We start from the raw sequence: 266,933 nt of genomic DNA, 5'->3' as shown, positions 1-266,933 counted from the left end.
GGATTACTCCACTCACTGAGAGTAATCACTGGGAGCATCAGCAGCCACAGGACCTGATGTGACCAGTACAAATGCAAGCCCTGATGTAGTCGTGACTCCGCAAGGCTGATTTTCAGGCTTTGAGGAATAATCTGTGTGAAGCAGTTGGTCTGAGGTCTTTGTTTTGTTTTGAAACCACTCTGAAGTGCTGAGCATAGCTGACAAACGAGCTCACACAAACTGGGTGTGGTTTTCCAGTGTGTTTGGGAAAAACAACTGCAAAGTTCTCAGGGAAAAGTTTTTTGGAGTGCTGAGTATCTAGAAGCCGGTAAATTATTTTGGCTAGTTTGTTGGTGCCAAGGGTGCAGTAATGTGCAGCCAGAGTCAAGAAGACCTTGCTTGCTATAAATGAAAATGCCATGAGTGAGGGTTTTTTTCCTAAAATTTGCTCTGGGAGGCAGTGGGGTATTGTTGCTCCACTTTATCCTTTCCTCTTGATCTCAGTCATTTTGGTGGCAGAGAAGAAGAAAAAAGAATGAGAAAGGATAAGCAGAATGCAAGGAAGAAGTCAGGTATTTAACACATAGACAGGTTTATACCAGGAAAAGGGAGAGAGTCAAGTCATATACGTATGGCTCTGGATTCCTTCCAGACGTTTCTGAAGACCAGGAGTGTTGTTGTTCACTGACACTGGGCCTCTGCCAGGGAAGGGGGCAGGCAGAGGAGGGTGTGTGTGTGTTTGTCTTTCCCTCCTCAGTATGAAATGTCTCCTTTCCTCCACCATTGGCACTGCTTGCAACCGTGTCTGTTTGCAAAATGACCATCTCCCCTGTGGAATGATGAGGTTGTTTGAATCCCAAGTTTGAAGGGATGGGCTGCTACACAACATTTATTTTTGTTTTGCTTGGTGTTTTGAAAAGCTTTGGTTTTTTGGTGCCTGTGAGTAAAAGTTCTAAATATGTCTTTTGTTCCTGTAATGGCAATGTCTGAAATGTTCCCTACAAATTTTCATTTGCATTTGACTATAGATTATTTTTTATTTCCCTCATTTGATAGCCTTTAGAAGGGTCTGATCTGATCTCAAGCTTTTCAAAAATGTTGTCATCCTACAAACAGTCCCTAATAAGTCTAGTGACTACTTAAAACATAATAGTTTACAGTACATTTAATAACTTATGAAAAGTAACAGGTTCCTTTTGATTTGCCACTGCTCTGCCCACAGGCAGGTTTTCTAAGGTTAAACATGTGTGTATAAATATATATAATAGCTACATACACATCTCAGCAATAATTTCAGAAAAATGAAACATTTATAGCATTTGAGAAAAAAAAAAAAAAAAAACAACAGTATTTTTGACACATAAAGCCTTTTTCAGACAAGCTGGTATTTTTGATACTACCTTGTCATTGCTTTCCAGGGGTCTTTAAGTCCTCTCAGTGTTCAGGGCATGGGAGTAGCGGTCTACAAACAGTGGGATAAAGGCCAGTAAGTCTTGCATCTGCCACTGTTTCAATGAGCACTTGTGCATCACACTTTATGCCAAATCACTTTATGGCAAAGGCACAATTTTTGCTTGTAACAATTGGCTGTGTGCAGTTCAAACAGCTCATCTTCTACTGCTGTCCTGTGCTAGATGAGCTCACATGTGCGCAGTGGCTCACCTTATCTCTAACCCACACACGTGTCCTTCCCAGCATGTGCCACCTACGGCCTGGATTGAGCCACTAAAGACAGGCATGGGCAGGCAGCAGTGTGCTGACTGGCTGGGCTCCAGGGGCCGTTCCCCATGGAAAGCAGTGCTTCATCAGGCTCCCCTGTGCCTTTCGGGAGCACACATATTACGCTGCATGTTGAGTCAACATGTGGCTCATGGTGAGTCTATTCCTGTCTCCACTCCCAGTTCCTTATGTGGCTCTGTGGTGAGGAAGGTGACACGCCTTTCCTTCTGCCTTCGCTCAGGTATCAACCCAATGCTCAGAAAACAGGTGCAAATACTCCTATTAATGTCCCTATGGACTGCATCTTCCCTCAGGCAGAAATATCTTGCTTTCATGTATGGGCTAGGGGAGCCTGGAGAAATTCAAAGTTGCCTAGATATTAACCACTTCAGGGAAATAAGGCTCTATTAACTATGTTGTCCCTTTAAAAAGGCCAAAAAGAGAATTAGGATCTGTCTGAACAGTGTCTCTTTGTAAGAAAATCAGTCTGGGTGAAGTACCGTTGTTGCCCTTGCCCAGACACAATCAGGAGGGCTCAGAGAGGCTGGATTGTTGCTTTTCTATCTGCTTTTACACCCAATAAGAAGAATCACTTCCTCTATTAATAGCAGTTTCCTACAAGGGTAGTGTGTACAGGGTTCCTGTTCAGTAATGAAGTGGAATAGGTCATATGTGGATGGTCTTAATACATACACGCACACTAAAAGCAACCCCAAACCTAATGTTAATAAGAACACTGTGTTGGAGATCTGAGCTGTTCTAGGCCCTCTGATCAAATGAAAGCTGAACTTAATGTGATGAAATCTGCCCCAAAATTTCTGCAAAAACCCTTGTAGAGTCTTTGTTTTAGCAAATGGAAGAGAGATGGCTGAGATTACTAATGCCACTGTGGCCAGCAAATTTTTCTGGCCAGATTGCACTGCAGAAACTTGTCTCATTCCTTGCTGCCCAAGTAACTGATTTTACATTCAACAACTCTTTGGAAGGAGGCAAGCTTAGAAATGGTGATTCTTGACAAGAGCTAAGCAGGATGATGAACAGCATTAGCAGATATATGAAAAACACCAGGAAAATTGTTTTCGTGACTATTTAGAGTTTTGAGAAGTAATCCCATACCCATGCTACGTTGCATGTGTTTACATTGCTAGACGCTATGTTGGAGGCACTCCTGCTTGCATCAGCTCCATGGCATGGGTCCAGCTGTGACATGGAAGCAGTGCTTCTCCTCTGTGAGCAAGGACAGCCGCTCCTGCAATCAGCCACACCTGGTTATTAGTGAGCAATTTTGTAGCCGTAACCATAAGGCACTGAACTTTACTTAGTGACAGCTATGTTTCATTTTAAGTAGGGTTGCTTCGGAGCTGGAAGTTCTGTGGTGCTTACTAGAACAGAGGTGATAACTTGTATTCTTATGTTTCCAGAGGGGAGCACCTAGTATGACACTGGAGTGTTAAAAGGCATAGAAGAAAGGGGAATTAGGAGAAGAAAGAAGAGGAATGAAGAAAAGCACTTAGAGTTTATTCCCTAGTATTACAGGAAAAGTTCATAAAATATTCAGCACTTGAACTCTGAGTATATGGTCAGAATTTCCTCTCACTTCTGAATGACCTGCTGCACAAACATTGGCTTGTTGACGTATAATAGCTACCTTCAAACAGGATATTATTCAGCACTCTAAAATAATCTAAAACTCATTTGAAATAGCCAGGTTAATCCCCATCACCTGCAAGTGAGAAATAAAAAATAAATTATTCACAACCCATTACTTCCCTAGTAAAGCACCACAGATTTTTGCAACTGTTAATGTGGCTGGAATCAATTAAACTGCTGTGCATTCTTTTAGAGTCTTAAAGTATTTTTAAGTGTGGTTTTAAACATGGACAGTGCCATACTTTCCCAAATGTGAACTCACAGCATATGTTTTAAGGTGTTTTGGACCAACTAAGACTTGTTTAGAAAATAAACCTATTAAAAGCAGTAAGGAGAAATATTTCCCTTTAAAGAAAAGGGTTTGGCTACAAGGTGTTTGCTTTTAGTTTAAATCATACCAAGTGAACTGGTAGGAATGATGAGATGGGGATAGAGTCACAAAGCTTACTAGAAAGAAACAATTGCATCTGGTTTGTTTATATGAGATAAAAGCAACATGGGTCATAGTTGTAGAGTACCAAAATCTTTCTCTTGTGAAAAAAAATATTGATTGGACATTTCATTTACATCCTAATTATTTATCCTTAAAGAAATGGCAAACATAAATGTGCTGTGGAACAAACCAGCTATCCCCCTGTATTTTCCCTGCACTGTCATCAGGGCTGGATCACCCACAGTCAGGTTTTCCATCTGCCAACAATTTAGTGCCTCTTCCTGTAACCTACATAAACCCTTTAAAAGCTATGTCCTCCCAACCTGTTTTTCTGTATTTCTACAGTGTGTTGGAGGAAGACAGAGCACAGAATTGTGCTGGAGAAAATATCTTCCTGAATAGGGAAGGCTGAAAGGTCAATTATTTGTGCCCTCTCCCACCTAGCCCCCCACAAAAAAAGATGAAGAGGTGGGGGTAAACAATTTGGTTTATAGTTAGGGGCAATAGAAGTTCACATTTTTATTTACTTTGAGATTTCCCCCCATTTATGGCGGTGACTGCACAAGCTAGCTGACCTCTCTGGAGGCCTTCTGGTGATCACGTATCCTTGACAGTTTCAAGCCTTTTTTGGGAGCACATTCCCTAATAAGGTGGATTTCACAGTTACTGAGAAGGTCTCAGTGAAATCATCCTTTTGTCATTAGGGGAAAATACTTTCTAGGCAGCCCTCTGAGGCTGCTACGTCTACTACTGGCTTTTCTCCACCATTCCTGACCTTTCTGCTTCCATCTGTTCTCCGAAATGCACTTTTGAGAGGTGAAAGGGGATACTTCTGTCTGTGTATTTTGCTGACAGTGATCACAGTAACAGCTAATACCACAGCATTTAAAACATGATGATTCCAGTTGTACATTTAACAGCCTTCAAAGACATTATTAGAATATTTATTTTGCCAATCAAAAGAGTATAAATTCTGTCAGACAGCTTTGGAAGCAGGTGTGTAATGTGCTGGATCTGAAAATAAAGCGTTTCATTTTCAGCCCAGTCAGCCAACAAAGCTGTGCTGAGCTTTTTCCAGCTTCATATCCCAAAAGGATATTACACTTAGCTAGCAACTGACCTTGGAGAAGGCAGGACTGAAACCCAAGAGCAGACACCGACACTTTGCCTGACCCTGGCTCAGTGGAGTAGCTAGCACTGGCTAACCAATATCTGCAAATGGGTTCCTCTGGAGCCACCTTCTTGTTCCTTGTATCTCATAAGATTATAACCACACCTAAACTAAACTTCAGCAACTTAGGATTTTTGGAAACAGTATTGATTCACTTTTTTACCCTACAAAACCATATTGCTGTTAATGCTGGAGAGATGTCAGCAGTTGTCTGAGTGAGAGCTCTTGCTTATTTTCTTATTTATTCCTAATCATCTTGGCTTCCCTTGGTTTGTTTTGAGAGGGCAGAGCAAAGTAATACTCACAGGCACCAAAGCACCTCAGTATGTGGTAGGTCAAATAATTTCCATGACTTGGAGGAGCACAAATGAGGAGGATTGCTATGGGGAGAGCGGTTCTGGCCAGGTTGTCCATGTGGTACCAGAACAGACTACAGACAACAAGAAGACAAGAGAGAGCATTGGTCAGTGCCATGAATGTTGGCCTTTGATGAGGGAGAGTAGTGGATGGACTGAAAGGGAAAATAAGCAGCATGTTTTGTGATGATGGGAGAGGGAGGATGCAGGTGAGCATAGAGATGGTGGCAAAATGAAACCTTGGGGTAAGCGAGGGAAAGGGATGCAAGGCATAATTGTTTGATCAAGAATAGGTGGCTTTAATTGAAATTATTTGTCCTTTAGATCTGTTAGAGCCAAGCCTTTCTAGTGGATTTTATCCTCAGAATTTCAAAGCTTTTCCATTAGAATTCCCTAAGGAAGTGTCACGGTTTGATGCTGGCACAATGCCAGCGCCCCCATGAAAATACACCTTCCCAAATAAATGCTGTGAGATGCAATCAGGAACAGAGTAGAGCAGGCCAAAGCTTAATAACAAAGGGAAAAAATTACTACTACTATAAAAGACACACACACTAAATCCAGAATGAAAACCTTCCAAAACATTCCTCCTCCCCCCCACCCCAATTCCAACAAACCACAGTGAGACACAACTCGGACCCTCAATCAGGTTCCCACCCTTCAGATAATCAATACTCAGTCCATCAAGGGAGAGAGGAGTCTCTCCTGTGCCATAGACACCCAGGAAACACAGCTGCAACCTCTGGTGTTTCCATGTCACACATGGCACTGCCAGGAGAAAATCTGCCAGTGGGACACTCTCCTTTCCATGTCACAGTGCTCTCGTCACCGTGCATGGACAGACGGCTCATAGGGTTTCTTTTCAAGGATGCTTTGCCAAGGACCAAAGAAAAACAACAGTTCAGTTTCTCATTTTGGGACCACAGTCCCCCCCATTTCCCCCTGGGGCCAAGGCTCCAACAGCTTCTCCTTTTTGGGACAACAGTCCCCCCCATTTTCCTCTGGGACCGAGGATCCAAGAACAGAGATCTTCTTCTTCTCTTCCTCTTCTCTCAAGACAGAGGGCATCACCACACCCTTCTCAACTTTTCTCTGTTCACTCCACTCCTGTCACTCTCAGCTGCTGAAGCAGGTCTCTTGGCTCACCGTTGCATCCCCCTAAAAATGCAGTCTTTGTTGCAGGAGAATTTGGTTCAGTCTATGGCTATAAAAGAAAAGTCCAGCCAAGGCCACTCCATCATCTCCTCCCACACTATAATTAATTTCTCCATCTTCTTCTGACCTCTCACTCCCAGGCCATCTCTTCTCTTTCAGATCAAGGAGGAGTAATATTTCATAAAGCTTTCATCATCCAAGAAGGGGTTAAAAGTCTGAAATTCCCTGGATGGCCAGGATCTCTGCCCAGACCTCCAACTCCAATGACTGGGCACCTCCCCCTCCTCCACCTCTGCCGGTGTATTGCCAGCACCGTCGCTGTCTCTTTCTCTCTCTCTCCAGAGAGACTCTGGGGGGGAACACAAACATCCCAGATTTTTCCTCCACCCTTCCATCCGCAGCGGGGCTGGCCCGGTTCCAGTCCCTCCACACTTTGGCCTACCTTAGCCTGGGCCGCATGGCTGCCCCTGCCCCACCCAGCCTGAGGCTGGGCAGGGGAGAATCTGCGCTCCACACTGACCAGAACCAAAGAGAGAGCTCCCCTGGGAGCTTTTAACCTCCTGTGTTCTCAGAGACGTGTCCATGTCTTCAGTGGTCAGTCTAAATGACAATATCCAACCCCAACCACTGATTGGTTTGACTACCAACTTCCTGAGAAAATTCACTTCCATGTCAAACCATGACAGGAAGCTATCTCACAGAGACACCAAGGCTTCCTGAATAGCCTACATTCTGCACTTTCTCTCAGTGTGCTGGATAGCTTATGCCATGCTCCTTACTTCAGAAAGACTTGATCCTTTTGAATGTGCCAAAAGAACAATCCTAGATCTGATAATCCTTGGTCAATTGAATTCTTGATCCCCTGCATCCATACTGTTTTTCTGCAATACATTGTGGTGTTGCCCATAATATAAAACTAAAAGTGGGTGTTGGTCTCTCAGTGTCTTGGCTCAGTCACTTTACCACAAAGAGTCCCTCTTGCATCAGTCTGTGCTGATGGCTTCCACGCAGGTGAAGTCCCTTCAACAGATACAGCAACTTGGGAAGCTGAGTTTCAGCTCCTGTCTCCTACTAACAGACCATGGCTAGAAGAGAGGCATGGTGTGTTGGGTCTGGGCACAGCTGGAGTTATAAGCACCATAAATCATAAATTATACAGATGGATTACAGAGAAGTTTGCCCTCATCTTACGGCGCAGTGCTCAAACACAGCTTAACTAGATCCTGCGGTGCCTGTTTGCATTCTCACAGCTTCTGCTTCAGGATCCTCTAGAACCTCAGTGCTGTTTGTGCCACTTCTGTCTCAGTGTTGTAAATAACACTGTTCTGGGACCTCTTTGGTTTTGGAACCTTCTTGAAATTTTCTTTAAATTTTATATTCCTAACAGATTAGCGTTGCCATTAACAATGCTTCCTGAAGGTAAAAACTATGCTTTTATTAGCGTGGCTATCAGGATGACAACATCTTGACAACTTAAAAATTCTTCTGTTTGTTAAGAGTTCTTGTAGCACAAACTCATTTTAAAGAGTTGGGAGCATGGAGAGAATAGCAGCTGCAGAATTTTCTGTCAGCTGCAGAATCTCATTGCAAAGACATGGTAACAGATAAGGGCAAAAAGGGTGGGAAATCCTGGATGGAGTTTTAACTCTTTCCAGGCACCATATTAGTGACAATTCCAGATTGCAGCAAATACTGTAAGTGATATGTTTGATGCCCCTGTGATGAATTAAAGCAGATGAATGTGATCATAAAGCCATGTATCTTCTCCAGGAGGGTGACCAGAAACAGTAGGACTTCTTTCTAAGCATGTTATACTAGAAACAGACATTTAGTAAGGGTTTGGTGGTTTGGGGCTTTTTTTACTTAATTCAAAGCCAGGCATTATCAGTTAACAGCTGTTTTGAGAGACTTATTTATCAACCTGTTTCTTCTGTAACTGAAGAGAATGTGCCTATGTAATTGAAGAGAAGAATCCAATGGAATTGACTTTCTAGAATTTTTTAGGCTGATAAACACAGTGGCTAGAAGAAGCACGTGTGTACATGCTTGTACCTGGACACTAGATAAGCCATTTCTCAGGTGGACCTGAGTAATAATTAAACCTACTGAATGATAGGGACTGGAGTTTATTGTGAACAACCTCCTCCTGACTACAGGTCACTTTCTGTTATGATAGGTATGGCGCCAATCTCTACTGTAAGGACACTGGAATTCATTCAAATGATCAAGGAATGAACTTGTTTAAATTAATAAAATAGGCATGCTTTTAACACTACACATGTGCTACATGAGGTGCTTCTGAATGCTGCTGGGAATCTGGGAATCAGGGAGCATCTAATAGTTCATTAAAATGTCAAGAAAGGAAGAAGAGGGATGATAAAACAGGAAAAAGCAGGTCCACAGTTGTTTTGGTTAGACCTTGGGTTGCAAACAATTCAGTGTGTTGTTCTGAAAAATTTCAAGGGAAGAACTGACCTCATTTGTGAACTCTGTGACCCTCAGTGATAATCACAGGGCTGTTGCATGAGACAAAATTGTTTGGTTTCCTTTTTTATAAAACAACAAAAATGGTGATGTGTTGTTCCCTGAAGGATGAAGTGTTGATAGAAGCACTTACCTACATGACTGGTCAATGGACTGGTGAGGGAAGTGATACAATATTCTTGTGTTTAGAACAAGAATTCATTCCTATGCAGATCTAAAACTACACATTTTCCCTTCCACAGTTCTTTGGTCTTAAAAGTAAGCATGGCCTGCAATTTGTAATTTATGGCCATGTTCCAATAAACAGTTTGTATTATTTATTCTAAACCCCAGGTGTTAAAAGAAGAATATTAAAAGGGAGGAGGGAGGCTCATAATTATTTTTATTTCAGTGTTAGCTTTCATTAAAGTAACACAGGTAGAGTTACAGTATTAGTAACAATAAAATAGGGAAGCAATTAAAAAAGACTTATGCCTTGTCTGTCCTGGGGCTATACACATATGTGTATGTGTGTTTGTATATATATATATATATGTGTGTGTGTGTGTGTGTGTGTGTGTGTATGTATGCATCCTTTCAGTGGGTTGACCTTAATTCTGGTTTTGATTTTAAAATTTGCTCATCGTGATATCCCCCAAAGGCCAGGATTTCCAAAATGTTAAAGCTACAGGTTTCTGACTGACTGACTGATTGCAGCTGACTCTGCCTGCACTGAGGAGCAAAAGTAATCAATAGGAAGACACGTACAAGCTCCATGTGCCTGCTACAGAAAAAGCTCCATGAGCTGGGAGAAGGCCCTGCAGGGTCTTTTTTTGCCCTCACAATCTGGAGGGTGCTCTCAATTTTACAGTTCAGAATGAGAGCCATAACCAACACATCTGTTCCTTAGGCTGACCTCTGTAAAACTAGGTTTTTATAAAGGAAAATTAAAGTGATCACATTGTTCTGAATAAAGTGTACCCCTCTTTTGCTTCTAATCCATTGCAATTAAGTGGGTGAGACTTCTCTACTGTAAACTGCTGCAACTACGCTTCCCATAGTCTGAGGACAATTTAATCATTTATTGGTGTAATGGATCTTAAACAGAGGATTCAGTCTTTTCTTGAAGCTTGGTAACACTGAGCACTTTCATTTTCTACTTTCAAATGTATGATTACTGCTTAAGTGCTTTTTTTGTGGGAAATTCTCCATCCCTTTTTATGTGATCATAGTACAAAGATCCTGGCCTATCATCAAGTTAATATATGAGAGATATGATTTTAGCTATATAATTTGTGTGCCTGAAGGAAATAATTTTCCTAGGAGTAGCAGAGATAGGTCTAGGCAGTCAGACCTTAAAGCTTACCTGCACTTTCTAATTTAAAGATAAAGAAAGAAGGCAGTTGATGGCAATTCACCCCTTAAACCTGGTACTTCAAAGGACAGGATGAAACCTTTAGTGTCAAAAGTCTCTCAGGTCTCAACCATTTCTGTAATATTATGTGTTCATTCTTGAAATATGCTTTTCTTTATATGTATGAATATATACAAGTTTGTATGCATATATTTGCAACAAAAGATGTTGAAAAGGATGAAAGTCTATACATTTCAGATAATGAAACTATAAAGAGAATGTCACCCAACAGTCATATTATCATCACCTCAAAATCAAAGATATCTACAAGAAAACAAAGCAAAATGTTGCTAATATCTCTTGGTCTTGACTTAAAACCTAGCTGTGGAGTTTTTCAAAGGCTTCTATTAATAAAAACTGCTTGTAGCTTTTTATTCATCTAGTAAGTTCTAATTTCTCCATGGTTTATCTTAAGATGTAATTATTACAGAGCCTCCCCAATGCTCATCCTCTGGGAAAAGAGATCACTGCAACGTGAGCTTCCAGCCTCATCCTGTTCCCATTTGCTGAGTGTTGTGAAATGTGACGAGTACATTTACAGTGCTTTTGAAGAGTGTGCAAATGAAATGAAGAAATAAATGAAGTAGCTGAATGAATTCAGAGAAACAGCCCTGCTAAAATGAGCCCCTGCCCCAGTCTTGATTCAGTCCTGCTGATGGTTGGGTCAGGAGCAGGGGGAGTCTGGGCCAGGCAAGACCCTGTCGCTGCATGAGGCTGTTGCTGCTCTTCTGTGACAAATGTGCCCAAGTATCCATTCCCAGAATGCAGAGCACAGAGTTTAGGCTTAACCTACCCAGCCTAAGATCTGCAGCAATCTAGCCATTCAAACTTTGGCTGGAGAGGCTCCACAAGGAATTTGCTAGGTTGGGTGTGACGCTTGAGCTGGCCTGCTTGCCTGTGACCCATATAAACTGCAGTCTCAGCATTCCTGAAGCACACAAAGCTGGAAATCACTGTATCTGCTTCTAATGAATGTAGGCTCTGTCCACACTTGGCAGGTTTCTTCAGCTCTGTTGGTTAGACTAATAAAAGATATTATCTTTCTCTGTGAGTTTTACCTCACTAATATCCTGAGATTATCACAGCTCTGCCACTTGGAGGGCAGATAGAATAACTTTTTGAGATTAGGTAAAGCTACAGTGATATCAGAAGAAATAACCTGAGAATTATGTTCTTAAACCAACACAGTTCTGAAGACTGGGGAGTGGGAAGCTGACAGGTCTTTGTAGTCCCTCAGGGTGCTCTGGTTTAATTTAGTGACACAATGCACTGCCAGAGGCTTTCTACCACTGAACTACTTTGGCATCATGCTAGGCAGTGTTTCTTCCTAAGGTGTGTACTGTGCCTGGTCCTGGGCAGGAGCTGTTGTTTCTTTTATAAAAACCTGCCTATTTTTGCTGGACTTTGAATCAAGCTGGTCTTAGAACAATACTGGCATGATCTCTTGAAAGAATTTCTGTGGACTGAGGGGAATTTTGAAAGCTCTTGTGTGCATTTGTTGCATGGATTTTACCTCTCTCTGCTTCCTACTTACTAAATCATAACAAATAGAGGATTGTGTTTCATACTCTTTACTGACTCGGTCATATTTTCAAAAGCTATTTATTTTCAATATAAACAAATGAAACAACCTGCCTTGGCTTTTCATATCTACAGTCCTCCCTCCTCTCCCTGTTTGCAAAACACTGCAGCAGCCTAACAAAATACCGTGTGTGGTGTTTCCTGCTGTGACCCAAAATACCCACTTGTGCTGTAGCCCAGCCATGCAGGTTTGCTGCTTTTGGCTATGAGCAGTGAATGCTTTATGGCAGTTAACTATTATATTCCATTGACACACATTATCCTATCCACATTCCCTGCCAAGGCAGTTTCCTCTTGCAAAACTTCCTTTATCATTTTCCCACATCTTTCCCATACTTTTTTTTTTTTTGTTTGTTTCCTCTTATCCAGCACAATTATCTGGTGTTTTGAAATGCAAAACCATCCCATTCCTCGTAAACATTTCTTTCTTTTTCTCTTCTGGTGCATCTCTGTTGGATTTGATATATGTAAGTCCTCTTCTCCTACATTTTATTTGTCATACTTAACTTCTGACACACGTGTAGTTCTTGTGTCTTCCAGAGCCATGAGCTATTTGTGCTATTATTGCATTGCAGCCTTGTTCAATACGCTTTTCATTCCTATCTTTTTCCACTTGATCTTTAGTAAGAAGCAGTGGTTTACAAGCATTGCAGTAATGATTGTGCTTAAATGCACAGTATTATCTGACTTGGAAATGGTTGGATTTCTAGGCATATTCTTTCATCAGGATGTATGTCTCCATATTCTGGTAAAGGTCCTTAGAGTACAACATGTCATATAAATGGCATCCTGCTTTTCCATCCCATGCCAATATTTGTTGTCCATTATAAAAAAAAAAAAAAAAAAAAAAAAAAAAAAAACCACAAAAAAAAACCCACCAAAATAGCAAAAAACAAAAAAAAAAAAAAAAAAAAAAAAGAAAACCCAAAGAAAATCAAAACCAGCTGTCAGTACTTGCTTATTGGAAATTAGCAGTAGTCAAACCTCATACACAGCAACAACTTTCAATTTCTGCTATAGGTAGGATATGAAGTTTTTTGCAGGCATGTTCTCCTTTGAATTGAGTTAGACAATGGAATGGGAATAGGTGACAAAATAAAATAATTTTTCCTATTATGGTGAATTGCAGAGGTCCAAGACATGTTCAGTCCTCTGCATGCAGAGGGGTGTGGGAGGACTGGCCCTAGACAGGAGAGCTGAAAGTTGCCTGTGTGGAGTGGCACATTTTCTTTAGGTAGTCAGACATCAGGTTTCATTGGTGTTTCCCCAATCCTCAAAACATTTTTTTCTTTAAATATAGTTCTTTAAGTTACTAAAACAAAACCCATGTCTCAAATTTCTTATGTGTTACAAAACTGCTGGAAAAGAGAGAGTATATCAAGTATGTGTAATAAGTAAGGGGAAAGGGGGAAGAAGAGTGAGAGAGGCATAATCTCAAATACATTCCAAATTTGCATTAGGAATAATATTTTTATTAATACATCAAATACATGAAATATTCTGAAAAAATTATAATAAGCATGCAGATTGAAAAGTCAAACCAACTCATTTAAAAAAACCCTGAAATATTCTGTGAAACATGCGATTGAGTTTGTAATTGGTGGGAAAGTTAATTTCATACCAATTTTCAATTGATTGCAGAGCAATAGTTTTAAAAAGTCTGTAGATGCAAGTAAAAAAAATATTATATGGATGTTGCACAGGTCAGAACTGTTTTACTCATGAATTCTGAGCAGAAAACCAATCAGATTGTAACACAAAAGCCCTCCACAACTTCAGTGAGGCAGTAAAACCAGAGATCAACCACAGGAATGCCTGAGTCCTGGCTATCTTACATCCCATGTCATTTGCATTGGTGCTAAATCAGAATGGGAATGTGTCAGTTTGGATTATTCTATCAATTTCTCTGAGCTGCAGCAAGTAACACAAGGTCTTTACACCGGCAATTTCTATACCAGATTTTCAGATTCATTGCACCTTGCCTGTGAATTGTACTTAATCTTTGAAATGGGATCCTGGATTCTGGATCCTTGTTTCCAGAGTGGTGAGGTGCCCTAGGAAATAAATTTAGAACTCCCTGTTCATCAGTTTTGTCCTGTTCAGTTACAGAGGCCAAGAGAAGGCAAAGTGAAGTGGGTTTATTTTGTTGTGTGCTGCAAAGCCCAACCAGACATAGAAGGAAATTGAAGCCCTTCACTGGCAAAATCCTTGCTGGTTTTACTGGCAGGAGAGGCAGAGGAGAGGCATGTCATGCCAGCAGCATTGTGCTGTAGGGCCTCAGCAAGATCTGGGGTCACTGAGAAATTTGCAGAACTGAAAGTCAGCACATCCTTCCCCCTGTACTGTGGTGTTTATGGGGATGACAGTGTCAGTACATACAGGCTGATAGACGGAGTATGCTTGCCAGATATCTAAAGATTTTGTACTTCAAGGTTTAAGGGTTGCATTCCAAATTGCCATCCATGTATCTCAGGTCACAATATGCACTTATTGACAGACTCTTCTTGGGAGAGCTGAGTAGAAAGTGGAGGTGTCTTGTGAGGACCAGAGTAGTTTCTCCTCACCAGACCTGAGGCAAGGCACAGGAGCAGATGCAGCTCAGGCACAGCCTGATCAGCCCTGCCTGTTCCTGAGTGACCAGACAACCAGCCTCCAGCTCCCTCCACTTCTTCCTTTCATCACCCTGTGCTTCCATGGAAAAATAATTTCATACAAATTTTAGAGGAACATCCAGTTAATCAAAACACAGCAGGCTGCCAGCACAGCCTGAGCAGAACGGTGCTATCGCACACCATGGCACTTTCAATTCTGCTGCTTCATTCACTTGACAGAGATATTAACAAAAAGAGGAAACAGGCTATTACCGTGACAAAGGCTTTGACAGCACAGGGAAAATGGCATGTTAACTCAGCATCAGGCAGGCTGAAGCTGGCTGGTAATAACCATGCTCCACTCACGGCACTCAAATCCTTTCTCACCACTGTGTGGGTGGGTTTGTCTGTTGTGGAGCAGGGAATGTATTTCCATGCACTTTTACCCATCTGATACTCAGACATTGTAGCTAAGGTCCACACTTTTAATAGAATGGGATATTAAAAGATCATCTTTAGCCTCCTTTGTTTCAGATCTCAAACCCTCTAAGTTACATCCACTGATATCTGGATGAACCAAGTCAGAAGTTACACTGTATTTAATGGATGGGGGGGCTCCTATTTTAAGGGGGAGGCATCTTCTGCTGTATGTGATTTTTGGAGGACTGTCATGTGATTTTATTGCAAGCAGATGTTGGAGTGTGCTTGACTTGGAAAACCCATGAGGCTCAGAATTAGCTGCACTAATTGAGGTCCTTTTGTAAACTGGGTGTATTTTAGTTGCTTCAAGATCCAATTCAAGATTGCAACAAATAAGGATCAGTTTTCTCTGGGTCTCTAAGAAAGTTCTGGCCATTACTCCATTAATTTCTCCCTGTTTTAGACCCATGAATGATCCATGCTGAGGAGGCTGCTTTCTTTGGCTTAGGATTAGGTTTAGGGTGCTTTCTCTCTGTCAGTCCCATGCCATGGGTCACTGCAGCAGTAGCACACCTGACATAGCAATCTGTCAAACCCCTGTCATTAAATTGGTCAAAAGATGATAAATTACAGTTTTAGATGGTACTCTGACCATTTTTGAGCTATGACTTCAATTGCTGTTGCTGTTCTCTGGAATTTGATATTCAAAATAATTTTCCTGACCTCCTCTCTCAGGGTCTATTTAGGTCCTGAATTCCTTAAGCCAGGAACTGCCCCTCTGCCCACAGGAATAAGTGGATTCACTGTGTTCTTGATCAGTGTGAATAGTAACAGAGAGACCAGCTTTGCATAAAGGTATAGCCTCTTCTGTTACATCCAGTAATAGAAAAGGGAAAGATAGACAAGCCTTGGGATGTTTATCAAGTCTGACAAAGCAACAGTAAAAAAACCCCAAAGATTTACAAGGTCATGATCATTGGAGGGTGTCCAGCTATCCAATCTTTTTAAGTGATTTTCCTGGAAAATAGAATAAATGTAAGCAGCTGGTAAGTATTTTCTTTTTGTTTTCCCTTAGTAATTGAAGTTGGTTTAATTAAGTCAATCTAAGACCATGCTTCTGGCCATCCTCTCTACCCCTGCCTCTTATTCCTGCTTCTTGCACTGGGCAGGCACTGATGCAGGGATAGACATCTTGAGGTCTGGTTAAAGGAGCTGATGTGTCTTGAAACCTATTCCTGTCCCCCAGGTGCTTGTTCCTCACCCCAGAGTAGCCCTATGCTCAGGCTAGGAGAAGTATTTCTGTGTCCATCCAGTGGACCACATTGGGAAACTAATCCAGCTGAAGAATAAACAGGGGAACATAATGCGTTTTTCTGCCAGGTGAACCAGATTCCTAATTTGATATGCTGAGCTGCTGAGAAAGTACAGTTAGAGACAGAACATAGGACAGGGGCAAGAATGAGATCATTAGAGATGAGGACAAAGTGAACCTGAAGACATGTGGGTTGAGCTGTGTCCTTGGAGCTACAGGAAGATCTAGGCTGCAGGGGAAAGTAGGGCATTGCGACAGCTCTGGCTCATCCTGGGACAAGAGGGGCCTCTCCCACAGCAGCTCTGTGAGCAGACACAGATCTCTTTGAGACCCAATAATAAATAGTTACATGCTCAGACACCAGCTCTTCAGAGCAGCTCTGGATACAAACCAGGGAGGTGATGTCAATTAAGAGCCCTAAATAACATCTCCTTGTCTCCCTGTCACAGCCTGGGAATTGCAGCTGTGGGATTGGGGAATTGGCTGTATTAGGACTCCTGCAGGGGGGGAGGCCATGCTGTGGCTCCCAGCTGTGTTCAGACAGTGGCTTTTCTGCTGTCCCCAGGATGTGATGGGCAGCTGCTGTTTCTTGCTTGGGCAAACAGCTGTTGGTTTCAGTGTGTTTTCTTATGCTTCAAAACAGATGGGAAAGAGGGAGAAGGTGATCAGATAAAGATTTAGAAAACATACGGAGGGTATAGAAACAATCTTTACTAGAAATGGGAGCAAATGCTTTGACTGAGAGAGGAGTTTATATCTGGCATTAAGATCTGATGTGGTTCCACAACCTCCCCTCTGCCCCCAGGGCTCTGTGGGGCAGCACTGGGCAGCAGTGTGAGTCTCCTCACAGTCTTGATTCCCCAAGGACATTCCAAGGTTTCCATCAGCCCTAGCAAGGAACTTGGGCATGCAGCATTTTTGAAAAAGGAACCAAATGGCTGAAAATTAGGTCTTATCTTCTTTTGGCAGCTCTGCTGAGTGCTGGTGGTGTCCTCTTAATATCAGCCTACTCCACCCCAGCACAACATCCAACCTACAGTCAGGAAGCTCCAGCTCCATGTTTTGTAAAAAACCAAACCAACCAAACAAACAAAACTTTTGAAGTTTTTTTTGAATGTCACTCCTAAGAAAAAGAAGTTTAACTCAGAGGTAGATAATGTTAATGACTGTAAAATGACAAGAATAAAAATGTAGGAGCCCATAAGATGTATTTTAATGTGAATGTTTACCTGGAAAGTGAGTCAGGGTATTTTGCCAGACTGGAAAATTCAAGAGAAAACTAATAGCATTTTCATTTTATCTAGTGTTTACCACAAAAATAAAATATAGCACAGACAATATTGACTGTTCAGAAATATAGATGCAGCCATCAATATAGGAAGAAAGATTGTTAGGACACTTCTCCTCTCTTGAAAGTAAACTTAAAGTGGCTGCAAAATTTTTAATAATGTTGACACTTAGATGGTCACAGTGAAGCTTCAGCACAAATGTCTTCTGGAGATGAATGAAGCTGCTTATGATTCAGAAATACTATTTCAGCATATGATAGGTGCTGTTTTCAGACACCACATCAATTACACCTTTTTTCACGATAAAGATTTTCCTCACAGGCAAAGCAGAAAGGTTATACAAACCATCAACTAAAAAAAAGTCTTTATATTCTGAAAAAGAAATAATGGTGTCAAATGAAAGAAAAAAAAAGGTTACTGAGGAATTTTATTTTACTCTGGATGAAAGTTTTGGTTAGCTATAATAATTTCTCTGCTAGCAAATACATTCTTTCTGCTTTACTGCTGACATAGCCTCCCTTCTTTTACTTCTCTGACCTTCAACTTCAGACTTTGTATAGTTTTGCTTTCTTCTGCCTCAGGTTGTTGCAGAAATTGTGTGTCTTCTTATTTCTGGTTGGTAATCTTGTGCCATCTGGAGCATGTTTCATTTTTTGTTTTATGTCGCTTATTATCTGTTTCTTTATAAAAAAGACAATTTTCAAATTATTCGTACAAAACATAAACTCTGAATGAGTCCAGAGGAGGGCCAAGATGATGCTCATAGTGGGGGAACTCCTCTCCTATGCAGACAGGCTGAGAGAGCTGGGGTTGTTCAGGCTGAAGAAAATAAGATTCTGTTGAGACCCTTTAGCATCTTCCAGTACCTAGAAGGAGTATAAACAGAGATGGAGAGGAATTTTAGCAAGGTCATGCAGTGCTAGGACAAGGGGGAATGTCTTCAAACTGAAAGAGATTTGGTTTAGATTGGATATTAGGAAGAAATTCTTTACTGTGAGCATGGTTAGACACTGAAACAGGTTTCCTAGAGAAGCTGTAGATGCACCATCCCTGGAAGTGTTCAAGGCCAAGTTGGATGAGACTTTGAGCAACCTGGTGTAGTGGGTGGCATCCCTACCCTCAGCAGAGGGGTTGGAACTAGTAGATCTTTAACATCCCTTCCTACCATTCTATGATTCTCATTCTGTGACTCTGTGATTTTAAAGTTGTTGAAAGAAATTGCCCTGACAGCACTAAGTATCCATTGTCCTGCTCTGCTGACTCAGGGTTACCAGGAGAGTGTGAGGTTCTCAGAAGAAAAGGGAACATGCTGCCTGCAACCTCCACCCCAGCAGCCACTGCCCGAGGGTTTTGAGATGCCCATTGTAGGTGTGTGCAGTAAAGCCAGTCTCCTAACCTCCAAGAGACACTGTGCATGTGGTGTGAATATGGCCATGTTACAGTGGGAAAATGTCTCTCCTTAGGATGCTTTGCCAAGATGCAAAGAGGTGTACAAAATTGCCAGAGCTGGCATCCATGAGAAATTCATTTTGAGGTATGCCATGAGAACCTGCTCTGAGCAGCCAGCCTATATGCATACCAGAGAATAAGGAATTAGGGGTGCCTTTTGGTCTGATTTGTCTTTTTCTGGATATTCTGTTTGGGTTTTTTTTACACAATCAGAGCATCTAAAAAAGGGATTGTAAGTTGATGGTCAGGGAAGCCATCATTTACATGATTACTGAAATTATTTATTCAACAGTTATTTATCTCACCAATTCATCATTGTTTAAATTTTAATTCAGTGACAATGTAACCTCTGGAAAACACTGCTTGCATCTATAATTAATAGATTGTTATGCTCTGTAGTTTAAAATTTGATCTGCTTCCCTCAAACTCCATGAAGAAATGTTTCATGTGATCTCTTTCTGAATTCACAGCAGATGAAAATGGCCTGCTAGGTTTCATACAAGGAGGTTCATTTGTAGGGAGATGCAGATCCAGTTTGCTGTTTGCTGTCTAACACAATTTAGTCGGAGCAGCACAGCCCTCCCCTTTTATCCTGACAGCAATTCTCCCTCCAAAATGAGGTTCTGGCAGTCTGCTTTTGTACAAAGTAGACTCAAATGTAATTATGCTGCTATGACAACTTCGTCTTAGAGCAATTCACAGTCCTTTTTCTTCTCATCTTTGTAGTGCTGCTACGAGTAGAAAGGGATTCTGTTTTTTCTTCTTCCAGTATAAATAGAAATAACACATCACTGAAGTCCAAGTTGTACTCGTATAAGGTCAGGGTCAGTCCCAGTGTATTAAACACTTGTCTCTTAAAAATAATGTAATGAAAAGAGGGAGAAAATGTAAACTGCTCAGCCCTATCTAAATGAAGGCCATGTTAACCACCCTGTCCACACATCAGCATGGGGAAGGAGACTTTATCTCTTTGAATATCCACATGGAAAAAGAGCAGCCATGGCCACATCTCTCCTTGCCTTACCTTTCCTCAGGAATAAGCCACATGAATTCTTCAGAGCCCTTGGCTGCAGTGTTTAGTTCTTGCAAAAGAGTCTTGTCTGTGCTCCCATGCGGGCTGCTCCTGGGGCTGGGATGGCTTACATCCTGAGTCACTGCCATGTGGGGGTGCCAGCAAGGGAAGAAAACAAAACCCAAAGAACTGCTCTGGACATTGCATGGTGCCTCTGAAGGAAGGCAGATGAAGGAGCTGGGCTCTTCATGGAAAGAGCCAGTGAGGAGAAACTGGCTGGAAGGACCACACTGGTCATCCAGCTTACTGGAGGGATTGGCTGTTCTGGTGGGAGAACATCACAGGAAATGCTTGATAGCTGAGGAGTGTTCTATAGAGAGTGGGCACACTTTCTGTTCCCTCCTGCCTGTGTCCTTGTAGGGATCTGAACCTGACATCTGCACTGAAAGCAGAATCTCAGCTGTTACAGGTTTCAGCTTCCCCTTAGACCTTCTCATCCAGGCTTTGAAGCAGGCAGTAGAAAGTGTCTTTTGAAGGTCACCTCAAAATTTGGAGCATGGTGCAGGCACACTAAGGCAGAATGCCTCGGGCCAGGCCTGAGGGATGAACATGTGGTTTCACCATCAAGATATCTCTGTTAATTACTACCAAAGCCAGAGATTTTCCATGTGTTTACCTTTGAAGAGTTATGTCCTGCAAAAAAATTGTAAGCGTAGCCAACATAACTTAATTCACAGTGACACCCAGGGAGCTGTGGAGAAGTGCCAGAGGTGTGATGGAGAGCATTTTAGTTTCGTGTGGCTTCCTGAAGCTCCCTAGAGCACACTGAAAACAGTCCAGCCATTTTTTTCTTTTTATTTAAGGTAAAAAATATTCCCTTTCCAGCTATGAAAGCAACTGCATAGGCCAGAACAGAAGGTGTTTGTGGTAAAAAGATACACAGGCTTAGCCAGACTATTTTGATCTTTTTTTTCCCTCCCTGAATTCTCCAGGGAGGAGAGGTGCCAGCATCAGAGGACAGAAGAGAGACACAGGGATTCTAATTTTTTTTTTTCTTTCTGAGACAAACTCTGGAAGAAGTAGGAAATTCTGTCACTTGACATCCTCTCTGTCACGGAGGCTGAGACCTGAGGTCAGAAAAAGACTGTTCCCAGCTGGTGTGGCTGAGAGAGTGACCAGAGCCAGTGAAGGGCAGGAGGGAGGTCATGTCACTGCTTCTGAAACAGGCTCTTATCTAGAAGCAGTGGCCCAAACCATACAAGTATCAGAGTCCCTGAAGTCCCATGACCCTCACCCCCATGTGCTTCTTTGTCTCCACCATGCAGTCACTTTGCAGTGGAGATGGAATTCCCCAGCTTCTCCCTCCCCAAATCACCCACCCAGAAGCTGCCATGTCAGAACAGGATGAGCACCAGGGCTTTAGAGGAAGCCATCCCTCCAGCCACTTAGGGTGCCACACTAAGCCTCAAAAACAAGCTAAGGAAGAGAAAGTGTTAGTTTTTGGGGCCTATGTAAACTGTGGCTTGCCCCCCTGCCTGTGAAGGGCTGTTTCGAAGTGTAACCTTCCACAGCCTTGGAGCACAGGTGGGACCTATTTCCCTGGACAAGGGGACTCTGACAGCCACAGTGGATCTGCACTTCTGTTATGCTCTCCCACTCTGAGTGCTTGATTCTGGGTGATCCTAGGTGCTGCAGAACCTGTGCCTCCTTCCCTGGCTTCACCCTTTGGCAATGGGCATCACCTACACCCATGGGTGGCCCGGTAACTCAGACACAGAAAAGCTGCTTTCAAAATGGCAACTGTCAGCCCTCTCTCCTCCTCTCTCCCCTGCCTCAGAAACAGAGAACAGGCACCATTGCAGGTGTTTTCCCTGTCTCATTTTGACATCTTTGTGAAGTGACACTGTCAGAGAGATATCTTTCCTATGAAGGAACATCTTCTTTTCCACTTGCTCCTTGACATTTCAGTGGATGAACTAAGAAGATCCTGGCCTCTATTTTAATCAAGAAAGACAGATTTCATGTACAGGCTGGTTGCCCTAGAGCTCGCTACAGCATATGAGAAATGTCTTGTCTGAAACATAGACCTAAATCCAGCACTTACAGCACAAACACTGTTTCTGTCTCAAGCCCCACGTTTGCTTCTGCATATTTTCTGACCTGTCATAATGTTCCCTGCTAAACACCTCCTGGCCCAGACCTCACATTTGCTCTGGTGGGTGGCTCTTTCTCTGTCTTGCAGTCTAGACTTCCTGTGTTTTGCAGACTAAGAGTTTGAGACACTCATGAAAGCCGAGACTGATCCTTGACAAAGTAATGTTGATCATGACTGAGTGAGGTGAATCTGGGAGGAGAGCTTCCTGTGATTGCATTGACCTACTGGTCAGATGGTTGACTGCTGCATCCTGTCTGTTGTGGGGGTTCCTGGGAATCCTTTCCTAGGGGAAGTCTTAATGCATCTCCATGTGCACGGCAGCAGTTCTTCTCTAGCTAATCAGTGTTCTCAGGATGATTTTATATCATGTCCATTTTACTCCCAACCTCCCTTCCCTCTTGAACATACTGCTCCCTACACCTCCCTATTGCCAAAGGGACACCACCACCCCACTTTACCTCTCATCCACTTTGTTCTCAGCTCTGAGGGTACTTTCCACACAATCCCTGTGCAGTTCCACTCTCTGCAGCAGATCTGGTGTGCTGCAGCTGCAGGCAGAGCTGCACCTCAGCCCCATATATTGGCTGCTTCATCCTGTTCACGTGAATGATTCCTCAGAAGTAAAACTCCTGGTTTTGTCTGAGATTAGAATAATGGAACATGTTCATTACCAAAGTGCACTACATTCACAAGAGAAAGGGGCATATGAAAGCTTTATGTTCTCACAGTCTTGATTCTTCCACAGTCTTGTACCATCAATCATATCCCTGCAGAGTACAAAACAATGCCCAATGCTGTCTCTTGTATTTTCTTTCTGAAGATGTTAATGACTGTGGGAGCAAAATGAAGTGGTCCTTCCCTGAGGAGATAATACCATTTTGTTCTGAGAGGCAGGTCATAACAGATGGGATGTATGTGCACTTACTTTCTTGTGTGCATTTCTCATTTCTCCTTCCCTGTTTTTTTTTTTAGAAGAAAAGTTAGGAGTCTTGCTGTCAACCATCAATACCAGTTGATGGCTGACAGCAAGACAAATATTCTCTGTTTTGAGGGGTTTGTAAGAGAAGAATAGGAATCACACTCTTCCCTCCTTCTCTGCAAAATGAAGTCTCTCACGAAATGGTAACTTTCTTCCAGATGATTCTTATACCTAATCTTAACAATAGCAATTTGTGATCAATGAAGTAAAAGTCAACTGATCCAGCATCATAAAAAGAGCTCAGAGCTCATTGGAATTCTAGCTTAGTTTCCTTTGTTGGCTTGTATAGTAGTTGGACAAACAATGTTTCCTGGTTCTTATTCCATAATAGATTCTATGGCTCTGTATTTCACAGCTACCATAAAAGCAGGTGCTGCAGTGATGGGAGCCATATAAGAACCTGGATAGATGATAAAAATATTGTTGCTGAACGCTTTGGGGTGTACTTTGTGTGAGCAGACACTTAATCTAAAGAATAAGGGATTGTTAAATTTTACTATATAGCATATGCAATACTAGAATTTATTAGTCTGTTGTTCAATGCAGGAACTGATGTGCTGTTTTAAGTATTTTTTTAATCCGTGACATAAAAGAAGTTCCCAAACTTCCTGACTCAGTTTTCCTGTTTGCAATATGTGAATAATGTTGATACTAAGTGAAAGTGCAGTAAATTAAACAGCAGAATAGATATATAGCACACAGGTGGAACATGATTCATGTGTGTCCGTGAAAAGATTTGGGCTTTCCCCAGACTAATAAAGGACTGATTTCTAGTAGGGTAAGGGCAGAGAGCAGACACTGCTTACTCCCCACGTGTTTGAGAGTGTGCAGGAGAGCTGGTCAGGGTTATCTGTACTGTGACACTCTTCAAGCTGCCTGAAACCAATAGTTAATAGCACACTGTTGTGTGGATGTCCAGAGCTGAGACAATTCAGTAACTCAGAGGGCTGAGCACTCATTACTTTCCATATACAATAACAATTAGTAGAAATTATTGACAACCTTTTTTATATGCATGCCATCCAACACATTTTTGGATTCTTGCATTTACATTCAGTTTCTGTTGTAAATTGACAGGTTTAGCCCATACTGCTTTCAGCACACTAGGAGAGGAAAGTGCCATTTCTTTACCTCCCTGCTGTTTGAGGGAAAGGCAGTTGCTCTTTACATAAAATCTCTATCAGTGGCAGCTTTTAAAGACTTCCTTGTGTGATGTCTGAATTTTTAAAAGTTTTGAAGTGCCAGAGTTTTCTGCATAAAAGCTGCTTACCCCTCAATAGCAAGAACTTCAAACAGTTTGCTGACAGCACGTAGACAGTCCCTACTTAAATAACTTGAGTTGGTTGTAGCTTCTCTTGGCAAGTGGGGGAGATTAAGGGCAAAATCCTACAATGATGAAGATCATTATGCTGAAGTCCCTCTCTGCTCCCGATCTCTCCACGTCTCCAGGCCCGACCAGCATTTCCCTGCCTTGCAGTGAGTGTGCATCTCTGTTTTGCAGATCCATCTGCACCAGCAGCAGCAGCAGCAGCAGTAACCTGTCCCTCTGCGCTCTCTACATGCTGGAATTTGACTCAGCCAGGAGGCAGCCTGGTGCTTACACGTCTGGTGGTTGTCTCACACTGCTTTGTGCTAGCTTGCAGAGCTGAAGTGGCTATTTCACCCATTTCGGTGTCTGACACTAATTCATCCCTCCTCCATGCCTCAGAGTAGTAGAAGAGCACAGTCCATTTATGCTTTGTTAAATTTGCACAGGAGGCAGAGGCATTTTAATTATTTTAATCGGAGTATGTGCAGCATAGAGGGACAATGTATTGATTTTTCTGTTTATTTTTTCCATCTCTGAATGAATAAAGCTTTTCTTTTTTTTTCTCAGCAGCTGTATGCTCATAATCTCAGGCTCCCAAATATTTGTAATTTCAGTTAACTCTTCCCTCCAGCTTTCACTTACCTGTTTCATGCCTTCAGGATCTACCTTTACTGTGAATGATACTCAGAGACATTAAATGTAAGATATACATTGATATCCACTCCCTGGATTTTGGGATCTGAAAGGAGAAAGCCACTACGGGAATAGGAACATGTAGCAGATGGGAAGCTGACCCCTGTGGCTGTGGTGTGTACAAGATGCCTGAGTACCTTTGGGAATACAGACCCTGATGTCTGTGTAAAAAGTCTGCTGTAAAAACAGTACCAGGGTCTGCAGCATCTCTGTCTGTCTATCCACACCCAGTTTGTACCAGAATAAGCAGAGACAACAAAGGTCAGTAGTTGTGGGAGATTAATTTTTTACTGAGGGTTTTTTGGATCCTGCTCTAACACAATTCCTAGCAGCAGGTACTGGTAAGACTCAGGAGGTCCTCCTGTGCCTTACCATTCTGTCAGCACTCAAGTCTGGATGCACACACAGGCAGTGGGTGTCAAACAAGCACTGGGGCCTCACTGTAAGCTGTTTGTCTTTTTTTTAATGTGGTGCAAACATTGGATGTCTAAGGAAATGGAAACTCCTCTCTAACAACAGGCTTAGTTTCAAAATGCTGTTCGTATGGATCCCCATTCTAGAAACCATATTTTCACCTGACTCTCAGGGAAGTCTGCTGCATTTTCACTGTAGATGGAATCAAGATAGACAGCTTCACAAACCTCATGGAAATTTTACTTAGCAGGCAGATCAAGGCTATCACTGAACACAGAAAATACTTTTGGAAAGGAGTAAAAACACTGTGAGGCAAGGCACTGGAACAGGTAGCCCAGAGAAGCTGTAGATGCCCCATCTTTGGAAGTGTTCAAGGCCAGGCTGATAAAGTCCTAAACAACCTGATCTACTGGAAGGTGTTTCTGCCCATGGTTAGGGAGTTGGAACTAGATGATATTTAAGGTCCTTTCCAACCCAAACCATTCTATGATATCTTCTGGTTTTTGTGCTTGTGCTGATATTCCACACTGAAAATAGCTGATGATCCCTGCCTGGCTCTTTGGCCCCCTGCAAAGCTCCAGCAGCCTTCCTGCAAGCTGTTGCTTTAAACCTAGAGAAAAATGAACAGCTTCAGCCTTTTGGGCTTATTTGGTAGCAGCTGTTGCTTGCCAGTGTGCTCACTCTCTCTCTTATCTTGCAAGTATTCCTGTCCTTTTTTCCCCTTTGGGCTCCTTTCTTCTTTCATTTTAATGCCCTCCATGATTTAAGAGAATTGGTAATGAGAAAAATTTGGTGGAGGACACAGCAATTTTCTTTGCAGTACCCATATGTGGCAGTGTGCTGGGAAACCTTCATGAAGCCCTTCAGCCCTGTCAGAAGGTAGAGATATGTAAAGCACCAAGTACCACTGTCCTTCTCTGCTTTATCTTCCTCCACCCTGTGCATGAATGGGATCACAGGTACGAAGGTGATAAGCAAAACTTTCTTCCCTCTGAACAGCCTGGTCCAGTGGAAGGTGTCTCTGACCGTGGCAGGGGGATGGAACTAGATAATCTTAAGGATCCTTTCCTTCTATGATTTCTCCCCTCTTTCCTGGCAGCCCCATGTGTAGACAACCCCCAGAACAGCATGCCAGTGCCAGCTCAGGGGGAATCTCTGCACTGGCAGAAGATTGTTCAGTAGTTCCTTTCCTTGCCAAGCCCCTAAGTGTGCCAATCACTAGTGGAAGCTAAGATTTGAAATGCTTTTCCTCTCTTCCTGCCAGCACAACATATGAGATGGTTGTACTCTTTGTGATATTTTAGTAGTTAACAAACATGTGCATGCTATAAGAAAAATCCTACATGGAAATTAGATAGTGTGTAATGTATGCCTTCCTTTAAAATACCTTTTAAATTATTTTTCTTTTTTTTTTTTTTTTTAAGAAGCCTGTGGAACTGGAGCATAACAGAGAAAGACAGGATAAGCTGTGAAGAACCAACTGAAAGGAAGGATTGCATCCATGTGGTTGTTCATTTTTCATCCACTCACACTGACTGTAATGGGGCTGCTGGCTCTGTGCCCCTGCCTGTTGGACCCTCACTTTATAAAGGTGGAAGGGGACATTAAGACTCCAGAAGTTCAGGGAGATGGAAGCCAGACTAAGGCAGACTTTAGCAGGCTTGTGCTCCAGATGGTTTGGCTCCAGGAAAGCAAGCAAGGGCTTGTATGCTCTGCATATGAGTTGGCTCTCTCCAACCCTGTGTCACTGTCTCTTTGAGACCAGCCCAACTTCACCACCAACTCACATACAAATATATGGAAAAGAGCAAACCCTGCATTTTTTTGCTGAAGCAGCTACCTGCTTAGTGTTCAAAACAGTGGCTTTATTTCCATAATGTCAGATGGCAGCATCATAACCTTTAACAGCACATGAATCAAAAGTTGTCAGCTTTTCCTCTTCTGCCATGAGCCTTATGATTCTTGCCGTGTGCTTTATTTTCTTGTGGTTAGCCCAAGCTTGCATGCAAATTTTTCCGGTTTAGAAATGTCCATCATTTCCTGTGGTCTTTAACAAGAGAGGAATGGCAGCCAAGGCAGGCAGCCTCTCCACACAGCTCGTTGCTCATACACACTGAGGTTGCTCTCGGTAAACAAGGTCACTGCCTCTCCCTCTCTTGAAGCAAACTGCAACAAGACTCCGCTTTGTGGCCTTGTCCTGGCAGGAGGGGGGAATTGGGAGGCTGGAGGGGAAAACTTGCTTGAAAATGACAAAAAATAAACCAATCCCAAACCCCAAACAGCCAAAAAGAACTCCACAGCCTTTTTCACCAGTTGTCGAAAAAAAGTCTTATATATTTATGTGGAATTTTTCCTATTACTGTTATTATTTCAGCTTGCAGTTGGCTATGGGAACATTTCCAAAGAAACCAGTACTCTGGGAAACCTTTTGTTTTCCAGAAAGGCTGTTATTCAAAAGCAATTAACATAAAAACATTAAAATTGTCTAACTTCAGACACAGAAAAATGGGGCAAGGAAATGTGTGTGTGTGTGTGTGTGTGTGTGCATGCAGGAGGGAATACTGCAGTCTGGGATAATGTAAGAGGCAGAAGGAAGAGACAAGAGCACTTGGGTCAGCATGGGATGAGTGCAAGGAGGCTTGGGATGGTGAGACCCCACACCTGTAGGATGCAGGAGCTGTGAGATCAGCTGGGGGCTGCTGTGACCTTGGAGGGCAGCACAAGGCAAGGAGAGGTGTGAGGCCTGGGGCAGCAGGAGTCCCAGGAGTGAGAGTAGAGATGCTCAAGTGTCTCTCCATTCTTCAGGCCTGGTATGAAATGTGTATTATGTGTTTTGGCAGCTCTGAGTGCCTGTTGTCATGAGGTGCAAGCTGTGGTTTTGAGACCAGGCTTGTGCTTGGCAGTTCAGGGCAATGCTCCCAAATCCCCTTGCTTCCCACTGCCAATGCTTGGTAAAGGCACTGACAGCAGCAGTGTTGAGGGTTTTATTTTACATTTGTAGTGTGCAAGTTTTCTCCACCATTTCTCCTGCGGGTTTTGAAGCAGCTGGCTGATTTCAGCCTCACTTGAGAGGGCAGAGGGTCGCTAGATATTAAAGCACTGTCTGCTTGTGTGGAAATGGAGTTCGATCAGAGGGAGTTTCCAGAATCCCCAAGGCAGATCTACCTGCCTTTTTCAAAAGAGAACAACTATTTTAAAGTGTGAACTGTACCATATGCAACCTGAAGTAAGGTGTTTTCTCTTACAAGGGGGTGCCATAGCTTTAAATGTACAGATTATATTTTTAGGCCTTTTGATGTTTCTATCAATTTTTCCTCTTCCTATGTTATCTCATCCCTGACCCTGCTCACATCCATATGTGTCAGTCTCAGCCAGACAGAAATGTGGAGATCTCAGGCCTCCTCAAGGGGGACCCAGGGGACTTGGGAGTCAGCCAGAAGTAACGCATCAAGGAGGAGACCCATGGAAAGGAGAAGTAGCACTATTATTGGGAAGGTTGAGTTCACTGTGACTGGGAGACGGGAACTGGAGTTGCAGGAGTACATTAAATATCCCAAACTAGCTAGGATTCCTGAGATCAGTGACACTCAGAAGAGTCTACCTCTGTCCCAGAAGCACATTTGAAAAAGAAATCTACAAAGACCTTTGATAAATAAAAGTCTGAATTGCAAAAGCTTGTTCTAAACTAGACAGTGGTCTCACACTCTGAAAAACCCAGAGAAGTGGAGCAAAGAGCATCGCATAAAAAGACAAAAGGCATGTGAACAACAGGGCCTGCAGAGCAAAACTTACTTCAAAAAAGGCTCAGGGCAGCATGTGGTGCCAGTGGAAGGGGTGGAGGCATCTGGGACTGTCCTCCTGCCCCAGAGGTAGGTTTTGCAGGTTTTCAGGGCAGTGCATCTGTGCTGGTGTTTTCCTGTAAGCCTTCGCTTCCATTGAAAGGGCAGAAAAAACTTTTAATGGATCATCAGTAGCTGGTACAGCAATGTCCCCCTACTTCCATCCTTCTGTCTGTTTTGAGTTCAAATTTTAATTGAAACAAGATGTTCTAGACAGGATGAGTGTCTATAAATAGGTTCTAAACTGTCACCTTAAGAGGAATGTATGTGACCCAGTTCAAATACCGATATGAAGAAAGAAAAATTATTAAACACATAGTCTTATTAGACATAGGAAGGTCCCCTTCTTGATTGTTTTAACCTTTGGAAGATACTTATTTGCGCTGGTTCCAGCAAATGATAACACATTTTCTGCTTTGGTGCCCAGTAAATGCATTTTGATAATAAATTCCATTCATACCACACATATTGTCACTGAATTTATGGCACAGATAATATGCATGCTTACTAGTTTCTCTTTCTTTCACTATTTTCAAAGAGTTTAATTTACGTATTCTGTTACCTGATATGCAGAAGAGATTTTGTTTGGGTTTTTAACCAAATCTTCATTTGTACAAAATTATACAAAAATATGTAATTTTTGGTGATATAATATTCTAGGTTGACCAAATGATTTATCTGAGAAAGCATTTAGAATATTGTAGAGGTTGTGAAACCCATGTAGGGTGTTTAAACTTCCAGATTCATTTATATAACACTACTTAAGTCATCTGAGCCCCCAGAAGATTACCTGTATAAGTAGCAAAGGCAGACAGGATTCAGCTTTTGTTATTCAATCTCTTTTCAACATATGAAATGCTTTCTCAACAGCTGGTTATGTAAAGCAAGGTTTATTGAGGTTATTTTTCAGTACTTGACTCTCAGCACTGCATATTCCTCATTTGTTATTTGCCTCACTTTTTGAGGGCTTGTATGTACCATCCTTACAGCTGACGTTCTGCAGCAGCCTGTGTACTTTGAGGAAAACAGTTATTTGAAGCCTAAATATATTTTCACGATAAAAAATACTAAGCTAGGGGTGGCTTATACTTTAAGTATGCTTATGCAAGTTTAAATAAATGAAACACGGGCTTTTAAACTTTATCCATATTCACTGAGCTTGATGCAGTGTTACTATAGATGGTCAGCACTCAGAGCCAGCTACCATTTAAAGACCAATAACAACAATACTGTGTTTCTAGAGGTTTTATCAAAATGAACTGCTCCTTATCTGTTCTGTGAAGCTACAGAAAATTATCCTATACAGCAGTGCTGGCTGCTTGCATATACACTGAAGAAATTTGCAAATCTTTTTATACCACGCAATGGTCCAGTTGGAAAAAATCTCCTCACTGAAAGAGTGGTTAAGTATTGGAACAGGCTCCCCAGGGAAATGGTGGAGTCCCTGGAGGTAATCAGTAAACAAGGAGATGTGGTACTTTGTGATATAGTTTAGGGGGCATGTGGTGTTCAGTCAAAGGTTGAACTTTATGATCTTGGAGACCTTTTCCAACCTTAATGATTCTATGAAATTGCTTGAAAAAAAAGTAGTTATGGCTTTGAGGTTAATAAACAACATAATCACCAGTCATAGATGCAGACTACAGGCCTTAACAATCAAAATATAGGTGTCTTTTTGTTTTGTTTTGCATTTGTTTGGTTTTTCATTTGTTTGGGTTTTTTGTTTTGTTTTGTTTTGTTTTGTTTTGCTTTTGTTAATTGACTGGTAGGTTTAGAAATAACACCCTCATGGAAGCTGTGAGTTTTAGTATCCTAGGCAGTCTCTAGAAGGAGAAGTCACAGAGCTTGCATTACAAGATAAAATATAAAGTTGCCTCCAGCCACAGACATCAAACAGTTTGTTTGGATAAGGTTTTTGGGACAGGCTGACAGTTTAGTTCATTGACTTTGCTATTGCTTGAATTTGGGTGTTAATCTTGTTATCTAATGGATACATCTTAGGATGTGTTTTAAAACTTGTTAGCCTGAATACCAGGGTGCACAAAAGCAGGATACAGAGATGGGTGGTAGAGGAGAAAGAGAGATCCTCTGCCTAAAAGCATTGAACACACATTCTTTAGCATAAAAACACGGAAGGCAGAAATCTCAGGAGACAACACACTGCCTGTTTGACATTTTTCACCAGTTTGGAGACTTCTGTCTGGACACCACACCAAAGGGCCTCAATTGCTTCCAGCTCATCATTGCTCTTTGTAGTGGCAAAAAGTCAATGAGAGAAGAGAACTTTGACCTAGGTGAGGTCTGAAGATCCCAGCAACCAAGAAGACCCTTGGGCTTCAGACCCTCTATGCTCCTTACACACCTGAAGTGCTGTACTTAGCCAGCCACATCATGATATAAAGCAGACATTCAGAGAACCAATAAATATGTAAAGCAGTTTGAAGTATGTGCCATATGAAAGTAAGCCTCTCTGTGAACCTTCAAGTTGGCATTTATATTTCAAAGCAGAAAATTCACCTGTTTGCACATTTTGCAATAAAAAATTGGAGGTATACATGTACAAGGAAGGACTTGGGAGTAGATGTCTTGAGTAAAACATCATCTTGAAAGGTGTATCTGCAAGCACAGAAAGAAGGTGGGTATTTTCAAGTCTGAACTGCACATGTCCAGCTTTATATGAGGTACTTTATTTTGCAAGAGGAGAGAAGACTGCTGAATTTTCTAAAATTTACTCTCTCCCTCCTTTCAGAGCCTTTTAAAATTTTCCAGATAGTCCTGGCCTGTATAAGAATCTGGGTAGGGAGTAGAAACCATATTGTTTAATACCGGTGACCAGTCATGCAGCATATTTGAATCCTGAACAAAATGCTTGGAGATGTTGGTACCATTCAGCAGTCCATAGGCAAAAAAAAAAAAAAAAAAGATTTTATTGAACCTCTTCACCACATGGTCATCAGAAAAGACTGTAAGAAATGTTATCCATTTGTGGTCAGAAGTATCAAGTACAACAAATTATGCTTACTGAATACTTCAGTTACTGTACTTGGCAGTGGATTTGCTTTAACTCCAGGAAAACATTACAAATTAAATCTTTAGAAGATATGTGAACCAATTGTGCAATACTGGACTTTTTGTTCCTCAGGCCATAGTCCTGCTCCCAGTCACAGATTCACTGTGCCTATCAAAAGATGCATTCTATTAAGAAAACAGAAAATTTGAGCAGTTCCTAACTACAGAAGACAGCATAGCAGCTAAGATATTTGGAATGAAACCACCATGAGACAACTGCAGTTCCAGCAGGATTTGGCTCAAGGATCATGTGGGAAGCCTTTCCCCTGCCAGACCAGTGATGAAAAAGAGACAGAGGGTGAGGGGGACCCAAGCTCCAAGTTGTGAATCACCCCTCGTGTTGGCCAAAAAGCCTGCAGACAGAAATAGGAGGGAAGCGACCACTGAGGCTGAGCTCTGCAACCTTACTTTACCTGGTCCCCACTTGGAAGAACTCTGCTTGTTTCCCTTTCTGAAATTTGCCTTTTCATACAGCATTTGCCATCATTAATTGGAGCATCTCCCTTCTACATCCTAATCAAACAGTGCTGGCAAAGAAGAATCATTATTATGAACAGTGTTGGACATGTGCTGGCCAATTCAAGCCATGAATTGCTTGCCTCAGGTCTGGCAGGTAGGAGTCCCAATTTAATTTTATTCAGAATAAAATTACTAACAGCAATGAAGCATGTGTAGACCATCCAGAAAAGGAAACAGCCCCTGTTGCTGAGAGAGAGCTCAGTTTCTGTTTTTCCCTCAAGTACATTTAAAACATTGATACTTTCTCCCACGGGAGGAAAATAACACCAGGTAAAAGATGGCAGCAAACATGTTAAAATTGGTGCTACTCCAAAAATCCAGAGGTGAAAACCAGCTGAGAAATAGTTCAAAGTCAAAACTGCACACATCCAGAATTGCCCCACATCTTAACAAGTATATCTTTCAGTCAGGGAGTTCCTACTTCTGGGCACAGTTACTCTGTGCCAGACCCAAACGTCCTGCAGCAGAAGTCAGCAAGGAGTGGGATTTTGGCCAAACCTGCAGTGCAAATGCATGTCAGCTGCAAACTGGATTCCAATTTTGGACTGTAATGTTCCCCAAATGTAGTACAGAAATGAGATTTTGCTACCAGAAAACGTTGTTGGGGGCCTGGGCTGATTTATCAAGAAACACCAGGGAGCTGCACTCACAGAGTGAACTTCACTAGGATTTCATTCCAGCAAGGGGTCTGCTTTTCACCCCGTTTCCTCATCCCTAGAGAAACAACTGCGGAAAGCAGGAGCCTTTGCAGCAGGGCTGACCCTGTGTCGCAAGAGATGGAGCCACCTGCGTGTGTGTGTGTCACCGTGCCCGTGTCCAAGGCAAACAGCTCGCTTCCTGGAGTGCCCGGCCGGCGGGGAATGTGGCGGTGCGTCAGCGCTGAGCGGAGAGCGGGCGGTGCTGCGGGGAGCGCCCGCCGTGCCCGGCCGGGCTGCGGGCGCTGCTGCGGCCGCTCGGGGCTGCGGGTGGCTCCGTCCTGCGCTCCGCGGCACCAGGGACGCACGGAAGCGGGGAAGGGAAGGGAAGGGTTTTCCCCGGAAATTTATCTGCCTGGCAGATAGCAAGCCCAGCATCCGTGGGTTCTGGGAGGCTCAGATAGACGTGTTCCACCACTGAATCAGTCCGCAGCTGCTTGGCTTGGGGTGGGTTTGGCGGGCAGTCCTGCGTGAGCCTATGGGAAAAGTTCAAAGGGTATTTTCTTGGTTCTTCCCCCTTCCACTACCCCTGCCAAGGCAGCAAACCTCTGCTTCCTTTCTCAGAAACTAACTGAAGCTTTGCTCCGCTAAAACTTAGTTACCATGAAGAAGAAAAAAAAAAAAAAAAAAGGTTAATATTAAAAAATAGCTTTTCTCTAGAGAAATATGTTGCAGATTGGATGAGAGTCATGTTTCTTTCCTTTTTCTATTTCTCTCCCTCTTAGCCATGCTTATACATTTTTTCTGTGGTAGGGTTCCCATCACTGAAGTTTTAGGCAACTTCCATCATGCATTGCTGTATTGGGACTGGGCTAGGACAGGAGGCAGCAAGCCAGATTTCTGGGATAGAAGCATTCCCTCTGAAGAATGGAGGAGGAGAGGACAACATGCCTCTCTGCTTTTCTTGTCAGCATATAGTGGTTTAGATAATGATAAATCACACTGAAGAAGCGTGTATGTCTTTTAATCTAAGCTTATTAGTATGGTGTGTATGAAATATTGGCTTTAGTGAGCTACGCTGGCTCTGGATGGAGGGGAGAAGATTTTGCAGTGCTTCTGTCTAGCCTCAGTTCATCCAGCGTGGCTCCCTGCAGGAAAACTTATTTTAAGGTGGATTTATGAACCAAGATGCCACCCCCTTCTTGCAAAGCTCAGTAGATGCTTGATTGCTTTTTAGCGTGAGAGTTCAGAAAAACATTCTTAAACTATGATGTCTCCAGAGGTTTGTGGTAAGAAAACAATGTTAATTTGCCCAGTCTAGGAGCAGAAAGATTAAAAAAGAGTAAAGTACACTGTGTTCTTTGTTCCAATTACCTGAAATTAGTGTCTTTGTTGGAGATAAGTGCCATAAATGGCTTTAACATTTTCAGGTTTTTCTCTCATTTTGGAGCAGTGCTGTATTGCTGCCACAGCAGTGCTGCACCACAAAGCACAATCCACCTATTTACACTTTTTAATGAGCAGTGACTCTACTGTAGCTATTGCATTAGCTGTGCAACCATAATTTCATTTTCAAAGGGGAGTGTGTCATAATAAGCTTCTAGAAAAGTTCAAGATAGCTGCCTGTGTCATGGAAAAATAAGACTTGATTAACAGAGGATGTAGGAAGCCAAAGTAAATACTAGAAATGTGTAAAGCAGTTATGGTGGTGTAGATTAGTACATATGAAGGGATGTGTAAATCTGACTGCTTGACATGATTGATTCTTACGTCGAAAGGGAAGTCATTGTGTTATTATGTTTTTAGTTGGAAGTCCCTGCTGACAGCATTGGAGGTGTTTCAATGTCCTACTCAATTAAAAATCTCAAATACTCTGAACAGTTGGGCCTGCATTCCCATTTTTCCTGGATTTCAAATATGGGAGGACAAGTAGCATGAGAGGAAATGCTAAGCTTTGAAGACTGTGTCCAACAGCAAAAAACCTTGTGTACATGCAGCCCCTCTTTGTTGAACCACATATCTCATGTTTAAAAAATATCCCAGCATGAGAGGTAGATGTGATGGTAGCTGGGTGACAGGACCATCTAGAAGGCAGGAGGAGAGCTTTGTGAGCCTGAGTCTTGTAAAGCCTTTCAGATACTCTCACCTCTCTCACACCTTGCAGACAAGTGGGTGAAAAGCTGCAAGTTACTTACATCAGTCACTGTGACACATCCAGTTAGCTTGGTTATGAAGAGAGCATGAATTATGATATTCTACTCTGTCATTTAAAGATAAATGTTTTATGGCAAAAATCCCATTATTATGTGTACATTTTTAAAAGAAAGATTGTGTTTTGTTTTGGGTCTTTTAGTTTGCTTGGTTAGGGTTATTTGATGGGGTATTTTGCTGTTGGTGGTTTTTTTTTACAGCAATTTTAAGACTTTTAGTTTTGCTAAGAGGTAGGTCCAAGTTGTGGTTAAATCCTGCAGACGATAGTCTTGCTGATCTCAGGATTTTCCAAATATTAAAATACATGTCTGGATTTCTCAAAACCCCACAAAACTTCAAGAACCTTAGACCCATTTCACCTTTCCCCAGATAACCAAGATGGCCATAAACTACTTGAGTGTCGTGGTTCTAGCAAGATTTCATGTAATAGACAGTCTCTTGAATAGCTCTTAGTGACCTATTAGCAACTTCAGGTATTATATTTTAGCAAATAAAATCAGTTTTTCCCCTAGCTTTTGTTTAACTACAATAAATTATTTATAAGGTGCAACCTTATGTTATGCAGATGCTTTTTCCAGTCATGTTGTTTTATAAAAAATGTCTTGTAGGGGGTTCTGTATAGAGATGTGTATGAAGTTGGAGCAAAGAAAAATAAATCTTCCAGTAAACCCTGTCACTCTTGTGACTATGATCTCTGTGCCATCCCCAGCACTGCTTCCTACAGGAGCCTGAGGCCAAGGCTGGAGGTTGGTACTTGCGGGCTGCACGGCACTGGATGTGGGCTGGTCTAGATGGGAATTAGTTTTAGCAGAATCAAATGGAAGTCCTTACCTAGAGAGGAGCCTGAAGTGCTCATTCACTATTGAGTTCCTGGCAAAGTTTTTACAATGTATATATTTACACTCAGGATTTGTACATAGATTTACACTCGGGGTTTGTAGATACAGTTACGGTGTAACAAATACCCCTACCTAGACAAGTTGGCAGGAAAAGAACAGAGCAAGTACAGGAACTCTAAAAGAACAAAATAAGTGTCCATGTGCCTTCTTGAGTGAAGTCTGGAGGGTTTTAGTGTGTGCATATGTCTTTTTCTTTATTTGCTTAAGATGGTTTAAGTTTTTCAAGTGGTAACTGCAAGCCTTGGGCAGCAGAAATACACTTGCTGAAGTATGCTTGTTCTGCATTAGGACAGCTGGCTGGCCCCATGGCAAGACATTTTTTATTTTCAGGTGAAGCTTCTGGCTTTGGCCCACACTGGCATTTTGTTTCTCCTCTGTAGAAGTCTGTCTTTTTGGGAATGTGGGCCATTAGCTTTCCTCTTGTGGTTTCAGCTTTTCTTCTTGCTTTTCACTTGGGAGTTTTCTTCTAGTTCTTTTCTCTTTTCAGCAAGCAGTTTCTGCAGATCTGCAGGTGAATTCTTGTGATTCTGTATAAACTCCTTCCTTTTATTAAATCAGTCATGTATTTTTCAGTCCTCATTCTTAACATGAACATCACAGATTTGTGGTGGTTTGTGAAGGGTTTTGGCTGGTGGCTTATTGGGTTTGTTGGAGCAGGGAGAGGAAGTGAGAGATGGAGGGAATCACATCTCCCAGGGAAGGTGCTGTTACTAATTATGCCTTGGAGATTATTACTTCATGGCTCAGGTATAATTAGTAATTGATCAAACTCCTATGTGCTATTTAGGACAAAAGAAAGCTTCTCTTTCTCTGTGACCCAAAAAGCCAGCTGTTACTTCAAACATTGATTTGTAGGGGTTCAGGGAACTGCAATTCTGTAATTCTTATGAGTCCTAACCGCCCCTGAACCCCTTCCAACAGCTGCCATGCCTGCAGCCCTCCTCTTGCCAAAACTTTGCCACCTATAGCGGTACAGAGGTGCAAAGGAGTACTTTTAGGACACCTCTTACTGCTGGATTCAGGTTGTCTTTTGAGAACTCCTTAGAAATGTATGTTGTAGGACAGGATTTTTAGCCTTATCTATGTCTTATCCATGTCAAGTTGGCAAAAGCTGGAGGTAGAGGGTAGTGCAGCACAGATCATGAAGGTAATGGGGACATGGCCTCAGAGGCAGAGAAGTTCTGGGAGAATGAAAAGAGGACCCCTGTCTGACCTCAATTATTTTCTTTGTTTCTCTAATGCTCATGTTTTACCACTTCAGATCCAGTGCTGGGAGCAATACCAGGTGCCTTCTGGTATTGTGTGCTCTGTGAGCTTTTCAGATGATAAAGGTGTTGAGTCAAAATCCACTGAATTGGTAAGACTCATTCCCAAATCTTCAGAGAACTGTAGATCCCCAATAGAATCTGGGCTGGAGTTTAGACAGCCCGTGCCCAAATCTGCATTCCTCTATTCTCACACAGCTGCTTGACTGGATGACTTGGTGTTACCAAGCTAGCTGAAGCTCCTGCCTTTGGGCATGCCTACAGGCATGTCACTCTCAGCAGAACTGAGCAGCTCCAGTGCCAGGTCTGTCCTGCAGCAGCAGATGCAGCTCTTCCAGACTGCATCTGCAAAAAGGCTGTTGTAGGCTACTGCCTTTGTTTGAAGTATAGCAGGGATGCTGCTGCAGCTGCTGCGGCTCCTGTTCTCCTTATCCCACCACCCAGGGTAAGGATGCTTCCCTGCACCCAGCCTGATCCTCTCATCTTTCAGCTTCTTTGTTTCAGCTAACAGATTCAAGGAAGCTCTCCCATTCCCTGGGGCATGTCTGAACTTCCAGGGTTGTGTATAACTGATTTGCAGTGGGTACAATCCCAATTTGTAGAGTTGGAAGGATTAATCAAGAACCTGTGAAGTGCAGTGAGCAAGGCATGTGTGTGAAAGGTGGAAGAGCAGGATTCCACTGCTTCTGCCAGAAATCATCCCTGTGACTTATGCCTACTTTTCATGAAAGATATAAACAGACCTTGGGGTGACAGTTACTGCCTAAAGGCTTTGGAGAAGTCTGTGTGTCCCAGTGGAATTGTATACAGGAAATGTACAGAAGAATGGCGTTTGCACTCCCTGCCCCAGTGTGATGCTTCAGAAGGACATTCCAAGGTCCACAGAGAATTTGGCTTCCAATTCATTATTAGGTAAATTATATCCATATGGAGAAAGCTGTTTCATGTGTTTCATGTCTGTTTTCCACAGTGGGGGTCAATGTGTTGTTTCCCAAGGGTTCAGGAGGCATGGGCCAAACCCATGGACATGGAACACCTTGTACCTCACTAAAATGCTGATAGCAATTCTCAGTTTACATAGCTTATGGGAAGGGCTTGCATAACACTGGAAAGGAGTTGTGGGTACTTATTAGCTTTCTGATTTTGTACAGCCTGGTAGAAGAGATGAAGCATAACAAATTAATTCTTGGTTGTTAGAGGCCAGAAATGTTTGGTTGATTGTGCTTTACCACCAGTTTCAGAAACACAAGCCACTTTATTTGGAGGAGAATAAATTTTGTGCCTATTAGCTGCTGCCACTTGTGCACATGAGACTGGTGTCATGTGCATCGACTTCACATCACCAGCAATGACATATACACCTTCTTGAAAAGGCAGAGTTTGAAGTGGTCATTTAAGCTCTATTCATATTCTTTATTTCAAATATTAAGGCCACCATAATGTGGTATGTATTACTTCAGAGGATTACAGATCACACCACAGAGTGTTTTATAAATGATTTCTCTTCAACATAGCCTTATACTGTCAGGGCAATTGTTCTACAGTCCTACTTCCAGTCCTTCCACCTTAGTCTATGTCCGGCTCTTGCTGAAATTCCTGAGATTCTTCTTTATTAAGGTTATTATCAGATCCCACACTGCCTCTGATGCAAGAATAAGATTTGGGCCCACAGACAATTTATTAAAAGATCCTTAATTCTGTCCCCTTTGCATCGTCTTTATCCATTAGTCATGGAACTAATGACCAGATGCACAGTATGTAGGCAATGTACATGCATTTATGGTGTCCTTTTAAAGGCATTTCTTCCTCCTGGGAGAAGAGAATTGAGAGAAGCTGCTGTTCCCCAGGATATAAGTGGGATTTCAGCAAAAATCAAAAACTCCCTATTAGCCTTGCTTGCTCAGTGCCCAGTTCACGCCAGGCATCAGCCAAGCAGACCGGGCCTGTGTCTCTGCTCACAAGTGTTTACTGCTGCACATTTATCAGCTCTATACAGCAGCACTGAATGCACACACACTCCATTTATTTCAATATGACGAGGCAGGAAACACTTTCTTCCCATGCACGGGTAGGCAGCTGTCTTCCCTTTCACCATAAACTGTGCTTTGGATTCAAGACTTACTGAGAAAAGGGACACTATTCGCATGGCCTCTGACTTGTAAATTATTTCTTCACTTGAGAGATGAGTAGTATTTACATCCCAGACTGGGGACATTGGAGAAGGCTTCAGGCAGTCCATGAGCCAGATGCAATTTCCTGGGGTGCAATGCTGGGTGCAGTGCTGGAGTCAAGTAGCAGAGCCACAGCAGTCAGCATGCAATACCTGAGGAGACCTCTCGTCCAGAGGAGAACACGCTGGTAAACAGAAACCACAGCCTGCCCCAGCTTACTGTCTAGTCCTCTAGTTCTATGCTTTTTGTGTAGAGATTATTGATTTTAGACTACAGTGTCAAGAGACAGCAGTGGTCTGTACAAGTGACTTCATAAGTCATAAACCATGTGCAATTACACAGGCTACTACAGTAGTTTAAACAGTGTTTGTTAGTTGTTGTTATTACCTCTCCCAAGAGCTTAGTGTTGTTGCTGACTGTAGGCTGTGATTTACAGTAGTGTAATCACCTGAAAATACTGGGTTTGTTAAGCTTCTCAGGTAATACAAAAACCAGTCAAGCAATACTTACAGATACCAAATGGACTTAAAATGTTTTTATTGTCTGAAGATGTATTATTTTATTATGTTCCACCCATCCACTTGTCAACAGACAAAGTGGTCTTTCAGTGGGGAACACTTAATAAAAAAAGAGAATTATGAAGGAATTTCTGTGACTTGTAGTATTAGTGGTATGACCATCATAGTGTGACTGAATGTTCAGTAACAATACAGATACCACTTGATTCTTGTTTAAAAGAGCACTAAGTCAGGGTTTTCATCCTGAAACCTGACATCAAGTCTGTGAAACTCTCCTTTCTTAAAGCGATTTAGGAAGAAAAACTATGTGCTATTTGAGAATGTATGATACACACATTGTTAGAGATTATAAGAGACCTTGACTAACCTATAAGAGACTTAACTAACATTGGTTAGTTTTATAGTAATAAATTATTGTTGCATGAATTTATTAAAGATTACTTAGCCCTTCAGGAAAATTATTGTAATCATACTTTTCAAGCTTTTTTTCTTAATAGGGTGGACTTGGAAAAACCTTTTTAAGCTTATACTGGTTAATTTTCAGTTTGATATTTTGTACCAGTAAAAAGCCCTTCCCTTTGCTTACTTTCATTTTCCTCTGTCAAAGGAGATTAAGGCACATCTCCATGAGTATGCCTGCTACTCCCGTCCTCTACGGAAGCCCATATATAGCAATTCCATAGGGATCTAGAACTCTATGATGGGAGAAAGCCAAGAAATACAGGACAGTGAAATGGAGTGGCTCCAAAATGAGCTGGCCCAAGGCCTCTCTCAATTGAATTTTGCAGCTTTGTAGGATGTGGGGCCAAGGTCTTTCCTACTTCAGATGCAGCAGGGAAGGGCTGGGGCAGGAAGTTTCCATGGGCACACACCTGCTGTTTGAAACAGCAGTGAATAATCAAGGGAAGAGCCATGGAGCTCCAGCACCCTGTTTTCCCTTCCTCTAAAGAGCATGGAGGCAGCAGCTGTGGCTGTTGATTGCTTCATTCCTATCACAACTCCCAACAGATCCCTTCCCTTGGGAGGAGCTGGCTCTGCAGTCCCTGACCCCACTGGCCCAGCCCCTGCCCCAGCTCAGCACTAGGGCCACACCAGGCAGTTCAGCTATAGTGGTTCTGCTGCCCTGGGGCAACAGCTGCCTGCTTTGTCTTGGCCTTCAGGGGCAAGCAGATCCCCCCAAAATTATTGCAGTCTTAAACAAAAACATTAAACCCCACAGTAAGCTGGAGAAACTCCCCATCTCCAGTGTTTACTGGACCAGTGGTGTGTGCTGGGCAGGAAGCTGCACAGGAAAACAGGAGCTTGGCCTCTGGGATAGGACAAATGAGGCATGGAAAACGTGCTTTCCACCTGCCAAAAAGGCTGTGGCTACAGCTCTGCCAGTTGGACCGCACCTTGAGAGCTGCTGGACAAGCTCACGTCTCATTAAGGTCAGTGGGATTTCTGTGGGCACTTAGCAACTGGTGCGCTGTAGGCCCTTACAAGGGAATGACAGGGAACATCACGATGCAAATGTGTGTGAGGCTGAAGCATCCATGGTCTGTGTGAAGAAATGCACTCTGGTGATACTTCCCACACAGTAATGGTTGTACTCCAACAGATTAGTCTTCACCCTGACTGCTGGCTTTTGCTTTAGTGCTATGGCAATGCTATTAGCCGAAATACATTCTCCCCAAGTCTGAAATGGTACTCATTGCTGTTTCTCTTTTCAAAAGCTTTTCTTTTGTCCTCTTTTAAATTTTAATTCAACTTATGTATGATTATCTAGATAATATCCTGTAAGTGCTTTTACATATAAATGTACTTCTCAATTTTTATTTCTTCTAAAGCTATCAATAAAACATTTTAAAACTGCTCTGTGGCACAGATAAGCTTTTCACTCATCCATATTTTCTCTAAAATAAAGCAAGGGAGGTACTGCTCAGTTCTCTCATAGAAGGCACTGATGAGAGCAGCAGGTTCCAGTGCGGTTTTCAAAAGGAACCCAGCAAGACTGAGTGCCATTGCACATTTTGGCCACTAGATCTGTTGTGGTCTCAGCTTCCTGCTAAATGAAACCTGGTTTGATTCTTCCACACAGTATAAACTGTTGTTGATTGATGTAATGCTGAGTGGTGGCTGATTGATCATTCTTGGATTGACCATTGCACAACCTAATGAATAAAAGGGAGGTACTACTGACTAGGAACAAAAAGTCAACAATGGAAGAAACATGGAAGGGAAGAAAAGGGAATTTCATAGCCATCATATGGACACAGCATTGAGAGAAGAGTCAGTAAGTTTTTTGCCAAATTTAAGATGTATTTGATTTTCTGATGCTGATTTATTCAGCGAGACACTTAGATTTTGAAGACAGAATGCATAAATGCTGCATGGGAGAAATTAGCTGAGAAGCAACATCTTAATATAGAGTGCAGGAGTGCATGGAACACTTCTGACAGTGGAGGAGCCTGGGCTCCTACACAGTCATTCCCAAAGAATGTCAAAAATATCTGTGGGAGAGAACAAGCTTGTGAAATCAATTTTCTGAGCTGCTCTCTGCTTATTTAAAACAAAAATGATATTACAGCAGTTCTATGTATTTCCTTTTCATATCAGTGTTAAGCTGATCTTATAAACACATGTTCAGTATGTAATGTAAATTTAAAATATCCATTATAAAACTCAATGCAAAGAGAATGTGGCTTGGATGCTTGCTGGCGTGCAGAGAGACATCCTGTCTTATTCTTTTTTGTACTGCGATACAGTCGTAGCATTATCACGTATCTAGGGCTTTGAAGGATCTATTGTAAGCATGTCAAAGACTTCTAGAATTTGTTTTTGGCAACATTAGATCACAAAAACTGAGGAATTCCTGAGTCCCACCAACTTTCATTAAACAATGTATCCCATTATTGTTTTTCCCGTTTTAGAGTTGAAATTAAACTAGCATTAATAACACTCTGCATATTTATTCTTTCAATCAGAAAAAATGATCTTAATTATTATCACATCTTTAGAAATATGCATTCAAAACACAGCTTAGACAATGAATAGTCACTCCTGTGTGCTGCTTGTGCAGGCAAAGAGAAGGGTGTGCCTTGCACACATCCTGACATCCATGGTGGAGTTTGCTGAGTCAGGAGTGCTGTCTCCTGATCGGCACCTCACCTCCCCAATGACCTGGGGCAGTCCAGGACTAACTATGGCAGAAGTGTTCCACTGAGCAGTTTTGCACATTGGAAAAGTGGTTACACACAGCAAGTAGTAACTTGTGTAGAAGCCAATTCTAGTGCCACCACTACAGGACTGTTGATGGAGTGTGGGAGTGAAGGCTGTGTAATTGGGGGCTAGGAACAGCTGAGCCTGAACCTGGAGTCCAGATTACAACCTAGCAAGGTTTCAAGGCTGGGACAAAGAAGTGGGAAGACAGTGGCTTGTCATAAGAAAGAGGACAGAAAGAAAGAATGTGCAGAAAACCTCTGCCCCTTTGCCCCTAGACTTAGTTTCAAGAAGTCATGGTCATTCTTATGCTGGTGTGTTGGCATGTACCTGTCAGCCATCCCCACAGCAAGAGTCCAAACTCTCTTTAAGTCTCCTTCTTCTAAAGTATGACAATGTTCTGTTGCTCTCAAGTATTCTTTTGGTGTCTCATGGTGCTAAGTTCAGTGTTCTAATGTAGAAGGTCTTGCCTTGCTGAAGGCCATCTGGATGTCAGAATGCCAATGGAGAGTGGAACTCCTGCTTCTTACCATTTTTTAAAAGACTGGGAAATTAGTACTTTATTCATACTAATTAATACAAATACTGTAATCACTAGGAGATCAAAGGTAGAAGAATATTTTGGCTGTGAAATGAAGCACTCAAAAACTCCAAAGTGTCATGATTAAGAGTTACACAGTGATTTGACTGGATCCTGTTACACATATTCACAGATGAACATGTAACAAGCAATGCATTTTACAAGCAAGTTTGAGTCCAACTTTATTTATGCTGGCAGTTAATTAAATACAACCATTTGTGTCTTCATTTCCACAGTGCCACAGAACCCTGAAAAGTCATCACAACAGCAGCACTTGCTGGGTATTTTTGCTTCATTTTACAGATGGGACAAACTTCATAGCCAAGTGGCAAGCACATCTGGTAAGGCAGGTTTCGATATTTGGATATCTTGTTACTTTTTCCTTAAATGAAATGACAGTTTCCTCTGAGCCAGGGTAGTATATAAAATATACAGGGTGGAGATGAAATCCTGTCTTTACAGAAATTAATATAAATTATAGTACCTGAGACATTATAGTACAGATACATACCCTTATGGTCTAAGTTGTTCTGTTCACCAAACTAAATTGCTAACAAATTGGCAAACTAACAAATATCAGCATTTGTGAAAATTAAATCCATATGTTCTTCAAATGTATGTATCATCAACTACTTCCAGATGTATAAATCCATGGATAGTTTTAAAGAATCTCAGTCCCACACTCAGTTTCCATCATGATACTCCAAATAAGCACTGTTCACAAGCAATATACAAGAATATTTAGTCTGTTCAGGAAACAATACTTGTTGCTTTCCTTAGAGCCAGGTATCCTGTAACCACATCTGAAGGGAGCATCCGAATATAGGCAAATTCTTCAATAGTACTAAATCTTAGCTTGCTCTGTGGATCTGTGTAATTTGCCTGAAAAAGAAACAATGGTAGAGATATGATTCAAATAAAATTTCTAACCATAATAGTAAAATAAGTATCTTAATTACAAGACCACAAAGCAGTGAGTTTCTCTTCCTAGTTAACAGCACTGCTGTTCTACTATGCAGCCACAAGTCTGTCTTTTTTCTTTCTCCTCATGTGAGAACTTATGAGAAGTTAACAGACCCCCTAAAAATCAGATTAGAAATGCATTCAACATAACAGAGGGCTGAAGTAAGCTTCCTATAAAACACAACGCAAAAGAAATTCCTCAACTCTCTAAACTCACCCTAGCAACTCTGTGCCTTGTGCAGTCTTTCTCAAGGCAGCTCTCCAAAGAGTCAGGCTGTTGCCAATAAATTACCCACAAAGAGGCTGAATTATGGGTGCTCTGATAGCTTTGGACGGCCTTTCTCTTGCTGCATACAACTTAGCTTTTAATTTACTTTAAAGTGGTTGTTAAAGCTAGGGAGTCTCAGCTTATGGTTCTGTGACTGCACTGATAAGAGATTTGAACCCAGCATTGTGGTTTGCTCCAGATGCCTGCTTTCAGGATAGCAGCCTGGCCAGCTCACCCTGGGCTACGCTTGTATCCTCTGCTATATTTGGACCCTGGGTGCCTGGGAGCGGTGCCAGTTTCCTTCTATCCTCTCTCCTTCCTTGTTGCTACAGAAACCTGGAGCACGGCTGAGCTCAGGGGTAGGCCAGGAGGCTGCACTGGGAGAAGGCAGGCATCAGGGCATTGCCTCTCCACGCTCAGCCTCCAGGACAATCCCTGCCTCTTCGGCACTGGATTACCAAGTGCCTGCCATGGCTCCAAAAGTGTCTTCTGTGCCTTTCTTTAGCATGAGATGGTGGCAGGCTGCAAGGCACAGGCAGTTGAGATCCCTCAAGACATTGATACTAAAAATAGGAAAGGCCAGGAAGAGCTGGTTATAGTGCAGAGCTCTCTACATTTTTATGTTGGAAAGCACCTGTTGACCATGGTAACAATCCAGCCAATCATTTCGTTTGATATGACTTAGAAAATTTAGTGTTATTTGTAGCTTTGATTTCTTTACAAAGAAATGCTGCCAGGTTAATTAAATGCAGTCAGCTAACAGTTCAAGCCATCAATTAAGTTTCAAACAAATGGCAAAGTTAGAACATTAGGAGGTATAAATTTATACAGCAGGTATAAATTTACTTTTATTTCACTCTACATCTGGGCCTCATGTAAGAAAAGGCTAAGCAATTAGACTGCTTTTCAAATGTGCATAATTCTGTGATAGAGTAACCAAGCAATATCTGTAATTTGTATTGTGCACTGATCTACGTTAAAAATATTATGGCAGGTATTGACTGCTCTGGTGTTATGTATTGGGCTGTACTGTTTGTAGACACTGATGTACCGTAACCAGCCATTCATGCCATGGCTTCAGCTTAAAAACAAACTTCACCAGTACTCCAGCAGTAACTAGAGATTAGAATATTAAATTAAGATTAATTTGCAAAGAAAAAAACTCTGTCCTGTTTAAAAACTAAGTCAAAGGCCATGGAGACATGCTCTTAAAATACAATAAACTAGGTATCTCAATCTGTTTCTATAGTAACAGGTCTGATCCATTTTCAGAAAAGGAAGAGAAATATAAACATTTGAAGGTTTGGGGTGTTTTTTTAAATCTGCTTTACAATAAATTATTCTGTTTTGAATGTTAAAATATCTAAATACTCATTTTGCAAGTTTGGAAATAATAGGTTTATTTTGCAGTGTCAATACAGTATATAATAGCTTTAGAATTCTAGGCTGCCTTACAAATATAAATTGGCTGCTCTGCTGAGACCATTGGTAAATTTAATTCCATTTGTGCTACACAAAGAAAGAGAAGGGGATCAGTAGAATTTAATTGTGGCATCTAATATAAGAGCAAGTATGCTGATTGAGATGTTTTAATACACTTCTCTTTTTGTACCTAGTAGACAATTCAATTCTTCCCTAAATGGGTAATGCTAAGGAATTCTTTTTCCCCCACAAGGGGAATCCAGCATTCCCACTGAAAATATATTATTACACAAATGCTTTTATATTTTACACAGAAAGTACAGGCACATTTTTCTAATACTATATTTCTACGATATTCTATTGTCCCATATATGCTCCTACTAGGACATGATCTTGAAAGCATATTTAGTGCTTCTTATGAAACATTTCTAGCCTAGCAATTTAAAGGACACACTGTCTCAACTATTTTAATAAAAAAGGTTTTTTTTTAAATGTGGTAATTTTATCATAGTCTGGAGAAACCTTGCAGGCCTGGTAAAATAGGAAACTTGACTCACAATGCAATTAGAGGATGGAAAATTGAGAAAAAAAAAGTGGAAAGAGAAGAAAAGAAAAAAAAAGCAGCACTGAATGGATTTGTATAGAGAGTATCTATATGAAGCTAGAATATTTATAGTACATAAATCACTGATGAAAAAGAGGTGCTGGTAAAGAAAAGCTGAAGAACTGAGAGAATTTCCTAAGGTTAACTGACCTTTAACTGATAGGGATGTGGTCTCCACTCCCATCTATACCCTGCATTATCAGCTCACTATAGGTGCAACGACTGATTAGTTTTGAAATACACCAAAGGTAAGTGCTGGAAAGCATTATCTGGTTCCTTGGAGATGGGGCAGGAGTCTGCCTGGCTGGAGGGAATTATCTTCCCTGGGTTTGTGAGCATTCTCTTCCATTTGCTGTCTGCCAGTTCATCTGTGAGGGAGATGTTGCTTTTCCACTCCCTCTTGAACACCAAGGGTTACCAGTCTTTATCTGAGCAACTCACTCCCTTTCCAAACCACATTCAGAGGCACAGGCTGGACACATGCCACTTCCTAGGTGCCTCATTTAAATGTGTTACTTAAAAAATAAAGTCTAAGAAAATATATGCTACCACATCAAGATCAAATGCTAGGATGTGCAGGATTACAATTGGAGCTATAGCTATTCTTTGATGCCTTACACTAAATATCCCCTATGAGGCAGCCCTTAGTTAAGTGCTCATGCATTTTCTGTCCTAATGAGGACTTTTTGCCTAATTCAGCGCACAAAATGCAGGGTGGTATGCTAACCTGCATCAGCATAACAAATATGTACCTTTAAGGACATCTGCGGGAGGTGATATCAAGCCTGTGAAGGTATGCTAGTGCCCTATGCTTGAGAAACAGTTTAAACTGAGGGAAGTTACACAGAAATTCTGTGCAAGGCTCTTTGATATTACAAAGTTTTCATTATTGTACCTATTTAGCGTAACCATTACTTAAACTTTTTTCTTTTTCAAAATACAACATTCCCATTCATTTCAATTGTAAGAAATGCACAGACTTCTGCAAAATAAATCACTGGCATTTGAAGGTGAAAAGTGAAAAGATATGCTGTTATTAATACCTGATTTGTTGTAAGTAAAATTATTCATGTAAGATAGGAACAGTTTCAACAGGAGATACAAAATTTTTGTTGGGCACAATTCAATGACTTTACTTCTGTTTTGTGCCAACAGACTCTTTGGGGAATTCGGGCACCAAATGGTAACTACCAAGACTTTCTGGAGCATGCGCAAACCGTATCTAGTCAAATGTGGTTTGTTTTTTTTTTTTCCCCTTTCTCCTCTTTCTTTAACAAAAACATGTAAAAGAGCCCATCTGTGACACACAGGCTATACATCTGCCAAACTCCAACTTCCAGCTCTGAAGCATAGGGGTATCTGAAATTCTCAACAGTCTATGCCAAGTATCTGTTTCAGGCTGATTTGTTTGAAGCAAAGTTTGAGAGCGATGATAACAACGGATTTTTTTTTTTAACTTGGTGGAAAAGAGGACAAACAATAAAATTTTGCCTAATTTCATTACTGAAAATTGCAGAGCCATCTTTTTAAAACTTCCTCTGCAAGATACAATGAAATAAATTCACATCCAGGCAAATAGCATGGAAAGTTTCAGTCAGTGTGGGTATACCTTGGCAAAGTCAACAGTAATGGAGACTGTGGACTACCAGCTTTCCCTGCAGCTATCTTACAAATTAGAAATTGTGGGCACCAATGTAGATTCTACAGGTGAGAAAGAGGTGTCATAGGAGTTACTTGGCAGGACAAGGTATTTAGTCTGTCCTGACATCTATTAACAACCTCAGGATTTTGTGATGTAGTGACAAGTATTTGGGGTTTGGTCCTAAATCACTGGATAATTATTAAGCCCAAGTCTGAACAGGAACTTCAGCATATACCTCTTTTACAAAACAAGGCACCAGCAGTATTTCATTGTGGAAGGTGAAATGTCAATTTTAAGGGGAAAAAAAAATACTTACCGGAAGTCCTGAGATGTCTGAATATTTCTTAGCAGGTTTGAAAGAAGGAGGAGCATCAATGTTAAAATCTAGAGAGAAAGAAAGGCATAAATTCAGTGTCTCATTATATATATATATATACATATGTTCTATAACATAAACCTACTCTCTGAGGTCTCTATTAACTAGCAACACTAAGACAAAGAAATATGAAGCAGAATTACCTCTGAAACCATTTAGCCTGTTAGCATATAAATCACAGCCTGATCCTGCTCACCTATTAATAGAGTTTAGCAAACAGAACTGCCCTCCCCAAAATGAAAATGCCAGAGACATTTGAAATGTGTCTATTTCTTCCAAGTCTTAATGAGTTCCCTTGCAGTCAGTCACGTGCAAAGAATAGCCATTATCAAATGCGTACTGTATGTTAATTCTGTGAAACATTGCTCAAGATTGCAGCTCTGAAATACTATAATCCAGAAAAGCAAAGTAATCTTTTAAATCAGTTAAATCTTTAAGCATGTACCACTTTAAGCCTAGTCAATGACCTAGAAAATTGTCTGAATGTTTAAACTGAGGGTTGGAAATTGCTGTTCTTTGGTGCCCTTTAGATAGCAATTATCATTCATAAACATTTTTTAAGATACAGTTGCTATGCTTAAGTAGTTAAATCCTCAATTTTGGATGTTTACAAAAATATCTTGTACCTGAATGATTTCTTTCCTCTTTCCTGATCTCCCTTGCAATTCATTCAGATGCTATGTTCAATTCAAACACTCCATCCATATCAAATTTCTAACCCATCATCTCATAATTCAAAAGACCCTAATGCCACAGACAGCTGGTTTTAAATATGAAACTGAGTTTCTTTTTCCTCCTTCTTATAAAAAAATCCTGTAAATTTCTGGTTGCAAACAGAGCATAGTAGAAATAGCAACATCAGCAGATTGTCAGTTACAATGGCCAGGAACACACAGTAGTCTGCATTTTTCTGTAACAGTTGCATCTAAAACACTTCAAAAAATGGCAAGCTATTTTTGGATAAAGCACCAAGTCTGACAAAAAGTGTATGCATATGCTCAGTTCTGAAATGCCTCCACTTGCCTAAATAAAATCTGAGGATTGTATTCTGCCGGCAGCTACGCTCAATAGTATCCTACTTTACAAGCAGACTTGAAGAATATCTAGATTAAGACCACTGCTGTAACTCTGCTCCCGTGGATGTAACTGGCTAGGACTGCTAATCAGCACTGCTAATAGTGTAGTTTCAGCTGTGCTGCACTAAAGAGAGGATGTAGGATTTGAATCTCCCAAGAATCTAGGATAAGGAGCAGGATAGGAAGCTTGGGCTGAGGTCTAAGCTACTGCAGGTATGTGGCTTAGCAGAAACTATTTGAAAAGTGCACAAATATAGCTAATCAAGCAGCAGCCACCCACCAAAAGACCTCTGGACTGTACACAGAGGAGGAGGCACCTAACCAGTAAAAAGGTGACAAAAACCTCATGGAAATAAGGGCTTCTGACTTGGTTTGAATAAATACTTTTTCCTTATTAAATTCTCCCCAGAAATGTATTTGAACTTTGCCATGATACTCCAAATAATTTGCTTCCTCATATTTCCACTTAGGGCTGACAAGTGTGACTGGAGAAATCTTAAATGTACTACTGGACCCTGTTCAAGCAAGATACACTGATGAAATAATTTAGGTTAGTTTTAAAGAAAGTTATTTGTGTGGATTCTATTATTTATAAATACATGCAAAGCATCTAAGCAGCTTACAGCTAGGATCATTTAGTTGCCATGGCAATGCCCTTTCAGAAGCAAGAATTTGTTTTAGGTTCTTCCATGTTCTGTTCTTCTTGCCAGCTGCTGCTCCACCAATGCCGGAGTGCTAGAATTAAAAATATGGTGTTTAGAGAAAAAATAAATAAAGAATACTATTTCAGAGCATGACACTTCTATTTCATAATCTTTCTGATATGTCTCATCTTGTCATGAACCATTTGTTATTCTCACTTATTTCATCAGCAGGCTACTATACTGTACACTTGAATCTTGGCTGCAAGCAAAAACAAAGCTTTTTGGACTATGTCAAAGCTTCTATGTTTCTGATTAACTGAAGGAAAGTAAAATCTGTTTTTTACATGGAAATAGAAAATCAGTGTGGTTAGGCTTAGCCTAAGATTACAGGATTTTGTATGTACTTCCTATCATATTAGAAGTTATTACTATGAAGTTGTTTCTAAAATTGTGATTATACAGCTAAATTTTCTCTCTCCTTTTTATGGCATATTACAGTTGCAGCTCTTTTACAAATTATCTGTGACTGCAGAAAACACAACTAATCTTGCAAAATGTAATGAATACTATGAGAAACTTTCTGGAAATTTTATTTTTCTTTCAAAAGCTAGGAGACAGAATAATAGGAAAAGAATCATAAATAGAATGTTGGCTGCCAAGACAATTTTGTGTTTTGAAAGGAACACTAATGGAAGGCTTGCCACAGGTACTATAATGGCAGTTGGAGTTATCAAATGCGATTGCTGCAGAGTAATTTATTTATGTCCCTCCAGAGACACAAGCTGCACAACATACTGTACTACTTCTAAATGATCAAAGGACACAGATTTATGGCTTAACTTCAGAAAAATAAAATATTCTTACAATTGAGAAGTTGCTATTTCTGTTAATAATTACTACTTGTCCCATGAGTCTCATTGAAACTCAGTGAAGTTCCGTAAACACACTTTTGCTTTGAATGCTTATAAATTAACCAGTTAAATTGATGAGGATGACAGGAGGAAGGATTCAATGAGAAAGCTTTTTTCTGTAGACATAAGACATATCCAGAAAAGATGCTCACGAGCTGATGATATATTGGGTTTTGGTGATGGATATTTGATTTAAAAGACACAAGCAAATATTTGCTCTGTTAGGGTATCATTAGTCATCTAAAGATCATTGCATAATAGAGACTGCTACAGCATGAGATGAAACTACATGTACTTCCACACTACTAATTCAAATTCATTGCATGAATTTTCCCCCAAATCACTGAATAATGATTTTTTGTTCAGTGGTCTCAAAACCAACCTGTTTTTATATGAACTTATGCCGCCTAAAAATGGGGCTGAGCATCACCTCACACATCTACCATGAAAAGGCAACAACTGCCAAGCACATGAACCAAACAAAGTTCAGAGAAAGCTGGAGCTAGGACAGGTGGAGTTACTGCTCTATAGCAGCTATTGCTCTACACTAGTGTTAGAAAGTCTTTTTCCCCTCACCCATTGCCAAAGGATGTAAATTCCAGTCAAAAAGTTTAGGAAAAGGTAATTTCTTCCTCCTTCTCTTAAGTCTATCCTCTGCAGTGAGCTAATGGTTCAAACTTGGGCATACATATGAGAAATAGACACTATTTGAGTTATTTTCTTCCTTTTAAGGCAAATTAGGCTGGGAAGATGCAAAAATCCATCCAAATTGTTACTACCAGGTCATACCAATGAAATGCTGATTAACACTCAATGATGCATTTATTCTCAAATTAGTTACTGCATTGGAGGGGACAATTTCATGGTTTTTATTATAACTGCCTATTATTTCTGCAGCAGTTGTCAAAGACCCTGTACATTCATTATTATTTCAAGCATGCGGACATTAGTATTGCCTCTTTGGAAATGGTGACATCCCTCTTAAGAATTGAAGGATCAGCTCAGGGTTTCATAGATATTTAAATCCCATGTGGCAGCTACATGGGATGCCTCTGGGCACAAAAGGAGCTTTTGCAATAAGTCTCATTTCTCAAAGATGCTGGTGCTTGCTGGAGGATTAGTGAGCAAAGTATACGGTCCTTTGAATGCCCCTCTCATGACTGAAGTTGTCTGCAAAGCTGATGTAGAGCAACTCACATGTCAGAGATTAACTTCATACCCCCTGCCAAACCTGTGCTTAGTGAGCTGTGCATTGCCTGAGTACTTGTTATGTGCTGTGGGATATTGTATCTTGTTCATGCAGAGTGAAATCTGGGATAAAATCCTACTTTCTAAGTACTGGCTTAGGACCAGCAGTCTGAGAGGTTTGCTTGTCTAGAATGCATTTGTACAGTGTGCCAATGTGTTGGCCTTGGCACAGCAAGATAAAAAGATATCAAAACCAAACTCAGCATTATTAATTTAATCTTCTTCACCTTCTCTCCTAGTTTAACCCTCAGAATGTTAGGAACCTGCATTTCATCAGCTGTCAGTGTTTACATGACTGAATGCTGGCAGGCCAGACTTATAGGGAGCACAGAGCATTTTGCTTCTAAATCTAACTGGAAGAAGACACCATAAATCTGTTAAGAGTTTCAGGGACCAGAAGAGGAGCAAAATGCCATTTGCTAATGATTCTTTGGCTAATTTCTAGCTCAACTGCTTTGCAGCCTGCCTTGACTAGGAACTGGAACATGGGATTCATACATTCATAGTCTTAATTGTTCCTCTCTAGCTGTGGTAGTTTGTGAGATACCATATCATAAAACTTCCACACTTACCTGCACTTAACAGGTTTCCTCACTCTGTTCCAGAATTTAATAGAATAGTTCTGCCTCTGGACTAGTGCTGTTTTCTTGCTATAATACAGTGCGCACTTTAGACCACGATGTTACATGGATTGAGGTGAATTTCTTAAAAATTGTCAACCTTTTATTTGGCTATTAAGCTTCTTTTCTTAATATTTACACTAGGAACATGGTTAAACAGAATCCTAGTAAGTCTTTTATGGGAAAAGTTTGAAATTTCAAATTGTTAAAATAATATACTTACAATGAAGTTTGGGTCTTTAAATGGTAACGGCTTGGCAGTAGTTTCCACTGATCCTGTGCTGGAGTCTGTGTTCAGAAATTTATTTTCACTCACAGCCTCTCCACCTGCACTCTGCAGAAAAGATACAGTCTTACTCCTTGTTACTGTGAGCAAGTTTAACTGGAGACAGAGGCATCTGTTGTACTACCTGTTGCCTTTTTAGCTTTCCTATCTCTTTTGAATCCAAAGAGGTTGTATGCCAAGAGTGGGGAAGCATGAAACAGAGTATTTCTCAATCAAGTTACAACTGACACACAAAAGGGAGGAGGGGAATAGAGTGGCCGAAGCCCACTGAGTAAAGACTGCATAGGATTTATTGCAATATTAATAAAAGCCACCTCATCTTATTTTATAAAGTGCAAGACAGCATGTGCAACCCAAAACAGCAGAAATGTACACTGTTTTAGAATGTTCTGTATAGTATTAACAGGAATATATAAAATTTATAAAAAGGCTTTTCATCAACTTTCTAAAGAAAAAATTATTAATCATTTTATTCTTCACCCTTGGTGCCAGCTGTGCTTGAGCAAGGACTGAGAAAAAGTATTTTATTATATATTATTTTTATATACAAGCTTAAAAAAATCTAGATGGGTGCTAGTTAGGGTTTTCTAGGTTTTCTTTATGGTTTGTTTATTTATTTAGCAGGAAGAGCAGTCAGAAAAGATGTGTGTGACTGGAAAGCTAAAAAAGTTGTGTAGCAGTCTAAGCAATTTCTGATAATTCTGCATGGCTGAGTTTATGGGGTTTTTAAAATTTGTTAGTGACCTGTAAGGCTCTACATTACCAGAACTAGCCCATGCTACACACATAAATATTTCTTTGAAATCCTCATCTATCCCAAAGTCAGTGCAAATTTTGCCACTGAGTTTGGTAGTTTAGTCAATAGGAATTCATACCTTGATTTTTTTTTTTTTACTTGGAGTAAAAGCTTGGCTAAAAGCTATGTCAGTATTTACTGAGTGGATGGTTAAAATGTCCTTTCATGTTATGTTTAGAGAGAAAATACTTAGGGGAAAAAAGTGTTTTCCTGTAAAAACCTTTTGTGTTGATACAATACTCATTTAAGTATGAAAAAAAGGACTGCTATTATTTGTGGCTTATTGGAGTACTTCTACAAACTGGACTGTATAGCAAAGGCCATGATTTAGCATATCTTTCTCCATGTGACTACAAGGGAAGCGTTTTTACTCTTAATACATGCAAAAGTAATTACAGGGTTAGGGACTAGGCAAGTTGAACTCTTAGGGGAAATAGTCATTCTACAGTGCCTGTTTTCAACACAGCAAAGAGAGGTCTTAAATACTTGGAAGTATAAAGTAAAAAAGCAATGTTTCTAGTGCCTTACTAAAATAAAAATATGAATAGAAATAATCTGTTTTCAAAACAACACAGTCCTATGTAAGTTCATATTACAGGAGATAAGGCAATAATAACATCAGCAGAAGCTACACTGAAGCCTGTAGCTTAAACTTGATTCTTCCATTGAGGACAGAAAACATTAAAAGGCAGTGACTGTCAAAGAAACAGAACAAATGCAGATGGATGTTTGGAAACATGTACATTATGTGGCAGTGAGCAGAGAAAATATCTTCATCAATCCTGAATAAAGTGGCTTTATACACTGAGTTCCTAGGTTTCAAAATATATTCTTGTACATGCATGCTTCCAGCACTTCAGATTTCAGCAGCAAACATTAGTCAGCTTTGAGAAATACAAGGCTTGAGATACAAGATTATTTTTCATGAATTCATTATCTCTGATACTGCTCATTATCAGTGTAAATTCTCTTAGGTAGAAGAATCAACACTCAGATTTATTCTTCAAAGCATTCTTGCCTTTTCTTTGGTACCATCTGGTTGGTTTTAAACCCACTTCTACAGATAATTACTTTATCACTGTTGTCCCTTCAGTGATCTTCTCCTAAGTATTCTGGTTTCTGTGAAACAGGCTTTGAGTAGTATTTCAACAATATCCCAAAACAGTAACTAGTACTTTGAGACTCAGCAAATAAAAATAGTTAAATAGTAAAGGGGAAGAAACTTCTTATACATATAATCTGTAATTTCTGCAACTGGACATACTTACATACTACCCTCCCTGTCTTCAGTGTCTTTTTCTGTGTGGATTCAGTGCTAATTTTGCTGGTGCAGTGGGAAGGAAAGTAAGGAATTGTTCCTGGCAGGACAATTCTTGAACGTAAATACTACATGTAATTTCTTTTCCGTATAAACTCCTAAGGGATTTCAGGTATTAGAGCTGCTAAGAGTCAGGCTAGTCCTCATTACAGGACAGACGTTGATTTTGTTGGTGCGGGTATCCCTTGCATGGTGACAGAGGCAGCAGGATCTAGAGCAGCAACTGCTGCTTTTTGGGTTTGTTGCCCATCAAGGCATCAGGTTCATAGGATCACCCAAGTCATCTTCCAGTGCCAGGGAGACATAATGCCAGCAGTAGCCTCTGGATCTGTCATGGACAATTTGAGAGCAGCAGTTTCCTGTCCAAGGCAAAGGGTGCAGGGCTGTAAAGCAGTTTTCGTATCACTGAGGCATGCAGCTGATACCCTGATTTCAGAGCCCTGTGACAGACTGTGAAGCAAATAAGACTGAGTATTATGATTCCAGTTAAATGCTGGGAACTGAGATAAAGACATACTGTAGAGGCATGCCACTTTCCTCACTCAGCACTGCTTGTATGAAAACTCTGATTTTCAGCAATGGGACCATGGCAGAGAGACACTCAGCTAATGTGCTTCTCTTTCTGGAAAAACATTAAAGAGTTGAGCAGAAGCACTGCTTCCCGAATAATGTGCTATTGCACAGAGGCGTGAACTCTGGCAGTACAGAGCTTTGAAAAGCTCTTCCCATGCAGCCTGCAGAAGTCTCAGCTGATATTCTTTGCAGCTTTATAGCCACAAACTGCAAGTGCCTCTAAAATCTACAAATCTCTCTGGCCTATGTTTTAAACGTCAGGATTTAAAGCACCAGAAACTTCATGTAATTTTTCAGGTTCATTTTCTGAAAGTTTTTTAAAGGCAGGAGATATGGATCTACCCTTGTTCTGACAAACACGTTTCCTGAAAGAGAATAATACAGTGATAATACAAGTCATTATTTACAGCCTGAAAAGAGATTCCTCAGTGAACAATTACAGAACAGTAAAGGTAATATTTAACTTTTAATATCAGTTGAAAACATCTCTCCCAAATGTGCTTGTTCTCTTGGTCGTTTAGATTGGAAGACAGTTCATTCTTCACTGTCATGTGCTGGGACAAACAAACAGGAAGAATACAAATGCCCTTTGTAGTCCTATGAAGTGACGGTGGTGTCGTGAGCACAGTGAGGAAGTGTCTGTCACCAGGGAACACGCTCTGCTCAATGTGTGCTGTAACCCCCAGTCACGTGTGGGGCAGCTTCCCCTTCCTGCCCAGTCCACAGCCCATCCCCAGCACATTTTCCCTACCAAGCCACTCTCTTAGCTAACTCCCTCAACCCCAGACTCCTGGGATAATCCCAAATGCTTTGCTGTGGGGCTAAAAAGAAGGTGCAACCAAGGGCTGAAATGCTCAAAAGCTTCTTTAAAGTTTCTTTTTAACTGATCTTGTAAACAATCTTTATGGGAAATTCAATACACACTTCAAGGAGAGAACAGCTTTTAACATGCACTTTATAACTAAATTGTGTCTTTTAAATGGTAGTTTATGTAACTAGGGCTACAGGGAATTTGTGCTACATTAGTCACTAAGCAGTATGTTTTTCTCCATAGTCTGTTGAAGATCATAGCAACAAAGATTTTGGAGTGGCTTTAGGTTTACAGGGTACACCTGCATGGAAAAATGAAGATGTGACATCAGTACTGCTGAACATGCTTATGCTAGTTTTACCTCAAATAAGGATAAAAATACTGCAGTAATGACTGCAGCTAAGTCATCAGTAACTACCAGTAATTCATCCTCTCCCAGCACCTCTTTCTGTGGCTATTAATCCCCACTGAAGTCCATGTTGCCACTTTTCATGTTACCCCTCTCTGTTCTTCTCCTCCTCCTCCCAGTATCCCCAGGCATTGAACACCTTGACTGGAATGGCATGTATTAAAAGTCACAGGCAGCAGGTCAAATACTTCTTACAGGAGCACTTGTGCAATTTTATTCCCTCTGTAAAGTCGTGTTTATGTGCTTCAGCTGAATTTTAACTACAACCACAGTATGGCAAGTTGGCAACCTCTATCCCTCCTGGGATAGACGAGAGAAATAGTGAGGGGATGAGCTTCTATTTTGCAGTTCTTTTCATGAGACCATCTACCGAGTATTCAGAGCATCCCTGCTGGGTGGGACAATGTCCTCCCTGTTATGTCCTAGGACTAGGTGACAGTCGCCCAAGGGAGGAAGATGGCAGAGGACTTGGTAACAAAAATTTGAGAGAGACTGAAAACCTGCAGCAAACACTTGGAAGTCCTAATAAGTTTGCTTTATGAGCAGCCAAATCTGGGGAAGAGACCTGACCAAAGCTTTGCTACCTTTACACTGGTTTCTTTTGAGTAAAGCCAAACCTCAGGAATGAGCCTAGCTTGGACCCTGCTGTATATACTGTCTATACTGGGAGGAAACACACTGGGAGGTTGCCTATTCACATACTACTTTCACTATTAGGTTTTGGTAGGTCTATTAATTTTTTGTATATATTTTGTTCCAAATTCCCTACCGCAGATATTTTCACATGATTTCCAAAGACTGAGCCATCTGTCTGGTTTTATTGAGAGAGGACAAACAAAACTTGTAGATCGTGGAAGCTGATTTCTTTGTTTTGGCTACTTCCAGGTGGAATCAGCTTTGTGGGGTTTGGGATGGGTGTCTGCAATGACACTAAATACCAGGTGAAATTAGCTTACTATGAAAGTGCTTGTTCCACTCATAATTTCTTTTTTTTTTTTTTTTTATTTCCCCCAGAAAAGATTAAAAAAGGATTAAAACTGCACAACATCAGTATATATCAGAATAGCTGATATATACTGAAGTAAAATTTCTTACCTATTTACTTCTGGATTACATTCTGTAATAATTTTTAAGTTATTTTATACTAACAGGATTTTACTATGTATTAGAAACCCATGAAAATATGAAACATAAAGTCAAGATGTAAATGTGTGCATTTCTGGCATCCTATCACTGCATACCATGCATGTCATGGCTTACAAAAAAAAATGGATTTGCACATCACTAAAGGTATACTATGACCATCAGTGGCCAGTTTTACTAGATGTTAACAGTTTTACATGCTAAAACAAAATTTAAAACCAGAAGGTAACTGAACAATGTGTTGATAAATCAAAACTCAAATGCATAAATAAATTCTATGAGAACTGGAAAGGGAGTTTCTAATTTAAGGAAGCAAAATCAATACTGAAAACATTGATTCTTTCTGTTTTCTGCAAATCATTAATTTGTTCGTTTTGACAATATATTGTCAAAAGGTACAGGAATTGTAAATGAAAGTGACTGCACAGGTGGGATTCTGGTCTGGTTTTGTTTCTGTATTCAGAAATTTCTGAATTGCTGAAATGCTGGCTTTGTCTTATAGTGATGATGAGAGTGTTGTATGTCACCAATGAAAAAGAAGTAATTAGAGGAGTCTGGTCCCAAGCACCCAATTTACTGAGGAACCCACTTGTCTTCAACCTTTCTATGTGAAATTCAAGAAATAGTTTAAATTACTTTTACTTTTTTTTGGCAACTGATTTTCATAATCACAATTCATAATCACTACTACAATGTTGCTTTAACTCAGCTTCAATAATGGTGCATGTCTAATTTTTCCTGTAGTAGGTTACTTCTTAAACAGCAATTTCCAACTTGTAGCAACTTACTTGGCTTTTAGTTGTGTGTAAGTTCTGTGATATCCTGACAAGAGCTGTGGCATGCAGCCAGGGAAGAAAATGGTAATTTAGAAAATCAATGGATAATACCTGTATTTTCACTAGCAGACAATTACAGTGAGTGAGAATGCCATGTGGAAACAGAGCACGAATGTCACTAGATGACAGCAGCGATGATATGAGCAGACTTTTTAAAATTGGGAGTAGATCCTGAATGTCAGCTATTTAATGGAGTGCCAGCTAATACTGCTCATACTGGAACATATATTAAGTTGCTTGATTAATATATCAGCTCTCACTATAACAAGGCTGGCCCAAGTTCTTGCACATTCTAAATAGTTAAATCATTTAACTTTGCATGATGACATGACAGGGGCCATTAAAACTTGAACACGTACCCTCTGGCAGACAAAAATGCAGCTCTTTACATTGCTGGGAATAATTCACTGAGAAAGGTGTCAGAATTAGATGTGTTTAAGCTCAAGTTAAAATGATGGTTAAAAAATTTCTCATTGCCAACATTATAACCATGATACATTTCTGAAAGCAAACTTACTGAAGACTCAGTAACAATGCAGGAACTGACAAAACAGCACTGTTTAGAACATGATTAACTCTATCCACATCTGTGACAGAAGAGTTTGCTGGAAAGACCTTTTCAGTAAGACATATAAACGTGTCTTCCTCATCTTTTTACTAGTTCTTGGATTCAGCAGGAAGAACTTTTTCCCTCTTCCTTTCTACTCACTAAAATGAAGCCCAGTGCAACTTCCCCATCCTTTTCTCTCTCAGCATTTGGGTACACGGTAGTATTTTAGGAACGTTCTCCCTTCAAAGACGGTCCTACCTTATTTTGGGCATAGGACAAAAACCAGTTCAGCTGGAAAATGTTCAAATGCCAAGAAGGAAAAGAAAAACCCCTAATCTTGCACATTCACAACAAATTCTGTTCCACAGGTCACTGAAAAACTGAATTTACTTAAAAATCCCTGAAATCCTGAGTAGTATCCAGCTATTAAGTACAGTGCAGATCACTGTCCTCGATTTGAGTTGCAAGTTGGCAAGTCATTTCTGTACACAGTTTAAATTGGGAGTAAATCCACCTAAGTCAGTGGATTTCATCACTGTCAACTCGTCTTAAAAGACAAAGGTCCTGGTATAGGTTTCTGCTTCCACTGATATCACAAGTAAATATCCCAAAGGCCTGACAACAAAAATATTTTTGCTTAAATTACCACATTGTCCTCAGATACTACTGCTGTTTTCACTTATAAAGAAAGCTGAAAGAGGGTTGTTAAAAGCAAACGTAACAACACAAAGTTTGAAATTAGATTGTTGGATTATTATAATAATAGTTTACAATTCCAAGTACATGTATCACTAACTGCACTTCTTCTAACCATTTCCCATAGGATTTTTGAGTCACGTGTCAAACTACTTACATGTACAAGACTTACAAAACCTGCCTTTGCTAAAGCAGAGGTCCTTTCCCTCTGACTTGCTGAGTATTTCCACTGAGCATCAAGAGTTAATCAACTGTGCAAATTAACTCCAAACATATGACTAAAATTTAGACATAATGTCTGCTGTTTGATATATAAGAGTATGGGGGAAGGTGTTTGAAGCAGGACACAGAAAACACTTCAACTGCAATTTAAATAAATAAAGATAATACATAAAGACACATAAGCTGCCCAGATAGCAATCTTGACATCATGCTTTCAGACTTCTGCTGTTCTGAGGCGAGTTAAACATCTCACATTCCAACTGCCTCAGAAAGGCTGAATAAAATTTTACTCATGCACTAAAAGATTGGACTGTCACAAAGTGATGGATGGCTTTTCTATGCTCTCTGTAGGGTATTTCAATACCATAGACTCCAAGTGCTCTTGATTAAAAGGCGACATTCTCATTTAGGGTCCTGTCAGTGCCTGAGCATAAAACCATTATCATTCACCTGCACTGGTGGTTTCAGTGACAAAATACTTACCAAAATGTATAAAATACTAATTACTTTAGTCACTTTGATAGAGGTATAAAATACCCTAATGCAAAGCTCTATTATTACGTGTGAGGGTTAGAATTCAAAATTAAAAATGCAACCAAAGGGAGAATAAGATTTTAATTACATTCCCCACCTCTCAAGCATTTCTTAAAAACCTGGGGGAAAAAGATATAGCAATTTCATGACACAAGATCTCCTTTCACAATGGTACTGCTCACTTTAAAAAAAAAAAAAAAAACAAATAAACCAAGAAAAACTCAAGTTCACTTTCTTCTCTTCAAAATTATTAAACAGTCAAACACAGAATAAGATGAACAAGCCTCAGTAAAAAGCTTGGATTTATTCTCAAGAGATTTCAAACGCCTAACATGTTTTCCCATTTAAAGACTTTTAAGTACTGTGATAGGCAAAGTTTTATAACTTACAGATATTTAAAGGAAAAATTTTACTATTTGCTGTGGGGAAAAGTCTCAAATAAAATGTAATTGGGACGCAACTGTGAATAGCTTCATGCTATCCCAGAAAAGCTTGGTTTAATTTGCATTTGCCACAAAGCTCCCTTTGGTTAAAATAATTGCAAGGGATCTCTCACTTGTAGATTTCATTTGGTGGATTGGGACTACTCCTTGTTTATAAAGTTTGACAGTTTTCTTTATTAAGAAAATTTACCTTGGACAAATTCATAAGCATAAGCTGAATGGCATTGCCAAAGTGGCCCTAGAGCTGAAACTTTCAGTATATTTAGAATCCAAAAGCACGTGTTGGGTCGTACTTTCATCAAGGGTAAAAGTGAGCTCAGTTAACAGAATATTTTGATCCCTCTAAATAAAAAAGTCTCCTAAATTGATGGGCTTTAAGACTGAAAATGGATGAAAGCATACTAGCAAAAAAGACTACAGTAAATCACAACTGAATTTTTATAAAAAAAAAGCCAGTGTGTTCCTTTCTCTATCAGAAAAAATCAGTCAAGGACTTTGGCTAAACTGCATCTTAAAGTTTAAAATACATCATTTGATACAGAACAGTTAAGGTCAAAGTACTTCTGGAGAAAAGTGTGGAGGATTACAATATGCTCATGTGCCATTAACATTGTAATGCTGCTTAGGGAGCATACCAGAATCCCTGTACCCAGTAACAGCCTTCAGCCAAGGAGGATCCAAGTCCATTCATCTACACGTGACTGAATCAAGGACAAGGAAAGCAAAAAGTTATCGGCTCCTATGATTGATGGGAGAGTAATTTCACTCTGAAAAAATGAAACGAAAACCCTCAGTTTCCTGATTGTAGTTTATTCTGTAGAACATTATCCATTCTGATGGGAAATAACACTTGAGTAACAAAGAAAAACGAAACGCCATTTCTTCAAGGAAAGGCAATTAAATAGTTTCAACTGAAATGGGGTATCTTTCAGAGCTCCTACTCTATTTATTTTGCTAAGGAAAATACACACCTGAATTAGAGAAGTTAAATTTTACCTTCAAAATTATATGGACTACTGGGTAAACCAATACAGAAAACAAATCTGCACTTTTGCATTTTCCCTATTTTTTGCACATTTTAGCACTTGATTTCTGTTTGTCTTGTAACTTTAAGGATATTAAAATTCTAGTTTTATTTAATTTCTGCTAACCACACTACTTCTGCCATGGTGCATTGCAGTCTAAAGTTACTTAGAAGAAGGTTTTTCCATTTGTACACAGGTATTTAAGACTGCCATACCGAGACACCATGTCAGAAACACAAAGCTTGGGTACACTGATCTATGAAATATTGCAATGCTCAGGAACTGAGAATAAAAACATTCTTACTACAGACCTTCAAGAAGTTATCAAAGGTATAATGTATCAGAGAGCAGTAATTTTATCAGATGCTCCAAAGGTCTTTTAAAGAAAACAAGAAAATAAACTATACCTTAGACTTTAAACTTCTTCAAGCTAAACCTGTCATCTTTATTGTTTGTCTCATATTATGGGACAAAAAAAATCTGGTTGCACATGCCCTGAATACTGCATTCACATTCCTTTCTCTAGTAAACTCACTACCAACCATTCCAACTTTGAATAGTGCACCAGTTTTCTGTACTCAGCAGAATGGTAGGTGCATTATCCAATGGATACATACATTTAACTGGATAATGAAAAAAAAAAAAAAAAACAAACTTGACAACTGAACCAAAACAAACATATGACAAATTCTGATTTAGATAAAAATAAGGTAATATAAGTATCTCTTCTCTTGTAGACTATTTTGAGGCAGCTCAGGAGAAAAAGGGAAGACAGAGTTGTATGGTAGAGCTAATTTGAAGGCAAATTTCTGCAGAAACATTTGTACAAGTAGGTGGTTGTTTACTCAGCTATGCAAGTTCTGTGGCACTTCACCCTGATACCATATACTGAAGTTGAGGAACGGCAGCAGATCTGAAAAGTGCCAGACAGTTCAGTGTTTTCAAATAAACTTATATCCCAACTGCTTTTTTTTTGCTTGAAATAGAACAGAAGTATTAAAAGACTTGACTTGCCACTACATTAGAATCAGTGAACTTTTGGTATCACATCCACAGTCGTAGGTGAGAGGGGAAATGTAGTGGTGGGTTTAACAGGATCCTGTTTTAAGACATTTCCCACAATGAATTATTCAGCAAATAAAAAAATACCTTCTGGACAGATAAAAAAAGGACAGGCATAAAAAAAGGCAAGTCTATATCTGTAAAAAAAGGCAATTCTGGCTGCAACAAGTAGGTTTAACAAAAAGCCAGATGAAAACGGCATTTCTGACTGGAGAAAATTCCAACTCATTAATGTGAGCCTTAAACTAGCACTTCTAGTTCTAGACTATGCAAATAAAGATAATCAACTTAAAGAATAAGACCTTTTCCGACTACTGCTTTCTTTGGAGGAGCCTGAGTACACTGTGCATACATACATACATCAAGGAAAAATGGCCTTCTTCTATTGCAGTTTGTTGACTTTAACAGCTAATTTTGCTGTCAGAACATTGTCCTGTCCTTTCAAGGGAAGAGCAGTTCTACTAAAACATAACCATTGTACAGCATAGGGAGATTTAATACTGTCTGAATGTAGTCATTGATTTTTGTGGTAATTTTCACGTTTGAATCTGCCTATGACAAGAGCGTAGGACTTTGTTTAGGGAGAGGACACACCCATCTTAGTCATACAACCAGACATCTGGAAGTTGACACAGTAACATTGAGTCACTGACGCTGGAAGGGGTCTCAGGAGGTCATCAGCTTGCCTCCTGCCCAAACCAGGGTCAAAACTGACCTTGGACTAGATTCCTGGGGCTTTCCCCCAGCAGGCCCCAAACACTTCCAAGCGCAGAGATTGCACAACTCTCCGTGCAGCTCTCAGTCTCCCTGGCTAGAAATCAATATCTTATAAAATAGAAAATACTGGTTTTAGTAACAAAAAGCTCTTTTGGACATAAGCAGTCATATAACTTATATTAATTACTGCCCTAATTTCTGCATGTTCCAATTCAGCAGTATTTTGCTGTCCTGATTGTTTCAAAGCATAAATGTAACAAAGTTTTTAGACAGAGGAGTCATATTTTATTAAAGGCACCACTTTATCTGGAAAATTAAGACAAGCTTCTGGATGGACTGAATACCAATACACCACAGACTCAACAGAAAGATTTTTTTTGGCACATTACTTTCACATAGTTTCCTAGAGGGTTTTAACTCCCTCCACCTTTATCCTAAATGATGAGTGCTTTCACAATACTTTCCCCCTCACCTGATGAACATTGCCTATACTCCTGAGATGCCAATAACCTTTTCTTCAAATATGGTCTCCTTGATTCATAGCAAACCAAACTCTAAGCAGTAGTTCTGTATTTAGTTTGGGAAGTTGCTGTTTCACTTTCAAATATGAAAAAATACTTAAATGCCTGAAATTTGATTTGAGTTTTCCAGCTGTACTGCTTAAGTGACACTAGCCACACCTGTAAACCTTGTCTAATTTATGCAGAAACTATCATAGGTGTCTCAGCCTTTCCTGCCTTTTTTCTTGTTCTCTCATTAACTCAGAAAAATAAAAATCTGAGGAAGCAATAAATAAGGCTGTCATGATAAGCACACTGCATCCATATGAACATTGGGGTAAGTAAAGCTACAAGCATGTCAACTCTCCAAGGGCAAAAACTCAAAAACCTAAGTTGCTTAAAACTGTGTAGAAGGTTTTACCTCTAGGCCTGTGGATGTTTGCAAAATGAGCTTTTTTAATTACATCAGATTTTATGTAGTACACCTATTAGGTAGGTTGTACACAGAAGCATGGAAATTTTTGTGTTTATTGAAAATTAAGGACATATGATACACAACAAATCATACTTCTCTGTTTAATAAATGATAAAAAGGCAGATAAGATACTAAGAGAATCTTTTCACATGGTAAATCCCAGCAATGGCCTTTATATGCTTTATAAAAGGAATTTTATCTTTTAATTCTCAAAAACACTCCTTATCCACAGCAGGGTCTTTTAATCAGCAAGGACAGTTTTTCTTCCTGAGTCAACCAGTACTTACATCCTGGGGCAGGACAATTACAAGACATGTAGTCACAGACATTCACTCCTTCCAAAATGATGGCTCCACCACAGTGTAAGTATGTATTACCCACAAAAGAGTTTCCTTCCATCCATTTCAAATTTGTTTCTTGAATTAACAGTATTACATTTTTACTACTACATAAACACATCTTATTAGATGGCATGACTATTTAACTTTTTATCTAGAGTCTACAAAGGAAATTCGTTCTGATCCCTGTTTGCACAACTGTGTATTTTGTATTAAAATTATCATAAGACAAAATATGTAACAGAAATAAAGACCTAAAATACATAAGCAGACCATTCTGATAACTATGTTCATTACTAAACTATGGATTTGTTCTCTTTGGAACAGAGAGAAAACCTCCACCCTTGGCTGTAGAGGAGAACACCTTTCCACACTCCCACACCAGATCTGCTTTTAGCCAAGTGGTTAGGGTGTGCTTGGGAAAGAGAGGGTTTGAATCCCTTCAGGCAGTGGCAGGAACAGGTAACTTCAAGTGGAGGACAGACTAAGGAGTTGTAAGGACAGATGATATAAAAAGTGTGTAAGTGTGCTTCTACTTTTGAAAGAAAGGATTTAATACCTGCTTTCAAGAAGGCAGATGTTCATGGTTCTGAATCCCAAGTAGAACGAGTTTCCTAAATCTTCAGGGAGAAGTATAATTAGGACCACTACATATTTCTTGATAACTTATTTTGGTGGCATCTCACAGTCAGCAGAATCAGCCGAGGGACTTAGAGACTGACAGACAAGCAATACGACAGCTGAAGCTGTTACTTTCCAGGCCTTCCTGCAGGAAGGGACAGGGGATCAAGCATTTAATTTAGTCTGTTTCAGTCAACTAATGAAATCTGGAATTAAGAGTATGCAAGCTCATGAAGTTGGTTGCTTGTAGTGGACAAGTGGTTTTCCTTGCCACTTGGTCGTGCCTCTTCCTTGTGCTACACCCCACAGCTGTTAGCCTTCCCTGTGAATCAGTCCAGTTCAGCAGTGCAGCAGCAGACAGTGCAGCTTCCAGGAGAGGGGGAATGCTTGGCAAGTCCTGACAGCAGACCTCTATCAGTGGGAACAGGTCTGGGGAGAGCCAAAGCTGGCATGATGCACGCAGCAGGAGCATGCAACTGAGACTTGTGGAGGTGGATAAGAGGGAAGAAGATAGGAGGAGACTGGGACTCCAATAATGAGAAACTTATTAATTTGCCTAATTGAGCCTCTTAAAGTTGCAGGTGTGCTTTGCAGTGAGGCAAGACACGCTGTTTATGGATATGAATTCTTGTGTCAGGGCCAGGCATACTTTACAACACATTGTGTCACAAGCTTTTATGGCCTTCTGCAGATTTAAATCCAATCTCTCCATTCTGCTTTCTTGGAATGTTTGAAAAATGTGTTCACAACCCTCATAACTAATAAATTAATATTAGCCTTTCTAATCCAAAACAAACACATTGAATAAATTAATATAATATATAATTGATATAACTACAAATGCATTGCTACAGCAAGAATTGCAGTGACTACCAAACACAATTATTGCACTTTAGAAAAATGTGAAAAACAGTCTAACACCTTTTCAAATCTGCAATATCTAGACAGTTAAGTTATTGCAAATTTTCTTTTGTTAATCTGAATATTTTATAGCACTAACTGGATTCTGAGATCCCTTTTTAGGGGTACTATCTCTCAAGAGAAAATTTCATGCTAAAGTACATGTATGAGGTGTTTTAGATTGCTCTTTCTCCTTCAAAAAATAACCTAACCTATTTTATCTCCTTATGATAGAAGTGGTGAAACATCTTTATTAAGTCTCCTAAATTTCCTGCATGTTTATTATGAATCCTGAAACTAGGTGTGATCATAGTTAAGACTCCACCTTCTGTTAGCTAAAGGAGAGATTAAAATTGTCTGCTAGGACAAGTGAAGAAGGGTAAAAAACCCATGATACCAGCATACTGATGCCCATAGTAAAAGGCAACACACATATGCTTTTTCCTTTTTACAACATACAACATCTGTGTTTACTCTAAAACTAAAATCTATACACATTTGGTTGGGGGAGGTAGGTAATTCTTTGAGATTGGCATAGTCTGGTTTAGAAATTCACATACTTTTATGATTACAGATCATCTGAAGCCTTCAAAATGTGATAAATGTCAAGCAAAGTTAATTCTTAGCTCTGTTTTGACAGTTTCCATTTTAACCTAGATTGCTCTATAAAAGCAATTCCTTTTTTAAAATAAAGCTAAGCTTAAAACACACATAATTTTTGCCAGATTTCTGTAGAAAATCTGCTTTTTGTCTTTTAATTACCATTTTTCCCCATCAGGGACTGGAGGGATTCTCATTCTTTAATAGATTTAACTTTAAATGTGTAAGTGACAAAAAATGGTGCTTCGAGATAATCCCGTTTCTCCTTAGTGGGCTGCCTGAAAATAAGATGTATTTTGGGAAGAGTATTGCAGCTATTCACTATCAGCTTTGTTGCAGAAAGTATCTTTGTGGTGCAGAGTCTGAAAGGATTGGATATAAGCAGTGACCCTCTGAGAGCTTCATTCCGAGAACTGCAAGTCTGGAGGATTTTCAATGCTCTGTGGTCTGGTGACATGATCTGTGATGCCAGAGCACATTGATACATGTGGGATAGCTCTGCCAATTGAAATGCTACCTGCTAAAACTCTTGTTAAGACACAGCAATTTGTTTTGAACTGGCTGCTAGTTTTGTAAGACCCAAAACTCTTGGGCAGGGTTTGGTACAATTGTGCAAGTGGCTGAACTCGAAGAGCTCACCTTAGCAGTTTTTATCAGTAACTAGCAATCACCTGCAATGTATCATGGTATCTATATTTTATCCAATGGAAGTGTCATTTAAATCAATTTAATTACATTTGAATTAACATACCATGGGAACACATTGTATCTTTTAAAGACATCATTCCAGCCAAGCAGTAGCCTCAGACTGGAACAGCTTCACTGATTAAAATTAATGTATTTTTGGTTACTGTTACAATCTTACAGGATGAGAGAGGTTTTAAAACAAAAAGTGTAGTCTAGAGCATAATGACATGATAGCTTTTTAATAAACTGGCAAATAGATACGTACTTATATCTCCCTACTAGTATGCTGTGTCAGGTTCCTTCTGCCTTTCAGGGCAGGTGGATTGGTGAGAAATGCTACTTGTTTATTAAATTTCCAACTACAGAGGAGAATCATGCTTTTCTGTAGCAGAAAGTCTAATATGGAATAATACTAAAATAGTAAGTTTGGTATCATACTGACTGCAGTAAACAAGGTCTGAAGTGGTAAGTAGGTAATTTTTAATTTTCACTCAGAAAGTTGTTATACTGTGCCACACTGAAGGAGGTCCTCTAAGAGGTTGTCCCAGAACATGGTGACAGCAGCAGCTCAGCTCAGTAGCTCTAGTGGTCACTTGCCGATTCTGTAGTCAAACTCACTCACCCTAACCTTGATTTTCAGGAACTAACAACCAGATCAAATGGGCTCTTTAAAAAATAAAGTTATTTTTAAATTGATTTGATGATTTCCTACTAAGAGTGCTAGGCTTGGAAAAATAGCATGACAGGAGAATTGATTAAATTTACTGATATTTAGGGTTAAATTCTGTGCTGTTTATATACTAGGATAAGCTTTCTGCCTTTAGTGGGCAGCTTTTGAGTACACAACAGTAACCATGTTAATATGTATCTATTTAAGTCCACTTATTGAACTTACACGGGTCTATCAGAACTGTGAAATCTGATGATCTTCAGTTTATGAGATAAAAACATCATAATACAGATACATCTAAAATAAAAATGGAGTTCTAATTGTATCAGAGTCACTCCATTTATTTTTGTGTGGTGCATTAGACGAGCTTATTTAGCAGGATAGTAACTAAATAATTTTGATTTTATTTTCTAACATTGTTGTAGAGTTTTTGCTTTTAAGGATAGAATGAGAAATACAGACAGCATTAAGCAGACATACCAGTAGTACTGCTGCAATAATAATAATTATAGATAGAATCAATATAAATATTTCACTGGTTTGTCTGAAGTTATTTCACAAATAATGTACGCAAATTTAATTTACCATATTATTTAGCATAGTTTCTCTCTTTAATTTTTCCTATAATAAAATCAGAAACTTTTTTCCAAATCATTCTCCTATCTTACTGCAAATTCCATCTTTAAAGATTGTTAGCTGTCACAGTAAAGCATTTTACTCCATTAGTTACATCTTGATCTAGAATATACTCTTTTAAAAGCTTCCTGTTGCAGTGTAATTTGTAAAAATAATGGTGTGAACATTAAGATAGAGCAACTGGTGGCATTTTGAGATCAGTATCAAAGATTCTATCCCAGGTTAAGTGATAGTAATTAATGAGACAGGAGACCTGGAAACAAGTCTGCACAGGAGCCAGGGATGGAGCTGAATCAGCAGCTACTGGGAACCACTGGGCAGGGATATCTAAGGGAATGGTGCTCTATAATTCACTACACAGCACTGGTTTTGACACATTAATGTTACCATTTAATATACATAATAATCCTCAACATGGTTGCAGCAAAGACTGAGGTATTATGCAGTGGCACAACGACATGGGAGGAATAATTGTGTAATGCTAATGAAAGTGGAGTAATCAATTTGCAATCATGCTTTCCTGTAAACTCACTTTTAATATTACGTTTGGTAAATACCAGCATTATGTCCAAAAAGCATGTGTCTCCTTCTGTAGACATGACTGACAAGCCCTGTGAGCAATGTGCTTCCAAAACAAATATGACTCAATACCTTTGGGTCAGTAACTCACACAAATCACACAGAATGTTCTGAGCTGGAAGGGACCGACAAGGATCATCAATTCCAGCTCTCAAGTGAATGGTCCATATGGGAATTGAACCCACAACCTTGGTGTTATTAGCACAATGCTCTAAAAAAAAAGATGAAGAATGTTTTTGGTAATGTTCCTAAGGTGTATCTTAGAGAAAGTAGCAATTCACATGTTGAAGAAAAAAAAATCAAAATGTGGTTTATAAAAATCTGTATGCTGTGAGATAATTGTGCCTTCTTGTAGGATATACACAGTTACTCAAACTAGTTGATTACACTGCTATTCTTAAGTAAATTTGTTATATAATAAATGAACACATTTCTAAAATTTACCATTTTACCAGACCAACGTGTCTTTCAGGGTGAGCATGGTGACAGCTGCTTGTGACATAGAGCCCATGAAGTATACAATTTGCAGAACTAACAAAAATCCCTTTTTGTTTAATTTCACAAAGACTGGATCAGAGACATGGGGATGTTCACAGCTGGCACAATGTGAAGTGTATTTTCATATAGGCCAGCACAAGGCTCTCAGTAGAAGTTACTACTTAATACAAAGGGGGACCCCAGATCTAAGTTGACCCTTGCAGGTAATTTTAAACCTTCCAGTAGGGATTATCTTACCTGCAGTTTGATAGTTAACCAAGGAAATAATGTCAGTTTACTTATAATACAAATCATTTAATGCTGAGCTATGTCATGACATGTTTTGGTGAGCTATGGCATAATCAACATTTTTAACTCAAAACATGCAGAGCCCCCATTTCATTTCTGTTTGAACTGGCCTACTCCAGAGCTAGCCAGCAACACTGAATGAGACTGCTAGAATGAGCTGTTTCTTGTCCCATTCCTAAGGTTACACATTTTCTGAGACATTTTTTTATTTTCCTTGTGGGATTGATCTGCACTGCTGAGGTCGATGAATGCGTAGGATGACTTGGATGTTGTGTTGAGAAATTACTTTTTTCTCCACTGAAATGGCTTGTGAGAAGAATTACAAAAACTGTTTATCACACGCTATTGAAACCCAGCTTGAGTAAGAAATCATGGATTGTCTCATAACACTGGAAGCTGTCCACAAGATTAAGTTTGGTGTGAACTTTGGAAAACAGTTTTAGAGGCTGAAGGGTGTGGGGAAACCTTAAGCATAAATTATTTATACACAGTTAAGTTATATATCAATATATAATGCTTTATATCTGCACACACACACACACACACACACACAGAACGGACCTCTCCACACTGGAAAATTCAGATCATCATCTTTATCACACCTTGAAAAAGTTGTCAAATATGATCATGTCAGGCAGTAATTTTTCACAGTTGTGATGCAGTTTGTTAGCAACATTAAGCACTGTGGTGTGTGCTCCCTGTCCTAAGATAAGCCCACCAGGAATGAAGCCATGTAACTGCCACGGGGTGAAACAAGAGCATCAGTCAAAGGAGGAAGAGTTTGTGTCTCTGCTCTCGTGCGTGCAAAATGGCTTTTATTTGCCTGGAGAGAAGATTGCTGAAAAATGCATAAGCATTTTTCCTGATGTGAAAACAAGCAACCTAACTGGCAGTAGGGCAGACTTTGTAGCTATGCTACTGTTAAAGCACATGAAATATTACTGAGAGGAATCATTTCTAGGTGGAAGAAAGGAGTCTGCCATTTTTTCCAATCCTCTTTTGACCACTGTAGCTACCAAAATCTTTCTAGAAATAATCCAAGACATAACAGTATCTAAAGTCTATACATGCTGACTCTGAAACTCTTCTAGGACTTAATTCTGGAGCATGAGATGCCACCTCATCATCAAGAGGCAGATGAAGAACAGAACGTTTTGGAGTGATTGCTTATTTCTATAATGGTGTGATCTACACCTCATCATCAAGAGGCAGATGACATCAACTGGGGATCAGTGCTGGTGTGGCACAATGCAGAAAATGAGGCTGCATCACCCACTAGGATTGAAGTTTGGAGTTTAGGACAAACTGACATTAATAGCCCTTCTCCCTCCCTGATTGACCCTGTTCCCCAAAACTCAGGCTCTGAGGTTACATTTTCATTTCACACGTAAATCTTCTATCCGCTCTGTCCAGCTGAGAGAAGGCCACGTGCACTGCACCCAGCAGATCCAGCAGCTGCTGAACTGTGCTCTGTCCAGCACTAGTCCCTCCTCCGCGACAGCTCAGCTGCCTCACACTAAAATCAGCATCACGCAGGGTCGGAGATTTGTGAATCTGGGGGTACGCACGGAGCTCAGGCGCGGCACAACCCGGCGCACAGAGCTGCTACTGGAGGCGAGCGCGGGGAACAGCGAGCTGCGGGCCGGCTTGGTCAAGAAGTGTCACCACACACGCTACCTCGGTGGTCACAAACGCAGCTTACACGGCATCCCGGTTAAGCTTTGCCTCATCCGGCCGAGGAAGAGGGGAGAACGACGCCACCGGTCCAGCTGTGCACACGGCGGGGAGGGGACACAACCTCCACGCTACAGCGGCGTGAAGGAAGGCCCGACAGTCGGCGTCCCGACCTCTGAAGGGCCCCGCCGGCCCGAGGGACACCGCAGCAGGCTCGGCAGCTTCCAGCGCCGCCACGGGCGGGACGGAAGAGGAGTAGGCAGGCGTGCCGGGGAAGGCGGGCGTGTCCCGGGATACCCGCGGCTACCGGGAGCGGGGACAGCCCGGCGGGAGTGGGCTGCGGGACACGCTCCCAGCGCGGCGGCAAAGGGCGGGGAAAGGCAGGTCGCTACAGCGCATGCGCGCCGGCCGCCCCCTTCTCACCATTACCTGTGAGCCGCCAGGCGCCGTCGCCTTCTTTTTCTTGGCAGGGCCGCCGCCGGTGCCCGGGCTCGCCGGGCGTTTCTTGCTGCGGGACGCGGCTCCGGCGGGAGACGAGGCGGCGGCGGGGACCAGGCTCGCCATGCCGCCCTGGTCCGTGCCCGGGCCGGCAGCACTCCCCCGGCAGCTGTGGCGGTGCTACGGCCGCGCATGCGCAGTGGCGGCGGCGCGGCTCCGCCACCGCGGGCCGGGCCTGGCTGGGGAGGCCGGGGGCGAGCGGGGCTTGGCCGGTGCTTGTGAGGCCTCGAGCTCGAAGGGAAGCGGCTCTGCCGCCTCCTCCTTGCCCTGCAGTGTCGCAGGCCCCTGCTCAAAGACCTGGCTGCGGTGGCAGCCTCGGCCCCGGGGTAGCCCGTGTGCGTGGGAGGTTGCAAAATGTGCCGAGGTGAGGGGTTTCTCCCCGTAGAGGGTGAGCGCGGCTGGAAAAGCCGCTTCGTCTGAGTCGTTTATAGCACAGAGGCCTTTGCAGTTGGACTTAATGATATTAAAGAGCTCTTCCAACCTTGACAATTCTATGATTCTAACTGTGTAACCTTTGAAGATGCAAGTTATTACAGTTAACATAAAAAAATTTCTACAGCTGGCTGATACTGATTGCCTGTCTGGGTAATTTGTACTGCTAAGGATTTGGTTGCTTCTGCGATGTTTTGGTGTGACTAGTGGCCTGGCCTAGTGATTTTTCCTCTTCTTGGAATCTGGAATAATTTTGCACTGGAGAAATATACCAGAATAGATTTGAGGGGATGTGGACTTTGCTCTAGAGTTTCTACAGTCCACTTACTGTCTGTGCTGTTTCACACCATGCCCCAGAGAACTGGCTAGTGGTGAGGTGATGTTACACAGTTCTTAAACTGCTTAGTGACTGAGAAAACTCCTGAGCTTTGTGCTTGCATGCACCTGCATTCAACATGCTGGTCAGCTTATTGCCTTGTTTGTTTGAGCTAGTCCCATGCAGTGCCAGTCTGCTAGGTTTCCAGCTGCAGCTGCATGCAATCCTGTCCCAGCACATGCCTTGTGGAGAGGCAGAGGTCCAAGAAGCTGATATTCAGGCATAAAAATTAGGTCACGTTTATAGATGGTGCTGTAATGAGGACTTGAGCTTGGGCACAGTAGGGGTGCCAGGCAGTGCAGTGTAAAACAAAAACTTTGAAGGTGGCCTGAAAGAGAGTTGAAGACAAAAGCCTGGACTTCCAGGCTGTGTTCCAGGCACCTGTGTATGTAGCAGAAAAGCAGAACAAGATTTGCTTTCCAGGGGCATAAACAGGGCCTTGTACAATCATCCAAGTCCCATATTCTCCCTTCTAACTGGAGTTTCTGTCTGAGCACACAGGCTGCCAGCAGCACCACAAAGCCAACTGGTAAACTGGATCACATTTACCCTTAGGGAGTGTTTAAGGCTTGTGTATGCTCTGCAGTTCATGTTTCTTCTCGTTTCAGTCGACAACATGCTCAAAAGGGTGACCTGAGAGTGGAATTAGCAGGGGCACTGGGAATCGCAGGGGAGTTGTGTCCCTTGATAAAGCCAGATCTGCTTTGCTGTGTGCTCAAAACGTTGATCTTGTCTTAGTCAGCCTTTTCTTGTTCCCAGGGCTGGGTCCCATCCCTTTCCCACACACATGCTGTGTGCTGAGCAGCTCCCAGGCATGCCCAATTAAATAGGAAGCATACCTTATCACAGGGATGTTTTTACTGAGAGGAGCATCTTTAATGCAAGTGAATCATGCTTAGACTTAACATGCTGCATCGGTGAAAGTTTTTGAATAGCACTTAGCCAGGCATTTTCTTATCTGTACCCATTTTTATCAATTGTTTACTAAAAAATCACAGGGCCCATGTGTATTGCAGCAATATTAAGTAAACAGATTTTTACACAGTATCAAATGCTTTACGGAATCACGGAATGGGTCAGGCTGAAGGGACCACAGTGGGTCATCTGGTCCAACCTCCCTGCTCATGCAGGGTCATCACAGAAACATGGCACAGAATTGAGTCCAGACACTTCTTGAGTATCTCTGGTGAGGGAGACCCCACAGCCTCTCTGGGCACCCTGTTCCAATGATCGGTCACCTGCACAGTAAAGAAGTTCCTCCTCATATTCAGGTGGAACTTCCTGTGCATCAGTTTCTCACTGTTACCTCTTGTCCTATTGCTCAACACCACTGAGCAGAGCCTGGATCCATCTTCTTGGCACCTTCCCTTCAGATACTGACAGACATTCATGAGGTCCCCTCTCAGTTTTCTCTTCTCAAGGCTGGACAGGCCAAGTTCCCTCAGCCCTTCTTCATAAGAGAGATGTTGACCTGCTCCAGGAGCTATATGTTTCTTTTGTACTGAGGAGCCAAGAACTGGACACAGCACTCCAGAGGCAGCCTCAGTAGGGCTGACTAGAAGGGCAGGATCACCTCCCTCCACCTGCTGGCAATGCTCTTCCTAATGTGCACCTCAGGATCTTATTGGCCTTCTTGGCCATGGCTCATGGAGAGCTCACTAATGGTCAGCTTGTTGTCTGCCAGGACCCCCAGGTCCTTCTCCACAGAGCTGCTTTCCAGCAGCTCAGCCCCCAGCCTGTCCTGGTGCAGGGGGTTACTGCTCTCCCTGCGTTTGCCTTTGTTGAATTTCAGACAGTTCCTCTCTGCCCATCTCTCCACCCTGTCGAGGTCCCTCTGAAGGGCTGCACTGGGATACTGCTCACTCCTCCCAGCTTTGTGTCATCAGGGAACTCGCTGGGGAGGCCTCTGCCCCTTCATCTGAGTCATTCATGAACAAGTTAAACAACACTGGGTCCAGTATTGAACCTTGGGGGACACCACAAGTGGCAGACCTTCAACAGGACCCTTTGCCACTGATTATGACCCTCTGGGATTTGCTGTTCAGCCAGTTCTCAATCTACCTCACAATCCTGGAACACCCATAACTCATAGAGAAATAGGAACAATGGCAATGTAAACAGTGACGGTGTCTGTGGGGGATGAGTAATAGAATTAGGGATGAGAGAAGAGCTGTGGAGTTGCATGGTACCTTCTCCCTGCTCCCTTGAGTGGCTCTCTATAACCAGCTCTGCTGAAAATCAAGAGGTGTTTTTCTGCTGAATAAGTGTCATATGTATCTTGCTGGGTTCCTGTTACACACTTAAATAAGCAGTCACTTTGTGATACAGATGAGGGCTCATTTGAACAAGTGCAAATTGCAATTCCTAACCTGGCTTGGTGCAACAAGGCTCTTCCTGCTGTTAATTTTGAACCTGGCTTGAGTTGAATACCTTTCTCTTACTGGTGTTGCAAGGTGTGTTTTTATGTGCTACTTTGCTAATATGAAAATTAAATACAGCTCAGCAATAACTCTGCATGCTTTCTAATGTGAGTAGTCTTCAACCTGCCTGTTTGTAATAGTCTTAGGGAGCTGGAAAAGCCCCTGGTACTTTTTAAAATAATATCTGGGGCAAAATGCAGGAATCTCCTGAATTAAGGACGAAGATCTCAGGGTCCTATCCCAGATTTGTGATGTGAGGTTTTGGGTTTTTTGTTTGGTTTGGGTTTTTGTCTTTTATTATCCTTTGGCTGGATGAAAATTGACCATGATAATTTTCTCATCATGCACAGGGGATTAGTACAGTGTGAAGCTTTTTGAGGTTTTCAGGTATGTGAAGGATGGTGGGTACCTCACAATTTAAGATTAATGTGTTTTTGGTTTGTTGGGGTTTGTTTTGGTTTTTTTGGGTTTTTTTTTGTGTGGGGTTTTTTTTTTTGGTGTTTTGTTTTTTTGTTTTTTTTTTTTTTTTTTTGTTTTTTTTTTTGTTTGTTTCTTTGTTTTTTTGTGGAGGAAGAAAGTACTGGGAGGAAAAAGAATGGAAAGCCAGCAGAAATATCTTTCATGTGAGTTAGGATAAGCAGAGCGGAGAGAGCCAGGTCTCCAGGAGCCATGTGAGTCAGAGCTGCTCCCTGCCCCAGCCCCAAGTGCAGCTTCCCAGCCAGTGGAGAGCTGTGCCAGCTCTCTTCCTACTGGTGAGCTGGCCCAGTGGAGTGGCTGCTTGTGGTGGGAGGTCTTCTGACTGACACATTCAGGCTGCCTGGGAGGAAATGTGCTGGATGCTTTCAGTCGAAGTGCATGGCAATTCTTCTGCTCCATCAAAAGGAAAAGGCTCGTATGTGTAACTGTGTATTTATTTTATTTCAAGCTTTGAACTTAAATCTCTCTCAGTACCCAGCTTACATCCTTCCTGGCTGTTTAGCTGTCAATATTCCTATTATTCTTACTTGCGTCTACAGAAAAATGTGTGGATTAAAAATGAAATAGTGGCTTTACTCATTGGCTATATTGCAGGTTGTAAGTTTATCAGGTACCTAAAATAATGGAAGAGAATATGTATAAACCCTCTGTATATCACTGAATCAGAATGAAGAGTTTAGAATTCTTAAATAACCTCTTTCTGGTTTTTTGGGTGATGTTTTTTGTACCTACAAAGTGGGGATAACCTTTTATTGGACAGTAGGTTGAAATGAAGATAGGAAGCTGTGGTAGTTAAGAAATAGCTCCTAGTGATAGTTACATAGTGATTTCTACTATTGCAATTTCCTGGCAATGGTATCCAACACGTTCAGACAGGTTTTTTGTTAATTTAGCCATTTTTAGCAGCGTTGCACAGGTGCAATTTGTGCTATAATTTGTAAGGTTTTTAATCTTCAAAAAGACTCAAAGTTGTATTAAAAACAAAAACAACTGTTTTTTCCCATTTTTGTTGTGTATGTGTCTACTGGGTGTCATTTAAATTTTCATAGAGGCTCTGGAAAAAGGAAGGATTGAAGTTCTTATGTTCACTGGTCTGTCAGGTAAAAAGCAATGGATTCCTGCAGGGTAGCTTGTGGGGTCTTGGTGGTGTTTTGTACCTTATTCTTTAAAAGTACTTGGAGGCTTTGATGACTTTTCAGAGCCTGCAGTGTGAACTCTTGTGATTTGCATTTGTTCCCTGCAATTTGCAGCTGCAGGCACTGCGCTAGCTTTGTTTAAATATAATGCCAAATGCCTTTAAAATAGGTATTTGAACTGTGGATTAAGGAGACTACTTTGGTAATATTAAAGGCCTTTTTACTGCACACATCAAATATCTAACATACAATGCAATCTTCCTTTCTGTATTCTTAGCAACAGGAAAAAAAAAAAAGAAAAAGAGAACCAGGGTCTTTAGAAATGCCTTTTGTCATTTTCCTAGTAGTCTCTCCTTCTCAAAGTTTATTTTAAAATGTGACAAATTTGACACATCAGAAATGAGCAATAAGAGTCAAACTGCTGTTCTGTTTGCAGTTTAGTTGTACTTTACTTGAATTTTTGCTACGAACTTAAGTAAAGTTATGTTGATAGCACACCAGCTGCTTATCAGTGTTGTTACTTGAAGTGTGGACTACTGACCAAAAATGGTATTCATGCTATGCCTGGCAGGTTTTACCAAAATACTGTGAAGCAAGGAAATCCAACCCAAAAGGTTTTGTTAAATAAAGATTTCAGTATGGTAAAATAGAGTTTTATGCTGGGGGAAAAAAAATTACATGTAATATTTGAGTTTGATTTTAAACAAGATTCTGTTTGCATACAGTATGAAAGGAAGAAACTGGCCATTGTGCAAGTTAATGGAATCCTGTATTCTGTATATCCCAAATAATTAATTTTTAAGCAATATTTTGTATATTTAGGTACTGTCTCAAAAGATTAATGAAATTAGTTTATCATATTAAATTTAATCTTTTATTTTTGAAAGTGAAAATGGGTTAAGAATTTCCCTATTTAGTTTGCATTCAGAGTTTGATGAATGTTTTCTGCAGTTATTCATGTGAACAAGTTCTTCATTTCTGAAACACTCAGCTGAGAAAGATAAAAATGTCATGATACTCATTTGCATAATCTTTAATGTAGTAACCACCTTGAAAATGCTGTGGGTTTGTAGACTGAAAAATATGTGGATTAGCTGAATAAGTAATCTGATTTATGAACATAAAATCTTGGTGGGATGGCTATTAGTTTGCAAGCAATCTGGAGACTGAGCATGGTTATATAATTAATTTATTAATAATTCTAAGGAATAAATTCACAGAAATAAAACTGTCCCATTGAATTCATTACCAGAATAGGGATTGAAGTCACTGAATAAATTGCTGAGAGGGATTAGCTCATGCATCTCTGCTTGTTACAGCAAGTCTTCTGGTGCTATAGCACTCTTAATTCTATAGTAACTTTGGATTTGCCTGTACATTAAGCCTCCGGTATTTTTATTGCAATTGCGATACAAATTTGAGTAAGTTGATAATGCCAACAATGTCTCTGTTAGTGGGCAATCTGTGGGTGTAACTTGCTTTTCTCACTATTAATTCTCAGCACAAGGAAAAAACTCAGAAGGTGAAGGTGCAGAATTCAACCAAGGTCTGACATCTGCTTGATGACAACTTGACTTTGGTGGTTGTTTGTCAGTGTCACTTGTTTTTTTCCTAAATGCTAGCTAGGACGTCAAGTGCTAGATGAACTACTCTGGTGTGTGCAGAACTAGTCAGACTATACCCAGTGTCTGCTCTGAGTTGCTACTGTGCAAAACAGATGATTGGATGGACAAAAAAGCCCTAATTAAATGTGCAGATACTCAAGAAGAGCTCAGTTGGAGCATAAGATTAGAACTTAAGAGAAAATGTTTCTGAGCTTCTCTTTTTTTTGGTCTTTTTAAAATATATATATATGTAAATAAATCATCACAGACAAGCACGAATTCTCACTTAAATTTCTAGAGCCATTGATTTTAAAAGTCTCACCTGTTGATCCTGGGAAATCCTTACAGTTCATGTGAAGTGACCAGAAGAAGTAAATTGATAGTGCTTAGCGTCAGTGCAAAGCTAAAATTCCTAAAAAGGTTGTCTCTTCTTTAATAGAAACTGTTCTATGTGAAGGAAAAAAAAAAAATAAAATGATTGGAACTCCATAAATCATGGGCTGGGGTAAAAACGAGTGGATAACAATTGCAGTAGAAGGCATTGCAGAGCCTGGGTGATTTAGCAGCTGGCTGTGAATCAGCGGGATTGCAGTGCCCTGAAACACACACGTCACACAAGCAGGAAGCCTGCAAGGCACGCGCAGAGCTCCCTTCGCTTGTCAAAGCTTTGCTTAGGCTCAATTTGAATGCTATGTCTAGCTTTGGGCATTACACCTTTGGGCTCTATCCAAATCCTTCCTGTCTTGAAAAGAAGAGGATCCTCTGAGGTCTAGGGAGTGTGGTCTATGAAGAGTGGTTGAGAATGTGGGTTATCTATGTGACAAAAGGATAAGGAGGAAAAGGGGACTGGAGGAGGTTCTCACAGGAAAGGAAGAGCTGTTCTCTGTGCCTGTTGTAAATCAGCTCAATTTATTATGTGCTATAGGCCATTCTTTATATACTAAACAGACTTCACACATTTTTGGGTTTGTGTTTTATTTGGGTTTGTTTTGGTTTTGGTTTTTTTTAATAATAATGTCCCTACTAAAAGAATCTCTTTTGTTACTTTCTGTGACGCACTCAAGCTGGACTATGTAAAAGAATTTTTTGTTTGCAAGGAACGATGCTTGGTTTTTTCTTTCAATGATAAGGTGACAGTGATTTGAGAGGGCTTGGGTTTTCTTTCTAGGTTTTGGTAGAGAAGTCCAAGGATATGAAAGGCCACTGCAAAAGGGGAGGGACCATCTCTCTCTCTGTGTCTGTGACAATGAAGAAATAAAGGGATTAACTTTGCAGCAAGGAAGATTCAGGTTGTATTACAAAGAGCTTTTTTTCAGAGAAGGCCTACTTCACACTAGAATAGCTTGCTTTTGAAGGTTTTGAAAAACAGGTTAGGCATCTGCCACAAAAGATCATGCACAACTGATTCTACCCAGAGACAGGAGAGTAGATTAGATGACCTCTCAAGAATTTTTGCAGTTCTGTTTTCTGTGATTCTGTCAGTTCCATGGTTATTCATTAAAGGCATGTGCTTTCACACAGAGCAGTGAGAATGTGAGGCTGGCTGGATGGGGTCAGACTGTTTAACCCAGTGCACCATCCCAGTGGGAGCTGAAAGCAGATATGCAGGGAATACTGTACAAACAGGGCGACTACACAGGGTGATACTTTTTCTGTAGATGGTTTCTGTGTATTTAGTAGCTTTTGTTAGATTCTAATTCCTTGAATTTATCTGGTACCCCTTGAACAAGTCTGAGCTTTTGGTGTTTATGGTATTCCACAACCAGAAGCTCTTGCAGCTCCATTGTCTGTGTGAAAACCTTTCTTTTGGTTTTGAATCTGACCCTCTTTTAGCTTCATTTGGTGCTTCTTAGTTCTCGTTCTTTTAGACAGACATTATAGACCCATCCTCTCTGTTGCAACTGAAGACTTTATCAACCTCTACCTTATTAATTCTTAAATGTTTTTGTGTCTTGATTCAAAAGTTCTAGCTTACATAGCTATTTATTATATGGTAGATGATGCTTGGATTTTCCTTGTTGCCCTCTATGGAACATGTTGAGCTCTACATCCTTTCAGATGGAGGGCACAAAAGTCATATAGAAGAAGCTGTCACTATATAGGTAGAAAAGAGATGTTCTTTGTTTTATTCTCAATTCCTTTTCAAATAAAAGAATTTTTTTTTCTTTTCGTGATGTTGTTGTTGAGCACTAAGCTTATGTTTCCAAAATCTGCTGTCCTAACCTCAAGGTCCCTTTTCCTGAGTAACGCTGGCCAGCTCATTGTTTATTTGAAATTTGGAAAGCTTTATTCTCCTGCTTCTTTTCTGGCTTTCTTACAAATACAACGAACAGCCCGAGTCCCAGGGTAGATTCCTGTGAGGAATGTTTACTTCCCTAACTCTTGTAGGTGATTTTATTCTATTTTTGAAAAATTCGTCATCTGTGCAAAAGCCTTCATCATTTTTTGGTAGGTCCTTAGCTTCCTTAAGCCTTCTGGAAATCCTGATAGATTGTATTATCTGGATTTCCACTGACCATGTACCTTTTGGAATAAAATTAAGACAGTAGTAGCAAACAATATGATTTTCTTAGATATGAGAAACTATTCTACTCACCAAATGCAAATTTGTTGGTTTAGTCACACTGTCACATTCCAAGTTCTGACACATGGCCTTTCTGTGCTTTTTAATGCTCAGAATACAATGATTTAATCATTTCTGTCTTGATTTTTTCTAATACTGGCATTATAAATTGATGCATTTTACTGCTTGAAGAAAGATTTTGATGAAGATCGTTGTTAACTGAGTGCAGTTGACTATGTAATGTTGTGCAATTAAAAATTTGCAAAACAATTTAAATCTTTTCAATACTAATCATGCCTATTGAAACAAACTGCTTTTTTTTTCTCAATACTGTTTGGTGTTGTGTTATTGCTGACATTATTAACAAAAATAGATGTATTGTCTTTTATATTTTCTAATTTGTAGTTGAATATCACTCAGCAAACTGAGGGAGGAAAAAGGAAAAATAGCTTCAAATCAGGGTTATACTAGTCATGTCTATTGCTCTGGATTTTGTAAAAAGGCTGAGTTTACTTGCCTGTGTTAGGTGGATATATACAGCCCTTTGCCAACAGGAAATGTTGCTGATTATGTCAATATATGAGCAAGCTAAGATCTCTGCCCCTTTAATGGAAAAGAGCCCATGATTAAAAATGTAATGCATATTTTCAGGTAATTAAAAATGATGTATCTGAGTGCTTTTCAAGTTTTTTCCCTCCCTCCACTTCCTTCTTTCCTCCAGCACACTTCTGGCATGGGAATGTGTTGTTTCCTGTAGCAAATACTGAGGGCTGATATGAACAGAAGATATTGTCTTGATCACCTTTCGTCTTTTATGATTGAAAAGGTTATCTGCATATTTTTTTATTAAAAAAAAAAAAAAAAAAAACAAACCCTACAAATATTAAAGGTTATCTGCATATTTTTTTATTTAAAAAAAAACCAAAAAACAAACCCTACAAATATTAAATTCCTCTCTTGAAATGTTTCAAGAAATTTGTCTTCTCCTGCTAAGGATCTGAGAATGCATATAATTATACATAATAATTTCAGCACTGTCAGATTAGATTGATTTTTAGTCACTTTTGTGCAGATTAGATTCAACTCAGGTGCTCATACTGAAAGGAGGTGCATTAATCTGCAGTGACGTTCAGTCTCTCCCAATTAGTAAGTTCTAGGAGATGTTAGATAATGTGAGTTTGGTGATGTGAAGCATTTTTGTTCTGCCACGGATTTAGTAAATTTAAGGAGGTTTAGGCCTTCAAAGGCAACTATCAGCAACTTAAGTGTTTGGCTACCAAAGGAAAAAAAAAAAAAAAAAAGAAAAAAAAAAAAAAAGAATGAAAAAATAATAGGAGAATATTTCTGACAGATTTAAAGCCTAGAGACAAATTATGTTGGTTCACCTGATTCTTTGAGGGACACTTTAAAAAAAGCCTAACAAAACATTTCTGTAATGTAAGGATGTAATGCACATATCTTTGTGCAATGAAAAGGTGTCTTAAAATTTTGGTTGGTGTATTGACTTTTAAAATGTGCATAAGTTTGCATAGTGGTTTCCCTAATGCTATATAACCTTGTTTTCTGTCATGTATGTGTTTCTGTGTAGTGCTGAAGGTCACACATTAATTTCTTCAAACTGCATGTGGTCAGACTATAATTTTAATTATTTGCAATGCAATGGTACATTAGCATTACAGAAGAGAACAGTGAAGGACAAAGTACTGAAAAATGAAGTGCGAATAAATGACATTGCAATGTGTGCATGTCTTCTGATTTTCCAGAATTAATGCTGTCAAGGCTGTGCTGTAGCTCAGAGTATATATGTGTTGCTTAATTATCTCAGTTACTGAATATGCTTATTGCATAATCGGGGGTAGGAATAATTGAGTCCATTACTGTACATAAACAATTGCCAATTTATAGTACTTCAGAAAAAAATCTTGACTGTAAATAGATGTTACAGAATCTAAAATATTGATGGTATCTTGCTTTTGCCATGATGAAATCTTAAGTTGTTTTCTAAATGTGGGCTTTGCAAATGCTTATTGAAAATTGATGGTATTTATGTTTTTTAGAGAAAAGAGTCTACTCCAATTTTTTTTTTCCTTTCCACTCTTGCCTTAATTTTTGAATGAGCTATTAGTTTATTTTTATTTTTTTAATGTTGGTGTTAGCTAATGCCAATAAGCCATTTCTTTTTACTAACTTAAGAAGACTGGCTTTTGATTAAATGAGAGGAATATAGAATGTGATTTTACTGATGAAGCAATGATGATTTTGTAGGCAGGTAGGCAGTTTTAAGTCTCCTGATTAAAAGTTCATTGTATTTCAGGAATGTCTGCATAAATCCCAATTTTTTTTTCAAACAAGCGAAATATCCAACCTGGTAGGAGCTTAGTATGAATACCAGAAACTAGTTTGAACAGCCTGGCAAGAAGTAAGGGTTTTCCTGCAGATCATAGTCACTTGTAGTTTTAAGGTTTAAATTCTTAATTTTTGCCAGAATGTTAATATGTCCCAAAGCAGTGGTCAATATCCACTTTCCCACTTTCATATGATTCTGATTGTTTAAAATTGTACACGAGGTTAAAAAGAGGGTTTTTTTTCTACATCTGAAACAATACATAGAAGAAATAAACTTGGTTGGTGGGGTTTGGGTTTTGTGTTGTTTGAAGTTTTTTTTCTTTATTGGTGATCATGAAATATCTACTGCTTTAAAATATGTAACTCCTGCATCAGAAGGGACACCATAGCCTTGTCTGTGTGATTCCTGTTTGGGTGGAGCAAGGCCTAGTCTGATTCCTCATGGAAGCAGAGGAAAACTCTCCATTGACCATAGCAGGAGCTAGAATTCCTGCAGAAAGAGGAGTTACTTCATGTACTTAATGAGATGATATTTCTGTAAGACTGGAAGTGGGAACTCTGATGTCTTACAAGAATGAAGTTGCAACCTGTATGAAAGACTTTGTTTCTAACTGCCCCCTCGCTTTCTTAGCTTATAACTTCTTATTACACCGTATGCCATACAGCAGTGATAGACTGGAGTTTTATAAATATATATATATATATATAGAGAGAGAGAGAGAGAGAGACTTCCATATTATGTGATTGGACATCACATACCCAGACACAATTATATATTTAAAAAAAGATAAAACATCTATATATACACATATGAGTGAGTGTGTATAAGAAGACAACAGAGGGCTCTCCTATTATCATTAAAGCTTTGCTACAGAGTACAGTAAGTGAGTACATGCCTCCTGTTATGCATAATTATTCTCCAGTCTCAAGGGGAAGTTTTGGATATTACGTCTGCAATATGAAACTGATCTCACAAATACTCAGCCCAGAACTGTTCATTTAATCTTGGAAGTAGTCCCACTGAATTTAATGAGCCCTTAGATGGTAAATTCTTTGGGGCTCTTATTTTCCTTTCTGCCTTATTCAATGGCAAGAACAATCTCCATTAGCTTTTACATTAGCTTCTACTGTTACTTAACAGCAAAATGCTTTTAGGTTTTGGCTTGAAAATGTTAATTGAAACACATAGGCACAAAAATTCTGAGGCAAAACACAACAATTAAATTAGAATTATTCCAAAATCACATTTAAGGAATTTGAGTTGGCTTTCTGAAATTTCAAAAGCTGTGTTTTTGAGTGCTGCTCCAGGACTCATCTCATTTTGCCATCTCTGTGGCTTTTGAGAGAGGAAGGATTGTAGACCTTAGATGGTAAGATTCCAACCTACTGATGAATGTTGATAGTCAAGGTAACTTTGGCTTCTCTTCAGCTGGGTGTAAGTGTAGAAGATCCCAGCTTTTGTTACCTCTGATGCTGGCAGCCAAAGATATCTGCTTTTACCCATCAGAGTCCTTTGAACTCCATTCCAGCTAACAACATTCTTCCAAGTGACTGCACCGGCCCTGGATAAGCCTTCTTCTCTTCATGCTTCCCAAATCACATGCATAAAATAAGTTTTCTTCAGGCTGTGTTGGCTCAGTAGAATTGCTGTGGTCTGACAAAATATTTATTAATAAGCTGTATGTAAAGCACAAACTCATTCTAGATAATTGACACCTCATTTCTTTTTCTTCCCAGATGGTTTCAATCTTTGCTTTCAGAGCAGGGGGTTGCCAGCAGAGAATTTCCAAAACTTTGCAAGTTTATAAACTTTGTAAGCTTTTTCATGCAGTTAGAGCAGCATTTCTATTCTAGCAGTGTAAAACTATGTCCCACACTGACCAGAGCTCAGTTATGAGACTGCAGTGCATGAAAATATTCTTTTAGGACCATACTTTGAAAGAATTAATGGGAAATTGTGCATGGTTTCTTAGGTATTTTTATCTTGAGGGTTACTCTGCTAGCATCTGTTCTCTTCTGAGAAAAAGGAGTGGAGTAGGAAATGGGAGGAAGAAGGAGCAGTAGTAAATACAAATATAGGCAATAAAGCTATTATGTTATGAGAAAATTAGGTGAGATGATTTGGTTTGTGTATTGGTTTTTACTTTAAATCTGTATTTGAAAGGCACACCACTTACTGCATTGGTTTTCATGTTAAAAAATGGTATTCTGGCTCAGCAGTACTGTCAAGTACTGTCAAGTACTGTGAAGTACAATATGTCCCACCTCATTAAGTACTATATTTTTTCCTCTCCATCTGTCTAGAACAGCAGGAAAACTTGTTTTCAAATAGAAAAATAATCAGTTATGTCCATTTCCATTCTTTACCTCTGTATCTGTGTTTGTCCAAAAATTTGTTTGAATTTGAATAGGGAAGGGTCTCTAGCACAACAATCCTAATAAAGGCACTATTTAGAAGATCAGGGCGTGTTGTTTGGTAGCAAGGTCATCAACTATGAGAGCACAAACAAAAAAAAAAAAAAAAAATAGAGTCACAGACTGGTTTGGGTTGGAAGGGACCTTAAAAATCAGCTAGTTCCAGCCCCTCTGCCATGGGCAGAGATACCTTCCACTAGAGCAGGTTGCTTTTACTGGATACATGAGGGAAGGCAAATCTGCCCATTTAATAAAAATAAAAACTCTGGTTGACTGACAGCATAGGGGAAAGAAATTTAGAAAGGGAGGTATTTCCTGCTCTGTTTGAATATGTGACCAGGAGTTTATCACTGTTTGGATATTAGAAGCAGCACAGCACTTGTGACTAAAAAGCGTGTTTTACATGGAAGCAAATAACTGTGCCATATACAGGAGAATGCCCTGGAGGTTTTTTGATTCATTACAGACAGTACTGTTCAGATTAAGAGCCTGATCCACCATAACAAAAGGGTGCTACTTGCCACTTGCTTAGCTGATAGACAGCAGCAAGCTGCAGGGCTGGCCTTACTAAAAGAGAAATAGCTCCAGAAGCCATGAAGAAAAGGCAATAGCAAAAATATCAAAACACTGCCTATGTTTTCAGGTAATTGTTTTCATCACCATTCAGCTTTTGGGAATTCCAGTGTTCTTCAGGTTAAAGTGATTTTCCTCATGGAACTCTTATCTGTGCCATCTCCTTATTCTCTGCAGCAGCCACTGGGAGGTCCTGCAAGAAATCAATTTTAGGCCTGTATTGTCTTTCTGAAGATGCTTCCAAAGACTGAATGAGGGGCTCTGATCAAACCTTTTGCTTTCAGAGGCCTCAGATCACCCTGATAATGTTCAGCTAGTTGGAGTAGTGATACTGAATGAACAAAACAGTGTTAACTTCAAAAGGTCACTCCTTTGCAAAATCAGGGAGAGTAGCCATGGGCAGAAGTTGGCTGCAGATGAGGCTGAAGTCCTACATCAAAGGTTGGGTAGAAAATAGCATTTTGCATCTGAGGTAATACCAGAGGATGTGTAACTGTGTGAAAGAGCATTGTTTGCAAGAAAAAAAGTAATTTTTAAGAAGTAAATAAATACAGGTTTAGAAAATGGCAAATAGGCTAGAATAATTTATTCTCTCAATCCTAAAATATTTACATCCTTTGTTCTGTTGTAGACACAAAAGGTAGGAGACCCCAGTGAGTTAACAAAAGAAATAAGCATGCAAATCAATTTCAGACAAGAGACAGCAGTTAAAAATTTGCCACTGGGTGATGTTTAACAATCTGAGAGTAATGAAAGGAATTTTCAGGAAGAATAATTTACGTGTTCTGGGCTATGCATGTGCTGAGGATGATGTCATACCCTGAAAGAATAACTATGCAGACCATAAATAGTCTTTCAGCTAGAGATTTAACACTTACATTTCAAGATGGGAGTGTGTTTTAGAAGAAAATGCTTTTCTCTTTATCCAAAGAAGGATACTTAAAATCATAAAGTAAGTTTTATTGTTAAAACTCTGTTACACAGTGATACATTGTAATGAAAAGTGAAATGCATATAATAAAATAGAAGCATGACTTAATAATGGAGCCGAGGAATGGGAGGCAGGGTAAGACCTTGAATCCTTTTGGCACTATGTCATTGACTTGCTTTGCAGCCTGAGGCAAGACCCCAGTTTGCCTCCCAAAAAGCAGGGAGGGAGGTCACAGGGCTGCACCCTGCATTACAGGGTCACGTGCAGCGTACTTAGGATTCAGTGTGGTGTCTTCTGGCCTTGGTGCAAGTGTAGCTGTCTTTCTAAAAGGAATGAGACTGAGGCAGTTGCATCTGCAAAAGCTGTGAGAACCTCAGGTTAAAAGCATGGGGGATGTGCATGTTTACTCACCTAGCGCCTGCACTGACCAGTGCCAATGCTTCAATATTTAATAAAACTCAGATCTTGTGTGCACTCAGATGAGTAGCAAAAAGCTAGACTTTGTTTAGATGCAAAGGTGCAACTTTCAAACCGTACTTCAGAAATTATAAAATTGTGCTTACTCCTGGTTCTGATGGTTAGCCCCAGAATTAGTACAGGACAATTGGAATGCAGTTAATAACCCTGAGCAGGTACTATTTTACCTTCCATGGCCACAGCCTATGCTGCATCATTCTGTTGACTGCATCAGACTGACAATTCACACAAAGGCTGTTGGATTTTGAAACGGTTCAAAAAGGTCATATTCCTGCATTGTCTTTGACTTTTTTCCATTGTCTCTTTTCCATAGCAAGCTTCACTATCCCACTGGGACTTGTGATATTTGGGGATAATATTAAGCACTTTGTCTAAGCTCTCTGGAAATACCTACTTACTGAGCTGTACTCACACACATCTGCTACTTGCTTATTATACTGGAAAGCTCATAGACTTTTCTCTCTTGCATTATGGGAAGCTGTCTCAGAAATGGCACTCTGGAGAGTTAAACCTTTTTCTGGAAAAGACTGGAGGAAGAGAAAGCTATGAAAATAGATTCATATAGAATTAAATACATTAATGCTGCTCTGTTGTTCTAGACTATATGCTCAATCTTTTTCTCACCATTTCCTAAAAGCGTAGCTCATTGCTTGCACAGTCTCCGTGTTTGTTACATTTGAGGAAAGGATCTTTCTTACTGTCTCCCTCCAGGATTTCTGATATATAATTTTAATGTATGAGATATATAATTATTTAATATATAATTTCTGAAAATAATGTGGTTTATTTTTAATTTAGCATAATATTTACCTCGGGGGAGATATGGGAGAGGTTTCTGTGGCTGTATTGTGTAATAGGGATGAAAACATAGCCTTTCTCTTGGATCCAGAAGTTTACTCTCCAGGTAGAACTGTTTGTATCATGTAAAGGATGAGTTAAAAATGCAGACAAGCCACCAGGTTTGCCTGCCTTCCTTTCTTCCATAAGGGAAGAAGCACATCATGCAAACCTCCCTTATTTTGTCTGTGCCAAGCACTGCTGTTTTGGCTGTGGCAGCTGCTGTAGCTCTAAGGCTGAAACAGCAGCTGCCAAGTACTGCCTTGAGATGCTGGATTTTTTTTTCTCTAATCCCTCCATCCTGGGCTTGTGCTCAGCCACAGTGCACTCTATTCCTGTACAGGATTTAAGAATTGGGCAGTAAGCATTAAAATAGCTCCAGGTGGAGGGATTTTCATCCACCTTGCCTAAAATCAGTGCAAGCCTGGAAGGGAGGCAGTGAATGTACTAAGATCAAAGATAATTGCTACACAGCAAGACAGAAAGAAACATGTTAGAATGCCCTTATCACTTAAACATATCCTGAGCCAAATATTTTATGCTTGTATATACCTTGATATTGTGGGGTAGGAGGATTTAATAATAAGAATGGAGCAGTAAAAATTTAGACATCTTCCTAATTCTTGAAAATTGATAACAAGGAAACCTGAGTGAAGAGCTATTTCTCGGTTATACAGAAAAACATCTTTATACTTTGGATGATTATTTGACCCACATTGATATCATCCACTGTTTCCAGAAATCAAACCCCTAGGGAAGGTATGTGAATTCCCATGGTCTGGGAATGATCATAATGGAGAAACTGAATTGAGACATGAAGGTGATATTTGCCTTTTGCTTTTGCCAGAGCTTGCTTGTCTACAGAGCTCACCTGCAGCAATTGCATATTGTTAGTGCATTTCAATTAGGCATGTACTTCAGGAGAGACCTAACTAAGGATTGTCTTCAGGGTTATTGCCTCTGCAGACTCCTACAAGTTGTAGAAGACAAGTGAACAGCAAATCACCTTTGTGTTGAAAAGAGGAAGGAAGCCTAAGTTCAGCTGGAAGCTGGGGAGGTGTAACCACTTGTTTGTAGTGGCCTTCTTAATCTTTTCCAGGGTACTCATTTTGAGAGATGTCAGAGATGATTCAAAGTTAGACACACCTTTGGTCTGTCCCAAACCATCCATTGGTGCAGGTGTTGCTCACTTGCATTGCCATTTAGGTAAATGGTAAATGTAATTAAATTATTTAATTGCTGTGGGTATTAATCATTTTAAAAACCCAGTTGAGACATCAAACTGGAATCTGGATTAGGGGTGGAGTACTTTACTGGAAATAACATGTTAGAATGCTACCCAATGCACACTTTAGGAATACCAGACTAATAGAAAACTTACCAAATACATCTTAAGGGCTTATTCTACCAGAAAAGTGAGTGGTAAGTAGTATATTTTTATCACATCAGTCCAGTTCCTTTATCTGCCAGTAATTTCTTCTGATGCTTGTAACAACAACAACAACAACAACAAAAGTTCCCGCTTTCTTCTGCTGTTGGTACTTAACAAGCCATATATATAACAAATAGTGTTTTTCTAACACAACTGTTTATTAAGTTCCAATCATTGCCTTCACTAGAAAGCTGCTGAAGGCAAATGGACTATTCAGTTGTCACCGAAGGCGTAGTTTAATGATGCAGTGTATCTCTACACTGATGAATTCAGCCTTTTTATTCTGCTTAATCTATGATGTGTGAAGCAGACGGCAACTTCGCCTTGCAGACCTGTCTGTGGGAAGCCCATTTCCTCTCCTTTGCTCTTCTGTATGTGATAAACAGAGCCTGTTTATTAAAGGAGCCATCAAGGTACAAAGTTGAAGCCTCGGGTGCTGCTTTTACAGTCCCTTTTCGAAGGTACCTTCTCCTTCAAGCAATTGGTTTCCAAGTGGCCTTAAGCATTCCCTACAAAATTGCCTTGTTCCACTTTTGGCAAAAAAAATTGTACTGCTGACCTGCTGTGTGAACAGCAATGGTAAATAGTGAAGGATAGATGGAAGCATTTGGGTGAGAAATCTGTGACAGGCTTTTATGTGAAAACATTTAGTATCTGCTCTCACTTTAATCACTTATTATTTATAAGTCAGTGACAAAAACATCCTGCTGAAGTAGGAACACTGGGATCCCATCTGCAGGGAGAGCTGGTGGTGTTAGACAGACCTTACTATCCTCTAGACGAGACAATGTATCAGGCAAACTCATTAGTTGCTAGTTTTACTGTTGTTTTTTAAGGCTGCTCCTGAAAAGCTTTAGCCAGGCTTGTGAACTTCCAAATGGCTGCATAAAATGATATCTTGTCTTTGTTTATCCATAACATAAAGTTATTGTGGTAAAAAATAAAATAGAGACTTCATCTTTTAGAAGTTTACTATACCTTTATGTTGCCCTCAGGCTGCCTTTATTTTTCTTGGGAGAAAGCACATTCATATTTCTTACAGAATGGGACTGCTTTTCATAGGCTGGAGCTGTTTGTGATAAATCTTCAGTCCTTTTGGTCACATGTGTACTTGAATGAAATCTAATAGGGTTTTTTTTTTGGTCTTTTGAACATCCACATTTTGTAGGTGTGGATCAAGTGTTTTGTAATATACTGAAACATTGCTGTGACAGAAATGTCCTAGAAAAACAGGACTCACCTTTTTTTCCTGTTATAGACCTTAAAAATATGTAGGTTTAATGTAGATGGAAATGAAAGCACTTTCATACCTGCCAAAACCTTTTAATAATGTTTTGAAAACTGGTATTTACATTCTTTGAATTGTTTATATCTAGAAGCAACCTCCTACTTTGGCAAACTTGGTTTAAATCCTCTTGGACCTCTAACAACCAAACTGATGAATATACCAATATGCTCTGATGTTATCTTACCTGAGAGCTCGTTTTCGTCACAGAATGGGTTTTTTGGAAGGGATCACAGTAAGTCATCTGGTTTAACCTCCCTGCTCAAGCAGGGTCATTCTAGAGCACACAGCATGGGATTGTGTCCAGATAGATCTTGAATATCTCCAGAAGGGAAGAGTCCACAACCTCTATGGGCAACTTGTTCAATAGGCGAGTTAAAAAAAAATAATTTAAGGATTGGGATGTGAGAAACTATCCCCCAATGAGGAACTAATAGTTTGAAGATGTTATCCTCTGGTGGCTTCCTCCAGTAGGCCCAATAGGAAAGATATAGTATCAGTCAAGATGAGTTTTAGGAATATGGAAAAAAAATGCAATGCTCTTTTATCAAAAGCTTTCCTTAATGATTCATGGTCTCCTGCAACTCCTGACCCTTCTGTGGTCCAATATTGTCACATAGATATCAGGAACGCCACGTGGCTGCTATCCAGCTTGCACATGATGCCAAATGATTTAATAATTATTAGGCTGTCAATCCCACATGATATCTTTAGGGCTAGGCTTACTCAGTCCAGTTTTGCAGGTTCAGTCTCACTGTTTTTCTGTCCCTAATTTTCTCCTCACTTTACAGGACAGTATCCTAGTTCCAGTCCAATACAGGGGAAGGAATTCTGTGAAGGAGACGTGTTCTCTCTCTAGTCCTTCCCAGCAAAGGAGCAAAGCAGACAAGGGCTGTGCATTCATGGAAAGCAAGAGTGCTGGGACCTTAGTACTCCTCACCTTGGGGGGTGAGACAATGTTCTTACCTGTGGCCACAGCTCTCTTCACAGAGAGCATCAGGTACAACTTTCCCAGGCATTGTGGTGGGAAAGGCTGTGAGAAGATCAGAGAAAAGAATGATAAACAATTCTTATTCTCACTTGCTGCACCTGTTGTTGTGCACATGTGGAATGTGTTATGGAGATCTGTTTACCAGAGGGTGATTTCTTAATTGGCCACTGGTGATGGTGTTTGGATTCAATTGACCAATCTGGTAAAAGCTGTATTGGGCTGTCGGCAAGGGCGATGGGTTTCTTAATAAGTATAGTATAGTATAGTATAGTATAGTATAGTATAGTATAGTATAGTATAGTATAGTATAGTATAGTATAGTATAGTATATAGTATATAGTATAGAGTAGAATAATAAAGTTATTGATCAGGCTTCCAGCATCATGGAGTCAACACTAATTATTACCCAGCGGGGACCCATGCTAGGATACTTACCCTCCCTCTGTGTGTCAGCACAGATCCCAGCTGCTCCCTCCTTCCATCCTTAAAAGTTGAGTGAGGTCAGATCTAGTTGGGAGTTAGGACTGGGTTCATGAAAAACAGACAAGTTTTTGTGGTGCTCTCTCTTTCTTTTTGCCGTTTGCCCCAAAGGATGTTTTAATTGATATCAAGAAAAATCCCCTCAGTACAGCCACAGTTCTTTTGGAGCAAATCAATGATCTGAGTGAGGAGTACAGAGATTATCTCCTCCTGTTGTTTGGTTTTGAGCAAAGGAGATTTACCTGCCTTTATTCACTGCATGTCATGGGAACAAATGGAGGGCATAAATCACTTTGTTCTTGCTCAGGCTCAAGGGAAAAAGAAAAAAAAAAGAGGTTACATTTAGAAGACAGGAGCCTGGGATTCTAGAATATAAGCCGTGTATGACTGCCTCTCAGATGGTGCTCCATTTCAGGAAAAGTGGTGAAAGGACATCTGTTGGCAAATTGCCTTTTTTGGGTTATTGAAAGCAGCAAGTTGAAAAACAGAAGAGATGAGGATGTGTGGGATCCCAACTGACCGTAAGAAATCAGATTGCACTCTTTAAAAGAAAACTGATTACCAGACATATTAAACTTTAATCTTATTTGCAGTTAGTAGCCCCAAAGAGAATGCTTTGTTGGAGACCTTCCAAGAAAAGCTATTTCAGACAGCTTGTAAAGCAAAGACGATGCAATAGAAATAATGCAAATACAGTTCAACTTTTGCTATAATAAAGTTAGTTTATGACACCCTTTGTAATAACCTCAACAACAAATGCCAGTATCCTCTTTGGTAATTAGCTCTGCTGAGACAAACACTTCCCCAAATTTGATGTGAAGACAGTATTTACATATTCCTTTTGACAAAGCAGATACAGTCATCTGGCACATAAGTTTTATTTTTAAGGTTTCTAAGCACCATCTAAATACTGAATGAGTGCAAAATGACCTCCACTAAGGTACTGTCTGTTTGCATTCAGTTCAAATGGGATGCTGCCTCAGATGCAGCAAACTGCCAAATCCTGGCACTGTAACCTCCTTCAGCTAGGGAGTATTTTAATCCCAGTTCTGTGAGGATTCTTTGGCAAGGCTGCTCCTGGCTGTTGTCCTCAGGACACTAAGTCATGCTGCTGATGTGAATTATAGTTACATGTGCCTTGCCTGTGGGGTCTGGTCATTGATGATTCTCTCTACCTTTTGAGGAACATCAGCTCCTCATCTGGCGGCTTTGGCATTTGTCATGGCCAGTTCACCCCCCCCTGCAGCTGTAGGTGGGCTGCAGACACAGGATGGAGACCTGTGCAGGGAACTGTGCCCGTTAATGCCTGATGTAGTACAAATTACACGGGGTGAGGAGGGGCTCCTCTTCTCTACTGTATTCCTTAGACCTGGTATTTTGTGGGGTTCTGGACACATCAGAGGAGTGGTACAGTTTGGGTAAACATGTAACTAAAGTAAGAAAAAATACTCGAAGTTTTTTCTTGCTTCCCTCCAGGCAATTCTGCAGTATGTATGTTAGAGGAATTTGAGAGTCTCATGAAATCAAAAGGCTAGCATTGACTACAATTACAAACTATCACAAAGATTTTTTAAAAAGTATTTATTAGTTCTCATGACTTAAACATGTACATATTGTAAAAGATCCCTCCAATAGTAATTTTACAAAGTTGACTTAGTAGTGCTCCACAATCCATAAACCTGAATCTCAGTATAATTCTCTAAATACAACTGCCATAAACATAGCCCTTAAATTATAGACTACATTTTTGAATGTTCACTTACTCCAAAATTACATCTTTTTATTTAGAGAGTTTAGTGTCTTAAAGTGTCTCTGGCTGTATCTAGACATCTCACATTGACTTTTTCTTTTCATGAAATTAATAGCATTTTTGCTAAGTGAGTTTCCTGGACTTGGCTGCAATGCAATAGAATAGATAACTGAGGTGTCATAAAGACATTCCACCAGAGGAACTTGAGATACATCCTATGGCATCATCAATCATAACAGGACAAGTGTTAATCTGCTTGCATAGAATAGATCATAAAAAATAATAAATAGTGTAAATTTAAACCACTTTTTTTTAATAGGAAAACCTGATACTTCTTGTATTATCTGTCTATGTATAAGCACACACATATTTAGTGCCCAGCCTATAAATGCTAAATGAAGGCAGCTCGACAGCCCTGTGTGCATTACCTCTCACAAGGAAGCTACCTGTCAGTGCACACACTCCCTGGTGGATGTATCAGCTGAGCAATACAGCAAAGCCCAAACATTTAAGTTATTTAAGCAACACAAGGAATCCCATTCAGCTCACGGAAGGTGAACATATGTGAGAGCCCTGAACTGGGCAAAGAATGCTTCCTTGTCCTACTGTTTATGCATTGCCTACCTTGGTATTTTCACAGGAATGTTTACTCTGTCACTTGACTACACCTTCAGGCATTTTGCAAAATTTTTTTTTTTTTAATTCAAATTGTTTCTGTCAATACTAGTCAAATCCTCTTTTAGTCGAATTCTCAGTGCACCCTGGTCTTCTCAGGAATCCATCCTGCACTTTTGACTCTTCCCTAGTGAGGGAAGAAAAGGCAGATGGACTTCAAATGCAACCACCGTGCTGCTGCCTGCACTCTGCACTGCCTAAAGAGGCTGGGCCTGAAATAGCTTCAAAATATATGGAGAAACAGAGTCCTGTATGCTACCTCACAAACTAAATGCTCATCCTCAAGAGATCTGTGTGGGTGCATGAGGATTCTGAACTCGCTTGTTTTGTCTTAAGAAGAAGCAACCCAAATGAATGGAAAACCTAAGTGCCTTTAAAAAGTTCTAAGTTACTTTGGAGGGCAACAAGAGCAAGTAGCACAATAAAAAGTAACTTTTAGGGTTAAATAAAATGAAAATACCACAACTTCAAGTGTGTTGTGGATAAAGGGCTAGAACCAGTCAGTGACTGAACTGAAAGGTCTTTAAAGAGAGAAATAAATTAAAGCACCAGCAATATCCCCCTAAAAATGATGAGGCATCAGTATGACATGTTCAGCATTCACCTAACTTTGCACACTTTTTTTTCCTTTCCCTTTTAAAATTCTATTTCAAATATAGGATTTCTGCCAAGAAATGATGAGCATAGCATGGATTATTGGATTCTGTAAACAAATACTTCTTTAAAGTTATATATCATTTTAGAGACTTAAGATTCACTCATCAAGGAAACCCAACGTTTTCTTCGCTGAAACTTTGTGAGTTAGACTTTCCAAAGGGGACATACAAACTTTGATCTATAAACTTTAAAAAACTGAATTTAAGATTAGGGAGAAGATAAAACACTTCACAGAATTCAGGTGTCAGAATATATCTTGGTGTGTGTGTGTGTGTGTGTGTGTGTGAAGTAATTTTCTAGTTGTGTGGAATACTCTTAGAAACGTGGTCCTAGGGCACGTATGTAACGTTTTAAAACTTCCTTGCCCAGGGGCCACTGCTAAGAAGAGGCTTGTTGCAGCCTAATGATCCAAAGCAACATTTGTTTCAGCTATTCATCCCAACATCGCCGTTGGGGCACCACGTTGACGGCACACGAACTATGCCAAAGCCGTGGTCCGGCAAGGAGCTGGGAGCTGCTGCTGACCCCCAGCACAAGGCATAGGAAAGACGAGCCGGTGCCACGCAGTTCCCGCTCGTCCTCGCCGGCCAGACCTACTTTAAAAGCACACGTTAAGCGCGGGTGCAGCAGGTGCCAGCGCAGCAGAGATGACACAGGGAAACACCACACCGCTCCCCGCCTACAAAGTCTGCACGCCACGGACAGCAGCCACCGGCTGGCAGGCACGCACCCGCAGCCCGCAGGGCCGCGCTCGAAGCGCCGCACGGCCCCCTCTGCCAGGGACGCCCGGGTCGATACGTGTTGCACTAGAACCTGCCAAAGCCGGCAGCCGCCCTCGCCCGGGGCGGGCGGGAATCGACGACGCCGGCGCCCGCCGGCTTTGCTGCACCGGGCTGGGCGGCAGCTCCCGCCCGCGCCGGGCACCCGCACGCCCGCCACAGTGACCCCCGCCCCGGGTACCGACATCCCCGCCACGGCGACCCCCGCACATCCGGGGCAGCGGCGGGGCGGAGCGGGGCCGCGCGGGGCGGTCGCCGCCCCTTCCCTGATCCCGCCTCTCCGCGCCGCCGCCGCCGCTGCCGCCGGCGATGGAGACGCGGCGCTGAGCGGGGCTCGGGCGGCAGCGGTGGTGCGCGGGAGAGCGGGCGGGGGCGCCGCCGCCGGCGGCAGCAGCGGTAGCGGCGGAGCGTGGGGCATGCGGAGCGGGCGCCACCGGGGGGCTGCAGCTGCGGGCTCCGAGGCGCCGAGGGAGGCGGTGGCGGCGGCTCCTCCGCGGGGCTCCGTGTGACCGCGCTGCTGCGCCCGGAGCGCGGCTCCCGGCAGCCGCAGGAAGAGGGGGGCCGAGGCGGCGGCGGTGCAGTACTGCTTCCCCGGCCGCGAAGCGAGGCGGCGAGCGGAGGCGCCGGCTCCCCGGGGCCGTAGCGGCGGCCGCCGGCAGCCCGTCAGCGCAGCGGCAGCGGCGGCCGCGCCTCAACTTGGTGCGAGGCAGCGGCCGCCGCGACGAGCGGGCGGAGCGCGGCTCGTCCCCGTCCCCGCCGCCGCCCGGAGGATTTACCCTGCGGGACTCTTCTGCTCGGGCGCCCGGTGACCGGGGCGGCAGCGGCGGGGCTGGCGGCGCCCCTCGCCTCGCCCCGACGTCTGCCCAGCAGCGACGGAGAGGAGGGCCGAGGTGAGTGTGGGCTTCGGGTGCCTCGGGTTCCGCTTCCCCCCACCCCAATCCCGCCCGCGCTGGGGCTCGGGGGAAGGGAAGCTCCAAGTTCACGCAGCGCCGGGCTTCTTCCCTCTCCGGCCGCCTGCGGGAGGAGAGCCGCCGCCTCGGCCGGCCGCCGCTTCCTCCGAGCGGGGTGACCCCGCCGCGGTGCCCGCTCGCAGGCAGCCGGCGCGGGGAACGGGCGCACACAGCCTGCGGCTGCCTTCCGGCGGCTCTGCGAGCTGCTCTTGCCGCGGAGAGGGTCGTGGGGCTGGGAACGTCCTGTTGCTGCTTCCAGGGGTCGGGAGCTGCCGTGTGCTAGCAGCCTCCGGCAGCGTGGCTGTTTGTGCGTGTGTGTGTGCAGGAGGGGAGTACCAGGGCACCATCGTCGGCTCTACCTCTTCACCGCTGTCACATCAAGTTCGTTCAGTTGATGTTTATTACGTAACATGTGACTAATATTTTAGAGTTTTTCTTATCTGCTGGGCTCCAGATCAGCCTTATTTTATTGCATTTTAATTCATAAAGCTGAAGAGGGTCGGGGAAGAACCATTCTAATTGGTTGCCTAATGGAACTTGGTTTTCATGTGACTTCGGCCGTGTTAACAGAGGGTTACTACCTCCTTCCACTTTTCCTGGGAAAGCAGAAGTGCGTGTCTTCTGCCCCCTCTACCTCCGCCCCCCCTTTATATTGTTAACCATGGGCAAGTTTCTTTAGGTCCCACTTGTTTTTAGTAGATTCTGGAACCTGCCGCTTCGTGAACTTGGAGCGTGAGATACTGAAATAGAAACTGATTTTTGTGCAGCAGCTGCTGATAGAAATAACTTTTATGGGGATGAAGAGGAGTGAAACAGCCTCCTCGGTTTATATAAATGATGTTGGCACTACATGAACTGTAAACGAACATAGCCAACAGCTGTGCAAACCAAAACTATGTAACTAACCATGTATTATTATTATTATATATTCCTGCTCTCAACTTCATTCCTTTGCAAAGACATTGAAGATCATGCTACCCTGAACACTTGGAACACCACAGAACTTGACTTTCTTGTAAATACAAAGAATTACTTATCTTGAAGATATCACTTCACTTTCTAGTGCCAGCTTCATCGTTTTCTGTGACTTGGAATTGTGTCTGTGTCCTCCTGTGATGCTGGCCTTCTTTAAAGTGGTATTGCTAGCACTTTGAATTTGTTTGCTGCATTTTCTCAGGCTTACTTGTGAAACAGGAATGTAAACCTGAGACAATTACTGTCAGTAGGGAAAATTGTGGCAGCATGGTCATCCTCAGAAAAATGATACAAACCTTACCTGGCAACGACACCACACACGAGTTACCCTTGAGATCAAGGTGATAAGGACAGCACAGGGACTATTACTGGATGATGTCTGTCTGCTCAGAATTGTAAGCTGCATGAATGGATATACCTTATCCCTCGTGTACCTTGAGGAATAGGGCAATTCAAAGACACTAATGAAAGTCGTGAAAATGCTTTGAAAACACCATGTGACAGTCCTTTCTTAGCCTAGTGGTGAGGTGGTACTGTTTCACTTTTATACAAAGATTAGTTCCTCCCCACTCATCATCTCAAAGTGAATTTGTTCAAATGAGTTCAGGAATAAGCTGTACAGGAAAAAAAATTGAGATAATTTAGAATAAATTTCAATACCAAATTGCTGCTTTAGGAAAATAGTATCCTGCTGTCCTTTCATTGTTGCATATATGTTGATAACCCATATGTTAGCTGTAAACTTTTAAAATATTTTTCTTTATTCTTTCACGAAAGGAGTGTAATCTTTGTCTTTGGTCTGAGAACAAAAAGTAGCTCCGGGAACACTCATCTAAAAATAAAGTACTTCCAAATACTCAAATTCTTTAAATGCAATTTGCATCATGTTTTGTTCAAGAGACAAGAGATTCGTGACAGATTTTACATTTTATATTTCTATTTTTTTTTTTTTTTTTTGGGGCATATGGTGTCAGACTGTCCACATAGCACAAAAGAAAAGTTTGATTCACAGGACCAGAATGGTATGGTCTTTGGCTCTGCAGTCTTCCCCAGCCTGTGTCTTTAGATATCTTCTCATGGAAATGCAGGGACCATCTCTAGATTCAAGCTGAGCTGGATCAGGAGCTTATAAAGAAAAGGAATAGCCTACAAATTCAAATAAAATTATTTTTAGTGTGTAAGGTGCATTAAAATATATTTTAATAGTTGTAGTGGTGCTGTTTAAAATAGTACTGTTTTGTAGTTAACCAATCACTTCATTAAGAATTTTGGAGTTCTTTTATCTGTATTAATTGTAACCAAAATCTGGAAGTATGTGGTGCTGTCCTTCAGGCCAAGTTATAGTGCATCATTTGCATTCCATTGTTGCGCTTTGATTTTTAAAGTTTGTTTGGAAGGAGGTGGTTTTGGTGTCCTCCATCTCTGAAGGATCGACATGTTGATTTTAGTATTGAAATTGTGACACTGGAGTTTATCTGGAGTTCATCTGGATGAATAACTCATGACAGATACAAAAAGTGTTAAAGAAGACAAGTGTTGAATACTCCTGTTGTGCTATGTGTCTTGCACCAATACTTAATAGAGGTAGGCTTGGATCATTACATGGTACGTTCTTCATCCCAGTCAATTTTTTCTGTCCTCCTTTGAATATTGACATATTCTTTATTATAAAGATGCACTAGACATAAGTGAATATTCAATTATGCAGTGTATCAAAAAAGAGTATCTCTGGACTGTGTACTTCCTGCTTTCACTGAGCAGCATCTTAATTTTTGAGGTGTAAATGATTTCCCTTCTGTTTACATTTAGTCTTCTCATAACTGTGTTTGTTCATGCTTTGCCTTGTGAACCTTTCTGTTGGATTTCTAATTCTTTACCTAGTCAAATGCTGCAGCAACCTTTTTCAGGTCTTCATTAAGAATGAAGCACTAGCTTTATATGAAGGCAGTTTTGCTAGTGTTTGCCACTGCTGCTTTTGAATCTTGATACTTTTAATTATCAGCAGCAATATTCTCATATTGAGCAGAGATCTTCCCTGAGTTCCACAGGGATGCTTGTAATCCTCTTGTTTGTACTAGGCCTACTGAATTTAGAAGGTTGCTGACCATACTAGTAATTATTTAACTTTCAGTGACACTTTTGCATTTATTAACATTGACTTTTTTCTGCCAGTGTATTACCTGTACATCATGGTTGATTAGCTTCCAGTTGGTTACATTTTTGGACTTGTGTACTTGACTAACCTATATAACTATTAAATTTTCTACTTTCTTTTTCAGCTCATTAATTAGTGCCTTTAAATGTTGCTAACTTTATGGATCCTTGAAGCATCCTGCTGTTAACCTTTTGCCATGTTGAAGTTCAATTACATATTCCTAGTTCAAATTTGCTGTTTCTTAGCTAGGAATAAAATACTTAAAGGAAAATATAACTGAAATATTGAAAATATATCTGCAGTGTTGAAATCATGGCTTTTACTCAACTGTTAGCACCAGGTCTATTCCTGACAGAAGTGCTCTAAATTTAGCATCCCCAAATAAAATGTTTTAACAGCATGCTTGTCATAAAAGCACTTTGACACCATCTTCCACTAATTCTGGCAAAGCATTTTTTCCCGTTTACAGTCTTTCTAGAGAGCTTCATCCATTATGTGAAATCAGCCCATCGTAAAAATCAATGGAATTGATATACTTTTAGCTAATGTATTAAAGAGCTGGCTAACTGCTCTATTATTCACTTTTTGATTACTTAAATACAGTTTTGCAGTATGAAATATGAAGGTTCTTTAGGGGCATTTACTTTTGACTAAATTGGAAGCTTGTGACTTTGAGCACTGCATAAATTATCTCATACACGTGCTGTTGTAGGAATTCCCAACTCATAGAGGCATTCTTACCATTGGGTTCACATAAAGGTCTTTTTATAACCCACAAAAGAGAATTAGCTTGAATTCTAAAGCCCTTCACTCTGCATGTTACTGAGTGCTGGTTTGTAGTTCCTTGCAGGAAAAGCGATTTTGATTCCTCCTGTCTTTGACCAATGGAACTGAGCAGTCAGCATGGAAAAGGTGTGTTTAGTTCATAACCTCAGTTGTCACTGAAAGCAAATGTGCTTGGTTAGTTGAGAAAAGGTACCCTTGGCAAGTTAGTCTTCTTAAACTGGCTTTTGATACCATTTGCCAACCTTGTTTTTGTGATCCAGAGCTTTATTTTCAATTATTAAAAAACTGCCACAACGTGTTTTTGTTTTGTTGTTATATTTTTTTCTTTCTCATCTCTTTAAGCAGTAAACTGTAGTATGGAAATTCACTATGAATAGACTTCAAAACAGTTTTTTTTTCTTTTTCTCAAAGTATTTCATTTTGGCATTGGAGTGGTTAGTTTCATTTTTTTTGAATTAAAAAGTTATTCTCGAGAGTAAGAGCTTTGTAAAGGTATCTTTTCATTGGAATCAGTGTTTAATGACCACAGCAACTCTCATTGATAGTTTCAGATCGATTGTCAGACTACCATTTAAGAGAAATATACAGGTAGGAATTTGAGCACTGCTTGTATTGTGTGGCTGTTCTGTGTAATCTGAGGTCCTCAAGACATTTGTGTTCTACTACTCTGAGGAGGTCCTGCTAGAGAAGACCAGTGTAAAGCAGCAGCAGTTTGCTGCGGTGGACATTCAGACTCTGGGACGGGCTTATGTAAAGCTGCTGTGAAATTCATTCCTAGTTAAGGAAGGAAGTGTTTTCATACTTTTTTTTTCTTGTGCCATGCTGGTATCAACTTTTAGAAACTTTACTCTTTTAGAAAACTTATCCAAAAGATAATCCAGTTCAGTGTTTTGCTGTCTAGCTGAAAGAACATTAGCATCCTTTGGAGGCAGAATGTGTGAACTGCTCTTTTGTTCCTTAATTCTCATCTTGCTTTATAAGACTTTGTCCTGTAAATTGCAAGCCAGTGTAATATTGTAATTTTTTTGGAAGATTTTACTTTGTTTTCACTAGTACTAATATTGGTTAAACTGTGCAAGTGGTAGAATCTCTAGGAATTATGTTTTTTTAACGGGATTTCTTACTGTAGATGAACTGTTTTTTGTACAAATATTTCTTCGTAATGGGATGCAGTACTATTTTCATATTGAGTTCCAATATATCTTCCTGTAACAGGGTTCTTGATGTGTAAATGAAGTCATATGACAAAATTTGTCATCTTGGTTATGTGGAACAATTGAGTCAGAATGATATTCAGCATCTAAGTTGCTTGTGAAAACTTGTTACAGGCAAGCGGGAGGGTATGTCATGTTCCTTGACTTTTTATTTTTACAGTGCATTAGAATAGACTCCAGAGTTTCAGCTGGTGCTTCCTATCAGCCACAGGAATGATGAAAATAACAGAGCGCATACATATCTCGCAATAAGTAGTTTGACAGGAGGCAGGAATACTGGTCTGATTTTACAGGCAGTAAATGACATGACAAAGGCCAACAGAACCTGAAGAACTTGAATCCCAATCTGTTTACTTTTCCATAGCCACAGGTCATTGTTATCTGTTCTCTTTTTCATGCATTTTAAACCTGCACTGAGTATGCCAGCAGCGCTTTAGTGCAAATTGTGAATGATAACCAGAATTATGCTGACAATTAAAGGGAAAGTGATAATGCCAGGACTCTTCCAGGGAGAAGGAAACATATTTTGGGGTTGGGATTTTGAGTTTGCCCTTTTTTCTTAAGGGTTTGTTTGTTTGCTTTGGAGTTTTTTATTTGTTTTTCAGATGTCTGTGAGGAACAAACCAGGGAAAGATGGGAATACTGGTAACAGGTTGGAATCAATTGTCGGTATATATAGGAAGATTTGAAAATTCTTATTACATACCTGAATGGTGAAGCTGACTGAAAAACAGAATGAAAAATTGATCAAATGACCGTGTGCGTCTATAAAGACAAAGAGGTATTTAGTATCAGTCTGAATTACAGGATACGCTGAGTTGGAAAGGACCCACAAAGATCTTCGAGTCCCACTCCTGTCCCTCCACAGGACAATCCCCAAGAATCACACCATGTGCCTGAGAGCATTGTCCAAACACTTCTGGAACCTTGGGCTGGTTGACCAACTCCTCCAGGCTGAACAGACCGAGTGACTTCAGCTGCTTCTTATTCAGCTTCCCTCACGGCCTTCACCATCTTTGTTGTCCTCCTTTGGACATTCTCTAATAGTTCTGTGTCTTTCTTGTATTGTAGTGCCCAAAACTGAACACAGTGTTTGAGGTGAGGCTGCCCAAGAGCAGCACAATCCCCTCCCCTGACCAGATGTCTCCACAACAGTGTTCAAAAATGAGTTTAACTACCATGGCCAGGGTAAGCAAGGACTAAGATCAAGCAGAAAGCTGCCTCTCACCCCAACCTAAAGTGGGTAACAAGTAGATGTAATTTCATGAGACCAGTTTGTAACTTTGCTAGGTGTTACTTTTTTTAAAAACAGAGTAAACAAACCCCATGTACAATAGGCTTCCAAATCTTCTGATGGCCCAAATGCTTATTAGTTATGGGCAAAAAATTAAGATTGATCAGAGTTGCCTTTTCACTCAGTGACATTCATCAGTTTGATTACCACTGTGAATAATTTAGCATTAAGAACAGCCCAGGCTCTTATGTGCATATCCTGTTCATTATGTTTCTTCGTTAAATACATTCAATTGAGAACATTCACTGATGGAGCACTTTTAAAGTATCTTTAAGGACTCATTTAGGTTAAAATTAAACTAATGGATTTATTTAATTTTCAGTTCATTACATACTCAGGGTAATTTGGATTGATACACTTTTCAAACACAGAAGCTGAAACCTAATTTTAGGTGCAAAACCCAGCTTTAACTACTGTTTCCAGACAATACTTCTGTTAGGAATTATTTCCGTTTTTCCTGATTGGAATACTAATTTGGATGTCCAGTTTGGGAGTTTGCCATAAAGAAATTAAGTATGCTTTTTCACATAATTTTTTTTTTTAGATGACTTTGTGGTTTTAAAGGCTACTGTCTATTGTGTCATGTGAATGAATCAAATATCTGCTATCTTTATCTTTGAAAAACTGTTGAAGATGGCACACCGGAGCAGTTCCAAAGAGATACTTGAATAACAGCTCTACTTAGAATAGCAAAGAAAACCCCCCCCCTGCTAGCAGTGTGTAACTTTGTTCACCCCTTTTGCGATATACTCTTGCAATTTTTTCTTCAGGGCTTGCTGATGAGAAGTTTTAGAAAGCTGGGTACTTAATTAGTAATAATTTAATAAACTTGTTTTCTTTTCAAATTCTGAAGATAGTGTGGATGTATACACATGATACAACAAATATTAAGCTTCCTACGGTGCAGTAGAGGTGCTATGCTTTAAATACATTTATTTGAAATACATATTTCAAGAAAAAAGAAAGTCATCCCTTAAGGCCCTCTGTCTGCAAAGAATGGTTATAAAGTTGAAGAACTTTTTCAGGCTGATGTTTCTAAATATTTGATTTTGAGATTTATTTTTGTGAACTGAAAGTCTCAGAAATGGCATGAAAAATATGAAGTTGTTCAATAACTTTAGGGAGTAGGAAAGCACAGTACCTTTTCCACGAGCCCTAATGCAGATCAAAAATACACTCTTTGTACCTTCTTAGAATGTTTGAAAGACCTTTAAATTCTTGTTGGGACTTGTTCCTTGCTCTAGAGCTGTGTGTGCATATGCGGGGTTACAGACAGGAAAGTCCAGTAAGTTAGATATACATTTGCTTCAGACTTTGCTTAAATCTAATTATCTGTCCCCTTAGAAGAACAGCCTGGCAACCTTTTGGAAATGTGGTCTGAGATAGCTGTGAGAAAACAACTCCAAGCTGCTCAGTGGTCCCTTTCCTGCAACTTCTACTGTGGTTTGATTGCGCACTGAAGTGAACAGGGAGAAGAATATGACATGAAGGATGCTCAGGAATTCTTCATTCTTTGTCAAGTTCCCTGCTAAAACAGAACAGAGTGGGGCAGCTGCTGCTATGTTAGATGGCATACTCATCAAAAATGCTTTAGTTGGGGTTTTTTTGGGTTTTTTTTCCGCGTCAAATTGGTTTTATGTATGGTATCACAGGTTTTTTGGACATTGGAATAAAATAATTTAAAATTTTATAGATCAACTTCATCCTTAAAGACAGCTTAGGCTACACAGACTTCCAGAACTAAATGGCTGATAATCTAGCCTTCAAAACAACTGATGTTATGAGGGCTTAAAATTATTTTTAGTATAGCTTTAGAAAAAAACAGTGTTCGTTTTAGGTTTTTGTGTGCTCTAAAATTTGTATTTCATGTTTCACTGTGAATAGATTCATTGAATTGCTGGGAGCTGCATTAATATTTTATCAAGTCTGAAGTTGTGTGTTGGCAGTTAAAATACTACTTGTATTTTAACTTTGTTGTTGTACAAAATGTTAAAGAAGAGAAAAGCATTGGTACCATGACTGTCCAGTGACACTAACGGACTCCTGCGGAAAATATTAAGCAATCCATCAACTCTTGCAAAAGTGCAGTTGGAAGATACTTAAATGTGGTACATCAGAGCATCTGAAGAAAATCTTAACTTGGATATTTGAAAGATGTAGTACAGCTTTTTTTTTTTTTTCCTTTTTTTTTTTTTTTGCTATTAAAATTCAAATGCTATTTCACAATATTATTTGCATTATTCTGCTATGGTGTCATGTCATCAAATGGAAAAGAGTGTTTAGAAACCATGAAGAATTTGAGGAGTCTGGTGAGCAACCAGAGCTGGTTAAAGCATTTTAAAGCAATTAATACATTATGTATGCAGATTCAGCACAAAACTTTTTTTTTCTCTAGCAAACTATACTTGCCAGATTCTATATCTAATTTTGTGCTGCAGTTCTAAATCATAAAATCTTTATACCTGCAGTAGTTAATAAAAAAAAATTACGGAAACCAATGCCCACAGGAAACAAAGTAATCTTGTGTATTGAATTTGTTAAATCTTAAAAAAAAGAAACCCTATAAAAACCATTAAACCAACCCCCTTGTTACTAGACATTATTTATTTTCTTTCCTTTCCTCCTCATGTTTCTTTCTTTTAGTTGCTTTTGGATCTTGCAGAGCTGTCAAATCACATCTTTTATTCTGTCTTTCCATGTCCAGGAAAACTAATCACTCTTCTGCAAGCAGTTAATGCTTGAAATCTGCTGTGTGCAAGAAATCAATTGACCCAATCTCAGCTGGGATCTGCTTCATGAAAGTACAACAATATGTAATTTTCTTGCTTTGGATCATATCAAAGCTTTCTTATGCAGTTTTAGACTATTATGAGTATTCATTCTTCCCCCCCTAATTGTGCTTTCCCAAACACAGTAGGAGCTTCTAAGAGCTTGAAACAATAGTTTCTCTATATTTTGCGAGTATTATGTATATTTGAGAGGCATCTAAGAGCTCCTTTTTTAACCACACTTTCCTCTGTATGGAAAACTTCATAAAGCATCTTGCCTTCTGCCAGGAAAACAACACATTTTATTTGTTTGTTTTTTTTTTTTACAGCATACCTCATGTTATTTGCAGTAGAGTTGTGGTCACTAGTTTGCAGTGATCTGCTAGTTTGGATCATGAGCATTTTTAATCAAAGAATCCACAATGGAATGATTTTCTAGGCGAACAAATTTCCTTTATGACCACTTGTGTGTAGAAGAGTTAATACCATGCAAATCATCGTATTAATTCATGGCACTTATTTCCAAATCAAATGTTTGACCTTGCAGTCTTCATAGCTGAATTTTCAACTCTGCGGCTGTAAAATATTTGAAACCAACTTTCTTACAACCAAACCATCTTTTACTGCAGAGGCAAATGAAATTATGATTCACTACCACTTCCATCAGCAGAGATGAGCTGTGTGATATATTTCTATGGAGCAAACCTAAGAGGAATTTCTCGTTATTCTAAAAGACTGTTTGCTTCTTTATCTGTCACTTGTAAAATGCTGGCTAATTGTTAGTTTAAAACAGCTTATATCAGTTATTGTTGTAGCACACCACCTTAGGTTTCCATGATTTGTGATTTCTCTATTTCTTTCATTTGTCTGGGTATGTGATGAGTGGTTGTGTGAATCATTAATTTTATTCAGAAGAATGTGGTAATGATTCAAGAATGAGAGTGGAGAAATGTATCCAAAGGAAGTCAAAATGATAGAGTAATATGGGGGTTTTGATACATGGTTTCATATTTCTTAGAGATCTGGCTGTCTGAAAGTGAAGCTCAGTGTTTTCCAGAAAATCATCACTTTTAGTGTAACTCAAGTATTTAAATTAAAAAAAAAAAAGGAAATTACCTCAAAGTCAGCTAACTGAAAATGTTCATTTTACTGTACTGGTGCTTGGAGAGTATCCAGAAAAGATGTAAGATCTTTTTTTTTTTTCCTTCACATGTGAGTTATTAAAATAATTTAATTTACTAAAGATATTTCAATGTAGTTTGAATAGTTAATGACTTTCTTCATGTTTTAACAATTTATTAAATTGTTACATAAAAGGTAAAACTAGGATATGTCAGGGTAGAGAGACAAGGCTTTAAGAGCAAAAGGAAGACTGGTGTATTTGAAGTAGATTGAAATCTAGTTATGGTCAGGCTTATTGAAGAGGAAATCATCACAATGGCCCAACTGGCAAACGCTATGTTTAAAATTTCCATTTCCAAGTCTTAGGCTTTGAGGAAAGGAGTTTAGCTCTTTTGGTGGTGGCTGGAACTGGAGAAGTTTAGCCGGTCTTAAGCATACTTGTGGAAGAATTATCTTCCTTTTCCAGAAGGGATTTGTTTCAGATGGACGGGTAAAAAGCCAAAAAAATTTGTAAAAGCTTGAATGTTTATGGAGGAACATAAATGAAAAGCCTCCAAGCTTATGAAGTCAACTGTGTGTAGACTAGGGAAATTTTAAAACACTTCTGTGTTAAAACTCTGTATATGGCTGAAAATCTATCCACGGTAAATGAAGGTTTATGGCGGAAATACTGTTTTCTGTTCAGCTTCAAAAAGAAAGCTTAAGATGTATTTTTTTTTTCTTTAAATTGCTTTTTCAAGAGAGAGGACAGTTAAGGATGAAACTTTAATACACAAAAAGTGAATACACAAAACTTGAAAACTTTTGGTTTTGCTGCAATATGTATGGATCAAATGTCCAGACTTAAGTGATGGGAGGGGCATTTCCCTGGGTATACCACCACTGGCTGGGATTCTGTTCCCTGCTCACAGTGTGTCTGCCTGTTTTCTGATCATATGTCAAGTGTGGTGACATTGACATGTGGTAGTCCTTTTTGTAAAAGCTAATAGTGTTTTTACTTGAAGATTGCCCCAGTCAGGCAAGAAAAATAATTTTGGCTGGAGAGGAAGACTTGCCTCTTCAAGATAGTTTGATCTCCTGCTCTGTTCACCCTCAGCCCTCCCTCATTCTTACCCTCTGGCCCCACTACCCTCCTGCTCCAATTTGTAGATGGCTTTTAGTAATACCTGATGGGCAAAATTCCACAAAATATTAAATTTACACAATTTTGGAGGAAATTGAAAAAAGGCAACTCAACAGTTACTTGTTGTTTTCCAGCCTGCCAGTTCAGCAGTGAGTCTTGCTTTTGACTGGCCAGATGGGATACCTGAACCTTGGAACAAACCCTAGCATCTGATACCCATTGACAATTTGGGAATTAAGAGGCAAAGGGAAGATGTCTTGGTATTGTGAGGGGAATGGATATTTTGCAGGTGGAGGAATAAAGGAGAGCTTGTAAGGGGCAGCAGCAGCTAGGTGCTGAGGTTATTGTTTTTTGTGGGAGAAAAAACCCAAAAATTCTGCTTTCTACAAGGCAGGATAAATTGTTGTACAAGATCTGTTTGCAGATAGACCATAATTTATTTCTAAGCATCAACATTCTGTCAGTCCTTTTTTTTTTTTTTTTTTTTCAGTGTGCTGTGACTGGTACCGCAGCTGGTCCTTTTAAATTATAAAAAAAGTATCCAGCTGCTGCTACAGGGCAGTTTATTAGAAGAGCATAGTGGTAAAAGTTAAACTGCTCTACTTATATTAATGAATGGTTGATCATATTTCTTCTCCCTGAAACAAAATTTCCACAATTTACTTAGGAACTGTTTGGTCTGAATTTATGGAAAGAGTTATTTTTGTAGCTTTTATTCTTAATGGGAATAGTTGAAAGCTGCTTGTAGAATAGACAATTAGCTGATAAAGTGATTATTTGGAAATATGACATCTCCTGTTCCTCTGTTAGAAAACCAAAGAGGAGCACAGGAGAGCAGACTATAGATTAGATGAGAAGATTAATGTATTGTTCATACATATAAAGTATGTAAGCTGATGTAATTAAGGAGAGTGATAACCTAGGTTATTTGCTTTCTGAATTGCATAAGGAAAAGGAAGGAAAGAATCTTACTTTACTGTCTTTGTGCTAATATTTCCTGCACTAAAATTAAACTGGGTACCTTACTCTTATTGGGAAATTTGAGATTTCTTTCTTAACTGTGACAGCTACTTGCACAGAAGAGTGGTATGAGAGCATTAATAAGACAACTTTCTGAAGTTCATAAATTTAATACAGGAATTTTCAAATTCAGTTGTTGGATATTTAGTTATGACCTTGTTTCTTTGGTGGACATGTTTTCTACACTGTAGTGTCATAGCAACTATTAAGAAAGACTTCTTATATTGCAAATAATATGAACAATATTCTTGACTTTTCTGAATGAATGCTAGTAGCTGATATGATTTTAAAGACTTGACTGTTACTAAAGTGAAATTTTAGTGTAAGAATGGACATATTTTTAACATTGCTGTCACCTATACTTTCATTGCAGTTTTTACATGAATTATCCGCTTTTTGTACATGTAATATATAATAACAACTTCCTTGGCACAAACCAGTGTTGTTGTGAAAGGAGTTGGTTACTTCAAGCCTTGAAATTACTAAAGCCTAAGAAAAAGTATAGGTTGTCTTAAGGTGCATTGTAACTATTTTTTGATCTCTTGGTAATAGTATCTGAATTATACGTTTATCTTGGTCTTTCTAACAGGGATTACTCTGCATGTTAGCAAAAAAATTCCAAATTGCATGTAATATAAAACATCATATTTGCTACACTCAAATTTCCTGCCATTCTGGTGATGTTCATGGGTCACTGACATACTTTTCAAAGCATTAAAAGTAAATCACTGGGTCACAATATTGAAAAACTGTACTGGAATTATTTCAGTAAGTATGTACCTTGTAAATGGTTAAAGGCTAGGCCTCTGCTTAAAAAGAACAAAAAAAAAAAAAACAACTAAAAAAATCTGATAATGAGACATTGCTTTGTGGAGAACTATCACAGAAGTATATTGTCTCAAAGAGAAAATATTTGAGATTGAGGAGAATTGGGATTGGACAGCATGAGTGATGCTACCAAGCATCTTTTAGCAGATAAAAGTAGTTTGCATTGTGTCAGAATTAGAGGCTTTGGCAGGTGTTCATCAGGAGCTCAAAATAATGGCAGATAGGTACTGGGCAAGATAAAACCTGTAGGAAAAGGGAACAGAAAAGCTGGCAAGAGAGATTAAAATATGTTGCTCTAAAAGATAACAAAATATTTCAATGGTTAAATGATATGTCACTATTTCTTCTGTCAAATAGTAACGTTACAGAGGTATAGCAAGGTAATTAGTAAAAGAGATGGCAAATCCAGAACTGTGAGGGGAATGTGAGAGTGTTGACTGGGGACAATTTACCTATTGACAGGTAAAAGTTCTGACTAGCATGGTTTGCCTGTCCAGCTAATTTCACATAGGAAAAAATCAGTTTGACCTTCTTCTTTCCTGCCCAGCTGGACTCTGACAAGGGCAAAATTTACTCATGACATAGGATTTAGTTTCCAGGAAAATACCTGTGGGATCTTTGCAAGATCTGGGATGGGTTTATATGTCCCAGTAAAATATAGAATAGTCACATCCTCTGCTTTCATTTACAGCATGGAGCACACCAATATAGTCCTGGGGTGTGTTGGAATAATTATTGGGGAGGTGGGAAAGACAGTATATGTATTTGGATAAGACATGATATCTCTTGAGCAAAAAAGTTACATGGTATTCCAAACCGTGGACCATATATAAGAAGTTAGATGTACATGTTCTTTAAATACTTGTAATTTTCTTTAGCATTCATGTACTGAAGATAACATTGAACTACAAGTCTTTTACAAACTTTTTTGCCATATTCATTCTTGATGAATTAGCAGAATGTCATTATGGTTTGGAAATTCAAATTTAATTTTCCATTCTGTATGTAATTTTCCCATTAATATGGAAGATTGATAAGGCTTTTGCTCAAAGGATCGTATTTAAGTCATCATATTTTTATTTAGAGTTTATTTAGAACTTGCTTTCTGGAAGTGTGCAACACTTTTTGCTACGAATCTAAGAGCAATGCTGACAAATCACTGGTTTGAGCATTCTTGGTCTGTAGAACACTTCAGCTTGCAAAGCAAATACCCATTCTCAGCATTTACTGTTCTTTTGAAGCTGATGAAGCCCTTGAACTACTACTTATAAGTTGATTTTTAATTTTATATCCAGGTATTTTGAAGCTAAATGTTCGTCTATCATCATGGAAACCCAGCTCAGTTATTTTGACAAATGGATCTGCTGTTTTGGTGGGAGCCTCACAGGGAGGAATTTCAAGCCTGAGGTTTTCAGTTGCAGAGAAAGGTTTTAGAAATGCTGTTTTAGCTGGCACTGCTTTCTCTAGTTTAGTTACTAGTGATGAGTTGAATCTGAGTCTTTAAATAGCACGGTAGATTTCCTAACCTATACAAAAATGTTAGTTGATACTTTCCACCTGAGCCAATGTTGAGGAGTCATTTGCAAAGCATATAACTTTGTCAAACAGTTGAGCTGAGAGCTGAATGAGTTGGGAGGCTTTGCTTTGGTCTGTCATGAGGTTGGCAGAAGTATTGAGAGCTCCCTGCTTGCTTTGCTGCATGACAAGTTAAACATTTTGGGATAAGTGGTTTAAGACAGTATAGTGCTTCCAAAATTTTTTCCCATGTGTCCAAAGGAATTCAGTGTTGACTGAACAAAAGTAGTACGATAATTTTTTTATTGCTTTTCATTTAATTGTATTTCTAAAAGGGACCTTCTTTCATTTTGAAGCATGCTGACATGTCCTATAGCATAGCAGACCCACTCATAAAATAAAAAGTTCTGATTTTATTCTTCTGTAAGTCATAGTTCTCAATATCCTGACTCTCCTTCAGCATAGTGGAAGCCTAGCCTGCTTGTTGCACTATTTTATCTTAAGTAATTTTGGTTTTAGGGGCTGATTAGAAACTTCAACATTCTGCTTGTTTTCATATTGCTACCTAGATTTTGATGTACACTAGGCTGAGCCTCTATATAGAAGATGTCTGTTTCATCTCTTTCTGGAATATTCAAGCAAGAGTTATTCCTCAACCCTGAATCAGTCAGGTATTAAGGGAAGCAACTCATGTCTTTCCAGTTATTGAAAATGCTAAATGGTCAAATTCACATCTGAATAACTGGTGGAGATTTCCAGTAATGAAAGTTTCTCATTCCCTGAAGCATTCTGCCAAATATCAGATTAATAATCCTTTCCTCATGATGCTATTATGTAATTAACAATGTTTGTGGCCCAGCTGCTAAGGAGCTAGTAAAATTGAGGTGGAAAATTGATAAAGAGTAATTGAAAAACACTACAGAATTGGACAAAATAGAAGATATAATTACTACATAATAGGCACATTGAGATTTAGTGTAAGAACAGTGGTAACTCTCAAAATTCAAAACTTACGTTGTTAGCTTCATGTGTTTGCTCATTCTGCTGAATAAAGTCTTTTCCTGGAAATTCTTTCCCTTCCTTAGGCAAGTATTGTGAAATAGATTGCAAAAATTTCTCGATTGCAGTTTATTTCTGTGCTGAATTAGCTCTGAATCTGTGACTGTAATGTTGTCAGAATGTGGGGATAGAGCAAGTGCTTAGGGACCAGGGGTGTTTTATGCAGTCCTTGAGCTGCAGTGCTGATTTTCAGCATTCTTGACTTTTTTTTTTCCACTTATTTCAAGCATGATGTATATGTAAACTGCATACCTTGCTTCCTGCATGCTGAAGTATCTTTTGGGTTTGTGCTTATAAAAAGAAAGATGCTGCAAGCAGCTGACTGACTCAGCAATTAGTAAATCAAATGAAATGGGATATTTCTAGGAAGAAACCTGAAGGTTTGCAGCATGATTTGGGAAACTGTGGGCTGGATTGCTGCATTGCCAAAGGCTGCATTAAAACAGCAGTGTTTTTTTTAGAAAAGCTAATTCATTGGGTTATTGTCGCAGTTTCCTCATCCTTGTTTTGACAGTGTTAATGGCTCTCAGAATTCTGTTTCAACTACCTGAAAGTAGTTACTGACTACAAAAAAGGGGCAAGAAAAAAATCGGGGTCTGTATTACTAACTGAATCCATTGTTTTGGGAACTTGATAGCGTAATGTTTCCTGTGTTCCTCCATGGTAAACAAAACTTCCTGAATTAGGGACCTTTATCTCACCTGAAGCCAGAAAATGTTTGCCTTCTTTATTTTCCTTAGAAGAATGGAATATTTTGTTGCTGCTGTTGTTTAAAGTGATCTTGCTACTCTTGCAAGTGAGAAATGATAGTCATTTGTCAGCTCAGCCAAATTTCAGATACTGTTGCAAGCAGCAGAGCTTTGCCTGGAGGCAGATGCATATATCCGAAACTAGAATTTCTGTGGGAGGGTTAGTATTTGTGCATGAAGACATATGCTCAGCCAAGCAGTTTGTTGGTTTGGGTATGTTTTCTCCTGTTGACACTGACAGACAGTCTTACTGAAAAGCTTTAAATCTGGCAGAAGGCAGAAAACCATTCCCTCTTCACTATTTATTTCCCTCACCACAAAATTTTGTTTTCAAATAGAACATTAATATTTTCAAAGGACTGAGTCCCTAGGCCAGACTTTTTTTTTTTTTTTCTTTTTTTTTTTCCCTAGGGGAGGTTGTCTCTATTACTTCTGTGCCCTAGGGTAACTTTTTCTAAAGGTTTACTTTTGTGTGCTGTAAACTTATCAGTTCCCTGAGTTAAAGTCCTCCTAATAAGCAATGTGTTATTTTGTACTTTGGAGTTATGATATGCTTGTTCACCTCTTAAACAGCTGTCTCTAAGATTTCAGTTACTTACTGGGGGCTAATACTGTAATGTGTGATGATATAAGTCTTAGTAAAAGCTTGTGGACAAGAATGCAATTTTCTCATTTTCCTCTTTGATTAACAAGTGCTAATTACATACTGCAAGAAAATACTTCCTGTTAGATTTGTGAGGGGTTTTTTATAGTTTCATTTGGTTCCTAAGTTGGTAAATATATAAACAGCCTTTTTTAGCTTTGTATACAGCCACAAATGTTTTAATTTAGAACTCCAATATTTATATTTCTTTTACAATGAAGTTATAGAGCTGAATAGACAGTGGTCTGTCTCATGCCAGAGTGCTGCAAGAAATGATTTCTCAGTGTCCAAAGAGACATAATTAGATGTGTGGAGCAGTGGTTTTACTTTGGGGATTTTCTACCACTTAGCACTTTGTTTATTATCTTTGTGAGAAAATATTAATATCATTGATGCCCTTTGTAAATGTTGAGAAGCATTGTGTAAATGTGACATTTGCTTTTGCAAATTTACTGGTTGATTTATTTCAAGTACTGCCTCTTGTGAATGGCAAATCTTAGGATCTTGCTTAGTTACCTACCCCTCCCACTTTTCTCACTCTAAGTAATGTGCTATCATTCCTGCTATAGTACTCTGTGTGTGTGAACTCAAAAAAATCTAAGCCTTTGATTAGAAGTAGAGCAATTCAGTTCTCTTTCTCTACATACAATATAGAGTTGCTGCAACTTTATTATCCTGCAGTTGTTAACACTTGAAAACTGATTTCTTGGCCCATGGAAGGCAGAGGTTGTGGTCTTTTAAGCACCATTAAGACTGTATATTTGAATGTCTGTCACTTTGGATCCCTCTGATCATCTCTGAGGTAATGGGAAATATTTGTAGTTATTTCTCTCTGTAGTTCCATTAGTAATTACCAGTGGAAATTAATAAAATTACTCATATACATTTTTTTTCCCCCTAAACCCCATTCTCCCGTGTGATCCACACCTGTAAGCTTTACTGCTGTCAGGGTGTTTGCATCAGATCAGAGAAAGAGAGGTAACAGATTATTCATTTGAATATTAAACCTAGAATAAAGCAGGCAGCTCTCCTGGAGCCCTCTGCGTGCTGTTGAAAAAAAACATTGATCATAGGGCATGCAATTTTACAGGATGTAAAATTTATGAGGGCAGCTGTCATTGATTTTAATGTAGTTATGTATTTAGCTATTTTGCATTCATTATTAAATAGGATGTTTTTACTCAGTAGGTCTAGAAACATTTAGTCTTTTCTCATGCGTTGGGGAAGACTAGAAAATGTTAAAGCCCCATGTTTCTCAGCTGAAGGGGCCCTCATTAATATTATGTAAACCTTTTCTAGCAAAGAGCAGTATTCTGAAAATGGAAACTGAGCTACGTTTATAAGAACTAAGTGAAGAAATTCACATTGTGTACATGGCTGTGCACACACATACATGGCTGGGGTTACTGCTGGTTTGTCCCCTGGAGGGGCTGGTGATCCTGCCTGGTCTGAGGCTGCTGCCATACTCGTGTGTTTTGAGGAAGGTGACTTGGATCAGTTAGAGTGAGTGATAACCATCTGATGTCTCCTGAGCTTGTGACTTGTGGTGAAGAGTTGCATGTGAGGTCCAAAGTCAGTGCTCTTTACACAGGAAATGTGTTGGCTGCAGTGTCAGGGATGTGCATCTGCTGCTGGTCCCACCTGAGCTCTTCCCAGCAAGGGGTGAGAGGACTAGACTGCAGCTGGAAAGTGGAATTTCTGGAGCAAAGTACAGCTCAGTCTTTATGTTTTCATAGCCTATTGCAATGGAAACATTACTGGAAAACTATGCTACCCACTCTTTATAAACAAACAATGCAAACAAAAATATTTTGTTGACACAAACATTAATTTTTCTTGGCTTCTGTATTCCTTCATAGTGAATGTTTTGTCAGTTGAAGGAGCTGAGAGGTGTCTAATGCATTTTTCACTGTGGCTCACATCCTCCATACACACCAGTGCTGGTTGCTTTGCATACTTGTGAAACAATGAGGGTAGTGTTTCCTGGTGGCTGAAGAGAAGGTGCAGAGGGTGTCTGCCAGCTCACAGCAGTCAACACACAACTCTTTGTTGATAGTCCCACTGGAGGCAAACATGTCTGCATTGATGTTCTGTGCTCCTACTTAGAGCTGATGTAAGTTAATGCTATCAAAATAAACTGGCTTTGCTGATTGCCTTACTAATGTTTTTGAATCATGATAATTAAGAAAGATTTCTATCATTTTTACAAACCTGCAGCGCTTCTCATGATTTTTGAATAATTTGGGATTTTGTCTTTCTGGAGAGCAATTGTAAGGTTATGAAAGATAGCTTTTTTTTCTCTTTTTTTTTTTTTTTTTTTTTTGGGGGGGGGTGAGTTGAACAATTCTGTGTAGGTGGTTTAAATTATGAAAAAGCTATTTTTTACAGTCCAAAGGGATTTAGTAACGATGCTGAATATGACAGTAGACACTTCACTGGTGAGAGCAGTAGACTGTCAGAGTAGTGCTCTCAAGCAACATGAAAATGGACTTTTCAGTAGTCTTGATTTGGGGGTACAAGTTGGGGTGCATTTTACAGTTGACTTCTAAAAATCATACTTACTTCAAAATACCTCTGTGGGTCCAATCACTCTTGGTGCCTTTCGTACACTGCTTGTGTCGGCTTGTGCTGCTTTGAGTCCCTGTCCCCAGGGGCAGCAGGAGGCCTGTGAGAAGGTGCTACTGCATTGTTTGCATGGCTGTGTGTGCCAGAATCATTGCTTGGCTGATGAACAACCTGTTAGTGAAGGCCAAGAAAAGCAATGACATGCACTTTAGATGTCAGTCTGATCAAAGCAACTGTTACCTTGACAGTTTTTTCCTAAGTTTTGGTGAGATAATACGATAGCAGTGTGTACTTAACAGCTGTTAAACATAATACCTGTCTTTATAGTTTTGCTGCTTCTATTATAAATTATGCCTATGAATCTTTTTTTTTTTTTTTTTTTTTTGAGACAAAGTGCATGCAGGAAAAAAAAAATCTTTGGATTGTCTCCCTTAAGAAAGATTTACTCAAATGATTTTTCCCCCCCTTGCTGTCTTTCTGTATAAGATAAAGCCATGGAGACTTACGAAACAAAACTGTGGTTGTTTTGTTGTACACTCTGGGGTTTTTTATGTATTTTTGGTTACTTCAGGAATAACAGGAAGACAATGTGGTTTTCTCAGTGTTACAAATTTGTTTTCTTCAATGTTTAATGGCACCCTAATAATTTAATGTTTTTCTGTTCAGTCTCTTGCCCTGATTTTTCTGACCTTGTGCAGGGTCATACCACTGTAATGAGTTAGTAGGAAAAAAAGTTGATGCAATGGAGTTGGCTCCATATTTTATGACACATGCATGACTTTGTATGTGTGGGGAGGTTTTTCACTGAATACAAAAGAAATTGACTGCACAGATGAGAAAGGTGGCTAAAAATCATACAGTCAGTCTATGTTATATTTAGGAAGAGGTGAAAGTGGTAAGTTGAGTGTGACAAGTAGGGATAGCTTTTTCATTGGGCATAGATAGCTCTGCATGATTGTTGCTGTTTTAAACATTAAATGTATCAGAAGAAAGTTCTCTGCATAATAGGAATGCAAATATTGAGACTATTCAGTTTAGCCACTTGCTTGAATATGAAACAGTTATATTTTGCACTCTACAAACATGGTTGTGAATCTGGTCAGCATTTTAGATTGACTGGCTAAAGTTTGTTTAGGTTTAAATAAGTTTCAAATAAATGTTTCTTCATTTTTAAGTGATGTGCCGGTTTTGGCTGTGATAGATTTAATTTTCTTCTTAGTAGCTGGTACAGAGTTGTGTTTTGGATTCAGTATGAGAATTATGTTGATAACACACTGATGTTTTAGTTGTTGCTAAGTAGAACTTACTCCAAGGCAAGGAATTTTTAGTGTCTCATGCTCTTGATGGTGAGGGGATGTGCAAAAAGCTGGGAGGGAGCATGGCTGGTTCAGCTGACCCAAACTGGCCAAAGCGTTATTCCATGCCCTATATACAAGCAGGAGGTGGGCGGACAGGGAATTGGCCTGGAATACAAATACAGGTAGGGTGAGGATTGGTTTTGTTAGTGGATGAGAAGCTCAACATGACCTAGAAATGTGCACTCACAGCCCAGAAGGATGAGCATGCCCTGGGCTGCATACAGAGCAGCATGGGCAGCAGGGCAAGGGGGTGGGGGATTCTGCCCCTCTGCTCTGCTCTGGTGACACCCCATCTGCTGGAGTGAGTCCAGAAGAGGGACAGCAAGATGATCAGATGGCTGGAGTGTGTCTCCTGTGCAGACAGGCTGAGAGATCTGGGGCTGTTCTGCCTGGAGAAGAGAGGGCTCCAGGGAGACCTTAGACCTTCCAGTACCTAAAGGGAGCAAAAGAGAGCTGAGGAGGGACTTTTTACAAGGACAGATAATTATAGGACAATGGGTATTGGCTTTAAACTGAAAGAGGGTAGATACAGATTAGATATAAAAAGAACTTTATTATGGGGGTGGTGAGGCATGAGAACAGGCTGCCTAGAGATGTTATGGATGCCCAGTCCCTGGAAGTATTCAAGGCCAGATTGGCTGGAGCTTCAGCAACCTGTTCTGGTGGAAGATGGTGAGGGGTTGGAAGTGGATGGTCTTTAAGGTTCCTTCCAACCCAAACCATTCTATGTTTCTGTGATGATCAGAAATGCATAATCAAGGCAATGTAATATCCTCTCTAACAGGAAGCTTGTGGACTGGAGAAAGCCACATGTGATACTGTTACAGAGCAAACTAAGGAAATACGACCTAGATAAAAAAAGCTATTTTAGGATGTGTGTAAACTCATTAGGTTAACAGTAGCCAGAGGTTTCTCAGTAGTTCTCTTTCAGCAAGGAAAGCATATTATATGGGATTTTGTAAAATTGCTTCAGCTAACTCTTCTTGTTCATACTGGCTAATTGGCATATGGTTATGAAATCTAAAGACATATTTGGGAATAAATGCATTTACACAGAGATGGGATGGCAATTCAGAAAAATCTTAAATGTTGGAAAGGTGGTCTGGGAGAATAAGATTTGATTTAGAAGAATAAGTTGAATGCTTTATATTTAGATCAAAATAAAATATGGAGAACAGCTGTTAAGTTCCCCTGCCACCCCGTTCCTCACCATGGATTATAAAATAAGAGCCGACACTGCAGTATGGTTGACAAAGAAGAGGTGTGTGTATGTATTGGCATGACTAATTGGTGGTATAATCTGGAGGATGTGGAGTTGAACCTTTTGCTTTGTTTTGTATTGTGAAATTCAAGTACTGTATCTGTTTTCGCCATGGTACTTCAAGAAAGATGTAGGCACACTTAATTTGCCTCAGGAGCATAATGACTGATGATTTAGAAAAGGTGCTATGTGCAGAAGGAATGATTGAATTGGCATTTTTGTAACCCAAAAAAAAGATCAAGGGAAATAATAAGCTTTTAAGTGTGTGGAAGCTCACTACAAATAAGTGAACATCTGCCCTTGGTAGCTGTGCCTTGCTTACTAAAGGTAATGTGGGCCATTCCCTGTGTGTCCTCCTCTCGCTGTTTGGCTTTAGGTTTGTGTTTTATAAGGATTACTTCTAGTCAGTGTCTGGACAGTACTGAACAAAGAGCCTGAATCTTAGGGTCCTTTGAAAAAATACATAAATTACCAAATCACTACAGTAAGGATCTTCATCTAACCAGACAGATGTAGAGAGAGATACTTCAGTATAAACTTTAGAGCAGATAGAAGAAAATTTGCTCCCAGACTTGCTAGCCACTTGGCCAGTAATAGACCTGTTTCCCCATGGGGAAAAAATGGATCGTGCTCTCCACCCACCTCTGTAAGGCACCTGAGTTTCAGTGAAGAAAAGTGCTAGATGAAAGGCTAATTTAACATAACCAACACTCATATTTTTGTGTGTGTCTATTGCATGTTACAGTGCAGTGTGTGGAGCCTAGTCAGATATATAATGGAAATCTGTTTAACGTCTTGAAGGCAACAGCTAATTGGCTTTGATAAAGGAGGTTGGATCTCTTCAGAATGATGTCATGAGCTCCTATATTAACATGTTCAGAAAATAAACAACATGATTTATGTTAGGTTTCCTGCTGAATCTGTACTGGATCATATTTTTCTGGCCCTTTGAAACTTCCCTATTTTTTTCAGATTTGATAAAAATTGGTATCATTTCAAGGAGATCTTTAGCCAGTTCTATTAATAATCAGACTTTAAGCCAAGACATTTTCCCCTTCTACTTTGGTATGCAAAAAAAAGGGAAACTGCCAAGTATTACACTAATTTTATCTGCTTCACTATTGGGATAACAATTAATAATTAGGTGGCTGACAAAACACCTTTTCTATCACTGCCAATCTTAGCCTTCCTTACCATATGCTTTCTCCATACTGTTGTATTACCACAGTATCAGCAACTTTTTTTTTTCCTCCTTTGTACAAAGTTTTTTACCTGGACAGATACCTAGAGGTAACAGTTTAAACAGGCTAAGCAAGAAATTTGACTAGCTTAGTAGGTTCAGATATAATATGGCAAGTGCAAGATACATGCTTGAATAATGTACAGGAAATATTACCTAAGTGTAGACAAATTTCAACTACATTAAAAATTGAACAAATCTTTCTTGAATGTTAAGACACATTCTTTAGTTTTCAGCTGTTTAGAATTTCCTTCAGACATTGCTGTGTTAACTGGGCAGAGGCAGAGATTTGAAGGAATTCATTCAGTATTGCTACAGTTTTAATGGATAAGACTTGGAAAGGCTCAGGCATCATTTTTCAGGTGTCACTTTTTTTTTCTAGAAGTGAAAAAATGTTGCTTCTTAAGCGTCAAGTCTGTGTTACTGTAATAACACCTTTTTTTTTCCAAAAGCTGTCATTATAAATGCTAATGTTTAACTTGTGGGCGAGAGATGAAAGAATGCAAAACCCCCTACATCTATAAACTAGAATATGTATAGGAAGATTTAGTCCAAAAGAGTGATCATCTAGGGAGCTGCTCATGTGAATGTGTGCTGTTTTTTGAGGAGGCTGTTTTCTTACCGTATTGAGAACAATTCATAGTTTGTTGTGCTAAGTATTCATGATTGGATAGAGAACGACATATATAGAACTCAAAAATAGATAACAACTTATTTGGGAGGACAGGCAGTCCTCCCACTTAAATCATATCATCTGGAAGGCTAAAAAATGTTGATGACTTGTTCCACCTCTCCACTCTTCCCTGCATATGTTGTTTTCCTCACAAGCACAGTTCACTGCCTCTTTTTAGAAACAGCCTTTGACTCCTTCTCCCTTGCATGGGATTTTAGATTTTGAAATCTTAAATGGGAAACTTTCTTCCCCTTGCACCTCAAGCTCTGCCAGAACTGAGCTAGGAACTTATCTGAATTTCTGTTTTTCCTCTAGGACAGCCTTAAGATCTTCCTGGTGGAATACCTCTGTTGCTTCCACGTTCATGTTGGAATGGCCTAGTCCAGTCTGCTGCTGTATGGTTCCTGCCACAGGTGCTCTACAGCAATGTGTCAGGATTTTGCCACAGTGCTAGTGGACCATCCAGATGGCTGTGAACCTGCAGAGGAGGTGAGTACAAAATGTGTTCTAGGAATTTTTGGTGCTTTGGTCAGGTCTGTCTGCTTTGGGTGTGTTTCAGAGCAAATGCCTGCATGTGTGCTTTGTCAGTGGATCGCACTGGGTTTGTGTGGCAAGGTTTTGCTAGTGACTGACTTAGAGGCATCTTCTCTGAGAAGCTGCTAGAAACTTCCCCTGTGTCCAATGGAACCAACGCCAGCCATCTCCCAGAGGGACCTGCCACTGGCCAAGGCTGAGCCCATCACTTACAGTGCTAGAGTCTCTGGGGTACTGTATAGGAAACCCATGCTAGACCAGTGTGTTCCTGAAGGACTGCACCCTGTGGAAGGGAGCCATGCTGGAGCAGTTCATGAAGAACTGTAGCTCATGGGAAGGGCTCAGGTTGGAGAAGTTTGTCAAGGGTTTCTTCCTGTGGGAGCATGGGAGAAGTGTGAGTAATCCTCCCTCTGTGGAGGAAGGAGAGGCAGAGCCAGGATGTGATGAACTGACTTTAACCCTCATTCCCTGTTCCCCTGTGCTGTTAGGGGGAGGAGAAGGTTGAGAAAACTAGGAGAGAAGTTGAGCCTGGGAAGATGGGAGGGGCATGAGGAAAGTGTTTTAAAGATTTGGTTTTATTTCTCATCCTACTCTGATTTGATTGGTAATAAACTGAACTTGTTTCCTCATCTTGAGTCTGTTTTGCCTGTGATAGTGAGAGCTTTCTCCCTGCCTCTATCTTGACTCATAAACCCTTTATTATATTTTCTTTCCCTTGTCCAGCTGAGGAGGGATGGGACACCTGGAATCCAGCCAGGGTCAATAGTCTGCATGCATATTTCCATATTTTACTGTTCCTTCAGCATCCTGTTGGACCAGTTCAGTTGTCTGCAGCTATTAAACAAGTTTCCATAAGAATCCCGTTAGATATTAGTGCAGACCTAATTAAACTGTTATTGTGGTTCTCTCTGAGTATTGGGAAGCATAGTATCCAAGTGGATAAAGGACCTCGTTATTAGTTTTCCTAAATTCACCTTTACCCTCTCAGTAGATCTTGAAAAGAGTTATTTAGTCCAATGAACTGGAATTCAGATCAACTTTCCATCCAGATGACCTAAGAAGGCCTGAGTTTTATTTTCTGTGTTTCTACAACAAACACAGTACCCTTACAGCATCCTTGTCAAAGGATGATGTATTAAACGACCACTGTGTAGTCATTGGCTGTGCAGTGAGGTGTTTAACAACTGAGTATTCGTGAAGCCTCCTCTCTGTGTGCATCTCCTACGCTTTTTTTAAGCTTGATTGAAGCAAGATGGAGAACCAAAGTTTAATGGGATGGACAGGCAAAGATGTGGCATGACAGGAACATTTCCTTTGGCAGAAAAGTTTAACCAGTGCAGTTGTATTTAGTGTGTTAAATGGTGTCCTGCACTTAGAATCATTAGTATTGACATTTTTTGCAAATTTTTCATCCCGATTTTTTTTCTTTCCTGTAACCTAGTAGCAGTTTTCATAGGTTAGTTTTCACAGACTGAGTTCTGAAGAACTCTTTGGGTCCAATTCTGAAGTTCAGGTTCAGCACGGTAAAATGGGAGAAGTGTGTTTCATGTTTGAGTGGGTCCTTTTCTAGTCAACTTCAGAAGATCTAACATGTAGTCTTAAATTCAGTCCTTCAAAGGTATAACTGGAACAAGTATCAGTTTAGAGGAGAGGAAAAAATATATTCAAAATTACTACCTAATACTCTTTAGTAGTAAAGGTTGATAAGAAAAAAAAATCTAGGGTAGAAAAAAGTAGAGAAAAATTTTTTCTTCTGGGTTTACGTCTTTTGGCCACTGAAGTGGTATCTTCACTGATTTGTTTTTTTTTTTTCATGGTAGCCTAATCACCTTTTCTGTGCTTGCTGACTACTGTTGAGTTTAATGAGATCACAGATTTGAGGAGAAATAACTTCTTTTGGGGAGAATACCCAATTGGTCTGAGTCTGCACTGAGAGACTGATGTGGCTGAATAAACACAGTTGTTCTTGGTTATTTTTCAGTTGTGTCAGTTCTCTGATTAAGTTTCTTCATTGCTGTGTAGATTTTTGCTGGCAGAGTAGAAGGCTGGCTGGTTGGAGTGGCAGCTACTTACACAGTAATAGTGTGCTGGTAAATCTTTAACCATGGTCTGGCTTCTAAGGCATGTCTACTCTCTCTCCTTGTAAAGATTCTAGAGCTTTCAGAGAAGGTGAAAATCTTTCAGAAAAGGTATTGAAGAGTAATATTAAATGTCTGGGAGCACAGAATTTTAGAAGATGTTTTAAAAAATATCTGATCTCTGATTTAATTTAAATTTTAGCAGTGATTTTATTTCTCAAATTCCGTGATTTTCAATTAATATATAGTTGAATTTCCAAAACAGTTCCATCACATTCCTTTCTTTAATATTGTCTGACAGATTGACCTTTTTTATGGTGACCTATTTGTCTCTTGGCTTCTAGTCAGGAATTAATTTTGAATTGTAAAACAGCTCAAGTTGCTACAAGCTTTATACCTTCAAAAATAATTTGATGTCAAATTAAATACACTAGCTGTTTTTTCATGAAGTGCTTGACAGTTTCTGGAGGGGAAAAAAAAAGCAAAGTAATAAGCACCAAAGTATTTGAAGGAATTTAAGTACTTTACTTATGTGTGATGCATACCTGCCTTCCTGAATGTTCTGCTGATTGTTTTCCCTATGCAACTGTGCAGAAAATTGTTATCATCACGCTTATAGGTAACTGGGGAAACAAGTGAACTCTTCCACAAAATAATCTTTCTGCCTCAAATTGCATATCCCACTCTTCAGATTTCTCTGGACTGCTGTACAGCACAACAAATAAAAAAATTCTAAATTTTATTTACTTTTTTACCTTATTGATGCATTATCGTGATTTTATTTAAATTTATCAAACTAGGATAAAAGTTAGGCCAGATGAAAAACATGTTTTGGAATCACTAACTTTAAGAGTATAGTCTTGAAATTTAATGTCTGAGAGAATCTGCCATTTTTTTTCCTAAGAAATATTTAAGAAACAAAAAGAAATATTCAAGAAATAAAATGCAGCAACGTTTGAAAAGCATTTATTACAGAATAATGAAAATGTAGCATTTTCTTTTGAAAATGACCTTGTTTAAATAATTTCCATGGCCTAAGTGAAAACTATTTTCTTTAAGTTTAATTGATTTTTGTTTTTCTAGCATTTTCTCCCATAAATGAGCTCAAAGCATGATCAATTTGTTCTCTTTTTTAAAAAAAAAGGGCAGATTTTTGAAGCCATTAACCAAATAGGACTTTTATTTCTGTGGAACTCAATTTATCTTCTCCACAGTGCTGCTTTTGACCAAATGTAAACTTGAATGTAAAGTTTATATCTATTTTTCAATGAAGTTGAAAGATGGGAAGAAGTATGTACATGATCAATTAAAATCTCTGTGATTTGGCCCATATGTATCCACTTTTATGGTTACAGATACATATTTATTGGATGGGTGGATACTGAGCGCCCCAGACTTTTTGAATGATGTGGGCTGCTTTATATTTCTTAGATAGGTGAGTTCTTCTGTCACTTTCTCCTTCTCTTCTTTTACAGTGTTGAGTCCAGCAGTAGCAGATCATTTTCTATCCTGTCTCTACATTACTTGTTAGCTTAATTTGTGTTGGTATGGTAGCAAACTAGGAGATGCAGGTGTAAGAGCAGTGGGGTGGGAAGGGTGTTTGCTTGCAGGGACTTGACTTGGTCATAGCTGCTCCGTGTCAGAGTTAGGGATAATTTGCTTGCTTGAACAGCAAAGGGATAAAGGCACTGAAAAGGAAAGGGAGAGTAGAACTCTGTGGTGAGAATGTCTCAGTGTGAAACCAGTCTTTGCTCAAAATGGCCAGTACTGATACCTCTGTGAATTCTCTTGTGGTGTCAGGTGTAGCAGCCTGGACTGCTACAAGTCAAGTCCGGGGTAAAGAAGCAGAAAGGGCCTTTGCATGGTATCCTCAGATGTTTAATTCAGCCACGCGGTGAGCTGTTCAGAGCTCTCCCAGCACACACATGCCTCAGCTCTAACTACCCTGTCCAAGGGTGAACCTGGTCTCAGGACAGTACAAAGTTGAGGGCCGATCAGGGAATGGGGAGGGAGTGCCTCAGGGACATAGGAACAGACATAGGAAGAGAAAAAGGAGCAAATGGGGTCTAACAGCTTTTTGAGGGAAGCTTCTTGTGTCTCCCTAAACCAGGAAAATGCCCCCCAGGGTCTCTATAGTCAGGCAACGCAGGTCAGCATATAAACCTCTGTAGCTCACCTGAAGTCTGAATTCTAGAGTTTAGGCTCAGTTCCTGTGGAGATACCAGTACCAGTGCTTAAGACCGAGATTCCACATGGACAAAGATCCAGGATTCAAGTCATGAAGAAGAGCCATTGCAATATCAGTCTGCTTGAAAACTCTTCCAACAACTTCTCCCTATCAGTTTCTTCTTGCCTTGTCCAGTCTTGAAAATGTTCTCAAGTTCTAAAGGATTTCCAGAACTCTGCATTTATTATTCTGAATTTTTAGCTTTTTATCTGTTCTTTTCTTCTTGATCACCTCTTCAGTGTAGAACCCAAAATGTGGATATTGCCTGCTTTAGAAATAAACTTTGCATGGAAAAATTGATGAGTGTCATGGTTGAAGAAAATCTCATGTTTGTTCTTTTTATGCCATGTGTATATTTGCATGGATTAAGAATTGAAACAAAGGACTTAAAAGTGTGGTATTTCTCAAATTTGTGTTGTCAGTGATCTCTGGAAAGACAGAATTAAGAAAAACTCCATCTAGAACAAGTGAGTCTAAGGGAGAAAGGGAAGGATGGATGTGAAGAATCTTCTCTTCAGTGCAATATTGTGTGTGTTAATTAAGTACGAAACAGTTGTTAGCAGCAGAAGTTACCTGCTGAGCACACAGCTTTGTGTTGTGAGAACAGGCTTATCTGGGATTGTATGCTTAAAAGCCACATTGCCTTTCTCTATAAATACAGCCTTATTGCTCTCTAGGTAGACTTTTTCTTTTCCCTATGGATATAAAGCAAAGAAGCACAAGTTTTTTGGGAGAAACATTGAAAAAATTTCATGTATCTGAAAATTTGACAATGCTAGCTTTTCTTTTTTTTTTCTCCATATATGATCAGCCTTTTCTTTCTAGAGAAAGAGAAATATGCACATGTTCTGATTTTCTTTGGGATTTTTTGGGGGTTTTTTTGTTTTTTTTTTTTTTTTTTTTTGTTTGTTTGGTTTTTTTTTTTTTGGGGGGGTTTTTTTTGGTTTTTTTTGGTGTTGTTGTTGATAGACTTTTGTGGATGGAGATCTGATGTCTTCTCTGTATTTCAAAAAGTGTTTAGCCCTGCAAAACTGCTGACTTATTTTGGTTAGAATTTGGGTGTTTTCCTAGACATGACGAGGTGTGGTACTTTTCAATTTTTATTTTAAACTATCTGCAGTGGCAGTTTTAAAGGAACGGGAAGTAAAACTTGTTAGCTTGTTTGAATTCTTTGCCATTCTTCATTCTACTTGCAATATCATTCTTCATTTTACTTGCAGTGGTGGAGCCTACTGTGTGTTAAGTGATTGTCACCTGTATGTTTTCAAATTATATATCCTAATTCTTCAAGTCTTTATGATTAGTCACACGTGTTATCCTTTCAGCAGTTTTTAACTTGATATTGGCCTGTATTTGATTTTTCAGCAAGTTCTGCTGTTACTCTAGGCAGAATTCAGCCAGCTTCTCTATGATAAATGCCCTATAGCCCCAGCATGCACAATAAATTTTCTTTATCTGTGCTTTTTTCAAAGCTTTTCTTCTAAAACCCTATTTTGAATATTTTTCACATATGCTGAAGGCAGAGAAAAAGTGTTCTTCAAAGTTATTTGGTACTTCTTCAATTTCCCCAGCTGGATTTTTATCTACAGTAGAAAGTTTTCAGGATTAGAGGTTTCTGCACTTACTCACAAAAGGATGATTGAATCTATTGACTACAATTTACTCAGTTTCCAGAAGTCTCCTCTATAATATTTTTTTCCTCTAATTAGCTTATTCTGCTTTTCTTTAAATCAAGTTCTTGCCCATTAGTGATTGATCCTTCATGATGGCTATTTTCCTATGTAATTTTCTGCCATCTTTAAAAGTGAAGAATTAATGAACAATTTTATTCCACTCTAGCTTGTGGCTTTGATACATACCTAAAAAATAATCAGAAACTTTATGGAGATTTGATATTTTTGAACATTTGAGACTTAGCTGGAAAGATTTAATAATTTCTTAAAACATACAAGGAAGGTGTCATAGATGTCTTGTATAAGATTTATTCATTTGATTGTTCAGAGCCTGCACAAGTTTTTGTCTATGAAAAATATGTAGCTAGTTTTGTGATGGTGAATTTTCCTGACCTTCAAGTAGTGAAAGATTCCTCCTTGAAGTTTGTAATTCTTTCATATGACACCTGAGTTTCTAGTTTTCTTCTCTCCTAACTTAATAGCAGAATAGAGAGTAAAATTTGAAATCCTTTTGTCTGTGTTCATCACTGTTTTCAATAAGAATTTGCTTATTTCCTCAAAATACTTCAAAAGCAAATGCTGCCTGACATTTTTGAGTGTTGACATGTACAGACTGAAGAAAGTATAATCTGCAGAAAATTCTATTATTTGACACATTCATTTGAAGAGCAACCTATTCATAAGGATAGTATCTATTTTAGTTGTGTCTCAGGTGGTAAATTCTGAGTTTGATGTTGGACATTTTAATGTAGAACTTTTAAAACATTTTGGAAGTCAATTTGATTTTCTGAACCGTGCAGAAACATTGTAAAGGAAGACGGAAAATGTGAGCATTGAGAATATGAAACAGCTTACTGTGGTTTTACTTCCACATTGTCTAATCTAGTGCATATGATTTCTTAAAGAAGCTTGCTCACAATACTAAATTTAATTTTTTTTAGAAAGAATTTTAACTTTAAAAAAATCCTATCAGGTAGCCTATTCTACTTACAGCTCAACTGGCATTTGCCAAGTTATTTAAAATAATTTTTGGAAATGTATGCATTCTTGATTATTAGAAATTCTTGACTGTTTGCATGCTTTGTTTCTTAGGGAACCTATGCCTTGTAAGGCCAGGTGATGCTGCTTTTGGCTAGAAGCCTTCACGCTGTGTTACATCCTGTCACAAGACTGAGAGCCTAAAACACGTGGAGGTGTTTGCAGCTTTTCCTTGCAGACAGCTAATAGTGTACTAATAGCCTAATCTCTGCTACTGTGACACTACTCAGCTGCAATATAAATTTTGGGTAACTACGCTTTTAATTTCTTAAAAGACCATTTAGATCCAATAGGGAGCCTAAAATTACTTCATATTAAGCTGTTTCTTCTGAGTAATGGTAAACTTTCACAGTCTGTACCTTACATGACAGATTGTTTTTCTTGAGGAAATGGAGGTCCTCACCTAGAACACCTGTGTTGTTGTGACCTCAATTTTTCTCTAAAAGTCCTGTAGTGTTGGGGTTGAAAGACCAGCTAACACAGCTCTTCAGGGAGTTATTAAAAACTGGACTCAGTTTATAGCTCTGGGATGCTGACTGGCAGGAGTGTTGCTGTGCTGAAAAAGCTGAGTGCTGGGTCACCATCTGTGAATCAAAAACTATTCCAGTGGTTCTAGTCCACTTTAGCCTTCTAGGCTGCTGTGAAGGGTAGCAGAAGGCTCAAATAGGACTTACTGATGCCATTAATTATTGCATGTCAAGGGTCTATGAGCTTAGTGTTTAAATCATCTCTTGCTGCTGTTAAAAACAAAAGCTTTTCACTCATGAATTGCTCATTGTCTTCGTGCTGCCTCTGATACTTAGCGATGAAAATACTGCCTGTATTCTCAAGCTGGCTGTTTCTCTTAGTCAAGCACCCTCAGTAGCCCTCCCAGAGTGTGCCTGCATAGTAGCTGTGGCTTGGAAGAGAAATGTTTGTTCTCTGTCAGCATCTGAGGTGTCAGTAATCCAATTTAAGACTGCAGTTGTTTCAGGAAAAGAAATAACTGTCTTTTGGCTTATAAATCTGCTTTCCAAAAAGGATTGCCTATTCTGCACCTGTCACAAGAGGCAGTTCTGCTGTTCAATCTAAAAGGGAAAAGATTTGAATAGCAGTGATTTGAATTACCTGCCAGGACTGTAACAGCCAATAACTTAATGCCCCTTCAAGCACCTATTTCTCTTTGCTTCAGGGTGTTATATATCTGTGTATTCATTTTCTTATGTGTTGCAGTTAACCTGGGCTAACGATGTTCTCCAACTATTTGAAGCAGTTCTGTAAAAGGATGTATAGTTGTTTTTTGGTTGTTAGATTGGCAATATTAAGTAATGTATTTTGATTTCTCACTGGACATAATAGAAGTATGTTTTAAATTTTAGAGCAGTTGAGAGAATGGGAATGTGTGAAGAATCCCTGAATGAGATGTCTGGTTTTAGATAATTTTTATACAACCTGTAGAACAACAGAGAAATGAAGTTGTTGCCTCAGACATTTGAAATCTACTTCAAAGTCGAAGACTAGACATCTAGTGAATCTCAGCTGGTTATATGACAGCAGTATTCTTTGTACTTTTATTGTGTTCTTAATTTCCAAGTTTTAGCTATCCTCTTGAGCTCTTGCAATATTTACAGTGATAGTCTGATAGGGAATATTTAATCTCCCTCCTGGATAGATTTATTCCTTTTCTTGCATAGCAAAAATTGCTGTGAAAAACAGAATGTAAATTCAAAATCTGCGCATTAAATTGGTTTGAACTTTTATTATTTGATTAAAATATTGTTCTTCTGGTCCTTTGAAACCTTGCTCACTGCAGTTTCTTCCTGCAAGCAAGACAGGACTTTTTTAAAGTCAATCTAAAGAGGTCTGACTATAACTGGGAAAGAGTGTAATTTAAGTGATTTCAAAGGTTTTTATTTGAGCACTTTTGTAAATAATCTTTTTTTTTTCCATTCTCAAAAATGCTGTATTGCGGGAATTTGGTGTTTTTACTAACTCATTTGAGAAACCATTAAACACTGGTTTCCAAAATTATAAACTGTTTTCAGAATTTCAGTGACTGTAGTTGTTTCTGAAAACTGTAGGTACCAAAATAGCATTGTGTTTTCAATTAATTTTCTTGCATTAACTGAAAGAACTTGTTTTAAAAGCCAAACTTTTTAAAAGCCATTTTTTTCAATTCAGAAATGTTATTTCCTTACTATGTAGCAGTATTTAGAGCTAATCTTAAAAGTTTAAAGGTTAAGTAAAGACTACTTAGGTAAGAAGGTCCCTTCCAACCTGAAGTATTCTGTGATTCTGGATAGGGAGAATCAAAGGTTCAAGTACACAGTCACACAGTTCCATACAGTTGTAAGCAGTTTGACAAAGTTGTAGTTGGAGGGCATAACTGTTGTTCCATTTTTGGTATTGCTTTTCTATGTGATGAGAGATTTTAACCTCACAAGAGCTTCTACTTTTGTGAGTATAATGCATTCTGTTAATTTGTAGGAAAGGAGGTATGAGCCAATAGCTTCTGCCTTTGTGTATTAAGTTCATCCTTGTTTTTCAACTGTAGTCAGCCACTTCTATGTTTGTTATTCTGCCTTTATTGCAAGGCCTACCGTTTTTAGAAATATAATTGATTTTTTTTTTCAAATGGCCAATTAAAAAATGACTTATTAATTTAAAAATTGCTTCTGATGAATTAAAAGTGTAGTCTTCCTACTCAGAGCGAGAAGAATAGAAATTTATTGTACTGACCTACATTTCTCAGATTTTTCTGAAGTGCAGGTTTGCTTTTAATGAATTGTTTTCATACTGTTCAGACTAGTATGATCTGCTTTCTCTCATCACCTCCTCAGAACTTACTTGCTGAATTGTACTGAACAGATGAATAATAAAACCTTTCAAAATCCATGAAATGAGCATAGCCCCATGATATATTCTTCTCTTATATTAACTTCTGAGAAGAAAACTACTGGCATCCTAAAACACTTTAGTATTATTTTTGCCTGTTGAAATTTACTGGATGCATTTGTGTTACTGTGAAAAAGGTGAAGAATAATCCATTTCCACAGGTTATGGGCCACCCTAATTTAAATGTTTTTTTTTATCACTTGCTTTCAGAGCATTGAAAGGTAGTGCTTTGTTTATCCTCAAACCAACCTGATGTTCTGATGGTAATGAGCTCTCTGCAAACAAGCACTAGAACCAATTCAGAGCATGGGTCAGTAAAAAAAGAAAAAAAAGAACAAGATAAAACACATCAGCCCAGCAGCAAAAGTAGTTCTGGAACCTTATTGTAGTGTTGGCATCACTTCTGTTTTCAAATATGGATGTAACCAATGGGATTGGCCTCACTAATAGTTCAGAGGTACAGAGTTGTAGACAATGCTCACAACAATTTTTTAGAAACTTGCTCAAAAATCCATACACATGCCTAATATGTTACCTTGCAGTATGCCAGTTCTTCTCCCTCATTACTAAGTGGACTGAGAAGCTGAAAATTCAGTTTTGTTGAAGCCATCAATCTTTCCTTAAGATTCTGTTCAGTTAATCATTTTCAATTTGGTTTAAATTGATATTAATAGCTTAAAAATAGCAAATGTTGTGTCAGAATTTTGACAAGCCCTTATTTTGTGCCAGCTTCTCTTTGTTCATATCTGAAATTCTGGAAAACAAACTTTACATCAGCTTTGTCTGGCTACGTGGTGCAACCAGTGTAGAATCCTGATTCAGCTGAATAACGGCAATGAAGTCCTTTGTCAAGTCTGCTACAAAGTCGTATTGAAGACTGATCACTGGTATAAACAGAGATAAAGTTGATCCAAAGATAAAAATTACTGAGTATTTGTGTGCTATACTGAAAAAGAGTAAGTTTTCTTTCCCGTGCCAACTGTGTTTGTAAAAGAGGTTGTTAAGTGAAACAGTGCTCTTTATATGAGCAGTAATTTTAAAGATGACCTTTTCCTGTAGTGTCAAATGTATCATGGATTTTGTCATGGGGAAGAAAAATTCACTTGACCTTCAGAAATAACAAGACTTGAACGTACCCATTTTTCCTCTTTTCACTTTATTCTTGATAAAGTACAACCTTTGTTCCTACCTTTTCCAAGGTGTTTTTAATACTCCTTTTTCTTCCATAGTATAAGGGTTTTGTAATCTATAATCCAGTATTTTGAAGGGATGACAAATACTTGGTTGTGCAAAAATTGTCAATTCTATTTAGATAAATGCAATTATTAAGCCTATGCATTTGGGGATTATTTCTGTGTTTGCTAGGCTGGTTTGTAGATGCAGTTGACTTACTTTGCCATAAGAACACACTGCTGATTCATTTTGAATTTGCTTTCGGGCTCCAAAGGTTTCTTCCTGCAGAGCAGCTTCCGAGCGTGGTAGTACCGAGCCTATATAGATAATACTTGTAGAATCATAAAATGGTTTGGGTTGGAAGGAACTTCAAAGGTCATATTCTAGTTCCAAGCCCCTGCCATAGGCAAGGATGCCAGCTAGATCAAGTTGCTCAGGGCCTCATCCAACTTGGCCTTTAAGAACAGGAATTTGTACTTCTTAGTTACTGAATATTTGAGGTTTTAACCTGCCTGTTTTTCTAGCCTTTGAATGTCCCTTGAATTGGCCACCCAGATCAGTTTCCTGCATGTTGTTTCAGGGTATTGTCTGCATGCTCCAGCCCAGCTGCGTGTCACCAGCAACCTTGCTGAGCATGCTTTCAGTCCTGTCCCTCAGCTTCTCAGTAAAGACACTAAACAAGTGTCAGCTCCAGTTTTGGCCTCAGAGAGCCATCACTAGTGGTTGTCTGTCAGCTGAACTTTGTATGGCTGGTCAGAACCCATAAAGCATGGTGGTCCAGCTAGCAGTCCACCCCCCTGATAGCTCACTTCTTTAGATGAAACCTCACTGAGTTCTGAAAAAGTACTCTGGAAGACTGTCACAGTCCCTGTTGAAGTTATCGCAAACACCATTCACTGCTCTTCCCTGTTCACCAAACCAATGCTTTCCTTGAAGAGAGTTGCCAAATTGTTCAAGTATGGTATGGCTTTGGTGTATCTGTACTGCCTTGTTCCCCTTTTGGTTTTTGTGTTGTGGTGATCTGGTTGGGATTGGGTTTGCTTTATTTTGTTGTTTGTTTTTTCGTTTGGTTTGGGGTTTTGTGTGTTTGTATGTAAGATTTCTTACATAATCTTTGCAAGGACTGAAGTGAGACTGACTTAGCAGATGGTTCTTCAGATTATTCTTTCCTAACTGATGATAACTTTTCTCCTGATCTTGAGGATTGTGAAACTCTGGATCACTATTTCATACCTTTCATAGATGATAGAGAATGGCCCTGCAGTAAGATCAGCCTGCTCTTTCAACACCCTCTGATGCCACCTTTCTGATGCCGTTGAGTTGCACATGTCCAAGTGGTTTAAAGAGATCCCTGACCCAGTCTGTGTTCTGCATGTGAAGTTCCATGCTGAGCACTGGATCTGCTCAGCCCTTTTTCTTTTCCCTTATTCTCAGCCCTTTTTTTTTTTTTTTCCCTATCCTTAAAGTGCTGTTATTGTTGCTGCTTTTGCTTTGTTCCAACTTGTACTCCTGGATTATCTGAGAAACTCCTGTCATGCTCAGGAAATGTAACTCAGCCATATTCATCAGTCTTTCAACAGCATCCCAGGCAGTATAATTGTTGTGGAAGGGCACATCTGCCAGCTTTTCTTCTGTTGCCACCATTTCCTGAATTAATTTCTCTCAGCCTCCATTTTGGGAGTTTGCATCCACTTATCCTTTGAGTGCAGTGCTTAGCTGTCTCCTTTTTTGCATCATGGGGCACAGACTCGTGGCACTTGGAGGTCTCTGTGGAGATGCATCCACCTGCTGTTCATCCTTGCTCACTTTGCTCCATAGCCTGTTCCACTGAAGAAGCAGCACTCAGGTAGAGCGTTCTTCCCGTGGTTGAGGCCACCACGGCCTCTCCAGCAGCAGAGGGAGGAACCAAATACACAACACAAGCCCTGGATAGCAGAGCCCTCTTCCCAGAGCTCTGGGTCAAGGCTCTGGTACCTTAAGAACAGTTGCTTCTTTGGAGTTTCTGGGCCCCTCTGCTTCATTGCTCTGCTGGGGAAGCAGGCAGGGGAAGTGCTGTCATAAAAGCAGTGGTAAAAATGCAGCGTAATTCATGAGATGATAGACTGCCCAAAGGAATAAGAGCCTTCATCTAAGGTACAGGGAAGGGCCTTATTGATGGAAAACTGTGTGTTGAACTTCCGCATCGCTGTCTTTTCATCGCTTCCCCAGACCCTCAAAGGATTCAAAGGGTTCACAAAGTGTCTTTTTGACATTTCAGTGAACTGACAAAAGAATTCTCTTTTGTTAGAGGCAGATATACCACCAGGCTATGCATTCTAAAGCACTTGAAATTTTTATGGACAGCAAGTCTAGATTGTGGTTCTCCTGATGTCTTGCTAATTTGAGGACTCCAAAGCACTGTGCTCCTGTGTGTTTTCCACTGTTTTACAGCCTAATGTCTCACAAGTCTGAACTTCAAGAAGTGTGAAATTAAAAGAATTGGTAGAGTTTTCTTTCAAAACACGTATTTTATTAGCATTTGTGTTCTTTAAGTACAAGCAGGGTGGTGGTGTGACTTGATTCTTTGCCAAATCATTTCTATGGTGTCTGAGTTTGGACCAGAAGAAACCTATTGTATGAAGAGTTTAAGGGCAGTCATGCACTATGTCAGACAAATTTTGTCTGTATAGAGTATTTGTTTCTGCCAGCGGTTGATATGCACATCTAGGGCAGAGAATAGGGGAAACTGAAATGATACTTCTCACTGTACTCTCCTGGAATGCAGTGACTTGAAGTTCATGGTCAGGAGCTACCTGAAGTAGGTGTAAGGACTTGGTATTTAATAGCTGATGAGGAGACTTGCAGTGCTGGCAGGGGATGGTGGCAGGCAGCTCCCCTGGATGACTACACATTGTAGGGAATACATTCCTTTTCTGAATTTTAACCTCTTGTGCTAAATTCACTTAATTTCTGCCAATATAAGAAAAAAGAGTAGCAGGCAACAGTCCATGTCTATTTACCATCTCCATACAGCTTTTGATTTTATAGACCTGCCACTTGATTTAGGTTACATCTTTTCCAGCCAGGAAAAATGCTACTTTCATCTTACAATAAAGCTGTTCTTTGTTGTATTCATCCTTCTGCACTTCTCACTCGTTCCTTTTAATCCTTCTATATCCTTTTTGAAATTATAAGACTGGATGTTCACATAGCACTCAAGATGAGAGAGCAAATACTTTGTAATGGTGTAGTGAGGGTTTGGTTTCTGTTTTCTACATAGTGGTCTGTAACAAATGTATTTTTCTTTCACTGCTGCTGATGGTTTTAAAGAATTTCATAGTACAGCTCCCAAGACCCAGAGTTCAGGTCTATCCTCCTATCTATTAAAAAAAAAAAAAAAAAGACTGAAAAACCAACCAAAAAACCTCCAACCGAACAACCCCTGGGATTTTTTCATAATGTATGTCACTTAATGTTTCATTGTGGTAATTTCATCTGTTACTTTATCATCAGGTTGTTAGTTACAGATATTTCTGCAGTTCCTAGTTTTGTACAGTCATCCCTGTACACCAAAACTATATAGATGCAATCTGAGATCCCAAACAAAATTCATTCTTGGTATTTGATGTACACCTATGCAGGAAGCAGAGGATTGTACACCTCTCTAGCGTTGTACAAGTGGAAGGCCACAGGCTCCTGTGTTGCTGTACCATCCAAAGCTGTGTGAAGGAACATCCTTCAGTGTAAAGGAGTGCAGGGAGACAGGAATGTGTCTGCTGCCAGTAGGAAGAAATAAGCTGTATTTAGAAATGGGATGTCATGGCATCTTCCCTTAAGAAGGGTGAGGGGAGGCAGGGGTCAAATTATGGCAATGAAATACTAAAGGAAGTGTAGTCTTAATGATGCAGGCTTTTAATGAGGTTTTTGCATAGTCACAACTGATGTACTTTAACCCCAGCTGGCATCCAAGTCCCATGTAGCAGCCACTCACTCACTCCCCACCACCCCAATGGGATGGAGGAGAGAATGGGAGGAATACAAATGAAAAATGAGTTCAAACAAGTAAAACAAAACAAGGAGTTCATTCACCATTTCCCATGGACAAGCAGATGTTCAGCCATCCCCAGGAAAGCAGGGCTCCATAACATGCAACGATTTTTTGGGAAGACAAAAGCCATCACTCCAAATATCCCCTCTGAGCTTTATATGATTCCATATAGTATGGAATATCTTGATTCAGTTGAGGTCAGCTGTCCTTGCTGTGTTCCCTTCTGCCCCCCCAGCCTCCTCACTGGTGGGGTGGGGTAAAAAGCAGAAAAGGCCTCAACAGTGTTTAAGCACTGATAAGCATTGATGAAAATATCCCTGAATTATCAACGCTGTTTCCAGCACAAATCCAAAACGTGGCCTCTACTGGTCGCATTAAAGGAAATTAACTCTGCCCCAGTCCAAACCAGCACAAAGGCTTGTGATTAAAGTTCTCTTTTCAATAAATTCTTCAGTTTTCACTGAAAGCATGTAAGAAAAACTTAGTGTATGTAATTTATAAAATCCTAGCATGTCTTTAAAGACTCCTTATTTTATTCCCTTCATTTTCTATGTGAAGAGTGTCTACAATTCCGGTTTTAACTGGTATGCTGTTCTCACTGGTAAACATTTCAGGAGTACTCTGAGTTGAAATATGTCAGTAGTGGTTAAAAAAAAAATTAAAAATTAAACCCTTCGTATTTTAGCGTGAGGAAGCTCAAAGCTATTCTTGATTCTGCCCTACTAGTCACAGAAATATGCAGTCTTTGTAACAAAATCTGTAATTTGAGTAGGGCAAAAGAGAATTTCAAAGGCTGGCATTCTAAAATTGTAATGTATACACATTGAAAAATGTATAGAGGTTTGCTCTATAACCAGACATTAAGCTAATAAAGGCAATTCAAGTGCCAGAATTGCTAACTTTAGCTTTGAATACCTAGTAAATGATCGTGGTGGCTTATGGGTACTTTGTTAACCTTGCCTACTGTTTTATTTTACTAAAAGGGATGTTTGTTTTTGGTTTGCTGAAAGTAAAGCATTTGTCTCTGTGATGCTTGTGTAATAGGCAATTAGACCCTGTGTAAAATCCTGGCATTTGTAGGCCAGCATTCCTAGTGATGGACCTGGAATGTCAGTGTGTGCTACATGGGAGAAGCATGAGAAGTATCAGCCATGGGATTCACACAGTAGAAAGTGATACCCTGCTTCCCAAGATGTTCCTGGTTTTCATTCATTTAGGTTGTCCTGGTTTGCAGAGGATCCAGGGAGTTTCTTCTAATGTCATTAGATGTGCCTGCCTTCTTTTCCAGTGGCTCAGCAGAGGACTCTGTTTTGGTCACTCATTTTGATGAGTGATGAGGTGATGAATGTCAACATAATAAAGGACTGGGATAATGCTGCTATAATTTACCCCATTCCCATATCTCACTGAAATGCATAGGACATTAATTTTTTTTGCATACATCATAAATTGTTACCTTTAACATAAATTGTTACCTTTAAAATGGAGTTAAAATTTCTGATTTTAGCATCTGTCCTCAGGTAAATTTTGTGACTTCTTTTTCTTTTTTTTTTTTCCAGATATAGAACGTGGTCTCTCAAACTGGATTAAAAAAAACCTGTTGATATTTTTATTTATACTTTTTTATTTTTGTATTTGACTTAAAGTGCCATGAAAAAATTTGCATATTGCAAGGTGGTCCTTGCCACCTCTCTGGTTTGGGTCCTTCTGGATATGTTTCTATTGCTGTACTTCAGTGAATGCAATAAATGTGATGAGAAAAAGGAACGAGGCCTGCCAGCTGGAGATGGTAAGTTTTCTGCCTAAGTACTCTTTAAATTATGCTCCGTTAAAATTGTACTCTTTTTAAAGATTTGGGATTTTTTTTTTTTTCTCAACAATGTTGCATTGTGTCAGTATTTAGGAATCACAGAATATTCTGTGTTTCTTTGAGTGACTAGAGAATAACCGTATTGCATGAGATGTATGTTGCAGACTTAAAACACTTAAGATGTAGAATTTTAAGCACTAATGTATATGAAATAACCCTAAAAATCTATGCAACAAGAAGTGCAGAAATCTAAGCCATGTTAATGCAGCCTAAAGCATATTTAAATTTCCATGAGTGAGGAAGCAAAGGCACTATTAACTTCATTAGACCTGCTAATAAAATTAACCAAACCAACCACCAAGCTCACTTGTCTGCCTGCCCCTGCAAAAAAAGACTTCAACCATCCAAATTGAAAAACACCCCCTGCCCCACAACCCACCTAACCCAAAGTTTAGACAAAGACTGTAGCAATAAGGCACAGTAAATATGGTAATGAAAAGGTTTATGATAAGAGAATGAACTTGGATGTAAAAGTGACAAATATGAGTACATGCTTCTCTAGATAACTTTTAAGTGAGAGCTGTATTATTCACTACTTAAGGTTTTCAGTTAAGCTTTCAGTTTTGTTATTGCCATCTTAAGTTTTAGAGTACCAATTAGATGAGCTGAATGTGGGGTTGTTTTGTTTGGGTATTTTTTGACAGCGCTACTATTGACGTTGCCAACTTTATTTTTAGGAAGTTAGCATAGTTGATCACATGGGAGAAAGGATTGGTGCAGGGAGATGTCTCATCCCTGCAATATCTCAGTGTATGCATTTAAAACAGCAAGCAGCTGCCACCTCCACTTTGTTTGTGAAGCATCTAATTTTGTAGTAGGTATCTCTCCCAGTGAAAAGGCTGTGTCTGTGTTACACTGCGGATGTTGGAAGCCTCTTCAGTGATGGTAATTGTCAAGTCCAATCAGTTAATTGCACTCAAGGTTATTGCTTTCCATCACAAAAAACTTTTTCACCTGTTATCATCTGGTATGAATCTTGATCTTCTTGGGAATTTTCAGAAGTATTTTAAGAATAATGTTGCTCTATTACAGAATAACACAGGGGAGATATTTAAGAAGTGTCAGATTTGGTTTACTTGTTTTCTTTCCCTGTGATGAAAACAAGCTAATAAATCTCCACAGAGAGCACTGTGTAGAATGTAGAATTTCTGTGCTCAGCACCTCTGGACTCCTGTTTTCATGAGTGCATGTGAACAAGGGGTTCTAATTCACCTGAATTTTGCAGAATTAACTTAAATTTTCATTACTGGCATTGCATTTTTTGAGTTTCTTTTTCAGTAAGAGGAAAGCAAAGTGGCAAGAAAATTAACTAGGCTCATGTAGAAAGTATGTCTTCTACAGAAACTCAGGCTTTTTTGGTCCTGTTTTTTTTTCCTTTTTTATTTTTTTTCTCCAGAAGTTTGGAAATTCTTATGTGGCAAGATAATGACTGATGTGTTGTTATGTAGGAATAGATCCACTTTTTGGCTTCCCATAAAGCAGATAACTTGTGCCAGAAAACAGCAGGTGAAGTCAATATCTATCAACTTAGTGCGATATATTGATAATGTTGAAATTTCAGATGACATACGAATTCATTGTGGGAACCTTCAGGTGAGGGAAAGTCTTCAGTTTTGACAGATTAGTATTATGACTTTCCCTATGCAACACTAATTTTACTTAGTTGAGTAGAGTCTTCATTCTGACCTTTACCCAAACCTGTGTGTGTTAAAATTCTTGATATGTTTATAATGTCTTATAGTTGGCTGGTAAACAAACAAATGAAAACCCACCCAAACAAAACCTTGTATATAATTTTGTACATTTTCTTGTTTGGTGGGGTTTTTTCAGTGGTTTTTGGTTTTTTTTTTTTTTTTTTGGTTGGTTGGTTTGTTTTTTTTGGTTTTTTTTTAACAGCTGATTTGTAGTCAGGTATGTGCAGGAATAATAGGTCTGCTAGAAACCTTGGTTGACCCTGTGACATTTCCTTTTAACCAAGCTGCATGCCTGATCATAGATATTTTTACTTGTTCCAGTAGTTTGCTGATTTGGCATCTGTAGTGGGTTTACTCCTGCTCAGAGTGCCTGGAGTCTTCTCAGATAACATTGAGGCTATTTTGTCTGTGAAGCTTTTATCAAAATCTGCTTTTTCACTTCACTTTTTCCTCTGCTTTTAATTTCCATAATTGAATTAGTTTCCTTGATTCAGCATAAATTATGCTAGTGTTCTGAATTTAATATCCTCTTGTCCATGTTACTCTGGTATATAGCCTCTCTTTGCAATTCATGGAAGAATTCCATGGCATTTAATGAACTTACTCAACATAGGAGTAAGTTTTTCTGAAGAGTTTGTTTATTTTAGGTTGTACTTGTTTAGTTGGAAAAATCAGTCTTTAGATATTTCAGCAGGAGCACAGGATTTTGAGGACAACTTTGGACAGTTTGGGCTTTCATTAAGTTAGAAGGATGTTTTCCATAGGCTTTTAATACAGAAAATGGAAGGATTTTCTTTTTATAGAATTAGGCAAAAGCCATAGCCAAAATTGTCTTTTGGCTCTTTCTCATTGGTATTGATGACATAAGATACCACCATCTTAAATCAGGAACTTCTGGTTATGTGTCTAATATTGGATTTTAGGTTATCCTGCTGTAATGTTTTTAAAATTGCTGAAAATAAGGTGTCATGGTTTGACACTGGCACAATGCCAGCGCCCCCCATGAAAATACACCTTCCCAAAATAAATGCTGTGAGATGCGATCAGGAACAGAGCAGAGCAGGCCCAAGCTTAGAAATAAAGGAAAAAAAAACGTTATTAAGCTACTTCTATTATAAAAGACACATACATACACTAAATCCAGGGTGAAGACTCTCCAAAACACTCCTCCCCTCACCCAATTTCCAACAAACCACAGTGAGACACCACCTGGGATTCCTGATCAAGTTGCCACCCTTCAGATAATCAATACTTAGTCCATCAAGGGAGAGAGGAGTCTCTCTAGCACCATAGACCCCCAGGAAACACAGTTGCCACCTCCTGTGTTTCCCTGTCACACATGGCAACCGCCTGGAGAAAATCTGCCAGTGTGACACTCTCCTTTCCATGTCACAGTGCTCTCGTCACCGTGCATGGACAGACGGCTCCAAAGCAAGGATGCTTTGCCAAGGACCAAAAGAAACAACAGTTCAGCTTCTCATCCTGGGACTACAGTCCCCCCCAATTTCTTCCTCCCCTGGGGCCAAGGGTCTCAAGAACAGAGATCATCTTCTTCCTGAAGATGGAGGACATCACCACACCCTCCTCAGCTTTTTTCTGTTCTCTCCATTCCTGTGCTGGTAGTCCCTGAAGCAGATCTCTTGGCTCACCATTGCATCCCCCTAAAAATGTAGTCTCTGTTGCAGGAGAAATTGGTTCAGTCTATGGCTAACAAGAAAAGTCCAGCCAAAAGCCACCCCATCATCTCCTTCCACCTAAAAATTCCTTCTTCTAACATCTCAGGTCCCAGACTGTCTCTCTTCTACTTCAAATTGAGGAGGAGTAATATTTTACAAAGCCTTCATTTCCCAGGAAAGGGTTAAAAGTCTCGGACTCCCTGGACGGCTGAAATCTCTGCCCAGGACTCCAACTCCCGTGGCTGGGCACCTTCCCCCAGCCCTTCTCCTTCTCCTCTGCTGGCAAATTCCAGGTGCCGTCAGGCTCTCTGTCTCTTTCCCTCTTGGGGGGGGGGGTGGAACAAAGGCATGTCCATTTCTCTCCACCCTTCCATCTGCAAGGGGGCCCGCCCAGTTCCTGTCCTTCAGCCCCTGGCCTACCTCCACCAGGCCACATGGCATTCCCTCTCCCACCCAGCCTAAGGCTGGGCAGGGGAGAGTCTGCACTCTCTGAGGACCGGAACCAAAGAGAGAGTTCCCCTGGGAGTTCTTGCTTTTAACCCCCTGTGTTCTCAGAGGTGTGTCCATGCCTTCAGTGGTCGCTCCAGGTGCCAATATCCAAACCTGACCACTGATTGGTTTGACCCAACTTCCTGAAAAAATTCACTTCCATGTCAAACCACGACATAAGGAATAGTAAAGGAATGTGCAAAACTGTGGAAAACTCAGTGTACGTGGTTATGGGGAACTGTAAGGTGAGTGAGATGAAAGCCTTGGTGTCTACTCTGACAGAGATTAAAGGCTGGGAGTTGAAATGACACAGTGTGTGGAGCTGAGGAGACAAAAGGTGAGGTAGAAAAGGGACAGGCCACTAGCCAGGTAGGAAGGCAGCTGAGGTGGAGATGCTTTGGGAAAAGGGGGTCTGGAGAGTACAGGATTGAGTAACTAAGATTATAGCAGAGGGAGGGATAGTTGGAATCTAGTGACTGTAGTTGCATGGGATGATTTGTCTATGAACTTAAGCTTTTGCCTACCCCCTCCACCATGGCAGAAGACATCTGCAGTGGCTTCACCAGTTAACCTGGGGAGCTGGGATCAGAACACCCAGCAGTGTTGTTTCCAGCAACAGTCCATGAGCTGTGAGAAGCCTGTGTTTGTGCTGACTGATACGGCTGCTCTTTCTTCTCCCTGCTGTGACCAGAGGGGTTGGGAGAAAACTGGGGGAAGCTCTTTCCCAGTGCTCAGCTCTGAGGTTGCTTCGCCTCCTCTGACATGGATGGTGCACGTCAAACCGCCGCACATGTTCTTCCTATTGCCGCATCTTCTGGATGGTGGCTCCCTTTTTGTAATTCCTGGTGATTAATCAGTAAAATTTACAAACAGTAATTGATTGTTTTCTATTGAAGACTGTTGCTGTAAGTTTAAATGTTGCTAAGAATTGGAAAGAAAATTACTTAACCGTGGTAAGTTAACATCATCCATGTTACGGTTTTTTTCCCAAATCTAAAATTCATAGGATAGTTACTTGAGCATTATTGTTTTCCTATGGAGATTGGCATTACAATTTAGACTGCACAGCCTGGAATAGAGCTTACTTAATAAATGTAAACAAGTTCCAGACTTAAAGAGAGGGTTCAAGATGTTCTCTAACAGCTTAGGGACCATTAGAGACCATTCTTGTAAACAAAATATACCTAGGTAGTACCGTGGTTTTATGAATAATAAAGATTTTTTTTTTTTTTGTGCAGCTCTGTCTTATTTCTGTAAGAACCCTGTATGTCATCCCTCAGGTCTTGACTTAAATGAAGATGAAATGAGTCATTCTTTACCCCCAGTTAGAGGCTTACTAAAGATCTGATTGAAAAAAAAAACAAAAGCCTTCCAGCTTTGACACTTGATGTGGTTTCGAAATAAATTTTCAGAATCATCCTCTTTCCTTTTTTTTTTTTCTACCTCAAGGTACATTCCCCTTGTGTAATGATTAGGGGCACTGGGGAATCTTTTAGAATTAGGACTGGTGAATTGCAAGAATCATGTAATCTCAGCTCCTTGCTATTTACACTCTTTTCCTGGAGCAATGACAAAGTTAAACTAGGACCCAGCCATTTTTGTCAATTGCTAATCAAGACCTTGCATTCTGAATTTTGAGCTCTGGTAAAGATTGTATCTCTAAATTGTGTCTTGGTTCTGAATAACCTCATCTGCATGAAAAAATCCTAAGAAGAAAAGTGAGCAATTTCAAGATTTAATTGTTGAAAATGTGAACCATTTGTCATAAATCAGTCTTGTTCTGTTAAGGTTGAGGAGTGTGTAAGAGGCAGAAGTGCTCTGAACTTTTACCTGTCCAAACAGCTTCTTGTAATTATGGTGATGCCTCCAAAGGTGACTGGACTTTGCATTGGTCAGTTTACATGGGCTCTAAAGGCATCTCACCAGAAGAATCCACTTCTTTTTCCTGGCTTTAGATAGTCTTAGATTTTGAATTATCTGGTTTTCATCAGGCATATTGCCTGGTAAAAAGAAAATTGTAGTCCACAGACATAAAGAGTTGCTGATTTTTTAATGAAGATCTGGAAGAGATCAAGCCTTCTTTGAAACTAATGGTTTACTGGTACAAATAAAAATCTGGAAATACATTACTAGATTTCTTATTTAATCAGGTGGTTATTCAGTCATTCATTTAGTTTTGAAACCTGTAGCCATAAATTTAATTTCAGTTTGTTAGAAGAATACCACCAAGTACATAGAGTCCTTCAAAGGAAATTTTTTTCTGTATTTAACTGACAAAAGAGGACTGTGGTTTGAATTCTTAACAATGCATTTATTAGTAATTTTGGGAGAACGTTGTTGCTTATTGTTTGTGTGAAACCTACATGTTTCTGTGGGGAAACAGATAACCATAAAAAAAAAAACCCAAGAGAAGATGATTCTCAGAAACTTGAGAGAACCTCTTCTGATGGTTAACTTTTCTTGGAAAGTCATTGCCCTGCCTGTGCCTCAACTTGACTGTCTGCATTTAGTGAGTTGCACAAAATATCTGAATCTAGTTAGTTGTTGCTGGAATTTTCTTCAAGGAGAATGAGGTACTGAGGTAAAATGTGTAATCAAGCAGTATGTATTTACTAATGAAATTTAAAAATTCAACTGATGAATTTGTAGAATTTGTACACCAGTATCCAAGTCACTGATGTGCTAAACTTGCATCTTAACAGGAGGACCTGCAAATGTGAGAGATGAGCTTTTGGCTGATTTAGCTAATCAGTTTGACTGGTTTAGTGAAATTTAAGAAAGAACTGGAAGTGCAAATGAAACAGGAAATTATTTTTTCTTCTAAATAGGTCATTTGGTAGGATAAGATACTCTTCAGTACTCTGAAAAACATGCTGCATAAAACTATATCTGATAGGGTTTTTTAATTGTTTTAGGTATGTGGAACACTCATTGTTAAATCATTTTCTAAGTGAACCTATGTTCTCATTGCTATACACTTAAGAAAAATTGCTGTAATAGCCCAGATAATAATACCACTGAATGTATAAAATTAAGCCCAAATAATTACTTTATTGTATACCATAATTTTAAGTTAATTACCCCCTGGAAGGCAAAAATTCTAGTTTAAAAGGTTATGCAATTTCAAGTCAGCAAGTTCTGGTGCAGGTTCCAAGCATACCTTCTGAAGAGGCAAAGATGCAAAGCAAACTGCTTGCTCAGCTTAGCCCGTGGCTGGAACGAGCACCTCGGCCCATCTGTTCAGGATTTGCTCGAACACACTTACTCTATCGATTTTCAGTGGATGAATGGCTGGCTGGCAACTTCTAGGGTTTTATAGCACAACAGGCCATCAAGGAGAGTTTGGTTAAAAGAAAACACCCTGTGATGGGAGGAGGATGGGAGGATTTTCTCTGCTAAATGCTCCTACGTGACTGCAACTAGTGCAATCGCTTCAGGTGCTTGAAAATGAAAGTTTCTCAAGGAGCACGTTGTGCTTGTTTCCAGTTGGCACTAAATGCAGACCAGCAAAAAGCCTCATTTATTGGTAATATATATTTAAGTCTTAGTGTTTCAGCAAGGATGGAAGGTTCAGGCCTTCTTTTTTAATTTTCTTTTTATTCGTTATGTGGCTGTTTACTCTCTGCCTAAGGTTTAATTACACTGTGCTAGATGCAAATTAAAGATAATTTAAAGCTAGGCTTGTTTCTTGGGGATTTGGTGTCTTTATTTTAAAATACTTTCTGTTCCTCTGTTTAGATCTTAAATTGCTATTTTTTAAGTTAAAACTCTTGCTGAACTCTTGCTGAAGCAGTAATATAGTTCAAATTCAGTAATTGAGCATTTCTGTTCAGGAGAAAAGTGAATGGTACTTGTAAAGAGAAGTGTAACTTTTAAAAAATTGTTCTGATTTTTTTACATATTTGGTTTAAAACCCTAAATAATTCAAGAGTCTGAATTCTTTTTCTCCCATTCTTCCTCTTCAGTTTGATCAGATATTTGATATTTAAATTTCTTTGGGTTTAAGATGTGTAGTGTTACTGGTTTGATAATGTTCTGTTACTAATATTAACCTTCAAAATATAATTTTGTTGCATAAAAACAACATTAGTACAAACAAGAGAAATTGTTTCTAAACTGTTGCTGCCAATGTCATTCTGATAAAATAAAAATGTGGAAATAAATGTCAAGCTACACTTGAATCGAACCTTTACTGTTCTGGAACATCATTTATCACAGTGTCACAGAATACGCGGAGTTGGAAGGGCCCATCAGGGTAATTAAGCCCACTTCCTGGCCCTGCACAGGACACCCCAAGAGTCCCACCATGTGCTTGCCAGTGTTGTTCAAAGACTTCTTGAACTCTGTCAGGCTGGTGCTGTGGCCATTTCCCTGGGGAGCCCGTTCCAGTGCCCAAACACCCTCTGGGTGGAAAACCTTTTCTAATATCCAATCTAAACCTCCCCAAACACAGCCTCAGGCCATTTCCCTTGGGTCCTGCCACTGTCACCACAGAGAAGAGATCAGTGTCTGCCCCTCCTCTTCCCCTCGTGAAGAAGTTGCAGATTGCCGTAGGTCTCCCCTCATTTATATCCCAGATTTTTCTTGTGCATGCAGGCTTTCCTGGAAAAGTTGAATTTTTCTTTACAGGAACTTTATAAAGTCAATTATGATGTAATGGTGGATAGAAATAATTCCTTATTGGTTTTTTACATGAACTGTGGTGTGTAAGAAAAGCACTTAACTATTTCTGTTAAACTCCCAAATGTGAAGATTGGTTTTCACTTTCAAAACCTTGTGGGCTTAGGATTGTTCTAAATGTGAGCACTCCTACAGTGTAAATTAATGTATAAACAAACAAAAACAAGCTTAAAAGGAGTTAGTAACATTTTATTTTTTTGAAGTTCCAGAACCCATACAAAAACCACATGAAGGACCTGGAGAGATGGGGAAGCCTGTGGTCATTCCAAAAGAGGAGCAAGAGAAAATGAAAGAAATGTTTAAAATAAATCAATTTAATTTAATGGCAAGTGAAATGATTGCACTCAACAGATCTTTACCTGATGTCAGGTTAGAAGGGTAAGTACTTGATGTTGTATTAAAAATGTACTCTCTTTAAATGAAGAATGTGCAAAGACTAATCCTAAACAACAGTACAGGTCTCTAAGATATTACCGTTTCAGCAAACAGTTGGAGAATTTCCTGTATATAAGATACTTATTAGTAAAGTGGAAAAAAAATCTGTATATAAGATGGACCAGCAGAAACCAGTTTTCTTCATTGTATTTAATTTTGAATCTGATTACAAGTATGAAGCATGTTCATGGAATAGAAATTAATTTGGCTGAAGGAAAGTTAACTTAAGCATAGGCATTTCAGGAAAAAAAATCACTTGTTTGAAAAATTCATGCATTACTTGTAATGAGGCAGACTAAAATTCTGCATTATATAAAATAAAAGAGATTGGGTGATGAGAGAAATACTTCAAAAATTTTCTTACCTAATGAAATGTGCAAAGCTTCATTTAGATTTCATTATAATGTTTTCTAATATCCATCTGGTTTGTTTTTGATCTTGCCTCTAGAATATTGATCCTTTCAGAGCTATTTGAATCATAAGTAATTAAAAAGAAAATTGTAGCCTTGTTTTAACAAAAAATAAGATTGCTTTACCCTTCTGGGACTATGACAGGATGATGACTCCCCCCACCTCAACCCTCATCTTTATGAAAGAGGCATTCAGATTGAATAAAACTTAGGAAACAAAATTTCCCTGATTATCTACATTATCTTGCAAGAATAATTTCTTTAGAAGCTCTGCTTTGCTGCTGCATACACAAGTCCTAGCTCCTGAATGAATTTGTTTTCATCTCCTACCTCAGAAGATCATATTAGCAGAGTGAGATGAAGCTCTTGCTGCTTTTCATTTTTAATGAGTGATAAGGAACTGGTTTGTAGCGATCTGTGTTTCATCTGTTGTGATGAAAGTGATTCTGTGATTTCCTGGTAGGGCTGGTGTTCTTGATGCATTGCTGCTGTTCTTAATAATGGAAGCATATTTTTCAAAATATGATTTCACAAGATTGAAATAATGTAGTTTTTAATCAATTTTCAAATATGAAATGTACATTTGAGGCTCTAAAAAGTTGACTTAATCATAACCTTTGAGAGGTCTAGACTTTGAATTAGACAAAAATGGAAAAAGAAATTTTTATAATCTATTAAAAAATTATTACCTAGGCATCACTCAAGTTTGCAGGCACTTGAAATTGCTACTTCAAAATCCAGTTTAGCTAAATAGAACTTTTTGTCTTTCACAACCCCACAGTTATTGTGTTTCACAGTGAGACATGTTCTATAAGTTTTATAATGTTGCATTTGCTTCTCTTTTCCATTTTTTCTGGATACAATACTCTCACTATACTTGTTGTGTGAAAGTGGAATCTTTGTATAAAATTTTAGGTATAGTCTTAGGAGAGACTTGGATTTTTCTGTTCTTGTAAATTCCTGCCAAAATTTTAACATTTATGTGTGTATTCATTTTTAGTCATTTTTGAGAGAAAAACACTTCCCAAAAATCTCTTCCATTTGTCATCTTTTCAACTTGTTCTTTATAAGGTCATGGTAATTAAGAAGTCATGGAGAATGTTAACATTTCTCTGGCAAATTTGAGAACAATACTGTGTTTACAATGTAAGGGTGTCTTAATCTGTATGTGCAGATCAGTATTACTCTTCAAGAACACTGTAATCATGTTCAGAATTGTGAACACTATAAATGTACTCTGGTGTTGTGTGTATGTCTGATGAAACTATTTATCTGATTAGTCAAAATACTCCAAAGTCAGAAACACTCTGTGCTGCATTAGTGTTACTTCTGTTACAATTTGTTCTATGTCCCTGGTAATGTGGAAATAGTTTGTGGAGAAGGGGAATGGGTAATTTTTAATCATTCCTTACCACACTTATATGCCTACAGCACAGCTGCCAGTAGCACTTTCAATCAAGATTTTGAAAAAGCAGGATATGTTCAAAGGCACGCTTAGCTGTTCAACCATGTAATTATTTTCTTCACAAGTTTTGTGGGTTGCTTCCTTTAATGTGGTGTGGCGGGAAGAAGTGATTACTTCAAGTTCTCTAATGTCAGTTTTTCTGAAGTACAGAAGCCTGCAGAGGTTTTGCCTAGCGGTTAATCATTGGAAAGCTGGCAGAATTAAGAGTGCCAGGACCAATTTGCCACATGTATTTAATGGGAATGGCATGATGTGTCAGTTGGAGAGGAGTTTTTGAAGTAGACTGCTTCATCCTTCAATTAATTTCTAGTTCTGCCAAACCCCTATCACCTGTGCAAAAACAAGTGTGTTGGTCCTGGAGTGCTCATAGGTTAATCTCTGCAGATGACCCACTCTGGGCACCCTGTTTCTGTTTTGGCCAAGAAATTTTGTTCCCTTACTAGAAGAACAGAAATGTGAGCTTCTTAAATAACTTCTAGGCACTTCTCCAGCTAAGGGAACTCCTCAGTACAAGACAGCTACAGAAGCTGGCATCTCTGTTCTGCCAAGTGTGCCCCAGTTGTATTTTCAGGTTTATATCTATTTTTATTATTTGGCACAAAATTACCGATGCACACAGACACCTATAAAATCATTGATATGTGCCTGAATTGCTGGTCACTTTGTGTCTGTAACTGGGAACATTGCTCTACTTCTCTTTATCCCAGCTGAGTGTGATTTACTCAACAGAAAAAGCTAAACCAGAAGGAATGTTTTTAGCCTGGATACTTCCCTGAATCTGGACTGGGACATGTTAGTATAACAAACTAATATGATGGACAAGGCTACAACCTCTGGAGGAAAGCTCTTGCAGGGGAAGAAGCAGCTGTGCATACCAGATTGATTTTAAGTTGTTAATAGAATTATTCTTGCAAGCATTTCTTATTCTAGCCTGTGAATCAATCATCAAAGTGGGGGTTGATTCACAGTTGCCAGGAAAATATGCAGCTGTGGGCTTGACATGACAGCAAAGAGTAAAAGATGGATGATCAGGAACACTGGAGTCTTGCCTTGATTTTGCTGAAGATGAGGAAGGCAATGAATAAAATAGGCACTAGTGAGTAAAGTACATGTTCAGCTGTGCCTCTGTACCTTAGATTGGTGTTCAGGCTGGAAAGTAGAGGGGTTGAAGGCATGTTGTTACACATATTGTATGACTGGGTTTGGCTCTCAGTGCCATTGGAGGTGACTTCAGAAACTGCTTTGCAAAATGAAGAATGAGTATTGTGTTCGAAGGCTGAGCTTTCCAGCCTGAACTTACTAGTTAACAATTTGTGGAATATATAAAACTTTTAAGTAGACATTTTTTCCCTGTTGTGAGAATTTAAAACAAATTCTGAGATTTTTTCACTTGAAAAGAGCTGCTTAAAACACTTTTTTTTTTTCAGGCACAAGCAATCAAGTCTTCAAGCAATGAAGGCATAGCTGGGACAGAATGATTTTGTGTTCATGTGGGCTCTGGTCCCCACTGGAGCTTGTGATGCAGTACTAGCAGGGTGTCATATTTGCAGGTTGATATTTCTTGGAATGGTGATGGGCTTCCCCAGGCAGACCTGCAGCAAGCAGGAGTATCCACGCTCCTTGCTGATTCCTCAGCAAACCTTTTTCCAGGGCTACAGGTTCTGTACAATTTGGCATAAAAGATCTTCCTTTTCCTTTTTTCCAGTGGTATAATTTTGCCAGAATTAAGGGTATCAGGCATCTTATTATACCTCAATTAGTTCTGCATAGAGTCTGGGATTTTTAAACTATCATTTTCTCAAGCTGTCTGTACTCAGGAAGGTAGTTGTGCTGGTATTTTGAGTGCTATAAATCATGTTAAGGTGTAATGAGAGTTTTTAGCCAGATGACCCTACATATTTTGAGTCAACTGTGTTTAAATCCATACAAATTACAACTTCAGCCACTTCATGGAAAAAAGAAAGGTGCTTATCTCTGAGATCTTTGTGTTTAACTAGTACATTAATGTTGTCAGATTGTTATTATTGTAGGGTTTTTTTCTGGATCAAACTTAGTTCTTGCTGCTTAGTTCTTGCTGCCAAGCTTACTTCCACAAGTGGGAGGAAGTAGACAATTTTTCAAGTTAAAAGCCATTATTCGATGTTACATGTATGTATTGGAGTTTATGGCAATTATACTGGTCTTCTTTCCGAGTAAATCTAGGAAAATAGTAATTTTGACTGATTCTGTCATATCTTTGGTTATAAAGAACAGAATTTAGATTTCAGCACTGTTAATTAGATGATAAAATATAAATTTTTTTCAGTTACCACAATCTGGTTTTCATATCTGTGCTTTAAAAATGTAATGTTGATTTTAAGTATGACATATGCATGTGAGAATATACTGGAATTCAGAATTATATCTTCTCAAAGCAAATTTATTTGTTCTATACATCAGGATACTATAGTTGAATCAAAATATAACACATCCATAAAATGAACACAATCTCAATGTGAGGATAATAGCTTGAGTAGAGCTATTCATAGTAAAACAAATGAAGGCACGCATGCAAGACTGTGGTCTTGGGACTCAAGTGTGATATTTCATGGGTTTTTCAAAAGACAGCACTCAAGGGATTTGCTTCTATATGAGGCTTGTGAAAGTGTGCTCTCTACTTAGTTATTTAATTCAAAAGCATAGGGGTAGTTTTATACTACATATAATTTGGTATAAATGTGGACTGCAGATGAAAGAAGTTTTCTCATCACTTCTGTTGATACTAATCTGATGATTGTGTGGCCTGGATGTTCACTGACTGGATGGACACCAAAAAAGTAGAAAAAAGTATTGTTTGTTGATTCAGCAAACTGAGGCAACACACACAGCAGCCATGTGACTACCAGATCTGGTGGAAAGAAGGGGATGAGACTAAACTGTAATGGCAAAAGGTGGGTTTATTGCTTTTGGCAGCAGCCCACAGTTGCGCTGGATTATGTGGAATGTGGTGGGGAGAAAAGCTTTTTTATAGAACCTGAGCATTAAAATCCCCATAAGGCCATGGGTAATCATTCAGCTCAGGTCATAGTAATGTAAAAACAATAAAAAAAGAGCAAAGTTTTCAACATAAGTGGTGGAAGACTCAGGAGCTTTTGACTCAAGCTAGAAATCCAGACTGTTAATTAACCTGGCATCTGTAAAGAAATCTTCTGACCTCATCACCAGCAATGTAACTTTCAGCAATGTCATGGAAGTCAGAAAGCCTGTGAGGTATTAGAGACTTTACCGTTCTTTCAAGCAGGAATGTTTTTTCATCTGGCTTTTGTGGTGCCTATAGCATCTCCTGGCCTGATGCAGAATCAATGTTTGGAATTGTTCTTGTTCACATTGATTTAGTGAGTTAGCTGAAAGAAATTCTCTATAAACCTTTTCCCTAGAGAAAGTGTAGAGGAGAAAAAATAGCAATAAAAATCAGCTTACTTCCTGTAAACTGTTGTGGTTTTTTTTTTTTTTTTTGGCAGTGGGAAGGAGTTACACTATACACACACACAGATATATATATAGTAATCTTCTTATTCATGCTCATCTATTTTGGATGAGCTACCATATCCTGAAATTTATTCAGATTGTTAGGTCAGATATGGAAAATAATTGGTCTAGAGATCTAGGTTCAATTTCAGACTCTGAGGACAGAATTGGTTTTACTTCTGTCAAGAGATGCTTTTCTGTGATCGCTTTCAGGATAAGGAAAACAGTCAATTGCAGCTACTATTATTTTTGTGAAATTCTGCTTGAATTCTGTAACCACAATGGTTTTAAGAACCATTTTGGATTTTGTTTTCAGGGTTTAAGAAGATTTCTACTTGACTCATGAGATAATGCGACATTTCTTATATCCAAATCTTTGAGATCAGAAGAAAGGAAAATTTCATACTCTTGATGTCAGGTAAATTATGTAATACTGTTGAAGGCAGATATTAAGCAGGCTGCATTGGAATGTTTAAATAAGGATAAGGGATTTGCCTGCATCCAGGGCACTTGCTCAGAAAGAATAATTGAAGTTACAGAAAAGAATTCTGAATTACAGAAAAGAATTCTCTTCCTAAAATGAATTGTTTTGATTTGCTTGGAAAAACCAGATTCAGGGTAGTGTGAAGTTTTGTTGCAACCTTATCTGCAGTGCTTTCTCTTTGTTCAGTTGCAAGTTAAAGCTGTGATGGTATACAAAATCTGAATAGTGAAATGTGGTTTGGCATGTTACAACAGCTAGCGATCCCATATCTCTCAGAAGAATTGCTTTTAGTCCTTTTAACTGTATTGCTTCTATATGAAAATCAGATCTTTATCCAGCTTGATTGTTTTCAGTTTAGGAGCTTGGAGTGTTCTTAAAATTTATGTAAAAAGCAGATTCATTAGCACCCCCTCTTAAATGATATTATGAGGCTACTGCATATTCTCAATGATCTTTGTGGGTCCCTTCCAACTCAGCACATTCTGTGATTCTGTGATCCAGGAAAGACGAAGTCGGTGTTTACCAGAAAAACACAGCGTGACTTGAGTCCTGGTGGTTCTTGATGTAGTGTTTTGACATTTTCTCTGACACCCTGCTACAGGGCGTTCTCCCTTGATGGAAATGTAGGTCAGTCTCAGCAGCTTCAGGGTGACTCTGAGTCTTATTTCAAAATTTGTTTTCACCTGGATTTAAGTAGAGAGGAAGTTTCTTGTTGGGCATAGCTGTGCTTCAGCTCTGTAACATTAACTTTATTGCAGGCTATAACTTAAAGCATATGAACAGGTAAGCAATGGAATACTGACATTTTATAGTGCTGCAGCGATATTCATCAGATATCAGTAATTAAACCTGAGGTTTCATGAGGGGAGTTCAGATTTTCTGATTTTGTTTTCTATCGATCTGGAATTAACTTTTGTAACCTCAAAGGAAAATAAATGTGTGTTTTCAAGTCAAAGGATACTGATGCTTACTTTCCAGAGACTCTCAATGTATTTTAATACTGAAATGTGAGTTGTTTATACTGCATCAGTAATATTAAACAAATTTATTACAGAGGCTGTGCTGTGTAGTATTTTGTCAATATTTCAGCTCTAACCTGATTTTCAGCAAGACTTGGATTATTCCTATGTGTCATTGTCAAATTTAAGTCCTGAGATGCAGTTTATTTATAACTGCAGTTTTTATTTATAACTGTTGTTTGTAGTATCCAAGATGAAAGATTGTATTAAATTTGTAAGATGACTAAACGTGCTTCCCTTCCTTCCCCAATCTTTTGCTAGTTCAGCTTTCAAAAATGCATTGGCACTGTGTTATCATACTGCACGTACGAGCACCAATCTGAGCTCCACTGGGATTTCCCAACTGAGCTGCTCAGTGCACAGGAGACACTTTTACTTGTGTTCCATCTCTGTCCTTTATCAGAGTGCTCTGGGCTGTGTGCACTGGGCTAGAAAACAAGGATTGCATACATGTTTTACTGCTGTTAATGTTTTTGAGCCATTGTAAATTATTGCTCATGGCTTGTTCCTTTGAAAGGCTGGTGGAATTTGGGAATAGAACTGGAAACAAGTAGAGTAAATCATAGCTCAGGTAGTGTCTGACTCTGATAATTTTCATGATTAGGTAGGTATCAATGACCTTGTTTTGAACAATCCATATTAAAAAACAAGTTCCAGTGTGTATCTTGTTCTCTCACTTCTCCTCTGCGGAGAACAACATGTTGGCAGCATCAGAAGGGGTAGAAACCTGCCCTGTAGTTCTTTAGAAATTTAGCATTTATTTCTAATGCAGACTATAATTATACCCTCATCTTTCTAGAAAATGACCTAAAATTTATTTCATATTTTGCCTCAGTGAATGAGGTTTTCCTCATTGTGTCTCACTGGTTGAGCATTATGGTAGTGTATAACTGATTTCCTACAAGACCTCTTCCGTGCTTGTAGCTTTGTTTGGGATGTGATTTTTTTAGTCTATGAAAAGGTACTTAAGAGCTATCCAAATAGTAAATCTTTGTTTTTCACTTCCAGAAATGATTTAGTATGCCTTTGAAGGGTATGCAGAGATCACTATCAACATTGTAAATATGTCATTCAAGATTTGCCAACAGTACATATGTAGCACTCAATCTTGGGTTTCAGGAATAATTTCTAAGTAAATTGATCCATGGATGCAATTTTATAATATTGATAAAATGCCAAGTGCTATTCTGTAATAAGATGGCTGCACAGTTGCTGGGTTTTTCTAATGTTATACTTGGAATGTTTGTCAAAGACCCAACAGTAAGCGGAGAGAGGCAGCATGAGGACAGCACAGGTGTTGTCCCAAGTTTCTTGAGTCTCTGCATGCCTGGCTGTGGCCAGAGTGGGTAGCTTTTTTATCTCTGAATTAGACACTGAGGAGATCAGAAGAGTATCAGAAGAATTTCACCTTCTGATGAATTCAATTGAAGCATCTTGTAGGATCATCTGGTAGATTTCTTCTGCCCTTGCAGTGGCAAAGTATATTTGTTCCCTTATTCCCTCACTGGCAGGAGAGAAGAGAGTTCTCTTAGATGTGAAGAAGGATTGAGTGTGTATGGTTCTGATGTTGTAGAAAGTGCAAAATGAAAGGTTGTCTTCTTTGCCTGCAAATTTGTGCTGAAGCAACAATTAAGCTCTGAGATTTAATGGTTTAATTTTATTTGGACATAATTGCCTTACTTGTTGTCTCTTCTGGTTATTTTTGTAATGTCTCCTGTGGACTGTTTGTACTCTGGGTTGAAAGAGAACGTAGGAAAGCAGTTTATTCAGAGGCTCTTCATATGCATTTGAAGTAGCATTGGGTAGCTTTCAAGTGATTATACCTAGTCCATTGAATAAAATTCTCTCAGGTATTTTTTCTGCACATCTTCCCATGTAAAACCTCCAGACCTTCTATGAAAGATTCAACTTATACCTTCACAAAGAGTTGCAATAATGGACAAGCAAAACAAAACTCATAGTAGCTTTTAGCCTTTCATTTAAAAAGCTTTTGTAATTGACTTAAAACTTTGGATTCTGGCTACAGGTTGTCAGGGACAACAACATGTGCTTATTTTGCTGTTATTGTTCTTCTTTAGCAGTGTTACAGATAAATGCTAGGATCTGTCCACCTTTATTTGCTTTTAGTCCATTAAATTTGTTTTCAAGTAATAAAGTATTCTGGCTTCTAACACTGCCCTGTGTTCTTGGGGAGATGTGAACTAACTATGTAGTTATAATGAACTGGGCCAAACTATTCTCATAGAACAAGAGAATCACAGAATGATGGAATGGTTTGGGTTGGGTTGGAAGGAACCTTAAAGATCGCCTAAGTTCAAACCCCTCTGATGTGGACAGGGACACTTTCTTCTAGACCTGGCTGCTGAAAGTCCCGTCCAGCCTGGCTGTGAACACTTCCCAGGGTCATCCACAGCCTGGGCAACCTGTTCCAGTGTCTCATCAGCCTCACAGTAAAGGATTTATTCCTGTTATCTAATCTAAACTGACCCTATTTCAGTTTAAAGCCATTCTGCCTTGTCACGTCATTACAGAGTCTTGTAAGAAGTCCCTCTCCAGTTCATGTATATCCCCTTTAGGTCCTGAAAGGTGCTATAAGGTCATTCCAGAGCCTTCTCTTCTCCAGGCTGAGCAACCCCAGCTCTTTCAGCCTGTCTGCATAGGAGAGGTGCCTTTGGACATCTTTGTGGCTTTCCTCTGGACTTGCTTCAACAAGTGCATGTCCTTCTTATGTTGAAGGCCCCAGACCAGAATGCAGTACTCAGTATTCTGAATATATGATGCAAGATTGCAAAAAGATGAAATTCTGTGAAGAGTGTGAGCATCTTACTAAGGTCAGAGCAGAGTCATGTCTTTATAGTAGTGTGTTTGTAAAACAGCTTTAAAAAGCCTAGATACTAAATGTAAATATTTTTTTCTCACATCTGATTTTGATGAGGCATTAAAAATCTTTCATAGTTTTAATTATATTTCCTATGTAATTTTCCACTCTATTTCTGTTGTGGTTTAACCCCAGCTGACAACTAAGGCCCATGCAGCCACTTGCTCACAGTAGGCTGAGGGAGAGAATCAGAAGAGTAGAAGTGAAAAAAATTATGGGTTGAGATATTCAGTTTAATCAGGAAAGCAAAAGCCACACATGCAAGGAATTCATGCACCACTGCCCATGGGCAGGCAGGTGTTCAGCCATCTCCAGGAAAGCAGGGCTCCATCACCTGTAACAGTGACTTGGGAAGACAAATATCATTACTCTGTATTTTAACAATATGGCCTGTTTTTCTTCTGTGTCTTTAGGACACAAGTCTCTGTTTGTATTTGAAATATATTATGTTTTTGGGGAGTTTCCACCATCTAAATAAAATATATAGTCACATTAGCTGAGAGTTTGCATAATCTACAGTGATTTCTGTAGATTAAGGAAAGGATGATGCATTCCATGAGGAGTAGACATTCTCAGCTGCTGTTTGGAGTCCTCATTAAATTACTGGAGATGGTATGTCTTCCTAATGTTATGCACTCAATTTTAAAGCAGTTTGAGGCATGATCCAACAAGAGGAACATAATGTATTAGTAGCTCATTAAAATTCAAATTGTCCTTAATTCATAGCCTGTGTGTCATACCCCTCATGGTTTTATTCTGCTTCTAATGTTGCATAACTTGGTTGAAGCTAATGCTTTATTTTAAATTCTATAGTACTCCTTTCTGGGGTAATTTGTTTTCAAATGAAAGACAAAAGAATTCTTAATTTAAATGTTTGTTAATGGAATAAAGCATGAGGCTTCCTTAGAAGGCTAATGTCTAATCATGGGCATCAAGTGTTCTATTTTATTTGTCTTATGTTCTGCAGCAATATGTTCCTGGGGCAGAAGGAGTTACCGGGTTTTCAAAATTCAAAACAAGAGGTTTTATTTGTATGTATTCATAGCAATTTGTACAGATATAGCTAAAAGGTGTATATATAGAAGGGCAGGTAAAAGGAAAATAAAAAAACAGGTCTCATACTGTCAACCCTTTCATTTGTCTTGTCTGCATCAATGAATTTCATACCAAACACTTGATTAAGAATAGCATTCAAAAATGCCCAGCCAGTTTTGTTATGATACCACCCCTGTGTTTCTCCTGGCAGCCTTTTACATGTCAGTGAAAAAGTGTCATGGGTTAAACGTAGCCAGCAGCCAAGTGCCAGTGTAGGGTCACTCCTAAACTGTTACCCCAGGAAGGACTGGCCTCTGGGGGTGAGAATAGACACGTTTCATTTTGGCAAGGTGGAGATTGACCTTCTGCAGGACAGAGCAGGAGGAATGCCTTGCAATGGGAAGGAGAGTCCTCAAAAAATTCCTGTAAGCCTTCCTGTTAGTGCTAAAAAGTTCCTCCTCAATGACAGCTCTCAAATGTTTTAATATATTTGTACTTCAGAGAGTGCAATGCTGTATAAACATTGTAGGCGCTGTTCACTTGGCTGACATTTATACCAGTTCATTGATTTGGGCTCAGTAAAATAAAATCTTCTGTAAAACCATGATAAAAGGTAAGGCTGAATATGAGAGATTTCATACTACAAGAGTAGATCCTGTGGCTATCCCAGCATGATATCCCTGGTGAATGACACATTGTTACTGCATTTCATAGAGAACTGCTAACAGGCTTCTCTCAACTTTTTTACAAATATTCTTACAAAAAGTAGAGGAGCAATTGGTGGATTTGTATTACTATTGTAGCTGAAGGTCTACAATCAGAAACTTATTTTCTGGTCTAGGGAGCAGTGCAGCAGAAGGAATAAAACATTTTGGGTTTAAAGTAGCAAAGTAGACTGAACAAATGGCAAATACGGGAATAAAATTATTTAGCTTATGATTGAATTTTTCATCTGAAATTCATAGTGTTTTTGTGAAAAGCTATTTTATTTTTCAAGGGATACCAAAGAAGTAGCTTTTTCAGTTGGCATGTTTTGCAAGCTTTTTTTTAATATGTGAAATAAATCAGGATAACATAGGGATATATGGAAGTTTTACATAAAGATTTTATAATGTTCAGTTCAGTGTGATAAATAATTAAATTTGGCATAGTTGTATAATAAGTAGGCATAATATTGAAGGCAGATATTGCCTGATCTGACTGTTTCAATTCTCAGAAATGATTTCACAGAAGCCCTTCCAGGTATTTCTTCATTTGCACCTGGACTTACTGATCCCTTCTGAAATGTCTGTGCATGCTGGGCTTTTGTCACCACCTCACAGCTGAAATGCTGGTTTGCTGTGAGAGCTGCTCTGAGAAGTGCTCTGGCTAAATGAGTTATCCAGCTAATAAAATATTGATGTTGGGAGCCTAGTTCTGGCTGACATTCCTCGTGTCACTGTTTGGCATGGTATTGGATGCTGACACCGTGATCCTGTTGTATTGGCAGGCTGCTCCTTAAGCACTGCTTGTGGATATTTAGGCTAGAGGATATGCACTCTGTGCTTCTCAAACCCTTGGACAGTGCTGCTGTTAGGATGATAGTCATGAATACTTGTCAATGTTTTGTAGTATTTAGATCAGGTTACATTAAAGTGAACTGACTCAACAATTTGGGATCTAATAAAAGCTTTTCTGTTGGAATGGAGCTCTGATGAATATATTTATTTTTCCACCTCGGTGTTTTCCTTTTGTTTGAGATCTGCATATATCTCTTTAATTTGGATTCTTAAAGGATTAATAATATCAAATCTTACATAAGTAACAGTGTCATTTTTAAATGTGCTAGAGGAGCAGATCTGTGCAGAGAACACTTATATTTGTGTGGTTATTTTTTAGAGCAGAATTGGAATTTTTTCAGAATTGTGATCAGCACTTTGGGTACAGTGTATTGATTTTTCTAAAAGATAATGAAAACATCATTTATTTTAAAATAGCATTGCAGACTGTAAAAATTTTGGCTGCATGTGGGGTTACTTGAAGTGTATGTCATAGTTTACATAAATGCCCTATATATGCTGTTAGGACAGCTAAACCTATTATTTTCCGTGCTAACATTGGAAAGTGAATATAATTCTCTTTTAATTTGGTGAAATTTATAGCACTTTGAACATATATAAAATAGGCATTGTGTGCTCCTTTGTCACACTCTGCATAAAATTGACATATCCAGGATGTTAGTAGCAATCCTCAAGAGAGAAACCTCAGACTTGCAGCTCTAACTGATGCCTTGACCTTGACAAATATGTGCTTTAATTTGGCTTACAGGTGTAAAACGAAGGTGTATGCAGACAACCTTCCCACGACAAGCGTTGTCATTGTGTTCCACAACGAGGCCTGGAGCACGCTGCTGCGGACCGTGCACAGCGTGATAAACCGCTCCCCGCGGCACATGCTGGAAGAGATCGTCCTCGTCGATGATGCCAGCGAGAGAGGTAAGGAGAGCCTCAGTGCCTGACCTGCTGCTCATTCTATTTCGAGAGCTGAAGCTGACTTGGTGTGGGCTTAGCCCTCGTTAGGAAAGCACAGCACCTGGGGCAGGGAAGGCAGAGGGAGCAATGCCCATTTTGAAATACAGATGGATCATTCTGCACTGGAAGCTGGCGTAACTTCATCTGTTCAGTTACTTTTCTGTTGGCAGCATGGACTTTGTGTTTTGCTACAGTTTTAGTGTTTTGCATTTAGAATTTTAGCACATTCATTCAGCTTGAGGGTGTTTAATACTTGAATCACCTAGTGAATAATAGCAAAGGCAACTCTGTTGCACACATTTAAATTTACTGTCACTGCCAGTGTTAGGCTTGGTGTTCAGAGGGATCAATTTTGATTATTCAGTTCATGGGAAGTTAAAATTCAGTTTCTGTGCTTCAGGAGGTTCCATTTCTTAATAACAGTGCTCCAGGTGAAAACTTCATGCTACAGAATGACGCTTGCTATGTGTAATAAGCAAAACTGGAAGCTGATTTTTTTGTGAAACATAGTAATAGTATTTAGATTTTAATCTTCATAGTATTTTTAATTTCAGTATATTAGAAATAAAAATAATATTCTATATAATACTTAACATTTAATTTTGGTTAATAGTTGATATTTGACTTGTTCGTTATTTAGTATTTCTTGATGGTATGGGTTATGAAGTACCTTTTTTCCTTATGTTGGCAAATGGAGGTGAGAGGGTAGTACAGGTTTAGTAAATAAAACATGTCTATATTTTTATATTGATCCACCTTTTTTTTTCCCTTCTATTTCTATTTTGAAAGTTTTCTACTGGAACCAATGTAGTATGCCACTAGAGAAAAAGTCTTGACAGTCACCAATTGTAGGCTGTTGCCTGTGTCAGAAGGAATTCCCATGTGTAACACATAGAAGAGTTTTACAGCATGCTGACATCCCAGCCTGTTGCTTCTCATTCTAGTGATGCAAAATTCGTGTTTTGCTGCCTATGGTAATTCCAGCTTCCCAGCTTCAGAGTAAGATATCTGACTGTTGTCCAGATGAGAACAAGATCTGCCCAAGATCTGTGTGTACGAAGAGGGGCGCTGGGTTTGCCCCAAGTAGCTCTATGATCCACGGGTTACGGTGTAACAGGAGGTTTTAGGATAGTTAGGAACTTACTGTGGTTAACGGGAGCTTTTGTAGCTGAAAAGCATTAGAAGTGGATTTTTGCTTTATCGCTAAGGTGGTAGCAAACATACCAAGTTGCCCCTTCAGGTTATGCGTGTGTGCATGACGCCTGGAGTGTTGGCTGGGTAGGTGTGGGGCACAGCTGCCTGTGGAGCATGGACAGATCCCATCAGCCGCCTGAGCTCGCGCCACTCTGCTTTCCTGAGGAAGCACACGCGCTCGGGTTGTGTTTGCACTTGCCTCTGCTCCTTTCCTCTCTTGGGCACCCTCACTTGCTTTTGCTTTTCCTTTTTTACCCAACTCTAAATGCTTCAGCTAATTCCAGTGCAATTTGGAAGAAAGAACAGAAGCATTAAATACAATTACATTCCGGCAGCAGAGGAGAAATGCCTATGCAAAATGCCACAGAAACGTGTTTCAGATTAAATGAGAGGCATGCTCAACTTTTGCTTTTACAAAGACACGACATCCAATTTTTGCTTTTTGCACTTGTGGGTAATTTGTAATTATACTCCTTGATTTGTTGTAGTTTTTAACCTTTATGTAAAAATTCTGTTTTATTTATCGAAACGATTCTTGGCACTAATTCAAATCAGTGCTAATTATTATTTGTGACAGGTCAGCTTTCAGTATGACCTAGAAATAAAGAGCAAGCTAATATTAGAATATGTAGACATCATATTACTTATGTTTTGCCTCTTCAGTTTCTGTTTTAGAAGAAATCAATTTCAATGTAGCAATAAGATGTCCTCACTATGAATCATAGAATTTTAGTCCACTTAAAAAAGCATGTGGCTTTCTCTAGATAAATTTTCTGTTTCTGCATTTGGTAATAAAAACATATTAACTTAATTCCAGGCTGAAAGATAGAGCATTTCATACTTTCTTTGGTGCTGTTACTGAACCTGTTCCAGCATTTCTTTTTGAAGCCTGTGATCTTCATTTCAGATCACTTAGGCATCTTTTATTTGTTGTTATTTTCAACAATTACTGAGAGGGGTTATTTTTGTTCTGTTTTCCAAGAACTTGTTATGGTTCCATCAAGCATGCTTTTACATTAAACAAAATAGAAGGGTACGATGCCTGAAGATGTGAAGGGTTTGTGTTTGCTACTTAAGCATTCTGTTTGTGTTGAATTAAAACAGTGTACTTTTCCAGAAAAATACAGTGTTCAGCCTGGGTATTGTATATTGAATTCTAACATCAGAGTAATTTTAATTGAAATAAAGTAAGCATTCAGTCTGCCTGAAGCACACTTTGTACCTGCTAGTGTCATGTTCTTAGAAGAGTGAATTTGCATAATAGCATGCATTTATTTATACTCAAAAGAAAAGCATTGGAGAAACAAGACATATCTGTAAAAATTGTTCTCTAGTTACTGATCAGAACTGCAACTTTAGTTTTGAAGTATTGATCTTTGGTAACTATTTGGAAACAGTTAACAGGAGAAATCACAATTAGCTGGTACCTCAGACTAGGTCAGCACCCAGTAGCCAAGTGTGGTAGGCAGATTGCATCGGGATAGACCACATCCACAGAACTTAGCTACAGAGATCCAGGTCAAAGCAACGTGACTGCAGCTAAATCCTGCCAACAATACTTACAAAAATATTCATACTTCTTAAGAAAACGTTTGCATGATCATAAAAATGATAAACCTGTGCTTTATTGTAGTTTAATAAAAAAAAAGGGTAGAAACCTAATTTTTCATTTATATTCATATCAGTGTGACTTGGTAATAGAATTGGTGAGGTATTTTTCAACTAATGCACTTAGTTGACTTGAACTGAATATATTTGCTCTTTTGTCTTCCTTAGTTCTGCTACTTCCCCAGAAGATGCTCAGTCCTAGGTAAAACTATGCACCCTTTTGACAGCAAAAAGGCTTGAAAAGAATATCCACCACAAAGAGTTACAGTTATACCTATGAAACAACATGAATTCTTAATGTTTCAAATTAGGAGTATTGTGGAGATGTTTGGTTTTTTTAAATATTATCAAGCCTCACTCTTGGAAGTATATGAACCAATGCTAAAAAATTAGTCAGCTCTAATCGTGGGTCATTTATAAGCAGCTGACTCTGTAATGCATAAAGCTTCTCATCTCAGTGTTCAATATAGAATTTAGTACGACCAATAGGTTTGTATAAAAGTCATCTCCATGGCTTTTTCCTGATGTTTCTTGTAGGCCAAAGTGTATTACATTCATTAAAAGATTATTCAAATATTTGGATTTTTTTGTTTAAGGTAAAAAATCAAGACTTACGTTCTAAGAAACTATTACTAGTTTCTGGATGCATGACTAATCAAAAAAGCTAGTTTCCTGCTACTTGAACAAAGGGAGCAATTTGTAAGGGATGTGTATTGCTCTTAGAGAGGGTGTTCTGGAGGGAAAATAGCTGCTTAGATTTGAACATTTTACCCTAAGTGCTGGTAGCAGAGGAACTTCAGAAATCTTGATGCCTGAATTATTTACTATGCTTTTATAGGGATGAGAGATCAAGCTTTATCATTTCTGCACATTTTGCTGGAGCTCTAGTGATATTTTAAGGACACAGTTACTGGAGGTCTGTCACGATGTTTTGTTTCTGGGAATAATCCCTTCTGCAGTTTTGAACAAGGTGATAGTTCATAAGAATGTTCTTATGGACATGGTTAAACATGAGAGAAGGACTATTCTTAACCTTTTTCCCTCTGTACTGAAAACACTGCACATATCTCTGATTCTTTCTTAGAGAAAAAAAAGGTCAAAAGTACTTGATAAATTGAAATTTTAAACACTTTACCAAGAAAATATAGGTAGGACTCAGGATTTTCATGTGCAATACATTGAGCTTGACTTTCTGTAATGTAAGTTTGTGTTTTATGCAAGTTCTTGACTGGCTGCAGTTGTATTATTGCAATCTTTCTCTCTTCCCTCTGCCAGAATTTTACCATTCTGTTAATGTAACTACATTCAAGAACCAATGTCACACGCCATATGAATTCATTTACGTTTAAAGTGGATGGAACTACTTTAAAAGCTTATCAGTATTACACCTGAGATGTGCAGAGAAACATATTGATTTGTGTGACTTGCTCATCAGATGGTGAGCATAGAGAGAAATGCTGCACGGTCTCTCTGTGTACATCATCTGTACATTAAAGCTATAAACATTGCCATGATACTAGTTCTTTTAAATCAGTGGCTTTGGAAAGCTACACTGTAAAGAGATGAGACTATATTTGCTACAGACTCAGTTGTGATCTCTGTGCTCAACCAACCCCAAAAGTCTTGCAAAATGTTCAAACATGTACACTTGGTTTGTACTAAGAAACATGTATTAATTTGAGTCTCTGTTCATATGCAAAATAAGAATTAAGTTGCTTTGAGTTTCTCTGGAGACAAATATTTAGATGTATCAAACTGTTATGTACTTTTAGCACAGTTTAGCTTTCAAGACACGTTAGAACTTTCTTCTGTGGGTTTTAGTGGCAGTCCAACAATGCACAGAAAAACATGAGAAGGCAATTAGAACTCATTCATCTGGAGAAGTGGTAAGGAATGGTAATCACCTTCAAGTCAACCCTCCCTCTTGAGGTTTACAAAAGAGTCACTAAGAGCTCATGCTGAGCTTTCCCCCCACCACCCCTCCAGTGTCACACTTATTTTTGCATGAGGTACTTTCTACCTTATGTGACTCCTACTACAGGCCATGCACTGTTGTGGTACAACTTTCAACTCCCACGTGCTTTGAGTGTACAATCTAGTATTGCATATCTGAGCAATAAGATTATTTTGCCTTTTTTACGCATTTTGAAACTGCTAGTTATTGCAGAAGTCTGTTTCTGTGCCTGTCCATTGCATTCTCCCTCACTTCTTTGTTCTTCTTTTGGCATCAGTCATCACAACCCAATAGCTCTTTGGAGTGCAAGTAATTTTGAGTCTCTGGGTATATGGTAACTGATTTGTATTTTGAATAACTTGTTTTTCATAATTCGTGCTACATTGCGATTTGTTGGTGTTACAGATTCTCATTTATGTATAGTTTATTTTTTTAGGTGTTATGGTGATAATCTAATATAAAAATATTAGCCAGAAAACCCTAGAGAAAGCACAATTGAAAAATCAGTTTGATTGTGTTTTAAACTTTTCACAAAGAAACTATCTGTAAGTTGCATTACTGTGGGAGGCAATTAATTATATTCAGCTAGTCAAACCATTTCTGTATTTCCTTGGTAGAGAAGTCCAAGAGCACTTATGCCTGTTTTTGAAAATAAGTGTTACATCTTCTCTGCCATAAAAACTTGTGAATCCCATCTGGGTTTTGTGTAAGCATTCAACCTTCTCTTCCTTTTTGGGTTTTCCATACTGAAGAAATAAAGAGGAGGAAGAACTTTCTGTGCTATCAAATGAAACACTTGGGAGATGTGGAAATGAGTATTGTGAAGCGTAGAGGAAACTAGCTGAGAAAGTAGAAAAAGGATAGGCAAGAACAGGGGAAATGTATCTTAATTCAAGTCTCTTCATTAAAAAATAAAGAAGCTGAACTACACAACTAACAGTTTTGATCATTCTTCACAGACTTCTTGAAAAGACCACTGGAGAGTTATGTGAAGAAATTAAAAGTACCTGTTCATGTGATTCGAATGGAACAGCGTTCTGGATTGATTAGAGCAAGATTAAAGGGGGCTGCTGCTTCTAAAGGCCAGGTCATCACCTTCTTAGATGCTCATTGTGAATGTACAGTAGGCTGGCTTGAACCTCTGCTGGCAAGGATCAAAGCTGACAGGTAATTATCCATCTATTCGCCCATCTTGGGTTTTTTCACTTATTAAGAAATTTTCCAAGTATTACAAAATATTCTACAAGCAAATATGGACTTTCTGAGGAGCTGAATAAATTGTCATTGGTATAAGGATAAAAGGCTAATTTAGTTAAACTTTTAAAAGTAAAACTCTGTTTCAAATGAAGTCTATATTGGGATGCATGGAATAATGTGTTAAATAGCAGGAGCAATGAATGAAATTGAGGTCTTCAGTCTGCAGCTTGGCCTATTCCTTCATGTATTGGGGTAGATAGTCTTGAGGAAGAAATCAAGCCCTGATTTTACATAGCACCAACATTGTGAACAAGAGCTGTTTTCAGGCTCTCATTATGATTTCTTTATTACATAATGGTTTTGATTGTGGAAATGTGGGCTGTGTCTTGATCTTCTGGGATGTGTTTTCTAAAGTTAGAATAATTACTGGAATCATGCTGATCTACACTTATATACACGATGGAAATTGTATTGGGGATGAAGGTGAGAGAATTGTCTGCTTTATAAAATATCCATGTTTTAAAAACATCTGAACAGTAGCTGTATTTGTGCACTAGTCTGTTAGTAGACTACATATTAAATAGAATAAAACATGGTGCTAAAGATCCCTAGTTTTTTACTGTTATAGATAAAAATCACACTTAAAATTTGATGTTACAAAATATAGTGTTACATCATGAAAAAGCTACAAACAATGAAGAATCTTTATTCAGCACTGTGGAAAGACAAAGTAAACTTTGTTATCCTTAATTAGGTAATGTGACACAACAATACATACATTGTTACAATTTGTGCAAATATCTTGACTTAAGTCCTTTGAATTCAGTTGCAAGCAGCCTCTGAATCTTTTTACTGAGCTTCCCATGACAGGAAGCCTGCTTTGAGCATGGTTACTTAAATGTCTTTAAGATGATTAGAATTGGTTTCTGTGAATATATGTATTAATAATGTCAAGACAGTGGACAACGAGGCCACTTTCTGTTGACTGTGATGCAGTAGTTGTGCATTGTTAACAATTACTATCATCTCTTAGTCCTGAGGTTGTATAAAAATACTTACCCAGAGTTAATATCCAAGTTTTAATTTCAAAACACGCTAGTTACTTCTACCACTCAACTAGAAAAAAGAACCTCTTGTTTTCTATCTAATCACTATGTAGCAATGAGAAAGTTGGGATCATTATTTCTGTCTGCGGAGGGATGAATATTTATTACTGGTAATAATGCAAATATGATTTAAAAGAAGATCTAGCATTGCCAAAATTGTATCAGATTTACAATTAGCAAGACAGAATTTTAGTATGTTTCCTGTTAATAATTTATTGAATAATGTTGTTAAGAGATGGTATGATAAAACTTTCAACTGTATGTGTAAAAACAATAATTTTTAAAAAACCCCAAACAGCCTCTTTACCCTTTTGACTAATAGATTTTATTAGTTTAAAATGTAATAATTTTGCTTCTTTCCTTTTCCTAGGAGGACAGTAGTGTGTCCCATCATTGATGTAATCAGTGATGACACCTTCGAATATATGGCAGGTTCTGACATGACCTATGGTGGATTCAATTGGAAGTTGAATTTTCGTTGGTACCCTGTTCCTCAGAGAGAGATGGATCGACGGAAAGGAGACCGAACCCTCCCTGTTAGGTAATAAGAATTTATTAAATTGCTTAAAATCTTTGTCTGATATTTGCTTTTTATTAAAAACTCAAAAGTAAGTACTTGAGGTTTTTAAGTACTTAGTCAAATGTTGTAGCATCTTTTTTTGTCTGATTGAAGGAACAACAAAATAGTTCTTGCATGGATCGGTTGTCGGTAACTTTTGGTAGCAATAAAGGCATCAATCACTTTGTCACTTTGGAAATATTTTTCAGTTCTATGTTAATTACTTCAGAATTACTAGTTTTCAGATAGCACTTTTAATGATGCACATGTTTTTAACTAAGCTTTTTTTCCTTTTTTTAAATTGAACCTTGTTTTTATCTTTTTATTATGACAAAGTAAACTGTATTTAGTAAACTTGCATTGATTTTTGGTATATGCATGTATATATATATTTGTGCATGTGCATTTATATGCAAACTTTAAGTCTTAAAAGGTGGGATGGGAGGTGAATTTAGATTTGGATGTCATGTAGGTTTATGAGAAAGGTAATGAGGAAGATAGTTTGTGTGTAATGTGTACCTTTTAACAACTGCAAACTTAGATTTTCTGCCCTTTTTTGAAAACTTGGCATTATTTACTTACAGTAAAGCTCAGAATCTGGCCTTTGCTGGTTTTTGTTTGTCTTTAGTTTAAGAAATTAAAAGGTCTTCTCAGGATATTGCTAATTGTAATCCTCTCTTCCCTCTGTTTCCTTTTAGCAGGGGAAAAGAGATATAAGTTTTTAGTTAGCTTGTGACTTAGCTTATATTTAATGTATCTTTCAGAAAAAGCCCTAAACATTTCAGGAAAATAGCTAGTGATATAAAATAATTTATGTTAAAAGTGTAAATAATTGAACTACAAAGTTATGTCATTGGCCTAACATGTAATTTACTTATTGTATATTTGTTGTCTGAAAAAGTTGAAATTTGGGAGATGTTTCTAAAGCTCTGAGAAACAGCTAGCAGAGTTTTATTTTTTTGTAACAATAAGGAATCTGTAAGGAAAATCTGGATGCAACCCTGACTGTACAATTTTCCTGTATGAAGCAATAAGAGTGAAAGCAATCAGGCTGCTTAATGGCCTCCCAGAACTGTTTCAAGAACAGTAGGCTGAAGTATAATTTTCCTGTGTGAAACTGGTTTCCTTTTTATGAGTTACCAACACTGAAGGCAGAAGTTTTTCTCAGGAATGACAGCAGCTTTCTAGGGACTGTTTCTCTCTCCAGACACCAGTTTGAAGTGAGAAGATAAGGAGAACTGCCACCATGCCACTACCTAATTCCCTGTCTGGAAAAAATAGAGCTAGCAAATACACCAACAGTAACAGAGTTTGAAGGGAAGTTTACTGAGAAGGAATATGCTAGGAACTTGGGATATAAACGTCTGGTTTGTCAGAGTATGTAGTGAAATGTATCTAAGTATGTTTTTACAGTGACCAATGTGATTTTTGTTTTCTCCCCCCAGGACACCTACAATGGCAGGAGGTCTTTTTTCAATAGACAGAGATTACTTTCAGGAAATTGGAACATATGATGCTGGAATGGATATTTGGGGTGGAGAAAACTTAGAAATTTCCTTCAGGGTAGGTAAAACTCTGCAGTGCTTTATTAATCATTAATTTATTAATCAGGACAGTGCATCTGGAGTTTTGTAAAACACAGATCTGCCACCTGCACCAGTGTCCTCTTCTGTTGCAGCTGGCACTTCCCTGTTAAATTCCACCAGCAGAGACACAAAGACTGTATGTGTCAGTAAAAAGTGCATGATGTATTGTCGGTATAGCTTTGTGATTAAAAGATTAAGATGGTTATTCTGAAGAATGAGTGTTTGTGTGTTGAAAGGAATTCAGGTAGAAAAGCTGTTGAGGGAGCATCAGTTAAGGGTGATGTCGTCCGTGCATCGTTTAATGTGCCAATGACATGTGAGCACCTCTATTAGAACCCCTCTCTTCTTGCTCTTTGCTATCTTCATGATTTCATGTGTTCATTTGGTTGTGGACCTAACCAGTGGTATTCTCATTTTTGTTCCTACGAAATGGCACCATTTCCTTTCATTTTACTTGTTAGCAGAAAGTACATAGGTGGGGATTTTTTTGAAGTACTTCAGCTTTCTGAATCTGCTGGTTTTCAAGGTCCAGATAAAACTGAAAGTATTTTCAGAGACTTGGGAAGTGTGTGGGTTCTTTTACGTGGAGATTTTGTTTTATAATGGACTATTTTAGACACCTGTTAGTTCCTGTGATTCATGTGAGCCTTTTCCTTCCTTTGTGGTCAGCTTGCCCCGTTCTTTAAAGTAATCTCTGGCTGATGCGGTATTGCTGCAAGGGTTGAAGTACTTTCATATGCTGCCTTGCTTGGGCTTGTGAGCATCTTTAGCTGCTGAGCAGGAAAAAACATGCAGCTCTCTTCCGTGCAGTATGCATTCTAGACCTCAGCTAATGTTGTTTCCCCACCTTGAACAGAAGCAAGTGATTAATGTTTTGGAACTTTTTTTAACAATTCTTAGCTTGCAATAATTGTTCTATCTCTTCCAGATCTGGCAGTGTGGTGGCACTTTGGAAATTGTAACTTGTTCACATGTTGGGCATGTGTTCAGAAAAGCAACACCGTACACTTTCCCAGGCGGTACAGGGCAGATAATCAACAAAAATAACAGGCGGCTCGCAGAAGTCTGGATGGACGAATTCAAAAACTTTTTCTACATTATTTCCCCAGGTGAGCAGGTCTTTGGTTATGAGAAATACTTCTTAAGAATTAAAATGTTGCTACTACTGGGAAATAACATGAGTATTTATATAAGAATGTTATTGCTTTGAAGTTTGTTAAGACAGAACTCACTTAAGGTGTACAAAAAGTAAGGTCTTAATTGAAAAATAATTTTGCTAGCCAGAGACATGCCCTGAAGGGGTTTTTCTTTGTTTGCTTTTTAACATGAACATGATTTATGAACGAGCTTCCTGTGCAACAGAATTGAAGCTCAGTGGAACATCAAAGAGCTCAGTTGTAATGCTGAAAATTAGCCATCCAAAGTCATATCACAGTGTGCTGAATTTTGGGCTCTGGCTCCCATGTTGTAGGCATTCCATGATGAATACATGACAAGTGATTTAAGTGAAACCCAGAAGGAGGAGTGGCAAAAGTGACTATCTTCTATCCTGATAGAATTTGTATTTCACTGTCTAGAGTATAGGGGCAAGCTGCCAATGTAATTGACTGTGATGATATTTATTATTGTTTCTTAATGTGGATGTTAGCAAAACAAGGGGATGTAAAATATGAGAGAAAATTTCCTGTGAACTCAGATTTTCTGCAAAAAATTCAGGAGAAGAAAGGATGCCTGGGAAATATTGAATTATTACTTTCAACTTGAGGTTATTTTTATTGTTTTATAAAAAGACAACCTTCAGGTACCAACAGCCAACCTTTCTCTAAATACTTGAGACATTAGACTTTGTGTATCGAGTGGTAGTTTTATATGCTGCATCTGCTTTCCCAAAGAAATTTCTTTAAAACTAGTATTTCCTTTTGACCTGCTTATTAAACCTACATTACTATTGACATTTAAAAGCTATATTACAATGTTGTATGAGTCTGAACAGTGTCAAATTTTAGATTATGGGTTTTACAGATGCATGTGAAAGCAACTGACAGTGCAGATTCACGGTGGTTTTGTCTTAAAAGAATGCTTTACTCAAATGAGACTGTGTAAGATTTTTAATTAAGAAAAAGTCTTGCTACTATTCAAAGCTTTTTAGGTGAAATCAGAAGCTAACAGCTTATTGTTGTTGCCCTGTTGTGTAATTAATACAGCATTATGAATTCAAACATGAGCATGTAGAAATATTCAGAAAAGTTATATATAAATAGGTGCAGTCTTTTTTGGTAAAGATTGCTCTTATGCATCCATGTCAAGCTAGATTTTAAAAGTTGCAGGAAGACCTAATTATAAAAAAGAGCCAAATTCTTTTAAAAATGTAAATTACTGATAAGCCATGATAAGGCTCTGTTACTTTATATATCACCACTGTATGCCTTCCATTTTGCGTGGTAAGCATAAGCTACAAAATACTCTGAATTTTGTAGGATTGGGTTTTTTTGATAGGACTTTCATAGCATTGCGGTACTGTACAATATGCATGCATTGTCCAAAGACAGTAAAAATTCTGAAATGGTAGAAGTAAGTTAAGCAATTATCTGTAACTGTACTGTATATTTTCTTTCCTTTCAAAAGATGCATGTCTGCATAATTTGTATGCTAATGGCCTGAGTGATTGTTGGATGTGCTCTGGCCAGGCTGCTCTTAGAGCATCTGCACCTGCTGCCTGTCACACGCTCTCGTTTGTGTCTCCGTGACCGTATTGACCGTGCGCTGAAGTTCGATGCCAGAATTTTCAAGTGTCTCGAGAATAGGATAATATTGTATCTGAATAAATTGGGTTATTCTGAAATTGATTTGTTGCCTGGGGCTGTGAGGAGAATGCCCAGTACTGTGGGTCATTCTTTAGCTCTGATGAAAACCTGTTGTTCAGAGAGTGAACACACAAATGTACTCAGAGTCACTCATGCCTCTCACCCTTCCAAATCCATGTAAGTTGTGAGAGCCAGTAGATATTAACTAACAAGGATTGCTATTTTGGGAACTTCACAAACAGCTTATTCTTGTAATTCTGGTATCTCCAATCTTAGCTGAGTGTTGCAGACTGTGATTTTGCCCATTGACAGCAAATAGAATCAGTACAAGTTTCAGTAAGTCCCTTGTGGGCATTAGTTGTTTATGAACTCAGTGAATCTCTGCTAGCTTGGCTCACTTAGCTTTTCCAGATATCCTTCTAATATAAAAATTTAAATGTATAGTTCTTACAGAATGCTGGTGTAGTAATCCTCAGGCAGAACACAGTGTGCAGCCTGTGAAACTGTTTGCTAGTACAAATGTGTACTTTCAGTATTACTGTGACAGTGTCACAAGCCCTTGCAAGGAGCAAGGTGAGGATTCTTAGGCTGATGCTGGTTTGCAAGCCTTGGGTGCAGATGAAAGAGGAAAACAAGCAATCCTCTGTGCACCCAGGATTTTTCTCACTAGTTGATATGGATGCAAAAAATTGGATTTTGGAGGAGATAATATACTGACAAGCATCACTGAGCCTAGCTAACAAGACACTTGTTTCCTCCTTTATACTTTCTTTTCTGTTCCCCTAAGATAGTGAAACACAGAGGGATTCATCCAGCAAAGCAAATGTAAGATTCTCAGGTAGCTTTCCCACTTAATGTAATCTGTGTTGTCTGGGAAAAAAAAGTCTTGCTGCGTGAATGATAGGAACTCAAGAGACTTTCTACTATTGATGTAATGTAGTTAAATGGAAAGCTGCCCTCTTGAAAAGTAAGGCTGTAATTCTTTCCTTCTTTTATAAGTATAACCCAGTAGAAACGGCTACTTGTCTGTATTAAGCTTGTGTGCGTTTTAGAAGCCATCCCTCTGCATTGGAGTGGTTAGGTACAGATGGAGGTTGGGCAGGGACTTGTTGCAGCTGCTGCTCAGCCAGAATCCAGCCTGGCTCTTTGCAGGCAGCAGCTCTTCTCCCCAGCAGTACAGGCACTGCTGCAGGCCTTTCTCATTAGCTGGTAGCTTTCCTCGCAGTCATGTGTTACACCAGGGCCCTGTTTCCCAGACCATTTTCTCTTCGGCTTTCAGAAAACAAATCCAGCATGTGAATAATCTGTTTCCTGGCTCCAGTCATTCTTTCTGTGGACTCTGCCACTTCTTTATTTCTAGTGCTGGTCATTCATCACTCTCTCTAGACTAAAAGATTAGGCTGTATTGTCCAGGATGAGGAGGCTTCACGAGATGGTGATGCCTGTCTCACAGCTTGCTTTTCATGGCAGGTGTGCTTGTAGGGAAGGTAATAGGGCTTCACCTCCCCTCACTTGCTGATCCTTCATCTGCATCAACTGCTTCTATGACTTTCTGGATTTGTCAGGGTTATTTCTCCTGTGGGCTGGCTCCCTGGTGTTAAGTTAGAATCTGTGTCAGCACAGGAGGTACAGCAGGAATCTGAAGGTGAGCAAGGGAAAGCTGTCCCTTTGGCAGCAGCAGCTGCAAAGCGCTAAGCTGGTCAGCTTTGCCCCGAAGGGTATATTCTCAGATATATTTTGGGATGTACCCAGAAGGTGTATTGTCCTGGGACTAAGTGGGCTGGCAGAAAGCCTGAAAAGACAGCACTGTGGAATTAGCTGAGCTGGAGTCACCTAGATAGAGACAGGGGTGCATCATGCTGAAAATTGGATCTGTAGGCCTCGTATCTCATCACTGCACGCCCTGGGCTCTAGCCAGGCACAGCAGGTCAAGGTTCAGTATGTAGAGACTGGAAATGGAAAACATTATTTATGGTTGATAGTGATGACAGAGGAGGGACTGAGCCCACATCTTGCAGTGTAGCTAAGCCTGTGTTCAAAGTACATACTAAATGTTTCCATGTGGTTTTGTGTTCAGCTACTAGTCCCTATTAGCATTAATTGAGAATGCAAAGAATGTAGCTATTCAAATTGGTTTTAAATTATTGCTTATAGAGTTTCATAATACTAAATAAAAACAAGTTATATTATTTTTATCAGAAGGCTAGATTTAGATGAAATAGTTTTCATACTCTGCTTTTGCAAATGACTGAGCAATTTATAATCATGATGACAACAACGTGCTATTTTTTTTCAAAAGAGTTCAGCATAAATACATTGCCACACATTAAACTTGGGCAAGGAAATCTTCAGCTCTTGAAAATTTGAGGATAGCACAACTGTTGCAACATGGCTGGTGCTGGTGTGGCTGGATGATTTGAAGTAGATGTTTTTTGCATTACCAATATTTATATTATGAGTATGTCTTTAAGCATGTGTGTGGAAAAAAAAAGCATGTGATTGTCCCACAGCTAACAGCAAGTTGTGTGGCAAATAGAATCACCAGGGAGGGCCAAACCTTTAAATGTAATTAGGGTTAGGGAGGTTGAGGAAAAATATAGTTATGGTCAAATAAGGACAACAGTTGTAAGATTTCTTAAATACTATTTCTGATTTGTGTGATGCGGATATCCCATCCCTGAGAATGTTCAAGGTCAGGTTAGATGCATCTTTGAGCAGCCTGGTGTACAGGAAGGTGTCCCTGCCCTTGCCAGAGGGGTTGGAATGAGATGATCCTGAACTCCCTTACAACCCAAACTATTCTGTGGTTATAGGATTCTTTCCTAATTTTTTTTTTTTAATAGACAAAAGGTTTGAAAAAACAAGTGGACATGACTGTCTTCCTCATGATTCCTTTGGAATCTGGCATAATTGTCTCCTCAGAGGAAATCTGATCTAATTTACATTTTTCAGTTTGGTTTTTGTTTTTTAGCCTTTGAACAAATGTCCAAAACCCGTAGAAGCTTATATGTCACTGTTGTAGGTATACATATAAATTTTACTGATCTGTGGAGAAATAATGATTTAAACCTGTACCTAATTTTTGGTATGCTTTATACTTACATTCTTTTTTCCCCAAAAGAAAGTCGCATAAGTAACTGGCACGGCACAGGAGAGAAATACTCAAGCTGGTTTAGAGTAATATTGATAAGGTACCAAAACCTTGGAAAAAGAATCATTCAGCCTTACTAGAGGACACCTCAAGGACAACTCTAACTGTTGTGCTCTTCAGTCTCTCTGCCAACCTGCTGCTAACTGTAGTCCTTGTGAATGGTTTGGTGCAGACCTGACTTCAGAGAGGATTTTTTGAAAACCTTTCTGAATAAAAATGGTTTAATGGAATACAATGAAAGAGAAAAATCAACTGGCACTTTTTTTGTGTGTGGTGACATTTAAAACTACTTTAAGAAACAGCTTGCTTGTATGCTATTAAGTCTTACTTTACATTGAATTATTTATGGATGTGACTTTAATTCTTATTGCCATTCAGTGATGTGACAAAGCCTTAACAGTGCTGGTTTTGGGAGGTCAGTGTAGCAACCCAAGTATGTTTTGAGTGTTTAAGATTGTTGCAAGAGTGGCATGATAACTATTTCATCCATCAGCTGCTTTTTCATACTGAAAAATGAAGAATCCAGTACTTAGCTGTGGTCGGAACCTTTCTGTTCTTGCGTCAGCTTTTGAGAGAGTATTGCTTTCTTGTAGAGCAAATATTGGCTTTCATGAAGATAGAGCAGCATTCTGTGGCTTGTTTTTTTGTTTGTTTGTTTGTTTGTTTGTTTGGGTTTTTAAATTTGTCTTGTGTTTCTTGGTTCTGGGATTTGTTCTGTGAATTGAAAGCACAGACAGAAGTTTTCTGGGATTCTATACAAACACAGTTTCCTTTGCTTTCGTTCCCTTACCAGTGTAGTTTTCCAATATATTTATTAAAATGAAGTCTTTCATTAAAAAAGAAAAAAAAAAAAGCCTAAAAACCTGACTACCATTTTTTTTCTTTCCAGAATATTGTGTTTTTCATTGGCATTTACAGACAGTTAGCTAAAGTTTGATCCAATTATCTGTCTCAATTGAGTAGAAAGACACCATCTGCTGGCAAGTCCATTTAATACACAGTATGCCAGCTTAGAAATGTCTCAAGCTCTTTCCAAGGTCAAGAATTTTAGAGGTAAATCGCAGTCCTCCAAGTGGAGAGATTTCTGAAAAATGTGTGCAGCTGGAGGTCTGTAGTGTGGTGGCCAGCTGAGCCATATTTGTAGTCTGTTAGGGGAATTTAAATTGCTGGGGCCAGTTTTTGTTCTTTTTTTTTTGGTTTGAGTGTTTTGGTAGTATACTGCATTTGACGGGTGTGATATGGAGTGTGGTGTGGGAAATAGAAAAAAAAGACATGATGCTTGAAAAGTAGAAATTATCCTACTATTATTGATGATGATGATGATTATTATTATTATTATTGAATATTAATTACAATAGTGCTTAATTCAGGTGAAGCAAAAGTACCTACTGTTCTTGCACACCATCCTCAACCCATCTGCAGATGGGACTTGCACAAATTAATTTTCAGAAGGAATTAAAGCAACCATAACGGAGTGGGAAGATACAGGAAGAAGGAGCACTTTGATAAATGAGGAGCAAAGGAATAAAAAGGCAAGCAAACTACCACAAAAAAAAATTATAACAGTCATAATGGTGAACATACTTCCTGCAAACGCTGCGGTTATATTGAACAAATTCTGAATTATTTAAGGTTTAGTGCTCTGTATGAAGGCTGCTTTCTGCCTGCTTCTTTGTGCAGTTAGATAGATGATGAAGAGTCCAGCAGGTGGTACCTAGCTTACAGAAATAAATTAAATTGGAATTCTGCTTGCTCCACGGAAGGAGACTGCTGTGTTTTGCTGCATAGATAGACACTTCAGTTACCACTGGGGATAGAATGGCATTAGTTACTAAAAAGGTTTCAGCCTTTCTCCTCTATTAACTTAGTAAGCAACTACACTCAAATTGTTCCACAAACCACAGGTAAGAAATTGTCATGCACAGCCCAGATGTAGAGATCCTATCTGTTGTGGAAACAGAAGTCACGGGTCTTGACAGATACGTTCATAGTGCTATATTAAGCAAAAACCCCTTTGTATAGAGATGACTTTTTAAAGAGAAAGTCTTTCATGGAAGTAGTAAATTATACTAATGGGTTTTCTTATGAAGCAGAATTAAATGGTATTTCTTGGCAGCCAATGAATACAAATTCCTTTTTTTTTTTCCAGGAGTTACTAAAGTTGATTATGGGGACATATCGTCACGACTTGGGCTAAGGCGCAAGCTCCAGTGCAAGCCTTTCTCCTGGTACCTGGAGAATGTTTATCCTGATTCCCAAATTCCACGCCATTACTTTTCTCTGGGAGAGGTAAGATTTCATCTTTCATATTCGTCTTCCCTATGTAGAGTACATTGTGCAGTAAGTTGTGTTTTGAACTGAGCAGTGCATGCAAGTTGTCTCCAGCAAAGTTCAAGTATCTTGCACATGTGTTTCTGCCCCATGTAGAATGACAAATCTGGCTTCTCAGTGGGGCAGACAACTGAACTTTGGTATACAGTACTGTAATTTGAATGTTTTCCTTTTTTTTCTACTACAGTATAAAATGTCATATAAATGGCTTTAGAAATATTCCTTCAGAAATGTAGTTGTGCATGACTTTCTGTATAACATTCTGTACATAGACTATGAGTTAAGTTTTGCTTAAAAGCTATACTAGGTCAAGCAAGGTCTTTGCCTAAAAGCTGTTCTGAACTTTACCCCCAGAACCCTCACCAGTGACCAGCCAATTCTAGTGACCCCTAAGCCTTGCTGAGCATTTCTCTTTTTTCTTTAACCTTTTTAACTATAGAAATAGTACAGATGATGCTGTCCTAAATAAGTAGGCACCTTCTCCTCTACAAGTCATGTTGAACTAAATATCAAGTTTTCTGTAGAATGATTTTGTACTGTTGATTTTAAAAGAAACACTATTAGCAGAGCCTGCTTCTTCATGGCTATCAAGAGACTTGGTTTCACGCCTGCTTACTGTATAGTGATATAGAGATTAATACTTTTGAAGGTTTTGGGCTGCAGACTCAATTGTATCCATTCTGTTGTAGCTGAATCTTTGAGCAAAAAGTGCCCCCAAGGTGGAAGGATCCCCCAAAGAAAGCAAAGAAACAATCATGGTTCTGTACCCTGGTAGCTTGAGTGTTTGCTTGAGAGTTTGAGTCTTGGACAATGATTCCTCATTGCTAGTATGAATCATTTATTTCACATAACCTCTAGTGCATGGAGAACTGGTGCCACTGTAGTTTGATAAGGACCTAATTCTGTTCTAAAAAGATCAACCTTTGGTGATGTGCTCTTTTTCCCTCCTAGATAAGAAATGTGGAGACAAATCAATGTCTAGATAACATGGCAAGAAAAGAAAATGAGAAAGTTGGAATCTTTAACTGCCATGGAATGGGTGGTAATCAGGTGACAATTTTTCAAAAGGAATTTTCTTAATGTACTGAATTATTTGAGACAGTACTGCTCATTGGGACAATTCTTGGATGTTTTCAGTAGTTATCTTCAAACTATACTTAGGAAACCCTCATTAAAGAAAGTGCCTGTAAGAGGAAATGCATGAGAAGATTTGGTGGTGGTTTCTGCTTGTATATTTTTCAGGTCTGATTGCAATACATTTTAGATCAACTTTAAAGTCAAAAACAAAATCATGGGAGGAAAATACTGCTATGAGTTAGACTTCACCACCTGTAGGTTCTTTGGAAATGCATTCTAGATGCACTCTAGTTAGAACTCCTGATTGGTGTTGTTACTTTAAAAAAAAAACAAAAAAAAAAAAAAAAACCAGAACCAAATGTGCCTGTGCCTGAAATATATTTTAATGTATCTTTTTCTGGGTGTCAGTTGTGGGATTTATGTTTCATCTGTTTTTTCGTTCTACTTTCTTAATGATTCTTGATGAATTGTTTTCACATAAACAGAGATTACCTCTGTTTGGGGATGCTCCTGTTCCTTCACAGCAAGCAATCTTAAATTCAAAAAAGTCTATTTTGACTGAACAGCTTGTGACTGTGTTTATACTTGTTTCCCCTCCAAAAAAAATTTAAAAATATTTCCATGCCTCGCTATTATGAAGGGAACAGGAAGCAAAAGAAAAAAAATAGTGGGAATAAATGAAGTAATGCACAAATGTTCCCCTTTCCCCCCACTCGAGGAATCTTTTGATTGAAGCAGTTCTTTTTCAGTTCCTCTCATTCTTTTTCTGTCTAGGTTTTCTCATACACTGCCAACAAAGAAATTCGAACAGATGATTTGTGTTTAGATGTATCCAAACTTAACGGCCCAGTAACAATGCTCAAGTGCCACCATCTAAAAGGAAATCAGCTTTGGGAATATGATCCAGTGGTAAGTCTTCTAATGACTTTTGACTGTAAAATGAGGCAACTTTGGCTTTTAGATGAGCCTGCAGAGCAGCATATTCCAGTGTGGGCCACTATTGGACAGACAAAACAGGAAATAAAGTCAGGATTATGTTCCCTCTGTTACTATTTCACTATGTAGGCACTCAGTGGATATCTGTGTTGATTTAATTACCTGGTGAGTTTTGGGGGAGCTTTTGGAAGAACGTTTTGTATGTGCTTTGGGACCCTCTGGAGAAATATTATCTGACAGTGTAGTGTTGTGTTAGAATCAGATCAAATATGGAGAAGTATTCCAGGTGTCTACTGGGGCAAGAAAAAATAATGATGTGGTGACAAATGTATCACTTGGTAACTTGTCTTGCACAAAGTTAAAAGGAAATACTTGTCTAATTAAAAAAGGAGCATTGCAAACTGATGATGATTTTACATTTCTAATAATGTTATGTCTAAGGTATAGATGCTTAAAACACCTTTATTTAAATCATACTCTCTCTTCTACATAATGTTTGAATTTACTTTGAAGTTCATATGTTGAACTGCCAGATCTAGAAATCATTGTCCATTGATCAATTCATCACTATTTTGATTTGCAAGCTCTAGAAATGATTTAGTGATTGAGTAATGCAGTCAAGAACTCTGACGTCATGGATAGTTAGAAAAAAGGTAGTTCTCGAGCTTGTTGATTTAAAATCAATTATTACAAAACACAGTTGTGAGACAATTTGTGGATGAAGAATCTTGCCAGTACTTGCAGTGACTATTTTAAAAAAGAATTTTCAGATATTTAGCTACTAAAAAGTCATTTCACTAATTAAAAAGCAAGGTGGGGGTTATTTCTGACTAAATGCTCTTGCTACTGTAGCTGAGGTGTTAACAAAGCCTGCAGCCTTTTAGACCAAGAGCAAATATGATGATTTTGTGATTAGGATGGCAGTTAAGGTAGAAGACAATGGATTTCTGCTAGGATTTCTGCACATTGCTAGCAGTTGTTGACAGGACACTGAAGAAAGCTGAAGGCTTGCAGGATTAAGTTAGTCTTGGGGACCATTCATTCTTGGTTTTAATGTAGTTTGTTTACCTGACTTAAGCAGATAATATAAATAATACTACCACCTACACTGATTTACTGAAGAGGAAGTGCTTTTCATTAGGTTTCTACCTTATCAGTGATAATAAAAATGCATCTTTAGACACTTAAATGCAATAATCCGTCTTGCAGTACTTGTCACAGACTTCCCTTTGTTGATCCTCAGCCATAAATTTGGTTATACGTGTTTTTTCTCTTTAATTTGTCAGTAGAAAATCCAGGCATAATCTTCAGAACATAAGCTGGCTAATAAAGCACAAAAAAAAGTTATAGGGCACTTAAAAAGAACTCCTGCCCACATAGCTAAGTGATTTTTTTTCCTGTGGTTTATTTTTTTTTTTCTTTCTTCCTCTGTTCAACTCCCTCCTTCATTCTTCAGCACCTCTATGAGTGCAGGAGATTGATGTGCTCAGGTTTTTGAATTTGATTTTTTTTCTATTACCCTTTGCTACTTGTGCACGTAAAGCCACGGCTTTTCAATCATCCCATTGCCCTGGCTGAGCTGCTGAATGAGAGAGGAAATACAGGTAGTAATGCCTATGGTACCATAGGCAAGTTGGTGCACTGAGGAGCACCTGTAGAACAGTGGCAGGAAATACAGCCTCTGAGGATCTCTTCTCCATGAGGATAGTGCTGAGGTGTAGATAGAGTGGTTAACCAAAGATTGCATAAGAGGGATTAGTAGGTACTGCAAAAGATATACACTTAGGTGAAGTTGCACATTCTTTTCATAAAAGAACATACTTTTGAAAAAGAGCCCAAAAAGTGCTGAAAGAACATAGTGTAAGGTCAGTATTATGTCCCCAGCTGAGGGGAAAAAAAAAGTAGTTTTGAAAACATATTCAATGTGTTCATTCTGATCTGATAAAAGCTACTATTATAACTAATAGCTGAAGTTGTATATCTTACCAACCTGTAATTTCTAACTCTTCAAAGATCCCTAGCTGTATAGCCCTATTTAAAGAATGGTGGATGTTGCTTGACAAAGAGCATCATTTACAAGTTAAGACTGTTTTGGTTTTCATAAAGCAATGCTTCTAGTGTCTACAATGTCATATAGCATATTTAAGTGTTTTTTAGGATTGGGATCTGCAGTCAGTAACCACAGGGTCTTGTCTAGTTCCCACTTGCCTGTGGAAAAGTTTTGATGCCAACTAGAAATTTTTTGGTTACCTTATGCCTGGTGATTTTTATAAAGCTAATTTCTTTTTATTTTCTCTTCAAGAAATTAACCCTGTTGCATGTGAACAGTAACCAGTGCCTGGACAAAGCCACAGAAGAGGACAGCCAGGTACCCAGCATCAGAGACTGCACTGGCAGCCGTTCCCAGCAATGGCTGCTCCGCAATGTCACCCTTCCAGAAATATTCTGAGAGGTTCTAAAGAAAAGCAAGGATTGACTGGGCTACCTCGGCTGATACTTTGGCTACGCTGTTAAGTAGCAACAGAAGAAACTTCAGTTTCTGAATTCACAGTTCCTCAGCTGTTAGAACTCCTGCAGCTTCTCAGTATCTGTGAACCAGCCTTCCTGTATAAGGATGTGAAACTACCACACATAGCAGTGAAACTGTGCCCACTGATGTTTACAGGATTGAAAGAGTTTCTTCCAGCAAATAATTTAGAGAACCTTTGGACAGTGGAAGCATAATCAATGAAATAGTCTCTCTGAAGAGCTACATATCGTTTTAGTTTGCTTGCACATCAGTAACCTCTGCTGAAAGTGCTGTTGTAATGAAGAAAGTTTCAAGAATTCTTTTTTTCCTGGTTAGCAGTGGTAACCAGACTACTAAATATAGATCCACAAATAAATGAGAGAGCTGCAAACCAGATTCAGTATCATGACATAAGAATTTTGTGGTTTAAAAGCAAAAAGTAAACAGGGTTTAATGAAACTAAAGCAGAACTATGAAAAGTACAATTTGTTATAGTGAAGTATCAAATTTATATGTAGATTTTATACCTCAGTGGGGGAAAATAACCAAGTCAAAAGGCAATTGTTTCTCTTTTTCAATTGTGTGATAGTCCATAAATACTTTTTTTGTCCTGGTGAGTCTAAAATTATTTTGGGCGCAAACAAAATGAGCATAAGAATAAATTGAGCTCTTGAATGTCAAATCCACTTTCCTTTTAATTTTAATTTCTTGGCTGTTGGAATTGTATCTTTTTATTACTGTCTGAAAACTGGAGGTTAACATGCTGTCTAACTCTTTTTTTCCAGACCTGCCATTTCAATTCATACTTGGGTCAGTCAGCTTATGGACTTTCATGGCCAAACAAAAGATTTAAGTACACTTTGAGATTAAGTTAACTTCAGTATGCTTTAGCGCCCAAGACTTCTACTACTGTACTACAGTTTTGTTTTCATAGCAATAAATCTTTTGTTCCTTGTTTGATTTCAGTCATCAGAAAGCCAGAAGAAAAGATACGTGATTTGTGTAGAGGATTGGCAAAACTGAAGGTTTTCTGGAATCCTTTTTCACTTCATATTCAGATGTGCTTCATTGTCAAGTGCATATTTAGATTAGACTCTGAATTGTAATGTTGATCTGCTGCTTTTTTCTAATAAAACCTAAAGAAAAATTGTGAAATTGGCATGGTTTTTAAAGTTAACATAGCCAAAAGCAATATGACTATGTCATTACATTGGTCTGCATTTTTTAACTGAATTGCTTTGTTTTGTTAGGAAAAATCTATGTGGGCTGATCTTGAAAATGGGCCACTGACTGCTCAGAGTATACACTGAATTTTCTTTTGGAAAGGAAAATGAGATTTGCTTAATGGAGAGGATATTTTTATGATAAATGTCATTGTTTGGCCAACTGTCCTGTAAAGCAAATTAAACCTAGACTCATGCAAAAGTTGTGTGAAATTATATTTGGCTGCTAAGGCCATTTTAGATTTACTATCCCAAGTTGCTGTTGTCAGTGTTATCTCCATTATTTCTGCAGGAGTACATGAGAGTTTTCATACAGAAAACAGGGGAAAGGTTAAAAAATTGTACTATTACATTGCTACTTTAAAAATAGATAGGATGAGACAATGTGGGTTTAATATTAGATAAAACATCCAAATATCTAATTATCTTTTATTGACCCCTTTGTTTGGATAGCCCTGCAAATCTTATGAGATTGAAGTGGATTTATGAAAGTAATTTATGAGGAATATATTGAAGTATGACAAGATGACTTAAAAAAAAAAGGGAACAAGTCCATCTTAATGGTTATGTGAGAAATGTGAGAAGACTTATTCCTTTCTTATGGTCAATGAAGAGGACAAGGTGGGTGACAGTGCCATCTTTTTTTTTTTTTTTTAATCTTTGCAAACTAGCAATTTTTAGGGCATGCGTGTGTGGTGGTGCCTAAGAATGTGGTATCTTTTACTTCAGAAAAAATTTCCCAAACACAAAACATTCTTTTAAAAACATTTCCAGCAAAGAGGCTCTAAATCAGAGTTGGGTAAGCTTTCATGGAATGAAATGAGAAATTTCATGGAGAAGCAGGAGCATCAGAAATGCAGTGCGAAAGTCATGTAAGTTTTAAAAATTTCTTCATTTGTTTCAGATTTCATATGCACACAGCACATCACTGAACACACAAAACAAAATTTTCACTTTGTATTTTCAACTCTTATGATCCCTGCTGTGACATCCTGTTAACAAAACTGAAGTGCCATGGCTTGGGAGGTAACTAAACTTGTAGGCAGGCCTCAGTGTTACTGTGATTCTACCCTTTTTAGTTCAACAAGTCATTTTACATGTTGGTCATATAAAACTGCAGTACAAATACTTGCAGAACTTAAAAGGCATGTATCAAGTTGTCAGCAAGCTGAAGGAGCAGTCAGATTTCCAGCCCATATGTTGCCAGTTCTTACCTGCTGAGTATGGGGAGGGGAAGCAGCAGTCCCAAGAGCAGCTGCAGCCCTGAGGTGTTTGGTTCCAAACCCCTCAGCTCAGCCAGTCCCATGGTGGGTAACTGGGGCTGCTTAGGGGCAGTGGGCTGTGCTTAGCCTGTCCATGTCTCCATGGCCCGTGCCCAGCAGCTGTGCTGTGTTGGTGACAACACAGGACTTCTGCAAAAAATCCCTGCACCAATGTGCATTTCAAACGTTCTGTCGTATTAAGCACTTTTCAAACATGGCCACAGAACACACAGAGTTATCTTAGAGCCTCTCTTGCCACAGAAGCTCGTGTCACCAGAGCTCCCTGCTGAAAGTGACCTTAGAACTCTGCTCAGCTGTAGTTACCCAGCAGTGGTCCTCCACTTACAGGCATAGTGCTTCTATATACCAGCTTTGAGTAGGAATATTAGTTGGCTCTATCAGTTACAGACATACTTAATTCCTTTCCATCTAGTCTTGTACTTGAGTCTTCAGACAGAATTTTAAGAACCTCCGTATGTATTTTTATTTAACCCATTCTGAAAAACAAAGCATTGCCTTTTCCTTATTGTGTAACACACCTGTGTATGAGATGTATGAATGATTTCCAGTAAAAATCTCACTTCAGTTCTTCAGCATTTATTGCTGTTCAGATCAGATGTAGGAGGGAAAAAAAACCCCACTGCTGAGAGGTTTTTAATCTTGATAGCAAATAGTTGCATGGTAGTGAAAAAAATCAGTAGCTATATTTTGAAGAGAATTGGTAAGCTGTCCTGTTGTCCTTTGTCTGTCCTGTGCTCAGTGTATTTAGCATAAATTTCCTATGCATGCTCTAAAGGCAGTGTTCTGTTCTCCATCTCTTTTCATTTGCTTGTCTGAAGACATTTATTGAGAAATACTAGTGCCTTTTAACTGAGTTGAAATAAATTACAAGTTTTGATACAAACTTTAGTTAACTACACTGTGCCAGGTCTGATTAGGTCATCTTGAGTCTCTTTGGTTACTGCAAGTCACAAAAGTTATCTGTGTGTACATATGACTATGACTGTTGTCTCAAACTGTCAGTTTGTTTTATCAGTATTAAGTTGTATTTTAATAGTGTTATTTTTATGGTAGTTCCATTCAAAGGGGCTTGGCAGTCCCGTTTCATTTTAGCATAGCAATGGTTCTTATCTGAATGTAAGCAAAAGTGGTTCTTATCTTATTGTAAGCAAAAGACAGAATCTGTATTAGAAGTTAGAAACAAAATTAGGATGATCCTTTTTAATTCTTTCTTGTATTTGTTCAAGTAAGGTAGCACATTCAGAGAGATGAGCAAAACACTGGCAGATTTATTCTGCTATATTTCTCCTTCAAGGTAAGTAAGGAGATGCAAATGTGCTTCGGAAGATTAACTAAGAAATAGTAACTCAAAGCTTTCCTTCACTACTTAACTGTTCCTTCATGCTTTCAAATGAAGAAATGTAGGAAAACAAGTGCTACAGAATAAATTTTAGTAGCTTTAGGAGCTTTGTATCTGATTTGAACTAAATTGTAAACAGTAGAGATTTAGGGTAAGAGAGGAATGTGACAAATTTAAAACTTGCACAATGTCAGAGTGCTGTTTTCTCTCAGTTCTATTATAGCATTTCTTACAATCATTTTAAAGTAAATAGTTCTGAGGTTTGCATTTTACTCTAACCAATGATGATTGAGAATTGTTCAGCTAAGCATAGTTGTGATATGTGAAGGTGGTGAGCATGGTGTTCAGTATTTTGAACACCAAAATAGTACTTTGATAAGTAAATAGTTATATAGCAAGTTTCTAATGCAGAAAACAAAACTGACACATAACTAATAGGTTATCTAAAGACTAGAAATTGTGACACTGAGATGAAAACTAATTCACTACATTGTTCATTTATTTTCTTTATGAATCTTGGAGGATGTTTTTGTAGCATTTTGCTTGTATTTCATGCAGTGTAAGCTGACCCTTACCTTGCCAGGCCATTCAGCTTGGTAATGCTTCTCCATATCAGAATTGAATTCTGAGATGAAAGCAAACTACTACTTCTGACAACAAACCAAGTAATTGCCATAGCACTGGTTCAGGGCATAGACAGTAACCTGCCTCTGCAACAATCATGACTGGTTTCCTTGCCCCTGGAGTAAATAGTAAGACACATAGAACTTCCTTCAGTTTTAAATGCATCTTATTTCTTTCAGTGGATGGATGTCATTAGCAGGTCTGATAACTCTGATGTTTTTCATGGTTGTATTCTTTAGAAAAGCCTTTTGGCCTCACCTCTTGTTAAGTTCTGTCTCATTTTCATCACCTTTCTCTGAGTCTATTTTTTTAAAATTTATTTTCAAAGGTTGGATTGTGGTTTTTAAGATAGTGATGAGGACATATATATTGCCTTAGAGATGTGCATTATTTCTGTGTTATTCGTAAGGTATTCCAATAGTGCATTAAGTAAATGTTTTCAGGAAGTGATCCTCAGTGGCATTTTAGTCTTCTGAATATTTATCTTATTATACAGGACTATAGAAGTAATTCTTTGTTCCATTTTGCATTAAGTTGAATTTATAGATTTTTGCTTTCTTTCCATGTATGCTGTTTAGTCACCTAGGGTTGGCTATTTTGCTGTCTTAAATAACTTGGGACTTCTTCCTCAGTACTTAATGATACTGATTCAATCACACATTTCTAACATTCCCACTTTTCTTTTTCTCTTGGGTTGGAACAGACCTTAGCAGGTCATCTGGTCTAAACCTTTGCAAAAGCAGGGGTGACTTCAAAGTTAGATCAAATTGCTCAGGACCTCACCCAGTCAGCTCCTCCGTGTCTTGACAGATACAACCTTCTAGCCAACCTGTCTGTGTCTGACACCTCTCGTGGTAAAGAATCCCCCACCTCCCCACCAGTACCTAGTCAAAATTTCCTTTCCTGCCACTTTTCTGTGCCTTCCACTGTGCATTTCAAAGTTAATCATAAATCTTTACTTTGCAGATATTGTTTGCTCTGTCATTTTCCTGCTTTTGGGACTATAACCAATTGGCTCTGTATAGTTCATATACTGAGAGTGAACTTGCAATAGAACAGAGGTTAAACCAGTGTTTCAAGAGATTTCACCACTACTTCCTCTAAATTCTAGAAATATGTCATTCCTACAAACTTAACTTTGGCAAAGAGAGCCACATATCCTGTGAAGTGGTCTAAGAAAAACTGTTGGGTCCATGTCCAGTCCACAGGAAGTGGGAAAGAAGCCCAGCCTTTATTGCTGTGGCGACTTCAGCATTGGAAATATTCAGACCAAAGACCTTGAGAGTAAGTTTTGTAGTTGCCTTGGCTGCCTGATGAGGAGATCTGGGTTGTTTCAGAACAAAAAACTTGTTTCAAGTTCAGTGAAAACAGGAAGAATTTTCTACTGCTGTTTTCTCTCCTGGTTTTGATGTTCGTGAATTGATTAATTGGGGTATCTGAGTCTCTAGTGGGTCTTTTTGGTCTGAAAATGTTTTCAGGTAGCTAACCAGATTAGCAAAATAGCATTTTCAGTCTAGGCCAGTTAGATAGACATGGCTCAAATTACCATTTCTGGTGGTAAGTATGCCAGGGTCTTGGGATATGACAGCTGTCACTATAGATGATCACTGTAATAAGGTAAGTGATGGCTTGTTGAATGGCAATGACCCTTTGCTTGTACTTTCTCCTGTACTCTTTTGAGTCAGGGAAGTGCTGGGAGTGAGAGTGTCATTTCCATTACCCAGAGTAAAGAACCTCTCCCTGTGTGAAATGATGAAAGAAATGTATGCTTGAGGCAGTGAGATCAAGTTGCACATATAGTTCCATTTAAATGTGGCTGTACTTACATGGTGAATGAACTGGAAACAAATCTCAAACCCCCAAATCCTCTCTCACATTCCCAGATGCTGAAAACCACAGGAACTGACTGTATTACCCATACTTAGGGCATGCTTGAATGTAGTAGCTCTCAGAATTACCCTTTGTAGTCAAAGCCAATCGTTATTCTGATCTGGCCTGTTTTTTTTTTTTTATGATCTTGAATGTGAATTACTGAATGGAAACAGAGAATTATTCAATTACAGATTGTGCATATGTGCGTATTTATGTGAAGTAGTTCAGACAAAGCAAATTAAACTACTTCAATTAGAACTGAAGTTGAACCCGGCAGCAGGAGCATGTACACCCAACCTACATCAAGAGGCTATTGTACAAGTTTGTTGTAGGCATGCTTAGCCCTGCCTGTCTTGTTTGGTACAGAAATTGGTCAGTGCCACCTTGACCCTGCTCAGTCAGGTCCCTGGTGTGAGGAAACACTTCATTGTTCTCATTCCTTTCCACAGCTCTGGGTTGCCATGAGGCATCATATGCCATTTCCACTTTTCTGCCTTGTACTTTTGCCTTGAAAAAAATGCATTTCAACCCATTGCATTGCAACAGTGCTGGAATGTAACTTGGATGAAATTGTATCTTCTGAGTCATGGCTTTTGTAGAAACCAGATCCATATGGTCTGGATTTTTTCTGGCTATGGACTTGCCAGGGCTGGGTCTCCTGAATAGAGTGGTAGAATGGGTAGAGATCAGTCTCCTAGGATATGCTTTGTTCCTGGACACTTCAGTCCAATTGGATCTTCCAGCCTTATGCAGGCTTCAGAAGCCATTTAAATATAATCCATTAACCGTGTTGGTTCCTGAAGTCAGATTTGTGACAAGTAAATCTGGAGTGATCTTAAATGATCACTGACATTGTTAAATTGTTTTCTTCAGGTTCCCAAAATTCCCACCCTCACCCCTCAGCACTTGGTCAGCATAAAAGAGGTTTTTTTGCCTTTGCCAGGCCAGTAACTGGAGATGACTCTTCAATAATGTTCAGGCCTTGACATTTTAGAGCTCCTGGTTCACTGCAGTTCAGCACGCCTGGTCTGCTCTGCAGTTGGTTTTGGAAGCCACCTGCCTGAGAGCACCTCTCTGCCTCTGCCAGTGTGATGCTGTGACTGTGCAATGTGGACATCATGGACAGGTCAGATTATTCTGCACAGCAAACAGGCAATGCCTTTGGCATGGTGCAGCTGACAGCACAACATACCCAGCTGGTGTAATATCCACAACACACAGAGCCCTTGTGTTTTGGTGTAGAAGCAGTTGACCATTGCTGTCTTGGTGCTCTGAGCCTCAGGTTTGCTTCTGAGTCATTTACTGCATACTTGGAATATTCTGGTTCATGTCACAGTATCTGAGGTGGGAAATATCAGAGGAATATGTAATGGACTCTCTTCCAGACATGGGGTTATTTGAGTCTGCCCATTAATTGTGTGTTTGACTTGGACAACAAGACACAATAATTGTTCTCATCCTGTTAGTGATGTGTGGGAAATTAAAAAAGACATCTATTTGATGTGATTCTGGCTGTAGGACTGGAAAGAATGATGTGTAAGATTCCTTCATTTTTCAAAGAGATCACAGAGGTAGAGCCATAGTAATGAAGGCAATGTAGTTTGGTGGAAAGTCTGATGATAGTGGGAATGCCTTTATCACTCTCCCAAAGCTGTTCAGTGCTATTGTCCCTTCTCCCAGACCTCTTTTTGGAGAATGGAACACTATGCCAAAGAGTTCTCCAGTGCTTTATCTTGGGCATGGATGTGAGACAACTCTTGGGATCAAACATCTCTTCTGCCCTGCAAAATACTCTCTCAACAGCAGAAAAATTGTACCATCTATAGATATGTATGGTTTTTTAGTGGGTTGCTCTAACAGTCCTTAATATTGCTGGTTAGAGCAGTAGGAACTGGAGGAGGCTGTGGTTTGTCCTGTTTTGCAGACATCATTGATGTAGGGAGTTTTGGTTATGTTTTGTGGGTTTTGGGTTTTTTGTATATTGTCACACTTTGATGTGTTAACATTCCATGATATTACATCTCCATAAGGAAGTTATGTGAGTCTTAAGCATCCTCTGATGGAACTCGTCTGGAGATGTCAAAAGGAAAAATTCCACCAGAAACACAGAGAAGGTAATAGCACTTAGAGATAACAACTCCCCTGCCCTGCACCAATCTTCACCTGAGCTTTTTTTGAGACATGCAGTGAGTTAGTTCATCATAAATTTCTTTCTGTAGTCATCTGAGGTCCATCCACTCTAATTGTTACAAAAAGGTACCTGGTTTTCTTTCATTAAACCCCTCACCACAAAAGCTGTACTTCAAAGTATTACCACAGACAGCTTTGCTTTAGTTAACGGTGTGAAGCTCTTTAGTTTCATTAGTCTACCTAATGTTGTCTCTAGTATTAGCTGTCAAAGCTAGGGACCAGCCAGTGTCCTCCACCTTTGTGGACTTCTTCACTACATATATTATCACTGGGTTTTTACTGTGTTCTTCCTGCCCCTTCTCAAGCAGGTGACGTGAGGACGTAGGGCTGACATGTCACTGAGGTGTTTGTGAGAAGCGACCCCTGGCAAGCAGCTATCAATGTGTTGGGCACTTCACATTAGCACTGTAGGTGGTTCTATACATGTTTCTTTTGAAAATAGAGCATTTTAAAACCCACAAGTGGAATTAATCCACATTTCTTTGCTCATGTTCCTCTCTTCTTTCCCATTCCATGAGAATCCTTACAATTTGTGGCTAAGAAAGAACTTAGACGGTGCTAGGCACAATTGTATCCCAAATATGAGAGGAAGAGTTACTTTTCCCACCATGGATTCTAGAAATAAAGAATTGTGGTATTTGTGCAACCAAAATGCAAACTGCAGCTTGAAGAAACCCAGTTAGAGGTAATCTCACTGTATGCAAACTTTTGTATGTTTTTTTTTAAACTGATGAAGTGAGCTTTGACATCTGACTATCTTGATTATTCAGAGCATGAAGCTTATTGAAAGCTAAGCAGTTGCAAAAGGCTAATGAAGTGATTGTTCCTGCATCCTGTGGATGTAGCTTGATGACTGTAAAGTTCAGCTCGATTTTTTTAGGACGTGCCTGGACTAGGAATGTTAACTAGCTAAGATAGATTTAATACAGCTGCATATAATCAAGGAGAGTATAAGCAGAAGCTCATATTCTACCTGGTGATGTTCAGGTTAAAAAGTAATGGGGTAAATGTGACTTGTTGCTTGCTGGTACATAAAAATGGAAGAAAAGAACAACACAGAAAAGTGGCAGCCCTGCTAGTTGCAATAATATGCTTCAAGTTTTGGCAGTTATGGGGATAGTAAAAAAAAAAACCAAAACCTCAATGAACAATTGCTTCTCTGATTTCCTGAAAGATTAATATCTAATGCTTCCCTACTTACTGAAAGCAGGAATTTTCTCTTATAAAGTCCAAATTGCTGTATCTTCTTAACCAGTTTTTGCTGTCTCTGCAGCCACTGCAAATGAGAAATGCTTTCGATCAGCACAGGGGCAAGCTGTGCTTTCCCAGGAGTCATTCTGTTGGTTTAAGTAACTTACAATAGATACATATAGCTGAGTCCTAGGAAAAAACAAGTTATTTTTCTTAAAGTTAGGAGAGCCAAAAAGTGTATCTGATGCCTAGTGAAAAAAAAAGATATCTTCACAAATTTGAGCCAAACTTAAACCATTATTTTACAATCCTTTCTCTGAAAAAAGTGACTGGGCTCAAGCTCATGTGCTTCTTATGGACAGGTTACTAATGCCTGTCACCACTGTGATGTACTACCTGCCCAGTGACATGTTCTATAGCAGATGCACAGGGAACTTTTGCTTTGGGCTGCAGAGCACAGCCCAGAGACCTGGGCTCCCCAGTTTTGTGGTAGCCACAGAGACAGGCTATTAAGAGACAAGGTAAGAGGTCCATTAAAATGTGATGACAACTGGAAACAAACATGAAACATTGTGAACTGAAGAGGCTCCCTCTGAAGATTTTCCCATCCTGACTCCTTGTCACTCGCATGGTATCACTTGTGTCTGCTTCACAGGAAGGATTTCTGAATATCCTGAAAGAGGTAGGCATGCTGAGGCTGGGGCAGTGTATTTCTAAGGGTCAAAGCAGCACCAGCTCCAGGACTGGAATTTTGGTGACAGGGCACAACAGTGAAGCACAACAGTGCAGTTGCTCCATGCTCTGTTCAATTTTCATTCACAAAAGGGATAGCCCACAAATGCCATTCTTCTCATCCCATTGAAAAGATTGTGCTCATCTTCCTGTCCCTTTTCCTGTGCATGTGTAGAATAGGGTTATTTTTAAAGAAAATGAAACCTTGCTTAACATTCAAAGGATGTTTTTAGATTCCCTTTTCATGAAAAGAGGGTGCAGGTATGGGGAAGCAGAAAGTCTTAAGATAATGTGTTTAGACTTAAATGTCTCTGGTGAATTGTGTGGAAAGTCTTGCTAGTCAGGATTCTGCAACTGTCAGCATGAGTATCTAGTTCAGAAGAAAAAAAAAATAATACATAAAGCAATTTTTTAAAGAAAAATAACCCAAAACCACACTAACACTTATGGTGTTGAGATGGCTGAGTATTTTGAAATTTTTACCCTTAAGGAAGAATACATAACACTCAATTTTGCAAAATAATTGGCAAAATATTTTGATGATGACAGCTAAATGGGCTCACTTTTGCCTTTTGGGGGGGGTCTGTTCTTGTATTCTCACTTGGTTTTTCACCATGTATTTTCACTTGGTTTTTCCCCTTCTCCCTTGTCCTGAAGGCCAAGAAATGTAACTCTGTTGTTCCATCCAAGGTGTAATGCTGGAGCAGAGCAGGAGATCAGCGGGTTGCTGCTCTTGGGTTGCTCTGTGCTTTCCTGGGTTGTAATTTTTCTTGCAATTGTGCCTCCTGCCATTTCCACTGTTACGGTCACTTCGTGTGGTTTTTCCCTCACCAAATCAGAGCAACCACCCACCCTTCTCTTTCTGAACTCAAACCAGGTACAAAAGACTGCATCAAATTTCAGAAGCTTCCCTACACCATGTGTATCTCACTGACTTTATTTCCTCTCTGCTCTCCCTTCCTGTTGCAGAAGTATTTTACATCTAGAGTGTGAGCCCTGACGATCGACACCCGTGGCCTCATTTGATTTCCTTTCTGACTGAATCACTGTGGCAGGCACAGCTAAAGCGTGGGCTGCTGTGGCTGCCATTGGCCACTCAGCTCCAGCTCTCCTTGCCACCTTCCTCAATGTGTGTCAAGTGACACGCATTGCCTTGGATCACTTGACTGCTCTTGGCATGAGGGGGTTTTGTTGCACCTACCTGTAAGGTACAACCCTTTCCAAAGTCGCAGCTTAAAGCCATGGCAAAGGCAAAATTGTTTGGTACCAGGATTGGTTCCAAATGGCGTATAAATTCCTCATTGTTTTTTGACAATGTTTTAAAGGTGTAAAACCAAAAAAAAAAAAAACAGGCAGCTGCTTCTTTGGTTTTGTGCTATGAAGGGTACCAGGGATCTGGACAGAGGCTGCCAACCATCAGCAAGGTTTTTGTCAAGCTAGAAGTAGCTATGAAAAGATGACTTAAAATCAGGGAACACTGACCAGCCAAAACTGCATCTCTTTCTATAGCAACCTCCTCACTCTTGAGCTGAATTTTGAGTTTCTCCCAAGACATTCAGTCTTTTTTTTTCCCTCAGTGTAATGAAAACCTTTCAGAAAAGTTCTGGGCACTGGAAGCAAAATCTTTTGTGTAGCAGCAAGGGATTAGGTCTTAGAGAAAACTATTAAACAATTGTTTTAAACAGATTTTAAGTGTTTGTATTGGACCACTTTTTGGCACCCTCCTTATTTCTTCTTAAAGCCAGGAGCATCAGTTACTATGAGTACAACTGTGCAAGGCCATAGGCAGCTGCTAAATCATATGAAAGAAATTAAAATCTCTTTTCTGGGCCTAATAGTGCTGTAAATTCTGTGATCTGAAATTTTAGGAACTTGTAGGGTTAGCACTAATAATCATCAGTCCTGTCAAACTTTGTCATAGCTGGCTTAAAATGCAGAGGGAAACATGGAATTACACCTGTCCAAAGCAGTCTGCTTTGGGGCCTTTCCAAAAGCTGAGGAATACAAAGAATGAGAAAGCAAATCTTGCATGCTTATATCAAACAGCTTTCTAGCCGTCACTGAAATATTTGCAGCTGCCCGTGTAAACCCAACCTGCCATTGGCACCATATTTTGATTCAGTGCACAATGGTTAAAATTTTCCATACACTTATGCATGATTTTTATTTAGTTTGTAGATTTTGCTTTGACAGACACCAAGTGCCCTAATTTAAAGAGCAGAGGTGGCTTCAGTTTTTAATTTGCAGTGCTGATAAATGATCTCTCCTTTGCTTGACTGGGTAAGTAAATTGAAAGTATCTATGATAATTCCTCTCCCTCTCCTCTCCCTCTCCTCTCCCTCTCCTCTCCCTCTCCTCTCCCTCTCCTCTCCCTCTCCTCTCCCTCTCCTCTCCTCTCCTCTCCTCTCCTCTCCCTCTCCTCTCCTCTCCTCTCCTCTCCTCTCCTCTCCTCTCCTCTCCTCTCCTCTCCTCTCCTCTCCTCTCCTCTCCTCTCCTCTCCTCTCCTCTCCTCTCCTCTCCTCTCCTCTCCTCTCCTCTCCTCTCCTCTCCTCTCCTCTCCTCTCCTCTCCTCTCCTCTCCTCTCCTCTCCTCTCCTCTCCTCTCCTCTCCTCTCCTCTCCTCTCCTCTCCTCTCCTCTCCTCTCCTCTCCTCTCCTCTCCTCTCCTCTCCTCTCCTCTCCTCTCCTCTCCTCTCCTCTCCTCTCCTCTCCTCTCCTCTCCTCTCCTCTCCTCTCCTCTCCTCTCCTCTCCTCTCCTCTCCTCTCCTCATTAGGAACACAAGAATTTCCCTGTGATTTAAAAAATAACCTAATCTGCTTCTTTGGTTTTCAGCTTAGCTACATAGGGCTGAACTTCAGTCCTGGAGATCAGGGTGAGTACAAGTATTGTACTTTAGCTCTCAGTCTTGTTTGTTTTAAAACCAAATAAGAAATTTTCAGAATCTTATGTTACTTTCGCCCTGATTTTAAGGATGAAAATAATGCTGGTTCCTGGGAATTTTCCTTTCTGTGCTTATAGTTTACTGTGCTTCAAGAACGGGACTAGAATTGACTTGAAATTTAATATCACTCAGCTGAAGTAGGCAAGTAAGTTTTCAATTATTTCCAATAAACTGAGAATGCTGAAAATAGAGACAATTTGAATAAAATATCATGGCCTGCTGTTAGCTTAGAAATAACAGTGCTGCTCTGAACCTGTAAGTGAAGATTAAAGAAAAACCTCTGAAAAGGACTTTGGTTTTCTACTATGACACAACAGGACTCATTTCCTGATGCACAGAAAAGCTTCTCTGGGCTATAAATGTCATCCTCTGCAACTGCGCCATGTGCTGAAGACTTAAGATGGAGAAGCTGTTTCAGATGACAAGTTTGACTTTTTTTAAAATTAGATCAGGAATTTGCAGGAAGTTCCTGAGCTGAGTTTGGATGACAGCAGAGTTCAAAACAGAAAAGTGAGGGGGAAGGCGCTGAGCATGTGGCTGTGCCATCAGCCTCTAGTGCATTCAGGGCCACGCAAGTAGCACAAGTGTTCCTTCTTCGTGCTTCCACTTTCTTAACTGTGGACATGTGGATTTAGTGTGTTAGCTATGGATTAAATAGGTTGTTTAAACAATTACATTTCAGAGACCATTACTCAGTATTTTTAACTCTTGTTCATGTCACACAATGGTCATCGTCTGTTTGAAATTCAAGCTTCGTATGGAAATAATCCAGAGTGCAATAGCTGTGTTCCTACTTGGATGTGTTTCTGTTATTTTTTGATACATCTAGTTCTGTCAAAAAATAAGGAGAGATTGCAGTAGTATTTGGGGTATTTCATTCTCAGAAGCCATCCATAGTATAGCTAACTTCAATGAAAACCTGACCACCAGCTACCAAATAAACTTGCATTATTGTTCCTCTGTTTAAGCAGCACTTCCAATGGACTTTTCCTTCATTTATCTGCGTTGTGCTGATACCAGCAGTTTGCTCCCTGTGAGCATCCCAAGCTCTGTCAGGCAATGTTTCCATCACACTGCAGATGGTTTTGCATGAGGGGTTTGGCAAGGGAGTATGTCAGTGCTGCCTCTGAGTAGGCAGGATGTATTAGCCAGCTCTTTTCTCCCTCCTTGCCTTATCTCCTGTCTTTTCTTACAAGGAAGAAAACATTGCACAATATGAAGGTGAAGTGTAAACAAAATTGTTATCTTGGGGCTTTGAAGGCTGGGTAGGTAGGCTCCTGAGAGAGGTGGTCCCCACAACACATCCATCTTTTCCCAGCTAAACTCAATTTTGCAGGCTGCTGCGATACAACATGAGCTCCCAAGATTGCACCTGGTTTTACTATTGGGGTTCACATAATTTGCAAGTTGCTTCAGGTGGCTGCCTAGGCTTGCAAGTGAAGCAGCCTTATCTGTTTATTGTAGCACTCTCAAGGCACTTTTTAAATCTGCTTTGGTTGTTGCCAGAGGCTTTTGGGGGAGCAGGCACTCTGTCCTCACCCTCTCTTGGCATCCTCCTGCCCTGAAACTGAGGGTGGCTGTTATCTTCCAATGCACACTTCTCTGGGTGGCAAGCTGGTGGGATGACTGCTGTCTGAAATCCCTGGTGTCCCCAGACGATGTAGGCTTGTGCTGCAGAAAGTGGAGGTGGGACCTAGAACAAAAAATTTTGATAGAGCTTTCTATGAAGATTTATCTATCTCTTATATATCCATAAAAAGCCAACTGCTCTGATACCAGCTTTCAGCATCACAGCCACCTTCTTCTTGACATTAAAACACCTTTTTTTTTACCAGAAATCTGTTATACTGTAGATCTGTTCTAAATTTATATCTGATCTAAACACCCTTTAGCCAAACATCCAGTATCAGTTGCTGCTTCATTATTAATACAGTTCTCATGTTATGAAACTTTCCTTGGTTTGTGTTTGTGCTGGCTTTTTTATTTTCCTCTTTGTGCTTCCTTACATTTTAACCAAATGAAGTGTTCATTCTAGAAGGAACGTGTTTGGATGGTGAAGCTTTGAAGATGTAATTTTGTATTAACCAGATCTTCAGGGTTTATATATTTAAACAGTTGAAATTTTTCTTCCATGCTGCAGCAATGAGAAGGTATTCCCATCCTTTACCCTGTAAAGGCAAGGTACTGTTTTCCTGAGCACTGGTACAAATATTCTCTTCTTCATTAATATTGGTGGTGGTTCAATCATTAGCATCAAGTTTCCTTTCTCCTATTACAGGACAGACTCTCTACAAGAAACCCCAACTCCCTGACAAATTTTCAGAGCTTGGAACTTCTTTTTCCATTCAATACTGTTGTTTCAGGCAACTGACTAGTAACTCTGTGACGGTGTGCAGTTGAAAGTTAATAATCTCATTTGCTTTTCAGAGTGCTTTGCAGCAGGCTATGGACAGATTGTCAATTCCCCTTAGCTAGCAGTGCTTGAGGTGATCATTTCTGTCCACTGTGTGTTTGCCAAAAATGAAGCAATCCGTCGCATGCCTTTCCCTCTCCCTCCCCTCTATGCAGTAATATTGTCTTGACCTGTGGAGATGAGCACAGCTTGCTTGACTGGTTTTAAGCTCAGCATGGCTTCCTGCTGCAGGATTTTGGAGACAGACAGTCCTGACTGCAGCATCAGACCTGTGCTCCAGGTTGTGTGCAATCTTCAGAAACTAAATTGATTTATCCAGGGATAAGTACAGGTCTCTCCTAGGGCTGCTGCTTTGGGCTCCCACTGCAGTCTGATTCCTTTTCAGGCACTGGCAGTGTCAGAGAGGCTGGTCAAAATCATCCCTGGATCTGTCACAAACTCAAAACTGCGTTGTTTTCTCATGTCATCCCAGACCCTTCTTATTGCCTTCCTCTGCCTGCCTCATCTGGCAGTTGCTAGGGGAGTAGCACGTGCATCACTTTGCCAAGTGACTGAGCTCCTCTTCATTGCTGCTAGCAAGTTTTCACCTCATTTGCTGCTTAAATATTTCCATTCCAGTGGCTCTCCACATACTCAATACCATAACATTCAACTCCTTCGGTCTTCCAGGTGCGTGTAAACCCAAACTATTCTTTCCATCAATTCTTCTTAGGGCCTGATGTTTGAGAACTGCACAGGGCAGAAAGTGCTTGGACACATGGCTTTGGTGTCCGGCAAGCTGGTCCCAGGGCACACAAGTGGCTGAAAATGCATTTCTGCCTGATGGACCTCCTTGCTCCAATCAGGCCTCTAGCAGCCTAACCACCTGCTTATGGACTCACCCCTGCCTTCTGGCCACTGTACATGCATGGATTCAGCTGCCGCTCTTTGAGAGGAATATGGTGGAAACAGTATTTATTCTGCAAGCACCAAAACCATTTTTGTGTGTAATAAAGTGTAACAAGTAGTTACAGCAGAGAATAGCTGTAGAACTCTTTTTTAGGATAAGCCTCTGTGCATATTAAATATGCCTGTATACATGTAAAAATAGTGACCGTATATTAATATGTGTCTACATGGTACTTTTGGTAGGGTATTATACAGGGGGGTTATGGTCTGTGGATGATATTTTACAGCTAGAAAAAGACAATTAAGTCACTGTCCATACTTACTGATGGAAATTGTATGCCGGCAGGTGAAGTTATTTTTAGGGTTATTGATAAATGGCCTGCAAAATGAATTACATCTAAATAGGCAAACTGATGCATATGGACATGTTGAGGTGCAGTCTTTGTTAGTCCACTTGTGTGTGTTGATGTCATTAAATGGGCACCTTCATGTTCAGTTGCTGTTGCACACACAAGCATAGAAGCAGATTGAGTATAATCTCTTTGTCATTTACTTTGCTAATTGGCTGTTAATCAACACTCTGTTTATTTGGTTCATCTGTGGAGTTTAGCAGTGACATTTTATGTGTTTGGCAAAGCAAGGTGCATTGTTTTGAAGAGCCAGCTGTCCTCTGTGGCTTGTTGGCCCAGCTGTGAACCACACTGGGTGCTGCAGGGTCCAGCTGGGCACCAAGGCAGCAGCCAGGACAGGCAGAAAACAGCCCCTGCCTGGGGGCTGGGATCTTTTGCCCATCAACCTCTGTCTTTCAGCAGCTGAAACTCACCCACCACAGACCTTTTTCTCTAGGAGTGTCTTTATCCACCAAACTTGATAGGGGTTTTTTGTCTGTCCAGGCAGATCTGAGTTTTTTTGCAAGAAGATAAGAAATTTATAAATTTTGGGTTATCATACCTGGGGAATACAAGGCAGGAACTTCATTTCTCAAAGTTTGGGTTGGGACAGTGTGATATCAGTGGGGAGCTGTGAATGATAATCACTCTTTGGAGAGGAAAGATGCTCCTGTATTTTGCATATTGACACTGAGGGTAAAAAAAGATGAAGTAGCTTCTTGGGTTCTCTGAGGCTTAGCAACAATAAAGGACTCTCTAGACAGATTTATTTGCAGCATTGCAGCCCTGTTTGTGTACCCTGAGCTTCACTTCAGATTGTGTGCAACAGTAAAGGAATTGCCTACCAAGGGATAAATATGGTCTCTCAGCAATCTCTCTAGGTAGTCCCTGCCAGTAAAGGTTTCAAGGCACCTCTGTGCTCCATTACCCTTCCTTCTGCCTTGCTCTGCTTCTCCACACACTGGTGTTTGCAGCTGCTGCCATGCAACTGATTTGTTGGTGGGGTATAAGGAGTCAGGAAGTGGGAGTACCCTGAAGTGAGGGCAGAGGGATGGCCAACAGGCTTAACACTTTGCTTGTCTTGGGCCTCAGAATGCTTTTTGTTTTCTCTGTTCTGTAGAAAATAAGGGGAGTCAGGAGTGGTAACTTTTTCTGGATTACAAATGCTTCTTTAAAAAAATCAGGAAAGCAAAATCCTGGCTTAAATCAGGTTTGTTTTGATATTAGCTTCCCAGTGTTTGTTCTCTTTTTCTGCATGTTTAAAATCAGATGTTTAGTGGTTCAAACTGAAATCACACCTTCTCTTTGCTGCCCTTCTTGGCTGATTACTATGGGCTTGGAAGCCCACTGTGATCCCCCTGCCTTGGCTTAGCCAGGAGGAGCTGGCTGATAGATGAGGAATGGGAGCGATGGATCTATCCCAGAAAAGAAAAAACTTTAATAATGAAAATAACAAATGTGGTGCAGGGTACAGAGGCTAGATTCCAAAGACCCCTTGGGTGGGGCAAACACAGCCAGGTATAGCGGCACAAGGACCAGTCACAAACATAAACTTAGAACATGACCTTATAAGAAGAAGGTCCTGACCAATGGAAAACAAGAACTGGAAATTTGACCAAATATAGGATAGGATATAGGTTCTATTAGCATGCTACTACTTCCCATGACCCCACTCTTCCCACCATGGCTTGGTCAGATGTCCCTTCCCCTCAGTATCCTGCTTGCCATGGTTTATGGCCAAAGCCCTCTGCAAATGCATCTGAAGCAGGAATCCCAGTTGGATGAGATTCCACAGATTGCATCAGTAACACAACCTCAGAAGACACGCTGTCTCCTGGAGGGAGGCACTGGACCTGAATGGTGCTGTCCTCCTTATTGTGCCCTGAAGCCCTGGAGCTGTGCTTCCTTCTGGTTATGTGCCAGAGGTGAGTGCATGTGTCATACACCACACTGCTCTGATTTGGGGATTGCTGCCAGGGCTCAGCAGAAAGACTTCCAGCTGAAGGAGCACTTACTTAAGCCTAGTGGGGACAAAATTAAAACGAGGAAATCACCTGGTGTCTTCAATACTGTGTGATTGCAAGGATTTCTAAAGAGGAAATATCCTTAATTAAAAGCTTTCAGAAGTCTTAATGAAATCAGGTGTCTAATCCTGGAGGTAGAGCTGCTTTTGACTAAATAAGGCATATTGGTCTCACATGAAGAGAAGAAACTCAGTTGAAATCAGCTCTGGTTTCACATTGTATGAAATTCTCCAGAGATGGAAAGGGGTTTGAATAGTAACAACATTCAAAAATAGCCATAGTTTTTTGAAAGTGCAGGTGTATTATGAAAGCACAATTTGGATTATATTGCCTCTATCAATGCAAAGTCCAGATGTAGAAGTCAAAACCTGTCAGCAGGTGAAGCAGGTGGTTGTCTCAAATGCACATTGTCTGCTTTGTGCAGGGATGGATGGATGGCTGTGCTCATCAGTCCACATTTCTGTTTAGCTATTGTGCAGCCCCCACATTTTCTATCCTTTCTTCCTCCCCAAACAACCTCTGTGAATCTGATTCTTGTTCTTTGAATGTTGGCAACGTAAGTTATAGGTGGAAAACAAAAAATAGTAATTTCTTTGTCCATTTTACTCGATGTTCTGCCCTCTCAGACCTTAATCTGCAGTTTGCAAATTCTTCACCCTCCCTGGGTGTTCCTTCACTTGGCTGGAAGTGCATGTTCATATAACCTGCCAAGTATTAGCACAAGTCCTTCAGAAAGCAAGAGGCATAGAAGGGGAGAGGAAGCTTTGCAAACTGGGGAAAAGTACCTATAGGACTAGAAAAAAAAGGCAGACATACCAGGAGCAGGTATAGTCCCATACTTTTAGTTCAGTTTTGTTTAAACCAGCCAGATTTTAAGTTCATTACTTCTGAACCAGTAATGTGCAGCACACTGGAACTAACATAATATCCATGTATCACACAGATTTCTGCAGCAGCCAATATTGCACTCATGTTTATGGATGACATAAAATTGACAGTTGTCTTATATAGGTGGAATTAGTCCATAGAGGTGTTTTTTTTTTCTTTTTTGTTGAAATAGTCCAGAACTTAGTGCGGAGCAATCCCATGTCTCCAGAAGTCGTGGGTGGTGGCAGAGCACAGGAGATCACAGAGATGCAGTGACACACTCTGCATCGTTCATCTGTATTATACTGAGTAGCTGTTATTAAAAACAAACCAAAACAAAAAATCTCCAGAGATCAGGAGCAGTGTTGGCTTGTGTGTATGCAAGTCCCTTGCTTTCTGCCTTCATCTTTTTGGATCAGAGGAACATCCTCCCTCTTTCTCCATTTATGCCCCTGTCTTGTAGGTGGTATCTAATGGGGATGCTTCATCTGTGGAAACACAGGTATCAGGAAGAAATAGCACCCTGAGCTCATGTGGACAGAATTGCATGAAGAGAATGTCTTACACCTAATTACTCTGGTGTGGTGTGGTGGATAAACAGCAAGTTTCTTAAAGTTTGAAGTTTGCTCAGTTTCACGGTAGGAGGAAATGTGCTCCAGAGTTTCAGCTGGGCACCTCCAAGGGCATGAAGGGCATATGGGATCTCTTCTCTCATCCAGAAAGGAGCAAAGGTTAGAAGCAGGCACCAGACATGACTCATATTTTTGTAGATGAAGTGGAGAGGAATAACCAAAAAATCTGGGAGGAGCTGGTATTACAACACAGGCTTCTAAAAGTAGTTGTTAATCATAGCAAATCTCTTTAAGGAAGTAAAATGACGAAAATACCCTTGGCTTGTGGATGGAAAATCTTATCTGTTATCACGGATGTAACGCTCTTTTTTAATTTAGCAATTCACAATTCTTTAAATTGCTAAATTCTTTCAATCTTTCAATTCTTAGCAATTTTTTCACCCCCACCCCTCACCCCCAACAAAATCCATGGATCAAAGGAGCAGAAAGTTGTGGCTCAGCCTCCCTGCTGCTGAGGCTTTGAAAGAGCAAGTGAGCAGTCAGGATGTTACAGTGCACAACCACATCAAAAAGCTCTGATGATATTAACAGATACTTTCTATCTACCTTTCTGGGTAAGTATTTTCCAGGGTTTATCTAGGGTGGCACTGGGCACCAGCCTGTTTTGACCTGTTTTTTCATTCATCTCCTAAGAAATTCCTCAGAAAGTATCTTGGCTGCTGAGTAAAGGGGAGTTTGTGTAATTCCTTAAAGGGGAATGATGATATTGCTCCCACATAAATGGATCATTGTGGTAAGGAGGTTCACTGGGTTTTAGGTAATCATTATCTTATGGAAAAAAAAAGTTATTGTTGGAAGGAAACAAACAGATTTTGTAGGGTTTGTGGGGTTTTTTTGCTGTTTTTGTGTCTCCTCCTCTCACTTCCACACCCCCCCACCCCCAAAAGTCACAAGTTCATATGCAGTAAAAAGTATCTTTGTCTTGGTGAAAGGTTAGTGCTTCTGGAACTAAGTAGCAATACAATTTCATGAGTAGGCAGTACCTGTGATTACTATTTCAGACACCTGAGGAGTTGCTATCTCTGACTCTATACTGAAGTTAATCTATAGGAATCTAAACAGACCTAAAGGTGCAAGACATTAACTGGGACACACCAGTCAATTTAAAAGAATCACAAGGGTGATTACTTGTGTTGCAATGAGTTACAGGCTTTGTAAATGGGTTATGTGTGTAATTCTGGCTCTGACTCTTGAGATTTAATGCTTGTGTGGTTTGTTGCCAGCCTCTCCTCAAAAATCCTTACTGATATATGTTGGTAGCGAACTGTAGGTTGGCATACATAAATTACACTTAGAAAATTTCTGCAACCCTCACAGTCTCTGGGATAGCAAAACCAAAGACACTAATTTCCAGTTTACCTACATGAATTATAGAAGACTGAGCTGCCTGCCAGGTGTCCGAGAATGAGATACATTAGTGAGCAGAGTGTAATGTAGCATTACCCTTAGGTATGGAGTTACCAAGAAGCTCTGGGAGATTTTACCAGCAGTGTTAGTGTCTTAGTGCCAGACATCCTTTCCCCCATCAGTAACCTGGGACTTCTGCCTTCCAGTACTTGCAAGGGTCAATATTTCCCTCATTGTTATCTTTGACGTTATCAGCAGACATAGAGGGCATGGTTTGAGTTCTTTACTGTGGCTAGAATTACCCTTCCAACTGAGAACTGGGAGGGATTTAATAAACCATTGCAAATAGCCCTTCCCTTCAGTTCTGTTCATTCTCTGTTACAGACTCAATGTAAACCAGATGAACAAGTTACCATGTTGCTTCACTGGAAAGTTGAATATGCAGGGGTTTTTATCGTAGCCTGGACTTCCTGCTGTTTAAAAATATGTGATATAAAGGCAGGGAGCTTAGAAAATATTTTACAGATACTTATAAGAGGGAACATTTTTCTAAAGAGTGTCTCTATCCTGCTGTCTCAAACACTTCTCTAACTCAAGAAAACAAAAAGCTCAGTTAAACCTTGATATGGCCTAATGAATTGAATCCCAGTTTGTTGATGGCTCTTTCCCAGATATGTGTTGTTTTCCTTGTCTCTGTCCTAAAATGTGAAGGTCAAGATGCTGTATTTTTAGGGTGTTGACAGAAATAAGTGTGGATCCACATTATTCAATTGGGATGAATGCACTGTAGAGTGTTAACAGCATATTCCTTGTATTTTGGCAAGCAGCACGTGGTAAAAGTTTGCATTCAGATTTTTCTCAAGGTCTGAAGAATTCCACTCCATTGTGCCATGTATGATGGAACTAGATTATCCAGTCAAAATTGTAGAAGTTCTCTGCAGTCTTTGAGGCCTGAGAGTGAACCTCCTTACCAAGCAGATTTTAATCCATCACAGCCTTTAGCTACTGCATTACCAACACATTGCATTCATGATATATGGGGATTTATGCTGGTCATGTGTCATAGTGGCCTCATTTGAAGATGATTGCAAAACTCATTGATTTTAATTGTAACAGGAGGGAATATTTAAAGAGACTATATAAGCCCTTCCTCTGGTGTTGGTCCATGCTCTTCGTAGTTCTCCATTCTACAAAATCTCCATCGTAAAAATTATGCAGAACACAGTTTTGCCCAGTCCTTTCAGAAATCACTCACATATTGTCTGTGCATTTGTTTAATTACTTTTTTTGCTGGCTGATACTACTGACATCCACAGTCTCCTGTGGCAGCAAGTCACAGAAGCTCACTACCTTCTGTGTAAGGAATAATCTTTCACCTTTTTAAAGCTAGTTTCCAGACAGTTTCCTTTAGTGTCATCTAGTTCCTGCAGTATGGGATTTGGTGAGCAATGGTTTGACAGTCAGCAGGGCCACCAGCTGTCAAATTATGTCATCATATTGATATTGCACTGTATGATATCCCCCAGCTTTTCCCTTTGCAAGTTGAAGAGTCCCAGTCTCTTACAATCCCTATTTTTTGGAACCTAAGAGCTGTCAATGATCACCCCAAGTTCTCTTTTCTCAGTTGTAACTGCCTTTTCCAAACTTCACATGCTGTAGGCACAGGTGAGCTATTTTTCTTTAGGTGTACTTCCTTACCTTCCTTGACACCAAATCTGACCTGCCATCTTTCTGCCTGCTCAGCTCTCCTGAGGTGATAAAGTTCAGAATGGCATGTGGATCAGAGTCTGTAAACAGCAGAAACTGCCGGTGAAGTGTGTAGATAAAGGAATTGCAAAATGTTAGTTCTGAGTGTTGACAAACATGCCAATTGAGTCTGTGCATCAGCTGTGCTTGAGAAACACTGGTGGTTGGGTAGCATACCTGTGTTTGTCACAGAGGTCAAGCATAAATAGCCCTGTCCAGTAAATAGGGAGAGCTGGGATCCAGAGCCAAGAAGTACCAGAGGTCCCAAGCCACATCTAGCTGCCAGCCTTAAGATTAACTGGCTTTATAATGTACCTTCTGGAGATTAAAATTATTTTTAAAATAATTGACCTAAATGCACTTGCAGTAAATCTGCAAATCTACCTGCTTCTTATGCTTGGGCTGTTATGGCCGCACCATTAATTTCAGAGCTAGCAGTAAACTAATGAGGTAAATTACCCAGTTGGTCTCATGTGACTGCAGGGACCACCCTGACACAGCAGCCAGCTTTCTTACTCTCCCTAGTGTCTATACAATAGCAGAGCTGAAAGTCTGGCTTTGGTATCTCTGCATTGCACACTGTCTGCAGTGTGATGCTGCGTGTATTAATGAGTTCTCAGAAAGCTGGTTGTGATTGGGATAAATCAAACAAAATCCAGCTATTGCAGATATGTTAGAAAACATTTACTGTTTAAAGAAAAATGTTTGGTTGATATTGTGGACCAGTGTTGGAGGATTTTGGAGATGTGTACGTGCTGTTCCTACACATTTTAATGCTGGGTGCTACAATGTGCTAGTGTATGAGATTTACTTTAAATTGTGTCTTAAATAGCAGGTGATTAGGCAAGACTTGTGATATGTAAAGAAGAATCAAGCTTTTGTTTGCAGCTGCTGCAATGCTGAGAATCACAGGCTTGGCTGTGGATAGAAGAACATACAGACTCCAAACTCAGATTTGAACTGACAAAACCTAAAACCAGTATCACGGCACATAAAGAGCTCATTTCTTTAAAGGTGTGCTGAAATCCCCAGTTGCAAACTTCCTTTCTAAATGAAGCTTTAGAGGGCGATCTAGGAACCACAGGGCAGTGAGTCTGTCTCCCAGCAGCAGCAGCAAGATGATAGGGCTGATGGTAAGGCATGCGAGCACTGGACAGGTAGATATAAACACAGCCTGTGGGAAGCAGCACAGCTATTTTAAAGGGCAACCCGACCAGTGCAGCCTCCTGGCTCCTATTGCAACCTCCCAGTGGTGGTGTCATTAAGTAGGGTCAATAAGTAGAGCCCAGGAGGGGGTTGTACATGGATTTTCAAACAGCATTAGGCAAGGGTTCACACCAGAGGTTAGTAAAAAACTAAGTTGCTGTGGGACTGAAGCAAAGACTTGGTAATTTTTTTTTTATTATTTTTTTTAAAAGACAGAAGGCTGTTTAGAGGATGAGATGCTCTCCATTCAAATTTTGGACGCTTTGAAAATGAAGTAGAGTCTAGTCCAAGGCCACAATGAAAATTCACATTTTAGTTTCCCTGTGAGACAAAATGCTTAATGAATGTTGTGTGGGACAGGCTTTTGGGTGAACAACCACTGTGTGCAATGTCATCAATGGTGAGTCTGTGGCCTGTTCTTTCCAGGACTTTAAGGGCATATGCAGTCAGAAGGAGACTGATGGCCCATGGACACACAGGAGCCAAGCACATAAAATGAATGGTTTTAGGCTGTTGGCCCCTCACAGCTGATGCTGATCATGCCACCCAGCCCATCTGTGAAACAGAGGGATGAGACACTGAGACTGAGCTATGAGTTAAAAAGATGTAAGGAGAACACAAATTCCTTTCTTTTGTTTCTACTTCCACTATATCCTAAAAGAAACCCCTTCCTGGCCATTATTCAGACTCTCATTCCTCCAAATAGCATTAATAGAAATATTTCTGAGGTAGGAAAAGGTGTGTATGAAACTTCAGCCCTGAGGAAAAATGTTATGTGCAGTAGAAATTACTTTATGCATTGGAAACATTTGTTCAGCCTTAATGGTATTCACCAATCCCACAAAACAAAGCAGGGGGAAAGAGCAAAGCTGAGTGAATCCAATGCAAGTTTTGCCTATAGGGTTTTTTTCCTCTTTTATTCGGAGTTGAATTTGATCCATTTTCTTTTATTTGCTATAGAATAACAATGATCCTCTGCTCCCCCAACAGTAAACACTGCAGCCTGTGAACATCAGGGTTCAGCAAGCAAACTTTGAAAACCCCTTTGCAGGGTAAATGTCAGGCTGTTGTTCAATTAATTATTTTTAAAAGTGAATTCACATGCAGCAGTGACCTTTAGCTGTGCTCCACACACACTGCTGGTTTTTATGATCTCATTTGGTGTTTCATGTCTTGGGCTAATATGAGGGACTGGTGGTCGGCATAGCAGCAGAAGAGATGCCTGCAATGCTGGGTGGAGGCACAGATGTTTCCTTCACCCTGCTGGTTTGGGGGATGGGATCAGTGAGACCTCCAAACTTCAGAGGGAAATCTACTCTGAATCTACTCTCCCTCTCCACCTGAGACATGCTGGGACCACCTTGGTCTTGGTCAGAGTCACCTGGGCTTGGGGAAGGGGTGAAATAACTGATCCCACCTGGTAACTTGTCCCCCTTTTCACTGGTGGTATCTTCTGTCACTAACAAATTATTCACAGCTGGGGCTCGTATGCTGAAAGAGACAAAAAATTGACGGGGTTTGGAGTCCTGTAAATGAGACTGGGCTGTCTTGACCTCTCCATCTGGCACTTGTTGGCTCACCTGGTGTCACTTCAACATTTAAATGAGAAAATAACAATTCCTCTTTGCAGGTGGACTGAGAATGGCTTTCTTGACAGGAGGCATACATGTGCATCCCAAGGGAGCAAGCAACCAGCTGGGAGTGAGTGCTTTGGTTTTGCAAGTTTTCTCACACAGGTCTGGATTTGCCAGTCCTAAGAAAATGCATACAGAAGCTATAAGACCATTCACCTGAAAAAAATTCTGCTTGAATGAAATTAATGTGAAACACCAGTGATGGGGTCTAAAGTAATACCAGAGAGGTTTAGGGCTCTTACCAACTCTGCAAGAAAATAATCAATCATCCTCACCTTGTACTACAGCTGCTCTCCTGAACTCAGAAGCTTAAAGAAAAACATACCTCACTGGAAGCTTAAAAATATTTTTTTTTTTCTAAATTCCTGAAGTTACTTCAGCAGGCAATAATGTTAAAACCATTTTGATATCCTCTCACAGATGCATAGAAGATCACCAGCCATTGTGAAAAAGAGAGAGAATGGTGGCAGGAACCCGGATTGCTCTGTTGCACAGGTGGGGAAGTGCTGGAGCTCCAAGCTGCTGCCATGCACAGGCTGGAGACCCAGTAGACTTGTGCCTATTTAAGTCCATTGGAATTTTACACAACTGACACCCTTACTTGGCTGTATGAATTTCCCAGATTCTACCAGCTTCATGTTTTGGTTCTCTTTTGCTATGAGGCAGAGATTTTTTTTTTTTTTTGGTCTAGGCATGACACTTCAGCAAATAGGGTTTAATGCTATGGAAACCCTCTACCTTTTGTTTTCTGAAGCATTATTATGTTTTCTAAGACAAGCTCAAATGTGAGGTTTTATATCAAACAATTTCTGTTTTGTCTTCCCCTCTTTGCTCTCTATCATTCTCGTGCTCTATACTGTTTATATTATGGACACAGAGCCTAGTACTTATTGTGCAAGCAAAAAGCACAGGAAGCACATCCAGATGCATATATATCCCCTTTGATCATATTTAGCCCTAGTGCTCAGCTGTTCCTTGCTTGTGGCATGTATATTCTGATATTCCTTAATTCACTTTAAAAACTCCAACCAAAATAGTGTAAATACTCAAAAATGTAATTGCCCTATTTCTTGCCATTTGCACTGAAGAGAAAAAAAGAAAACAAAATGCTAGTAAAAAAAAAGCTAAACTTGCAGAAGGAGAAGAGTTGGAAAAAGTCTTCCTGATGATGATGAGCTAGACATTGTATATATGCATATGTATATTCCAGATACAGTAACTCTATTTGTGATTTTTGAAGGATCCTTAGTATAGAATGGTTCAATGTTCACTTATAATTTATTCTCTTTTATGACTGGGATAATAAAATTCAGATTTGCTGTTGTCTTTAATGACACGCTAAAAGAGCAATTTTTTCATTTATATTATACTTGTACCTAAATTTGTATGTGATGGCTCAGGACTTGGGTTTGCCCAAGTGGAGAGGAGACTTGTATATATTAGTGGCATGATCATAATTTTGGCTCCCAAGTTAGGTTCTCTTTAGTAAAACCACTGCTGGTTTTCTGGCAGGTGACTATCATGGAGGTACCAGAGTTCAGCTGGGCTGGATGGGAGCTAAGGGCCTCAAAGCAGATGTCTGTGAGAAAACTTCCACCATGTGTGTGCAGTCCTTTCTGACTTACTGAGCCTGATGACAGCATTCCCTCTTCCACTGCTTTTGTGGTCATGCAGCATCATCAAGGGGTCAAAGTAACTGTTTTACCAGCTATTAAGGATGATAGTGGAAAAGGTTCGTGACCAATACTTCCTTTGAATATTATTTAATTGAAGAGCAGAGAAGATCCTTGCAGTAAGAGATATTAGTATGCAGAGCATCAGTGCCTGGGTCCATTTCCTTGCATTAGCCTTCCTGGAAGCACTTTCTGTGACTAATGTGACCCTTTTATACAGAGTGGGGTCATGCAGTTTGTACCCCTTGGCAGCACCTGGTTTCTCAAGCAGTGCCACAGCAGCTGTTGCCAGCAGCATGAAGGGGGGCTGAGGTGGCAAGGCTGAAGGAATTGGGGCTCATCTCCCCAGGGGTCTGGCAAGAGGGGGGAAAAAAAGCAGCTCATAGGTAACAACAACAAGCTGACTAGCTTGGGAAAAATGTCCCCGGTTTATATCCATCTTTGTGGAAATAGGACCCATTTTCTAGAGGGTGGTGCCAAGAGGAAGCCAAAACATCTCTGCTTCAAAGGGAAGATCTGGCTCCCCCCATGCCATCCCTGCAGACCTGTTCCCCTGGCTGTCTGGCTGATGAAGTGTGCTAGCAAGAAAAAACAAGCTCATATTTTTTTGCCACAAATTTAACCTGGAGATCTGGAGATCAATACAATACCTTGATTTTCTGTGCTCTCAATGTGACATTCAGAACCTACATTGCCCTCAGAAGAGCATGCAGACCCTGAGCTACAGCTCCAATGCATATTTTCCTGGTGTTTTTGTAGAGCCTCAAACACACAATACAGTGTATCCTCAGCCTGAGTTTTCTCCTGAATTGGACTGGTCCTTGGTCTCCCTTCAGAAATGTCATTAAGGTAATTCATTTAAATGCATTTAAAATTACCATTCTCCCTTTCTGCTTGTTGAAGCTGTCAGAAAAGCATGTCTCTGCTATTGATACATAGGCATGAAAGGCAAAGGTCTTGTCTCAGGGTTACTCCTCTTGGGTGCTACAGGTACAGTGCTGAAGTGCTGCCCTTCAAAGGCGTTTTCCAGTCAGTGCCAGGATCAGGTCAGAACACATTTTAAAATTAAAATCCAGCCTCATTAGTTGGTCACCAGGGTTGTGATTGTGCACAAAGACTAACTACTGATGTGGATATGGAAATAAAAAGCCTCTGGACAGATTAAAGCTGGTTGCAGAGCAAACACGGAATGTCTAACACAGTGATTTCCTTGTTCTGTGATGTTTTTCTTAAAAAGCATCTTCAACAAAGAGGGTCTTAGAATGCCCACTCAGTCTGGAAACAGGGAGGGATATAGGTCTAGGTTAACCATGCAGACTTGGAGTAGACAGACAAGAAGCCAGACATGACATCATGATAAACTGAATGTAACAAGGGTTTCCAGTGGTATTAATATTAGATGATAGTGTCGGAGTGCAGCTGCTAATTAGACAGGACAGCTGCCAAGGCCAGTCATTAGCAATGTTGATGTACTCACTTGAAAACCAGAGAAAAGGTATTGCAGATGTTTCTCTGTCACTTTTGTTTTGGCTGTAATGGACACGATAGCTCACTGCAGGTAAAAAGTTCACCTTCCTGCGTAACAGTCTTGGATTGTTTGAGTTGCCACAGGATGTTCTTATTTCTTACTTGTTGTGTTTGGCCCAGAACTGTAAATCACAAGCACCAGGCTGTGTAATTCTGACTTTTATTGCGTTAATGTATTTTAAGAGCAGGAAATCTATAGACTCTTGGCTCAGTGCAGCAGAAGCAGAGCATGGTGGGTACTCTGTGGTCAGGAATGTTCTCAGAAATATGCCTCTTGTTGAAAAGGTGACCTTAAGATAATCTTTGCTTGGCTCCTAGGCTGGGGAAGGAAGGACATCTCAACCTCTCAGCACAGGTGTGGGTTGGGAATGGGTTCTGGGTGGAGGAGGATTTTGTTCCTTAAGCCTAAGAAGGGAGGAAGGGAAGGGTGAAAAAAAAATATGTTAACTTCAGTGCTGAGACCAGCCTATGGATGAAGGATTCTCTTTGCACGGGGTCATTGCAATACTCTTAATTGCATAACATCAGCAGTGCAGCTGAGATGCCAGTGGAAGGCTCCTGATTCCACACCCTGGTGCCTTTTCTACTGAGCCCTGGCAGCAGCTTAAGCTCTACCTGCAACCTCTTCAGGAAAAAGAATAAATGCCCCAAGTGCACACACTGGTAGCTGACTGAAGTGTTTCCTCAGTCTCTTTCTAGGCATTAAGCAATTTTAAATAAACCTCATGTGTTTTGGGAAGTTCCCCTCCAGCTCCACTGAGTGTCCATTATGTCACAGCATGCAAAAGCGATCTGCATGTTGTCAGAGACTGGAAAAGATGATCTGTTTCAAGATGTCATGGGGGTTTGAAATAAGTGGCAGGAGGTGGGTCAGGCCTTGCTCTGGTGAGGTGGTGCCCTGCCCCAGACCCCCCAGCCCCACAGTGTCTGTCAATCATGGCACACTGGAGGCAGCCCCAGTGTCACCTACCTCAGTCCCCAAGAGGCTGAAAGACAAGAAATCCCTCCTGGGAAGAAGGCCCAGGATGGGCCAAGGCTTTAAGAAGCCTGACCACAAGGCAAGCACATAGTCCTTTAACCCTACCTTCATCTCAGATTTTACATCGCTGAAACCCAGGAGCTGGTAGCTATGTGTCTGGTTTTTATATCTTTCCTGTCTTTCTGGTTTTCTCCCTTTCTTCTTTTAACTCTCTTCTCATGGAAAGTAACATCAAATGTCTTTAAAGGTTTTCTGTGTTCAATGGGCTAAGACTATGCTGTGATAAATTATGTTATTTTGTATTTACTTTTTTACCAATATTCATTAATTTTCTATCATTTGCCATATAGTTTACCATTAAAAATCCTTTTTTGTGTTTTTACCTCCTGAGAATATGTGGTTGGAATTTTCTCCTTTGCATCTACCCAGAGCAAGAGAACCTTGGTTTAGCCCTAGGTTTGAGTGAGCATATAATACATGTGCAGCAGAAAAATCCCTTGGACTTGAAGCTGGCTACCACCAAAATCCATATTATATGTGCAAGTGAATTCACTAATGATCATGATCTTCTCCCTGAGCACGTCATTTTCCACTCTGCTTTTGTGCAGCTATTTTAATATGGGGAGAGGGAAATCGGAGAAACCAGATTGATAAGCACTAGGTCTGCAGGGCCAGGACTGCTCTATGCATTTAGGGTGGCCTCTGGGTTAGACTTTATACTGCTGTGCCTGGAGAGAAAATTCTTCCCTGTGTGAACAGTCTAACCTGAAAGAACCCTCTCAGTGGTGTTCAACAGGTTGTGTTGTATCTGTGAAGTTGCCAGTGAATACAAATATTTGCAGGAGAGAGGTTCAACAGGCATCCATCTTTTCAAAGGCATAAAAGGTGGATTGCTCCTTTATTTTACTGCTTCTGAATATCCTAGCCTGAATGTATTGCTTTCCTTCAGCTGTGAAAGTGGGCTGGAGAGTCTTGAACATAAGAGTCATGTTACAGCTCTTGATCCTTCTCATCCGTGAATTCCCTGCCTGCTCAGGAATGCCTCAGGTAAGTAGTGCTGAGCTGCTGGGGCAATTATACCACTGGGATACCTTTTAACCTTTCTTTTAGCTGTCATGCACTGGGAGAATTACACTAAACCAGGTCATAATAGAAATGTTGTGAAATGGAACTCGAGATAAGAGAGACGCGCTTCAGTAAAAGTGAAAGTGGAGAGGGAGTGATGCGAGGGGAAGATTTGAACCCCATCTCCAGGTTCAGCCTCTGAAGAGGAGAGGTAGTGGAAGCTAATACAGTGAAATGAGCTGTAACAAAGCCACACCAGGAGTTATTCAGCTGTTCACAAGAATTTTAGAAGAACTGTAATTGGGAAATGATGTGAATATCAAACAAAATGTCACTTGACTGGAAGCCTTGAAAAGAGTGGGAAATAAAAGAAAATGAAGAAAAACCCTAAATTACATGTCACCCTCTTAGACACACTCTGAAAGAGTTCCCTGCTCTCCACTCAGACCTTTTGGCATGCTATTGTGTAGCATTGTGTATTTCCATGTGGGGTGCTTCTCCTTGAAAGAAATTAAAATGATGGGAAAGCTGGCATGTCACGTTAAATAACATCACATGTCTTTCTGTTGTGGAGGAAAAAAAAGGAAGAAGTACTATCCTGAGTTCCAAGAAAATAACTACTGAGGAAATGAGTGCAGCAACCAGCTTGGATCCTGTCCCTGGAAAATAGCAGCCATGCCAGCACAGGAAAACATGGTCTGTATCCTGGCAGGGTTCAGAAGTAGGCTTGAATTTCTTCTGTGTGCTGTTTGCTGGTGACTTGCAGACCAGATTGTCCACATCTCTGATCTCTGCCAGCTGCCCATAATGATTTTCAAGTTCTAATGTTACAGGTTTTTTTCTAAAATTTGAAATGTGTGTAAAAATATCAGGATTGTTGACCACCATTTCTGCTCTTGTTAACTAATATTCACTTTTTCCTTCTAAATTCCCTGTCTGCCATTCTTCTCTGGGAATAAGTAATCTTGAAAGCACTTTGGCCTTTTCTTCTTCCTCATCATTATCCTTCACAGGCAGAGAGCACCACTGGGTTGGGTCCTCTGGGCCCCTTGATGTTCTCCTCAGCACTCACACACTTTCTTTAATTTAGTGTGTTTTTGTCTGAAAACACTAAGAAACCACCTGCTGCATGTAGAAACATAAGGAGCCTGTGGGCCATTGAGCCCACTGCATGCCTGGAGAGGGAAAGAGGACTAGGATAAGATTTTCTTTGAGGTTTACCTGAGTGAAAAAAATCCTCTTTTCTCCTGAAAGGAGATGATGACAGTGCTGTGGAGAAATTACTCATCAAGAAGAGCACTCTGATTTTGATTACACAGAATTTCTCAGTGAAGCCACTGAGAAATTCACTTCAGGTGCTCCTTCTTATCTCAGATCTTCTGCAACCAGGAGCTTTAAAAAGAGGTTAATATAGGTTTTGCATGCTTTACTTGCTGGGGCTATGTGGAGAAAAAATAAATTATACAAAGCACTGCAGTAAGATAGCTGTCTGATAATAGATACAGTATAATATTATGCACATAATATTATATACATTAAATGCATTAGTAAAAGATACTACATTTTCAGTAATGTTGTTATGCATCTGTCATGATTTGATAGGAAACCCTTCAGGCAAATATTCTTAAGGGCCTGATGAAACAGATATGCTGATTTCTATTTGTAAATTGTGGTGATTTTGATGGAAATTTCCCAACTTGTTTTTTAAAATAATGCTTCATGTACAGTAAGCATAAGAAAAATCCTGCCTTGGAGCATCACAGGAAAGCAAGAAAATGCTAATCCCTGTTGCATTTTTCCTCCCCTTCATGTCTTCACTATAGAGCTGGGAGACACTTGCCAGCTTCAAAAGGAGGAAAAAAAGTTAATTCACTCTTTTGCTGTGAATATCAGAAAATAAGGTCTGATTTTAGGTTTCTAGTCAATATGTTCTTATTCTGTCGTTGAATGTATATTTTGGTTTTTTTGAAGCTTGGTTGGGTTTTTTGGTGCTGTTTCTAGTCAGTGAAACATCATCTCTAAAGGCACCCCTCCCTCCCCCCCACCCTTTCCCCCATCAGGCTGTGTTAGGGAAGAGTTACAATAAAATACATGTGCAAGCACAGGTCCACGGGCAAGTGAGTGGCTGTATAGCCTTGAGGCAAGGCTGGAAGAGAGCACTTGGCTGAGCCAGAGCAATAGTTACCAGTTGCCATGTCAGAGGGCAGCTGAGCAAGGGTCCCATGCCCCACCATGTGCCCCTCAAGCACGGAGGGAGGATGGAGAGGTGACAGGAGATGACTGGGCTGTCATCACTGTGGGCACTCTATTCCCAAAGACAGAAGCCCAGTAAATGGTGCTGAAGAACTATTTTCAGGTTCTCTGGACCTTTTAAACCATAAATTCAGATTAAAAGGCCCAGAGCCATAATTTATTTGTTACTGCAAAAAGAAAGCAATAGGGCAGCTCAGCACTAAGAGCTAGCCTCATGCTACCTCTCAGCAGAAGGTTTTTGTATTTGCATGTTTTTCCCTGCTTTCTTTCTCATTCAGAAGGATACATGGAGCAATGAAGATGATTTGTGGCCTATTCTTATTCCTGCTACAGAGAATAAGTGTTGTTTTCAAGTCTGAGCAGGAGCAGGTCTTGTATCTCCCTCAGCTGTACAGCTCTCAATTGTTTTTCTTCCCTCATTTGAGGATCTCACAGAGGCACACCTCAGGTGTACTTGTGCTTTTATCTTTGCTCTCTGTTATTAATGGGTCTAATAGCCAGCATTCTTTTGGATGAGACCTTATTAATCAAAGACTGTCTGCTCTAGTAAAGGTCTAATGGTATTTTAAAGCTTTTCTTCCAAGGGCAGAGATTTGCCTGTGAATCGTTAACCAGAAGTTTCCCAGGGGCTCCCTAGCGTGTGGTCAAGCACTGTCCCTTCCCCTTGCAGGGATGGCTGCTTTATGGTGGGTCTGAGATGCAAAGGGCAAAATCAAACTGAAATATTAGCTCCGTGTTTAAGTTAAATAACAGTGCTGCTGCTATTCTGAATTCAGTAGCATTCCCTGAAATAATTTCCTGCAAAAGGCTTTGGCAGACTTTACTTTCCGACTCATACAAATATGAGCTGTTCTTGCTGCTTTGGAGTGACTGAATGGAGGAGGTTTGCATGCTGTGGTGTGCTTTTGATTTCCTTTTTTATTTTATTTCTGCAAATTATTTTCCATTTTAAAAAACATTATAAAACACTACTAATTCACTTGAAAAGCACTGTGGGGTTTTTTCTCTGTTATGCTATACAAAGTTATACCATCAAATATTACCCTTCTGTGGGACTCTTTTCTAGCTGGCTGCATGGCAATGCAATTGAGGCCTTGGCAAATACCAGCAAGTAACTCTTGATATTACCACAATGTTCTGAAAAGCTTGTATGAGGATAAAGTGGTTTTCAGCTATGTTTAACTGCAATGCAAAGCGATAAAGAAATATTGGAGTGTGACCAAACAGTTCCTGATGGTTTTGTTCTTGTGCATTCTATGTGCTGGGGGCAGAAACTGTTCAGTTTTCACTGTAATGGCTCCCTCTAGTAATGCATTGGGTGTTATTACAAATGGAATGGCAGCACTTGCACTTATGAATTGAAGCTTTGCACAGCCCTGGTAGCAAATTCAGCTGCTTCATGTTCTTGCTGAAAAGCCCGATATGGTGGTGGGGCAGCCCAGGTAGCAGATTTCACCTGCAGAGGGAGGGCAAGAAGCCAGATTTTGGGGAAAGCAGGGGAGGCAGTCTGGGCCCTGGGGATGGTGGGGAAGCAGCAAGGGACTGATGGTAAATGCAACAGGCTGCCTTTTGTCATCTGGGCGGCTTCATTCAGCTGGCACCTTGGAGAAGGAGACCTGAAAGTAGGGAGTGAAAGGGTGGATCTTTTAGCAACTTGTTTCCTATCTTCTGCAGTGGGGCACTTTGCAGGAGAGAAATGGGCCGGTAGTTATGGTGACTGTGACTCCTCCTTCCTCCCCCTGCCGCCCCATCTCTGCCTGGCAATGTGAAAAGCTGCCACTTCCCAGACCGGTGCAGTTGGACAGCGCTCAGCATTGCACCAGGCATCTTGCTGTAGGAGACAAAGACCTGCCTTTGACTGCCCATAGAGAGACACTGAAAATAGCTGGAAGCAGCCCAGGACAAACAGGTGAAGTGAATGTGCAGACATAGGGGTAATATTATAAGAGGATTGACCGTATTTATCCAAGGTATGAAAAGCCCTATTATTCCCAAAGAAAGAGGTAACCTGAGGAAGCTGCAGCTGTCAAGGAGGAGCAAATCAAATGGGTTCTCCTCTTCTTTATGCCATGATAAAATGTGCCAGGCTTTGTGAGCAAATAGAAGGTAGGGCCCTGAGGCGAATAGCTAACAGTTTAAGGCTAGACCAAACAGTGTGTGTTTGCAGGTAGCAGTCTGCAGGTTAGGGAAAGGGGAGAGGAGATTAGAGAGGAGATAATCTACACTCCCTAAGGGATAGCACACAGCCAGATCAGATGGTTCAGCTATCACAATAAATCCGTTTGCTGTCTATCTGGATTATTGTGTGCGTTTTTGGGATGGGTACTGCCTTTGCTTCTGGAGCAGTGTGACCCTCTAACACCCCAGCTTTACAATGTGCTTGGAGGTGGGGCAGCTCGGTGTGCTTCTCTCACTCCCTGATGAGAAAATACTGTCCTGATGAGAAAATCCCTCAGACTCTGAACCCGAGGGAGCCTGGAGCAGTGCAGGAAATGTTAAGCCTTGAGTATCTGATCTAGATATGCTTTCTATCACCTTATTTTTGGAGTAATATTTGCACTTAAAAATTATTTTTGACTGAAATGCTTGATCTTGTGGCTGAGACCAATCTTCTGGTGTTTTTTGCTGGGCTCTCAAGTCACCCTTGGAGCTGGGTCATTCAGGCAGATCACAGGTAGAACAATGTTGCCTGTGTTCAGCTAACCTGGTGTAATGATACAAGCTCTAACCTGTAATGCAATGCAATATCCTGCAGCCAAGAGATTGTTATGCCGGTGCAGTTAAATCAATAAACTTGGTAAGTTAGGCTGGTACAGATATTTTTAATTGCACTCCCTACGGACAGCCTCACAGTTCCAATGTCTAATCAGAACTGCAAACTATTCAGAGGAGTTTTCTTTGCAAATAAGGTTATGAGTAATCAATAGCTCAGTGTATGTGTGTGCGCACAAATACTCATTTAGTAATTCTGGCCTGTGGATGCATTAATTAACCTGACTGCCTGATGTTACCCCAGCCTCCCTCCCCTCTTCACAGACAGGAAAAAGGAATGCATTCATTGATTACACTGCTTTAATTTATTTGCCCAGTTCTAATCTCTGCAAAAGATAAGACTGCTGAGAATTGTCAAATTGCATGCTTTGGAGAATTGAAAAGGCCATTTCCTCTCCATGCAAAACATTGGTTAATGGATATAGCTTTTAAGTGTCACTGTTTTGTGCTAGTATGTCCCATCATTTATGCACAGAGAAATTAAATAAATAGTTAATTCTCTGTATTCCAGAGAATACAACCGGACTTCGAGTAAACAAACAGAATTACCTACCTATCAGCCCTTGTCTTTGGGAAAGCCTGGTCCCAATTAAATAAAAACAGATTGGTCCTGTTTGATGTATGTAATTTTGATGTTGAAGGTTTATTTAATTACAGTTGTTTTAATTCTGTCTCCTGTGAGTTATTGCTGTATTCTTCCCCCCAAGCTCCTTAGTCCAGTGTTGCCTATCAGTGACAGATTGCTCTCTGCTTGATGTGCCTGTTGCTTACTCGTGAGAGTAGGAGAACCTGTGCAGCAAAACTGCCCTTCAGTGGGTGTGGGAGGTGGTCTTTGTTATCAATCCTGCAGGATTGCTGTAAGCAGCTGCTGGCTTTCACAGCAGTGAAGTGAGTTCTGTTTTCATTTCAGCAGTGGGAAAGGGAGACAACACTGTCAGTGCTGCAGGTGCACAGCTGTAGGTGAGTGTGGATCTAATAACGTGCTGGGCTTCTGTGCTGGAGTGTGGCAGGATGCCCTCTCCAGGAGCCATGACACTGACAGGCCAGCCAAAGGCTTACACTGCAGAGGATAAATTACAGGGAAAGAGACAAATTGCAAGAGGGAAAGAGGGAGATGAAGTGATGGAAATGTGCAGATGGAGAGAGGAAGGAGCAGCAGCAAAGGCAGCTAGTAGGGAAGAAGAGGTAACTTCCCATGACCTCAATACTCCAAACATGGAGTACCCCAGGGCCCCAGTCTTGGCACTAGGTGGCTCCAGGTACCTGGAGATGAAGGTGTGGAGGCAGCATTGTGCTCTGTCCATCCTTGGAGGATGATTTGGCATTCATTTCACTGTGGGGAGCACTGAGGTGTGGCTGGAGAGCTTCTCCCTTCCATGCCTACACCATGTCACAGCTACAAATTGTCCATGAGGGCACTGATGTTATGCCTCAGCTTATTCCTGCAACAACCTTTTGCTGACTTGGCCACGAGCAGGGCCTGTTCCTAACCTTCCCTCGTGCTGGGGTTTTCCTAAAGCCCAAGGGGTCCTAGTCTGAGTCAGGGGGAAAGAGGGGAGGGCTTAGTGCATGGTGGAATCATAACAGTGTCCCGCAACTTGCCTTTCTCTCTTCTTATTGTAGGTTCCTCTCATCATTCCCCTTGTTTTTGCCCTATTTGGATCTGAAATGCAGTTGTGTTTCCCCTCTGGAAATGATGAGGGCTGGCTGTTTCTGAAGTGGTAGAACAGTGCTGGTGGGACCTGTGAGCCTTTCATCAGGTTTGGTCCATCTGGAGAGTTATTGGGAGGTCCTGCTTAACCTTACAACCCAGGGAAGAAACTTTCTGCACTGAATTGGTGAGGAAAATGGTGAGGAAGCTGAATACCAACAGAACCTCTTGCCTTATCCCCCAGGTCACGAACTAAAGGGGGCTCAGACAATAGGGGACTTAATTTCTGGTTGACTTCAGTGCTCAGATAAGAGTACCTGCATGCAGAGAAGTGCTACACTACCGTGACATGGGGGATTTGTTTGTCAAAAGTGTCCTGGGTATTTCTCATCAACTCTAATGTCACATCAACAGTCCTAAAGTTATTTGTGGTTTTTGTTTTTTTTTCTTTTTTCCTAAGTGGGGGTAAAATAAAAATCAAAGCAGAAATGATGTCTCCCTGCCAACACTTGCTGTGGCCAGCCCAGGTGCATGATTTTGAATGTATTGATGGTGATGGTATGTGACAAGCCCTCTATCCTCAGAATGGCTGCGTGCCCTGGGGAAACACAGTTTCCTCCTGAAGGCCATCAGAAAGGAATGGGGAAAGAGAGGGGGAGTGTTGCAAACACCATTTACATATCTGGGAGATGAGCTCATCCTCTTCTGTGCAAATGGGAATTGAGAGGATCCATGAAAAAAAGAAAAATTCAATTAGTCTTTTCTGAAAGGTAAATAAAGCACTGCTTGCTTTCTTATGGTAATGGTAATGGGCTTGGAGGAGGAGGAGGAAGCTGCATTGCTAATGTGCTGCAAGTGTGTAAACATCTCTCTGGCTTGTAAATGCCATTTTTTTTTCCTTGAAGCAAAACCTGCAAAATTCCCATATTTCTATGGGAAATAGAAAATAGTGAAACTATAGAAAATAGAAAACTATGGAAATAGTTTCTAGCCTACTGATCAAGGTGTGTGACTTCTGCTCATCAGTTTCCACTGCCAGCTGAATGATAGATATACCCCCTACATTTGGGAACACACACCACCCACCACCAGCTAGACACTTACCTAAGGAAGGAAATTGTTTAGTCTATGAAGTAGCTCCTCTAGTTCCCTCTAATTGCAGCAGCTCTGGGTTGGACAGATGGCCAGGTCTCTGCATCATGCCAGGGAAGTTCTGCTTATTTGTCTCTGCACCAAACTTTATTACAGCTCTTCCAGACACATTTATTTTAAGTTAACTTCGACCACTCTGGTGCTGCATTAGAATAAGACACATCTTCACAGAAGCACCTCCTGCTTACTCTCTCTGTCTGTAAAAAGCTTCCTGCTGCTCCTCAAGCAGACTTTGCTTGATGTTTTACTCCCATCTAGTGCTTTTTATTAAAACTGCTGGTACTGCATTTGTGACATGGGACTAGTCTGAGCTGATCAAACATCACCTTATTTCTAACCTAGGTGTTCATCAAATTTCTTTTCATCTGGCTATGAAAATCCACAGCTCTTTGATCCTCCCTGGTGTGCTGGAGGTACAGGAAGGAGGGAGATCCCTGCAGAATTTTGCTTCTGTAAAAGTCCTTTGTGCCTTTCATTTACAAGACACTTCTTTCATGATTGTTTTCTTGTCAGAGGAATTTTGACACTTATGTCTGTTTGAAGTAGGTTTTTTAAATATATTCTTGTTGATATTGATGGGAATGGGAAGGCTGCTATATGAAATATGAGTGGTGTACTGGTCCGTATTGGGACCAGTGTTATTTAATATCTTCATTAATGACACAGGCAGAGGGATCAAGTGCACCTTCAATAAATTTGCAGATCACACTAAGCTGAATGGTGCAGTTGTCACACCTGAAGGATGGGATACTATCCAGAGGGACCTAGATGGACACAAGAAGTGGGCCCATGGGAATCTCAGGAGGTTTAATAAGACCAAGCTCAAGGTGCTGTACCTGAGCCATGGAAATGCCCAGTACCAGCACAGGCTGGGGATTGAACAGATGCAGAGCAGCTCTGCCCTGAAGGACTTGGGGGTGCTGGTAGATGAGAGGCCAGCAATGTGCATTCAGCCCAGAAAGCCAGACATGTCTTGGGCTGCATCCAAAGCAGCGTGGCCAGCAGGTGAGGGAGGTGACAGATATCCCACATGCCTGCATCACTGCAGGCAGTGGGAGAGCCCTGGGCTGAATGAGCTGCTGGGCCCAGAGGAAGCTGGTCTGTCTCTGTGCATTCAATGTGAGACTTATATAAATAAAAACCACTGAACTCTTCCATGGAGTAGCTGATGACCAAAGATGGGTCACTCTCTTCAGGTCAGTGTGTCAGGGTAGAACCCCCACGTGGGAGGGAGGTGAGCATCCAGGGCAGCAAGTTGTGTGTTATTTGTGTGCTGTTAGTTCCTTACTGTAACCGTGGTTTGTTCTCATACAATGGTTAGCATGTTAATGAAAACATTAGAAGACATGATCATGTGGTGGAGAAACTGGCAATAAAACCAGTCCCCTCAGGTGGAACGTGCTGTGCTTTGAAGCAAAGCAGCTTCATGTGGGTTAGTGCTGACCTGGTGGGGATCCTGCACAAATCCCATCTTGGCTGTGCTGCCCAAGTACTGACATCCTTCCAGCCTGGATTCCTCTCTACTCTGTTGTCTCCCAGTGTTTGTTTTCTTCCCCATTAGGGCTTCATGGAGCAGGCTGAACATGGAGTAACCTGGTGTCTCCACATTTCTCTGATGTCTCCACTTGTGGCTCCTGATAAGTCTGCTGGTCTCCTTGGTGTTGAACTTTCAGTCACACTGAAAATGAATGGTTCCTTATTTTGTACCCATTGCTGAATGGCACTGAGAGATTTTGCTTTTCCTACTGAATTTCTGCAATCTGTTGCTCACTTTCTGTCCCTTGTGCTGCTTGTATCACCAGTTGTTCCAGCTTGGATTGATCCAACCTCTGTTTTTTGCTTAGCTAGCAGCTGTTTTTTGCTGAGTGCTTTGTTCCCCTCTGGCACCCTCAAAGACCCCTTCTGCTAGCAAAACCTCAAGCTCACTTCCACCTCTGGGTGCTGCCACTGCGCTGACCCTAAATTTTCTCCTCATCTTTCTTTTTCCTTCTCCACATTCCCATTGCATTTTTCTGCCACCAGGATGCACCCTGCTCTGTTTTCATTCCCCTATTCTTCCCATTAATATCTAGACAAAGCTGTTTTGCTCTCTACATAGTATGACATGGTCTGCTCTCTTATTTTTTTACCCTTCCTTCCCTCTCTTCATGGTCAGTTAAACCACATCAATGAAACTTCCATTCTGTTCCATCTAGGAGCAGAGACCATATTGCATAAAGCTATAAAGCTCCGTGTTTATTTAGCATAGCAAAGATAATTTTTGCAAGTAGGTGGTGAGACTGCAGAATAAGAGTACTTCCAACAGCAGAAAATGCACAAAGGCAGGAAAAATATTAAGGAATGTTTATAGGCAGATTAATATCAAATACAATGCACTGATTAATATTCCAGTGGGATGGACTTTGATAAACTAGCATGCCATTCTGTAGGTTTTATTTTTAACAGATGGGAGAGAAAAACAACATTTGGTCTAGAGCCTCTGTCTGTCTGAGTGAGGTTTTGCTCATTTTGGGGGCTGAAGCTATTCTAAACATGGCAACTTGATTTAATTAGCTGACTAGGATCCTGCTTTGTCAGTGTTTTTTGTTATTGTTGCTTTGTTGATTTTTTTCTTGTTGATTTTTATTTTTTTTGCCTAAGTGCACTTTTGCAAAACTGACAGTACCCAGAGCTCCCAGACTTCTCTGGCCAAGTTTCTGTCTGAAATGTGCAAACAGAATAGCTGATGAAATAATACACATGCCCATGCTGGAAACCTCTCTCTTCCCTTTTTTAGGGAAAATTGAATATCTATTGATTCATCGTTTCTACCAGATGGGGAGCACAGCAGTAATTCCTTTGTGTTTTTGAAAGCAGTATCTTTCACAGAGTTTGCTTCAGTTGACAAGTTATTTTCCTTCTGATTTGAATCTGTCTTTAATGTGTTCTGTTGGGGTATTGAACAGACAAGCTCTGATTACAGCTCTTGCATGGCTGCCAAGGTCCTGCAACGAGCAGAGAGCTGATTTAGTCTGTTCCCCTTGAAAGCTCAAGACTTCCTAAGGATGGAATAAAAAGCTCTAGGTCCATTAAGCAGAGAAGCTGATTGTGATGCCTAGGAGAGATGCAAAGGCATTCAGGCTAGACAACAATGCTATGTCCTTTGAGCATATTTAAGTTTGACACCATAAAAGGGCTCGTGCCAAGTTCATCTGAAATGTTTGAGGACGTTCTTATTGAAAATACTCTGTTGTCCTAAATAGGAGTTCCAATTACAACACAAATCCAGCATTATTGTTCTTTTTCAAGCATGTGGTGCTGAGCAAAGTGCCACAGGGGAGAAGACAGGGGAAATAACCTGGGCTTACTAATTTTTTTTTATTGAATTAATGATGCAACATCAAGTTGCAATATCAGCATCTCCCCAATTATGCGGAGTAGATACCCACATGGAGTGTTGAACCAAAGGAATGGTTTTGGGAACCTGTCTGGCCAGTTCTCCCAAGCCTTGTGTGACACATGTCCCTGAGTGTCCCTGTCCTTTTTGTTGACTGGTTTCTTACTCATTTGAAATGGACATCAAAGTCCCCAGATAGCAAAGTCCTGTTGACGGCCTGGGACCAACCAATGGAAAAAAAAAATCAAGAAGGTTTCAGCAGTGCCTCAGTGTGTGTGATTGCTGGCCAACACGTGTTTTCAAATTGGCTGCCACTGATGTTTCACTTTGTTAGTGCTATCAAAGGCAAATGAGAGCAGGCAGAAGCAGTTACTGCTCCTAGAAGGAGAAGAAACTTAATGGGCTATGTCACAAATTCATGGGAAAGAAAGTTTGACGATTTCTGCTGTTCACAGATCAGCTAGGATACTTGGTTGCTTTTTTTCTTTTGTGAAAATTCTGAATTGTTATGTTCGTTTGTTTTTTAGTTTTTTGTTTAATTTATTTAAGGTTTAAAGTTGTTAGAAAAATCAAGCAAAGTAGAATTTTTGTCCAGGGGTTTTCCCCTCTGCATATAGCCCCCTTCTCCTCTGAAGTGTTCCCAATATAAAAACCAAGACAACAGGTTGCCAGCTGAAGAGCATGTTTTCTGCAGGGATTGGAGCCGTGTATGTGAACAGTGAGAGATACAACAGTGCTGAGCCTGGGGAGAAGGTCACAGCAGCCCCACAACCATATACTGCTCATTTAGTAGCTTCTGACACAGCCATCCTGCCTACACTGCAGTTTTTCAATGCACTTGAAAACTATCATTGCATATTTTTGCATATATTTACACATGTACGTGAGCATGTGCCTTGTTTTCTGAACGTGGGGGCATTTCTTGCCTGGACTCATGTGCTTGATGGAAAAAGCATCTGAAATCTACTGCCAACACCTGGCTGGTACCAGGAACACCAGGTAATCACTGCCAAATGTGGGAAGTGCCCCCTTAGCTCCAGCACAAAACACTTTCTGTTCACAGCAGCTTCGTGCAGGCAGAGGGGTCATGCATATTCCAGTTCTTTTCTGCTTATCCACATTCTGGGTGACTTTTTAAAAACCTAAGATCTTCTCCTACCTTTGCACAAAAGAGGATGGGAAGAATGTTTTGGGCTCAAACACAACCTCCTGGCAGTTAGGTCAGAGAAATACAATATAACTGTAACTTGGCCCTTTGTATGCACAGTAATTAGACTTTTATTAAAATATCATGTTCTGTTATTTTTTTCCGCAGACGGCTGCCTCAGTAGGTGCCCAAGAGAAGAGCAGAAGAAACTAATGAAAAGGAGCAGGACTGTGTAGTGAAAGCACTTTCTGTCTAGAGAACTCTGGCTTTGCTTGCTGGAGAAGGCTGCAAATGCATAATGAATGAGGCAGGATACTGCAGAAAGACATAAAATGGTCTCAGAGGGGATGCTTGATGCCTTTGTGGAGAACTAGGTTCTACAGCTTGCTCAGCCACAAACTTTGTCTCTCTCCCATAAACAGAAAAATTAACCACAAAGTGCATGATTCTCATTTTCTTTATGTCCAAAGACATACAGGAATTTTGGAGTTTTTTTTAAGAAGAGGTAACTACAGAAGCAGTTGGTGAGACTTTTGTCTGGTTGCTGAGCTACAAGAAAGCTCAGTACTCTGGAAAATTGGGCTCTCAATCTCATTATTCAAAACTTGCATGTGCTGTTGTTAGGCCTGTGCTTAAGTTTTTCCATCTCTTAGTCCTCTGTTGGTAAACTGAGGAAAATAATTCTTAGATATCCTAAACAAACTGCAAGGAATTCTTAGTATTTGTAGAGTATAAGATGCTGCAGTGGGAATAATTGGAAGGAAAGCACAATTTTTTTTCTGAGGCGGGATTTAGATGATGTAAAGTAAATAAGGATAAAGGATGTGCATTATAGTAGCAGAGCAGAAATAAACAAAAATATTTATCTGCTCACTGATGAAGACAGGGGCTTTGTATAAAAATATCATCTACAATCACGTAATTAAAGACTGTATTTTAACTCAAAGCCGAAATAAGAAAGCTGTGTGGGTGGTTTTAGCTTTTACATTTCTTAGTCACTGAGTTTCTACTTTAATAGGTAGCTTTTCAGATGTAGTTGTGTTTGTAATGGCACAGTAATAACTTCCATAGCATAAGCTTTACATCACATTAAAAGCACACATCTTACTTTATGCAGCTCAGTAAACAAAATAATCCACTTCTCCTATTGACACTCATCTCCTTCCTACATCCATCTCTCTGTTTGTCACCCCGTGCTCTCTGGGACAGGACACGTGGGCCAGTGTCATGGGTTTCCTGCAGGTTTATCCAACACTAGCTTATCCAAATGGCACTTGAGCCTCCCCTCACTGCCTTTGGACCTGCACAGCCCCTCACAACAAATGTCAGCTGACAGAGCTGATTCTTCAGTTGCCAGCCCTGCTCTCTCCTCAGCTTTTGAAGTTCCCATGGCATCCAAGGGTTGCACCAGCATGTCTTTGCTGAACTTGACATCTATCAAGTGAGTACTGAGTACTGGCACTAATTGTTTTATTATTTTCTTTTTGCTTTGCATCAAGTGCTCCTGAATTCTCACATTTAATCCCACTTTATTGGAGTTTGTATTTATTTTATCTAGTTTTCTTGGCATGCATTGCCTTTGTCCAGCTGTGTTTTTTTACAATGATACATGATTTCTCTTTATTTCCCTTGCAGGGAATGACGGGTGATGAGGAAACAATGCTGGCAACTCACCACCACCCCACTATTATACTTTTAAAGGCCATGGAGTTGTGTGCACCTGCGGAAGGGAGTGGTGCTAAATGCAGGAAACCTGAAGCCAGGATATGTTTTACAGCATGGCACTTAAAATGCAGGATTGTAAGAAATGTTTGCATTTTAAAATGTTTTATCTTATGTTTAAAGGACAGTGTTTTTGGCAGGGGAAAAAATATATAAGGGCATTAAATTGCTTTCTTTGCAGGCAATTAAACAATGAAGCCAGTATGAGGCATTTAAATAATAGTAACAGATGTTTATTGCCTAGTGCTGTTTATTGCATCCTATTATTCCCTTTACATTCAGGAGAGAAGAACACATGACAAACTATACCATAAAAGAAATTCTTTACTGCTTTGTGAGCAGTGTGGCTGTTTCTCTGACTTCTTAATTGAATAACCTTGGGAACGAGTTGGTAATAAATAGTATTTGGAGAGCAGGCAAGTGACTAACTGCCTGAAGGAGCAGCAGCAACTGGTGTGCAAGGACCTGGGGCTGGCGGTAAATACCTCTGAGTAAGCAAACTGTGGTGGGATTGCTCCAAGAGTGATGCTTGGCTCGCTCTCCTTAAGGATTTCAGTGCCTCCCAAGGCTGTGTGTTTCTGGAGACTCTCCTTGCCTGAAATCCATTTTGTGTGCTCCACTGTGAGAGGAAAGATAAGATTCTAGGTCCTTGGATGGACTTTTGATAGGACATTTGTAATCCCATGTTACTACAAACCTTCTGTGTAGCTTTATTTCCTGCACCCCATCCCAGTGAGGTAGGGAAACATTTCAGTCTGCCCAAGATGTCACACCCAATGCAGGGGTGGATGTCCTCAGCCAGGCCAAAGGTGCACAGAGCCCCAGTGCTTGTGATGACCTCTGGCCTCCAGGGGATGACTAGGAAATGATGAAGGATAAGTCTGTGTGTGTTACTCCCCCCAGATACTCTCCAAATATTTATTTTGCAGAGCCAGATATGTTTCCTATGTGTTTAATATTGTATTCATTCAACCAGGTAATGAATCTGTGTATTCATCAGTGATTTTTTTCATCCAGTCTTCCCTTGGAGAATGTCCTGCAAATATTTAGTGTTCAGAGCACTCTGTGTAAGGCTGTAGGATTGTAATGGCTCTAGATAAACTTATAAGCTTCCTCAGCTAGTAAAAAAATGCTCTACCTTCTCAAAACAAAGAAAAAAAATCTTCATCAACTCCCCTCCCGATCCCAAACCCCCAAAGTCCTGTAGACATTTTAACTCTTGCCTAGTATCAATCCTGTTGTCTTATCCCTGGCTTTGACCAAAATTTGAGGGGTTTTTCACTGAGTATTTCTTTTCAAATTTATGGCTCAGTTCAGCCAAAGCTGTTTTGTGACTTGAGGTAAAATTTGTCAAAATTTGAGAATTTTCAAGAATCTAAAGGCATTTATATTTGGGGGTTTTCTTCAGGAAAATTTAAGTGTTTTTAGCTTACATATTATTTGGACAATAAGTGTGTTCTCCTCTCAAGGTCTTTGTCCTCTCTAGTGCATCTTTACCTTAGAGTGGTGCATATCTTGTTCTTTATAGAAAAACTGCCTGTTGCTGTGATCTTTGTAAAAGTACTCTTGTATCATGCCAAGGTAAACAGAAATAAAGCAAATTATCATCAGAGAAGCTGCTGGTAGAGGTGAACTGAGCTTTGATGATGTTTCCGAATTGCTCTGGTCTGCTGGTACCTGCCCTTTCCTGGGACAGCGTTTCATCCTCAGGCAGGCTGCTGTTACACGCGTGACCTTCACAAGGTCTGCAGCAGAGACACGGCTGGCTGGAATGCAGGTAGGGCAAGGAGGAGGGGGAGCAGAGGAGAATCAGCCCCGGCTGCAGGATGTGGATCAGTGCCTCTGCTTCTCAGGGTAATCAGGAGCTTTTATGAAAAGTCCTGTCAGTGTGTCAGAAACCCTTCAGCAGGTTTTGATCTACAGCTTGTCCTGGCAGTGTGAGTGGGTAGCAGATGATAGCTGAACTGGGAGTTCTTAAACTTTCTTTCCTCTCTCTCTTTTTTGATTATTGAAAGAAGGCTTCACTGAAAAAGCTGAATCGCTTCCCAGATGTCTGTGGAAAGACGATATTCTTTTCTCAAAGCTAAAGAAATCCCAGTGTAATATCTCAGCTCTGATTTGGGGTCACTTCTGGATGAGGCACTGGGCTTCCTTTTGAAACAGAAACCACCCCACACAAATAGGGATGATAGGAAAAGGACTGATGAAGATTGACAGAATAATTTAGAGAGGAATTGCCTATTTAAGGATGAGGACAAGCTGAAAGGCCTCCATTTGGAGGTTGCCTACACTTGCCTGTGCAGCTCTGAAGGGGATTCTGTTCGTTGGAGAGCCTTGCCCATAGCTTCTTTGAATACATCAAGCAAGAGCTTTACCTTACCTGCCTCTGTCTCTCTGGATCATCCCCACAAAGAGCATGACACCTCAGGGAGAGGTGAGCGGTGTGTGCAGGTCTCAGCTGTGCTGAAATCAGAGCAAACGTTCAAGCAGTGGTGGAACCTGGAGTTCCATTCAGATCAATTGGGTGAGCCCTGGTCTCAACTTATCTGACCAAGCTCAGTGGTAGCAGCTGGGGACCAAAGGGTGAAAGAGCCATCTTAACCCTTGGCTTTCTCATCTCCACCTCTCCCATAACTTGCTAAAACCAGCCTTCTGTCATTTCTCTTCTAAGTGAGACTCTTAGCAACCACCTTTCGGTATGCAATAATCAAATCAGTCTGCCTTCTCGCTGAAGCAGAACAAATCCATGGCTGTGTTCCCAGCTGTAAACAAAGGTAAGCAGATGTGGGACTGTGGTCATCTCCTTCCCAGCAGGAGGGATTATCAGAAAAACTCCATAAATAATGAAAATGTAAATGGGGCATAAAATTCATTTTTAGATGAAACTGGAAGCCCTTTGTACACCCCCTATCCAGTTTAGGTAGAGAATAATCCCTGGCTCACCTTATAAAATTAATTTTCTTCTTGGTGAATATTTTAAAACTTTGAATTCTCAGGAATTCCCCTGTCATATTTGATTGTTTGTTTTCCCCTTGTTTTGTTTGCTGGCTACTTAAAATGAAGTGGTTTTCTTACCAGTGATTACCTTTTTTTGTTTTCCTTTTTTAAAATTTTATTTTTTCCTATTTAGAATGCTTCTTACTCTGCCAGATTTCTCAGCTGCACACTATCCCCTTTCCCAGATGGTATCCCAACCTTTTAGGTACCAACTCATGTTTGTATTTGTGTTTTCACAAGCAGTATCAGAGTAGCAGCCAAGAGGGAAATAGAAAATAATATACATTTGAGGCCAATACAGCTGCATTCTGAGTTCATGTCCCACCCCTGGACACAGAAAATGGTATGTGTTATTATTTCCTACGTACATTGTTGTAATCATTGTCATTTGCAGGTTATTTTAGAGACTGAACCTCTCTTCAGGGAAAAAAGAACCAACAAAGCAGAACAACCCACCCTCCTGCTATATCTTCAGTCCCGACACAAACTCTGTTGTGGTGGATTTTATACTGAAATAATGACAGCCTTGATTTCAAGGGGGGGCTGTGCTGTGGCTGAAGTGCTGCTGGGTGCCAAAAGCTGCTCTGGAGACTGTCTCCAGAGCCCCTCTGTAAACTGTAACTCTCTGTAAAGCCCTTTGGAGTTAGGTGATCTGGGAGCTAACTGGGTTTCCCTCACCTGCACAAATACACTGCCTCTTGTTTGGGATGGGGACACTGCCTGAGCTCCTATTCCTGAGCTTTAGATGAAAATCATGTCAAACTGGGGATGCTTCTGCCACATGTCAGCGTAGCAGTAGATTTTTTGGTTTTGTTTTTCTTTACTGAAAATGGTATCAGGGAACTCCTGGTGACTGAAGGCAGATCCCAGATCTCAGGCTAGCCTTCAGGAGGAATCTCTGCTAGAAGCCAAGCACTGGGCAAGCAGTTAATGTGTTTTAAAAACAAGCCCTTGGAAAGCATTTAGGCTGCATTAAGTGTTTCCATAGCATGAGGTCTGAAAGGAGAAAATATAACTGCACGGAAAAGCTTGCTAAAGGCACCTAGACCCAAGGCTGCTGTTGTGAACTTATTGAAATTTTTTGGGGAATGATGAAATAGCAGCTAAAAGACCACCCCATTGTATGTCTCTGTTTAAAAATACATCTTAGAGCGAGGTTTCCTCTTTCCCATGAGCCGTGTGGGCTTCCACTTGCTTGGAGGATCAGCAGTGGGGCTTGCTGCTCCCAGGTGTCACTCCCATGGGCGCAGGCAGCTCCCTTCCTGAGGCAGCAGGACAGCAGGCATCACAGGAGTTCACAGCCATGGTTTGTGTGTGCCCGGAGGTGCATCCTCCTTGCCACGGCACGGGTCTGTGCTTGCGCAGCGCTCTGCCGCGGCCACAAACATCATTGCCGGCCGTCAGGCGGCCCCAGGAGCATTCCCCACCGCTCCAGCAGTTAGAACCGATCATAATCCACAAGATGAAAAGCATTACTGCCACATTTCTACTGCAGCATTATGGATTATAACAATCCTATCCCTTAGGAAATAGTTCCAAATTTATTTTCTTTCAAAACGGACAGAAAAGTAGAAAATTGTGACTATTTCTGCAGAATGCAAATGAAAGAAAAAGCAGTTTGGAAATACCCATGAGTGTTGACAATATCAAGTTGTTCAATTTTTGTTCCTTTTTTTGGTCATGTCCAAATACTAAATGACAAAATGTTTTATAAAATGAGTATGCACAATTTTAAAATATGACAGCAGGCAGAATGTAGCCCAGTAATCCGATGAAACCAAATTGTATATTCAAATATTACTGAAAAAAAACTGTGGCACTTGAAACTGCACTCCAGCCCCCATCCAAGTTTCCTCTTTCTCAAATTTGTTTGAAGGTAATGTTCCCGTGAAAATATCTTCATTAAAAAAAAAAAAAAAAAAAAAAAAAAAAAAAAAGAAAGAAAGAATTTGTCTATTTTTTGAGAAATCTTGTCTGGTTTGCTTAAGTATCCATAGTACACTGTGTTTTACATTTCATGTTTACAAAAACTGATAAGGATGCTGCCTCTGTAGGACACGCTCCCTCTCATGAGTAAGTAGGGAAACCTTTTCTTTGGAATGGGGAGAAAATAAAAACCAGTTTGATCCAGACCAAAATGAAAAAGTTCTATTTTACTCCTAATGAACTGCATACTGTTGATTGCAGCTTGGAACAAAAGAAGTGCTCTTTCAAATAATTTAATTTCATTTCTACTCTGAGCATCCCTTGGCAAAAACAAGAAAAATGCAGCAAATGCTGGGTTTAGACACATCTTGCAGGTTGTTCTGGGTTATGATTGCCTCTTCACGCATATAACTGAATGTGAAGTCACCTCTTCTGCTGCTCAGAGCACTTGGAGGACCCCTCATGAGTTTAACCTCATCTTTCATGGGAGATCATTTGCACCCTCAGGTTCCTAGAGACTCCCCTAGCAAACACCATGAATCAGACAGTATCCTGGGATGGAGAAGTGCCATCTTTCCAGCTAATGGTTTCCAGTATCTGTAAAGCAGTTTAATGTTTATTGGAACAAAGTCTGGAGCATAAGGGTTCCTCCTCTGAGCCAAGTGCCCTCACCAGATGACAACTGATCTGGCTCATTGAATGTTTTAGTCTTTGTGGAAATTATATCAATTCCAGCAGGAGGAGAAAATGAAGTAAATTTACCCCTTAGTGCCCAGAGCTGTGCTGGTAATGCTGCTCTCTTGAAAAGCTCTGGTCCGGGTCCCCTCCTCTACTCTGGCAGACTTGAAGCCAGGTTTGGGGTTATGCAGTTACACTGCCTCTTGTTTGGGATGGGGACACTGGATCATCCAGTGTCCATACCAGATTTCACTTTTTTGGATTCATAGGGGCACTATAGCAGGGACAAAAATGACTCCCTGATATTTTTAAGGGAGAAGCAGGAGATTTAAAATATTGCATTGCTGGCAAGCATTTGGTCTACATGCAGTCCACAGGGGTTTCTCCTTCCCTTGGATTCCCTTGGAGACACAGTGGAACTCTCATCGTGGTGTGCCAGTCCTAGACGCCCTAGAACTGTCATCATGGTGTGCCAGTCCTAGACCCTAGACCCTGTCCCTAGACAGAAATGTAGAATGTTCTTTCTACATTTCTGCCTTGGCTGATGCCTGGATAAGCCAATCTCTGCATCACTCTTTAAGTGATGTGATGAAGAGGATGCTAAAGTAAGGTTTGGTGCCAGAAAGAAAAACAGGTAAGTGCTGATTGAATGTCCCAGCCCATCTCTTTTGAGTCACAGAAAGACAAAGTGGAGGGGAGAGTTGCATCCCAGGGATGAAGAGTCATGGTGCTGATGCTGGTGCTGGAGGGGAGTTGCTCACTGGAGTGAGACTGATGGCTAATGACTGGCATAAGGGGCTGAATAGATCAGACAGTGGTGTTCAGTACACACTGATAAAATTCCAGGGAGCTGACCTGCATTGTCCTGTGCTATTTCTTTAGTTTGTGTCTTAGGAGATCTGGAGGGAGAGGGACAAATTATTTGTTTGTATTAATAAAACTTATTATAGCACAGTGGATTTACACACTGCTTTGCCAATTTAGCTGTGTTCCTTACTCTCTAAGTCTTTCATAGAAAATCCATTGAATAAACTCAATTAATTATTTGGAGTGGAACAGCAGTGAGATGGGAACCATCTAACTCTGTCCTTAAAAGTGATTTTACAGCTACATGAGGTGAATTTGAAGCAATTTGCTTATTTGCTTGTATGCCTAAAACGCTGAGTTTTTTGCTTTCTTACATTTGTCATGATTTTTTGTTGTGCCAGAAACTGTGCTGATGTCAGGAACTGACCCCTGCTCTGTCTGACCAGTAGGTCAAGTAATTAATTTCTTTCCTGCACATAAAAAAATGCCTTTTCTTGTCTGCATGCTTCTTGTTAGTACCTCATCTGAGAGAAACATTGGCTGCTTGCTCAGTTTCCCACTTGAACTCAGATCTCCTTCTTATTCTGACTCAGATTAAGAGGAACACCTCCAACACCTCTATGTGCTCAACCCCTGGATGTTGCCTACCTGTGGATTTGAAGGTGGTGGAGCGAAGATCAGGGATGTAAGGTGGGCCTCACCTTTTCCCTAAGGCAATCCTGGATGTGCAAAGGCTGCTGGATGGGAAGTTTGGCGCATAGGAGCTTTTGCAGTCTCCCCTCATTCTCTACCCTCCCACCTGCTGTTCTACTGTGTGACCTTGCCTTCCAGCTATAAGAAAGGGCTGCTCATCCTCTCTCCTCCTGCTTGGCAGCGATGCTGGAGTGCAAGTTTTGGCTAAGCACCATGACAAATCTCTGCTGGGGCCAAGCAGGGAGGAGAGGACCTAGCAGATGTACTCTACAGGATTCAATTTTGCCATCCTCAAGAACATGGAATAACAAAGATCTGGCACTGAACTCTAATCAGTGATATTTTTTAGCCTTTGTAAGGGTGTTGCCCTAGGCTATGTCCTGCTTGGATGGTGCCAAGGAAGGGTCTTCCTGTACTGCTTAGAGACCGTGTTTGAATGCTAAAGTCTTCAGCAGCATTAAGCTAGCAAGATCACCAGATGTGCCCACAGAGCAGTCATGCTGTAACGAAGCTGGACTTGGCTTCCCTGCTTACAGAGGCCTTTCCTCCACCTTAAATAGAGAGGAAGGGATTTGTGTCCACTTAGGGGAAAGGAATATTAGCTTGGGCCCACCTTTGTAACAAGCTGCTCCCAAATCTGGGTCACGTCCTGGTCCAGCAGCTAACTCTGTATTTGGAGCCCACCTGCAGCATTAATGGAAGTGTTTCATTTAAAACAGCATGGAACTGGCTAGCAACGCTTGTGAGAAACATCTCGTGCTGTTAGCAGGCACTGGTCCTGCTGGGAAGGGATTCATTCTGCTGGATCTGGAAGGCAGGAAGCTCATTGCTTTTCTGGAGGAAGAAAGTAACAGGGGAGAGGAGTTGACAGCCAGAGAGAGACAAAAGTCTTGTATGTGAACTCCTAGATCCTCTTAGGCTAGCAGTATGGTTGCAGGGATGGGAGGATTGGGGTACATGCTGGCTGGGGCTGGGCACAAGCAGGAATTTAGAGCCACCACCACCCATAGCCAGCATTTGAGCTCTGTGTCCAGACCTGATGCTCCAAAGACACCTCAAGCCCAGTGTCTGCCCAGTTAGCAGAAATAGTACTCCATGTGTGGGTGAGCTCTGTGGGACCCCTGGGCTGGACTTGTGCCCGCCCACCTGACGCACTCTGTTACCAGGCTTGCTGGTCATGATGTGAGCTGAGACATGGCACTATGAGCAGCAGCAGCAGCAAATGTTCCATTCTTGTCTTCTCCTCCTGGTATGGTGGCCCTTGAGTTTGAACCAAAACTCCTCTACAGATATCTACTGTTTTGTTTTGTTTTGTTTTGTTTTTTTCCTTTTAATTCTGTCACTCTAAGAGATTTTTTTATCACTGTGATTTATATAAATTGGGATGTATATCTTCCTGGTGTTCTTTCTTTTCTGTCTTTAGCACTTTTAGAGCTACATTACAGCCAAAAAGAAAGAAAAGGAGAGACAAACATTAATTTACAAGAAAAAGAGGTCACCAGAAACATGATCCTACATCTATCAGGTGCTTTTTCTGTGTCCTGGGAATCTCTGCAACAAACAGAATGGCTAAAGCAAATTTGCCCATAATTGTTGCTTGTTTGCTTGTAAAACCAGGAGCCAGCTCCAGAACTGTGCAGCAAGAGATCCAAAATGCATTTTCTTGAAGTGGGCTCTCTCCCCAGACACGTGCTATTCAGTGAGTTCTCACTCCTGTTTCAGCATGCATGAGCTCCAAACCTTGCAGAGGTCAGTCCAAACACTGCCCCATGTACAAGGGGGGCTGATGGGCCAAACAGTGCCTGAGTGCTGGGGATGAAAAAATTTGCTGGGATGGTTGGGTCTGTCACATGCCTTGTTCATAACCTCTTTGAATTCAAACCCTTGAATGTGTGAGAGCAAAGAGAGACTCGGCTCCCAAAATTACTGAAGAGGCTTCCCATAGTCAAATGCTGGACTTTCTGTCTCTCTCGTTGGCAAAGAGGTTACCCTTGCTATGCAGTCAAAAATTGATCTAGAGGGAAGCATTTACCCTGCTTTGACTGTTCAGTATTTGGTCCCTAGCTAATCTGATTGATATACACTGTGCTGTATATTTTATTAGGTGAAAAAGTACCCACTGAGGCATAGTATCATTTCCAAGGGTGACCTTGTGACAGCGGGTGGCAGCAGCGCACATAAAAATGATAAAAGCCTGGCCAAAATCCCTGGCTGCATAGGTTGAAAAGGTGGCTCAGAAACTGTTGATAGATGGGTTAGATTAACCGATATGCCTTGGATCAGAGGTTCACTTTTTTTTTTTTTTAGAAAAAAAAAAGACAAATCAGGGAGAGAAATGAATGCAGATGAGCATACAGAAAATCAAGGGAAAGGCAAATGTAGCAGAGACAGAATGAAGAGTGGAGAAAGGTTTGATTTTTTTTTTAAATAAAGCATTCTTTATGGGGAAATATGACCAGACTGAGGTGGCATGTTGCTTTGTGCTGCAGAGGGAAACTGGAGTGTAGACTGTGCTAAATTGCACATGAGTTTCTTTGTCACCATTAAGTTCTCTCTCTCTGTTTCACTTGGTTATTTGTGGTGTGTGTTTGTAGTGAGTTTTCAGGCAGTGTTGATAAATTATCACATTGATTTTTCTTTCTCACCTTTTTTTAGTGGGGGGGTGGCCGAAGGGGGCAATGGGAAAGGTTTCTGTGTATTATAAAGAAAGCAGAGTGGCTGTTAACAACCTGCTGGGTTTAGTGTCCACTGTGCAGGAGAGGCACTTGAAACAGAACTTGGAAACCAAATATCTTAAACTGCAGGGCAGCTGAGGGTCTGCATCCCAATTTGCCATTCAGGACCATTTCTACTACCCAATACAGGAATAAAAAATGGAATACTAGCTTCCCAAGAGTGTATATATCACAGCTCAAGACAAGGAATATCATAACTTGATGTATTCAGTGATTGATGTGATCATGGTCAATGTAACAGAACTGATTGTTTTTGCAGCTATCATTGCAGTGGGAGTAGAGAAGTAACATTTTTTGTTCAGCACCACTTCGGTTTTCATGCCCTGCTCTACCAAGACAGAGATATTAAAGGTGAAGAGTGGAGAAAAAGGTTTTAAGCAGTCAAGGGAAGAGAAAAAAGATTAATATTTCTGCACAGAGGCTGGAGATGAAAAGGGAGAGTTGTGCCCATGACAAACATTACCCTGAGTCACTCACCAATGACAAATGGGTTTGTGGACCAGAAAGTGTCATTTCTCTCTGGGGAAGCGTGGCTTAGATGGGAGACTGGTGGCAAGGAGTTTAAGTGGATTTGCCTTAGTTAACTTTCAAGACGGTGGGATCTGCTAGCAGATCAGGAAACACAGAAACTTAACCTTCCATTCTGCAGACCGTAAGATGTCCTTTAGAGTGTGCAGGAAATATTGAAAAAGAAGTGATCCTCACTGGAAGTGTTTATTTATTGTCAGCATTTGGCAAACTTCCGCATCTAATAATTCTCTCTGAGTTTGTTGCTGGCAATGATGTGACTCCTGTGAAATCTTTGTTGCCTTATCATTCCCTAGTGCACCCTGAGAAACAAAAGTGCTGTCCCTAGCCGAAGAGTTCATCTAAAAAGTAGTCTCAGTCCATTGTCAGTTACATCAGGGCTGTGCCATGCTGGTTCAGTGCGGTTTTGGTGGTTTCAGCTTGTGTTGCACTCCTGCATCTACTTTTTCACTTCTCTCCTCTGGGGTGTTGGATATCCATATTCATCATCTTTATAACTTGGGGTTATGCATGCTGGTGTTTAGGGTCAATCTTTATAGTGTCCTCTGCCACCACGAAGCAGGTGTGCTGAGACCACTCTGGGATGAGCCATCCTTACCTGATTTTGTGTGCAGTGATATGATGATGAAAAAGGGGTAGAAGGACAACAGCAGCAAGCAGAGGACTTGCTGCTGGGGAAGTTCATGCCTCCAGCCCTGCCAGCCAGGAGGTTGTTCCAGCACTCTGGGCAAAGTGGCACATGTGGGACCTATAGCCAAGGCCAGCTCTGTTCCTGAGAGCTCAGGAGTGCTGCTGGCTCCAAGTCAGTTGTGCTGGAGAGTGAAGTTGGGATTTCAGGGGGCTGCGAAGGGAAATGTCTGGGGGTGGCATGACAGCAAGCATAGCTGTCAGGTTAGCTAGAGTAATGACATGATCCTGTGCATATTTACTTTCAACTATTTATAGGGTAGTGTGTTAGATGTTCTTTATGGTTATTTTAGTAGAATTAATGCTTAGGGGATAGTCTCCATGAAAAATATTTCCCGTGAGTGAGTCAAATCAAATAAATAAATTTGCTGCTTGCCATAAAATAGCAAAGGTACACTCAATTTTCCTGCTAGGATGACATCATTTCTGTGGAGATGCTAGCAAAATATTCCTAGTGCATACAGTGCTTTGAAACAAAAATAAGTAGAATATAAGGTATTTTGAGTGCAATGAAAAAACCACAGTGAAGGCTGAAAAGAAACATATACCTTTTGACTTTTAATTTTATTTCAGTTTTGGGATTGTCTGGATTATATACAGCCACCTTAATCAAAACTGTTGCAGAGTAATTAACATTTCTATGTACATTTGCCAAGGAGGTTGAGGACAATAAGAATTCAGATACAGAAATTAAAGCCATCCCTTAAGAAAACATAGGTTCATTACTTGGTACAATTGGCATTACTGCAGAAAAAAATGAACTGCTAAATGAATATTCATTATGGATAAGGGAAGGTGCTTCGTCATACATTTGGGAGTCACAGTGAGAATGAAATTCTGTTTTGAAAGTAGCTAATAAAAATGCTAGAGAGCCATTGCTAACAGTAAGCATCTTAAAATTTACATGACCAAATAAGTTTCACCCAGGAGTTCAGAAAATATTTACACAAGAAGATCGCACATTGTTTGTGAGCAAACTGTGAAGAGCACATCAGAGAAGGGTGTGCACAGACATGAACTTGATTGCATAAGATTGTAACAATTTTTTAAAAAGATATTTTGAAACCACAGGTGAATAAAGTTTGATTTGCCTAGCAATAAATATGGTCTAAAAAGAAAGAAGAATTAGAGGAGAAGAGAAACAGGAAGACAACTGATGCTTTTCAATTTTTTTTTTTTTTTTTTTGTGGAACACACATCCTGTGGAACTTAGCTTTTTGATGTGATTATAATTTCATTGATGATGCCCACATGATGTGCTTCTCATCATGTGTTGGACATCAGACTCAGTGTCACAAAAGATTCTAATTAAAGGTTAGCGGTGGATAAACTAAAAGTAGCACATTTTAAATGGATTAAGCCATCTCATCAATAAATCTCAAGTAGTAAGCCCCAAGGGTTCCCCGGGGGTCACTTCTTGGCTCAGTTCCCTTTGTATTCCCCTAGTTTTTCGTAAGAATATATAAAGTCATTGTTAATAAAGTTTGTGGATGACATAAAGGTGAAAAATAAGGACAGTCTAGTTCTACAGACTGAACTGAATTACTTCTTAAGGCTGGACTTTGCTGAGCTAAATCCTTTTCAATACCTCCAGATTCAAGGTCATGCATCCAGAACTGGAGAATTTAGATCACGCTTACAGTAGTAGAGGCTGTTTCCTGATAAATAGCAAGGGTGAAGAAGACACATAGTAGATAACCCACCAGCCCCTGTTGGGATCATCCTGCTGAAAGCTGCTTTGACTGAGAAAATTAAGAAACCTAATTTATAGTGTCATGTGCAGGACCAGCAAGACAGTTGGTGGAAATCTGCAAACAATTCCTGGAAAATTCTGGTGAAGCAGGACTGATTTCTAAAGAAAAGGACAAGGATTGGGTTAAAACTTGAATTATACTCAGTTATTGTTTTCTTTCGTTTGTTCATATTTTTGCCCTGCTTATTTAATGTACCTATTGGGCAGAGGAGAGGAGGAAATTAATCTCATGTTTAACATTGCTAGCTTCCTTGTTGTTCAGTAATGGATAAATACTATTCCTAGATCTAATTCTAACTCTCCATGACTCTACACACAATTATTCTTTTTATCTCCAGGCTCTCTCTGTAATACTTACTTCACCCCTCCTTTCTAAGACTGGGCCCAGATGTCACTGTCTGCTATAGAGCAGCTGAAAGTCCAAACCCTCCCAAAAAACCAGCAGGAGTTTTGATGCCTGTTATAAGCTGCCGAGGAGGTTTGCTTCACAAAGTCTAGTAGATCATAAGAACTAGAGACAGGACAAAAAGAGAAAGGATGCAACATCCAGCTGAGTTGCAGAGACCTCCACGGATGTAGTTACTATCTGAACATCGTGACACTGCAGTGGAAACTACACAACTATTGACACTTCAGTGCTTTTGTTATATATGGCCTGAACCCAGAGCAGTCTAGGAATAAGCAAGAAAAATCAGAGCTGCAGCTAGACCAGAGTGCCCTTACAACCCACTGGTGACTTGTGATGCTGTTTCAATGAGGAGAGGTCTGGTACAACAGCAATGCACCCAGTATAGCAGCAGTGTAGCTGAGTCCCAGAGGGGCTTGGTCTGTATACTATGATCACATGTAGAGCAAGAGAAAGAACAGCTGCTGTGGTCATTTAAAGGCATTAAGGGCATTTAAGGGCAAACAGGACAGAGTCTGTATGTCCCTAAGAAAGAGGATGAATAAAAATGGTTTTCATTAAGAGTTAGGAAGAATAAAAATAATATAGTGAAGACTACCAGAGATATAAGACAAGATAGCACTTCTATTTTCCCTGTTTTGTGAAGTGAGAATGATAAAACTAAGGAGATGGAATTCAGTACTGAAAAAATTGAATACTTACTTTCTCTGCCTGCTTATAAGTGAAATATAGAGCAGATTGCCATTGTATGAATACTGAAATACTTTATTTTTAATTAGTTAGCCTTTAAGTTGAATTATTATGCTAATTACTGTATTTTGTGCTACATTCTCTTGATATCCTAATGTCTGCCTATCAAGAACACTCGGAGCAATCATAATGACCATTGTGAAAAACACTGAGGGGTGGACAGATCTCTTAACAGACCTCCTGTTTCAGAGTTTAAACTAGTCTTCAGCTAGCAGAGATGGTGTGGGATAGAACACAGCTCACAAGAAAACTGTGGTGCGATAATGTGCAGGCCATGGCTGGAGTCAAGGTATGGGACCATTTAATCCTGGTTCTGGTTTAGTAACTTCAGTTCTTAGATTTGGACTTGCCTTGCTGATTTCTGATTCCTTGTGTAAAGTGGTGCAGGGCTTTCGGTTTCAGCAGGATGTTGCTGGTTGACACCATGCTTTGCCTAGGCACAAATGCATCAATATAGTAATTGTCCCTGCTGCATCAGTCAAACATACAATCCTTTTTCCTGATACCCCAAGAGAGTTTGCACTTAGAGGGAATCTCTCATTTTTTTTTCCATCTGAAGAGAAAATAAAACCTTCCACCTGAGGTCTAGGGAAAAGGTATTTCTTTCTAGTTGGATTTCTCTTTTTCAACTGAAATTGAATAGGTATCCTGTGAGCAACCTGACAGAGAATTTTGGTCTTGCTGTGCAAGTCTTTCTCTTCAGGTCCTCACTGGCAATTTGCAAGCACTTCTGAATATCTTCTGGCATGTAAGCTCTCTCTTCTCTGGATAATGTTTTTTTTTGAATCCTTGTATTGTGCAAATGCTCTTGCAGGTGGCGAGCATGCTGCAGATAAATCTTTTGATCCTTCAGAATTACCAACCTCTTGTAATCGTGTTTTCCAGCTTTGCAAATGTTACCCCCAACACATACAGCATCTTGTTACTCTCAGATCTTAGCCCTTACTTCTTAATTTCAAACCGCATCATCGCCCCTGTCTCTCAATGTGCCGCATCACATTTCCCCAAGAAAAAGAGAGTCTTCTTGAAATGATCACTAGATGGCTACACTACCGCACAGGATTCCACAGCTCTGCTTTTCCAGACCTTCAGACCATTTCTCTCAGCCCTCTAGTTCACAATATCTTTGGTCTGAATTGCATTTCAGCCACAAAATACAATTTCCATATCTTCAATTTTCTTCTCAGCAGGTTGCAATATAACTCCTCACCGTTAAATTTATTGTACAAAGAAGTCGCTGGGGCTTAAACGGCATCTAACCTCTGAAGCATCTGGCATTGTCCAGGATTGGAAACAGGATCCCGGACTGCCTGCCCCTTTAGTTTGATCCAATAGAGCAACTCCCATCTTTCTGGAGTCTGTGCAGAAAGCCTTCGGAGTCAATTTGGCGCAACCTAGTGTGTCTATTGACCTGGCTATGGCTGAGCAGCTTCAAAAGCCCAGAGATTTGGGATGAGCATCAGTCCATGACTCAAATATTAAGCAGTCACCACTACAGTTTCAGAGGATTGAAGGGAGTTTCAGAAGGAGGGAAAAAAATTGTGCTTATTTTCCTGTTGTAAGCAAGAGCAGACTTTAGGAACAAGAAGTGGCAAATACTTAGATAAGTGTTTGCCTTCCTCACTGCCTTTTTTCTGTCTTTCATTTAAATCAAAGACTAATGCAAGTCTTAAACTTTCCAACAGAAATAATTTCTTGCAATAGTTGCCAGGAGGCAACTAAAAAAGACACAGTAGTATTAATTTTTGTCATATATATTTGTGTTCAGATCCATGCAGAATAGAAACGCGTTCCTCCTCCGCTAAAAGTCCCTGTTTGTGCCTTTACACAAATCCTCCCACATTCTTGCGAGTGGTTACACTAATGACATTTATGTAATATCACTGGGTGTTTACAGCTGCGTAGTCTGAACGTGAGTCTGGATATAAATAATGTGATCATAGTCTCCTGCAAGCTAGAGAAATGTTATCTATGTTTTACAGATGGGGGAATTGAGGTAAATGGGGCTAAGTGAAATGAAGTGAATAACTGCTCTCGCCTGCAAGCTGTGGCACCCTGCTACGTTCATGAGGGATGCAGGATGCGGACAGACAGTCAGCCAGCCCTGGGATGCCAGCAGGCGCTCGATGGTGCCAACAGCTGTGCTGTCACAGGGGCAGGAAAACAGGGCAGGGGAGCGTTTTGCAGGGAGGAGTCTGGTGAAAAGACTTGTTTTGAGAGAACTGAAACAGCTGGCTGAGGAATAAGTTGTGTGGTGTGCAGGGGCACCACCCCAAGAGGCCAGAAGGGTCTAGAAGGAACTAGAATTTTTCAAGTTAGTTTTGTGCTGGCTGCTCTGGAAACATGACTTGAAAAGCAGGGCTATAGATACATTTATCTTAACGTATTTTCAATGGGAGTCCATGAAGGAGGAGAAGCACCACAAGAGAATTAGCAGAGCTCGAGCTGGGTCTCCCCTGCTGCATGGCTGTTTGGAGCTTGGGGAGAGTGGCCTGTCCTCCTTGCCAGGCTGCTCTGGCTGGGTACCATGAAAGTGATTGCTGCTCACCAGTAGCCCTGGAGGCACCCAGTGGCTTCAAAGGAACAAAGTAAACCTGGATGGTTTGCCTGTGAGTTCCCCACAGAAAATAAAGCTCCCCATTTGGCAAACATTCAGCCTGTTGTAAAAGGCAAATTGAAAATGCAAAACCACTTCATAAGTGCAGATGAGCTCGAATCTGTATATTCAAAAATTAGCATCTCAGCTGTTTTCTCTGAGTAGGCTGGATACAGGGATTCTGTTCCTTTGGCTCAGAAGGTGCCTCAGCCATTTCAGAGGTGAGACAATTTGGAAGATGAACTTCAAGTTGGCATGGGCTGATTTGCTCCCAAATTTTTTGAAAAATACTAAAAAACGCTATGGCTGGTGTAATTATCAGATATACAAATATGTGCATGAGAGTTCCTGAGAAACATTGTGAGTTTGTAGGCAAAAGCCAGTATTAATTTCAGATGGTAATCTATAGTGACAACAGCCTGTTTTCAGGGAGCTGCTTTGCAGTCTGTGCTATTGAAGTTTAGAGGCAAAGGAAGGTACTGATGGGAGCCAATATCTCCAATACTGCCATCTCAGCAAAATTCCAGATACGTGATCAGCATTGCAGCAATCATTTTATTTTGTCAGCACAAAGCTATGAATCAAGAGTGGCTAATGAGGCACCGGTTAATAGGACTGTGGCAGAACTGTATGGACTGCTTTAGACAGCAGCATGTAATTTTGGAAATGGAGCTGGCACTTGTTTGAAGGGAAAGGGTTTAAAGGCAATGGGCTTCCTTCTGAATCCTCTACTTAGCTGTTGTAAAAATACTGATGTGTTGGCAGCAAGGGTGGCTGCTTGGCTTTCACTTTTTCTGTAATTATCTACCCTGACCCCAGATCAGCTGTCAGGATGCCCAGTGAATAGGTTACATTAAAACCCTACTCACCATTTTGCAAGTAACAAGAATCCCCAAGTGGCTTGATGGGCACTGTGTGGTTCTTCTAAGAGACTGATGACACAGACTCCCCCTTCTTGCCTCAAGGAGATTGCAAGCACAAGCAAAGTTCTAACATTGCTAAGGCAGTTTATGCAGCACTGTTCTCTGCTCCACAGCTTTTCTTAGGGATTTCTTTTCCACAAGAAGACAAATAGTTTTGGCTTTCCTTTACGCAAGAGCAGAGGAGAAAATGCTCTGGGCTAGGAGCATGGCCCAAAGCTCCAATAACCCTTTGCTGCCTCTGGAACTGTTCTACATTGAGATTTTCCCAGCAACTCTGCCCTTTCACAATTCACAGGCTACGCCCCAGCTCACAAACCATTTTGTGGAGAGGTTAAAGCCAGCTCTGGACCACAAAAGTTGTGAGCAATCATCTATGCAGGAATGTGCTTGTCCCTGAGGCCCTAAAATTGACCTTCTCTCCTGGAGCAAACAGCTCCAAGGAGGAGGATGCGTACCCGTACCCCTACAGTGGGACAAAACCTATCCCAGCACAGGGGCTGGGCAGTACTCCAAATATCTCAGGGAACAAAAATTTAGTTTTTATTCTCTATTCCACCCCAGAGCCGCCTGTGGATTCCTTACAGCAGCAACTTGGCCTCAAAAACTGCCAATGCGTAACACAGCATTTCATGTATTGCACACTAGACAATTACTGTGGGAAGGCTGCTTTGGATAAGCAGAGCTGCTTATACAAACGTTACCACAGCGGTCAGCTTTCTAGCCAGAAACAGCTCCTTCCTTGTCCTGTGTTAGACTTTCCCATCCAAATCTCAGGCACTTGTTTCAGTGGGGTTTGACTTTATTCAGCCTCCATTTTGAGATTAACAAGCAAATTAATTACAAGATTAAATAATTTTTCTTCAGTTTTTTTACTCCCCAAACTAGAGATAAAAGAGGCACTGAATGTTCACAAACATATGATGCAGCCTTTCCCATGATTGTGCTTAAGCCCCACTTGAAAGAGAGACTTTTGGAACCATAAAATACTTTTATCTGTAGGATTGAAATTGGGTTAGCAATTTCCTCAAAGAACAGAAGAAAACTGACTGCTCTGGGTCATGCAGTGTGCTTGCATGCCTTTGAAGTAGTCTTTTTAAAATTAATGTCCCAATGCACAGTTAAACTTGCTGCTATTTTTTTTTTTTTCCTTTTCTGACACTAAGAGGTGATTGGAGTCAATAAGGTTATTTTTCATCTTATTGGATAACCAGAGGATGGTGGTGGGGAGCTGGGAAGTACACAGGTCCCCATCAGCACCCGACAGTGAATTTCAGAGGAACAATCCCATGCCCTCCTTCAGACTTCGGTTATGTGTGAGCTGTTCCTGATTCTGGCCACAGTCACTGTCACTACCACAGATTTATGTTGTTGTGCTTTCTCTGCTCATTACAATTTTCCAAGAGGAAAAGGCATTCATCAGCTCTGACATCAGACAAAATCTTACGAGGGCTGTACCCAAGTCTGTTCAGCAATGAGCGCCCCAAGAAAAGTGTTGCAGCTCACTCTGCCCTCATGGGCCATGGTAATGTGTAAAGGAGCATGAGGCTTGAAGTAATTACAAGCAGGAAATAATTAGCTAGCTCCAGTTTCCACGAGGCAATGTGGTCTAATGATTTAACTCTGAACTGGTGGGCAGGACTCCTAGATCAGAGCTTGGTCCTGCTAATAGCTGTGGGCAAGTGACTTAAATCTGTATTTTGATCTCTTTGAGAAGGGCACATAACAGTTGTGATTTCTGGAGTGAATGGGTACTGGGCTCTGATCTCCCTCCCTTATTGGAGGGGTATGCTAGTGAAAGACTGCAGAAGATGAGCCTTTGAGTATTGCAAACAGTTCCTGAGGGAACCTAGAAGTGAAAAATACTGAAAAGCAAATGCATTCAGCAATACTTGGAGATAATGGTTTTTAGCAGAGATACAGCATTTTGACCCGAGTAACTTCTTTTTTTGTGCTCACCTGTTGTTTGTCCTCTAATCTTCGTATTTCAAACCCCCTGTGTCAAAGTTGGCTCATGATACGCCCATGTGCAGTACCTGCTACTGTGTATTGAACTTGTACTGTACTGACATGTAGTTAATAATTGGTTTTCTTATCCATGCTCTGGCAGATGACTCTGGACTGCCTGGTCTTATTTGGGCTGCCACTACTCTAATGTGGCATTCCTCTGCTTTTTCTCATTTTCACCTGCACCACAGTCCAAGTAAGCTGTTGCATGTAACTGAGATAGGGCAGGGGTTATCATTGTCTTCCTCTGAATACACAGATGCATTCTGACACCCCATAACTCTCAAGGCCAGGATGTCAATAAAAATTGGAAACACTGTGGCATCATCATATCTCACCTTCAATATAATCCTAACACACAGTCTGTGGCCTTGGGTACATGGTAGAGGAGTTTTTATGACTGTGTTCAGTGGCTTTATAATGGTATATGATGATTGTGCTGTCAATACCTAGCTATAACCTCTGCTTGCTGTACAGATCGTTCTGCTCCCTTAACTGCTGCTCTCTAGCCCTGAGCCCTAAATTTTAAGTCTGTGTGAGAAATAATGTGCGTTTGCAAAATTAAGTCTTCTATTCCTCTCATTATTAATCATCCCTTCCCTGGCAGCTCCTGATTGTGGCTTCATGTTGCATTAGCATAAATGCAGTGCTTGAGATCCACCCCCACCTCGTCCTTTTCTTTCTCTGATTCCTTTTCTAACCTGTAAGCTAAGGGCCATTCAGTCAGAAGGTGTCAGGTGTGAAGTGGCAGAGTTTAACAGGAAAAAAAAAAACAGAAAAGACTCCATGAACAATGCGTTTATTAGACTGTTTCATGTTAAGAGGGAAGAAAGCGGTTCTCAGAGAATGGAGAAGAAAGATTACAGAGCTGTGTGACTAGAGCTGAATTCAGATCGAGGTTAGGTAACTTCACAGTGTTTCTGGGGTGTTTTGGTTTTTTCCTTTCCTGATTCAGGACAGCACTTGAAGGAAAGTCAACAGATAAGAGAGAAATAGGACTAAACCTAAATCCTGGTCTTAATTTACTGAAGCCCAGGGGAATTTTGATCTTGCTCCATGCCCAAACTTTGCATGTCATGCCAGAGCAGAGATAGGATTTCTCCCCCCAGTTTTCTCCAGCAAAAACAGCAAAAGAAAACATGATGAGTCATGGCAATGAGCTGGATGACAACATCATTTCACCATCTCAGGTGGGATGCCAGGCACCCTGGGGACACTAAGCTTATGGTGGCCACTGGCAGCCTTGCTGGAGACACCTCCAGCACCCTGGGGGCTCCAGTTCAGGTCAGGGCATCCCATCCAAAACTACCCTACATCAGTCACTCTCTGTGGGCAGCTTGTCTCCAGCTGGTCTAGGAACTTTTCTCCTGGATGGATCTTAGGCACACAGTGCTGTAGGGTCTAGCTCCAGCCCTGCCTCCAGCCCTGTCTGCAGCTGCTCCTAGTTGGACCTGGACCAGATCTTGTATCACTGTTTCACAAGTATATTTATCACAAGTTTTCAAGGAAAAGCTTCAATAAATTGTTCCTGATTTCCTTGTTCTTCTTTGTTTCATTTTCTTGGGGGAAAAAATACCAAAAAGACCCACAAAAAACAAAACCAAAATAGCCTCCCCTCCAAACAAGAAAAAAAAAAATCAAAAAAACAAACAACCCAAGGAAAGGGGAAATTACAATGAAAAGGAAACTGATTTGAGTTGGGAAGAGAAAGGGAGAGCATAACTACTACTATTGTTTCGCTGTATCTTTTCTAAAGAAAAAAAATCTTAAAAACAGCCAAACCCTACACCTGCCCAGAAAAGAATCTATATTGCTTTAAAATGTACATTTGGCAAAAGCTTTAGTTTTCATCAGCTCCTTTATTGAAAGATGGAGTCTGCTGGTATAAGCTTATTTTCTGGTGTGATAGGCTTGAAATAGGGATGGAAAGTCATATTACTATTTGATAAATTAAAATCTTAGAGATGGAATAATGATGTATGTGTAGAAGTCATGAGGGTCTTAGAAAATATTAAGAGTTTAGCTATTCTAGCCTGCAGCTTGGAACAGTTTTTGTTAGTCCAAAGCTGGGAATAAAAATGCTTTTTTCGAGGGTGGTTTTTTTGCTGCACGCTTGATGCCTAGTTCTGTCTTTTTGGATTATTAGACTTTATGGATCCTATTGGATATTTTTAGACTTTCATTTTCCTTGGAATCCTTCTTCCTTTTATTTCTGTTAGCAATGGTGTATTATCCTTAGTGTGATGTATTGCTTTTTATTAGATAGCCATATTATCCTCTGTATGACAATATTATTTGTGTGGCATTAGCTGCTATAAGACTTGGGTCTGAGGTCTCCCAGCTCAACTCCTGCAAGTGTGAACACTCCAGGAGGATGGGCTGGTCATGCAAAGAGTCCATGATCCAGACAGGCAGGAGAGAGGAAGGGGCAGCCCTGAGAGGTGAAGCCCTTGGCTGGAGCCAGCACTGTGGGTCAGTGTCAACAGCTGAACAAATCTGGAGCTGTGCCATTTGGGCACAGCATTTATTAACATGCAGGACTTGCTCCACAGTCAGGAACAGCCCAGTGAACAGCCCAGAGTCAATCCTGAACTGACTCAGCTTTATAGCTGAGTCAGGAAGGAAAAGTACTCTATGGATTAAAAAATACATAATTTAACTTAAAATTTCTGTTGTACCTCACGCACTTGATAGCATTCACTTTGATGAATATGGGTTGTAAATGTTTTGTATGTTGGTGAGTGTTGGCCTGAAACGAGCTCTAAGTGTGGATGCAACCAGTCTCTGCTGCACAAAGCTCTGCGGACAGCCAGCCCAGGCCTCTGTGCTGAGACAGGAACATTTTACTGCAGTATGGGCACAGTCCATGTGTCTTCAAGGGCTTGTGGAGGGTTTAAATAAACTATCCAAGCCCTGTGCAGGTAAAAATTACATTCTATCAAGGATTGTCAGTTAAACTCTCAGTGGCTTCTTGCTCATCACTTTGTTATTTTCAGAGATGAGGTCAAGAGGAACGATGAAGTGTGATGAGAGAATAATCCATTTGCTTCTGCTAAAATATGCCTAACGGAGCAAAAGGGAAATGGGCTATTCTAAAGATAGGGAAATAACCTAGCAAAAGAAAGATGGTTTCATAAATACTATTGCTGAGGAAGCAGAAATGGTATTATTAAAAGAATTATTCTTTTGACCTCTAAATAATTCCAAGTCTATAAAAGGCAGAATTTTGTCAATAAATGAGTGTCATTAAGACAGATCCATACAGAAAAAAAGATCATAAATCAAAAGGAGGAGGGCTGCTCTATTACAACACAGCTACAAATTGCTGTTCTGCTCATTTCCACATTGTTAGCAACCTGCTGATAAATATGAAATGGGCACAAAATGCTATTTCATCAGCAAAATGGTCCCGTTTTTGAAAATGGATGGAGCAGGTGGCATTAGCTGAACACAGACCTGGAAGAAAAGACAGTTTAGGTCTCATCTTTCTTGAAGGCCCCCATAGAACACTGAATTATTTCCATTGAACTTATTTTCATTGCACCTTGCTTCTAGGAGCACTCCAGTGAGGGCTCACTAGAGTTAAATGGTAAAGCATGGTGGTGGTGATATCCTTTAAATGTTGTACCTGGGTAACTCCAGGATTTCCAGGGACAAACTGGGTGCATAGGGCCAGAACTGGAATGTTCAGGGGTGATAAGACACTAAGTGGGAAAAAAGGAAAGAGACTAAACCTCAGTACACACACTGCTTCGAGCCTCCAGAGGTTAAAAAAACAAGGCAGAAGGTGGGAAGCTACCCTAGTAAACACTCTCAGACTGTTACCTCTATCTTATCTAATATCTGTTTAACAATATATAACATAACATGCCAGCTCAGTGGGTAAAAGAAAATAATTTTGCTAAGGGAAAGTGGGAGACGAGGCAGGAAAATGGTATGCAAAACTCATGGAATAGAAAGGAAGGAGGGAGACTAGAAAACCTCTGATATGTGATTGAATTCAAGCATCCAGCCTAGGGTCAGGGACACATTGAGGGCACATTAGCTTACAAGCAGGCATTTTTCCACAGCTGACAGAAACAGAGGGGCAGATGTCTTGTGGTGTGCCTGATTCTCTCTGGAACTCAAACCCAAGTAACACTGCAGTTAATGAGGCAGTGGCTAGTGCTGGATGATATTCTGGGCCTCCTGGCCCGAGCATCCTGACCTCTCTTCTGTCCCAGTTCTCCTGCTGGCCTTGTGTGGAAGAGGTGCCCCAATTACACTGGCATGAGGCAGAGGGAAAGAGGACCCAACCAGCAGCAGAGTGGTGGGGGAAGAGGTACTGCCATGTTCATGGGCAGATGGTAAGAGAACAGTTGAGGTTGAGGGCAGAAAGGGACATGTGATGCAAGGCCTGGGAGTTACAATGGGAAGTGGTTGAGAGGTTCTGAAGTGGCAGGGAATGAGGACAGACAAAAAATGTGCCCCAAGGAGAACTAATGTACTTTGTTTTGCAAAGAGCTTGGCCTAGAGAAAAGTGCGGCTTTCTCCTAGCCTGCTAGACTGCCAGATAACATTTGTCCAATGATTTGGGACCAGAGCACAGCAGCAAGATAAAGATGATATCATCTTCCATTATTAAATCCTGATGGAGGATTTCTTATATGCAGTCGGTTCAGACAAATGTGTTATTTTCTCTTGACGTGTGAGATAGTGAAAAAGTAGGACTTTCTCCTCCGAGTTTAGATTGTGGTTTGTCACTGATTAGAGGAAACAGAACTTCTCTGCACTCAGGGGCTCTGAGCCATCTTCAGGAAGCTGGTGCAGTAAACACACTCTGACAGTAGGAATTAATGTTATAATCATATCAGGACTGTGAACCATAACTTGTTGATGAAGTTGTGAGAAGTGCACTTACCAGATATAGAATGTATGCAGAGCATTTGATGCATTAAATGTCAGATCCCCACAGCCTACATTCCAGAAATAAAAAAGGATAATTAATTTCCATACATCTTGGCACACTCCATTAGAACAGTGACAGCAGAAGCAAATGTTTTTACAAGTAGTTGCTGAAAAACTATTGAATTTTGGGAATAAGAACGGCAATTCAGGGTCAGTCTAAAAGTTCATCTCGCTCAGTATTTTCTCTCTATAATGACTAGTGGCAGAGATATAAGGAAAATATGAGAAATGAGGGAGCACAGGGTGATTTTTCCTTGATCATGTCCATCCTGCTAGCAGTCTGTGGTTCATGGACTTCATGTATTTTCATCACATATTTAAAAGCCCATGTTGAACCTATTTTGTTATTTGTCTAACCATTTTATTTTTAACCTAGTTTTATTTTTGGTGTCAGCAGTGTCTCAGATCAGTGATTTTCACACTTATGTATACATGTGTGAAAGAGAAATTCCTTGTGTCTCTTTTTAAAACTGCCACCTGATAATTTCCCCAGTTCCCTCCTACTCCTTCCATGGTGATATATTATGAGATTGAATAACAGTCCCTTGTTCACCTTCTTCAGTCTGCTCGTTAAGACCCTGAGCGAGTTTATTTCCAAATTGAAATGTTGTACTTCATCTACCATGTCCTCTCTTCTAGCTCATCACAACGTGGTTTTTCAGTACTTCTTGTGGCAAGCAAGGAAGAGCTGAATTTCAAACCCATTTCTTCCCAGAATTGCTTCCATCTGATAGATAGTAGTCATTCCCATTTGCACCAGCAGTTGGTTCCCTTCCTACAACCTCCACCTGAAAATCATTGTCTTGATCTTACCCACCAGCATATCTACCTTCTTTCTGGACAAGCCATTTCACTTAGGAACTCCTTATTCTTCACTTGAGTTCTTTTAGAGAAGAGGAGGTTCCCCCACCCCCCATTTAGGGACTCCTGGAACATGTTTTTTTGAGCATCAGCAAACCCAGAGCAGTATTGGATAAGCAAGATATTTATTTTACTTTCTCATTTCAGCCTCTGGAGAATGACTGAAGTCATTCAGCACAGCTGTGCTAACCTGCCTCAGGAAAGGGGCAGAGAAGAGGGAGGAATGCCAAAAAGACACAGAGATATCGGCAAGATGCAATGAACATAAAAATCTAGAAATGTGCCTGGCTTAGGAAATTCCTAAAGCATGTCAAGTGCATGGGAGAGTGCTTGGGGAAAGTTTAGAGGCCAGTTCCTAAACTCTTCTCTAGGTGTAATCTTTTGAAAACTCGTTGGATATAAAGTACTAGGCTAAATGGACTTTAAATGGATCTCACCTACTGCAGCTGCTTTTACTCTTAAAACATGGACAGATCATTGAAATCATGTTGAGCAGATGGGCCATTGCACTGGGGTAGATGCAGCCCTGCTGGGTACAGATGTTAGGGAGAGGGTGAGGGTGCTGGGGCCTTTCCCTCTTCTAGGAAAGCTGTGTCAGCATGGTAAAACACCTGTCTACATTTAAGATATACCCTGCTGAGATTTTCACCGAGATAGTTTTTGGCCTCAATGGTCCCCAGCAATAATTGGACTCCTCCCTTTGAGGCTCGAGCAGTTTCTTCTGTTGCTTTTGTGCCCCACTGAAGGGAGAGGGGGACTGGCTGAACCTCAGGGTGCTGCTGCAGGACTCGCTGCTGATCTGCTCCTGAAGAGTCTTGCCCCACTTCTCACTTGTAAATGTGGATAAGCCTGTTTGAGCTGGAAAATCTGAAGAACTCACACTAAGGGGCATGAAATCTGTATTCTCTGATGTAATCAGTTTCAAAAACTTCTATTCTTACAAAAAATGGCAATGCCTAAAATATGGTTAGTGATTCTTCTGGAACTTAAAGACATATTTTCAGGAACAGAGAAACACTACTTGGGCTCTTACAACAAATACCTCTGACACCTTTCTAAGTGTTTTTCTCATTGTAGCCCTTGCGATTTTAAGAAGTTTGACAAATAGCCTTTGTGTGTTAGGCCCATTCAAGTGTTGCTAGATCATGGCATTCATTAATCTTTTACAGACAGAATCAAAATATAAAGCCACAGTCCACTCTTACTATTCTGGGTTTTGTGTTGTGGTACTGAATGAACGGTAGCAGGAACCATTTTACTGCATAGGGATAGTTAAGTGTCTCATTTGAATTGAATGACAACAAAAAGTTCTGTGATGAAGACTTTTCACATATATCAACATTATATTTGTATTTGTACAACTAGTACATTTGTAGCATAATAAAGATAAAGTATTAAAAAATAAGGAAGGGAAAGATCTGTACTTACATACTAAACACAGGATGTATAGGCAAAAATACTAGAAAGGGTAGTTATTTCAGAGTCAGGTTTTCTCTGTTCTGCAAGGGTTAATTACTACTGACAAAATTAATTGCTGTTATCAGAATTTTTATAAACTATGGAAGATGGTGAAAGTGAGGGGCAGAGAAGCAGGAAGGGAGTGTATAGTTACATTGCAGCTAAAACTCTCTTTCCAAGTATTAGCATTTCAGTGAGCAATCAAACCTCTGAATTGGGTCCTGAACTTTGAACACTTTTGAACCTGTGTAGGTTTCTGTGAGTAGAGCAAATATACCTGAGGTTGTGTTGCACTGTAAATTACCTTTGCACATGATATTTCTCTCTGTGTGAATTACAGCTTGAGAAGAAGTAACCTTTCAGGTGTATTTCACAGCATAAAACATGTCAAAGCCTGTCTCATGCACCTTGTCAGGGGGTTTCCTTGATGACTGCTGGTGGAGGCCTTTGTTCTGGTGTCAAAAATCATTGTTTATCTTCTTATCACACGTCTGTGGTACAGAAAACCATCAACAGGACAAACTGGGAACTTTGCTAGATTCTACCTTGTAACACACTTTGCTTAGAAAAGTTAAATTAATCTGCTTAAATGTTCCCATTTGAATTGTATGTTCTATAGGAACCTCATTGAATTGCAGAACTTGAAGCAGCATCTTGCTTTTCTTGACCTTCAGACTCTACTTTGGAAAGCTACCTTTTCTGTGATTTTACTCTTCTAGTCTTCTGTGTTTAGCTATGGGATATGTTTAAGCTTACAGGTAGCTTATTCTTACACTATAGACATATTTGGGGCACTAGAGAAAATGTCAAGTAGTTTGAGATACGGTATGTATCACTGTGAGCTCCTCCTTGGACTTGTTGTTAGAGCTGTTTCTTGCCTTCTCAGAGGATAGGGACAGCTGTGCCAAGATTCACCTTCAAGACAGATTAACTGGCACTGGAAATGACATTTCCTTTGTGTTCAATTACATCCCGTTTTGTTTATGTACATGGTACCACGGAAGTTTCTAAGGTATCTCTAGTTCCAGCAATGAATGCAGAGTAGCTTATCCTGGCGTAGCTTGATAGGTGTCAGTACAGTTGAGCTGGAAATGAGTATGATGCATTATATTCTTTTCTATAAGTGGTGGAGTAAGGGTTTACTCCAGGCGTGCTTAAGTGATGGAGCAAATATCTCAGCTGTGCTCGGCTGCTGCTGCGTGTTGCTCCTGCTGTGGCAGGAAGGGATGGTGCTCACACCCAGGGCCTTGGCTCTGTGCTGTGCAGAACCATCACACAGTGCTCGTTGTGTGGGTCTCCATAGCATTTTCCTGAAGCCAGGATTATTTGCCATTTGCATCTTTCTAGCTCATGGAAGGTGCCTTGCAGCCATTCCTGTGCACCTGGGCCTGGAGCCAGGAGAAAGCCATTCAGGTTGATTTCTTCTTAAATGAACTATTGTGCATACTCACAGTGGTAGCAGCTCATGTCAATAGTGGATCTGAGTAGTGGATTAGAGGGCACAGGGCACATAAAGACTCTCCCTCTCAAATGCCTTCTCAGCAGATGATTGATGAAGTATGAGAGATGGATTGGAAAGCCTGTAAACTGCCTTTTTCTTTTAGTCCTTTCCTACCTCCCACTGCTGTTTACATGCCTTTCTTACTGAAAGATTAGTTATTCATGACCTGCAGTCTTTAGGTTTTTCAGAAACATTTGGTAGAAAGATGTACACCCATATAGAGCAGCTGTGGGACAAACTCAACCATCAGGAAAGAAGCATTGAGAGGACTGCCGCAAGATTTTTTTTTTTTTTAATTATTTTCTTACATTTTTTTCTCCTCCCAGCATGCTTTTGTAATGGCTTTCTGCATCTAAGGCATCACAAGTTAAATTTTGGCTGATTTTTTTTGATGTCCATATGGGACGCTGGCACAAGGCCATTTATTGCTCCAAGGTGCTGAATAACTCATTTCTGTTATTTGGCCACTGAGGGAAACTGCCCCCCATCCATGTTCTCAGCTGTGAGTTTGTAAGTGGATGACCTCATACTACTCCATGTTTATATGTGGATAAAAATTTCTGAACACTTCAGTTTTTGGTCTGAAAGAGTCAATATATATAGCCTGATATTAAAACATGTTTAATGATTTTTTGCACAGAAAAAATAATTTTGTACCTGCTGAAAAATATTGAATATCTATACTCTAAAACGTCATCTTTTAGATATTTAAGGCAAAAAACAGCTGTACTACAAATTAGGAGACTATGTGAAAAATGAGTGCCTCAGTTGGACTCTTTATAGGTCCTGTACCGGGGTTAGGGCAATCCCAGGTAAAAATACAGGCTGGGCAGAGAATGGACTGAAAACAGCTCTGAGGAGAAAGATTTGGAGGTGTTGGTGGATGAGCTCTGTAGAGCATCTGACAATGTGCATTTGCAGCCCAAAAGGCCAGCTGTGTCCTGGGCTGAATCCAAAGCAGTGTGACCAGCTGGGCGAGGGAGGGGGTTCGGCCCCTCTGCTCTGCTCTGGTGAGACCCACCTGGAGAATAAAAAGGACATGGACCTGTTAGAACAAGTCCAAATGAGGTCACAAAGATGATCAGAGGGATGGAGAATCTCTTTTTTTGAAGCCAGACTGAGAGAGTTTGGCTTGCTCAGCTTGGGGAAGAGCAGACTGCCTCTGAGAGACTTTATAGAACCTTTCAGAACCTAAAGGGGGCCTGCAAGAAAGCTGGAGGGGGACTTTTCACAAGGGCATGTAGTGATAGGACAGGGAGGAATGTCTGTAAATTGAAAGAGGGTAGGTTTGATATTAGGAAGAGACTCCTTACTGTGAGGGTGATAAAATACTGGAAAAGGTTGCCCAGAGAAGTCATGGATGTCCCATCCCTGGAGGTATTCAAGGTCAGGTTGTATGGGACTTCGAGTAACCTGGTCTAGTGAAAGTTGTCCCTGCCCATAGGGAACTAGGATTTTGGAACTAGGTGATCTCCAAGGTGCCTTCCAACCCAAACCATTTTATGGTTCTATGGAACATTGACTTACTTTTGGAAAGTCTGAGAAGGAACAGCAAATTCTGTCTCTCTCCCCAGAGCAAGCCCCTGTCACAGATCATGACCCCGATTCCTTTAGCCAGAAGATGCTGTCTGTATCAGAAATGCTCCAGGACTTCTTTCTGTGAGAGCCATATTACAAATGATAAAGCACCTGACTGTCACCGGACGCTACTACAAACAGGGAGAGCAGCAGACTGGCAGAATTTGGCTTCCCCTCTCCACCCACCCCACCCCCGCACAGTATACAACATACATTTACATTTGCTTTGAACAGAGTTTGTTTATCCATTCAGGAAACACAAATCATTCCTCTGTTGTAGATATCCCTTCACCAGGCTATTTTCCCTGTTTTCTGGATAAGTGGAGGGCTGGCTGAGCTTGTGGGAATCCAGGTATCCCTCTAGCACTGGCTTCTGCCTTGGAGTACTCAACCTGTTGGTGTTGATCCTCTTCATGTTTTGATCCGTGTGTATGCTCTATGTGATCAACTGCACAGCTCCACTCTCTGTTAGGAGGATGTTTTTTACTAATTAACTCATTTATAGTCCAAGTAATCCCAAGCCTACAGTGAAGATGTTTCACCATTAGAATATTTCTAAAACCAGTTTTTCAGTTATTAGGGATATTTAACTTTATTTGAACAGCTGTAGTACTGACATGAGTGGGGTCCAAAAGTGTATATTTGGCATAAAGTCATCCTTCCTTTAATTGCAAATCAGTGTAAATCTAGCCTTCATAAAGCCACAAAGCAAGAAGATGTCAAAGACTATTACACTGTGGTGTGTTAGACTGGTGCGTGAAACATTTGGTAAAGGTTCGTCTCAATTATAGCAGGGCAATAGACAGCTTGTGTTTTTTTTAAATGGCTGGAAGGGGATTGGGGATGGCAATTAATACCCTATTCACAATCTTCCTATAGCATGGTCCAAGTCACTGATGGAAAATGTATGTGCGTCTTTGCTCTGATTCAAACAACTTAAACAACAAAGCCATGGAGTGGCTTGAAAAGTAAGTGAAACTGAGAGTGTGGGATAAATACAGACAAGCAAGTGAAATTGTGTCTGCATTCATGTGTGTCCCATGTTCACTTTGTGTTACTATTGCCCTAAAAGAAATACCAAGGTGCTTTACAAATGTGAGCAGAGCTACCTAGCAATGTCATTATTTTTATCTGGAAATACTTTGCCACTATACTGATCTGAAATCAGGCAAACTAGATGTTTACCACCTTTAGAAACCTGGTGGAGGTGAGATGGATGAAAAAGGGTGAGGGCTGGAGGCCATGTAGTGTTAAAAATGTACTTAGCTTAAAGATGTGGCAGATATTTCAGATAATTTTTTTCCCTCTGATTTGGCAAAGCTATGTACATACATTTCTTTTCTCAACAAATCTTAGACAGTCTGGAGTTGCAAAAGAGTCTATCCCTTTTCCTTATTAAGTATGATTTTTTTATAACATGCTTATAAAAGTTTGAGAATTTTTCAGTCTCTTCCACACCTGGTTGAAAGTGGTGTGTTTATATAAAGAATTAATGTCTTCCTTTGGTCTATGTGGTGTGGAAATTTAATTGAAAATTCTAGGTCTGAATACTTCTAATTCTTACCTTCATAATCAGCTTGCAGGACTCCATGTTAACTTGCCTGACTGAAATGACTTTTTCCAAGTATCTAAATGTAGGCCTACTTGAATTGGTTTTTAAACTTTTCCTAGATATGTTTTATTTCAAAACAGGATGAAAATTTCTCAAGACCAAAACTTTCCCCAGTTTTTTATTAACCTCCCCTCAAAAACTGCAAATTTCAACAAAAACACTCTTTCTACACCCCATTTCAAAAGTTCCTTTTGTTTTTTATGTGCAAAAGCATGTTTTTTTTTATTTGCAAGTCAGCTTTACTTCAAAGGCTGTAGGAAAACATCTCAGAAGCCACGGTTCTGTGCATTGGTCAGCAGATTTGTGCAACAGGAACTTTTCCAACCTGGAGGGAAGATTTTTCTTCTTTAGACCTATGAAGCACATTAGATACCCATGGGTTTTTTTCCCTAAAAAGTGTGAAAAAAAAAGACTAGAATTGATTGTCAGTGACTGGGTCAGGCTACGTTAGCTCTAGTCTTGCCATGTGGAGTCAGAAAATTACACCCCTAAACAGCAGAAAGGTGTGAATGATGGAAGGCAACCTTTGTGCCAAAGGGAAACATCCAGCTATGTCCCACCTGCATTTGCCCCTCTGTGGCTTCATTAGGGAAGAGCTCTTCCACATTTTCCTCCAGCTTGTTACCTCAGCTCCTATTTCTGGAGACGGTGTCCTCAGAGTGACGTGAAACCAGAGAGGAAAATGGTAAGTGAAGAACGCTCAATGCTTCTAAATTACATTTGTTACTATACTGTTAACTTGGCAACAAAATGAATTTGGAATAGATCCTGGAGTTTTTAATTGCTTGAGGCAATCACCTTGGTTATTAAGTCATTGGGGAGGATTTGGCTGAGGGAATCATAGAGCAATTAGGGGATGCAAATCCATCACTGGTAGGTGTGAAATAATCCTTCTGTATAAAACATTCATTACTTTCCTTTGGGTGTTACTGCCAAACTCATCACCATAAACCAAGTGGACACAGAGTAATCTTTCTGATGTGCTGCTGCTTGTTATAAAGAGGTGTAGGAGGGTCAACAAACTCTCAACATGATAAAGCATATGCCCTTAAGGGCTGGCACTCTATATAGGAAGAAGGGAAATTAGCAACTGATTAATGAACTGACAGTGTACCTGTCAATAAAGGAAACAAGACCCAGGTGTCTACATTCACTATATGATGCCATTTCTGAAAGTATGAGCAATTTCACCAATACCTGTGTGAGTAAGATAGGGTCTGGTGTCTTGTGTTACGGAGCTTGTACAGCTGTAGAGCACATTTAGAGCAAAATCTCTCTACAAGACATTTCAAGGACTGCATTAGACAGAGGACAATGCTAGATACAAAATTTGAGAGCTATTACACAAGGCATAAAAATAAATGAATAAATACATTTACAGAAAGACATCCTAAGCATTATCACTTTGAAGTGTCTGCCACTTGGCAAGCTATTGGTCTCGATTTCATTTTTCTTTTGTGAAAAGCATGGAAACTCATCTCAGTTTTCACTTGCTATAAACTGGAGCTGTTCTGCGAAAGCCAGAGGGTCTCAAGCAATTTACAATAGCTGAGGAACTGTGTTTTAAATAAGAAGACAACCTCAGAGAACCTCTGAGGGCAAGAATAAAAACTGTCAGCAGTCTCCACCTCTTCCTGCAAGGGCTGTGATTTTGTGGATTACACCAGAGTATTGGTGACCCTGACCCACACCTACTTTTGCTAGTCTGAATGTGAGCTGGATGAGGTATTCCAGCTTTTCGACTTTTCCAATGGCCCAGGCATTTCACAAGAGACATCTCAGTAAATGAGATTATCCCAAGGCAATAGTGCAACCAGGTGAGCCCTGCCCTGTGTGGTCTATCTGAACCAGTGTACCAGGCACACTTCACATGAAAGTCAGTCGTGAAGTAGTCGTGGTTGAGAATTATAAGGGCATTGCCAAGACATGCAGAGATGCAATTAGAAAAGCAAAAGCTCTTCTTCACTTGAAATTGGTCAGAGGTGTTAGAACTTAGACCTTTTCCTCCAAAGGTCTGTGATTCTTGAGGGCTGACACCAGCAGTAAAACTGATGAAAATAAGGCATTTGGTAATTCTGCCTTATCTGTGTCTTCCATCCCCAGGACACACATCTAATTCAGCACTGGCCTCAAATTTTCCCAATCTTCCTTTTACTGTTCATGCACTTGTAGAAGCCATTTTCGTTGTTCTTGATATCCCTTGCCAGGTTCAGTTCCAAGTGGGCTTTGGCCTTCCACATCTTATCCTCTCATACTCTGGTGTTCTTCTAGCTCTCCCATTTGGCTTTTCCCTTTTTCCCCATTCCATGAATTTCTTTCTTCCATTTGAGATTTACTAGAAGCTCCCTGCTCATCCATGCAAGTGTCCTGCCCCCTTTACTTGATTTCTTGCACATAGTGACACACTGGTCTTGAGCCTGGCGGAAGTGATGCTTGAATATTGACCATCTCTCTTGGACTCCTTTCTCTTCTAGAGCTCTAACCCATGGGATTCTTATAAGTAGGTCTTTGAAGAGGCCAAAGTTGGCTTTCTGGAAGCTGAGGGTTCTAGTCCTGCTTACTGTTTGGCTTCTTTCATGCAGGATCCTGATTTCCACCATCTCATGGTCACTACAGCCAAGGCTGCCCCCAGCCTTCACATCTTCCACCAGTTCCTCCTGGTTTTTTAGTACAAGGTCCAATAATACACCCTTCTTTTTTGGCTCCTCCACCACTTGCATCAAAATGTTCTCATCAATGATCTGCAGGAACTTCCTGTCTGTGCCAAGCCATTTTTTCTCTCCAGCAAATATCACTGTGGTTGAAGTTCCCCAGGAGAACCATGGGCTGTGACCCTGATGATACTTTCAGTTGTCCATAGAAAGCTTTATCAGCTTCTTTCTCCTGATCAGGTGACCTACAGTAAACACCCACAGCAGCATCACCCATATTCGCCTGTCTCTTAATTCTTACCTGTAAACCCTCAGCTCATTTGTCTCGCCCTGGGTAGAGCTCAATATGTTCCTCTTGCTGTCTCACATAAAAAAGCAACTCTAACACTGCCCCTCACTGACCTGTCCTTTCTAAAAAATATGTAGCCACTCATGATAGCATTCCGGTCATGTGAGCTGTCTCACTGTGCCTCTGTAATTGCAATGAGATCATGGCCCTGCGACCACACACAGATTTCTATTTCTGTTTATTCCTCATGCTGTGTGTGTTTTTGTACAGGCACTTTAGAGTGGTGATCGAGCAATTGGATTGCCTAGACAGGGTGTAAGAGGAAAAGTCACAAACATGAGCCAGATAGAGGAGAGCCTGACAT

The 266,933-nt window shown here is 40.1% G+C and overlaps 2 protein-coding genes across 3 annotated transcripts; one reads left to right on the top strand and one right to left on the bottom strand.

Moving 5' to 3' along the window:
- Window positions 1-44,402: 44,402 nt before the first annotated feature.
- INO80C (INO80 complex subunit C) lies at window positions 44,403-74,722 on the bottom strand. Of its 2 annotated transcripts, XM_053960349.1 has the most exons (5): window positions 74,542-74,722; window positions 54,449-54,559; window positions 51,426-51,537; window positions 49,667-49,734; window positions 44,403-45,333 (listed from the first exon to the last, which is right to left on the bottom strand). In XM_053960349.1, the coding sequence occupies exons 1-5, from the start codon at window positions 74,674-74,676 to the stop codon at window positions 45,202-45,204; spliced, it is 558 nt and encodes a 185-aa protein (XP_053816324.1). In that variant the 5' UTR covers window positions 74,677-74,722; the 3' UTR covers window positions 44,403-45,201. The 2 variants fall into 2 exon arrangements, with proteins under 2 accessions (XP_053816324.1, XP_053816333.1); XM_053960358.1 differs by lacking the exon at window positions 54,449-54,559.
- Window positions 74,723-99,661: 24,939 nt separating this feature from the next.
- Window positions 99,662-187,487, top strand: GALNT1 (polypeptide N-acetylgalactosaminyltransferase 1). Its single transcript, XM_053956750.1, has 13 exons — window positions 99,662-100,136; window positions 124,860-125,033; window positions 141,728-141,957; window positions 150,781-150,955; window positions 164,118-164,284; window positions 170,036-170,243; window positions 171,750-171,920; window positions 173,384-173,501; window positions 174,453-174,633; window positions 181,629-181,768; window positions 182,762-182,860; window positions 183,662-183,796; window positions 186,126-187,487. Exons 3-13 carry the CDS (start codon window positions 141,819-141,821, stop codon window positions 186,270-186,272), a joined length of 1,680 nt encoding a protein of 559 aa, XP_053812725.1. The 5' UTR covers window positions 99,662-100,136; window positions 124,860-125,033; window positions 141,728-141,818; the 3' UTR covers window positions 186,273-187,487.
- Window positions 187,488-266,933: the final 79,446 nt, after the last annotated feature.

This window comes from Vidua chalybeata, chromosome 1 (assembly GCF_026979565.1).
Source record: "Vidua chalybeata isolate OUT-0048 chromosome 1, bVidCha1 merged haplotype, whole genome shotgun sequence".
NCBI classification, from domain to species: Eukaryota; Metazoa; Chordata; class Aves; order Passeriformes; family Viduidae; genus Vidua; species Vidua chalybeata.
The sequence above is the reverse complement of the archived record's forward strand: the minus strand, read 5'-3'. Positions and strand labels throughout refer to the sequence as shown.

Excerpts from the sequence above, each read along its gene's own strand:
- INO80C (XM_053960349.1), bottom strand. The coding sequence starts at position 74,676 with ATGGCGAGCCTGGTCCCCGCCGCCGCCTCGTCTCCCGCCGGAGCCGCG. Across the intron at positions 51,538-54,448 it reads TTAAAGACCCAAACTTCATT|CACTCCGGCATTGGTGGAGC; the intron begins GTAAGTATATTA and ends TTTTAATTCTAG. Across the intron at positions 49,735-51,425 it reads GCAACTAAATGATCCTAGCT|ATTTTAACATTGATGCTCCT; the intron begins GTAAGCTGCTTA and ends CTTTCTCTCTAG.
- GALNT1 (XM_053956750.1), top strand. The coding sequence starts at position 141,819 with ATGAAAAAATTTGCATATTGCAAGGTGGTCCTTGCCACCTCTCTGGTT. Across the intron at positions 150,956-164,117 it reads CCTGATGTCAGGTTAGAAGG|GTGTAAAACGAAGGTGTATG; the intron begins GTAAGTACTTGA and ends TTTGGCTTACAG. Across the intron at positions 170,244-171,749 it reads GCAAGGATCAAAGCTGACAG|GAGGACAGTAGTGTGTCCCA; the intron begins GTAATTATCCAT and ends TCCTTTTCCTAG.